This window comes from Argopecten irradians, chromosome 6, assembly GCF_041381155.1.
Source record: "Argopecten irradians isolate NY chromosome 6, Ai_NY, whole genome shotgun sequence".
NCBI classification, from domain to species: Eukaryota; Metazoa; Mollusca; class Bivalvia; order Pectinida; family Pectinidae; genus Argopecten; species Argopecten irradians.
The window spans coordinates 37,534,515-37,737,107 of NC_091139.1; the positions used below are offsets into that span (position 1 = coordinate 37,534,515).

At 35.8% G+C, this 202,593-nt stretch overlaps 8 protein-coding genes and 2 long non-coding RNA genes across 14 annotated transcripts in view; 5 read left to right on the forward strand and 5 right to left on the reverse strand.

Annotated features, from left to right (window-relative positions):
• The first annotated feature begins 1,741 nt into the window (after window positions 1-1,741).
• On the forward strand, window positions 1,742-36,015 carry LOC138325801 (PDZ domain-containing protein GIPC1-like). Its single transcript, XM_069271712.1, has 5 exons — window positions 1,742-2,157; window positions 22,599-22,968; window positions 30,338-30,438; window positions 30,845-30,926; window positions 31,113-36,015. Exons 1-5 carry the CDS (start codon window positions 1,870-1,872, stop codon window positions 31,295-31,297), a joined length of 1,026 nt encoding a protein of 341 aa, XP_069127813.1. The 5' UTR covers window positions 1,742-1,869; the 3' UTR covers window positions 31,298-36,015.
• Window positions 36,016-39,306: 3,291 nt separating this feature from the next.
• On the reverse strand, window positions 39,307-52,195 carry LOC138325799 (phenylalanine--tRNA ligase alpha subunit-like). Its single transcript, XM_069271709.1, has 12 exons — window positions 52,031-52,195; window positions 49,570-49,704; window positions 49,157-49,258; window positions 48,534-48,649; window positions 47,765-47,857; window positions 46,700-46,828; window positions 46,349-46,464; window positions 45,855-45,939; window positions 45,509-45,608; window positions 42,110-42,356; window positions 40,431-40,545; window positions 39,307-40,140 (listed from the first exon to the last, which is right to left on the reverse strand). The coding sequence occupies exons 1-12, from the start codon at window positions 52,178-52,180 to the stop codon at window positions 40,035-40,037; spliced, it is 1,494 nt and encodes a 497-aa protein (XP_069127810.1). The 5' UTR covers window positions 52,181-52,195; the 3' UTR covers window positions 39,307-40,034.
• Window positions 52,196-52,346: 151 nt separating this feature from the next.
• On the forward strand, window positions 52,347-62,036 carry LOC138325800 (glutaryl-CoA dehydrogenase, mitochondrial-like). Its single transcript, XM_069271711.1, has 11 exons — window positions 52,347-52,533; window positions 54,293-54,322; window positions 54,969-55,103; window positions 56,723-56,846; window positions 57,454-57,563; window positions 58,648-58,777; window positions 58,979-59,201; window positions 59,480-59,583; window positions 59,827-59,952; window positions 60,128-60,288; window positions 60,645-62,036. The coding sequence occupies exons 1-11, from the start codon at window positions 52,452-52,454 to the stop codon at window positions 60,716-60,718; spliced, it is 1,299 nt and encodes a 432-aa protein (XP_069127812.1). The 5' UTR covers window positions 52,347-52,451; the 3' UTR covers window positions 60,719-62,036.
• Window positions 62,037-64,422: 2,386 nt separating this feature from the next.
• Window positions 64,423-107,755, reverse strand: LOC138326504 (transcription initiation factor TFIID subunit 2-like). Its single transcript, XM_069272603.1, has 29 exons — window positions 107,621-107,755; window positions 106,987-107,039; window positions 105,542-105,614; window positions 105,142-105,232; window positions 104,779-104,897; window positions 104,099-104,240; window positions 103,285-103,479; window positions 102,975-103,077; window positions 101,930-102,048; window positions 100,942-101,055; window positions 100,406-100,505; window positions 99,857-100,054; window positions 99,322-99,414; window positions 98,850-98,911; window positions 98,578-98,692; window positions 98,054-98,163; window positions 95,865-95,930; window positions 94,557-94,680; window positions 83,274-83,359; window positions 82,591-82,707; window positions 80,767-80,906; window positions 80,174-80,243; window positions 79,779-79,883; window positions 78,416-78,515; window positions 77,984-78,055; window positions 77,217-77,495; window positions 76,509-76,637; window positions 65,471-65,600; window positions 64,423-65,142 (listed from the first exon to the last, which is right to left on the reverse strand). The coding sequence occupies exons 1-29, from the start codon at window positions 107,685-107,687 to the stop codon at window positions 64,823-64,825; spliced, it is 3,492 nt and encodes a 1,163-aa protein (XP_069128704.1). The 5' UTR covers window positions 107,688-107,755; the 3' UTR covers window positions 64,423-64,822.
• Window positions 107,756-107,913: 158 nt separating this feature from the next.
• LOC138325798 (ADP-ribosylation factor GTPase-activating protein 1-like) lies at window positions 107,914-151,581 on the forward strand. Of its 2 annotated transcripts, XM_069271707.1 has the most exons (11): window positions 107,915-108,106; window positions 110,351-110,460; window positions 111,494-111,665; window positions 113,270-113,445; window positions 113,876-113,944; window positions 114,535-114,643; window positions 115,016-115,072; window positions 142,565-142,654; window positions 146,460-146,519; window positions 147,008-147,141; window positions 147,640-151,581. In XM_069271707.1, the coding sequence occupies exons 1-11, from the start codon at window positions 108,047-108,049 to the stop codon at window positions 148,169-148,171; spliced, it is 1,569 nt and encodes a 522-aa protein (XP_069127808.1). In that variant the 5' UTR covers window positions 107,915-108,046; the 3' UTR covers window positions 148,172-151,581. The 2 variants fall into 2 exon arrangements, with proteins under 2 accessions (XP_069127809.1, XP_069127808.1); XM_069271708.1 differs by lacking the exon at window positions 142,565-142,654 and having other exon boundaries at window positions 107,914-108,106.
• LOC138325797 (uncharacterized) lies at window positions 129,987-131,517 on the reverse strand. Its single transcript, XR_011208823.1, has 2 exons — window positions 131,231-131,517; window positions 129,987-130,231 (listed from the first exon to the last, which is right to left on the reverse strand). It is a non-coding gene; the product is annotated as an uncharacterized lncRNA (long non-coding RNA).
• Window positions 151,582-153,285: 1,704 nt separating the features above from the next.
• Window positions 153,286-154,173, forward strand: LOC138325802 (uncharacterized). Its single transcript, XR_011208824.1, has 2 exons — window positions 153,286-153,322; window positions 153,460-154,173. It is a non-coding gene; the product is annotated as an uncharacterized lncRNA (long non-coding RNA).
• A 1,122-nt stretch (window positions 154,174-155,295) lies between these two features.
• On the forward strand, window positions 155,296-156,621 carry LOC138326505 (uncharacterized). Its single transcript, XM_069272604.1, has one exon. The coding sequence runs from the start codon at window positions 155,296-155,298 to the stop codon at window positions 156,619-156,621; it is 1,326 nt and encodes a 441-aa protein (XP_069128705.1).
• Window positions 156,622-174,094: 17,473 nt separating this feature from the next.
• On the reverse strand, window positions 174,095-175,181 carry LOC138326358 (uncharacterized). Its single transcript, XM_069272473.1, has one exon. It carries the CDS (start codon window positions 174,860-174,862, stop codon window positions 174,095-174,097), a length of 768 nt encoding a protein of 255 aa, XP_069128574.1. The 5' UTR covers window positions 174,863-175,181.
• A 12,881-nt stretch (window positions 175,182-188,062) lies between these two features.
• Window positions 188,063-202,593, reverse strand: part of LOC138325803 (probable thiopurine S-methyltransferase) — a 19,101-nt gene continuing 4,570 nt past the window's right edge. For all 4 annotated transcript variants that reach the window (XM_069271716.1, XM_069271714.1, XM_069271713.1 and 1 more), the window contains exons 3-10: window positions 198,667-198,793; window positions 197,499-197,591; window positions 196,654-196,783; window positions 195,087-195,139; window positions 193,952-194,026; window positions 193,086-193,171; window positions 188,765-188,809; window positions 188,063-188,324 (exon numbers count right to left, since the gene is read on the reverse strand). In XM_069271716.1, the coding sequence (XP_069127817.1) occupies window positions 188,209-188,324; window positions 188,765-188,809; window positions 193,086-193,171; window positions 193,952-194,026; window positions 195,087-195,139; window positions 196,654-196,783; window positions 197,499-197,591; window positions 198,667-198,793 (725 nt within the window). In that variant the 3' untranslated portion in view covers window positions 188,063-188,208. The remainder of the gene's footprint in view (window positions 188,325-188,764; window positions 188,810-193,085; window positions 193,172-193,951; window positions 194,027-195,086; window positions 195,140-196,653; window positions 196,784-197,498; window positions 197,592-198,666; window positions 198,794-202,593) is intronic.

The following is a 202,593-nucleotide window of genomic DNA, read 5'->3' on the forward strand; positions in this document are numbered from 1 at the left end:
AAAGTAGATCAAGAAAAAGACTTAGGAGTTCATTTTGATGTGAAATTGAACTTTAGTTACCATGTCTGCAGTGTAGTATCAAAAGGAAACAAAGTACTTGGCATAATCTTCAGAACTTTCACATTTATGGACACGCAAATGTTCTTAACCCTTTACAAGACGTTAGTCCGGCCTCATCTTGAGTATGCCTCTACAGTTTGGTCACCACAGTTTGTAAAGGACAAAGTTGCCATAGAAAACGTCCAAAGAAGGGCAACCAAACGAGTGAACTCATTGCAAGACTTGCCGTATAGTGAACGACTAAAACGTCTCGGCCTACCAACTCTAGAGTACAGGAGGATTAGATTAGACATGGTGGAGGTGTTCAAAATCATCAACAATATAGATATTGTAGACCATCAAAGAATGTTTTCCTTCGCACGATATGGATCTACCAGAGGACACTCAAAAAAACTATACAAGAGACAAGTTAGACTTAATACCAGCAAAAATGTGTTCAGTAACAGAGTCATTACACAATGGAACTCACTACCAGAATCAGTTGTATCGGCGCCAACGACCAATAGTTTCAAAAGCCGCCTAAACAATCATTGGAAAGACCATCCCAATAAATTCACACCATCATTTTAATATGTAAAGGATCAAAATGTGGTTAATATGGACCCAAGAGACATTTAACGGTTCAATATCCCCTAAACAACCATTGGAAAGACTCAATATCTGTCTAATAAATTATTGGTAGGACCATCCCAATTAATTCTAACCATCATTACATTATGTACAGGATCATATGTGCTAAATATTGACCAAGAGACAATTAACGGTTCAATATCCCCTTATCGAAATTATGTAAATATTTTTTTCGTTTACTTTTTTCTCATATAAGTAACGAAAGGACAAGTTCGATCAAGTGCATCTAAGGTACCAATATATTTTAGCTACAAGTGAGGCATAGTGTCTATATATTTTATCAAAAAAAAAAAAAAAAAAAAAAAAAAAATATGAGAAGAACTATCAATATTAGGTTAACAAATTAGGATGCTAATGTATATATACGTCACACCGGAAGAAGTATCTATAAGTAGAGAAGTTATCCACTAAGGGACAACCATATCTACTACGAGCCATGACATTCAAGAGGCATCTTTACAAGCCAAGACAGGCTTCCTTTTGATGCAGTTTTCAGCCAAAGTTAAGCCAAAGTCATCTAGTCATTGTCAATAAAAAAGGGATAATAAATTTTCAATTACAATCAAATATTGTAATTTTGAAAAGAATGTCGCGATAAAAAAAATCATGTAGTCCTACATTTTTTGACATAAAAAATCACCATTTAGCCATTGACGTAGGTGATCGCCTTTACGATCCTGTTTTCGTCTAACAGTTTAAAATAAGACATTAGATTTATATAAATATCTAAATCTCTGCGTAAAAAATCCCTGCGTAATGTTACAATAATACTCCCTTGGGGTACCTCATACTGCAGCCAATTAAATTACAGGTAAGGTGAAGCTAACGGGAAAGATAGGTCAGTTCCTAACATTGTATGCGTATATAACAAAGTAAAATCACGTGATATATAATCAGGTAATTTACTGATTTTTATAAAGGTAAAATATTTGTTGATATAAAATTATTTATTTTTGCAATTTATAAATAAAAGGGTTCATTTTCATGTAATAAATAAAACGGAAGTAGGAATCGAGATTTTGATCCCCTCTGTGTCCAACGCCATGTATTTCCGTTTCACCTATATTTGTCATACCTTCAAGGTGTATCCTGTTCCAAGGGTTACCTGTAATATTTTTATGGTTTTCCGACAACCAGGAGATAGTTTTAGTGCGTGAAAGGGTGACAATAGACTTCAAAATGCCTCTCTTTGGTAAGAAGAAGGATAAAACGTTAGTTGATAATCAACAATCGGTAAGATCACCACCAGAACCAAACGAACAACGCCCAGGCAATCCACAGCCCACTCCACCTGAGTCCAATGGAACACAGGTACCCCGTAGTCAGCCGGTGGATCCACCGAGACCAAAGTTAGTGTTTCACTGTCAACAGGCACATGGCAGCCCCACAGGAATCATCTCTGGGTTCACAAATGTCAAGGAACTGTACCAGAAAATAGCAGATGCGTATGATATGGATGTTTCTGATGTGAGTATTTTTAGGGTCCGCGCGTGGGCTACATTATCACACCTGTCATTACGTGATTCAGAGTTCAACAGGTTCAATACAATCTGACTTAAATTTTGAAAAAAAAACAACAACAAGATGAACATATGGTTTTATTGATACTAAACATAAAACAATAATAATCAATATTGTATTTAATTCAAATTGTAGTTGTAGAGGAAAGCAGGAAGTAGTTGTTCGTTAATTATTTAACCATGTGTTAAATCCATATGCTGGCTATTATATCTGGGTATGTAACTGGATATGACAGTTTTTCCTAAAAAACATTGTCTGCCCTTGTTGAAGCCTTAGCGTGAATTTACTCTGTAAAATTATTTTACGTCATTGTTATAAATAGGAAGTTGACAGCTACAGATTAACCATACTATATATATGTATTATCATATTACTTCACTTAACACATTGGCCATTCACTTGTTCCCCCCTATCTCAAACATAGGTATTAAACTCGTCTGACAATATATGTCAATATATAAGAGTTTGTCAGGTGCCAATTCTGTAACAGTCAGTCGGGTGCCAATTCTGTAACAGTCAGTCGGGTGCCAATTCTGTAACAGTCAGTCGGGTGCCAATTCTGTAACAGTCAGTCGGGTGTCAATTCTGTAACAGTCAGTCGGGTGCCAATTCTGTAACAGATAGTCGGGTGTCAATTCTGTAACAGTCAGTCAGGTGCCAATTCTGTAAAAGTTAGTCGGTTGTCAATTCTGTAACAGTCAGTCGGGTGTCAATTCTGTAAAAGTTAGTCGGTGTCAATTCTGTAACAGACAGTCGGGTGCCAATTCTGTAAAAGTTAGTCAGTTGTCAATTCTGTAACAGTCAGTCGGGTGTCAATTCTGTAACAGTTAGTCCGGTGCCAATTCTGTAACAGGTAGTTGGGTGCCAATTCTGTAATAAACAGTTGGGTGCCAATTCTGTAATAGTTAACTTACATTATATATAATAATAATAATAAAAATACTGTAAGAGGTATCTTCATAATTCCAATTGTTCTGAAATCAGAACGATTTTTTAAGTGTTCGAGCAAAATTAATGTAGTGTAACTTACTTACATTTGGAGAAAATCGACTATTTGTGTCCCAATTTTCCTGATGCAAATATTCACTGTTGCCATACTTGGAAGGTCTTTATCACTACAGTGTTTATTCCCGTTGAAAACAAACGTTCTGACGCCCTTCGCGGGTTAAGTTCATTTTACGAATTTAAAGTCAACAAAAGAAGCGGAACAATATCAAGAAACAGTGCATTTTCAGCTCTAATATCGACATTAGTCGGGCACAGAACTAGATACCAGATAATAAGAATTTCCTGTAATAGTTGAAATAGAAAAATATTACGATGTCAGTAAATAGATGTTTAATTTCTTTCGTTTGATTCAATTTCTAAATTTGATGACTTGATCCCGAACATTCCAGTGACGTCACTTTTAGTAGGAGTGAATGAAACGGCAGTCAGTCCCGCCAAACAGTTACGTCACAATCACCGGAATGACGTCGCTTACATATTTCCCACGTTAGTAAAAAGGAGTACACACTCATTCGATTTAGTAAAAGCATCTTTTCTTGATCATCAAAGAAGCATTTCGCTTTAAGCGAAATCGTGTAAATATCAGGCAATTTGTTTTCGTTTTGAATACCATCTTCTGTATGTATAATGAAAAAGTTGCAGGATAAACAGAATACACGGTCACTATCTTACAATACAAGTTTTATTTTGGTGTCGACAGGGAAAACCGAGATGACTCGGCAAAACCTCCTCATCGCACAAACGATAGCAGCATCAATATTAATTATAGCAAAATAAAAATGTCCAACGTTGGAAATATTGCAAGTACATTCATTATTTACATAAACCAGTAATTAGAATAATCATTTATTTCATCTAGACTAAATAATTTGCAAATCCCATACACCGCCTGCAAGGAGATGTCCTTGGCCTATCGCTACCCACGATGCTCTCGATCGTGGTCTTATATTGTGTAACTTTTCATGGGATATTAAATCTAGATATATCTGTTTTCGACAGTTAAATATCTATGAACACGTGTAAAACAAGCAGTCTCAACTGCTATTCCGAGACCGTAAAATGCAATCTTGGTCATCTCAGCCAAAACATAGGGGCACGCAAATTATGACAGAAACGTTTACTAGTAATTTGATACATACACGTACCGTATTTCACCGCAAATAAGACCCCCCTCCCAGAGAAGAAATAAAGGTCAAAAGTGGTGGGGGGTCTTATTTGCGGACAACCCGCCTGATAACATCGATCTATGAGGTCGCCATCTTGGATTTTTTAATGTCCTGTCATCGTTGTAACAGTCGTATGACAGATGGGTAATAGCAAGATGTTCAAGTATTTATAATAATAATGAAGACGTATGAGTAATATTAAATCAAATATTATGACAAATTAAAATATAATTTGTTAAACAATATTAGGGCAGTTGTAAGTCTGAAAGGAAACGCACATTTTTGCAAGAGTCACGCGGACATTCACCAATGAATCAAAACGAAGAAACAGCATCATAAGCAATGTCATTTTAATCTAGAAGTTTTAATAATCGTATTGTTATTTTAAAATATTCAAATTAGGTTATTGTTTACGATCACAACTACATCTCCGTCTTAGTAAACACGTGAATCAATCGCCGTGAATCGGAAGGACGATCGCCGTTCAGACTCAGGCCTATTTAAAATTCACTGCAAACGTTTACATATCAAATTTGTTCATAGACAGAAGAATTAACGTACATTTGTCTCAGTCAAATGAGCAAACGATCGTGATTTAACTTCAACGTGCCGACATGCACTGATGCAGTTGTACACACATGTGTAGGAAAATGGCGCCGGGTTGAAGCCATACTTTCACATTTTCACACCGGGTCGTGTTTGGGAATTTGATCGGTATTGCTATTGATACGACGATAGTTTTTGATAATATTTCAGATATTAATCCAAGTATTAACTGCATTAAAACATCGTAGCAAGTATTTTTGTATCCAGAGTAAAATACGAAACTTTGCGGCTAATCATATTATACTGACTGCGTAAACAAAACATGGCGGCCGAAAAGTAAAGCATGGTTTCTCCAACTGATCGTGAACTACAGGTACGTTACGTTCACAAATAAACATATTTGAAACTGTAAATGCCTTAAGTAGATGTTTTAGGTAATGATTGTATTAAGTTAGAATCCACGAGTGCAGAAACGATCTGCATCAATGACGAATATCTTTGCCGATGCATGTAAAAAATGACAAGCCGTACGAACACTAAAACGTGTTGAAGTGTTCATGGAAACAAATATCGGCGTATTTTGTTGAAAATAGCCTCCGATTAAATATAAGCACTGTTCACATTTCGTAGTTATTGATAATTAAATTAAATCACCCGTGAATTAACTTGAATTAAATGACAAAAATAACAAGCACACAAACAGTTCTTTACTACGTGATTTTTCTATGCCGATAAAATAAACAAAAAAAAGTTCCAATACAAAGTCATTTAGGTGATATTTTTAATTACACCATTGCTCAAATCCATCATCCAGTAAACTGAAAAATAGGTGGGGGGTCTTATTTGCAGACATCCCCCCTAAGTCTGAAAATGTGTCAAAATAGGTGGGGGGTCTTATTTGCGGGAGGAGTCTTATTTGCGGTGAAATACGGTATGTCATTTAAAAGTATTGGAGACCTTTTGATATGCACATGTATATCATGACGTTTCAAGTGGCTGCCCGTATTATTTTTTGTGAAAAAGAATTATACCTATATGTCATAAAACTCGGTTAGCTTTTTTATTGTCATTATTGTTATAGACACTGTATGTGATATTTAAACAAAAACACATATTTTACCTAAGAAGCCAATGATATATATATAATGTAAGTATCGGTTAGCTTGTAAGTTTATAATAATTATAATACTTGCTGCAGTATCTGATTCTGTAAAGCAATTTAATTGTGACACCAACTATTTGTTGCTGAAATAAATTAAAGCCTCATAATTTTGCCCACCATGTAAAAGTGAGTGCATCAGATGCTATATATTACCAAGGTAGATTGCAAAAATGATGTACAAATTTTCCTCTTTATGGACACTTGGTAGGAGTCTCCACCTTTGACATCGGTGGATGTTGGTTTTGCCTGGATTGAATTTTTTTGTTATCACTATTATGAATCTTTCGGCTAGCATTTACAGGTTCACTTTAGTGACTGAGTGTGGTCAAATCTATTTATATGTCTTAAAAAATATTTTGATGTGAAACGTTAGGGCATATGGATCTACAAAATATGTAACCCATTTGTGCTTTGATTCGATCATCCACCATTACTATAAGAATAAGAGTTTTCTGCCTTGCTCATCAAGTTTCTGTCCAATTTAATAATTTCTATGAATACATTTTTATACATGTTTGCTAGATCTGAGGAATGTGTTTAATGGCTCAGGCTAAGTAATAAAAAGTTACGTCACATCCAAAATTTACTGGTATTTATATTCCTCCATTTTGACATTTATAATTTGCGCAATGGATTTTCCTGGGCTATTAGAAGACATATAATTGCTTTAACTAGCATGTTTTTAGGTCATTTTGTTCATAGCTATATATGTGAAAGATGACATCAGGTGAATAGTTTGATATGGCTTCTGGAGGTACAGATCTAAAGGAGAGTGTCATGGTAGTTTGATATGGCTTCTGGAGGTACAGATCTAGAGGAGAGTGACATGGTAGTTTGATATGGCTTCTGGAGGTACAGATCTAGAGGAGAGTGACATGGTAGTTTGATATGACTTCTGGTGGTACAGATCTAGAGGAGAGTGACAGGGTAGTTTGATATGGCTTCTGGAGGTACAGATCTAGTCTGGTAGTTTGATATGGCTTCTGGAGGGATCTCGAGGAGAGTGACATGGTAGTTTGATATGGCTTCTGGAGGTACAGATCTAGAGGAGAGTGACATGGTAGTTTGATATGGCTTCTGGAGGTACAGATCTAGAGGAGAGTGACATGGTAGTTTGATATGGCTTCTGGAGGTACAGATCTAGAGGAGAGTGACATGGTAGTTTGATATGGCTTCTGGAGGTACAGATCTAGAGGAGAGTGACATGGTAGTTTGATATGGCTTCTGGAGGTACAGATCTAGAGGAGAGTGACATGGTAGTTTGATATGGCTTCTGGAGGTACAGATCTAGAGGAGAGTGACATGGTAGGTTTGATATGACTTCTGGAGGTACGGATCTAGAGGAGAGTGACATGGTAGTTTGATATGGCTTCTGGAGGTACAGATCTAGAGGAGAGTGACATGGTAGTTTGATATGGCTTCTGGAGGTACAGATCTAGAGGAGAGTGACATGGTAGTTTGATATGGCTTCTGGAGGTACAGATCTAGAGGAGAGTGACATGGTAGTTTGATATGGCTTCTGGAGGTACAGATCTAGAGGAGAGTGACATGGTAGTTTGATATGACTTCTGGAGGTACAGATCTAGAGGAGAGTGACATGGTAGTTTGATATGACTTCTGGAGAGGTACAGATCTAGAGGACGGTGACATGGAGAGTTGTAGTTGATACTTCTGGAGGTACAGATCTAGAGGAGAGTGACATGGTAGTTTGATATGACTTCTGGAGGTACAGATCTAGAGGAGAGTGACATGGTAGTTTGATATGGCTTCTGGAGGTACAGATCTAGAGGAGAGTGACATGGTAGTTTGATATGGCTTCTGGAGGTACAGATATAGAGGAGAGTGACATGGTAGTTTGATATGGCTTCTGGAGGTACAGATCTAGAGGAGAGTGACATGGTAGTTTGATATGGCTTCTGGAGGTACAGATCTAGAGGAGAGTGACATGGTAGTTTGATATGGCTTCTGGAGGTACAGATCTAGAGGAGAGTGACATGGTAGTTTGATATGGCTTCTGGAGGTACAGATCTAGAGGAGAGTGACATGGTAGTTTGATATGGCTTCTGGAGGTACAGATCTAGAGGAGAGTGACATGGTAGTTTGATATGGCTTCTGGAGGTACAGATCTAGAGGAGAGTGACATGGTAGTTTGATATGCTTCTTCTGGAGGTACAGATCTAGAGGAGAGTGACATGGTAGTTTGATATGACTTCTGGAGGTACAGATCTAGAGGAGAGTGACATGGTAGTTTGATATGGCTTCTGGAGGTACAGATCTAGAGGAGAGTGACATGGTAGTTTGATATGGCTTCTGGAGGTACAGATCTAGAGGAGAGTGACATGGTAGGTTTGATATGACTTCTGGAGGTACAGATCTAGAGGAGAGTGACATGGTAGTTTGATATGACTTCTGGAGGTACAGATCTAGAGGAGAGTGACATGGTAGTTTGATATGGCTTCTGGAGGTACAGATCTAGAGGAGAGTGACATGGTAGGTTTGATATGACTTCTGGAGGTACGGATCTAGAGGAGAGTGACATGGTAGTTTGATATGGCTTCTGGAGGTACAGATCTAGAGGAGAGTGACATGGTAGTTTGATATGGCTTCTGGAGGTACAGATCTAGAGGAGAGTGACATGGTAGTTTGATATGGATTCTGGAGGTACAGATCTAGAGGAGAGTGACATGGTAGGTTTGATATGGCTTCTGGAGGTACAGATCTAGAGGAGAGTGACATGGTAGTTTGATATGACTTCTGGAGGTACAGATCTAGAGGAGAGTGACATGGTAGTTTGATATGGCTTCTGGAGGTACAGATCTAGAGGAGAGTGACATGGTAGTTTGATATGGCTTCTGGAGGTACAGATCTAGAGGAGAGTGACATGGTAGTTTGATATGGCTTCTGGAGGTACAGATCTAGAGGAGAGTGACATGGTAGTTTGATATGGCTTCTGGAGGTACAGATCTAGAGGAGAGTGACATGGTAGGTTTGATATGACTTCTGGAGGTACGGATCTAGAGGAGAGTGACATGGTAGTTTGATATGGCTTCTGGAGGTACAGATCTAGAGGAGAGTGACATGGTAGTTTGATATGACTTCTGGAGGTACAGATCTAGAGGAGAGTGACATGGTAGTTTGATATGACTTCTGGAGGTACAGATCTAGAGGAGAGTGACATGGTAGTTTGATATGGCTTCTGGAGGTACAGATCTAGAGGAGAGTGACATGGTAGTTTGATATGGCTTCTGGAGGTACAGATCTAGAGGAGAGTGACATGGTAGTTTGATATGGCTTCTGGAGGTACAGATCTAGAGGAGAGCTTGAGTGACATGGTAGTTTGATATGGCTTCTGGAGGTACAGATCTAGAGGAGAGCTTGAGTGACATGGTAGTTTGATATGGCTTCTGGAGGTACAGATCTAGAGGAGAGTGACATGGTAGGTTTGATATGACTTCTGGAGGTACAGATCTAGAGGAGAGTGACATGGTAGTTTGATATGGCTTCTGGAGGTACAGATCTAGAGGAGAGTGACATGGTAGTTTGATATGGCTTCTGGAGGTACAGATCTAGAGGAGAGTGACATGGTAGTTTGATATGGCTTCTGGAGGTACAGATCTAGAGGAGAGTGACATGGTAGTTTGATATGGCTTCTGGAGGTACAGATCTAGAGGAGAGTGACATGGTAGTTTGATATGACTTCTGGAGGTACAGATCTAGAGGAGAGTGACATGGTAGTTTGATATGGCTTCTGGAGGTACAGATCTAGAGAGGAGAGTGACATGGTAGTTTGATATGGCTTCTGGAGGTACAGATCTAGAGGAGAGTGACATGGTAGTTTGATATGGCTTCTGGAGGTACAGATCTAGAGGAGAGTGACATGGTAGGTTTGATATGGCTTCTGGAGGTACAGATCTAGAGGAGAGTGACATGGTAGGTTTGATATGGCTTCTGGAGGTACAGATATAGAGGATAGTGACATGGTAGGTTTGATATGACTTCTGGAGGTACGGATCTAGAGGAGAGTGACATGGTAGTTTAATATGGCTTCTGGAGGTACAGATCTAGAGGAGAGTGACATGGTAGTTTGATATGGCTTCTGGAGGTACAGATCTAGAGGAGAGTGACATGGTAGTTTGATATGGCTTCTGGAGGTACAGATCTAGAGGAGAGTGACATGGTAGTTTGATATGGCTTCTGGAGGTACAGATCTAGAGGAGAGTGACATGGTAGTTTGATATGACTTCTGGAGGTACAGATCTAGAGGAGAGTGACATGGTAGTTTGATATGGCTTCTGGAGGTACAGATCTAGAGGAGAGTGACATGGTAGTTTGATATGACTTCTGGAGGTACAGATCTAGAGGAGAGTGACATGGTAGGTTTGATATGACTTCTGGAGGTACAGATCTAGAGGAGAGTGACATGGTAGTTTGATATGGCTTCTGGAGGTACAGATCTAGAGGAGAGTGACATGGTAAGTTTGATATGACTTCTGGAGGTACGGATCTCGAGGAGAGTGACATGGTAGTTTGATATGGCTTCTGGAGGTACAGATCTAGAGGAGAGTGACATGGTAGTTTGATATGACTTCTGGAGGTACAGATCTAGAGGAGAGTGACATGGTAGTTTGATATGGCTTCTGGAGGTACAGATCTAGAGGAGAGTGACATGGTAGTTTGATATGGCTTCTGGAGGTACAGATCTAGAGGAGAGTGACATGGTAGTTTGATATGACTTCTGGAGGTACAGATCTAGAGGAGAGTGACATGGTAGTTTGATATGGCTTCTGGAGGTACAGATCTAGAGGAGAGCTTGAGTGACATGGTAGTTTGATATGGCTTCTGGAGGTACAGATCTAGAGGAGAGTGACATGGTAGTTTGATATGGCTTCTGGAGGTACAGATCTAGAGGAGAGTGACATGGTAGTTTGATATGATGACTTCTGGAGGTACAGATCTAGAGGAGAGTGACATGGTAGTTTGATATGGCTTCTGGAGGTACAGATCTAGAGGAGAGTGACATGGTAGTTTGATATGGCTTCTGGAGGTACAGATCTAGAGGAGAGTGACATGGTAGTTTGATATGGCTTCTGGAGGTACAGATCTAGAGGAGAGTGACATGGTAGTTTGATATGGACTTCTGGAGGTACAGATCTAGAGGAGAGAGTGACATGGTAGTTTGATATGGCTTCTGGAGGTACAGATCTAGAGGAGAGTGACATGGTAGTTTGATATGGCTTCTGGAGGTACAGATCTAGAGGAGAGTGACATGGTAGTTTAATATGGCTTCTGGAGGTACAGATCTAGAGGAGAGTGACATGGTAGTTTGATATGGCTTCTGGAGGTACAGATCTAGAGGAGAGTGACATGGTAGTTTAATATGGCTTCTGGAGGTACAGATCTAGAGGAGCTTGAGTGACATGGTAGTTTGATATGGCTTCTGGAGGTACAGATCTAGAGGAGAGTGACATGGTAGTTTGATATGGCTTCTGGAGGTACAGATCTAGAGGAGAGTGACATGGTAGTTTGATATGGCTTCTGGAGGTACAGATCTAGAGGAGAGTGACATGGTAGTTTGATATGGCTTCTGGAGGTACAGATCTAGAGGAGAGTGACATGGTAGGTTTGATATGACTTCTGGAGGTACGGATCTAGAGGAGAGTGACATGGTAGTTTGATATGGCTTCTGGAGGTACAGATCTAGAGGAGAGTGACATGGTAAGTTTGATATGACTTCTGGAGGTACGGATCTCGAGGAGAGTGACATGGTAGTTTGATATGGCTTCTGGAGGTACAGATCTAGAGGAGAGTGACATGGTAGTTTGATATGGCTTCTGGAGGTACAGATCTAGAGGAGAGTGACATGGTAGTTTGATATGACTTCTGGAGGTACAGATCTAGAGGAGAGTGACATGATAGTTTGATATTGCTTCTGTTCTGGAGGTACAGATCTAGAGGAGAGTGACATGGTAGTTTGATATGACTTCTGGAGGTACAGATCTAGAGGAGAGTGACATGGTAGTTTGATATGACTTCTGGAGGTACAGATCTAGAGGAGAGTGACATGGTAGTTTGATATGGCTTCTGGAGGTACAGATCTAGAGGAGAGTGACATGGTAGTTTGATATGGCTTCTGGAGGTACAGATCTAGAGGAGAGTGACATGGTAGTTTGATATGGCTTCTGGAGGTACAGATCTAGAGGAGAGTGACATGGTAGTTTGATATGGCTTCTGGAGGTACAGATCTAGAGGAGAGAGTGACATGGTAGTTTGATATGGCTTCTGGAGGTACAGATCTAGAGGAGAGTGACATGGTAGTTTGATATGGCTTCTGGAGGTACAGATCTAGAGGAGAGTGACATGGTAGTTTGATATGGCTTCTGGAGGTACAGATCTAGAGGAGAGTGACATGGTAGTTTGATATGGCTTCTGGAGGTACAGATCTAGAGGAGAGTGACATGGTAGTTTGATATGGCTTCTGGAGGTACAGATCTAGAGGAGAGTGACATGGTAGTTTGATATGGCTTCTGGAGGTACAGATCTAGAGGAGAGTGACATGGTAGTTTGATATGGCTTCTGGAGGTACAGATCTAGAGGAGAGTGACATGGTAGTTTTGATATGGCTTCTGGAGGTACAGATCTAGAGGAGAGTGACATGGTAGTTTGATATGGCTTCTGGAGGTACAGATCTAGAGGAGAGTGACATGGTAGTTTGATATGGCTTCTGGAGGTACAGATCTAGAGGAGAGCTTGAGTGACATGGTAGTTTGATATGGCTTCTGGAGGTACAGATCTAGAGGAGAGTGACATGGTAGTTTGATATGGCTTCTGGAGGTACAGATCTAGAGGAGAGTGACATGGTAGTTTGATATGACTTCTGGAGGTACAGATCTAGAGGAGAGTGACATGGTAGTTTGATATGGCTTCTGGAGGTACAGATCTAGAGGAGAGTGACATGGTAGTTTGATATGGCTTCTGGAGGTACAGATCTAGAGGAGAGAGTGACATGGTAGTTTGATATGGCTTCTGGAGGTACAGATCTAGAGGAGAGTGACATGGTAGTTTGATATGGCTTCTGGAGGTACAGATCTAGAGGAGAGTGACATGGTAGTTTGATATGGCTTCTGGAGGTACAGATCTAGAGGAGAGTGACATGGTAGTTTGATATGGCTTCTGGAGGTACAGATCTAGAGGAGAGTGACATGGTAGTTTGATATGACTTCTGGAGGTACAGATCTAGAGGAGAGTGACATGGTAGTTTGATATGGACTTCTGGAGGTACAGATCTAGAGGAGAGTGACATGGTAGTTTGATATGACTTCTGGAGGTACAGATCTAGAGGAGAGTGACATGGTAGTTTGATATGGCTTCTGGAGGTACAGATCTAGAGGAGAGTGACATGATAGTTTGATATGGCTTCTGTTCTGGAGGTACAGATCTAGAGGAGAGTGACATGGTAGTTTGATATGGCTTCTGGAGGTACAGATCTAGAGGAGAGTGACATGGTAGTTTGATATGGCTTCTGGAGGTACAGATCTAGAGGAGAGTGACATGGTAGTTTGATATGGCTTCTGGAGGTACAGATCTAGAGGAGAGTGACATGGTAGTTTGATATGGCTTCTGGAGGTACAGATCTAGAGGAGAGTGACATGGTAGTTTGATATGGCTTCTGGAGGTACAGATCTAGAGGAGAGTGACATGGTAGTTTGATATGGCTTCTGGAGGTACAGATCTAGAGGAGAGTGACATGGTAGGTTTGATATGGCTTCTGGAGGTACAGATCTAGAGGAGAGTGACATGGTAGTTTGATATGACTTCTGGAGGTACAGATCTAGAGGAGAGTGACATGGTAGTTTGATATGGCTTCTGGAGGTACAGATCTAGAGGAGAGTGACATGGTAGTTTGATATGGCTTCTGGAGGTACAGATCTAGAGGAGAGTGACATGGTAGTTTGATATGACTTCTGGAGGTACAGATCTAGAGGAGAGTGACATGGTAGTTTGATATGGCTTCTGGAGGTACAGATCTAGAGGAGAGTGACATGGTAGTTTGATATGGCTTCTGGAGGTACAGATCTAGAGGAGAGTGACATGGTAGTTTGATATGGCTTCTGGAGGTACAGATCTAGAGGAGAGTGACATGGTAGTTTGATATGGCTTCTGGAGGTACAGATCTAGAGGAGAGTAACATGGTAGTTTGATATGGCTTCTGGAGGTACAGATCTAGAGGAGAGTGACATGGTAGTTTGATATGACTTCTGGAGGTACAGATCTAGAGGAGAGTGACATGGTAGTTTGATATGGCTTCTGGAGGTACAGATCTAGAGGAGAGTGACATGGTAGTTTGATATGACTTCTGGAGGTACAGATCTAGAGGAGAGTGACATGGTAGTTTGATATGGCTTCTGGAGGTACAGATCTAGAGGAGAGTGACATGGTAGTTTGATATGGCTTCTGGAGGTACAGATCTAGAGGAGAGTGACATGGTAGTTTGATATGACTTCTGGAGGTACAGATCTAGAGGAGAGTGACATGGTAGTTTGATATGGCTCTTCTGGAGGTACAGATCTAGAGGAGAGTGACATGGTAGTTTGATATGACTTCTGGAGGTACAGATCTAGAGGAGAGTGACATGGTAGTTTGATATGGCTTCTGGAGGTACAGATCTAGAGGAGAGTGACATGATAGTTTGATATGGCTTCTGTTCTGGAGGTACAGATCTAGAGGAGAGTGACATGGTAGTTTGATATGACTTCTGGAGGTACAGATCTAGAGGAGAGTGACATGGTAGTTTGATATGACTTCTGGAGGTACAGATCTAGAGGAGAGTGACATGGTAGTTTGATATGGCTTCTGGAGGTACAGATCTAGAGGAGAGTGACATGGTAGTTTGATATGGCTTCTGGAGGTACAGATCTAGAGGAGAGTGACATGGTAGTTTGATATGACTTCTGGAGGTACAGATCTAGAGGAGAGTGACATGGTAGTTTGATATGACTTCTGGAGGTACAGATCTAGAGGAGAGTGACATGGTAGTTTGATATGGCTTCTGGAGGTACAGATCTAGAGGAGAGTGACATGGTAGTTTGATATGGCTTCTGGAGGTACAGATCTAGAGGAGAGTGACATGGTAGTTTGATATGGCTTCTGGAGGTACAGATCTAGAGGAGAGTGACATGGTAGGTTTGATATGACTTCTGGAGGTACGGATCTAGAGGAGAGTGACATGGTAGTTTGATATGGCTTCTGGAGGTACAGATCTAGAGGAGAGTGACATGGTAGTTTGATATGGCTTCTGGAGGTACAGATCTAGAGGAGAGTGACATGGTAGTTTGATATGGCTTCTGGAGGTACAGATCTAGAGGAGAGTGACATGGTAGTTTGATATGGCTTCTGGAGGTACAGATCTAGAGGAGAGTGACATGGTAGTTTGATATGGCTTCTGGAGGTACAGATCTAGAGGAGAGTGACATGGTAGTTTGATATGACTTCTGGAGGTACAGATCTAGAGGAGAGTGACATGGTAGTTTGATATGGCTTCTGGAGGTACAGATCTAGAGGAGAGTGACATGGTAGTTTGATATGGCTTCTGGAGGTACAGATCTAGAGGAGAGTGACATGGTAGTTTGATATGGCTTCTGGAGGTACAGATCTAGAGGAGAGTGACATGGTAGTTTGATATGGCTTCTGGAGGTACAGATCTAGAGGAGAGTGACATGGTAGTTTGATATGACTTCTGGAGGTACAGATCTAGAGGAGAGTGACATGATAGTTTGATATGGCTTCTGTTCTGGAGGTACAGATCTAGAGGAGAGTGACATGGTAGTTTGATATGACTTCTGGAGGTACAGATCTAGAGGAGAGTGACATGGTAGTTTGATATGGCTTCTGGAGGTACAGATCTAGAGGAGAGTGACATGGTAGTTTGATATGACTTCTGGAGGTACAGATCTAGAGGAGAGTGACATGGTAGTTTGATATGGCTTCTGGAGGTACAGATCTAGAGGAGAGTGACATGGTAGTTTGATATGGCTTCTGGAGGTACAGATCTAGAGGAGAGTGACATGGTAGTTTGATATGGCTTCTGGAGGTACAGATCTAGAGGAGAGTGACATGGTAGTTTGATATGGCTTCTGGAGGTACAGATCTAGAGGAGAGTGACATGGTAGTTTGATATGGCTTCTGGAGGTACAGATCTAGAGGAGAGTGACATGTGTAGTTTGATATGGCTTCTGGAGGTACAGATCTAGAGGAGAGTGACATGGTAGTTTGATATGCTTCTGGGGTACAGAGACTAAGAGAGTGACATGGTAGTTTGATATGGCTTCTGGAGGTACAGATCTAGAGGAGAGTGACATGGTAGTTTGATATGGCTTCTGGAGGTACAGATCTAGAGGAGAGTGACATGGTAGTTTGATATGGCTTCTGGAGGTACAGATCTAGAGGAGAGTGACATGGTAGTTTGATATGGCTTCTGGAGGTACAGATCTAGAGGAGAGTGACATGGTAGTTTGATATGGCTTCTGGAGGTACAGATCTAGAGGAGAGTGACATGGTAGTTTGATATGGCTTCTGGAGGTACAGATCTAGAGGAGAGTGACATGGTAGTTTGATATGGCTTCTGGAGGTACAGATCTAGAGGGAGAGTGACATGGTAGTTTGATATGGCTTCTGGAGGTACAGATCTAGAGGAGAGTGACATGGTAGTTTGATATGGCTTCTGGAGGTACAGATCTAGAGGAGAGTGACATGGTAGTTTGATATGGCTTCTGGAGGTACAGATCTAGAGGAGAGTGACATGGTAGTTTGATATGGCTTCTGGAGGTACAGATCTAGAGGAGAGTGACATGGTAGTTTGATATGGCTTCTGGAGGTACAGATCTAGAGGAGAGTGACATGGTAGTTTGATATGGCTTCTGGAGGTACAGATCTAGAGGAGAGTGACATGGTAGTTTGATATGGCTTCTGGAGGTACAGATCTAGAGGAGAGTGACATGGTAGTTTGATATGGCTTCTGGAGGTACAGATCTAGAGGAGAGTGACATGGTAGTTTGATATGGCTTCTGGAGGTACAGATCTAGAGGAGAGTGACATGGTAGTTTGATATGACTTCTGGAGGTACAGATCTAGAGGAGAGTGACATGGTAGGTTTGATATGGCTTCTGGAGGTACAGATCTAGAGGAGAGTGACATGGTAGTTTGATATGGCTTCTGGAGGTACAGATCTAGAGGAGAGTGACATGGTAGTTTGATATGCTTCTGGAGGTACAGATCTAGAGGAGAGTGACATGGTAGTTTGATATGGCTTCTGGAGGTACAGATCTAGAGGAGAGTGACATGGTAGTTTGATATGGCTTCTGGAGGTACAGATCTAGAGGAGAGTGACATGGTAGTTTGATATGGCTTCTGGAGGTACAGATCTAGAGGAGAGTGACATGGTAGTTTGATATGGCTTCTGGAGGTACAGATCTAGAGGAGAGTGACATGGTAGTTTGATATGGCTTCTGGAGGTACAGATCTAGAGGAGAGTGACATGGTAGTTTGATATGGCTTCTGGAGGTACAGATCTAGAGGAGAGTGACATGGTAGTTTGATATGCTTCTGGAGGTACAGATCTAGAGGAGAGTGATGGTAGTTTGATATGGCTTCTGGAGGTACAGATCTAGAGGAGAGTGACATGGTAGTTTGATATGACTTCTGGAGGTACAGATCTAGAGGAGAGTGACATGGTAGTTTGATATGGCTTCTGGAGGTACAGATCTAGAGGAGAGTGACATGGTAGTTTGATATGGCTTCTGGAGGTACAGATCTAGAGGAGAGTGACATGGTAGTTTGATATGGCTTCTGGAGGTACAGATCTAGAGGAGAGTGACATGGTAGTTTGATATGGCTTCTGGAGGTACAGATCTAGAAGAGAGTGACATGGTAGTTTGATATGGCTTCTGTTCTGGAGGTACAGATCTAGAGGAGAGTGACATGGTAGTTTGATATGGCTTCTGGAGGTACAGATCTAGAGGAGAGTGACATGGTAGTTTGATATGACTTCTGGAGGTACAGATCTAGAGGAGAGTGACATGGTAGTTTGATATGGCTTCTGGAGGTACAGATCTAGATGGTAGTTTGATATGTGGTAGATCTAGAGGAGAGTGACATGGTAGTTTGATATGGCTTCTGGAGGTACAGATCTAGAGGAGAGTGACATGGTAGTTTGATATGGCTTCTGGAGGTACAGATCTAGAGGAGAGTGACATGGTAGTTTGATATGGCTTCTGGAGGTACAGATCTAGAGGAGAGTGACATGGTAGTTTGATATGGCTTCTGGAGGTACAGATCTAGAGGAGAGTGACATGGTAGTTTGATATGACTTCTGGAGGTACAGATCTAGAGGAGAGTGACATGGTAGTTTGATATGGCTTCTGGAGGTACAGATCTAGAGGAGAGTGACATGGTAGTTTGATATGGCTTCTGGAGGTACAGATCTAGAGGAGAGTGACATGGTAGTTTGATATGGCTTCTGGAGGTACAGATCTAGAGGAGAGTGACATGGTAGTTTGATATGACTTCTGGAGGTACAGATCTAGAGGAGAGTGACATGGTAGTTTGATATGGCTTCTGGAGGTACAGATCTAGAGGAGAGTGACATGGTAGTTTGATATGGCTTCTGGAGGTACAGATCTAGAGGAGAGTGACATGGTAGTTTGATATGGCTTCTGGAGGTACAGATCTAGAGGAGAGTGACATGGTAGTTTGATATGGCTTCTGGAGGTACAGATCTAGAGGAGAGTGACATGGTAGTTTGATATGACTTCTGGAGGTACAGATCTAGAGGAGAGTGACATGGTAGTTTGATATGGCTTCTGGAGGTACAGATCTAGAGGAGAGTGACATGGTAGTTTGATATGGCTTCTGGAGGTACAGATCTAGAGGAGAGTGACATGGTAGTTTGATATGGCTTCTGGAGGTACAGATCTAGAGGAGAGTGACATGGTAGTTTGATATGGCTTCTGGAGGTACAGATCTAGAGAGAGTGACATGGTAGTTTGATATGGCTTCTGGAGGTACAGATCTAGAAGAGAGTGACATGGTAGTTTGATATGGCTTCTGGAGGTACAGATCTAGAGGAGAGTGACATGGTAGTTTGATATGGCTTCTGGAGGTACAGATCTAGAGGAGAGTGACATGGTAGTTTGATATGGCTTCTGGAGGTACAGATCTAGAGGAGAGTGACATGGTAGTTTGATATGGCTTCTGGAGGTACAGATCTAGAAGAGAGTGACATGGTAGGTTTGATATGGCTTCTGGAGGTACATATCTAGAGGAGAGTGACATGGATATATTTATAAAGAAATTTTAGTTCCAGTTGCCATTGTAATATAGTTCAGCTGAGCCAGTGAGGGTGGGAGGAGGGCAGGGGACCAATGCTTACCTATATATATATAGATATACATGTATAAACTGATGTATTTTAAACTATTTTTAGGGAGTGATTTTATCTTCTCCATTGAAGAGAAATTGAAAGTTTATGGGTTACTTGTAGTCAATTTCAATGACGTGTGTTATTAAGGTAGTTTTCTTTAGAATGATATATGATGAAGATACTATGAAAAGTGGGTGAAACTTATACTTGTGATTTAAACATTGATTGTACCAGTTAATGACTAATATACGCTTAAAAGGTAGCTCTTGACCTAGATTATCCATAGGAGAGTTCTGCATAATTCCAGAACAAACGTAATTCTACCTTGACTTTAATTATTGGAAAAAGTAAATATACATTGTATCTCCAAATATTGAACGCATATTAGAATAAGAACAGACATCCTTGTTGCAGCCCGATTTTTGCAGATTATCGTGTCTATTATATACTTATACATTGTGTTTTCACCAATGAAATCTTGCCTCGGGACGCTGTTGTTTATTTTTTGTAGTGTATTTGACATTTATGACTTCAGTAACAGATCATGTGGTTACATAGCAGGAATTTCAATGATACTATAAGTGAGGCCTAACTTCTCACCTTGATTTCAACTTATTCATAATTACAGGTAGAAATAGTATCCTGATATGTATGTCAGATGATAGATATGTAAAAGTTTGCCCTGAATTATTTGCGAATATTTGTTCATTGATCATAAGTAAATATGGGGTAGTAACTCTATAGGTCAAAGGTTATGTTTAATTCTTAAGATAGTAACTGGCGTTTCAATATTTATATGATAGCTTTATATAGAGATTGAACAGTGTTTTGATTGCGTTAAAGTTGGTATGAATGCAATGGGATACAGACATATTCAATGTAGCGCGTTAGCGCTACATGTAGAATATGTCTGTATCCCATTGCGTTCATACCACCTTTAACGCAATCAAAACACTGTTCAATCTTTATATTTACATAAATAAGTCTACTTTTACGTCAAATTTAAAACGATGATGGTTGCTAAGTTGGGTTTTAAATTTGACGTAAAAGTAGACTTATTTATGTAAATATAAAGATTGAACGGTGTTTTGATTGCGTTAAAGGTTATTATTTTGAATCCGATAACAATGAAACTTTGTTTACATTTCATAAAGTAGGCCAACCGAGTAGGCTAATGACGAGCATGTTATTGTCTGTGCCACCTAAGGATCAGTCTTGAGACAAATAGATGACCGAAATCATTTTTTAGTTTCTTATTAATTCAAAGCAAATCTGTCATCTGTGAAAAGGTAAAATGTAAATTAAGTAATTACAGTTTATTTAGATTATCATATGATGCAAAATCTTACCGAAGCGTGAACTAGAAATAGTATGATCCTACTTTGGGTTTGTATTCATACGTCGTTGCGTTTACGCTAATTTGAACGCAACTCCCCTCCCGTTGACTATATAGAGGCATATGTAAATATATATGTGTACAGTATATTGTGAATGCTGTGTCTATATATAAAGTACAGTGTCTTGTATGTAGGTGTTGTAGGTAAAGAGCAGCTGGTAACAAAATAGTGTGATGGTAACTTTATAATCCAGAGACATGTACATGTGGGTGCATGGTCAAGGGGATACATGAAACTAGTATCACCCTGGAGACCTGACAAATAAAGACATATTCCTCAGTTAAATAATTATTATTTATGTACTGTATATATCCTTTCATTGTTTCTTATATTAGCACATGCTTCTAAATCAAACAAAAATAAAACAAAAATGAAATAAAACTTGTTTGGATTTTCCATGTTAAAATTGTATTTAATAACTTTTTATGCAATTTACAATTAGTTGGAACATGCATGCAGTTTTAAAACTTGGATAGGTTTGTGGTCTTGAGAGTGACATTTGTTTGCCTCAGACATTAATGCATAGAAAAAACATTATGTTTTGTAATTATAGACATGCAAATACTTGTTCGTATTACATAATGAATTCCATTTAAATTTAGCTTTATAAATATATGGGACCTTAATTAGTTCTCCACAGTGTAAACTATTGAATAGTGATATAGAGGCAGAAATTGGTTATAATATATATACACGCGGAAATTTCACATACCTGTGAATTACAGCGGAATAGAGATACTGAACAATAACAGATACCAGTAGTGTATTAAACAGATCTGTCGTGTATCGGGATGGCCGGATTTATTGGAACAGTAGAAATAAAGTAGAAAGTCAAACAATGTGAGGTGTATATCTATTGTTGTGTTTAGCCGGAGGAGATAGCGGCGAGATACCTGTACACTGATTACAACTGTCTGCTAGGTAGGTCACATAGATACAGATAATATCTGTGGATCTGTCTCCATTCTGGTTTTATGGTGGTGACCTAATATGATGTTAACTAAGGTATGCTAATTAGTCTGTGTAGGGGTCAATGCATAACATCAATTTAAACTCAAGGGGCCATGGTCAGGCCAAGTGGTTAAGGTATTGAAACATAATATCAGTTATAGTCTTCCACCTGTGGATGTTAAGTTTGAATGGACCCACATCTGGCATTGGCTAGGTACTGCCATTAGGTTGGTGGATTTTCTGCTAGTACTAGCTACTCTACTACACCGAGTTTCTTCACCTTCTAATCCTAGCTTATCCTTGAATAACCGTCGTTGTTAATGTCAAAAAATAAAATAAAATTAAAAAAGATTATGTATTTTGGTTTTTTATATTTACCTTGGGAGGAAGCCAAAGTCCCTTGTAGAAAGCATTCCATTTGGTACAGCAGCATATAGTTTCCATTCTGCAGATAGATATCTATGAATGAAACAAAATTATACAAAGGGCAATAACTCTGTAATAATTCCATGTATCTGTAGTGTGAATATGGGGGCAAAGAAGTAATTCCAACAGTGTGGACAAAATCTTGTCATTATTTTTTAGGCGATCTGCCCCTTTATCAAGACACAAAATTACATCTTGACAGTCACAAATAATGTCCATGCACTTTTGTGTGATATAATGCATGTGTGATATTCTTATTTCAGAATTGCATATAATGTTGTAATTAATTATTAATTAGTTAATGTTTGTTTTAACAGATTTTATTTTGTACACTGAACACACACAAGATTGACATGACTAAATTGCTTGGAGGACAAATCGGTCTGGATGATTTCATCTTTGCACACATAAAGGGCCGGCCGAAGGAGCTTGATGTAACAAAGTCAGAGGATGCCCTGGGATTGACGATCACAGATAATGGTGCTGGATACGCGTTCATCAAAAGAATTAAGGAAAATAGCATTATGGACACAATGCCTTTAATCGCTGTAGGGGATCACATAGAAAAAATAGATGGAAAGAACTTAGTAGGTTGTCGTCATTTCGAGGTGGCAAAAATGTTAAAGGATATACCAAAAGGAAGCACATTTACCATCCGAACAGTGGAACCGTTGAAATCAGGTTTTTGTAAGTATGAATTGTTTCGATTTTGAAATATTGCAATCAAAATGTTACACATGTGAGGACTGCTGATTATGTGTGTAATCTTTTTCTCCAAATTAAGATATTGACAGAACACTGTTCTATAGATCTGAAATATGTTGTTTAATTTTATTGGCAATTACGTCATTGTTCAGAATGCACAACTAGTATTCTCTCCATGTAGCAGACAAATGTGGTATCTAGCTGCAATAGTACCATGGTAACCAACAATATCAATGTGATTATGTTTTCATGAATAAGGTTTCTTTGAAAGATCAAATATGTGTCATTTTAAGGATATGTTGATGTAAACATTGAAAAACCTCTAATGTGTAGGTTTCATATAATTATTAAACAGAAATGTCAAATGTATACCAGTAGGTATCTATTCCATTTGGTCTTGTTTGCCAATAATGGAAGTAACATGCTGGTAACACAGGTATCCTATATAGCTGGCTAGACATGTCCAAGCTTCAGGTTATATATACATACTCTTGTATATGAAATAGACGCTGCCATGGCAACCAAAATGCTTTAGAATCAATTATGAAGACAGAATTACATAGACATTCAACAGACTAGCTCTAAGATATTTTGTTTTCATTGCTTTCAGCATTATTTTACTGTACATCTTGTAGAAATGATTTTGTTTTGAGTTGATATGGTTTATTTTCTGCTGCTGATTTGGGTAATTTTTCAGACGTTTTTGTTCCCTCTTCTTTTACCTTGCTTTGTTGCTTTGCTGTGCTTGAATGTGCCATTCATGATGTTCTATGTAATTCTGTAATCATTTATTGGTTTACAGTAAAAAGTCACAACACCCCAGAATACCCAGGGCTTTTTCTAGGGGTATTTGGGGGCTGATAAGAAGCACCATTCCCAACAAAATTTCATACTACAGTAAAATCTGTCTTAGTGACTACCTCTGTATAAAGATCAATGGACTATAGAGACCATTTGCTCTGCCTTTTTGGTTGGTTGTTATAGACAGGTTTGACTGCATAGCCATAATATAGCCATATAGCCCTTCATAAATATATATAGTATATACACCAGGAAAAATTCCTTTTCCAATTTACTGTTTCCAGTCTAAAAAGAGGTAATGATGTCCCTTGCATATTAAATGAGAAGAAGTCCTGATGCTGATAGTCGTGTTATTATATGTTTGACATTCCCTAACTGTGGTATTTTGTTTTTGTTGGGAAGCAAAAGAAACGGACCACTTTGTACTACTTTTATGTCCATATACCCTCTGTGTGATATATTGTTTTGAATGTCATGTGATGTTTAAATTTTCAAGGGAATCTTGATTACTGGAAAAGACTCTATATGTGTAACTGTTTAAAAATGGAAATAAAAAAGGCCGAAAGATTGAAATAAATATCAAATCCAACATCCACCGACTGTGTGATGATCGAAGCTTTATGATATATATTCCCGGTAGCTACCATATTCTGTTACACAGACATAAAATGACTACAGTCGTATGACTGTTTAGAACTGAACAAAATTCTACACTTAAGTCTAAATCTCCAACAAATATAGCAAAGTTTTGATTAATTGATAGCAACTCCTTACATTTGTTAAAAACTGTGGAATCTGAAACACGCATAATAAAAATTATCAGATTGCAGATGTCATTGAGGATATTTATAGTTTAAAATATCTGCTTGGTATTACGTAATCTTACAGATAACAGGATATAGATAATTAACACAGTATTGTGAACATTGATGATGTAAAACTTTTAAAATGTTATATTGTAGTTTCACAGATAAAGATAACCAGGACAATGTTGTTTGATACGAGGTGTACTGATTATTTAGTAAATACACTGAGAGCTGATGTATATTTACCCTGTTGTTTATCTGTTTTTGCCATATACCTGCTCTTCTTCCCCTAAACATTGTTTGTATATAGTATAGTGATATACCATGACCATTCAGTGTTGTGAAATTATTGGGGTTGGCATTTTCTGGTTGGAAATAAAAAATTATTTGAAGCATGCAGCAAGAAAATCTCTCCTGGTTTATAAAAGTTATGAAACACCTTTAGTCAATTTCAATTCAATTCAATTCATTTTATTCCGTGGACCTTATGGTCCATAAGTACAAATTACATCATGTAAAATATACAATTGATATAACAAAAGAGATGGAGAGTCAGTGTTAGACTAGATAAACTTTGCTTGTTCAATAGTAGATAATTAATTGTCATTACTATATGTACAAGTATAACTAATTAAATATTAATTAGCATATGGTTACCATTCCCATTAGTAGGGTTATAGAAGTCACATGTGAACCTAAGGGTATAATGATACATATATACCCTGGTGGTTTTAACATTGATTATTCATGATTGTGTATGCATGTACGTAGTTGGATGGTCAAAGGAGGTTGAAAAATATGGAATTCAGTATTTTCAAAATTTGAATATGAGGGTATTATTTTAAAACAATGGTAAAACTTACCCTTATTCAATTATAAAACTTAATGTTAATATATATATATAAATAATTAACCAATAATTATATAACTGAATATGATTTATGGATTAATCATCATAAAGATCAGTTTTTCATTTTTCATTATTTGCAAAAAATAAAATACCAAAAAGCCCAAACAAACCCCAACTTATTTGAAATGCTTTTGATATGGTAAATTGTTTTTTGGAGAAGTCTAGTTGTTTTCGTTGGTACATTATGTAAATTTTTTTGGCTACTAGACTGAGATGATGGTGATGGTTTAGCTAGATTAGTTGTATTGTTCAGGTCTGTTTATCTGCCTAGTGTTACTTGAGAATAGACCATGGTGTTTTGATAGAAGGCCTTGACTAGTAATATGAAATAGGAAACGTAATGCTAGACTTGCGCTGCAGAGTGCCAATGGTTACCATGGTAACAAATATGGATTAATAAGGTGAACATAAAATATTTTGACATGATGATACCTGGTTGTTAGGTGATCGGGTTGCTTATGACCAGCTGAATAATTTGCTATAGACTTGTATTATGAGTCAGAGTCACTGTACTGATCCAAGCTGTCTAGGTTGTGTTCTGGTATGCTGTAGATGATGTTCTACAATTAGTTAAAGTCTTTATCTAAATTGTAGTAGAAAGAGAGAAAACAACATTTACAGAAGCATTATGTACATATTGACCCTATGAACAATGATGAATGATGGGATTATGTGTTTGATAGTAGTGCAATGCTGTAAGATAGCTCTATAGACACAAGGTTATGAAGGTGCCAAAATCTTTTCAGAACAATATCTTAAAATCCTCAAAATGAAAGGTCTTACACATAGATAGAGGTTTATTATGACATAAAAATTTATTTATGTTGCAGGTGTTTATGCATAATGTATAAAGTGGAATATGAAAAATAGTTCATAGTTATAGTTGTGGTCTTCAGGGTGATTGTTTTTGATTGCGAGACTGAGGCAAAGGTAATTTATAAGAAGGAAACATTTTTGCATAATAATTTTAATGCATTCAATGTCACTATAAAACTGTTTGAGCTATAATGTCTCGTGTGTTTAGGTTGTCCCTAACATTAGTGAATGTTCCATGCATGTCATTTAGTTGTACAGAACTCAGAATTAGGTTACATAGATCTATATCTGTCTTATCAAATCGTTTGTCAATGAATTATTTATTCTAGTATAAAGGTGAGAAACATCTATAGACGTATATATCTCACACAGCTGGCTGATCAATGCTGTTGTAGGTATAAATACTCTCTCTATATAATAGTTGGCTCGTAATGGTTCACACACATGACTGAGTACAATTTGTGCTTTTTACATTATAATTGTACATACATATATTGCTGGATGAACTGAATGATTGAATGACAGACAAAAAGCAAATTAAGTGTCTGTATTAAAACTATGTGGCTAGGTTTTGGTCACAAGATATCTTATAATTATATGATAAATATGATTTTGAATGTAAGATCACAGAGATTAACCTTTTTGTAGGTACACATATATAGTCAAAGCAAATCCTCCCCCCCCCCCTCTCCAGCCCTACCAAGCAAGGATTACTTTACACATCCCCCTCCCCCCAAAGGTAAATACATTGTATGGATTATAAAATTAATAATGGTATTATAAACATAAAAACTAGCCGTACACATGGACTGAATTATATATAACCTTGGATTATTCCAGGTGTCTAGTAATCACTGTTTACAACCAAGTGTAAAGGATTGATTTTGTAGAGGTGCTAGTTATTTCCGTCTCGTTTACACCTGTTCAGGTTGTTTTGTACAGGTGTGTGTGTCTATGATATTAGGGATGAATAGGTTTGTTCTGGAATGTACCACTCATGAAAAGATGTGTATGTGTCAGTCCTATAGTCATAATTTCCTGATTCAGTGAGGTTGAAATGCTTTGCTATTTGTATTTCATTTGTAAGCTGTTTTGAACAGCAGATATTTGACATAGTTTCTGATGAGTTTATAATACATTGATATTGATAAGACAGGGGCGTAGGAAGCGGGGGGGCAGGGGGGGCAACTGCCCCCCCGTTCCCCAGGACGGGGGGGCAAACATGTCTTTTTGCCCCCCCATTTTCGCCGACTGAAATGTTCTAAAAATGCATATTTGAAAGAAAAATGGGTCCTCCTGCACATTTTTCGTTCTTCATTCTAAAAAATTTTCCGCATTTCCTAAAACGTTCAAGCACATAATGTTCAAATTTTTAATAGCAGAAATTCAATACACATGAACTACACTGAAAATGTCCATTAAGGGATTCTACGTACTGCATTTGTATTTCAAAAAATGTCTCTTAAAAGATTATACTTTGCTTATATGTCTTAGCAAGACAATTAATTCATTATTATTTTGAGTTCAGATCGAGCAGGGTTGCATAATGATATAACGACACTATTATCACAATTATCATTTCTAAATGCATGTTACTTTAAATCGAAAAATTAACATGGTAAGAACGCTTTAAAATCATTAAAATACATCGTAAAACTCATCTCAGCCATTCTAATCGTAATTTTTTTCCCGGGGGAGACCCCCGGACCCCCCAAACACCAAAAAGTCGCGCCTTCGGGCGCTCATAAATTCATCCAAATGCATCGTAAAACTCATCTTAGCCAATCTAAATCGTAATATTTTTTCCCGGTGGAAACCCAAAAATCTCGCGCTCGCAAAATTATCAAAATACATTGTAAAACTCACCTCAGCCATTCTAAATCGTAATATTTTTCCCGGGGTCGACCCCCAGACCCCAAAATCTCGCGCCTTCGGCGCTCACACGCTAATTTGGCCAATTTGCGTATTCGCTAATTTGGCCAATTTGCGTATTCGCTAATTTCCTTTTAGCGACCCCACTGTCAATAAATGTGCACAAGGATTATATTTAATGATATATAAAAAAGTATGTAAAGTATATATGGTTGTGGGGGGGGGGTTACAAAATATTGAGGACCTTTGCCCCCCCATTACGTTTCATCTTCCTACGCCACTGTAAGATTTTTCAACATTCTAGAAAATAGATCAGTTTAGTACATCTGTCAAAAATCATTGATAGACATCTTAACATTATACCTTTCTTATATAGACATCTTTACATTACACCTTTCTTATATAGACATCTTTACATTACACCTTTCTAATATAGACATCTTTACATTTACCTTTCTTATATAGACATCTTTACATTACACCTTTCTAATATAGACATCTTTACATTTACCTTTCTTATATAGACATCTTTACATTACACCTTTCTTATATAGACATCTTTACATTATATCTTATATATAATGAAATCTTTACATTTACCTTTCTTATATAGACATCTTTACATTATACCTTTCTTATGTAGATCAAATATAAATTATTATTACATATTTCGGCTCCACAGTTGTTATCACGCTGTAGAGACTTAATTCATCAAGCAACCAGATATATATTAGTGCACCGGTCCTTAATGTTCTTTATGGTTTAACAGATCTAGAATCATATCTACATCAAGAAGTACTCTAAAACTGGGTGTTATTCATGAATTATATGAATATTCAGTTAATCTCAAAAGCAGCTGATGAAATCTTTGATTTGATCCAGTGATTCTCTTGAAAATTTGTTGGTTGGCCTATGAGTACATTCGATCAAAACTTGATTGTTTGTAAATACAGTGTACTATGTTTGTGACAAAATAGAACTTTAATCAATCTCAGAAACCCTTTTAATTGGCTGTAAAAACCCTGGTTGTTTTGGAAATGTTGCCACTGGTCATGATCATAAAGTATGTTTGTGCAATGTAATGAACTCATGATCAAATCCAGATCATGATTTCCTTGGTAATTTGGTGACCAAACTAGTCCCTAGTAACCATAGTGACCAATCTCTGGGTTAATTGTCACTATGGCAATTTTGTGAACAATTCCTAGTTTCCTTGATAAGGTGACCTACTAATATGAATATAGCTACTCAGCTGCTTCACATATAAACTGAAAAAATGTTTTAGCTGTAAAGGTCACCTTTTACTGAAAACTTAAAAATAGTCCACATAATGCAACCACACATTGGGAAAAGTATTGTTAAAGTGGCCAAAAGTTTCCTGTTGAACAGGTTTATTCATAAGTGCATTGTGCCTCAGCGTACACAGGCCTTATGTGACAATAGAGATTTTAACTGGTGATAGTTTTACTGCTGTAGTTGATAACTAGTTTTTTGTTAGACTTGTAATCCAAGGAAAGAAACCTATACTGACAAGCATAACTATCATTTGTATCGCAACAACATTTATATAGTACAAAAAAAATTAAAATTTTATGATAGATATATATTATTACTACAAGTGTTTTAAAAACAGTACGAAAATCACCCGAACAAGGTGGCACATATGGTACATATATCTGTGTCATATTACAAAAATCTCTTCCTGTTTGAGACCTAAGATTTGGTGCCTGAACAAAGCATTGTAGTAAGTCTCCCAAGTTATATTGGTTGTAAATACATATACAATTTGGAGAGGCTTTTAAAACTCTGATAACAAGAGTTAGTAGCACATGTTTCTACACCAAATGTTATTTTGAAGTAGCTGATAATGCTATGCCAGTATGAAGCTTGCTTCCCTTAGTGTAGTGTACTTAACAAGAATATTTTAGAAAGTTACTTGATTGGTTCAGGAAATTTCACCCAGATATGATTAATGTTTTCAAAGCAGCTTATATATATGACTTTGTTTAATCAGAGCACAACGTAAATGTTACACATTTAAAAAGGACAGACAGAATATACAAATGATTTATGATAGGTGTAAACATTGTGATATACTAGCTAGTGTTTTTGTTATATATATGGTGTTTATGTTTTGTCATTTTAGCAAATATTGGGCCATCAGCTGGGAAGAAGGGATCAAGTAAATATGGGTCTGGAAAAGAAACACTACGCATTCGGTCATCTGGTCCAGCAACTGTAGAAATTGTAAGTTTTTCTAGCGATCTTATTTTTACTTTGTAAATACAATTACATGATTCATAAATGTTTTAGTCTCCACATTTCTAACACTAAGGTTTCAATCTGTTGGGAGATTCTTATTTGCGTTTGACATACAGTATTTATCAATATTGAATAAAACCTTTTTTTGATTTGATTCCAGACAAGCAACTATCTTTAAAATTATGTTCTGTACATTAATCATTTATCACAAGTGTAATTGATCAAACTTTTAATGAAACTATCAAATAATGTAATTATCGAAATGCTCACCTTTATAACAACAGTTAACCTTTATATAATGGTTTAGAATAACGGTAAATCATGATACATTATAATCATTTAGAAATGTAAATTTGTGTAAACTTAACATGAATTTAACCTGCCTTAACAGCCTGATGAGGTGGTTAACATTGCTGTAGACAAGATCAACGGTCTGCTCGAATCATTTATGGGCATCAACGACTCGGAATTAGGTAAGGCTACTCTGGTCTATTACTAATTATCAAACAAAGCTTTGACTTTCCTATGATGGCATGTGACACACACACAGTGTGTATTGGAAAAATGAAAGATTTGATGTTTTACAAATCATTTGTATTGGTATTTATTGATGTAACTGGTTTGGTGTAGAGGATTCATTTTATTGTTTTCTTTCGTAGCAACAACTATATGGGAAATGGGAAGCATGTCGGAAAACCCTCACGACTTTACAACAAAGGTAGACGAATCAGAAATTAAAGATTTTGGATTTACCGACGACTTTATATTCGACCTTTGGGGAGCCATAAGTGATGCCAAGCAGGGAAGACTCAACAAGATGGCAAACTTTGAGGAACAGTTTTAATATGTGACAAATTTACGTGTGTAGTCATTATGTAATGAAGTTTGTGTCGAAATCACCGATCCCATATAGTTGGTATTGTGTATTGCCATATCTTCACATGTCACTGGTCAATAATGTTAAGTTAAAGTTGTTATTCATTAAAGTTGTATGTGCACGGTTCTAAAATGTTACAGTAGTCTATTGTTGAAGTCTTTGTTTTAATATATGATCAGTGTAATGTTATTTAAAATCACATGTGTTGCCGATTTTTTAATTTAAAAAAAAGAGAAGAAGAAAAAAAAATGCAAATGAAATTTTATTTTAAGAACATGATGCTTGGTTATAGTCTGTTAAAGGATTTTTTGAGCTTTTGATTTTGCAAAGTTTAATCAAATTTAATGACTGGTTAAAATATGCTTTGAATGTTACGAAGTGTTTTTGAAACATTCACTGTTTGATGCTATAGAATCAAAGTGAATATGATTGTTTCATAGAAATGTTATTTTGTGTTAAAACTACAAATAGCCAAATCCAACATTCATGACCCAGCCATGCCTTAATTCCAACGAAAATTATTGCTCAATTTTACCTTTCTCTACAAGTAAATTCTGCTTATAATGTTTCACAAAGAATTTCCAACAACAATGTTTCAACACAGAAAATACTGTCAATTTCTCTGAAGATTCATCAAAGTGCTTCTGATATATTTTTATCAAACGTTATTTAGTACTAAAAACTAATCATTTACAGCCAAAGACTTCATGATCAACCAAAATGATTAGCTTGTTCAATGAAAACAAAAGTTGGCGGTGTCTGAATTGCCACCTTTTACGTTTAAAACACAATGTAGAATCTGCATGAATGAAATAAATAAGTCTTTGAGTCACTGTCCCGATCTCTATATTTTTGCATGTGATTTTCTTTGTATGTAAATAGCTTTAAAGATCGCTATAATAATAAAATTCTAGACTTTTATGTAAATAGCTTTAAAGATCGCTATTAAAAATTTTGACTAACAGATTTTAAATAACCTTATTTTTTCTGGATCTTTAATTGACCGTGTTGAATGTTTTCTAGGTTCCATGAATTCCAGAAGGTCCCATTTCTGACCTCATGTCTCGTACCTTTACATTTCAACGTTGTGATCATGTCAAATGCTAGTAATCTAAACTAGTTCCACACTCTGGAACACAAAGAAGTTTTCATTGAAGTTTATCATTTTATAGTTTCTCCAAGAAAACAATGTCTCATTTTTCTACTCATTTAAATGTAAGAACATAGGACTTAGTCTTATAAAGATAAATTTTGTACATTGTACGTATATTTTTTATTATTGCTAGTTAGAACATCACTAAAGAAATTTTAACCTTTATTTAGTTAAGAGTGATAAAAGTGACAGTCAGTGTGTTATGTCTTTTGTATAGATGCTTAATTTTTGTCTACCCGCGGACTAGCCACTACATCTGAATTACTTTGTTTAAAGAAATTCGGTCAAGTCTTTATACCAAATTATCTCCCCTTAGATTATAAACAATCGTATAGACTGGTGGCTTGTGTACTATTTCAATAATATTCACAAGTCAATTATTTAATTAACAAGAGTTTTGTGTTGCTGGAGTAAATTGACATAAAGTTGAAGGTGATGTACAGCCTGTCCTCATTTCAAAATATTCCAATTAGGCATATTATAGTTGTTGCATATATAGCCCTTTATATTCAGATTTGTGAGGAACTCATTTAAGATATCATCAATGAGCATCTGGAACAAAATGGCATAATTTTTGTAAATAAGGTAGATTTTTATTTGCTAAAATTTTCTATATCAAACATTAATTGTGCCAATCACAACTGTAGGAAATCAATAGTGATCGACAGTAAAAGTGTTAGCCATAATTGTGTGAATAGCTGTATTAAATTCTATAGGGAAAATAGTCCTTAGTAGGCAATAAAAACTGTTCACAATTTTTATAAAATTGAAAGTTTTTTTTATAACAGATTCTTTACTCGATTGAATCTTAAAAATGCCTTACAATGAAATGTTTATGCATATTTTTAGCACTCTGTAACAGTTGTTTGTATTGTTCTTACCATAATTCAGTTATATAAAGCCTTATAAAGTTTTCATAATTGTTGTTGGACACATGTAAACATTCTCTATATATTAAATCACTTATATTTATTACTATGTGATGATAGTTTCATATTTTGATTTCACAATTTGTAAAGTTCAGGTAGTTATAAATAATTCATAGCTCTTGTGGATCATATCAAAGTGTAATGATTGATATTTTTGTTCTTCTTGAAGTTCAAGGCTTTAGAAATAGATAGATTTTCCACTTTTCTGATTAAACAGTTTGTAATAAATCACTTTCTTTGAAACTGGAAATTAGAAAACATGTCCCCTTGGTACATTAAAAATTGATACTGTAATGTATACATATACAATGTACTAAAGATTAAAAAAAAGGTTTGCCCAAAACTCCATTGAAAAAAAAATACACAAGAGAAATGAACTATTTACAAGATTTACCAAGAAATGTGTAGATGATGCAAAATTAAATAAAATGCACTTATATATTTTTTTGAAAAAGGTATTTTTATTTATGAATTGTGATAAATGACTAACATTCCATTTCTTTGCTTGCGAAAGTTTTGAAACTAATTTCTGTGAATATTATATTGAAATTTGTTGGGAGATATTCCATTCCATGGTGATTATTGGTAGCGAACAACCTTTGCTCTGAAGAAAGGTATTTTATCTTTTAAAATTCTTTCATTTAAATTCTTATGTATATTTAGTGTATCAGCTTTGTTCAGTTAACCAAATATTTCATTCACCCCTGTAATCCATGTTGAACTGTTCCATCCATTGAATAAGGAGAGTCCAAATGTAAAGCAGGGGTGAACAAGTCAAATATTAGATTAAATAAGTTGCATAAAAAGTAGTCTCATTTCTGTCTAGTTGTAGTTGATAGGTGCAATAGGTTCAGTTTAATTTCTTTAGTATAAATTAATCCCCGAGATTTTTTGGCCCTGGTTTGCGGGGCAGCTGTATGGTAAGGAGATGAGACATTATCGATGTATAATTGTGTGATGTGAGGCAGATATTGTGATATATTGGTGCAGCCTCTGTACCAATGTTATGCGAGATGTTTTTAATTGTGAATGTCTTTGTCTGTAAATATGGTACGTTATATGCCTTGTTGTGATTAAGAAAGATTTAATTATTCAAGTTGAAGAAAAGAAATATATTATTTATAGTTGTTAACTAAAAAAAAACTGTCAAACAAATCACAAATTGTATGGGGGACAGAAAAGAGTTTAAAATCATAATTACTCCACATAATGTCTATAAAGAAATAAAAAATGGAAATATTTATCAAAATTTTTAAAAATTAACTTATAATGTATGAAAAATTCTTTTGGACATTTTTCTTAGGAAATATCAAACTTTATTTTGTCAATTAGTACAGAAAACATTACAATTTGTGTTTAGAGCTATTGTTAGAAATTTTTCACCATTTTCCAATCATTGAGTAATGATAACGGTATATTTTAAGCATAAGAATTAAAAATCACTATTTTTTCATATCAATTACCTATCTTTAAATCTCCTAAAGCGATATTTCTACAAAGTACATGTACAGATGTATTAAACTCACTGTTAATGCTATCAGAACATACAGACAACATATCATCAATCATTTCATGCATATTTCATAATTTGGATTAATTATTCCATGAGTGTAATTTCATGTATCTGTAAATATCCTGATGATTTTGTATATCATGTAGCCCTGATATTCCATCCATACTGAACAACAGTATGACCCAAGCTTTCTCTCATTAGAGATGTAATAGGTGTACAACAACTTTTAATCATTCATACTTTCATGAATCAACAATTAACATTTTGAAAAAAAAAATGAATATCAGTATGTTGTAATTTTTGATGATTTTGACAGGAAATAAGCAGATCTACAAGTAACTGAAATGACCCTAGAAGTAATGAATTGTGAACAAAATTCATTTATTTTTTATAATATTCACAATGACTACCTGTAGTTGTTGATGTTTGCATTGTGTGCCATTAAGTTGGTTTTACCAGCTGGTCTGGATTAAGCTATTTAAATAATAAAACTGCAATGAAAACTCAAATAGTTTCATTAAAGTTTGACAGCATAGACATCAATTTATAACAGACAATATGTCGTATATATCCACTACATTCATTCCTGTATCATCAATCAATTTCCTCACATTATTTATACCTATACCCATCAACACAGGAGTAAGCACTAATAATGGCGTTAATGAAAAGTTAGATAATTAATTTCTACTTTTGTAAAAACACTCAAATTTGAATTTGTAAAAATGACAAACTTGTCACTTTTAGTAAAGATTTCTCTTGTAGTATTGAGCTGTTTGTACAGTTACACATTATTATCTCTCAAAGGTGAACTGTGGTGAAGCTTTGATTCAATTCAAGAGAGTTTGAATGTTAAAATTTTGATTCAGCTTTTACAAAGATACACCAATTAGATGTCGATAGAATATAATATAAAGTTTAAAAGTTGTCAATCCTCTGTACTAAGACTTTGTAAGTACAGTGTTGGTCTATCATATGTATAGGACCATTTCAGGCAGATTTCATATTTCATCGTCATGGCTACGTGTGTGTTGTTGTGTATCATCTTTTGGTCTGTAATGGTAACAAAAATAAAGGAATTTTACATTACTCCACACAAAAGTGTCTTTGTTATTTCATTTATGTATCATTCAACTCTTAATGTATTACACATATGGTTGAGGTTTATCATGGAAATATACTGGAGTTTTAAGATAACATTGCTGAAGTACAATTGGTAAGTACCAGTTCCGGTGATTGTGACCTATTCTAATCGCCTTTTATCCCTTGTCGTGCGTCGTGTGTTCATAAACAATTTACATTTTCGACTTCTTCTCAAAAACCGCTGAAGCAATTTCAATGAAATTTTGCACAGACCTTCTAAGGCATATGGCCAATCAAAATTGTGAATTATATGACCCCCACCCTCCAGGGGGCTGTGGGAGGAGTCAAAAGGGGTAAAATTGACTAAATTTTTTAAAAATCTTCTTTTCCACTCACAGATGTGGTAGAATCAAATACTCTTCATAGATAGAAAGGTCTCAAAGCCCTCTACAAAAATTATGAATTATATGACCCTGGGGTCTCAGGTTTCCCCTTGGGGAGGGGGTTAAGTTTACTATAGTTTATATAGTGAAAACACATTTTGGAGCATTATTTGGTCATCTATAATAGAAAATTAGTCATATGTTGTCGCAATTATCCCTATGATATGGCCATTGAATTCTATAACAAATTTTCCATGACTAACTCCCCGGGGCCTTAGGGGCGGGGCCAAAAGGGGTCAAATAGGCTAAAACTTCAAAAATCTTCTTCTGAAATTCTGGAACTGGTAGAATAAAATACTCTTCATAGATGGAAAGGTCTTAAGGTCCTTTACAAAAATTGTGAATTATAGGACCCTGCGGCCTCATGTTTTCCCCTGGGGAGGGGGTCAAATTAACTAAAGTTTATATAGGAAAAACACATTTATGAATGTTATTTGCTTATTTTTCATATGAAATTTGTCAAACCTGGGTTATAATTTTTAGCCTGAGATAGCATTTTATCGTCATATCCATATTGGTCCTTGCTGACCCTTAGGGGCGGGACCAAAAAGGGTCAAATAGGCTTAAACTTCAAAAATCTTCTGAATTCACAGATTTGATGGAACCTGATAATCTTCATAGATTGGAAGGTCTTAAGGTCCTTTACGAAAATTGTGAATTTCATCGCCCTGGGATCTCAGATTTGCCCCTGGGGAGGGGACTTTACTATAGTTTACATAACAAATACACATTTATGAACATTATTTGCTTTGTTTTCATAGGAAATTAGTCAAACTGGGTTAGAATTATTAGCCTGAAACAGCATTTTAACACCATATCCATATATGTCCTGGCCGACTCCCAGGGGCCAGAGGGGCGGGGCCAAAAGGGGTCAAATAGGCTAAAACTTCAAAAATCTTCTTTTGAACACAGATTTGATGGAACCAAATAATCTTCTGAAATTCTAAAAATCAGAAAGGTTCCATTTTAAAGTTTATTCTAATTCGTCAATACTTTTTTCAGATTTGAACCAACTTTGCAATGCTTTTTTGTAGCAGCACTCAGGTGACCGTCAAGGCCTCTTGGGCCTCTTGTTTATGTTTTAGTATCTCGAAAACCAACATTTCGAAGATGACATTACATTCTATGAACAGCCAGGGGCATTTAAGGACTGCTAGGTTTAGAGGGGGGAGGAAAGCCCAGAGAAAAACCAGAAAATTATGGTCAGTACCTGGTTACTGCCCCATGTGGGATTCAGCCTGGAAACTCTGAGACAAAGTCTTTGTGGTATTGTGTAAGGACACCTGAACCACTTAGCCACAACCAGTCAAAGGTCAAAAGTATTCACTTAATTCAGTTTGTATGATTGAGTCCAGGTGCTAGCAAAATTGACTCCTATATATGGCCAAATTAAAACAAAATCAATGCTCTGCTCTTTCCATGTGCATATAATGAACCTCTCGGGACCAACAAAATTACTTCATCACAGGCTAACTAATAATAGTCCATCATACACATCATAGGAACCTTTGAAGGGAAAATCATTGATGGTAAAAAGCCCAGAGACCTGGTAATCATGCTTTTGGGAAAATTATGGTCTCAATAAATGTTAAGTGTTACTATATAACGTATTTGACACAATAATTGCCAGTGGCGTTTACAAAATTGAAAAAATGAAAAGGTACTTAACATGACGAAATTATTGCAAAGCAAAGTGCAAACCTATACAGTTTTGATAGTTTTTGTCTTTTGTTGGGCAAATGAAATTGAAGCCTGAAAAGGTGGAGGGGCGCTTATAGGGACATGGACGCTTATAGGGTGGAATATGGTAAGATCCAATTTAATTGGCTAATGCAGTCATATCTTATCAATCAGTATCATAATTTTATTAACATTTCATACCACCGAGTATAATGATGAAGATCTTTATTCTAATCAGATTACTATAGATTCATAACAAGAGGCCCAGGGGCTTTAATGGTCATCTGACTACCTTTGCAATAGCCGTATTGGAAATTAATTAGATATGGTGTCATGGTAGCCATCTTCGATTTGATATCAATCAGAGATGTAACAACACTTTGTCAAGATCATATCAGGGTAATTCCAGGCAAGTTTTAGCCATTCATTTTCACAATTTTGACAGCCCTCCATCCCAGCATGCTACAGGCCAAATATGATTACCCTTGACCTGTCAGTAAGTTAGAAGAAGTCGTTCAAAGATCTTAGTCTACTTGACCCCCTATGACCTTGAAAGGAGTTCAAGGTCATTCATTTTCACAACTTTGATAGCCCTCAATCCCAGCATACCACAGACCATATATGAATACCTTTCAGTTAGTTAGAAGAAGTTGTTCAAAGATTTTAGTCTATTTGACTCCCTGTGACCTTGAAAGTAGGTCAAGGTCATTCATTTTCACAACTTTGGTAGCCCTCCATCCCAGCATGCTACAGGCCAAATATGAATACTCTGGACCTTTCGATTAGTTAGAAGAAGTCGTTCAAAGATTTTAGACTATTTGACCCCTGTGACCTTGAAAATAGGCAAAGGTCATTTTTTTTCCACAACTTAGGTAGCCCTCCATATCAGTATACCACAGGCCAAATATGAGTACCCTGGACCTTTCGGTTAGTTAGAAGAAGTCGTTCAAAGATTTTAGCCTATTTGACCCCTGTGACCTTGAAAATAGGCCAAGGTCATTTTTTTAAAAACTTTAGTAGCCCTCCATCCCAGCATGATACAGGCCAAATATGAGTACTTTAGGCCTTACGGTTAATGAGAAGAAGTCGTTTGAATGAAAAGTTTATGCACGGCGCACAACGACGGACGGTGCATGATGACTATAAAAACCGTACAGAAGAAATTCAAGGAGGAAAACATTTCATCATAGGTTTTATTTGATAGCGTAAATGGAAATGAAACTTCTCATTTTGGGAATCAAACAATAGCACAATTCATAGTTGAATCAAAATAAAATGTGCTGGTAATTTTTTCTTTTTGTATACAGAATCTTTCATACCTAAATTAGTCTATACAAACACATTAATTAACCATCGAAGACTTGTTTATGACAACATCGGACATATTTAGAGTACCAGTAGTTTCAAAATCTTCCTACCTTTTCTTTGTTTTTACAAATTTGCATGCTTTTAATAATACCTTGACATCAAGTCTTATAATAGCACAATGCATTTTTGACCTTCTTATGCCTTTGTGTAAATGCATACCTGTATGTGTTTGTCTCAAAACAGATCACTGTAGTTTAATGACACGTCTCCTTTGACTCTCTTATAATATTATAATTCACTGAATATAATCGTCGTATTATTAGGATCCAGCAACGACGATTCTTTAATGCAGAACAGATGCCTCAATACATGTTTGCTTTAAAATGTTTATTGCACAAACCAGTGTGTCAATCACTTAGCTTCCTAAAGGACCCTTCGCAAATGAAAAATGTGAAATTAATGTCACAAAGCATGAATGAGAAATGTCGTGGCTCACTACTATCACTCTTGTCTGGTGGAATCACTGCGATAATAAGATAGTTAGTGTATTATCAATTCATAAATTAAAAATTCTATCTACACACTGCTGGTCCCTTCACTTATCCAGTCGACATATAGGGTTATCATAAACCATCTGCAGATCTACTTTTGGTCCAATCAGAGTCCGGATGTCGTCAATTTTATACTTGATCATCGTAGGTCTGGAAAAAATGAAGGCTTATTTAAGAGTTAAAAAAGATTAAGGTTTTAAAGATATTAAGTATGGCAGGCAATTTATTAATACACTACCATTCTTTTCTAACTTTTCTATCAGTCCTTATTTACCATAACAAAGGGCTTGTTATGAAAAATTTCTACAAAAACAATGAACCATTATTGAAAAACCAATAGTAAAATGGGTAACTGTTTCAATTGACGGGTATTTAGTATCAATTCTTCTGTCCTAATGTATTGTTTTGTTTTGATTGTGAATTTTCTGTCTAATACTGACCTTTCCAGAGACAGTCCCCACGCTATCACAGAAACATCTTCTGGTAATCCCATTGGCAAGAGCATTTCTGGTCGAAAGATTCCTGAGTTTCCCAGCTCCACCAATTTTTGTAACCCTGGATAAAGTGACATTGATCAAGAAGATAGTTGTTGGCCATTTTACAAACCTGTGTATAGTGATCTGGTTACCTTGACAAATAAAATTTTGACCAAAAAACAATCCCTCCATGCAAATCTTTACCTAACATTGCTGCCATTCACTGAATTTGTCAGTAAGTTAGAAGGAAATGTCTGGACAAAGGTTTTCTACAAAAACCTGTTTATAGGAACCTGGCAACCTGGTTACTTTGGCAACCAACATTGCGATAAAATCACTAAATCTGCATAATTTGCACATCTACATGCGGTCCCCAACATTGCTGCCAAATTTTATTGAAATTGATGCAGTATAGTTTAGGAGTTGTTCAGATAGAATGAGAGTATACTCCACTCTCAAATTCATTATGGGAGTATAACAAAACTTTTGTTAAAATTCTCCTAAGGGACAGGGAAAAGACATTCAGATCTGCAACATAACAAATAGCTCTATAGACTGAGCCAAAGAAGCATGCTCTGTGAATGACAGAGACAGTGATTTTGTACCAGCCATATCGACCATTCCTTTAACAGGTATAAGTCAGGTATAAGTCAAATAGAAACATTTTATGGTGTTGAGATTAGGGCTGAAACGATTAGTCGAATAATCGGAGGCGATAAGATTAATGAAGCTAATTGCTGATAATCGATTAAAGATTTTATTAATCGTTAATCGTAACATGCATAGCCAGTGCATTGTAAGCTGACTAAACACGTTGACAGATCATGGATTTCTGAGTAAGCCATTCCGACTGGAGTTTCATCTCTTTTTGTACATGTTTTGAACTCAACAAAGCATATATGATGTGAGAAATACTTGTTTAATTACGTCTCTGTGGAAGTTAAAGCCATTAATCAATGAAAAAGTGGGTGTCATGAGAAAGCTTGCAACACGCTGTTCGCCAATTTTCACTAGCGATCGACTCCATGTTGTTACGTCACGGAGGCCTAATCGCCGTCGGGACGCTCGGGAGCGGAAGGAGCAGTAATCTTGAACATTTAGATTTTACTATTGCATGTGTTTATCATATAAAAAAGAATGTTTTTGTTCATATTCTAATTGAATATAAGAGTTGTTGATTTATTTTGTTTTTTTGATCACGGAAATAAAAAAGTTCATTGACGAAAATTTGGTCATGTTGCTCCGTGGCGATCCAGATTTGGTTGATTAGTCGTACGTGTGAAGGTCACGTCAAAACAGCAGGTTAGCAGACTTGATTTAAACGATGTTACGGAAGACAATACAGGAACGGAATTCAGAGCTTATTTGGGATAAAATATGTTTGTTTTGTCAATAAATCTATTCTTATTTGTTGGTAGGCTTATATTATATAAGGCATGTCCTCTGTCATATTATACGGTAGGTGTTATTATTAGTTGATAACAAAACATGGCGGACGTTTTCAGTAGTCAGTAGTGAAACAATATAGTTGCCTTCAATTCAAACGATTAATCGATTAGTAATCGATTACATGTGACCGAATAATCGAATAAAAAAATTACTAATCGTTTCAGCCCTAGTTGAGATGTACACCTAGTATGTACCTTCATGGTAGCCAAAGATCTCCATGCTTGGCTCTGTGTAGGGATTGTAAGCGGGTTTGAAAGAAATCTCCTCTATGCCCAACTTTTTGAAAAATTCTTTGATGATGCCCATAAGGTCACCCAAGGTCAAGCCTCGGTCTGCCACTACGCCCTCTATCTGGTGGAATTCAGCGAGATGAGTGGCGTCTGTCGCCTCATTTCTAAAGACTCGGTCAATGGAGAAATATTTCACAGGTTTGAACTCCTCCTGTAAGTATAGAAGTATTAGTTAAAGAGAAATTCAATAACCTCAAAAACAAATTTTACATTCTTTTTACACCTTATGTTAATTTTTTTTTTATGTCGTCTGGTTTATTTTACATCCTGTTACAAGGCAGTGCCAGTAGAGAAAAAATACCGACCAGGGTACCGTTTCACAAAGCATACGTAACTTTACGGGTACCCGTAACCTGTACGTAAGTTATCTTGACCGTTCACAAAGCACACGTAAGTTACGGGTAAACGTAAATGACTTACGGGTACACGTAAATAACGTCATAACCGTACGTAACTTACGCCAACAAAATACCACCCGTAAACCCCACGTAAGTATGATACAAGTCACAAAATCGTTGTTGTTTGGCATATTTAAAGTCTCATAACAAATAGCCAAACAAATTACATAAGTTTTAAAGTTTTCTCACTTGGATTGTCGATGCGGAAATTTCCACGCCGTCGACGGTATTTTGTATTTTTCTACTTTTAAAATGTTTTATTTGCTTTTTATTTTCATTTCATATTGATTAATCATGTCCGTGTGTTGCAGGGATACTGTCTTTTTTATCACTTAGATAATTTTTGCAAAAGAAACAGGGGCTAAATCCCGATATTCGCATATTTGTTTACGTCAGAGCAATGGTCGCTGATTTCAGTAGATCTAAATCTAATGTTGTAATCGTTCCGTTTCGTATTGAAACCTGACATTATTTCTGGATTTTGTTGGTTACAAACACATATACTGTATTGTAAACGTTATGTTATACAGACTGTATTAGCATGTATACATGTAGAGTCGCATCACTTGTTTCAATCATTAAGGTATCTCCATTTAATTAACGCGTCACAAGATATTGATGATACAACGTTATTCGAACGTTAATTACGTCAAATTTCGCCGATATTACGGACATCACATCAACAATTCGTGACACATAAACAAAATAGTACAACTAATATATGTACTGAATCCATAAATTCATCCTTAGGAGCAAATACATTTCAACATTAACGTCACAAGTTTGAAACCATCTTTTTTTCTATTTGAGTAGACCAACAAGAGTTTCTTGACAGTTTAATAGTAATATAATTATGAATATCGTAAAAGCTACAACTGCACACTGAAATAATGTGTTATAAGTTATTAACTACGATCACAAGTGCTCATTGCTACGTCATCGGAATGTTCAAAACTGTACATTACATTGTACAACAAATGTTGGATGTACTTACCAAAGGCATACGATAGTATAACACAACATTAATTATATAACTTTGCTACACTTTTATAACACACGTAACTGTTACAAGTATGTGTTTGTGGAAAATGGCATCGCAGGAAGCAATACGTATATTACGCACCCTTGGTTTAAGTCAAAGGGAAATAAAGAATACCTAGCAATATTTTGTGGTATTGTGATACTGTGATAAGTTTGTGAACATATATATGTAAATGTCTTTAACGTCTTTTATCATCATTTGGACAATAATTGATGTTTAATCATGTGTATATATGTCTCATCAACTCAAAAACAAATATAAAATGATGTGTTTTGCTTTTGTTGTCTGTGCAATCAGTAACTCATTCCGTATAGGGCATAATACCTAGGATTTTTATCGGAATAAAATTAATTATTTCCAATACTTGTATTCTGAAGTAAAATAAAACCTAAAACTTTTCAGTGATAGTTTAAGTGTAAAGTATTTAATATTTGTCACCGAAGAAAATTTTGAATTCGTCTGCTCCTGTTTTTATATCCCGCAACGATGTTAAGGGGTTATACTGGAATCGTGTTGCCCGTCTATTCGTGTGATTGTCTGTCTGTACTCCTCCTAAAATTTTTAACAGAATTTGATAAAATTTGGTACACAGAACCCTGACATAAAGGGAAGTTGCGTAAACTATGTAGGGTTCTGCAATGTCCCATATTAATGGAGCAACTATACAACGCCAATTTCAAAATTATGAAAGTAATTATACATGAACACTTTCGATTGATAATCCGGCAAATTCAAATTACAATCATGAAACTCTAATTCTTCGGTGGTGAACAACAGCAGATCAACTCAACTTGATAAGAACTTGTACGTACAAGATACTGAGTTGTACGTACAAGATAATAACTCGTACATACAAGATACTAACTTGTTTGTACAAGATAAATAAAATTATATAGTGGCCCTAATAAGCCGCCGTAAATATTAAATTAATAGCGAGACATTTTTTTACATATAAATATGAAGTCTTTTCGAAAGAAAAATATACGGCAAGTCTACAAATGATAAACCAGGCGTCTTGTGAACGGTACAGTAGATATAAAGTATGGTCGTTATGTTTGTTTTGGAAAAAATATTATTTAAATGCACGTATACACATGCATGAAATAATTGAAACCCGCAAAAAAATATTGAAAATTATGCCAGATTGAATTTCTGAGGCAGTGCTCGGTAACACATAGACACCATTTTGTACGTATACCCGGCCGAAAAGTATAGTAGGCTGTCAGGTACGTATATTCGTTCTAAAAATTACGGTATATAGGTATTATAGACACATCAAATTATTTAATTCGTTCTGTTTTTATTAATGCTACACACATAGATTGTATGTATCTCAGTTTATTATTCACATACATGTATATGTAATCATCTAAATCGTGTGGTTTTGATTATTTTGGAGAATAATCTGGATAATGGTAGCAAGAAGCAAATGATGGGCACTAGCAAATTGTTTTCACATCTATATCTGAGAAAATAAAGATCGATTGTTTTGACATTATCCACTTCCGGTCTACGTTACGTGCACGTAAACCTGCACGTAAGTGCGGAAAGTTACGTACAGCGTCGTGAAACGCCCTTAAAATTTACGTACACGTAAAGATACGTGCACGTAAATCCTAAGTGTACCCGTAAAGTTACGTATGCTTTGTGAAACGGTACCCAGCACAAGAAGTCTTGTGAGCTATCAAATTACATTTTGTATTTTTTAACCAAGATTTAAACTGAATATTCCAATGCACTCTTTTCCTAAACAAAAAAAATTCATATTCATTTTACACATCTTTTATACAGTGTATATGGACAAGCAAATAACATTAAATAATCCTCCACAAACAATGTGTGCTAAAACTTCAATTCTCTGACCTGTTGGGCAAGTTTGTATAGCATTCTGGTGCTGACAGCTGTAGTATGTGTCCGTAATATATTCTTCTTGGCTTCTTCTAATTTCCAGTCACAGTTATATCTACAATTTACAGAAGCATTACAAGAAATTAATATAAATTTATGTCATATTTTGAATTCAAATTATCTTTGAAATGGTTTTCAGTCAGTAACTTTCATACTTGATAATATCAGGGGGGCTGTCCCTTTTGAATTTGGAATGTTATGTACATTGTAACTGGGAAACATGAATATACAGTCAAATTCTCTAGGGAAAGGGGCCTTTACTTGGCCTTAAATACATCCAAAAATGTCACTAGCAACTCACCCTTGGGAGCCATATCCACCTTCAGAATGAACTTTCTTTACTCTTGCCAAGTAGTCCATTGGGAATTCATCAGCATATTGAGGGTCTAAAGAGGGGAGAAGTTAAACAGTGATCATTGTGTATAACTATAATTAAATGATCATCTACTATATCTTATCATTCATAATTCAATCAAATCAGAAAAGATAAGAAATTTTTTCAAATCTATCAATTAAGACCACCCAAGGGACAACAAAAACTGGTCTCCATAGATAAATTTGTTTAGCCATAATTTAAGTTTGAAGTTTTAGAAACAGGATGTGTAAAAGACAAACCCAAGACAAAGGTCACAGTGACCTACTTTTATTACAACCTGGTGAACCTGAGGCAAGCAGTGATGAAGATAGGTTTTGGACAAGATAATGTACTGAAAGATGTAAAGATGGACTGAGGAACGATACAAATATACAGTCATCTTGGTCTCATTAGAAGCATCCAACCTTCAATGGACTAACCTGAGACAAAGAAAGTGTCATGAGCGTCTCTTGCAGGATGTTGTTGGGGCTGGAAAAGGGCATCAAAGTTCCAGAAGCAGCTTTCAATGAAATTGTTGGTAGGCATTTCTGTGAAACTGTAAGCAAAAGAAAATTAAGTATAAGAAGAAATTTTGATGTTTATCAGTTGACACATTATAGAAAGTCAACGTTTATATTTGATCAATAATGAATTGAATTTGTATGTAATTTGCTATCTTTAACTTTGAATATCATTTTAAGTCATTTGGTTTATCCATCTGTGAATAACAAATTTCTTTGAAAAGCTGTTTTAATATCTGAATGTATTCATCATAACTAAAAAAAACTTACCCCATTTCCAAGAAAATTTGTCGATATTCTGCCCTGACTTTCAGTAAGGGATGAACATGTCCACATGTGGGAGGCACACCTAATGCATCAAAGTTGAAAGGCTTGAATGACTGGTCCTTCCATGTTCCACTGAAACATAATTTTTGATATCAAAATCAAATTGCACATAGTTATTTTAATACGTTAAGCGTTAACTTTAACAATTCTCCTTAGCCATTACCTAGTCCAATGAAATAAACTTTTGTGAATACAGTCAAACCTGCTGTAACGGACACCTCTACATAAAGGACACTTGTCTATAAAGGATAGACTCATCAACCCACGAGGTGCAATTTACTACAAGTACTTACATAATTGACCTCTGTATAAAGGACACCTCTACATAAAGTACACTTGTCTATAAAGGACATCTCTACATAAAGGACACTTGTTTATAGAGGATAGACTCATCAACCCATGAGGTGCAATTTACTACATGTACTTACACTTACATAACTGACCTCTGTATAAAGGACACCTTTACATAAAGGACACTTGTTTATAAAGGATAGCCTCTACATAAAGGACACTTGTCTATAAAGGACACCTCTACATAAAGGACACTTGTCTATAAAGGATAGACTCATCAACTCACGAGGTGCAATTTACTACAAGTACTTACATAATTGACCTCTGTATAAAGGACACCTATAAAGGAGTTTTGTCATGTCTCTTTGGTGTCCTTCATAGACAGGTTTGACTGTATTACAAGGCAAAATCCATATCACATGAATTTATCATGTAAAATTTAGTCATATTATACAGGACCAGAATGTAGTATTTAGTAGTTAGTATATGATCAAGTGTATTTTAGTTTGGGAAAGAATCTTGACAAAAAGATCAAAAGACTAATCTAATGTCGATATTCAGTCTAGTGATATTTTGAACCTGAAATATTGTTTCATGCAACAGCGTACATCTAGTCTACTTTGATTTGTCAAACTTGTATATTTCTGCAAATACATCTACTCTCATCCACTAATTCATTATGCCTTATTTTGTCAATATGATTTTAAGGATGCATACTTCTGTATCATTTCTGGAGTCAAGTCCACTTCCTGTTTCATTATTTTCAATGAAAAATTTTCTCCCTTTTTTAGTCGGTAACTTGTCAGCTTCCTGTAAATATATTCATTAAATACAACAAAAACTACATACAAATACATGTACCTATATACCATAAACACACAACTGTGTGTGTGTATTCATGTTTTAGGATAATTCTTATTTTCATTCAGAAAATTTTCACTCCAATATGATTGTACTTATTGCATTCCCTTGCCATTAGTAAGAAATATGTTGACTAGAAGTACATTGAATTACTTATGAAATATTATGATTGTCTTAAATTAAACTGTTTTTTTTCTTCAATTTATAGATTCACCGGTAGTTAAACTTCATTCAGGAAGGTATCTAACAACAGACATTGGTTTAAATCAAAGCATTTTGCTGGCTACCAATAAATTTCACACAAATCATTCAAATTGGCTCCATTTGAATTATTCAGATAACATGAAGTTTTTATACAGTGTTTATAATCCTCAGACTGACAATGTCAACAATTTATTAGGGGGTTTAACATTACATACAACTAGTCCTCCATCTCTGGTTTGTGAGGTTAATTCCATGTGGAACTGTAATACCAGATGCTGACCATAGGTCTGTGATTTTTCTCTGTGTACTCTGTGTTTCCTCAAATACAACAGCCAGGATACTACATCCTTAAATGACCTGGGTTGTCCAGATGATGTCAAACAAAATATATAAGAGACTGCCATCTTTTAACTCAACTTACATCTCTGTGATGAGTTTCCTTTTTTTACACTCGGCTTTCTGAGCATCTGTCATGTCATCTTTCCCTTGATTCACTCTCTTTAGACATTCTTGTACAGTATCAGTGATACTCTCAGTCTGAAAATAACAATGTTTGAAAACACAATTAACAATAGTTGGATACATTAAAATCAAAACTGGAAATATTATCCATATCTTTTAAAGATGAAAATGATTTTGTCAACAGTATTACAGAGATTAAACTGCAAAACAGATTAAAGCATTATGCTTAACCACCAAGTAAATTTTGCAGTTTATAAAATTACCAAATCTAAGTTACAACAAAAACTTACTGTATAGGTTTTCATTTACCGAGGTCAATGTTTTTGTGAATTTAACTATAAACCAGAAAATTAAATTTTAGCTGTTTCGAATTTTTAGATCTGGCTTTTAGGGTATATACAGTGTGATTCAACTATTTCTAAATATTTAGAGGAGCAAATTTTATACTCATAACAATGTCCTATGAAATCGTAAAAATATCATTCCAGTGAAAATAACAGGATATATGGTACATATCTCATCTCACTCATTTGTATTGTTTAATCATGCATACAAATTACATATACAGAGAGGGATACAAACTTTTTTGGTGACTTTGGGTCCACCTTCAGCTTTCTTGTCAATCTGTATCCAACCATTCTGCATGGCCTTACTAAAGCCAACTTTTGCATTAGGAACAGACTTCTACAAAGTACAAATAGAAAAGAAAAAAAATAGAGCCAAAATTATTATTTACTGAAGCTTCAAATGTTATTAAAAAAATTAAGACTTCATCTACCATAACCAGATGTAGATAATGTATTCGATTCCTAGAATATTCAAAGGCAGAAAATGTAAATAAAATCATGGTTTTTGAGTAGCCTATTCATGATTCTATAGGGTCATTATAGGGTTACCAGAAACATATATCTTTTCATATGGCCTTTGTTCATCAACTAATACTATAAGAGCTGTATCAATGTTTCTTTATGAATTAAGTAATACTAAGATGTTACCATAATTTCAGCCTGTGCAATTCCTTCAGAAGGAACAGCGTAGAAAATGCGGGCTTCATGGCTCCCTCCATCAGCGATGGATTTTCCTTCGTCTGTCAATTGCCAGCATTTGTCAACACATTGTTCTGCAACAATCTTTTTATGCAAACAAATTGTTAATTTTTTCCTTGTCAAAACAATAAGTCACACTACCTAATACAAAATTACAGTGACATAAACACTTAGCAAAATAAAAATAACAAGAATTCCACAGAAGTGGATGTGTCGCCTGCACAGCATCACAAAAATTGCTATTTATTATTGAAAATATTGTTAATAAATAGGTGAAGTTATCAAGTCCCATAACTCTTGCAAATATTGATGGATTTTGACAAGTATCAAACCACTCTGAGATCTCATTAATATAAAGCAATATACCTAATTTGGTGGAAATTGGACAAGAAATACTAAAGTTATCACACGGAAACCATTTCCCTGATGCCGACATAGTGATACCTAAGTGTCTCCCTATGTTGCAGGCGACACAAAAAAAGGTTTTAATAGTTAATAGTGATACCTTCACCTTCTAGCTTCTTGCTATTGGGGATTTCCTTTTAGGTCAGTCGGTAGAGCAGCAGAGCAGTAATCCGGGGGTGCTGGTTCAAGCCTATAGCTAACTAGGCTTGAACCGGTGACCCTGGATTACTGCTCCCCTTTCAAACATGTTTGCCCCCATACACAGACCAACCAAGGTTTTGTTTCCTGAGCTAAAGGGAAATTATCCGTAGCGAAAAGTAGTGCTAGAACCGGTATCCGGATAACCGGCCCACGGTTCGGTTTCAGCTTGTATCTGGTTAGCATTTAAGCTATCTGATAACCGCCATATACATTTCGTACGGCAAAAATACTCCCCAAAGTAATGAAATTCCTGTACTAACAATTGTCTTTGCCAATAGTATAAAGTATATATGCTTTCAGAGGCGCAATTTTGTAATGAAATTAAAAGTGTTACGACAACAGTGTTGTTATCGGAAACTGGGTTGTCACTAAAACGCTTATAGGTGTCACTTGGCTTCTATGCAAATGTTGCAGTGAGTGTGATGTGTGCAAGTGCCGTGTGCAAAAGAAACCATGTGCAGGAAGTAGGCCTACTTTGACATTGTAAGTGTTTACACTGATTTCCATTCACTGTCATGGTTTTATTAAAACAAACAAAATAAATCTAATTCAAAGTAATAATTCTTTGTGTTAAATTAGTGTTTCCTGAAAGATATGAACGATTGTTGTGGAATCCAGATGAAATATTGACAAATTCATGGCATTGATGTACGATTGTAATGTTATTTTAAACAGATACAAAATTGAACGGTTATCCAGTTACAGTTCGGTTAATACTATCCGGTTAACCGGTTGGCATTATTACTAACCGTTCCATTACTAGCGAAAAGCCAGAAGACGATCATATCACTAAGTACAATTAAAACCTGCTACCGTAATAATTCAGAATTTGGAATGTTAATATAATGCATTTTATCCACATGTGTCATGCAACAAAATAATCAGATAACTATGGAATACGTGTTTTCATAAGGAAAGAGCAACAATTTAGCTCATAAGAGCTCGCGCATTGAAAATCAAAGCTCAGTTCCAGTACCATGTACGTAAGCAAAAGTATGTACTGAGATCAATGACCTGCATGCATGCATGGCTAAAATTTTTTCGTACTTCTGGTTTAACCTGTTCCGGTTGTGCGTTGCTCCTGAACTGTTCTCCGCAGTAAATATATTAAACTAATGCAAATGCATTAACAAGTGTGATTAAACATTTCAATTTTTCAAATAAAAACACCTTTGAAATTTAAAAGCTATGGAATGCAGTCAAAATATCCACCAAGCGAAGATGAGCACAAGGAATCATGACGTCACATCACGTCAACAAATGGAGCAAAATCATATGATTCGCATACGCGGCACCCCAGGCCTGAGACACCGCACAGACACAGAAAATCAATGTCTTAATAGAATTCAAGCCTACTTTTTAGTTTAAAGTACGTCCTTTTATTTGTAAATTATGTCTTGAAATAGAAAAGAAAATAAACAAGTAGAGCTTCGATCATGCATGATTCATATTAATTTTTTTCATACTAGGCCCTACTTTCACTTTATTTTACTTTCACTTTACTTTTGCCGTATGTGCAATTGTGCATTAGACTGATCTTCATCAACCTCAATATGTTGAAGCCTGGTTCATATCACATGCAGTATTTTTCGAGTTATCTTTATTCCATAGAAATAACAGCAGACACGCCACTACAAAACTTTCTTTAGAAAGTAATTCAGCATAACTTCGACCACTCACTTAACAGCTAAGCTTAGGTACATGATCTATAAAGTTAGCCTATTACCACGAGATTGCATCACTCGCTGACCATAAGGTCTCATACAGAATCGACAAACCAGTGGATATACGTGATTCTACTTACATAATTTAGTGACTGTAAACTCTTGACGGCTCCAACTACCTTTTGGTGATCTACAGACAACTGTGAAGCTAAATCTTTCGTGTCTACTCCTTCTGAACTATTGACAGCTTCCAGCACAGCTCCTGAAAGGTCCGCCATGTTGTCACACATGCGTTTCCGCGATCCTTCTTTCTGCGTTTAGCCGGTATTTTTTTTTGCGGAAAAAAATGTATTAACATCACTATCATATCTAACTTATATTAAATATTTATTTCTTATAATTATAAAACTCGTTTTAGGATTTAGGATTAAAATTCCTATAAATATTTGCCGCGGAAAACCGGGACACTCCTCCATTTCAGGTGAAGGTCATCTGATGGTTTTGCAACAGCAGACAGCTAAAAAGGTTATTCCACAACAACATTGACCATTTTGTATAATCATGGCACTCCGTGGACTAAGATCTGTGAAATTCGGGAGGATACAGGCTTTCTGTACATCATGTAGAGCACAATCTGCAGCTCGTATCCTTTTGGTTTAGTGTCAAAATAATTAACGTTTTATTCACCGTTGACACTGCATAAAAAGCCACATATCAGTTGGTAGTGTACTAAAATATAGGCCTAGTGTTATGCCTACTGTATGTATCCCAAGTTTAGGGAAACAGTGAGAAATACCTTGACAAAAAGAAGCAATACAAAGGATAGATATGACTTAGAATTGATATATACTCGCTATTACTTTATACGTCATATGTGACTTATATGTCAATCATTAAAAAAAGTAACTAGTTATATTAACGTTATATAATTTGAGGTCATGTAAATCGTGTTACATAATCTAAACTAAAACAGCCAACTTATTCATGTGAATGAATACCTTAAGGCATGTTCATTAATTTGAAGCATTTGGCAGTATGCTTCCAGCATTTAAGATTATGCCATTTTTAAATAAAAATATATCCAACGAACTTCTTCACGATTACCCTAAGCATAACTTACATGTAAGTGTTAGCCTACATGTGTTAGCGGAATTAGATTGGGTCGATCATCTGAATGACCAGGTAGATAAATCAGTAGAACATCAGGCTAGTGAAACTGTTTGGAGCTCCTGGGTTTGAGTGCTGGTCTGGTTGCCACATTTCCCCTTCTCCTGTTAAAGTTGTATGGTCTATAACTTTCGCTCTTTTTGTCATAGTGAAAACAGTTTAAGTGTTATACATATTTTTCTCCGTCTGCCTGAGATTTAAACTTTCTAATTTTACCATTTTTTATAAAGTTGCAGCACTGGAAGTATCTTTAATTATAAAAGTAAAAAATCTTTTTAACGTGTACACGTGAAAAATAGGCTCGAAAGATGCCGAATCATTCCGAATTCTTCCGAACATCGTCGCGACAATCTCGAAGTAAAACGAGAGTTGTGAAACCAAGAGAAAATATCAACAATTTTTCATAAACAAAACATGTGGTCGACCTCATCAGACTCTATCTACAAAGAAAATAATGCTCGCACATTACAATATTTGATATACACAATATTTTACGGTAATGTGTAAATTGGATGTTTCAAAAATTAATTTGTGGACATATACCAGCATGATTTGCTCATGTAAGCCAGAAGGAAAAGTAAACAAACACATGTGTGCTTACGCTAGTTACCTGGCTCACCACGTGCAGGTCGTGTCGAACGTCAGTCACGTGATACGATACGGAATCCGACAAAACATGAAGTCACTGAACATGGCGGTGATTGAAGGCGCTTTATTCAAAACCAGGAATATATGATTCCTAGATTTCGGCTCTCTTATAGGCTGACATATGCTTTTGGGGAGCTAAATCATCAAGTTACATGTCAATGTTTAAATATAAAATGTTTAAGTTACATATCGTTACAGTGAAATTAGCAGCAATACAACTTTAAACACAATTAGCAAGTTTGCCAACCTCTGTTTCAAGCATTAGAAAATATATGTTTAGGCTGTGTATATGGGAACTTCTGAGTTGTTATGTCATCGGGGGTGAAGACTTAGAGATTGAAGCTTGGAGGCCACAGAATTAGACTGGGCCAATCGTTTGTAACCAGGAGGCTCAATCAGTAGAGCATCCGATTGATTGTTCGAAGGTCCTGGATTCAAGTCCCTATCTGGCCGCTACATTTTCTCCTCTCCCATTACATATGATTTAGTTTTGGTAATGTAAAGGTTTACTGTCTGAAAACATAGCAACCAATATGCTGTTTTCTTAAATTTTTAAACTTTGCATAATTTCTTTAACATGATCACAGCACCACCACAAGAACAGAAGTCCCAGAAAGGTATGCTTAAATTTTAAAAAACAAAAAGAGATGTAAATGATAGGCTTGTATGTCACTCATCATTAATTACATACACAGTGAATCTGAGAGAGAGAGTGAAAAGGGAAAAACCATGTATAAGTGAATAATTATTTTTCTGAAAATCATTTTCAAAGCTTTGATTTATTATAGGTTTTAGCTCACCTGGCCCAAAGGGGTGGTTCAGCTTATTCCATGATTCTGTGTCTGTCAGGGGCTGGAAAAAAATCTTTTTCTTGTAGGAATGAAAGGATTTGGTCCATATTTGGTGTACAACATCATTGATTGAAAAGGAACCAATTTTGTATAAAAGGCGACTATATATAAAAATCTGGTTACCTGGTAATTGAATTAATTGCCATCAAGGTTCTGGGTCATGTGAGTACTCTAGGGATTATTGTTTGAGGAGATCAGATGAACACATCACCTAGGCTATATATACCATTGCTGGGTTTGTCGTAACATGCCAGGTGAGTGATTATAGGCCGCCTCTTGTATTAAAGATAATTTAAAGTGAACTCGGTATTTATAAATGAATCAGTATGTTTGTAATCTCCTAAAGCTTAAGTCACCCATGCTCATAATCATTATTATGAAATCAATGATGTAAAAATATTTCATTTTATAGCTTCATTCGATTGGCGAGATGCCCTGAACTTGGAAAGTTTACTGACTGAGGAAGAGATAATGGTACGAGACCAGTTCAGATCCTACTGCCAGGAAAAACTAATGCCAAGGGTTCTAATGGCCAACAGACATGAACGTATGTAACATTGTGGTAAATCTTACCTACAGAGCTCATGATGTGTACATTTTTAGCCCACCATCATCAGATGGTTGGCTATTCAAATCGCCTTTCGTCCGTGGTCCATCCGTTAACAATTCTTGTTACCGCTATTTCTCAGAAAGAACAAAAGGGATCTTTTTAAAATTTCCTACATAGATTGCCCTGGGGCCATAGTTGTGCATATTGCATTTTGGGCCTGATCGGTCAACAAGATGGGCGACCGGCAGCCATCTTGGATTTTGATAGTTAAAGTTTGTTACCGCTATTTCTCAGAGAGTATCGAAGGGATCTTTCTCAAATTTCATATATTTGTTCCCCTATGACCCTGGTTGTGTATAATGCATTTTTGGGACCGATCTGTCAACAAGATGGGTGACTGGCGGCCATCTTGGATTTTGATAGTTTAAGTTTGTTACTGCTATTTCTCAGAAAGTACTGAAGGGATCTTTCTCAAATTTCAAATGTATGTTCCCCTAGGACCCTGGTTGTGTATAATGCATTTTGGGACCGATCTGTCAACAAGATGGGTGACCGGTGGCCATCTTGGATTTTGATAGTTTAAGTTTGTTACTGCTATTTCTCAGAAAGTACTTAAGGGATCTTTCTCAAATTTCATACGTAGGTTCCCCTGAGGCCATAGTTTTGTAAATTGCATTTTGGGACCGATCTTTCAACAAGATGGCTGACTGCAAATTCAAAAAGGTCAATTGTTATTTGGGCTGTAACGAATCTAGCAGTTGCAGCGATATCTGTTAGCTATCAATCTACCAGGAGAATATTATCTTTACAATGAAATGCAAACATGTATGTATCCGCCTTATATCCCTACGGCCAAATAGTCCGAAGGCCCTTTAGTCCTAAGGCCCGTTAGTCTGAGGGCCCAATTCCGAAGGCCCAATAGTCCGAAAATAGATAATATAACTGGAAATTATATGCGATCAGTACTCGAAATGAAACAAACGTTTATTACGGTTTTGATGCAAAAGATTTGTTGTAAATTTATTAAGGTATACTTACATGTATGTGACTATAGATTTGATACGACAAAAGATAATAAACAACGAAATGTTGCGAATTTTAAAAAAACAAGTCAAAGAAAGGGGGTTTATTACGGTTTTGATGCAAAAGATTTGTTGTAAATTTATTAAGGTATACTTACATGTATGTGACTATAGATTTGATACGAAGAAACGCAAAAAATTTAAAACAAGGGGAACGCAATAAGTTGTTAAATACATGTATGTTTTTTAAAGCTTGTATGTTTGTAAGATAATTCATAGAAAGTATGCTAGTGAGATATCTTATAAAATATATCATATAAACTTCTTACATTATTGTTTTTTTTTTTTTCATTTATATTATTTTGACCTTGCAATGCTCCATGAAGAAATAACAACTTGCCGTCCATAGAAATTGTCAGATCAGCAGTGCCTTCGGACTATTAGGCCGTAGGGATATAAGGGTGTCACCTATGTATCAGTGTACATGAAATTTGGTCAGCTAATTAACATGCTTTAAACCTGGTCATTTAGTTTATAAAAGATTTCTTGAAAGGACTGTCAAGAAATATACTCACAACTGAGTTTTCATTTCAGACTTCCACAAAGAGATGATTCCAGAGATGGGAGAGCTTGGGGTCCTGGGACCCACTATACAGGGATATGGTTGTGCTGGTGTGTCTTCTGTAGCGTATGGGTTGATAGCCAGAGAACTGGAGAGGTATGTATCTGTGTGAACTACAACTACTTTTGATTCAGCAATATATGTATATAGCCTGGGACACAGGGTTGTAATGACTTCTTCACATTATAATCATCAGCCATCAAATGTCACTAAATTTTGAATTTTAACAAAGTGCCAGTAAGAATGAAATTTGATTAACCTATTATGCTGATTAATATTTAAATTTTCAAATCTTGGGCCAATTATTACAGGCAAAATAGATTGCCCTTTGTTGTTTATGGTCTCCAGAACCTGTGAATATTAACTGGAAAAAGTTTTAATTGATTTTTTTTATGAAACTATATATGCACTTGTAGATGTAATGTGACATCAAGGCTGATTGTTTATGACCTAAAAAGTAATGACTCGAAATTAATAAAAGATTCTGTGAGGGCAGAATCGATCAATATCAAATTATATGAATAAATATTTGTCAGAACTCTTGTATATGTTACAGCTGATAAGCTTCTTGTGATTTTAGTGATTCAGACATATATTTAATTTGTATTTTGTAAATAAGATACTGGTATAAAGAATTACAAAAGGATAAATATTTAATTATTTATCAGTAATTACTAGATTTAGCAAACCTTTTATTTTGTAGAGTGGACAGTGGCTACAGATCAGCAATGAGTGTACAGTCCTCACTCGTAATGCACCCTATCTATACTTATGGTTCAGAGGAGCAGAAACAAAAATACTTACCTAAATTAGGTATGGCTGAAAAAATAGAAGATGAATCAATTACTGTTAACCAATTTATTTTTGCGTGTGATTTCTGTAAATTTCACAGATGATTAGATATTGCAAACATTAATTACTGCAAAACTGTAAGAACCAAATGTCAAAATTGTGGAATTGGTTGCCTTGAAAAAGACGTTAGATATGAAAATGAGAAATTAAGTCGTTGCAGAAATATTAAAGGGACAATTCAAGAGAACATTAAAATTTGTACATGTATCTGAAAAAACCAGTTCTAATGGAAATTAGATCAGTCGGCGTGCGAAATGTTCAAACTCGCTCGCTGTCCGCCATTACACATTGTGGTCGAACATCTTGTATGCCGAACCCTGTCCCTTGCTCTTAGAGTAATGCTACTTTTGTCTAGAACTGTTAAAATCGCTCTGACAGTAGTGTGTTTACCTTATTAGGTGAATTGTCTTGCCTAAAAAATCATTTTATCACCTCCTCAGTGGTTATGTAGTTCATTTGTTAACGTGCTTGACTTTGGCTCGGTTTTGGTACAGCGTATATACCTGCTTAATCGTATTGATCAACAATTTGTAATTACAACGGTATCAATTAAAATACTAATCAATGACGTGGAATTTGTCAGTATTTTATGTTATGTTTCATAAGAAATATAGAACAATACATTTATGCCATATTTTGCTTCTTGGTTATGTAAAAGAATTAGTCTGGGTGAATTGTCCCTTTAATAAGAGTTTAAAATATTTTGAATATTAATATAAATTTGTACACCTCTTTATTTAGCCCTTATCATAAAAGCCAAAATGAGATACACACCATTGCTATTGATAACATATTTTATCTCTCTTACAATACAAAGATACTGATACCATTGTTTTTCTAATGGAATGTAGTGTCTAGACCATGTACAGATCTATGATTCCGATAATTAGACTTGTGCTCTCCCAAAATTGATCCAAGTAGAAAACAAATTCATTATCAATGTCTTATATAATGTCATATTGTGGTTTTGAATGTATAGAGCCTTATAGTGTGTAATCAATACATATCTACTTGTAACTGTCTTTTGTTTTACATGACTTTACAGCAAAAGGAGAGTTAATTGGGTGTTTCGGTCTGACTGAGCCAAACCACGGGAGTGATCCAGCCTCTATGGAAACCAAAGCTAAATATGATACTGCTACTAAAACCTTCAGGCTGTCTGGCAGCAAGTCATGGTAAAAACCGAGACATTTTCTGAATGATTTATCAAAATCCAGTAATCAATTTAGCAGTAAAATAACAGTATGCTTGGTCAACTGTACTCAAGCAATAAAAGTGTTTCTTGTTTTGGTTGCTATTAGTTGTCCAGTCGCTGTGTGTTTTAGGATAACTAATTCACCAATTGCTGATGTTTTCATTGTGAGTTTCTATTTTAGGATAACTAATTCACCAATTGCGGATGTTTTCGTTGTGTGGGGCAAGTGTGACAGAGACAATAACAGAATCAGAGGATTTATCCTAGAGAAAGGAATGGCGGGACTAACAGCGCCTGTGATTGAGGGCAAGTTCTCCCTTCGGGCCAGTATAACAGGACAGATTTCCATGGATGATGTTGAGGTGCCAGAGGAGAATATGCTTCCCAATGTGTCAGGCCTGGGGGTAAGTACTGTCTTCTTCTAGAAATCAATAAATATAGTAAAGCTGTTAATGTTTCAATGTATTAAATCAGTAATGCAGTACATTGGAAGCTTAAGGTACCAGGTAATACATTTAAAATTGTATAATTCATCCTTGTAAAGCTAAATTTCTAGATTGGATGATTTTGCTGTAAACATTGAGGTGATACTTTATCGTATTGTTGTTGTATTGGTCAATTTCATAAGACAAGTTAAATTTGGTTATGTGCACTATGTAAGAAGCATGCCATTTTTTTCCAGGGCCCATTTGGTTGTTTGAATAATGCTAGATACGGTATTGCGTGGGGAACTCTGGGAGCTGCTGAGTTCTGTCTAGATGCAGCTCGACAATACACAATGGACAGGTATGTTACAATTATAATGTTTCTTAACATTTAATTTAACACCTGTCAGATCTTTATATCTGTATCTGTATTATGTAATGGTGAAATCAAGTAAATAGATATAATTCACATTAGAATTCAAAATAATGAAAGAAAACAATTTTCAGGAGTAATCTCTCATTTCATTAAAATAACTAATAAAATATGGATTTTTTTTTTACTGAAATCTTTAGCTCTTTATACTCCTTCCTATTTCCATTTCAGGATACAATTTGGAAAACCTCTTGCCAAAAACCAACTTATGCAGAAGAAAATGGCAGACATGTTAACAGAAATCACTCTTGGTCTTCAGTCCTGTGTACAGGCAGGCAGATTAAAGGACAAAGGACTGTAAGTTTATCCAGACACAATCATTGTTAGTCAAGCAGTTTAATAGCAATTACCTGTAAGATTTGATTTATTATAGACACTATTTTTCTGGAATATTTAGAGCATGTCTTTATTTTGAGTACCGGCCACCTTATAATTTCAAAACTCCACACTAATGAAGATGTCTATTTTGTAGAATCACTCCAGAGATGATCTCATTGTTGAAGAGGAACTCCTGTGGTAAATCATTAGATATTGCTCGTACAGCCCGTGACATGTTGGGAGGAAACGGAATCAGTGATGAGTACCACGTCATCCGTCACGTCATGAATCTAGAGGCTGTCAACACATACGAAGGTATGCTAGAGAGTAATTCTTAGTTCATATTTCATAGAACGGTTTTATACGTCCTCAGGAGCTGTACCAATACTTTATGTTTTTAGGTTCTACGCAAATATTTTAATTCTATATTAACTAAATTTATTTCACCTTTTCTGTCCTAAACAGTGTTTTATACAATTTCCTTTTTCTTTTATTTCTGTAAATTTAATTTGAAATCAATTTCTCTCATTTGCTTAAAATCAGTGTTTTCTTCTTGTTTTTGGTTTTACTTCTGCAGCATAACTTCTTCACTCTTATAATTTCATAATTGACTGTTCTTGTCATAGAAAAAGAATCAAACTAGGGATGAATGAGTTGTACGACTGTTTCAGGTACCCATGACATCCACGCTCTGATACTGGGTCGAGCCATCACTGGGATCCAGGCATTTACTTCAGACAACTGAGGAGAGCTTGTGTTGATAGACTTTATTTAATCAGCAGCATTTCTCCAGCAAATATCAAATTAACTTACTGTGAAACTGAATCTGGTTGAATCATAATTAAAGTGTTTTGCATACAGCACTAAAAAAAGACTTACTCAAAACATGCATGATTTCAGAAATGTTCTCTTTGTAATATATATATGACCTGCAATGTTATGCTTTGTAATGAGGTTGTCAATTTCAAAGCTTGTGGCGATGATACTAGGAATGTACATTTAGAAAATTCTTCTACAGTGATTTCGCTTTTTTATGCAAAATGCCTAATTGATTTGGAAATAGTTTGCAAGCAAAATTGATATTGTTAATGATTCAAAATAGGAATATCGTATTCTAACAAGAAGGTAGTTAATACTCATTTTTGCAATAGACTTGCACAGAATTACTCTTGGGGACGCGAAGATGTTTTAGAAGTGAATTAATGATGTTGTGAAAATTATGTAAATCATATGAAATATGTCTTTCCATAATTATGTTACATTATACAGAATTGCTGTGATATTTTCTCTTTGATCAAGGTTTGTTTAATGAAGATAAACTTTCAGTGTATGGTGTTAGTAAAGCTAGGATGCAAGGGGGAGTGAAAGTATTGAGAGAAATATATTTGTACAGTGGTGCAACATTGTTGATGTAAAAATCATGTTGTCAATAGATATTATAATTCATGTAGTTGACAGTGGAAGTTAAATAAGATCTAAAACAACATCTGTGATGACAGTAATTCCTATTCAGTCTAGTTTTACACTCATGGATGTGCAAACTACATTTTACATTTACATTCATGTTGATGTGCTTCTGAACATATGTGGTACTGTAATCTCCCAAAAATGTGCATACCCGGTAATTCACACATGCAATACACTATATATGTATACATGGGAGGTCAATCCTTAAATGACTCCGGCTAAAAATAAGATATAGGTATAGGTACAAATATATGTCATGGACGGGAGATCTGATATAATGGATTGAATATAATTAAACTTTCACTGTCAACTTTTAATATATTATCAAGATATTTGGTTTAGGTATGGAAACATATGCTAAAAAAAATATTAGCATATTTTATCATTTAGTCATAAATAGGTTTAAATGCCTTGACTAGTCATAGGAATATGGAACTAGAAGCACACTACATGTTTTTGAGTATATTATATTTTTGTGATTTGTATACTGTTACAATGTGTGAGAAAAATAAAAATTGAAGTCAGTAGTTTAATGTGCATCACTTCAAGCATTAAATCAAAGGAGAGATAACATTTAAAAAATAAATAATTTTTTTATCTACATTTGTTTAAATTTTTTGTATCAGTTATCACCTATCATTTTGATAGTGTGTGAAATAAATCCCTAGCAATGGTTGATGACTTTGTCTTCTGGTCATGGCCATGTGCTTAAAATGTCTCGATGTATTCACTTTGTCTTCTGGTCATGGCCATGTGCTTAAAATGTCTCGATGTATTCACTTTGTCTTCTGGTCATGGCCATGTGCTTAAAATGTCTCGATGTATTCACTTTGTCTTCTGGTCATGGCCATGTGCTTAAAATGTCTCGATGTATTCACTTTGTCTTCTGGTCATGGCCATGTGCTTAAAATGTCTCGATGTATTCACTTTGTCTTCTGGTCATGGCCATGTGCTTAAAATGTCTCGATGTATTCACTTTGTCTTCTGGTCATGGCCATGTGCTTAAAATGTCTCGATGTATTCACTTTGTCTTCTGGTCATGGCCATGTGCTTAAAATGTCTCGATGTATTCACTTTGTCTTCTGGTCATGGCCATGTGCTTAAAATGTCTCGATGTATTCACTTTGTCTTCTGGTCATGGCCATGTGCTTAAAATGTCTCCATGTATTCCCATAAGACCACCCCTGGGTTTCAAGTTCGAATCTCAGCTGGGACAGTTGCTAAGTATTGACTGTAGGTCAGTCTTTTTTCTCCTTGTACTCCAGCTTTCCTCCACCTCCTAACTTTGGCATGTCCTTAAATGAACTTGGCTGTTACAGATACTCCATCGCTAAAAAAAGGTATTTTTACTATCAAACAAGAGGCCAATGGCCTCGTAGCACGATGGTTCAGTTATTAATGTTCAATGATTGGTTTTGACTATTATTCTTGGTTATCACTCATATGCACTGTTTAAACTAATTGATTAGGACAATTAAAATGACCACTGGTATTTAATTGTTATCAATGTTGGTATTAAAACAATCATAAAATTCTTTCAAGACAGATGTCATTCATCAAATGTTAAGTTATATATAGATCAACAGTTTTATAAAAATATTGATTTGTACAGAAAAGGTTTTTTTTTTCTGTGCAGGATTTTAGTGTGAGCGTATGCAGAAGCAGCATCTTCTTAGTCAGAATATTGTTGGGACCAATTCAAATAGCATCAACTTAACTTTAATATTAGAAAATTTAATAAAATTCAAAATTTAACAAAGCTTTTTATTCAAATTTATCAGAATATTGTTATATGATAAAAAATAATTGGGGAAATTTTTCCTGTATGATTGCTTATCGATATCACACATGTACAACTATGTATAATCAAAGTGTTAAGTTGACTAGACTTTTAAAATATACCTGCTGGAGGAGGGCTTTCCAAGGGCCTTGATAACAAAATACATTAATTAACTCTCAACCATTGTTTTTCCCTTTAACAGTAAATGGTATATGTAACACATTTACACACACATATAGGCCTATAAACAGCATCTAGATGAAACTAGGGCACCTGACTTGCGACACTGTCCAGGGAATATAGATTATCCAACACAGGTAATTATGATGTCATGACACTTTGAGTAACATATTAAAGAATAGAAAAATAATGAATATTTCTTAATTGCCTTAATCTTTTCTTAAACTATATTTCTTTTGTATGAAGTGGTACCGTCGGCCATATAATTTCCCATAATGCATTGTGTTTCTCATTTAAATATTACTATAGACAAAGAAGGAATGAAATATATTTTAATTCCTCAAAAATACAGTTTATGTCTGTTTGTCGCCAAGTTTTATCAGTTCTGTCCTTATCTATAACTACATGTCTGTGCCAAATTTCATTGCTGTTAATGGTGTATAACTTGAGATATCCTGTTCACAAGGTGATTTTCAAAACTAGGGGGTATGCTATAAGCTACGATGGAGCTACGCTCCATCGTGCTAAAAACAGGAGCAGACGATTTAGTATTTTTCTTCAGTTACAAGAGTTACCTACTTTACACCATTACCATCATTGAAAAGTTTGAGCTTCTAATTTTACTTCAAGTTAAAAATTTGAAAAATAATTAATTGCATCCGGAAAAAATTCCGTGGCACTATATCCTATATGGAATGAAGTAATGATTGTGCATGCACTAAAGGCAAAATAAATTATTTTATATTACTTTTTGTGTTGATTAAACATATACACACTGTACACAATTAAACACCAATTATTGTTCAAACGATAATTATCATTTATGTTCTGTCGGGGTGGAGCATCTTTAATAGGATGTTAAAACCATACCAATGTCTTCTGGAAGGCATGGTTTCTATGTATTAAGTAGAAAGCTCAATGATAAATTACACTGGTATAGAATCAGACTACTGTAGAAATTGTACCACTGCTTAAGTTCACTATTGGTAGATGAACTACAAATAAAAGGCAAAGCCTGAATGTTAAGTTTGTTTACGATTGTATTATCCTTATGACATTCGAGTCAATACATCACACAATCACAAATGTTGATGACATGATACATAGCATTTGAAATGTATGACAGGATGATTTATTTTGATCCTTTCAAGTATTTTCAATACGATATTCTGTAACTTAAAATGACAGTGACTTTTAAGTCTTGTTGATTAACATGATGCTCAAAATACAGTTCCTCACGCTCTCATATACCACAACTTTTCATCTCCTAATACTCAGATTCAGCAAACATTATCACTGGTGTTTTACAAGGATGTTTCAGATCTGTCCACTGCAGATTCTTAATAGCTTAAGTAAAATTACCTTCCGATAAACCAGTTAACATTCCATACTTATATGGACAGAGACATTTCCACGTTGTCTTCATATGATTTCAAACTCCGGTGAGCTTGGAGGATCAAGTTTCACTATAGGAGAATTAACAGTACTTGTCTCTGAGCTGTATTGTCCTCCGGCGTCCTTGGGTCGGTCTGATGATTCGCGGTCACGGTCTGATTTATCATGCTTGTGTTTGTGCTTATGTTTGTGTTTATTTTTCTTCTTCTTTTTCTTTGACTTGTGTGATTTGCCAGATGAAGATGGATCCTCTGGATTAGATTGCATTGACACTTCGCCTCCAGATGTTTGAGATCCGGGCAACAGTCCTGCGAATGACATCGGAGGTTTGCTTCCTCCTTTTGTATCTGAAAACAATTTGATAAATGTTTTATTCATAATAGCATGATTATCTTGTATTTGTTTTGACCTTTTACAATTGTTTATGCTTTAGAAGATTATTGAATAGGAACTGAACCTTTATTCACATCATCTCTTTTTTGTGGTGCAACTTATTATCCTAAACACTCACTTGGGTTTTGAATTCATATTTCAAAATATCCACAGTTTATTATGATTAAATGGTACTTGGACATGATGCGACAGAACAGGAAACACATGAGTCATACTAAATACCCATTATTCATGTTTCATTAAGTGGGCATCAAAGAATGATCTATTATTTGTATGGCTCACCAGAGCTGTAGTGAATAGGAGATGAGGAATCCTCACTCAGTCGACCTATGGTATCCATGGAAACGGAGCCAGCTGTCTGGGGAGGGGGAATAGACGACATCTTCGACACAGAGTCCTCCTCTTGTTTCATCTGTTGAAGTAACATATGCTTAGACTCTTTGTTATCACAAATATACATTAATATCATCTCTTACCATTCATTTAATTCCATATTATTCTTTACCATCTTCTAAAAACAAATACAGAGCTGTATAAAATCATTTAAAATATGAATTTCTGCAAGTGCACTAAGGACAGGAAAACATGTACATGCATACCCGATTATCTGTTTTGTATGCTACAAACTTTTTCATTGTTTAGTCACTTTTATAATAATTTGATGATTGAAAAAGCCATTTTTTGCTACACTTAATGTGTCTATGATAATTATTTAAATTTTTTTTTTTTTTTTGTCTTAGTTCTCTGTTTAATTTACTAATAAAAGTAATTAATCTTCAAATGTTGAAAATCTTTTTGATAAAGAAAGATTCTTGCATCCACAGTAAACAAAACAATAAATAAAGATAATTCAAAGTCAGGAGGAAAGTAAGTATCAAACCATGCAAACAAATTCATATAATGTTAGCTAATTAGTACGTCATTCTCAAACTTGTAACAGTTTTAATTCAGCGATGTTAACAGGACCAAGGAAGGGTATCACTTTGGGCCGTTTTTACTACCACTCAGTGATAAGCAAAATATTTTGCATGAAGATACATTACGGTCAGTTGCATATTGTATGTTAATCAGAGTATCCGATTTTTTCTGCGATCTTGGTAATTTCAGAGGTCAAAGGTCAAAGGGTGAAAATTCACATTTTCATTATTTAAGTTCTGATTGATTAAAAATTAGAATATAGATAACATTTTTTGCAGGTTTTGCCTGTAAATATTGGGTTTGTGAAGTTCAGGTCAGAAAACTATGAAAAATTCAAAAAGTAGGTCACAGTGACCTAGTTATGCATTTATTCTATTTTAGCATTAAAAACTTTAATATTTTTGCTGAAAACTAGGGTTTTTCAAAAAGGATCTTGACATGATCTGCTGAAGATGATTACATCCTAGGGTCAATTGGCTCGGTGACGTGCATAAATTAGGTCATATTCCATAAGCATACGCTGTTTTCCCATGTTTAAAGCAGGATTTTAAATCTTTTAGACTTGTTTTATGAGCTTAATTTCAAGCAACGCCTTCACTGAGGTGAGATGTTAGAATTATGCCTGCTGCTCCACTGCATGATTGTGAAAGGCGACTAAATTTGGAATCTTAATTTCATGGTTACATAGATTAAAATAGTTTACATTTCAACCATTCCATAGCTTCAGAGTGACGTGTAGAGCTTTAGTTAGGTTCTGTAATGATCTAGTTAATATGATGGCAGATTAGGGTCATATGAGCTGGGTGACGGGGATTGGGTCATATGAGCTGGGTGACGGGGATTAATCAGGTCATATTCAATGAAAGGTATATTCTGTCAATTATGTATCTTCTTGATTTTCTATATTTAAAGCAAGTTTTTAAGCTATTTAAGTTTGTCTTATGAGATAATCTCAAGCAACACCTGCATCACAAGCATTTTATTAGAATTGTGCCTGCTGCTCCATTGCATGATCGTAAAAGGCGACTAAATATGGAACCTTTATCTCGTGGCTTCAGCAAACAATATCATGTAATTAACATCTAGTGGTCAGCATAAGAGAGTATTATCTTATTATTATTAACTGGTTTGTAGTGATAGGAAAGTTTTCCTGAGAAAGAAACCTTCTCTTTGATATTCGAGACAGAAATCCAATATGTTTTGATCTAGGTAGCCACTAGAATTGAAATCCCAGATTTAGTCGCCTTTTCCGATCATGCAATGAGGCAGCAGGCACAATTCTAACATCATACTTGCAATGTAAGTGTTGCTTAATATTTTCTCCTACAACAAATTTAAACAGCTTAAACACTTTCTTTAAACATGAAAAATCCAAAAGATACTTAATTGACAGACAATAACATTCATTGAAAATGTGACCTAATTTATACATGTGACCCAGCAAATGTGACCCTAGGATGTAATTATCTAAAGCAGATCGTGACAAAATACAAATCAAGTGCTAAACATTACTCTAAAGCTTTGAAATGGTTGAAAATGTAAACTATTTTAATCTCAATAACCGCGAAATTAAGATTCCAAATTTAATTGCTTTTCACAATCATGCAGTGGAGCAGCAGGCATAATTCTAGCATCCTACCCTAGTGAAGGCGTTGTTTAAATAAAGCTCTTTAAAACAAGTCTAAATGATTAAAAATCCTGCTTTAAACATGGGAAAACAGCATATGCTTTGTGGACAGATGATACCATTCATTGAATATGACCTAATTTATGCACGTGACCTAGCCAATTTGACCCTAGGATGTAATCATCTTCAGCAGATCATGTCATGTCCTTATGCAGTAATATACATCAGTTTCATTTTTTGAATTTTTCATCACGCTTAAGGCTATATAGCCTTACAGCGTATTGTCATTGCCTGCGATACCGGAAATACTGGAAATGCCTTTTCGACTACGACACCACCTAGCGTGAAAAAGTACTACACCTCAAGTCCATAAAATCTACTTTCTAAAGCAAATATGCTGTCATGGTGTAATTATGATTGCATGAAAAAAAATCTGTAGTATTTCCTTAAGTGTTATAGTTTCAAAAATGTGTCCAAAGCTATAATATCATTGTCTATTAATGGAAAATAGTGAGAATAATTTGCATGAATGATAGCGATCGATGACCTAAATTCTCGCCAATCATTTGCATATAGGATGAACTTCTAGTTTAGATAACACTAAATAAAGGAATTGACAGGATTTAAGTATGTATAAGTAGGGTTGGTATGGGTACTAAATTTTGTCCTCGTGACCCGAATTTAAGTATCCGATCCGTACCTAGATACTCGACATGTATTCCTACAGTATGTGAACGTATTCCTATGTGAACGTATCAACTTCGTGAGTTAGCTTAGTGGTACAATTTACCGATGTTGTTTGGGGCGATCTGCAGATGGAGCAAATTTCAATGTAATCATAATGAAATGTGAGAGATTTATTCTCCAATACTGCAAATGGCATTGGTATATCAATTTAATACCAATCGGTAACGTAATGTAACAAGCTGACAGAGCCCAGAATGTCCGTGACAGATGTTGTTTACCGCACATGCGCAACAGGAAGTACAAAAGAGTGACGTAGTCTTCATTCGGATAGCCTCTGGTGTTGTCATATACAGCATACCGATAGTGAAAGTAAACATGTGCGCCATTCATGATCACTTCTCCGATCATGGGAAATAAGAATTGCAACAATGTTGCTTGTGAACATGTCGTTAGCAGATGAAGTGTCATCCTTTGTGAGTAAAATAGAACAAAAGAGTGCTATTTTGTACTTCTTGTTACTGAATTTTACGTTTATATAGACATCTAACACTCAGCAGTATGTTTCGTCAGTATTTTGACGGATGCCCGGCCGGGAAGCCTACACATGGTTCCTACGTGTATTTTGACGGGTACCCGGGTACTTCCCCAACACGACCCGTGTGGCAATAATCAAGGCCTACAACATTCCATTCGTATTTGGACACAGAAACAGAAAAAAATCGTAAGTGTTCATTTCGTTTTGCTTATACCTGTCTACAGTAAATAAATTACACATGAAGTGAACTTAGTGTCTCTGTGTATTTCTGCTAACGTATGTGATATAGATGTTTTATTTTATTACAAGAACAAGAACATTACTTTATATTTTGGAGCAGTTTCCTTTTCAAATTCGAAGTTGACAAAAATTAACTGCTAGCATTATTTTCTAATTTTATGACATACAATTTAATGCATTTAATTCAGTAGGTGTAACAGATTTAATTTGCCAAATTGTCCATATTGATACCGTGGTAATGGAGTGTCACATCACAAAACATAACAGTATACATGTAGGATTTTGTATAGTGTGTAACATACATGACAATGAATTAGCATATTGATGTAATCAATTAATATATAGCTACTGTTGTAGAGGAAAAGATATCACCTTCTGACTGACTCTGCTACAACAGTAGCTAATCAGCTACAACAGTAGCTAATCAATATAGAGATACAATTGTAGCGGGATTGGACTGGGTCGATCATCGGTGACCAGGTAGCTCAGTCGGTAGAGCACTCGGCTAGTGTTCTGAGGGTCCCGGGTTTGAATCCCGGTCTGGCCGCTTATTTTTCTCCTCTCCTGTTACAAAATTGGCGCCCAACTAAATAACCCACGTTGGTGGTATTTGGAAGATTCTCGTATGTCTTCGAGGGCGAAGACTTCGAGAAAGGAGGGAGGAGTGTAGCAGGATTGGACTGGGTCAATCATCGGAGACCAGGTAGCTCAGTCGGTAGAGCACTCGGCTAGTGTTCTGAGGGTCCCGGGTTTGAATCCCGGTCTGGCCGCTACATTTTCTCCTCTCCTGTTACACAATCATGCATACACAATACATTTGTACATAATATACATGTGTGTATATGAAGTTTAAGAGACAAGTGTAATCACTAATAAGGCTAGATTTTATTAAGACAATTATTATCTCTGATTTAAAAACTGGAAACATGAGCTTAAAATATTGATAAAAATTAAAAATAAAAAGATTAAAAATGATGCTAATATATTAACTCAAATTACTTGTAAACAAGACTCCACAACTGACTTGAACTTAACAAAATTCTTTAAGTTTATGTTAGAGGACTCTATAACTTTTTATTGAAATTATTGCATATTTTGTTAAATTCTAAAATAACAGGACCCAATATTTGCTAGTCATCCACAGCAGACTCAAAATGTTGAAGAATTGAGATTATCAAGAAGCAGTGAAATAATACCGGGCATATATTAACTAGCTGCAATGGCAGATATATAAAGCTCTTGACAACTTTGTCGTCAGATTTAGGGTTACAATTCTGTCTAATTGACCGTAGTGTTGCAAAACATCTAATGATGAACATGACATAATTAGCGGACTGCATGTTTCAAGTAAATTTGCAATTGAACAGATTTACGGTATGTAAAAACATATCAAAATGCATACGTTCAGATGGACATGTATCACTAAAGAGTAAAATAAGAATAATGTTTTGTTATGTTATGCTATGTTATTTTATTCAAGTATTTTTGAATAAACATAATTAAACACAGTTCACTTCAGTGATAGGGAAGGAGATTTGTTACTATGCGACTATGTCCCCTTGAAATAAAACAAGAGATCCCAGAGGGATCTTGGCGCCCACCAAAGAATGATCTATGTCTGACAACAGAAAGAGGGATCTTTTCCCTGCTTTTCAAACTTTTACTACATACTATATATGAACCTTGAGAAAGATCTTTTCAGTACTTTCTGAGATATGTAGCAGTAACAAACTTCAATTATCAAAATTCAAGATGGCTACCTGTCGATCATCTTGCTGACCGATCTGTCCCAAAATGCAATATGCACAACTAGGGTCGTAGGGGAACCTACATATAAAATTTGAGAAAGATTCCTTCAGTACTTTCTGGGAAATAGTGTTAACAAACTTTAACTATCAAAATCCAAGATGGCCGCCAGTCGGCTATCTTGTTGACCGATCACTCCCAAAATGCAATATGCACAACTAGGGTTCAAGGGGAACATGCATATGAAATTTGAGAGAGATCCCTTCAGTACTTTCTGAGAAATAGCGGTAACAAACTTTAACTATCAAAATCCAAGATGGCCGTCAGTCGGTCGGCCATCTTGTTGACTGATTGGTCCCAAAATGCAATATGCACAACTAGGGCCCTAGGGGAACCTATATATGAAATTTGAGAAAGATCCCTTCAGTACTTTCTGGGAAATAGCGGTAACAAACTTTAACTATCAAAATCCAAGATGGCCGCCGGTCGGCCATCATTGTTGACCGATTGGTCCCAAAATGCAATATGCACAACTAGGGCCCTAGGAGAACCAACATATGATATTTGAGAAAGATCCCTTAAGTACTTTCTGAGAAATAGCGGTAACAAACTTTAACTATCAAAATCCAAGATGGCCGCCAGTCGGCCATCTTGTTGACCGATTGGTCCCAAAATGCAATATGCACAACTAGGGCCCTAGGAGAACCAACATATGAAATTTGAGAAAGATCCCTTCAAAACTTTCTGAGAAATAGCGAACAAGTAACAACTTTAACTATCAAAATCCAAGATGGCCGCCAGTCGGCCATCTTGTTGACCGATTGGTCCCAAAATGCAATATGCACAACTAGGGCCCTAGGAGAACCAACATATGAAATTTGAGAAAGATCCCTTCAAAACTTTCTGAGAAATAGCGGTAACAAACTTTAAACTATCAAAATCCAAGATGGCCGCCAGTCGGCCATCTTGTTGACCGATTGGTCCCAAAATGCAATATGCACAACTAGGGCCCTAGGAGAACCAACATATGAAATTTGAGAAAGATCCCTTCAAAACTTTCTGAGAAATAGCGGTAACAAACTTTAACTATCAAAATCCAAGATGGCCGCCAGTCGGCCATCTTGTTGACCGATTGGTCCCAAAATGCAATATGCACAACTAGGGCCCTAGGGGAACCTACATGTGAAATTTGAGACAGATCCCTTAAGTACTTTCTGAGAAATAGCGGTAACAAACTTTAACTATCAAAATCCAAGATGGCCGCCAGTCGGCCATCTTGTTGACCGATTGGTCCCAAAATGCAATATGCACAACTAGGGCCCTAGGGGAACCTACATGTGAAATTTGAGAAAGATCCCTTCAAAACTTTCTGAGAAATAGCGGTAACAAACTTTAACTATCAAAATCCAAGATGGCCGCCAGTCGGCCACATCTTGTTGACCGATTGGTCCCAAAATGCAATATGCACAACTAGGGCCCTAGGGGAACCTACATGTGAAATTTGAGAAAGCTCCCTTCTGTACTTTCTGAGAAATAGCGGTAACAAGAATTGTTAACGGACGGACGGACGGACGGACGGACGGACGGAAGGACGGACGGACGACGGACCACGGACGAAAGGCGATTTGAATAGCCCACCATCTGATGATGGTGGGCTAAAAATTTCAATGGGACATTTGATCAGACAATGCGCCAAAACAACATTTTCTAGGGACATTGAGGCGAAAACAAAAATTAACATCAGCATGTATCACCAATGTTTTATTAGTCACTCATTAGTCAGTGTACTGTTGATTCAGCAAATAAGTAAATAATGCTAGCAGATGAATTTGTTAACTGATAATTTAACCAGAAACTGCTTCAAAATTAGAAGTAATATTAAACTTTTTTTTTCTTGTTGTAAAACAAAACATTGATTATATGTATGTTAGCAGAAATACACAGACATGTTACCTAGTTCACTTCATGCGTCATTGTTTGTCAAATACAAAATCAGAAACATAAGTGGTATGTAGTTCATATACCGACCCAAAGACCAATTTATTTAATATAGAAACAAAACGAAATGAACGCTTACGAATTTTACTGTTTCTGTCTCCAAATACGGAAGGGATGTTGAAGATTACTAGCGTAATGCACGTGGTTGCGTTGTTCAGGTGTTCTTCAGATAAAGTTACGTGAATGTGATCGACCACATCGGGGGGAAGCTAAAGAAATTGTCTCTTTCGCTTTCAAGCTGTTGAGTGAAAAGAATGGAAATTATCTCTCATAGATGATTTCGACCAGCAAGTACAGTATCAGATTTACATCTAGGTTCTAACGCAGGGAACTCCCTGAACAGTATCAGATTTTGCGTTATGACATCTTTGTTTACATCGGACCGCTTATACCATTGCTGAGGGTCACGTGACAAGTCGCTTATTTAGATGAAAAACGCTTACACTCGAAGGCAGAACATGATAAATAGTTACATTTTCTTAAAAAACGATAAACAAAACTCGATATTTCAATGCATTAGTGGTTTGTAATACATATAACCTCTGTATACATTTGACAAATCAGCGGGTGGGGGAACCAATAAAAAAAGACCTTACGTCATCGTGTTTAGAAACCGGGGTCCGTCTCAAAAACCATAATATCTTACCGATGATCAATCAAAATGTCTAAGTATGTTTTTTGATGCGTCATTTATCCAACAAATGCGCGTATGGCGCAGGGCGCGTGGCCTTCCCTATCACTGCACTTTGATTGGCTTTCCCAAATGATTTACGTGTGTTGTTTGTTTGATTAATTAACGTCCTATTAACAGCTATGGCCTCCTATGTATGCAGTGTGTTGCGTGAATGTTGTGCGAGGTGCGTGTTTTGGGAGACTGTGGAACTGTTGCCCTTTTTATAGTGCTATATCACTGAAGCATGCAACTGAAGACACCAAACAACACTCCCCACCCGGTCACATTATACTGACAACGGGCAAACCAGTCGTCCCACTCCCCTTATGCTGAACGCTAAGCAGGAGCGGAAACTACAACTTTTATAGACTTTGGTCTGTCTCGGCCAGGGGACAGAACCCAGAGCCTTCCTCACAGGGGCGAACGCTCATCTCAAGGCCAAAAGTGAGGCGGTGCCAATGGAGGCATTGGGAAAGATAAAGTAAGTTAGGAAGAATAGAAAAGATAAGATCCTAAATTTAGTCACCTTTTATGATCATGCAATAGGGGCAGCAGGTACAATTCTAACGCCCGACCTGCAGGGCCAACAAAAAATTGGTTACTTGTTGTTGAAGATTTCATGTGTGTAGGGGTACCAGTGGGGAAATCATTGCAAACAAATTATCATTAGATAAACCCAGAGAAGTCTGAATGTTTTTTCTGGTTGTTGGACATTATTCTCAGAAATCACATAAGGCGTCGCGACACGTACTGAATAGAAACATTGCCGGGAGCATGTGGAGCATCTAGATATAGCCTAACTGGTACTGTACGCTAGATGGCCATGACCTACTTGTAAAAACTGTCGGTACATGGGAGATGCTGAAACAAAGTTAGGCTTTACTTAGGGGATATTTGTGGATCTGTATGCGCTAAAGTAAAGTACAGTTTTAACCGAAAAGTTATGCTTGTATACTATGTATTTCACCAACTTGTCCAAGTACATGTAAATGTATATCAGTATAGTGTATATTTGACGGAAAACTTGTTAGCATAAGGAAAAGGCCCTCTTCACATTATGAACAACTTTATTGAAATAAATAAAAGGTTAAGTTTCATATCGCAGGTTGTATTATGTTCCTGGCGTCGTCATAATTACAATGGGTTAGTTGACCATTTCTGCGCCACAAGGCAAAACTTCAATTTATTATATTATAATTGTTATAAAAAGATTTTTAATTTTTTGTTTCGGAAAGGTAGCCTAGTGGCCCTTTCATGAATATCATGAAGTTGATAATCTTTTACATTGAATGTGAAAGCATTTGAATTATCATTATTCAAAAATGAGAATAAGAACTATGGCAGCTACCCTAGGTAACTGTGAAAAGAACAATTTGTCAAGCTTTCCTATCATTGCTTCCTAATAAACAATACTGTATGGTAGCCTTCTTAGCTTTTTCGGTAGCTAACACTTGTTTTTTATGTCTACTCATCTGAATACCTGCAAATTAAATTTCTTCACTTGCCTTAAGCAGTAATATACATCAGTTTCATTTTTTGAATTTTTCATCAGTTTTCTGAACTGAACTTCACTAACCCAATATTTATAAGCAAAACCTTCAAAAAATGTTATCTGTATTCTAATCTTTAATTAGGACTTAAATAATGAAAATGTGAATTTTCACCCTTTGACCTCTGAAATTACAATGAGCGCAGAAAAAATCGGATATTCTGAATAGCATAAATATGCAGCTGACCCTAATGTGTCTTCATACAAAATATTTTGCTTAACACTGAGTGGCCGTAAAACGGCCCAAAGTGATACCCCTCCTTTGAAATGGAACTAAAAATTCTGATGATATATTTCTTCTCAATCTGATCTCATTTCTGTATCAATATGATACACCCACTGGAGATACAAAATTGTTAATAGGATAGGAGTTTTAACGTCAGGTATTTTTATGCTACCCCCAAAATTATTTCTTCCATTATTATTTATTCCATTTTCTCCATTATTATGTTTCCTATAGTTAAGGTATCAACTAGGCAACTGATGTCTGTCAGAAAGGGCCACGCCCCCCACTAATTGGTTTAAACCCCTATTGCATACATTATAATATCAGCTATTACCAAGTGCAATTTCATAACGATAGAGGCCCAAAAGGTTTGTGAGGAAATCATTGGAAACTAAATGTGGACTGGTAGATGGACGGACAGACAGACACTGATTATTATTGGGCACCTGTACCTCTGATACATGACAGGACCCAGCTAACTAACTAGGGCACCTGTACCTCTGATACAGGACCCAGCATACTAACTAGGGCACCTGTACCTCTGATACAGGACCCAGCTAACTAACTAGGGCAACTGTTCCTCTGATACAGGACCCAGCATACTAACTAGGGCACCTGTACCTCTGATACAGGACCCAGCTAACTAACTAGGGCACCTGTACCTCTGATACAGGACCCAGCATACTTACTAGGACACCTGTACCTCTGATACAGGACCCAGCTAACTAACTAGGGCACCTGTACCTCTGATACAGGACCCAGCTAACTAACTAGGGCAACTGTACCTCTGATACAGGACCCAGCATACTAACTAGGGCACCTGTACCTCTGATACAGGACCCAGCATACTTACTAGGACACCTGTACCTCTGATACAGGACCCAGCTAACTAACAAGAAAAGAGGCTACATTTTAATTTATTGATGGTGTTGCGGAATGAAAGAATAAAACTAGTCATATAGTTTAGGATTAAATGATGGAATTTCACCATATAATCTACGCAGACTTGAGTCATTTATACGAATAAAATTGTTAGAAAACGTTTCATTGTACATGTATTAAGTTAGAAGCTATGAGTTAAGCAAGTATTCACTAAGCTAATAATTAAAATCGTGTTATACCCCAACAAATTTGAAGAATTCAGAATTAAATGTGGAGACTTGAGCGGAGGATGGTGTTGGAGGTGGATGTAACTCCTCCTTAACAGAGGGTAGGGAGGATGGGGCAGTATCCAACGACGCACCACCAATCTGTTAGCAAAACCACAAACACAAAACAAACATCAACAACAACAATACCAGTGGCATGCCAGGCATATCATTCAGTGCAAAGGAATTATATCTGTTAAAACATCTCTGAAAATAATGGTGAAATGTTAATTAATGGCATCTCAAAGCATTCTATAGGCTTTTATACATATTTTACATTCATGAACATGCATCAAGCACAGTCGGTTTTAGATAATCATAGATCTGTATATGACTTCTGGAGTATTTCAATAATGGAAACTTATCTGCCATTGTGAACACATGATAATTTGTACAGTTGAACAACAGTAGTTTTCATGGGACGATTTTTCTCACAAAGCTTTGAGTTTGATCTCTCAAACGGATGAGAAATTGGTTTATATATATACATTCACAGGAGCAGATAAATGTATAACATGAGGCAATCAGAATAATAATCAGCATGTGCATGGTGAAAATTACTGAAAGGGATAAATCTACTACATTCACCAACAGGTATATATAAACACCACCTTGGATAATTGCATTCAGTACTTATTTACACGTATAGCATGTTAAAACATCACAGACTAGGTATCTGACCTTGATTTTGAGTTTGAATGATGTGTTACTATCCTCGCTTTGGCCTCCCTCTGTACTGGCCTCTATGATAGACGACTCCAGTGTGGGATTTCTGTCGAGAGAGGTGTGAGGGCCTAGATCCAGAGGTGAATCGGCCCGTCTTTTTGTTCCATGGGGTATGTCTGTCTCTACTGAAACTGATGGTTCTGTCATATCCACTATTTCACCATCTTCAACTTCCATAGCAACATTTTCTGTCTCCACGTCATCAACTTCTTCTTCGTCTTCTTCAAACATTGCCTTGGTGAGAATATGCCATTGTTTTAATAAAAAAATAAAAAAATAAAATTGCTATGTATCATTATTGCTATAAGAGTCAGGCATTTTGACAGATAGATATCTGATCATGTGATGCCACATTAGATGCAATGCTCTTTGAAAATCAGAAAATACGACTTGATTATTATTTCTATATAAAAGAAGACTTCATAATTGTTTGATCCAGAGAAATATTTAAAATGAGTTTTTGTCATTAATGTTATTACACTAGTTTTCACATTCATATAATTCCTGATAAGTACAATTACTGAAAGAACAAATGGATTTTTCTATTAAGACTTTGATTCTGATGGTTTGTTTATATATATAATATAAGCATTCAAATGAGTAACATAACAAAATTCAGGTATAGGCTGCAGAGAATGGCCGGTTCTATTGTATAATAAATACAATTTGTTACTGGAACTGTCTTGATTACAAGAAATGCATCATAGTTTTAATCTACTTACCTCCATTTCCAGAGGCACCACAGAAGGATTAAACTTGGCTTTCTTTTCCTTCAGATTGAATACGACCAAACTCTGTGGAAATTGATATTGACTAATGAGTTATCTGTGCTTGGAGATCAAAATGAAATATATTTTTATATTATTACACAAGCATGCACATCAGACCTTTTTTGTACAATATACTGCAAAATGAATATATACAGACACCTCCCTAACTTTGTGTAAGATTTTTGAAATTTTACAGACAACTTCTGTGTATGCTTGAATATAAGGGGGCCGTGTACTTACACCTCCATATATGTATGATTCTTAAGTTTAATAGACAACTGAATAATTTTGTGTATAATTTAAATGTATGGACACCTGCATATATAAATGAATCAAAAACATTTGTCTTAAAGCTGGGAATATGGTACATTTCAGTTGCAATACCTCTGGTATACCAAGGCATGTAGGACGTGTTCGGCCGTACAAGGTGAAGTAGAGGTCAGCGATGTCACACCTCAGTCGACTATCGTGGGAAAGGGTAATGCTGGATAATACAACAAAAGATATAAGTTTTCTCTTCAATTTGATATCTTACCTAAAGTGTATTTAATTTTAAATCAATTCAAGAAGCATATAATCACCGGACATATGTCAAAAAAATGTTTTTACATGAGATTCACAATTACAAAATTATCATAAGCCATATTTTGTATGAAGCTAATTTTTGTAAATGTTTATCTAGCAGTGACTATGGTAGCATAGACAATAAAAAAGTTGTCCAGAAATTAATCAAAAAGGCATAAAAATTGACTCTTCATTCAAAATAACAGGAAAATGAGACAGTGCAACAAAGACAGGGTAACACTATCTTATATGGAACACAGGCTGTGCTTTAGCCTTTTTATTGCTCAAGAAGAATGAAGATAACTACAAGTATCAAATTAGGAATATACTAAATTAAAAGACTTGTTAAATGTTTTGTATAGGCTAACAACAAACATTTTTTTAACAAGCTTACAGTAATTGTTGCAAGCAACTCACTTCCCCTGCTGCTAATTACAGTTTCTAATCTATGGCAAGTTATCATTGCTTAGTCATGCTATCATTGTATGAAGTTTGATTCTATTGATGTGTTCTCAAGTTATTGCCTGGGAATGAAAATTTGTGTAACAATCTATTTTCTACCTTTGTAGTAGTTGACCTTTTGACCCCAAATTCAATCCCGAGCTGTATTCCTGCATACGATACCATTGTATGAAGTTTGTTCAAAATCCATTAATGTGTTCTAAAATTGTCATCTGGAAACTAATATTTTGTGTAACAATCTATTCTTAGTAACAGTGACCTTCATAGTTGACCTTTTGACCCCAAATTCAATCCCAGCTGTATTCTTTCATATCCTACAATGGCGTGAAGTTTGATCAAAATCTGTAAATGTGTTCTCAAGTTATTGTCTGGAATCTAATTTTTTTTGAACAATCTATTTTTGTGACAGTGACCTTTGTAGTTGATCTTTTGACCCCAGATTCAATCTCAAGCTGTATTTTCCCATATGCTACCATTGTGTGAAGTTTGATCAAAATCCATCAATTCGTTCTCAAGTTATCATATGGAAACCAGTTCCGGACAGGAACAAACACTATCTATAGTCCCCTCCAGTTTCAAGAGCAGGGGGCTTATAAGGAATACCTATACAAATGTAATTATTAGAGGCATGAACACATCAAAATAATAAACAGTAACCTTATTCATAAACCTTAAATAGCTTCCTACAATATGTTTTTTTAGACATTTCAGTAACACTTACTTCATGAGTTTCCATAACCGCTCCACCAAGGCCTGTGTGTGTAGATGGCTGTGCTCCCCTCGTTTGAAGGGAGGGTTCTGTACCAACTTTCTGATAACAATGTGCCTGAAAATTAAATATTAAATAAAAGTATGAAAATAATGCATCTGATCAGTCTTCATTAATACATTTAGTTTGAATTACGATTTCATATCAAAATGGTAGCATAACATATAATGTAATCAATGAGGTTATCTGAATATGTCTTTTATTTGACTAAATAATGAGCCTTGTATAATAAGATAGTGTGAAAATTGTTCTCGTCAATAGGATTTTCTCAGGCAAAGCTCGCATGAGCAGATAACTCTACATAAAAGTCAGTGTCATAGTAAAAGCATCCCAATCCCTGGTTTTACCTAAAGTAAACATCTGGATCTTTCTCTATCACTTCTATCAGGTTGGTCAGTTCTTCTGGTTTACAATCGGCTGAAAAAATATATGTGTACATGAAAGCTGGAATCAATTTTGTACACAGCTGCTAAAACTTTGAAAGACAAAAGAGAAAATGGTCAGTATAGCCAACTGGTCAATATAAACAGGGTAAATGTGTTGACCATTTAGGACACTAAGAAAGTGGTCTAATTATTAAGCAAGCGGTCTGGTCGCTAAAGCAGATTTACCTGGAAGTCAAGGTTTGATGGTAAACACTTTAATGTGAAATATTGATGAATTCTTAAATAATGTTACACACAACAAACAAATGATTTCTAATTTTCTGTTAACCAATTTAATTTTGTTCATGATTAAATTTAGTGTATTTTGTGGATGGTCAGAGTTCTCCAAAATTAATAGTTGCAAAAAACCTTAACTATACCGTTAAGTACAAAAGATCTTAAACATAACTCACAAAATTAGATTGCCAAACAAAGGCATTTTGCATGAAAACGTGAAATTATGTCACAAATTACAATGTCTTTCTTTGAATAATTCATCTAAAAATTCTACCCACTTTTAATGTAGTCTACTACGGCTTCCACAGCAGCAATCCTGACGTCCCTAAACACACCGTATTGCATGTAACTCCTAAACAGGGACACATCACTCGGCAAATGACCAAACTTCTGTAGGATTCTTACAGCTTTTAGACAGCTAGAAAATAAAAATATCCAACTATAATAACACAACATCTGACATTCCTAAATTGACTTTGCTGACTTTGTGAGGAGAGATATGATGATCATTCTTTGTTACTCTGTAAAGTAGGGTTTATTTCATTAGAAGTCAAGCAAACTTGTAACATTGTAAATATTGAATAGATAATAGAATTAAAAGAACTAAGAAGTCAGGAATAACCATAAAATGACAAAGAAGTAGCTTGTCAAGAACATATAACCAATCGACAGACAAAAGTTATCATTGTTATCTATGAGGGATAAGTTGCCAATCAGATGATATATCTGAGATAAAACATTCTTTTTTTTTTAAATAAAGTTAAAAGGTCGAACTGAAGGCTGCAGTGACCTATTTTGTATTGGACACAGTCTCACTTAGGGGAATATGTGACCAATTCTTCCATGAGAAGTTGACAAATACTTCTATGAAAAGTGACAGTCTCACCTGACAGTGATAGTCTCACCTGACAGTGACAGTTTCACCTGACAGTGATAGTCTCACCTGACAGTGATGGTCTTACCTGACAGTGATGGTCTTACCTGACAGTGATGGTCTTACCTGACAGTGACGGTCTCACCTGACAGTAATGGTCTCACCTGACAGTGACAGTCAGACAGTGATGGTCTCACCTGACAGTGATGGTCTTACCTGACAGTGACTGTCTTACCTGACAGTGACAGTCTCACCTGACAGTGATGGTCTTACCTGACAGTGACGGTCTTAGTTGACAGTGATGGTCTCATCTGACAGTGACAGTCAGACAGTGATGGTCTTACCTGACAGTGACAGTCTCACCTGACAGTGATGGTCTTACATGACAGTGACGGTCTTACCTGACAGTGATGGTCTCATTTGACAGTGACAGTCTCACCTGACAGTGACGGTCTTACCTGACAGTGACCCTCTCACCTGAAAGCGACAGTCTCACCTGACAGTGACAGTCTCACCTGACAGTGATAGTCTCACCTGACAGTGACAGTTTCACCTGACAGTGATAGTCTCACCTGACAGTAATGGTCTCACCTGACAGTGACAGTCAGACAGTGATGGTCTCACCTGACAGTGATGGTCTTACCTGACAGTGACGGTCTCACCTGACAGTAATGGTCTCACCTGACAGTGACAGTCAGACAGTGATGGTCTCACCTGACAGTGATGGTCTTACCTGACAGTGACTGTCTTACCTGACAGTGACAGTCTCACCTGACAGTGATGGTCTTACCTGACAGTGACGTCTTAGTTGACAGTGATGGTCTCATCTGACAGTGACAGTCAGACAGTGATGGTCTTACCTGACAGTGACAGTCTCACCTGACAGTGATGGTCTTACATGACAGTGACGGTCTTACCTGACAGTGATGGTCTCATTTGACAGTGACAGTCTCACCTGACAGTGACGGTCTTACCTGACAGTGACCCTCTCACCTGAAAGCGACAGTCTCACCTGACAGTGACAGTCTCACCTGACAGTGATGGTCTCACCTGACAGTGTCACCCGACAGTTACGGTCTCGCCTGACACTGACGGTCTCACCTGACAGTGACAGTCTCACCTGACAGTGATGGTCTCACCTGACAGTGTCACCCGACAGTGACGGTCTCACCCGACAGTGACGGTCTCACCTGACAGTGACAGTCTCCCCTTACAGTGACAGTCTCACCTGACAGTGACGGTATGGTGGTAACAGGGTAGTAACTTGTCTAAGTTAAGACATCGGGTGATCTCCTCTAGTATCTGTTTGGTTTCCGATGTTAGGCTATCCATCGTGGGACCATCTCTGAAAGACAAGTGGTCATTGTAGACTGTTTCACAGAATACATTTCTTTTCATATAATATACTTTTACTTGTATTTTCATATCTATTGGCTTACTAAATAAATGGGACAAAATCACACAATTCAAGTTAAATGAAATCTTATGACTTATCAACATATTCATGTTTCTAATTAAATATGAGGCAATGCATTACTGGTAAAATTAATTGGTATCATTACAAGTGAATTAGATTAAAAGATAATCCATTACATAAACCAATGCCGGAGTGGGTTTCTACATTTTTTTCTAAAAAGTCTGACTTCTCCAAAATCAATTATAATGCTACAACCAAGATCAGTTGAAACTTCTTTCTTAAAGCGGCAAATAATACAGTGAAACTTGTCTTAACCAAATGTCACCAAGACCAGCATGATTAGTCGGTATAGACAGGTTTCCATATTATAGAGGTTTTAATTACTAATGATCAAGAAGGAAAATACCAAACAATTGTGCTGGAATAGGCAGGATTCAGATTAGACAAGAAACAGGGTTGACAAGTTGTACTATACCTATGATTTGATCACCTACCCGAGCCCAGTCATGATAGTAACAGCAGGAGTGAGGGTGGCGGCTAGCGAGTCAATAAGGGCAGCTCGGTAATAGTTGTCTGAGTACTGTAACACAAAACACTTACAGTAATAGTACACAAACACAAAATTGGTGTAAAAAGGCAAACATTCAATTTTGATGACACAGTTCAGAAATGACATTAAAATGTAATCGGTATCCAAACGTGTTAATCACTTACGGCAAAATTTTACATATTAAATATTTAATAACATGAAATCACTCTTATCATTATTTCCAAAACTTGACTGATAACGATATTGAACTGAGGAACATGAAAGCTAACCCTTTCCTTCCACTTTTAACCATTCCGCCCCTTACCCAATACTTTCATATATTCCAACCAGGTCTGAAACAAATCTTAAAATTAAAACAGAACTTATAGGATTAAAGGGCTAAACTTCCATGCACCCCCTCCCCACTTCCTATATATCTATGAAGGACCGAACGAGACAGAGAACTGGAATATGGGAATTAAGTAAGGCCTAACTTCCATCGCCGCTACCCAACGTTTTCCCCCCATATATTATCCACCCAGTCTGAAAAACGAGAACAGAACTGATTGGATTAAGGCCCTAACTTTTCCATACCCAACTTTCCATCAACCAACCCCTCCCCGCTTCTATAAATCCAAACCAGGAACTGAACAAGACAGAACTGATGGGATTAAGGCTAATTTTTCCCCGCCCCTCCCCACTTCCATATATCCAAGTAGGACTGAATGAGACAGAACTGATGGGATTAAGGCTAACTTCCCCCGTCCCTCCCCACTTCCATATATCCAAGTAGGACGAACGAGACAGAACTGATGGGATTAAGGCTAATTTTCCCCGCCCCTCCCCACTTCCATATATCCAAGCAGGACTGAACGAGACAGAACTGATGGGATTAAGGCTAACTTCCCCGCCCCTCCCCACTTCCATATATCAAAGCAGAACTGAACAAGACAGAACTGATGGGATTAAGGCTAATTTTCCCCGCCCCTCCCCACTTCCATATATCCAAGTAGGACTGAATGAGACAGAACTGATGGGATTAAGGCTAATTTTCCCCCGTCCCTCCCCACTTCCATATATCCAAGTAGGACTGAATGAGACAGAACTGATGGGATTAAGGCTAACTTCCCCCGTCCCTCCCCACTTCCATATATCCAAGTAGGACTGAACGAGACAGAACTGATGGGATTAAGGCTAACTTCCCCGTCCCTCCCCACTTCCATATATCCAAGTAGGACTGAATGAGACAGAACTGATGGGATTAAGGCTAACTTCCCCCGTCCCTCCCCACTTCCATAATATCCAAGTAGGACTGAACGAGACAGAACTGATGGGATTAAGGCAAAACTTCCACGCCCTTCCCCACTTCTATATATCCAAGAAGGACTGAACGAGACAGAACTGATGGGATTAAGGCAAATTTTCCACGCCCTTCCCCACTTCCATATATCCAAGAAGGACTGAACGAGACAGAACTGACGGCATTAAGGCAAATTTTCCCCTGCCCTTCCCACTTCCATATATCCAAGCAGGACTGAACGAGACAGAACTGATGGGATTAAGGCTAAATTTCCCAACCCGCCCTTCCCCACTTCCATATATCCAAGCAGGACTGAACGAGACAGAACTGATGGGATTAAGGCTAACTTCCCCCGCCCCTCCCCACTTCTATATATATCCAAGCAGGACTGAACGAGACAGAACTGACGGCATTAAGGCAAATTTTCCCTGCCCTTCCCCACTTCCATATATCCAAGTAGGACTGAACGAGACAGAACTGATGGATTAAGGCTAACTTCCCCCGCCCCTCCCCACTTCCATGTATCCAACCAGGACTGAACGAGACAGAACTGATGGGATTAAGGCAAATTTTCTCGGCCCTTCCCCACTTCCATATATCCAAGTAGGACTGAACGAGACAGAACTGATTGGGATTAAGGCTAACTTCCCCCGTCCCTCCCCACTTCCATATATCCAACCAGGACTGAACGAGACAGAACTGATGGGATTAAGGCTAATTTCCCCCTGCCCCTTCCCCACTTCCATATATCCAAGCAGGACTGAACGAGACAGAACTGACGGGATTAAGGCAAACTTTTCCCTGCCCTTCGAGCTCCACACTTCCATATATCCAAGTAGGACTGAACGAGACAGAACTGATTGGATTAAGGCTAACTTCCCCCCCCCTCCCCACTTCCATGTATCCAAGCAGGACTGAACGAGACAGAACTGATGGGATTAAGGCTAACTTCCCCGCCCTCCTCCACACTTCCATATATCCAACCAGGACTGAACGAGACAGAACTGACGGGATTAAGGCTAACTTTCCCCCGTCCCTCCCCACTTCCATGTATCCAAGCAGGACTGAACGAGACAGAACTGATGGGATTAAGGCTAACTTCCCCCGCCCCTCCCCACTTCCATATATCCAACCAGTAGGACTGAACGAGACAGAACTGATGGGATTAAGGCTAACTTCCCCCCCTCCCCACTTCCATGTATCCAAGCAGGACTGAAACGAAGACAGAACTGATGGGATTAAGGCTAACTTTCCATCACCCCTCCCCACACTTCTATGTATCCAAACAGGACTGAACAAGACAGAACTGATGGGATTAAGGCTAACTTCCATCACCCCTCCCCACTTCTATATATCCAACCAGGACTGAACGAGACAGAACTGATGGGATTAAAGCTAACTTCCCCCGCCCCTCCCCACTTCCATATATCCAAGTAGGACTGAACGAGACAGAACTGATGGGATTAAGGCTAACTTCCATCGCCCCTCCCCACTTCCATATATCCAACCAGGTCTGAACGAGACAGAACTGATGGGATTAAAGCTAACTTCCCCCGCCCCCTCCCCAACTTCCATATATCCAAGTAGGACTGAACGAGACAGAACTGAATGGGATTAAGGCTAACTTCCATCACCCCTCCCCACTTCCATGTATCCAAACCAGGACCGAACGAGACAGAACTGATGGGATTAAGGCTAAACTTCCATCACCCTCCCCACTTCCATGTATCCAACCAGGACTGAACGAGACAGAACTGATGGGATTAAGGCTAACTTCCATCGCCCCTCCCCACTTCCATATATCCAACCAGGTCTGAACGAGACAGAACTGATGGGATTAAGGCTAACTTCCATCACCCCTCCCCACTTCCATATATCTAACCAGGACTGAACGAGACAGAACTGATGGGATTAAGGCTAACTTCCCATCGCCCCTCCCCACTTCCATATATCCAACCAGGACTGAACGAGACAGAACTGATGGGATTAAGGCTAACTTCCATCACCCCTCCCCGCTTCTATATATCCAACCAGGACTGAACGAGACAGAACTGATGGGATTAAGGCTAACTTCCCCCGTCCCTCCCCACTTCCATGTATCCAAGCAGGACTGAACGAGACAGAACTGATGGGATTAAGGCTAACTTCCCCCGCCCCTCCCCACTTCCATATATCCAAGTAGGACTGAACGAGACAGAAACTGACGGGATTAAGGCTAAACTTTCCAACCCCTCCCCACTCATGTATATCCAGACAGGATGAACGAGACCCGCTAACTTCCCCCCCTCCCCACTTCCATGTATCCAACCAGGATGAACGAGACAGAACTGATGGGATTAAGGCTAACTTCCCCCGCCCCTCCCCACTTCCATATATCCAACCAGGACTGAACGAGACAGAACTGATTGGGATTAAGGCTAACTTCCATCGCCCCCTCCCCACTTCCATGTATCCAAACAGGACCTTGAACAAGACAGAACTGATGGGATTAAGGCTAACTTCCATCACCCTCCCCACTTCCTATATATCCAACCAGGACTGAACGAGACAGAACTGATGGGATTAAAAGGCTAACTTCCCCCGCCCCTCCCCACTTCCATATATCCAAGTAGGACTGAACGAGAGACAGAACTGATGGGATTAAGGCTAACTTCCATCGCCCCTCCCCACTTCCATATATCCAACCAGGTCTGAACGAGACAGAACTGATGGGATTAAAGCTAACTTCCCCGCCCCTCCCCACTTCCATATATCCAAGTAGGACTGAACGAGACAGAACTGATGGGATTAAGGCTAACTTCCATCGCCCCTCCCCACTTCCATATATCCAACCAGGTCTGAACGAGACAGAACTGATGGGATTAAAGGCTAACATTCCATCACCCCTCCCCCACTTCCATATATCTAACCAGGACTGAACGAGACAGAACTGATGGGATTAAGGCTAACTTCCCATCTCGCCTCCCCCACTTCTCATATATCTAACCAGGTCCCCGACTTCTTCTGCAGAACCTGATAAATCCAAAACCAGGACAGAAAAAACCCCTCTCCCGCGTTCTAGGGATCCAACCAGGGCTGAACGTGAACTTCCCACATTCCCCATTAACTTCCCGCATTCCCCCGCCCCTTCCGCTCTCCGCCACTTTCCATCCATGGTAAATCCAAGCCTAGGGGACTGATAATGAGACAGAACTGATGATGGAATCAGGCTAACATTCCATAGCTCTTTTCTCACCTCCATGTAACCAAAACCATGACTGAACCAGTCAGAACCCCCCCGATTAAGGCCCACTGTTTCCCCCCGCATATCGAGCGACCCAGTTCCATACAGCTAAAACAAGGACTGAAAATCTAGAACATGAACTGATTTTTGAATTATGCTAACTTCCCCAATCACCCCCTCTCCCCCACTTCTTCCCATGTTTCCAAACCAGACTGAAACTCGATACAAGACACAACATGATGGATTAAGGCTAACTTTTCCATCGGCCGCTTATCGACCACTCTATATAATGCCAACCAGGAAACCAAAGACAGAACTGATGGTAGTTAAGGTCTAACTTCCCCCCCGTCCCTTCCCCCACATCCATATATTTCCAGCAGGACTGAATGAGACAGAACTGATGGATTATAAAGGCTAAATTCAATCGCGCCCTCCCCACTCAGTCCAAATATCCAAGCAGGACTGAACTAGACAGAACTGATTGTGTTAGAGGCTGAACTTGCCACCGTCCCCACCCTCCCCACTTCTATATATCCTAACCAGTGACTGAACGAGACAGAACTGATTGGATATAAGTGGCTCCAATCTCTTCCCACTCTGCCCCCCCCCTCCCCTCCCCACTTTCAAATAATTCCAAAACCAGGTCCGAATCAAGACAAGAACAGATGGGATTAAAAAGTGCAAACTTCCTTTCCACCTTTCCTCTTCCTGTGCTATTTTCCCTTTCTGAACGATTCCCCTCTTGATGGGATTAAAGCTAACTGTTACTCGACCCGTTGTTTATGTCCAGAACTTCCCCCGTCCCGTGTCCCCACTTACCCCATAAATTTCCAACCAGGACCAGTGAACGAGACAGAACTGAATGGGAATTAAAAGGCTAACACTTCCATTCAAACCTCTTTCCATTTTCCATCTAATCGACCCAGGACTGATCGAGACCTCCCTCATGGGCCTCAGGCTCCCTTCTGCCCAGTCCCTCCCCGCTTCCATCCCATTTATTCCATACGCGAGGTCTTGAAAACAACGAGACAGAACTGATTGGTATTTAAGTCTAACATTTTCCATTCCAACACCTTCCCTAGCCCCCCACACTTTCTATATATCCAACCAGGACTGAACGAGACAGAACTGAATGAGAATTAAGGCAAAACTTCCCATCACCCCTCTCCCACTTCCATGTAGTCCAAACAGGACCGAAACAAGACAGAACTGATGGGATTAAAGGCTATACTACCAACGACCAACTCCCGTCCCCACTTCTATATATCCAACCAGGACTGAACCGAGAAGAACTGATGGGATTAAGGGACAGAACCATGACTGACTGATGGGATTACAGCGTAACTCTTCCCCCAGCCCCTCCCACACTTCCATTTATCGCCCCTTTGCGCTCCAGCCCTCCCCGCCCCTAAGGCCCCTATTCCTTACCGCACCGCTCCTCCTTCGCCTCCCCCTCGCTTCTACTATACCCACCAGGTACTGAACGAGACTGAAAAAAAAACTGGATTGGATTAAAGGCAAACGTTTACCTGCTTTCCTTCCTCCCCCCACACCGCCCACCGTCCGCCCCTTCTGCCCCCCCCCCGATCCCTCGCGTCTAGGCTAGCTTCCCCACGACCCTTTCCCCCTTTCTATATAATCCAAAACAACCAAGAATGAATTCTGTACAGAAGAGCAGATTATTGATTAGGATTAAGTAAGTCTAAACTCACCTTTTCCATCCCCCTTCACCCCCCTCTGCCCCTACTCCCACCACTTCCATGTTATCCCAAATCCAATCCCAACCAGGAGACTGAACCGAGACAGAAACTGATGGGATAACGGCAACTTCCCCCGTCCCTCCCCACTTATATATCCTGAAAGAACAGGCTAACTTCCTCACCCCTGCCCCACTTCCCTAATCCAACCTGGGACTGAACAGACAGAACTGATGGATTCCAAAGGCTAACTTCCCTATATCACCCCTCCCCACTTCCACTTATATTCCAACCAGGACTGAACGAGACAGAACTGATTGGGATTAAGGCTAAACGTCCCCCATCCCTCCCAGGCTCCAAACTTTGAACTGATGGAATAAACTAATATACAGCTCCCCAGGATATATCTCTAATGCTTATGAGACAGAACTGATGGATTAAGCCCTAAAGCCCCTTAAACTTCCATATATCCAAGCAGGACTGAAACGTGACAGAAACTGTGGGATAAATTAAGGCTAACTTAATGCCCCTGGAATGTATTCAATATATTGCCTCAGGTGATAAATAAAATATATACAGCTGTGGGATAGTTCTTAATGCTAACTTCCATGTCAACCCCACTTATATAAATAAACATATATACAGCTGTGGATAGTTCTCTAATGCAATGATGAACCTGGTGTAAATAAAAATATATACAGCTGATTAGGGATAGTTCTCTCCTACCCCACTAATAAATGCTATAACCAGGATTGCCTGGAGACATGAATTATAAATAAACTCTTCCATATATACAGCTGTGGGATAAAGTGAGGTTCTCTAATGCTATAACTTGATGCTGTCCAATGCCTGGTGACCTGGTTAATAAACATATATATACAGCTGTGGGATAGTTCTCTAATGCTATGATTGCCTGGTGTAAATAAACATATATACAGCTGTAGGATAGTTCTCTAATGCTATGATTGCCTGGTGTAAATAAACATATATACAGCTGTGGGATAGTTCTCTAATGCTATGATTGCCTGGTGTAAATAAACATATATACAGCTGTAGGATAGGATAATGTTCTCTAAATGCTGTGATTTTGAACTGAATGTGTAAATTAAATAAAACTATATATACAGCTGTAGGATAGTTCTCTAATGCTATGATCGCCTGGTGTAAATAAACATATATACAGCTGTGGGATAGTTCTCTAATGCTATGATTGCCTGGTGTAAATAAACATATATACAGCTGTGGGATAGTTCTCTAATGCTATGATTGCCTGGTGTAAATAAACATATATACAGCTGTAGGATAGTTCTCTAATGCTATGATTGCCTGGTGTAAATAAACATATATACAGCTGTAGGATAGTTCTCTAATGCTATGATGCTATGATTGCCTGATTGCCTCCAGGTGTAAATAAAATAAACATATATACAGCTGTGGGATAGGATAGTTCTCTAATGCTATGATCGCCTGGTGTAAATAAACATATATACAGCTGTGGGATAGTTCTCTAATGCTATGATTGCCTGGTGTAAATAAACATATATACAGCCGTGTGGATAGTTCTCTAAATGCTATGATACGTGCCAGGTGTAAATAAACATAAATTCAGCTAGTAGATATATACTCTAATGCTATGATTGCCTGGTGTTAAATAAACATATATACAGCTGTGGGATAGTTCTCTAATGCTAGATCATGCCTGGTGTAAAAGAAACATATATACAGCGCTGTGGGATAGTTCACATAAATGCTATATGATTGCCCTGTGTAAATAAACACTATATACAGCTGTGGGATAGTCTCTCTAGGAGGTACACTTAATTGATCACCTGTGTTCTAATAGAACATATATACAGCAGTCGGATAGTTACTCTAAAAGCTATGATCGGACCTGGTGTAAATAAACATATATACAGCTAGTGGGGATAGTATCTCTGAATGCAATGATTGCCTGGTGAAATAAACATATATACAGCTGCGCAGTATAGTACGCGTAATGCTAGGACGAGACTGGGGTTAATAAACATGATATTCAGCAGTATGATAAGTTCTCTAATGCCATGATAACGCCATGGTGAGGTAAATAAACAATATAAAACAGCTGTAGGATAGTTCTCTAATGCTCTGATTGACGTTGGTTTATATAAACATAAATACAGGCTGTACATAGTTCTCCCCCCCCTAAAAAAACAAAAAAAGCCATGAAGTCCTGGTGTAATAGACATAATACAGCTGTGGGATAGTTCTCTAATGCTATGATCGCCTGGTGTAAATAAACATATATACAGCTGTTGGATATATTCACTAAAAAGCTGTGATTGCCTGGTTAAATAAACATATTGTACAGCTGTGGGGCTAATTGCTGGGATTGCAAGTTGTAAAATAAGACTATAAACAGCTGAACGATAATGATGCTAGCCTAGTTGTAAATCAAACAGATATACAGCTTTGCAGTAGGTTTCTCTAATTCTATATTGCCTGGAGAAATAAACATGCTATCGATAATGCTAATGTTCTGGTGTAAATAAACATAATACAGCACAGGATAATTCTCTGTAGGCCCCCTCCCCCCCCCCCCCTATGTTCTCTGTGATAATACTGCTGTGATCGCCTGGGTGTAAATAAACATATATACAGCTGTAGGATAGTGTATCTCTAATGCTATGATTGCCTGGTGTAATATATACATATATACAGCTGTAGGATAATTCTCAAAATGCTATGATTGCCTGGTGTAAATAAACTATATATTACATGCCGTGGGATAGTTCTCAAATGCTAGGAATGCGCCTAGAGTATATAAACATAGTATACAAGCAGCTGTAGGATAATTCCTCTAATGCAATGATATGCCTGGTGTAAATAAACATATTATACAGCTGTGGGATAGTCTCTCATAATGCCTGTGATTGCCTCGAGTAAATAAACATATATACAGCTGTAGGATTGTTCTCATATTGCACAGTGAATGGCCTGGTGAAAAGAAAACAAAATTACCAGCCGTGGAATAGTTTTCTCTAAATGCTAGATATGCGCTGGGTGAAAATAAACATATATACAAGCTGTGGGATTAGTTCTCTAAATGGCCATGATTCCGCCTGGTGTAAATAAACATCATATACAGCTGTAAGGATAGTATCTCGTTCACTAGAATGCTAATGATTTGCCAGGTGTAAATAAAACATTATATACATCTGTGGGATAGGTCACTAATGCCATGATTGCCTGGTGGTAATATAAACATATAAACAGGTGTAGGATAAGTTCTCTAATGCTATGATCGCTGAGTGTAATATAAACATATAGTTCTCTAATGCAGCTCGTGTAAATGATAATATAAGTATTCGTTCTCTAATGCTATGATCGGCCCTGGTGTAAATAAACATATATACAGCACAGCTGTGGGATAGTTCTCTAATGCAATGAATTGTCCTGGTGTAAATAAACATATATACAGCCGTGGGATAGTTTCTCTCTAATGCTATGAAATTGCCTGATGATAAATAAACAAATATAGACAGCCTATAGGTATAGTTCTCTAAAGCCATGATCACCTGGTGTAAATAAACGATATTATACAGCTGTAGGATAGTTTCTCTAATGCTATGATTGGGCACCTGGTGTAAATAAAAATATAATACAGCTGTAGGATTAGTTCTCTTATGCTATGTTCGCCTGGTGTAAATAAACATAATGAATACACGTCTTGTGGGGATAGTTCTCTAATGCTGTATACAATGCCTGGTGTAAAATAAACATAAATAACAGCCTGTTAGTATAGTTATTCCTAAATGCTATTGTATTGCCTGGTGTAAAATAAACATATATAACTGCTAAGTGAGGATAGTTCTCTCTAATGCCTATGAATGTCCTGGTAGTCAATAAACATAATATACAGCTTGTGGGATAGTTCTCTAATGCTATGATCGCCTGATGTAAAATAAACATATATACACAGCTGTAGGAAAGTATCTCTAATGTCCATGATGAATGTGCCTGTGACTGTAAATATAACATAATATACAAGCTCTGTGGGAAATATTTCTAATAATAGCTAAGATCTATGCCTGGCCTAGAGGTCATGATATATACAGCTTTAGGATACATTTTCTCTAATGCTAAATGATCGCCATGGTGTAGAATAAACATATATACAGCTGTAGGAAAGTTTCTCTAATGCTGTGATCGCCTGGGTGTAAATAAACATATATACAGCTGTAGGATAGTTCTCTAATGCTAGTGATTGCCTGGTGTAAATAAAACAAATATACAGCCTGTAGGATAGTTCTCTCTAATGCTGTTGATGCCCGCCTGGTGTAAATAAACATATATACAGCTGTAGGATAGTTCTCTAATGCTATGATTGCCTGGTGTAAATAAACATATATAACAGCTGTGGTGGATACCGTTCTCTAATGCCATGATCGCCTGGAGTAATAAACATATATACAGCTGTAGGAGGGATAGTTCTCTAATGCTATGATCACCTGGTGTAAATAAACATAATATACAAGCTGTAGAGGATAGTTCTCTAATGCATCATGATCTCGCCTGGAGTAAATAAACATATAATACAGCTCTGTAGGATAGTGTTCTCTAATGCTGTGATCAGCCTGGAGTAAAATAAACATAATAAACAAGTACATCTGTAGGATAGTTCTCTAATGCTATGATTGCCTGGTGTCAATAAACATATATACAGCTGTAGGAATTCTCTAATGCTGTGATCGCCTGGTGTAAATAAAGATTTATACAGCTGTAGGATAGTTCTCTAATACTATGTTTACAGCACCTCTAATTATGTTTCAGTTAAGTCTATTGCGAAATTCCAATAAAAAACCATTGTTAATGTCCAAGGAATTCTTGTAAAATTTCAGAAAAAATCCACACCCACCTATTACTAGTACCAAGACAGTTTCTATGTGTTGGCCTTCAAACATCAAGCCTATAGCTAGAGCTTTATGGAATTTCAGTAAAATGATAATAATATTGAAGAGTGTAGCAATCAAATATTCTACTCCTTCTGGCCCCACGTTCTCTCAAAACATTGAGTTGGTACTGGCCACATGAAGTCGAGCTGTTTTCCCAAGTTACTTGACTCAGGAGGTGCATGTCAGGATCAATCCTCAGCCACAAAACTGGAGAATCAGCGCTACAAAGAAAAGACAATACATCAATCCTCAGCCACAAAACTGGAGAATCAGCGCTACAAAGAAAAGACAATACATCAATCCTCAGCCACAAAACTGGAGAATCGGCGCTACAAAGAAATGACAATACATCAATCCTCAGCCACAAAACTGGAGAATCAGCGCTACAAAGAAATGACAATACATCAATCCTCAGCCACAAAACTGGAGAATCGGCGCTACAAAGAAATGACAAAACATCAATCCTCAGCCACAAAACTGGAGAATCGGTGCTACAAAGAAATGACAATACATCAATCCTCAGCCACAAAACTGGAGAATCGGTGCTACAAAGAAAAGACAATACATCAATCCTCAGCCACAAAACTGGAGAATCGGCGCTACAAAGAAATGACAATACATCAATCCTCAGCCACAAAACTGGAGAATCGGCGCTACAAAGAAATGACAATACATCAATCCTCAGCCACAAAACTGGAGAATCAGCGCTACAAAGAAAAGACAATACATCAATCCTCAGCCACAGAAACTGGAGAATTGGCGCTACAAAGAAAAGACAATACATCAATCCTCAGCCACAAAACAGGAGAATCAGCGCTACAAAGAAAAGACAATACATCAATCCTCAGCCACAAAACTGGAGAATCGGCGCTACAAAGAAATGACAATACATCAATCCTCAGCCACAAAACTGGAGAATCGGCGCTACAAAGAAATGACAATACATCAATCCTCAGCCACAAAACTGGAGAATCAGCGCTACAAAGAAAAGACAATACATCAATCAGTCAAATTGTGAAAATTTTCCATAAACATGTCATGCCATACTCATGGTACTTATGACTATATTTCAGATAGAAGCCCAATAAATATGTTGTTTAACATCAGAAAAATACAAATCCTACCGTAATGTATGTAATGCCTGTAACTTGGGGTATAGTATAGAACCCATGATTCAGCAAGCATGGAGAGTATGCTGTGTTCCCCTGATTATCCGAAACTTGTGTCCCCAACTTAATTCATCTAGAGAGCAAATTTTCCAATCTGTCACAATCTGTTTACTTAGTCTATATGATAAAATCTGTTCCTGATATTTCAATCTAGAATGTGATTTTTTCCTGACTATCGACGTCTGGACTATTGTAAGTCCACTGCATAAGTAGCCTGTCAATCCTAGAACACTTACTCCATAGCACTGAGGTCCATATCCACCTCCTCAGCAGTCATCAGAGGAATCTTCTTCTTCTTGTTCCTAAAATCAAACAGCACTGCCTCATCACTTACAATCACTTTTAGCTCATTTTATTGACATTTAAATAAGGTTTTATATAATATTTATGTACATACCGTATAGAATGTGTATTAAAAATTGTCAACAAATAAAGAATGTACTTTTAAAAATAAGTACAGACCTTCCCTATCAATCATGTAGTTATCTATGGATGTTCACATAATTGTTTCTTACAGTTTCAACTTATCTTTGTATCATCAATATTACTTTAACATGTATACTGTATATTTGTGATAATGAGATAATGATTCCTTAATTAGCGGTGTTACATTTAATTTATCAGGGGTATCTAATGAAGATATTGTGAAAGTTAGGCTTTCATAATGATTTCAAAAATTGAAGTACAAAAGTTACTGCAAACCAATTTTCTTTTGCGTGCGATTTACTTTCACAAATTCTGTGATCAAGTAAATTTATGAAAATTTATCTCCATGAAATAACATCTTCATCAATTAGACATCACTAAATTTAATAGCTGCAAAAGAAAATTGATAAGTAAGTACAAAACAATTTGGAGAAGTATGGATTTTCGATGACATTTTCTTTATTTCTCCATCTGCCATTGATAAAAATGTAGAGTTACCCTAACTCTAACCCTCTTTATGAAAATGAAAGCGCTCGCTCATGACCAACTTATCTACCTTCTACTCTTGGAGTGACAAGTGATATCAAACTTGGTTTTGTTCTCTTCTATCTTAAATGTGTGGTTAAATGACCCGTCCAGTTCTTGAATGGTCACTGTGAGTGGACCCTGGTCAAAAAAAAATACATTTAGTAACAAGAGGCCCAGAGGGCCTGTATCGCTCACCTGGTTTTTTGTTAGTAATTATCACAAGACTCAGACAATTAGAAAAATAAGCAAAATTGACTCCCAAAGTTTAATTTTGAATCACAACCATACAATGATGCTATTGATACCATACAAATATGCTATCCAATACATAGGTTCAGAGTCAAAGTAATTTATATGCAAATAGTAGCCTAATTGACCTTTTGACCTCGCATCTATTGCCGTCTAAGGCCCCCGGGGTCAGCCCTATCATTTGTACAATTTCAAATCCCAACCCTATAAGGATGCTACCATTGCATTATAAGTGCTCTTCCATTCTTAGTTGCAGAGAAGAAGTCGTTTATATGGAAATAGCTAAATTGACCCCTTTTGACCCCACCCTTCAGGCCCCGGGGGGTCAGCCCCATCATTTGCAAAATTTTGAATCCAAACCCTATAAGGATGTAACCATTGCATTATGAGCGTAATCCCATGTTAAGTTGCAGAGAAAAAGTCATTTATATGGAAATTGACCACTTTTGACCCCGCCCCTCAGGCCCCCGGGGGGTCAGCCCTATCATTTGCACAATTTTGAATTCCCACACACTATAAGGATACTACCATTGTATTATGGGTGCTATACCGTGCTTATTTTCAGAGAAGAAGTCGTTTATATGGAAATAGCCAAATTGGCCACTTTCAACCCCGCCCCTCAGGCCCCCTGGGGGTCAGCCCCATCATTTGCACAATTTTGAATCCCCACCCTATAAAGATGCTACTATTGCATTATGGGTGCTATACCATGCTTAGTTTCAGAGAAGAAGTCGTTTATATGGAAATAGCCAAATTGAACCCTTTTGACCCTGCCCCTCAGGCCCCCCGGGGGTCAGCCACATCATTTGTACAATTTTGAATCCCCAACCTTCATTAGCGGTGTTACATTTAATTTATCAGGGGTATCTAATGAAGATATTGTGAAAGTTAGGCTTTCATAATGATTTCAAAAATTGAAGTGTACAAAAGTTACTGCAAACCAATTTTCTTTTGCGTGCGATTTACTTTCACAAATTCTGTGATCAAGTAAATTTACGAAAAATTTATCTCCATGAAATAACATCTTCATCAATTAGACATCACTAAATTTAATAGCTGCAAAAGAAAATTGATAAGTAAGTACAAAACAATTTGGAGAAGTATGGATTTTCGATGACATTTTCTTTATTTCTCCATCTGCCATTGATAAAAATGTAGAGTTACCCTAACTCTAACCCTCTTTATGAAAATGAAAGCGCTCGCTCATGACCAACTTATCTACCTTCTACTCTTGGAGTGACAAGTGATATCAAACTTGGTTTTGTTCTCTTCTATCTTAAATGTGTGGTTAAATGACCCGTCCAGTTCTTGAATGGTCACTGTGAGTGGACCCTGGTCAAAAAAAAATACATTTAGTAAAAACTACTTACATCCTGTGTTCATTCGTACAGATAAGAACATTTCCTAGTAACCAATTCAACATCAATTATTTTACAGTATTAGTTTATACATGTTATCATGTTACAGGCATGTTCTATCTTAAATATTAAAAACAGGTGAAAGTGTAACATAAAACCCAACCCCTGTGTCATCACAATGTCTTCTATGTTTTCTATATATATAAAACCATGTAAACAGTGAAACCTGACATAGAGACCACCTCTGTACAAAAACCACCTGCTTAACAAGATCATTTCTCTAAGGTCCTCAATGCTTAATTTCAACACAATTCAACTTGTGTATGTATGGACGTAAAACACATCTAGACAAGTTTGACTGTAAATTGAACCAGAGTCCTGACATTACCACATATTTAAGTGAGCCCTTAGCCCCAAGATCCTGCTTGAGTTCCAACTCTACAACATTCCTCTTCCTGTTGAAAACTGAATTTCCAAAGAATCTGGCACAACCACTCTGTGTACTGTCAAAAGCAGCTAAGGAAACTGATTTCTTGAAAATTTGGTATCACACTACATTGTGAATACAATGTAATGATCATACATATCAAATGGTTTTATATTACTATAACAAAGAAAATATTGTATCCATCAAATACAGAATGATGTTGTGAAGGATACACCCAGAGATCTAAGAATGGCTGAATGTCTTTCCCTGTCACTGTCGAGATCAGCTTCAGGCACTGTCAATACAAAATAACATCAAAGTACAGTAAAACACATTCATGAGGGAAACGCTTACAAAAAAATCATGGTTATAATGTAATAATTTGAATCCCCAGATAAGGTTCCTATAAGATGCCTGCAACCTGTGAATAATGAACAAAGTAATTTTGTTGGTCCCAAGACGTTCATTATAACTATGTTTTACTGTATTATATATTTACAGCGATGGTAAACAAGATGATTATTATGTATAAAACAGACATTATAACATATTACTCATTCAGATATCATTTTTTTTAAAGATATTTTGAAGATTTACCTCTAGTATTGATTACAAACATTCAATCAACATCCTTTACCAACTGACAATAACCGACAATGGAGACATAAATTACTCCATTGTTTAAACACCAATGTGTAATCTTACCGAGTTTGTTGACACACACATATTGTTCCAGGTGTTGGCAGCAAACTTTTGTTGTGAGGCGGAATAGGCTAATGACAATATCTTATTGAACACCTTAAAGAAAATCAGATTTGTTTTTTTTTTTTTACTTTTTTATTATCACTATAAAAATAGCTTCATAACAAAATACTGACCTAAACTGTTTTCAAAAAATGATTACAAATTATTACAAAAAATTAATACACAATCAATATTGAATAAAGTTTGAATATTCAAATGGAAAAACACTAAGTGCTTAAATCTGTTTAACTCTTCAAAAGTCTCATTTCTTCATATTTTTCTCCTCTTTTGTCTTCTGTTAACTATTAAATATGGATTGTGGTTTCAAAATTTGAACAGAATTGTCTTACATACAATAATTTGAACAGAATTGTCTTACATACCCGGTACAATAATTTGAACAGAATTTTCTTACATACAATAATTTGAACAGAATTTTCTTACATACAATGTTATTCTGCTCTAATGATAGTTTGTTTGAGATCACTTAGTGTACCTGTATGAGAAGCTGGGCTCCAATCCGGATTTCCAGCATGCGGATGACGAGGTAGGCTTTTTTGGAGAAGACTTCTATGTATTTGGGAGATAGGGTGTGGGGGTTCCGTATAGAGAAATGATGATTACAGTCTTTAGAGGAGGGATCCAGAAGTATTCCACCAACACGGTTCTCATATTCCTGTACCTCCTTCAGGTCCTAAAGTACAAAATATACACACATTTGTTCAGAAATCATTTTCTTCTCTTTTTCTTTCAAATTGTCAAACTAATGGTAAAAAAACAACTTTGTGGTGCGTATAAATTCTTTGTACTTTCAACAAGATGAACACACTAAAACTAAAGTGATATATATGCTTCATTCGAGTCTTTATAAGATTTTATAATGGTAAATTGAAAATATGGAATATATCAAAAACTTGTTTTTCCACAACATTTCAGAAACTTGAAGAGATGTCACTTTAATACCCAAAATTTATAATGTCTATCTGTGCAGTACTGTTTTCTCCTATTATCATCTAATTCTCCCCATACATCTACTTCTACTTACCCTATTAATTTGATATCTGTACTCATTGTTCCCGAAGGTTTTCTTCACAAAGAGATTTGTCAGGTAGCCAGCCACTCCTCTTGTAATCCACATATCAGAACTAGTAACAGATAAACCAATTTGCCATGAGCAACATTTGTTTTTCTTGCTTATATTATATATGTTATTACCTACAGAAATGATTCACAAATGGTATAACAATATATAAAATCAAGCTTTCTTGGTGCCCTTGGTGTACTACTGGTATCGAAGCATGGGGTGAATTTAACATTTACTAGGAGATTTTACCCTTTGTAAATAACATGCCAAAATCTGTACAGAAATCAGTCATTTATTTCCTACTAACTTCATAAAGACAAATAAAGCAGAATACATACCATTCTTGTTTCTCTGATTACACCCACTCATTAAATTTGTATTCAAACGTTAGGTGACATATTTTTTATTGCATACAGCTAAAACTCCAAACAGATGTGATGATTTTTTAAACTGTTATCAGAGTTTGGTCTGTATCAGTCTCTATCTATGTAACCTACCATGACTGCATTGTGATAAAGCAGCCGAAGAACTGTTCAGCCACCGCAGCAGCCAAGGTACGACGGGTCTCCAACGTCTGGTCGATGATCCTCGGAGAATGGAGCAGGTTGGTGCTAAAGAGATAAGTCAATGTTTTGTATGAAACAAATTTTGCATCCTATTTCTTGAATTTGAATAGTTCTTTGTATATATTTTAATTTCAACATTTATAATTTCAATAAACTTTCATGACAAAATATATGATGTAGCTAATGTAACCACTAGGGCTGGATTGGTGTACCGATATTTAACAACGCCTCGGTTTCCGATACGATAACACGCTGTTGTATCGCTGTATCTGTTGTATCGCTGTATCGTTCAAATATTAAAAATTACCATTTTTCACTCATTTTGATAGAAAATATGTGTTAAAGGTCATTTAATATACCATCCAGGCAAAGGATTTTTGTAGTATATTCTATTGATAGGAAGGGTCAAGCTTCAGAGTCACTTAGATGCACCAGAAATGTGTTTGCGTAACCAATCTGATTTACCATGAATACAACTTAGCAGAGCACATGACAGCTTGCATTTGGCATGACTCGCAAACAACTACTTTGTTCAAAATATGTTTTAGTTTTCACAATGTAAGTAACAATTTTAACATAAAAACTACCGTCAATACATATCGTGTATCGTTTCAGTGTATTGGCAATATGTATCGTTGCAGTTCAGCTGTTCCAATACCCAGCCCTAGTAACCACTGGAGATTATAATGCACATTACATTTTTAGCAACATATTTTGAAAAAATTAATTTATATTGAATAACTTCTATGACTGTGTATGACTGTAGTAGCTGTAGGTCGATTGTTCTACTTGGAAATCTCCATCATCAGTCCACAAACCAGTACATCCTAAACAGACACTATCTAACTAGATTTAAAACATAAATTCTAAAAATTATTTTCTCGTGGCAACCAGGACACCAGCATCACCTCAGATTTACCTAAATATTGTCATAGTAGCGTAAGGCATGCAGTCTTCGTAGCTTTCATCTACAAACACTTGTTTGTAGCAGGAATATGGGTTTCTACTCGACAGCAGCTCTTCATAAAACTCAAATGCCTGTAGAGAATTAGAAATAAAACTCATGTACAAAAGATAAAATAGATATAAAATCAAAGCCACGCTTTACGTAACTATCAACAAAAAGTCATGTTAGTTTCAACCACATTATGGTTAGTATTTGTAAATGTAGTTGAAATTGAGTTATATCAAAAATATTTATAATGATTTTTCAATAAATTTGGTACAGTAGTTGTTGAAATTCGATATTTGTAAACATGCTTTCATTTCAAACTGATCGCCATAGAAGTTACAATTATTGCCGAACGAAGTCGGAAAGTTCATGACCCAATCTCATAAGAGTTCATACAGACATTACAGAGTTATGGTAGTCACATGACGTTCTTGGCAATGACGTTACAATGTCGGATAACTTTGGCTTGTTTGACTAAATGGGACCCACCTAGCGGTGTTCTATACTTATTCAATTTTTTTTATCAATAGTTTCAGAATCATTTTCGCTCATCTTGACTTCAATTTAGTTTTGTCTCTGCATGATATACAACAGAATATTTTTTTCAACATTCTTCTAAATCATGAAAAAAATAATTCAGATATGGATGTTGGGGCTTTAAGGTAAGTATGACTTATAATACATAATAATGTGTGAAAATCACACGGGTTACCAATTAAGGTATTTCATTTTTGATATAAATTGTTAGACAATTCAAATTAAAGAGAAGCATGAATTATGTTCTAATTGTTTAGAAATATTTTTTTATTGTTACATACTTCTTATAAAAGTTAATAATAATTCATGAATATCATGATATCATTATTAAAGCCTGAAAAAGCGGACATTGATTTCAAAGGTGTTTTTTTTTGTCAGTACAGTTTATAATCATTGGTGACAATAAATATCCAAAACATGGTTATCATACTAAACTGACTTGCTGTTAACCATGTTTACTTGACTGCCTACGTACCTCGTGTATGTAACTGGTAGTGTGTTTAAGTAGGTCAGTGAGGTGGGGCAAACAGAAGTGGGTCACCTCATGCATGTTGGGGTCCACAACTACTTCAAACGGCCTGCAATATAAAACAGTTTGTCTCATTGCTTACATATATTGTGACTTTAATACTACATTTTCCTTGTACTTCCAAATCTAATGTCAGTCCCAGGTTTTGTACAATTTTTAATCCCTACCATCTTGACATTCAAATGGTTGTTTGTGAAGAAATTATTTTAGAGAACTAGATCCACATTTCCATCCTATTGATGACCCAGTGACTTACCCGACAGCCATGGCTATGTTTGGTGCAGCTGTTGGCATGGACAGGAAGTAGTGGAAGGTTTTACTTCTCCTGTCCGACGTGTAGATCGTCTCTATCAGCTCTCCACAGCTGACTGCTGTCATATTCAGGTCACAGGTAATCTCAATCTTCCAGGTACATGGCTCGGAGTAGGTGTCAATACAGGGGAACCACAGCCTGTGAAAAGGGCATATATCATTACCTATCACAAAATTCTGCTACATAAACAAGCTTGTATTTGTTCTTTGTTTTTGTCCTAATACCATTCATGGTCATTTGAAGAACTGATAGAAATTGCTGTTAAAGGAAAGTCTGAGAATCTAGAAAAACACCAGTGACTGTGTCTGTCACAGCTCCATGTAGACCTAGAATTTGTAATCTAAGGCTCAAGCACTAGTGTACAGGAAATCAAGGTACAAAAGTTCTGGTAGTCTGTTGTACATATAATGATAATGACATATTTTTCAATCCATCAATGAGGGATACAGCAATCTAATCCTTCACAGCAAACTTTATTTTCATCTATTAGCTAACATATTATAGATACTTTTTATACCACTGTATTCCTCGTTGATAGATTAGGAACATCACTGTGTCACTTAGTGTGTCTCTGAAATACTTAAAAACCTTTGTCCCATTGCTTACAGTACCGTACCCATTTTTAGATGGTAATGCCTAAGTCACCACAGTCCCTTTTCAGTTATCAATAATACATTTACATGCATTAACCAAAGTATTAAGTAAGACTGATCTTTGAAAGACTACTGATACAGAAAATAAAATCTGTATTGCCAACCTTGAAGAATTTTCATGTCTATAGGTAAACATATGTGCAGCTTTCTCTGCCAATGTGCCCTCTATATTTGGTACCACAAAGTGTATGCCTCCCTTTGGTTGCTCCACAGCAAACTCTATACAGAGTTTTATTGGTCTCAGATCTGAGAGAAGCAAATACAAATGTAAAAGTATTGTCAATGCATTTTGGTGCAATCAAATATTATATTCCCATGAATCATATGAAATTTCAGTACATCCAATAATTTGTTTACCACATTTATAATGTATGAGGGCTACTCACCAATAATGATTCATTAATAAGCATCCCTCTTTGTTACAATTATTTAAGCGCCTTGGGCGCTAATTACGGTGAATATGGTACTGTATATATATAATATATGCAAGAAATAGTAAGATTTAAAATTATATAGTTTTATATATATTGCCTATGTGCATGTATATTCTTTAGTTAAAGCAGAGTAATGATTTGATTTATCCCTTATCCTTAACCATTTTCTAACCACTACCCTAACCCTTAAGCCTACAACGAAAACTTACCATAACACTTACCCTATAAAATAATATAGTTTTTTGGAACTACTTGTCCATATTCTAGACTTCTTTTCCCTATTAGAAAATATCAATGAAACTGATTTTACATAAAATTCACATATACTGTACTGTTAATGTTATTCCTACCGGCAATCATAGGGAAGACTTCATTAGGTAGTTTGATGGTGACCTCTCCATTGCCTTGGTCAGGATCCACAGCAAGCATACACTTCAGGTGACAGTTCTGGAAGAAATCCAGATTCCTCCTGAAATGGAAGGAACAATATAATATCATAATCATGTGAATTTCTTATCATAAATCATAAACTTCATTATATCTAGAAATGGTGGTATGATTGTCAATTGTTTAATGTAAAGATTGTTTGGCTTGGATGAACAAAACATGATGCTTGAAATTATAAGTTTCAGTCAAAATATCTTTTTTTTTTTTTTTTTTTTTTTTTTTTTTTACAAATATGCAATTCTATAATTATATCAAACTGTACTTACTGTTTGCCATCTTCCTGACAAATCTCCAGAGTTGGATCATTGTACAGGAAACGAGCCTCCCACTGGTCATTGACAGATACATGGAAGATTTCTATTCAAGTTTAAGGATTTAAATGGAACAAATAAATTTACCCTTTTTTTATATTTAATCTTGAATTTATGAATCAAATTTAATTTTTCACTAAATAGTTAAAAATAACCATCATTATCTCAGAGTACATAAACATATTGATTGTAAATATGAAAACAGAAGTCCCTGGAAGTTCCAATATCCAACTTATAGCCAATAGACCATAATATTTAGAATTCTTTTGTAAGGGACCATTGAAGGTAGGGCCAAAATACAGCAGATTTATCACCTTTCACACAATCAAATAATATGTCAGAAGAGAAAGGATACTGCACTGCTTGCTGTTAATTTTGACTCGTCTCAGATCTGTCTGGAGCGGGTGAATTGTGAGTTCCACATACCCCTGTAAATAAAAATAAAAATATTGAAGCATACAGACTGCAAATGATTTCATTGAAGGTATGGCCTTTGAGTACATGTATATAACAGAAATGGTATAAAGTTACTATGTACATACAGTTTTCTCAAATTTCTATAAAGATGTGTGTCAGATATATTTATAGCTTTGAATTTAATATATGTTACAAGCAATAATTAAATCCAATTTGAAGGTTTTACTTGTGATATGTGTTATTATTGCCCATAAAGTAATTTGATAATTATTTTGTATTCTACAAGAATAACAAAGTTAAAAGGACAATTCAGTGAGGCTAATTCTGTTACATAACCACGAAGCAAAATATACTTTAAGAGCGATTTGAGTAGTTCTAGACAAAAATTCTAAACTACACTGGCAAGGGTCAGGGTTCAGCATACAAGACATCTAACCACTATGTGTAATGGCGGATAGTAAGTGAGTTTGAACATTTCACATACATTTCACTACAGTGGACTTTCCTGGCATATCACAGTGAAAAAACTAATCTAATTTTTTTCTTCCAATTTAAGGGGCAGACTTAAAGGTTTGAGTGCATTTGTCCCTGGGAGGTGGCATCAATATATTATGATTTTTTTTTTTTTTAATATAAATAAAAACAGGCCATGTACAGTATATTGTATTGGGAGCTAGGTTGTATCTAGCCAGGGTTGACCAGAACTTGTCTAGGACAGGCTCCTGAGCTAGAGATGTTGGTAATGAGTTCCACTCGATGATGGTACAAGGGAAGAATGAATATTTGTAAAGGTTTTGTTAGAAGGTATCTGATTTAATCTGTGTGCGCCACTTGTTCTCCTGTCGCCTGATGTTATATGTTGTGATGGCCCCGTCAATATCCACATGCTTGTTTATGATTTTGTGTGGCATGATAATTCTGGCTTTAGCTATTCTATTTTAGCCAGGTGTTCCCAGTTTAAAGATGTTATCATGTTGGTGACACAACCTGGTTCCCTATTTCTATATTGATTGTAAACATACCACCTTGCAGCCCTTCTCTGGATGTTTTCGAGTGCTAGGATTTGATCGGATGTGTATGGATCCCAGCAGGATGCTGCATATTCGAGAGATGGTCTTACAAGTGTGGTGTATGTGGCTGCTTTTACTTTCCTTGTGCATGATGACATATTGCGTCTAAGGAATCCTAAAGTTTTGTTCGCCTTAGTTGTTACGGTATGATTGTGTGTTCCAATTTAGGTCATGGTTGATGGTGACCCCTAGATATTTCCCAGATTCTACATTATCTAAAACTTGGTTGTGTAGTGTGTAGTTGAATTTAATAGGGCTTTTAGACAGAATTGTCCCTTTAAAATCCAACACTAAAATTCAAATCAACACTCACAAAAATAGACCTTTGTCTGAAGTTGATGGCCCTGACACATAATGTCTGATGAGCTGTAACAAAGTGCAAAAAGTGCAATCCAAAGCATTTAGACAAAACTTGTTTATCGAGTTAGCTTCAGAAAGTAAGACGGTAACCCTCCCCCCATGCTACATCAAAGGCTCGCGGCGGATATCAAGAAATAATCAATATGCCTAAAACTCAGACTTATCCTTCAAATCATACATACTGTAGTACAATTATTCATAAATAAATCAACCATATTCATATCATAGAAATTTTTAAGAATCATATTCTTAAAGTGAGGTAAAAAGGGAATGATTGATTGACTACTAGATTTTACATTTGTGATATGAATGTAATTTTAAAACGAAATGGTTAAGCTAACCCCCCCCCCCCCCCCCCCAATGTTATCATCGCACCATACATCATACAGTCTATACCAAATACAGAATATACTACAATTTACTACAATACAGAAACGATTCTGCAAAAGCCCTCACATTGTTGAAATATTAGATTCAAGATTGTTTATGTTTTTGGAAATAGAAAATGTTACATTTCCAAGTCTCTTGCATCCCTTTAAATTGACAATTTGAAAATTGAAACAAGCCCGTTCGAGACTTTAAATCACCTAATTTATAAGGGCGGTGAGTATCAAATTTTCCATCCTTCTTGGCCTTTTTATGGCTTGTTTCCATCTTATAGAAGTACCCGTGTTTTGATTTGTAAACTCAGCGCCGCCATTTTTTTCATAGCATCTTATCTTAGTCGCATTTTCGAATTGATTTTTTCCTTGTTTATTTAAAACATAACATTAAATTTGACAAGGAAAATAACAACATAGCCTACGAAAAGTAAATACTTTTTTAGTTTTCAATGAGATAACTAAAATTAAAATGATAATTATTTTGATACGAAAATAAAAATTCTAGCTTCATATGCCGATGTCAATGGTGGACGAAACTGACAACTCACCAGACTCATCGTAATAATTTTACTGGTTAAACCACCATCGAAAAATATAATAAGCTCTCACTTCTGTTTTTAGAAAGAAAATATGGCCAGCCCAAGAACAAGAAGAGTCTTGAAAGACTTAAGAATCAAAGATGAGAGTAACGTAAGTTTGATCATATTACTAAAAGTGGTCGGTCAAATCAGCTGATGTCTTCAAATCAAACGGTCAAAAAATAACAGCACTGATTTCAAAAAACCTAAATAATTAAACAAGTTTATAATCCTGAATCTGTAATAAATAGGGCCTAACGTGTCACTTTGATGATTTTAGTCGACATGTTTAATGATATATGATGACTTGTGTAGCATATGGATTGGATAGTCCGCTAAACCTGCCTATATTATTAGGCTTTTTTTTTTTTTTTTATTTTGCCTAATATATAGTCAGCTCGCGGTACCTCTTAAAAATGTGAAATCGTAGGCCAGATTTGGCCTACGCTACGTCAGCGGCATATTTCTAATATATCGTCCATGCAATGCCGGGAAAACGTACACATACCTTTATATTGGGATCTTATGTACTCCTTTGCCCCCATGTTACATCCCATTTATGAAATTAAACAACTGTGTACAATGAAATACTTCCGAGACCCTTCTATTTCACACATTTGTAATGGCCGCCGTATACACATTTAGTAGAGCAAACGGCAGCCAATCAACTTCGCTTCCGGTTTTATTTTTAAAAAACCACGTGTAGTTGAAAGATAAACAAAATGCTAGCCAGTTAGAGTTTTTAAAGTAAAATCATGGTCGACATACACGACATGTCAAATATTCAAATTGAACACGACTATTGCTGGTACCGCATAACTTTCGCGATATTCACGTTGCATATACATGTAGCATATACACGGTAGAATTTTGTTTATCTTTCAACTACACGTGGATATTTAAAAATAAAACCGGAAGCGAAGTTGATTGGCTGCCGTTTGCTCTACTAAATGTGTATACGGCGGCCATTACAAATGTGTGAAATAGAAGGGTCTCGGAAGTATTTCATTGTACACAGTTGTTTAATTTCATAAATGGGATGTAACATGGGGGCAAAGGAGTACATAAGATCCCAATATAAAGGTATGTGTACGTTTTCCCGGCATTGCATGGACGATATATTAGAAATATGCCGCTGACGTAGCGTAGGCCAAATCTGGCCTACGATTTCACATTTTTAAGAGGTACCGCGAGCTGACTATATATTAGGCAAAATAAAAAAAATTAAAAAAAAAAAAAAAGCCTAATAATATAGGCAGGTTTAGCGGACTAATGGATTGGAGTGCCATCAGTCAGTTGTAAATATGTTACAATTGTAAAAGGAGCGGGTCGGCGTGGTGAGTACATACTCACTGTATGATACGGTCTCTATCACTCAGCTGACAGAACAGGCTTCTTTGGCTCAATCGGTACATCTGTAATTTTTCACACCGGAGACCCGGGTTTGATTCCTGGTTGTGGCACTTGACAGGAATCATGTGTATAGATCTACATTGGCGCACAAGTAAACATTTAGACAACTCTGCTATCAAAGACACGTACAAATACTCCTTCTTCCCACATACAATTAAACTATGCAATCCACTGTAATTAACCCCTTCCTCACGCCTCTGCACACAATTCAAAGCCACATAATCATCGGTTATGATGGAGTAGTCTAACCACAAGAATAAGAAGACAAATAAATAACCCATGGAAGGTGGTTAGAGAGTCTCAGGTGAGATTTCGGAAATCTCAAGGAAATGAGGAGAATAGTGTGAAAGGAGTGGGTCAGTGTGGTTTGTACATGTTGAATATACTATACAGTCTCTGTCACTCAGCTGACGAAGCATGTTTCTTCACCTCAGTCGATAGAGCCATAGTTTTTCACAACGGATACCTTGGTTCTACACAATGATTGTTACCAAGTCTGTCAGAATTCTGTTTGAGTTTTATGACATATTTGTTGTTAAAGTTATATGTTATTTTTGGGTAGATTTATTCACTCAAAAATCAATAATCTGTCATATTTATTTAGATCTTTCATGAATTCTTATTGTGTATGTGATAACTAACGGGTCATGCAGTGTTAATACTATCTCTGTCACTCAACTGACACTCTTTGGCTCACTTGATAGAGTGCTAGCCATAGATTTTCACACCAGAGACCCATGCAGGTTCGATTCCTGCTGCAAGGTGGGGCTCTAGCTATATAGACAGGAATCAGTCTTAAGGCTGTTCTGTTATTTTACTAATTTTTGATGTAGATGTTTATTTTGGTGAAAACATATATTTATGAACCACATATAAAACTTGATTAGCATAAACATCAATAAAATCAACAAACTATTTTCAATGTTTTGATACATTTTTACAGTGTTGTTTTGAATGTGGAGCCCACAACCCCCAGTGGGTGAGTGTCACCTATGGAATCTGGATTTGTCTTGAATGTTCTGGAAAGCATAGAGGTCTGGGCGTTCATCTCAGGTAATAACAAAACGTTATGGCTGTTGAGTTTCTACATTTTCTATATTAAGATATATACATGTATTCTATACTTTTTGAGTTGATATTAAATACCGATTCATATAATTTTAAGGCATTGTGTATTATGCACTATTCGTTGATGCTGGTGAGGGAAATTTGAACAGGGCACGCACTGACCTGATGTAGCAGACCTAGAGACTTTAATGATTTGAATTAAGTGTTTGTAAAGTATATGATTATCTGAGTCTCTGTTTAAAGGGACTATTCTTTCTACGAGAATATTAAAATTTGTATATATATATCGGAAAACCCCAGGTTCTAATGGAAATTAGATCAGTCAGTTTTACTGTGATATGTCGGATAATCCCATGGTGGTGAAATGCGTGTGAATGTTCAAACTCACTCGTTGTCTGCCATTACACATTGTGGTCGAATATCTTGCATGCCGAACCCAGTCCCTTCCTCGTAGAGTAATGCTACTTTTGTCTAGAACTGCTCAAATCGCTCTGACTGAAGTGTTTACCTTATAAGGTGAATTGTCTTGCCTAAAAAATCATTATATTACATCCACAGTGGTTATGTAGTTCATTTGTTTAACGTGCGTGACTTTGGCTCGGATATTGGTACAGCGTACATATTGTACCTGCTTAATCGTATTGATCAACGGTTTGTAATTACAACGGTATCAATTAAAATACTAAACAATGACGTGGAATTTGTCAATATCTAATGTTATATGTTTCATAAGAAATGTAGAACAATACATTTATGCCATATTTTGTTTCTTGGTTATGTAAAAGAATTAGCCTGAGTGAATTGTCCCTTTAAATGTTATCATTATTATTAATATATTAGCATTTAAAATTTAAGGAATTACATCAACTTAACCAAAACACTTTTGTTGTTAATTTGTTACAATACTTCTGCATAATGCTCACTGCTCCTTTAATTACTTTTTACTGCTGAATGAGTCTGTTCTGCTTTCCAGATCGTGTTCTGTAACATACTCAAATTTACGGTTTTTCCTTTTTAGTTTTGTCCGCTCAGTGTCCATGGATAAATGGAAAGATTCTGAACTTGAAAAGATGAAAGTAGGAGGGAACAGAAAAGCAAAAGATTTCTTCAAGTCACAGTCTGACTACAATGACGGAATGTCAATACATGATAAGTACAACTCTAAAGCTGCAGCGCTGTACCGTGACAAGGTGATTTGTGGATGAATAGACATATTCTTAGATGTTCTGTGTTTTACGTAATGTTAGCTTTCTTACCCAAATTTCTTGCGGCAAACTTTTGTAAAAAATAAACTTAAATCAAAATTTTTTTAATTACTTTAAAGATGCTCCACCCCTGACAAATGGTAATTTTTCACTATCAAAAACAGGAGCAGACGATTTCGTATTTTTCTTCATTTACGAAAGTTACTAACTTTACACCATTACCACCATTGAAAAGTTTGAGCTTCTAATTTTACTTCAAGTTAAAAATATGAAAAATAGTTTATTGCATCACGAAAAAATTCCGTGGCACTATATCTTATATATGGAATGAAGTAATGATTGTACATGCACCAAAGGTGAAATGATTTATTTTATGTTATTTTTTTGTGTTAATTAGGCATATATATACACGATTAAACACCAATTATTGTTCAAATGATGAATATCATATATGCTCTGTCGGTGGTGGAGCATCTTTGATATAAACTTCAAACAGTATAAATGTCTCTTTCACAAATTTCTTCAGGAACATAAAAACGCAAGAAAAGCTAGGTGAAATCCATCTTGAACCTTTTGATATCAAAAAGCCGTAAATTTGTGAAAGAAACATTTATACTGTTTGAAGTTTATATATACATTCTCCCTCTGGAGGACAAGTATTTGGAAGTTACTTTAATATTAATACTGTATTTAAAAAAAGACGTTCTGGTAAGTTTTGCTCTTTTTGTTTCGAGAAATGGAGGCTAGACATCTATGTAATTGCTGCAATTAGTCAATTTAGTATCATGTCCATCGTTCTGTGAATGTCTTGTAGTTCTATGTGGACTCCAGTTCATCATGAATTAGCAAATGGCAATATTCTCTTCCCTGAAAATTGTACATCATACAATTTATACTGTATATTGACTTGTTGTTGTGTTTAATGAAAGCTCATGTCACAGGTAAAAAACTTAGCAATATATCCACAAAAAGGTTTCAGTACAGTGATTTTTCTCCTTATATAATTGGGGTCGGTAAACGACCCCATTCCCAATGACAACCCCCCTTATTTTTTCCCAATTACAAAGAAAAACTCCCAAATCAAATTGCTGAAAAACAAATAAAACTCGGAAATCTCTCCCCTTGTTGTTTAATCTAAAAACAAACTACTCTGAAACTGTTGTGATGGTCGTCACCTTTTGATAAATTGACACAGTTTACTGTTTAACAATATCTAATCACCAATAATACCATGTTCAGTAATGGGTTACTTTTTCCCAAAACTGCTGTTTTTGCGATTAAAAATTCACAATTTGTTACAAAAACTTTTTTCCCAAAACACCCCGAAAAATCACTGCAGTAACATGTATAGTATAGAACTTGTATGACCTTAAATCGTAGTCAAAATGTCATTGGACAAGAAAATTATATAAAGGGGAAATTGAATCGCTGTGGAAAATAAGTGGCTTTACAAAACTTGTGAATTTGTTGAGGTAATAAAGACTTTATTTTATTAATGTTTGTTAAGCTGCACTTGATGTCTGTCCCATGGGTTGTCGCATAACGGAGGGACTACTGTACTGATATTTATTTTGTTTTTGTTCAATCAGATTTCAACAGAGGCTGGGGGAAAGTCTTGGAGTATCCAGACATCCTCGGCTAGGAATTATGTGGCGGCCCTACCACAGGCTGGACTTAAAACCTCCTCTAGTTCCAGTCGTATGTCGTACTCAGACAACCCTGGCTGCTCAGACAACCAGAGTTACCAAAAAGACATGATTAACAGGTAATCAAATGCGCTCGTTATGTACTTATGGTTATAATACATATTTTTTAAAGCTGTTTATTTTTTATGCATGATTGAAAAACTGTTAAAATGAACAATCATACTTTTAAGGGATGTTTATTTTTTTGCATAATTGAAAAACAGTCTGAATTAGGACCCACAATAGAAAACAATCAACAAAACCTGTACATGTACATCTGTACTACCGTATATTTAGTTTAAGTTAGGGTTGTACAAAACAAGAAAATTTCTTAATGAAAGTGTACAAGAGGCATCAGTTGTAGAAGGGAGACAACTATGTGTTTCTTGTCACTATTGTTGCAATTTAAAATGCATATGAAAATTTTTAGTTAAAAGAGACTGAAATTTTTCAGTAATCTTCTAATTTTAATGTATTGTGCAATGTTCATATTCCTGTTTATGTTTTTAGTGATGACTTCAAGAGACAGAGAGAAGGCTTCTTTGATCGAGTCCAACAGGAGAATGCTGCACGTCCCGAGTAAGTCTTCAATCAGTAATAGTCACATATATAAAGTCATGATCAAAATTTGATTTAAGGTAAAACTTCATGCATACTAATCTCGGTTTGATATTCAGAGTATGCATGATTGAATTAAATTAAAAAAAAGTGAAAAAAGTTTTTAAGTTTTATATATCATAGCATTTGATGCGAACAGGTATTTTCTTTTTGAATTAGAGGGGTTATATCTTTAATATGGCTAAAGCGAAATCTGTGTAATATGATTCCATGTGGATTGCTCATTATGGTCAGATTAAACACGTAAAAAAAAAGTCAGGTGTTGGCGTTAATTATAATTGGTATATTGGAATACACTATGAGTGTTGGATTTGACAGGATGACAGAAAAGTCATGTGTCGGATAAGATAAGTTACACTGTATATTTACATACCATATTCCTACATGGTTTCTATGTTGTTCAAAGGAAAAAGAAGAGAATGTTGCTGATTATTTTTCGTCATCTGGTCCAGCTTATAAAAGCCTAGAAATTTTAGTCTATAAAGACCTAGAATAATTTAGCTTATTAAGATGATTGTAGATTAAGTTATTATCATATCTGTACTATTCAGTAACCTGCCCCCGAGCCAGGGAGGGAGGTATGTTGGATTTGGAAGCACTGCGACTCCCACAAAAAGAGACGATGATTTCTTTGAAAACACATTCTCCTCCATTCAGTCTGTAAGTATTCTGCTATAGCATTCATCTATAAATCTTCATGAAAGTTACAGTCGTCTTTAAATTGATCTCCGGGTAAAAGATCATACAAATGTATGTTTTATGAAAATATAGGTGCACATCAAAGTTATGTTCTTATGTCTTTATTTTTAACAGGGTTGACAAATGTTTTTGTTAACAAAAATCTCAAAAAGTATATGGACTTTGATATTTTTATATATTTTTTAAACCTAATTAATAAAATTCTACCTGATAAGGTAATGTCATATCGTATGTAATTCATTCTTTTCTACTGAAATTTTTATCTTGCAAAGTTATTATCAAGATTAAGATTTGTCTAAGACATCTGAATAGCATTTACCGTTTTTCTTGTAGGGCTGGTCATCGTTTACAGTTGGAGCTTCGAAAATGGCAGCCGTAGCCACTGAAAAGGTAGGCCTGTTTCTTGTGCATAAGCACTTCCTGCATGTTTGTCTTAGATTCCACATAGTTGTTGTGTTGTTTGATCATATTTAAATACACACTGGGGTCTGGTAACAGGTGTCACTCTCACCCCAGAAAGGTGTAAAATGTGTCGTCAGGGTGAATGGGTTTACCTTGTTAGCCCTTGAATTCCATGATTAGATGTTTTAAACACTTGTAGGATGAACTGCCTGTTGGTTTCTCTGGTGTCCTTCCATAGCTTCTTATGTACTACCATCCTGGCTACTGAAACTGGTTATATACAGTTAATATCTATTAGAAATAAAGGTAAAATATATAGAGGTATAAACCAAGTATTAAAAGGATGTTACATATTTTATTATATGCTTTTCAACATGTTTCCTTTTCGTTACCTATAACTTACGTCCATGTTTGTATAAATCATTGACAGACTTTAAAGGTCACTAAAATATCATCCATATCTTATAGTCAAGGCTAATTTCAGTTGCATTAACTTTATCCTATTCTATAGGACTTCCCTTTGATTGCTTAAAAATGAATCAGGAACTCTGATTTCATGTGACTGTCAGTCGAACACTTTGGGTTTTGCTAAATCAGTTTGCCTTTTCATATAAATTAGTACTCTACTTTAGTTTATTGGGTTGAACTTATGCAGTGTTAATTTCAGGAGTTGCAATGGCCAAGTGGTAAAAATATCTTAGATCATTTATCATATAACTGGCCCATTCAGCCAAGTCATAAATATCATGATTAGGCAAACAAATGTCATGTAATACTATTGTGATGTCATAAGTTACCATGATATCATAATCAAATTCTGTCTCAGTAGTTGGAAATGTCACATCAGGGTCTGATTTCACCTCACCTAGAAATTGAAAGTTTTGTCTCTGTTAATTGATTTCCATAGATATTTAGTTATGTGAAAGATAGAATCTAACACTGGTGGCTACATGATATTAAATTGGTTAAACAAGTTCAATGACTTGATTTAAGCATTAAACTATCTTCCTATGGCATCTATGGTCTGTATAGATGTCAGAGCTTTGCAGACAATTTTCTTATAATGCACGGTAGCGCATTATGAGAGGTTTATCTGCAAAGCTCTGACATCTTTGTAGACCATAGATGCCATAGAGAGATTGTTTAATTCTTATATTTACATTATCAACTCATTTTGGGATCTTTGCATTAACATTGTTTAAAGCTAGACCAGGAAAACCCTTTATCAACGATGATTTAATCCACAAGATGGAACAGCCATTTTGATGGTGATCAGTTGATGTCATCACGTCAACATTAGTGACGTAACAATGGTCACGTTTTGGGTGTCAGTTATACAATCATATACTGTATTTTCCCTATCAAGATCGCCTCCTCTAATAAGGGCGCCCCCACGTTTTTTGCTGAAAAAAATCAAATAATTTCATACAATTTTTGTGCCAGATTGTGACGATTTGTTTTTGCAGACACTTATAAAATACTGTTTCACATCAATCTGATGCTTAACAGATATCCGATAAGCTATAAATTTATTGCATTGGGCAACTTAGGACATTTTTGCCGAGTGTTTACACATAGAAACAGCGAGAACGCCATGTTCAAAACAAAACGTGTCCCTTGAATGCCCCACACACATGTATGGATGAAGACTAACTGGCAACAACATTTTAGCGATGTCTATACAGGTTTTATGAATACTTACTGTATATCTATGATAAAGGTTCCTAAATAACAGGAATGTTATCATTTCTAAGCATTTTATTGTGTGCTCTTGTCGGTATTTCCCATCTGCCACAAAATGAAAGTAGCGATCGAAAGCACCGTCCGCCATTTTGTGTACGCATGGTAAACAAACAGGCTAGCATGAAATCCCAAAATTCTGTGAAACAGACATAATTAACCAATGTTTAATACTTCTGGTGCATACATTTCTTCATAATTATGTAATCTCAATACTTACTTGACTTCAAAACGTAAGTTGGTTATAGTAAGTTTCAGAAAAATGTGAAACTAAAAGCAAGATGACTATAGTCTGTTTCAGAAAAAAACATCTAAAAATGGTCTCAAATAATGACACCCCCAGGCCTAAGCCATTTACCCGTGCCAGGCGCCCTCATTAGGGAAAATACGGTACTTCGAATTCACTTTGCCATGGTCAGTTTATATAGTAGAAGTGACAAGTAAATGTAAATATATCCCACTCACCTAAGGTTCGTTGCATATCAAATTATTAAACTTGCTTAATAAATTTCATATTACTAGGTATATTGCCACTCATGTAGATCCCTTATTTTACAGATTTTCTAGACTTATTGATAATTCAGAAACATAGCTTTACAGCAAAATTCTTACAATATGATTTAAACAAATTTACTCATCATTCAACATCATAATATATTAAAATTTTATTTGATTTACAGTAAAGAAAATCACACAAATGAAAAATAACCAAATTCTTGAACTATGAACTAGAAGTTTGAAAGTTCATCAATCCATGCCATCCACCTTACCCAAAAACGAAATGTAGATATTAAACAAAAATAACGAGGGCGATTGTAATTCATTTCTATCATGCTGGAAACATATCAAGCCCCTTGAGTCTGAAATGTCTACTGGCTATAACTTTTCCTGGATTATTTGGTGCAGTGATTTCCTGTTATGTAGCAAAGCATTAGGTTACAGTCCTATTAGCGTCCCTGTGTGTTTATTCCTGATTTTGTTTCCATCCTGAAACCTTACACTCTGCTTCTGGATTCTTCATTACTGAAATGCCACTGTTTCCTAAAACATCACTGGATGAAATTAACCCGGAGACACATATATTTTCAGTTTAGTTACAAAATAGACAGAATCCAAGAAAATGGTCAAAAAAGTGGATTTAGCTCTTGCGGGACATGTTAGTTTATTTTTTACTGGATCTAACACTTTTTCTTTTGTTTTGCTTTGATTTAAAGCAATTTCTACTTTAATATATGTGAATGTTTTAAAATTTGTCGAAAATCTATCATTCCGGCTTTATTTTGTGTAGTTTTCATTGAAGATATTTAAAAAAAATTGTAAATGATTATTTTTTGGAAAAGCTAACAGTGTTCAGTGTGAGATTAGTAATACACTGTGAGTCATACAGACTCAGACAAGCTATCGAATGACTGGCAGGTCATTGGAAGCTAATACAGAAGTGTGGTAATCCATGTACGTGATTCCAAACTTCCTAAAATCTGTCTCTACTAGAGACCAGTAATGTAGGTTCAGGCTAGAAAAACCATGGTTAGAAGTAATGGCTCATACTATATCATGTACATGTATTCAAAGCAAGACAAACAAATCTTGTTTTTTTCCCTTGCATTTTTTTTTATCAAGTTTCAAAGGCTGGCGTCTAGGATAGGGTGTTATTAAGCAGATCATGGCTGACATCTCTGTATTAAAGGTTTGCCATGGCTGGGGCAAAACCATTTGATGGATGGGAAATAAGGAAGGTTATTTAGGAAACAGGAACACAATTTATAACAAAGCCTTATTTCTCAGAAAGCACTGAAGGGATCATTATCAAATTTCATTTGTAGGTTCCCCTGGGGCCCTAGTTGTTCATATTGCGTTTTTTGACTGACCGGTCTACAAAATGGCCACCATCTTGGATTTTGGTGGTTGAAGTTTGTTACCACTATTTATCTGAAAGTACTGCAGTGATCTGTTTTAAATTATATACATATGTAGGTTCCCCTTGGGCCTTTGTTGTGTATAGTGCATTTTGGGACCGATCAGTCAATAAGATGACTGACAGGCCACCATCTTGGGTTTTGATAGTTGAAGTTTGAAAAGTAGAGTAAAGATCTATCTGTCAATCGTCAGACATAGATCAATCTTTGGTGGGCGCCAAGATCTCTCTGGGATCTCTTGTTGATGGGCAACATAGACCATTCTTTGGTGGGCGCCAAGATCCCTCTGGGATCTCTTGTTGATGGGCAACGTAGATTAATCTAGCGCTTCATGTTGAATTTGCCTCTGTCCAGTTGGCTATGAATACCAACTGATAGAAGTTCAATGTTTATATTTACATTAGTAGTCATAATAAATGTGTGAATTCATTGCTGTGCCAATTCAACCTGTCCATGATTGCTGTAGCACTGAAATTTTATTGTACCAAAGTACGGTTACAAAAAACCATATTCGACCATAAAGGGGCACATTGTGCACTTAAAATTGTTTGTTAGTCCCTCCTTTCACAAAATTATTGCACAAAGCAAGCCATTCATCAATTTGCAAAAGAAATCAAATAGAGAAACCTACACAGTTTCAGTTAGTATTTAATTCAAGGTTAGTGGAATTGTGGCCATAAAATGGGGACGGATCCTTATTAGCTTGATTACAGTATGCATTAATCCAGATGTCTAAATGATTGCAGAAAGTCTGTTTCTACTTGTATATATGCAGTTAGTTTGATGTGATAGATGTTATGCAATTAGTCTATATGTATCTGTAATTAGCCTAATTTGATGATTATACTGTATATATGCACCAGATAAAGTCTATTTTTACTTAATTTGATAAAACAAGTTTGCTTTAATTATATTAACGTCAATATACCAGTGTGCAGTTTAATTCTATTTTGGTAGATAAATGATACAATAATTCTGTATTAGTAATAAGTCAGGATAAGTAAATAGCATTAGTGTAATTTGCTTGTATTAGTTGTGTACATCTGATTGGGGAGGGTTTGTATGGTAAGTATGATTAAAATGATGTTAAATTAGGTGGCTGTATGGCTCTAATTCTCATTAGTGCTCACAGTAAGATGATAGTAATCTAATCTCATTGTTGATGGAGGTTTTAATTAAATAACCTACCAGATCTATACAGTATTAGTGATCATGATTAGTGACTTGGTCCTCTGGCTGTGTTGTACATTTTCTAGCTATAGCTTTATATGGTGTTGGTGGTTTACTGATATCGGATGGTTCGAAAATTTGAAGACTGAAGTCTTTCTGCAGTTGCTGGCCTCTAGTCCTTTGATCACATATTAATGTTTAGAATACCTTATCAATTATTTTTCTCATAGAAAGTCATTTAAGATGTTCAGAACAGAGTAATAATTCTTTTCAGTAGTAAATGACTTGTCCAACCATTGTTTTTGACATTAGTTGAAGGTAAAGAAATAAATCTTTGGATTATTTGTGTTGCTCAACATATTTTTGGCCTAGATAGAGACAAACCAAACCCAATGCAGTCATTTTAGTTAGTAATTCCTAACATACCAATTTTGATTTTATAACATATAACATGTTTTCTTTAACTCCCAAACGGCTTTATTAAGATAGGTGCATGTTGGACCAATCTCAGGTTGATGCGTGCGCATCTGCTGACTTCCGGTATTGACAGTGCGCAAGTTAGATAAACAAGCAATAGCCATGTCACAAACCAGTTCATATTATTATAATTATTACTTTAAAGCTTGATATTTTTGCAGTTCGCAAATAGAAATGAGATTTTCGTGATGTATTTTTCTGTATTTGGCTTCAGAGGATGACCTAGTTTTGAAGTCTGGCAGGTTTTTTTTAAGAAGAAAATGAAAGTTGATATTAATGTATTAATTCAGAAACAACCATTGTGGGTTATATGCTGCTGGTAGGATAATCTGTCTTGTTAAGTTGCTGATGTTGTGTTTCTTATGACTTTGGTAACCAAATTGTGTGTTGTCTAAATTTTAAGTGGAAAATATTTTTGCATGACTTTCAATTCTTTGATATTTAATTGATTCTCCAGCAAGTTTAACACTGTCATGTGTAAAGTGTAAAAAATGTTAATTTGAAGATAAAAGGAGATTGCCGTACTGAGTAGTTCTGATTTGACTGCTGATTGTTTCTTTCATGGTTTATCTTTTTTGAATTTAAAATTTTTCCATTTTACCTGATCCTTGTACATTCTTAGACTTTGCTTAAAGATAAAACTAAATATAAATAATATGAAACTAATTTAATCTAAAGCTATATCTAAATATGAAAAAACAAACAAGCAAAGGGTCATTGTGATCAAGTTCTATTGTATATCACATTTGATTTTAACACAGAAGATTACTGGACACTCACATTAAAACTGTTCAATTAGCCATTATCATATTCTTCCTTCAGGTAATTCTTCTGAATAAGAAGTGAAAACTTTATTAGAACAAACACCTCATGGGTTAAGTGCTCGGAGTTCATTTATAAATGATACACAAAGTCCAACACGTACTTTATACTATATAACACAAATATTTGAGAGAAGTGAATTCAAAGGTAGGTGTCTTTGAGTATTGAATCTTGAGTTGACAATACATCACGTCAATATACAGCCAAACCTGTCTAAAAAGACTACCCAAGGGGCCGCGGCAAATGGTATTTGTAGCCATGCAGTCTTTACACACAAGGCAAATTGTGTTGAAATTGGCCATTTTGGACCCTGATGACATGAGAAAGTGATCTTATTATACAGGTGGTCGTTGTACAGAGGTTGTTGCTATGGTAGTTTTGACTGTATGTAGGTTGTACTATATTAACCTGCCTTCATGGCCATCTTTGTATAAGGATGATCTCTTTACAAGAAGACCACTTTTCGGGAGACCTAAATGGGCTGGCCAAAATATTAATACAATTTGACCTGTGTATCCTATATAGACCATGTCACTCAGAGAAATCTATATAGACAGTTTTAACTGTATCTACAGTTTTGTCTGCAGCAGCTAAAGATTTCAGTAAATAATACACAGATGGCGCATGTGATAAATGTACATGGAACAAACAGTTTTCTACAAAACATGTGTTACATAACTTGGGAGGGTGAAATCAATACCTATTCCTCTGGGTCTGTAGTATTTTGAGTATGTACCATGTTGGAATTTAGGCTTCTTGTTATGCCTAAATTGGGCACACTGTGACTTACTGCACAGTATATATATAGGAGTAGTTGAGAATGTCTCAGAAATCCAAGACCGTCTTGAATTTCAGAGACCAGATTTGAATTTTGTCATTGAAATATGGGATTTTAAAAATACCAAGGGTAGTTGTAAATATATACAGCATCACAAATTAATTCAGAAAAAGATGCACAAATATCATAATCTAGCCTTATTTATTCACATGTCAGATTTGTTCCCTACCTGTTACACAGTTTTCTTAGTTATCATATTTGGCGCAATAAGCACACAGGATGCTTGAAAATTGAAAAGGGGGCACTTAATAGAACTACTTTTGGAGAAGTCTTTCATAAAATTGTTGCCTAAAGTAAGCCATGAATCTATTTACAAAATCAGACCAAATCAAATAAAGAGAGCTAAGGTTTTCATATTTTCAATCAGCATTTAATTTGAGGCCAGTAAAATGGAGGCCTCAAAAATTAAAGCAAGACAGTGTTTATTTTGGTTGAATACAGATGGATTGATAAATATATGATCTTGCAAGCTTATCTACAGAATAAAGTCTTAATTATGTACACAAAAAATCTATGGATGAATTACATGATCCCTTCAGATGGAGGAAATTGCTTTCCCCTATCCAATAAAGCTACAGATACATGCAGGTTTCTCAAGAATTTCTGCGGATGAAACATTACACTATACACAATTACTTGAACAAAGCTATAGATGACTTACGTATACACAATCTCTGAAACAATTTCCTTGAACCACAAAGCCACAGACTAAATGTAGATCTCTCAATCTGGTCTACAAGATAATGTAGACAAATGCTATCTTTAAAAGATGTGATTCTTTGTGAAAATTTGCCCACTTTTTCTGTGCAAAAATAAAATTTGAAGTTGGGGGTGCGCGAATTACATTGATAGAGGATATTTAAAAGTTTTACGGGGAAAAAGTCTGTCCATTCTGATGATCTATAAATGTTGAGGTACCGCTCTGTTTATGGTAACCTTTTTAGGTAATCTAAGATGAAGTCTCAAGTGACCTATTCTAATCGCCTTTTGTCCGTCGTCGTCCGTCGTGTGTTCGTAAACAATTTTCATTGTCGACTTCTTATCAAAAACCGCTGAAGCAATTTTTAAGAAATTTTGCACAGACTTTCTAAGGCATATGGCCAATCAAAATTGTGAATTATATGACCCCCCCTGGGCTGTGAAAAGGGCCAAAAGGTGTAAAATTGACTAAATTTCAAAAATCTTCTTCTCCACTCACTGATGTGGTAGAATCAAATACTCTTCATAGATAGAAAGGTCTTAAGGCCCTTTACATAAATTGTGAATTATATGACCCTGGGGTCTTATGTTTCCCCCTGGGGAGGGGGTCAAGTTTACTATAGTTTATATAGGAAAAAGGCATTTGTGAACGTTATTTGCTTATTTTTCGTAGGAAATTAGTCAAACTGGGTTAGAATCATTAGCCTGAGATGGCATTTTATCGTCATATCAAATTGGTTCTGGCCGACCCCCAGGGGCCAGAGGGGCGGGGCCAAAAGGGGTCAAATAGGCTTAAACTTCAAAAATCTTTCTTTGATTTTCCCTTGGGGAGGGAGTCAAATTTACAATAACTTATATAACAAAAACCCATTTATGAACATTATTTGCTTACTTTTGATAGGAAATGAGTCAAACTGGGTTAGAATTATTAGCCTGAAATAGCATTTTAACACCACATCAATATTGGTCCTGGCTGACCCCCAGGGACCAGAGGGGTTGGACCAAAAGAAATAAAATTTCAAAAATCTTCTTCTGAATTCACAGGTTTGATTGAACCAAACAATTTTCATAGATTAAAAAGTGAAATTAATAAAATCACGGACACTGACTGACTTCTAGTTTGGTTTTGTTGTTTAACGTTGGCAAAGCAAATTGGAATTTTACGCATAAGGTCGGTAACATTATACACTAACTATCAAAATTAAAAACAAAAAATTTAAATTAATACGAAGGTTAAACTTTAAAGTTTATTCTAATTCGTAAATACTTTTTACAGATTTGAACCAACTTTGCAAAGCTCTTTCTGTATCAGCACTCAGGTGACCGTCAAGGCCTCTTGGGCCTCATGTTATATGATAAAAGGTATAAGATTATATAAACAATGCCTCACCTATTATATTTATAGGTTATGGACGTTGACTTTTGTTGTCTTCTACAGTTGTCTTCTGTTTATGTATAGTGGTCAATATGTGTCATCAAAGCAATTAAATTTTATTGTATTTGCTTCATTTTCAAAGCCTCAGGGTTGTGATCTGCAATGTTTACTGACAGTAAGTATTACCTGCCACCATGTTGTATCTGAGCCAGTATGACATGCTGTCTACTGGAGCAGGAATACTTGATGAATACAATTGATAAACGTGTATAAAACCAAATCTATAACAATATTTGGTCGTAGGAATTAATTGTAAACATTGGTGGATTCATCGAGACATAAATGGTGACACTGATGGCCATGCAATGTTGCCATGGTAATTAACAACGGCAGACACATTTCCTGGAGGTTTCACCTCAGGGCTCTCGCTCATTTACACTCATCCCTCAGAGTGCAGAGGAAGGAACTGTAATCTCAGCAGGCCCGGGATTATGTGCTGTTACATCCATCTGTTTTCCTATTGATTTGTGGCAATGGAAGGCTGGCTTGTATGACTTGAGACTCGGTGATGATGATAAGCCCTGATTTAGACGTCTGCTGCAGACCAAATGATCGAGAGGCGTTGATTTCCTGCGACCTGCAGAGGAACACATAGAATACCTTGTGTTTTTGTTGTTGACAGAGTTTCAGCTTCATTTTAAATGTAATGAATTGATTGAACATCTGCAATACTAGAGAGACACCTGGAGTCAGGAAGCTAGTGGTGAGTCTTAGGTTAGTATTTTAGAGTAAACCTACACTTGGAAGACTACTGGAGTCCAGTAGCTAAAGCAGTGAATCTTGGCGTTTGTATTTGATAGTTAATCTGTGAAAAGCACTTAGAGACTTTAGTTGGTAATTCACACCTATAAATGTGGTTGTTTGAAAGTGTTATAATGTATGACTGTTTCACAGTGAAATGAACTTAATCCCATTACCACTTACTGTAACAGTGTATTTCTATCTGGTTTCAAACTCTGCAAATGTATTCATGTTAAATTATGAATCAAAGTGATTATCATCAATCGAAAGAGATTTTTTTTCAAAGTTTGAAAACTGTATATTGTCAGTAACTGACTCGTACTTGTACTTAAGTAAGCATATGTGATAGTTTTGATATTTCTTTGTCCTTGTCCTCCTTTGGGCAGAAGGAGCTGCAGAGACTGGCTTGTTAAGATGTCCCAAAATTACTACCTCTTGGTCATGAGTGCAAAACCCATGTAGGACTTTTGCCAGGTACTGACCACAATTCTTAGGGAAAAGGGGAACAGATTTTGTAAGGGAGGACTCCCAATAGGAAAAATGAAAGTCAAAGGCATGAAATTGATAAAAGTGACTAATTTTGAATAAATACAGGACACCAATACTGTCAGCCAACTAAAATTTGTGGGCAAACATTTTGCTGATTTCAGGGCAATTGAAAATCGTAAAAAATTAACTGCTGTGAAAAAATGTCATGTATGTGTACAATACAGAACCATATGACTAAATTCTGAAATGACCAATTATTGTGAAAAAATAGTAAGACATGAAAAAAAAAGGAGAAATTAATTTGCAATTGAGTTTTCAGTATGTGAAAAACAGTTTTGAAAAACGCTTTGCAAATTTTTCCTCTGTATGTAGTGCAGGTGAGCATTACAAGTTAATTTGACCTCATTTTGTACTGTAGTTTCTTGCACATACTCGCAATTGACCGAGGACATACACAGATATCACTTACAGCTAAACATCATCACAATTCCTTAGAATGGGACATTTTGACGCCAAGTCATTTTCTTGTGTTATATAAGGATCTTGATAGAGACAGATTCCAACAATTTATGGTGCTCATTAGTGCTATAACAAGCAACAAGTCTGAAAGGCTAATCCTCAATAGTATTGATCAGTAGTAAAATTTCCATGGAAATGTATTTTACGAGATGGATAAGATTGTCTCTATACAAGTTTCTACAGTTGTCTGTTATCCTGCAATTACTGTGATACACAGCTGTATTTATCTAATACCTTGGAAATTTTCGGTCTGTTCCTGTTTAGCACTCTTTATATTTTTACATGCTGCTGTTTATTGTACGAAGGGGCCCTGTGGTCTCTAGTGTGTCTGACATGCCAGTATCTATAGTCCTCTAGGTACCTATTGAGGCAGATTGGACAAGTGGTGACATTTCTACCATCGGCCCTCCACCTCTGGGTCTGTCTGTCTGAGTGGTTACAGTGTCTGGAATCTCTACCACAATGCTTCAAAAGGTGTCTTGTATTCTACCTGTAAGCCCTTCCTTATGGACACAGACTTTACTCACCGTTTACTCACCGTTAACTCACCGTTGTTGACGTCATACCATTAGTATGTGACTACTATTGACAAATCTTCTTCTACTCCTTCTAGACTTAGGTTGACATATAAGATAGACATTCCCAGTTGAAAATGACTTTATTGTTCCCTATTGTGTAGCAATTAAGCATTACAAAAGAATCATATGCAGAAACAACTTATTTCCTTTGAGGAATAACGGATACAGCATGCTTATAAGACTCCCAATTCCACTTTGCATGACTTAAAATTCCCAATTAAAAAGGCCCTGGGCCCTGATTTTCAAGCTAGAGAATATACTTTCTGCTAATATTGAAAAGTGTGTTGTCTTCAATGTACTGATTAGAAGAATACATGAGCTACAATAAATGACATTAAACATTTCTAAGTAATGCTTCATTTTCAAGTTTCAAGGAAGTTTATGTGACTCATCTAAAGTCCTTCACCCCTGAAGACACAAATGAACTCTTCTTATTCCAAGATGGGAACAGTTCATAATGGAATTTTAGGGTTGAGTGAGTTGATCATTAGTATTCTGTCTGAACAATGTAATGTAGCCATTGATTAAATTCTGGCTATACTCGTTAGGTGTGTGACTTTTAGATAAAGTGGGCTGAAACCTTTCCAGTAGCAACAGAAAATAATTAAATGAGGAAATTTTGTCAAGAGTGTTTTTGGGGAATAAGAAGAATTTTTGAAGTGTTCTAACCTGTTTGTGTAACGGTTTGTGTGATTTATGGTAAAGGGAATTAATTCACAGAGGACAAGTTTCTTTACTGGTGCTGCTGGCATTTTGTCTGTACAATTACTTCAGCGATTGCCATTTAATTTTAAAAGTCATCCATAGCAATTGTCACATCCAAATTAGAATACCAAGTTGTTTAAATTAAAGTGTTAGTGACAGCTACATGGAGATCGGCTATACTGCCTGTTCCACAGGCACTTCTTTTGAATGTCATCAGCTACCACTTCATTTTCTTTATTGAATTACATTGCGCCACGGTAATATCCTTTTTAGACCCTAAATTTTTTTCCATGATGTACTTTTTGAAACCCTGCCTCAGTCAGGAACTGATGGTTAGTTCAGGCTGTAAAGTATTGTTATAACCTTTCCATTTATTTTTCAAGACCAATCATAACTACCTGATATATCTCTATACATTTAGTTCCTAGGTTCACCCAAATGAAGGAGTGTGTCTGAATACACTAAAACTGGGTCACTATGACCTACACTTTGATATTTGCCTACAATTATATTACCTAGATAAATAAGCTGGACGTGGCATCTGGCATCTTTAATAGTCATTTGAATATTAAACTTTGCTTATGGATTTGACAAAGTGAGTATAAACTATTATATCAAAAGAAGTTAACCATGACCTGCCAGGTATATTTTCTTATACTAACCCTAACAACATTTCTTGTCATTGCAAGTTTTGACAATTGATATGCAGAAATGTATTGTATAATCATACCAGTTCTGTTACTATCATTGATTTTGGAGAATGGTTGTATAATACTTAAAGTGAATAGTCGGGCAAAGGAAACCAGTCTAAATGCGTTCTTTGGCTTTCCAAAAGTCATTGTATACCATAATGATGGTCAAGTTCTGCTTACGGTGTCCAGTTTTGACCATTGAAATTTTGGGGAAGCCCCGTGTAAATTTAGCACAGTTCTAAATATAAATTCGCCAAACTCTTTGAAAACGAGGCTGCGTGGAAATGTCAACATGGACATGTGTTTCTCAGTCGTGTCGGTTTCGTTTCGTGTGATAAACCACTAATGCGGTATGCAAATTGTTGTTTTGAGATGATACATTTGATGCAAATGAAGTATTCTTACATTAATGACATTGCTTTGTAATCATTTTTCGATAAAAGCATCTTGTACATGGAAATCGACACAAATATTCGGCCGATGCAGAGATGGGGCCCCGGCAAGGGGCAATTATTGCAGCATCGCATTCGTCGTATTTTACATCAACCAAATCATGAAGGTTAAATACAAATAATCGTAACATAATTTCCCATTTAAAACCACACGAAAACGTTCCATAGAACGTCCTGCATGTAGCTGTCAAAGATGTGAAAATAAATTAGCTCATACATAGATATTTTACAAGTACAATATATGTGTTCAATTATTTGTGTAGTTTTTTGCAGAGATTTAATTAAATTATCTATGTCTCTGGTTGTTTTTTTTTTGTAAACAATATTTGAGTTCTGGAGAGAGATGACATGAATGTCCAGCTAGAAGGAAAGAAACTTTTATGATGTATATGTATCGTACAATGTATATATGTAAACGTACATTCCATGTAGCTGCTATAGAATTACAACTAGGAAATTCTCTCAAACATTGATAATATTTAATTCTTCACATTCATGTAGGCCTATGCTGTGAGAATTAACACATCATATTTATTTCCAGAAAACATATAGGTCTACATGTATGTTACTTTCCTTTTCTGTTGTTTCCTGTTCTTTTTTGTGCTCTGGAGAAAAAGATGATTGAGTTGAAGAAAAGTAATTAATTAAGAGAAATGTGTACCACAGTACTTTGTCTGTAGCCGAGGGGTTCTATACTGTTTTAATAGTCCAGTAATTAATAATTAAATTGAAAATTTCAAAATTAAGATGAAATTGTAAATTCCATTTTTGAATGAAGTGGTTCCCCTCCTTTGAGAGTACACAGTGTGTATACCCTTTTTGGTTTTTAGGAATAATACCTGAATAGGAACCTGAAATAACATGACAATCAATCAGGTATGTGTGTGTTGGGGGGTGGGGGTGGGGGGTGGGGGGGGGGGGCTAAAAGACAGAAGAATCATGAGGTTGGGAAGTTGTAACTTGAGTGGGGGGTTGAAATATAGAAGAAATAGCTACAGATAACTGGAAGTGGAAGGGTGCTTTATCATTGATCTGGTCATTGCATATTTGGGGTTTACATGGCTTTTTTTTTTGTTATTTAGTCTCATTGATTTTGGAGCAACTTTGAATCCATATGGTACTGTATATCTTTCTTTTTTCCATGTGTAGCTATTTCTTCTGTATTTCACCCTCCGCCCAAGTCACAACTTCCCAATAGGTACCACTTTTTTGTTTAGAACTCAAATCAGATGTACATAGTACTACATACTACATTTTAGTCTATGTGTTTGTAATCACTGTTACTACAGTATTGATACATAAATGGTCTATGTACAAGTTACACATAGACAATAAATGTGAAATTTGGTTCAGACAAAAAGATTTTTAACATTTCAGATAACTTGCTTGTTTTATGGTTTTATTTATATGTTGAGTCTACTCTCTTGTAAAGTAGAATTTAGAAATCCTAAGACAATGGTATCTATATTGCTATATGTAAAAAAAAAATCCTTATATTTTAAAAGTAATTGAAAAGCTATCTCACAAGCCCTGACAAACAAATGGGCCGGCATATGGATGCAAGAATTATAATCACTGGATCTAGAGGACTAATATAAACAAATATTTCTACAAAGTTAAACAATGAAAAAGTATTGCATCATAATTTTATTTAATGATTACAGTTGAAAGGAACATTTAATAAATTAATACTGTTTAAATGTTCTGTTCATGATCTTCTAGGTCCATATTGGAAAAGTTTACTTTCAAGAGCACTCATATCAACATTCTTCAGTCTTCATATGATGCTAATTGTATGTATATGTATACATACACTTGTATACAGGTCCAAGGGATGAACTTTCTGTATTCATGTCACTATGCATGCATGGTGCCTGAAAAAAAGAACCAACAATTTTTTATATCTGTTGAATATGACAAAAATTGAAATGATCAATTTCAAATATATATAAATGAATAAATGTAGGTTCATTCTACAGGTTTTTTTTTATTTTAGAGAAAACATTTTATAAGTTGTGAATGTGTCACTGATGCATTTGATAGAATCAAATATTGTTTCAAAAAAGATACAAACAGTGTTCAATCTACGATTATTTTTCTTGGGTCCTTTTCAATGGTTTTTGTGAAGACAATATGGGTCCCACAGTGTTATAGATACCCATTCCCAGAAATTTCACGGGTCCTTTTAAAATTCTGTGAGTCCAGGACTCAGGATGCGCACGTAGATTTATCACTGTACAAAATTCATTATCTATAGTTCCAACAAAAATTCAGAATAATTATAAATGATACATGGCTGCAGTACATACACATGAACCAGGTACAGTTGTAATAAATATACAAACACTATTTATTATTATGACCAGAAATAATACTGTATGTGTCCTCCAAATATATCTAAATAACAAGCTAAAACCTACATGTACATATGTATATGTGTATATCAGAACATATACAATACAATTTTACCAATTAACCTACAATGTAAATCCTATATACAATGTATGTGTATAACACTACCAGAACATGTACAGAACAAAAATTTACAAATTAAAAATCTATAAATATATACATCAGAACTGTATGAATTGACCGGTAGCATAATATTATAGATTAATTGAAACAAATCTTAGCTTGATAATGCACTAGCGGTTACATTCTAACTGTACATGCATTACAACGGTACATTTTATAAATATACAGGGCATTCATTACCCCTAAAGAGGCCCCACGAAAGAACCGCTATTTACCCCAGGGTTACGTTTTACGCGATTGGGGAACAGGTATGAAACATGTGACCATATGTGACCACTCATTTATGAAAAAATACTGCTAGGGACTATTTACATAATGATCAAAATACGAAGACTCACTCACTATCAGCTGAGCAGGGAGTACCGGGTAGTAGGCCTAGGTACGTACAGTAGCGGTCCGAAGCCGCGTGCTCGTTTGAACTGTTCTCTTCACTATAACAAGTTGTATTAACACTCTCCATGCGTCGTAATGTTTACCGAGTCAGTTGTTGGGATTGTCGCTGCTCCATTGCCTTTCCTTTCGCATTTTAGGTGAGTCAGTTGGTTGTTTTGGCGGAAACCTTTTGGTTCAAAACTACGGTAGCCATGTTTTGTTTACTACGGAGAGTGGTGGATGTTGTGCATGCGTTAAGGTTGAACTGCACTCATAGCCGGTCGGGAGGACTTTTAGGATTCCCATAGATATTATTATTTTCTTCGCATGTACAGCGATTTTGACGGAAAGTTTTATTTTTCTAATTCATAAGAAATTATACCGGATATATTAATACCATTTTTACCGATTTTACAGTCACTTGCCCGACTATTCGCTTTAAAAACTTGGTGCTAACAGTCCATGCAGTGGCAATGTGGCTTATAAAATACATGTACCAAAGATAATTTGATGTTATTGGCAATAAAAGTGGGATATTGAGTCCTATCAGGTGAAACTGTATTCTGGCTTCCTGTCAGGAAATTGTATTACACGTCTGTGCTTTTACATAAAATAAAAAGTTTGTACCTGTTGTGATGAATGTATCCTCTTGTCCTGATTGACCAGTGCTGTATAGGGTCGATAAAATCCACACATAGTGCAAAAACTAATTAGCTTAATTACACATGTGCAGGTGTGTATGTATGCTGACCATATTGGATGGCTTGCTTGGGAACCCTGTGGGTTTGTGTAAGTGTAGTTAGGGTTCTCTGATGCATTATGTATCCCTAAATGGAAGATGTGACTCATAAACCCAGGTATTATTTTATCTGTCCTACGTTATATTTTATATTTCTTTCAATATCACATGATCAAATATCCATACATATATATAAAATTTTGTTTTTTGTTATCAGATAATACATCTTGTTGATTCTATGTATGGTTTCTACAGTGTATATAGGTCTGATATATTTACTGGTACATTGAACTGACACAGATAGGTATCACTGGTAGAGGGCTTGTAAACTTATAAACAACTCATAATTTAAAACTCGAACAACACCAGTGATGTGAGATCAATGGTGTAAAGGTGTGTGTGGAGATGGTCGGCCTTACTGGTGACACATGGGGGTATTGATTTTAAATGCTGTGGCCATCTTTGGTGGTTGTGTGGAGCCTGACTTTGGCACTAGTGTAGTGGATGATAACTGATAATACAGACAGTATAGTCTGCCCAGTCTGATCATCACTCTACGATTGTGATAAACTGTAAGTATTCCTTCTCTACTTCATCAGCCTACTGTTGTTTAAATGTTGTAATTTAGGAAGCAACAAGTTTTTAACTTCACACACAGCCATTGATGGGTGAATAGTTTTGACACTAAGAGATCAGACTCGATCATGGCTTCTTTATATGATGTGGTGGCATTGTAGCCATCCCAAATTTTCATTTGAGATCTTAACTTAGCTAGATTTGTATGACAATTGTTGTTGATGAAGAGAAGTTGTTTGTATGACAATTGTTGTTGATGAAGAGAAGTTGTTTGTATGACAATTGTTGTTGATGAAGAGAAGTTGTTTGTATGACAATTGTTGTTGATGAAGAGAAGTTGTTTGTAAGACGAGTGATGTTGAGGAGTAGGGAAAACTTATTCTTCTGAAACTCCTGGATACTTTTCAGCCATCTTTTTCTGTCTTTGCATACTTGAGAGTCCCCAGTGGGAAAATTGTATATACAGAGTTATTTTTCTTGTGGGAAGGTATCGATTATAACTTCATCATTTTGTGAGCAAAATTTAAGTTGTTTTGTCTAAAATAAATATGAAATGATGCTCACAAAAACATGATGTCACAATGATGTCCCGTAATATGGGCAGATAAGTACATGTCAAAATTTTGTCTAAATTATGCGTGCCTATTTTTGGTACTGCTAGTATTGCGAATATTACATATACTTTCTAAAACCCTATACAGTATAACCAAAATACTTGCTGTGATGCCGAATAAGTCTACAACGTCTTTGCTCTAAAGGCCTTTATTTCCTTGTTAGAATATTTGTTTTCCTGAATTTAGTTGTTTTCATTGTGTGACAATGAGCTGCATGTTAAAAGTCTTGACCACATAGAAGCTTGACAATGCAGAAGGCGAGACCACATGCATGTAGAAGGCTTGACCATGTTCAAACATGCTTGCAATGAATTCCTGATTACAACGTAGTGATTTTAATTTCCCGTCCAGGTTCCTATAAGATGTCTGTAATAAGTGTATAATGAACTATGCTTATAACGAAGTCCACTGAGGCTCGTTATACCCATGTTTTAGAAATCTTGACCACCTAGGAAAACTTTCACCACGTAAAATCCTTGACCTCATAGCATCTTGACTATGTGGAAGACTTGACCACAAAGAAGCCTTGACCATGTAGAAGGCTTAATTTGGTTCCGTATAACCTTGGATTGATATCAGTATTGATTCTAACTGATCAGGATGATACTCAGTCCTGTTTGGAGTGCTGTTGTGATTCTGTAACATTTGACCAGGGATGCTGATTACCAGAAACATTTTACATTAGTATGTTATAAGTATTCAGTATATATGAGATACAGAGGCAGAGAAATGTGTATTTCAGTCTGGCAGATTCTTTATACTTACCATGATTGTCTAATGGTTTTATTTTACCAGAGCATTTTAATAAGATGTTCTGTACATTTTGATAATTAAGTCTTTGAATTGATATACATGTACTTACTTCGTGTGTAATTGGTAAATTAAAAGGAAATTATATAGAGAATACACGGTTAGTATCTTACAATACAAAGTTTATTTTGGTGCGAGACTTAGGAAAGCCGAGATGACGAGGCTTTGCCGAGTCATCTCGGCTTTCCGTGTCAAGCACCAAAATAAAACTTGTATTGTAAGATACTAACTGTGTATTCTGTTTATCCTGCAACCATTATGGCTTTCAAAACGAAAGCAAATTGACAGTTCCTTACTTTGTTTCGCTCGAAGCGAGACGCTTCTTTGATGCGGAGGTAAAGATTCATTCACTTAACCTAATGAGATTGTACTCCTTTTTACTGCCGTGGGAAATAAATAAGCGCATTCACAAACAGTAACCGTAATTCTATTCAGGGTGATATATCACTGAAAGGAAACGAAAATACTCAAATAACAACCAATACACATTAAAGAATTACTTAACAATACATACCTTTGTCATGAGCCAAGAAAAAGACGACACCGCCATACGAGATTTTCGATATCGTAAAAATGACGTCATTTCGATGAATGTGATGTCACGTTTTAGCGGGACTGAATGACATTTCATTCACCGGAAGGTTCAAGTTCTGGGACCAGGGTCAAGTTAGAAAAAGTTCCGTCAGATATGGAACAAATTCACGTGATCGTATTGACGGATAAAGCATATTGTATTGACGGATAAAGCACAAGTTTATCCGGCAGTAGTTATCGGTCAGTATGTGGGACAGTTGTAGGATAAATTAAAATCTTTTGTGACTGCAGTGGCTGAATGGAATATTGTTATATGATACCTGAGGTAATACACAACCTTATAGCAATATGATAGCTCTCCATCTTGTTTCAGTCTCTTATGAATTTCAGTCTGATCAACAAGCTGTTTATATAGTATTTTGGCTAGTAATGGATTTGTCATTCAGTGATGCACTATTTGCAGTACCAAGTTAACAGTCAGTCCCTAAAAATTTCACATACACAGTTGTTGAAATGTTACATACACAGAAAATGTGTTTAATTTATCATGAAAGGTTTCCTTTGCATGTGTATTTCAAGTCTTGGAGCCAGAGCTTCAACGTTATTGATGTAATCATTATATTTTTCTGATAGCAGATAAAAAATGAAATGCTTGCCATTGAAATTTATGCCTGTAAAGGGACCTTGGGTTACCAGAAGTGTATATGTGTATTACATAATTGTATTGTATGCAGGGTCTGTTATCTGGAATACATTGATATCTCTGTCTTGTGTTATCTTCTTTGATTTTAACTAGGCCTGATGTAAAACAGACACCTGTACAAATTATCAATTTACGTCCGATCAGAATGACAGGAAGTTGTGATCTGGCTGGTGGGCAGTTTTAGTACGCTTCCTGTGACTGATCCATCATGGAGATTGTATAAATGTTTTTAAGAATCAAATGTCGAAGCCGTGGTATTTCAACTGAAGTCAGGGTAAAAAAATTAATGGATTGTGAAATTATCTGCTGTGTATCTGTCTCTGTGGAGTTTAACGCCTCTCAGATTCCAGCAAGTATTGAATGTAATAATGCATGTTTAAAGTAATATTCTCTTATTGACTTCGTGGAAGACTTGAATACATGATAAGAAATTTACAAGTATTTATCGTATAAGAATTGTAAGCTTCCAAACGTCAATTATTATTGCTGGCTTAGTGATTTTAACGGCTATAAAGTATTTGAATAATTGACTGCATCACGATGAATCACTATCGGCAAAGCGTTTTCACTCAGAATGCAGGTCTGTGTAAGAACCTTTTGATCTCAGTGTTAATATCATAAGGAAATGTCTATAAGATTAAAATAAAATCTGAATCTAGTGTTTTTTAAGATTTTTCTGAAATTGAGGAAATATTTAGATTACAGTTAAGCCGTAACTATAAAGACTACCCAAGTCTTTATAGCCAAGTAGTCTTTATGCACATGTCAAATTGTATAGAAATTGATAATTTGGGACAGCTAGAAAGAAGTTGTATTAAGCAGGTGGTCATTATACAGAGGTGGTCGCTAAGGCAGGTTTGAAATTCAAAATACCAGTTTGCTAAAATTGAGTCTCAGTTGTGACTTAAAAGCTTGTTTGAGTAGTTTTGTTGGTGTGTAGGTGTCAACATTTTTAAATGCAAATATCATCAAAATAAAATGAGTCATTGAAATATTAGTGTCTACTGTCACTGTGCAGCTTCACTTTGATATGTAAATCAGTAATGATATGTGGATTCTTGGTAATATTTCATCACATAAATCAACTGTGTGTGCATATTGAGTTAATCAGTATGATCTACTGCCCTAGTAGACAATATTAATGGAATACATTTTATTTACCCACCAATAAAGCTTCAATCCCAGTCACTGGTGTTAGCATAGTCAAACCTGTCTATAAAGACCATCCAGGGCTTCAATCACAGCCACTGGTGTTAGTATAGTCAAACCTGTCTATAAAGACCATCCATGGCTTCAATCTTATCCACTGGTGTTAGTATAGTCAAACCTGTCTATAAAGACCATCCATGGCTTCAATCTCATCCACTGGTATTAGTATAGTCAAACCATCCAGGGCTTTATTCAGTCCCAACTATTGGTGCTAGTATACTCAGACCTGTCTATAAAGACCATCCAGGGCTTCAATCCCAGCCACTGATGTTAGTAGAGTCAAACCTGTCTATAAAGACCACCCAGGGCTTCAATCTCAGCCACTGGTGCTAGTACAGTCAAACCTGTCTATAAAAACCACCCAGGGCTTCAATCTCAGCCACTGGTGTTAGTACAGTCAAACCTGTCTATAAAGACCACCCAGGGCTTCAATCTCAGCCACTGGTGCTAGTACAGTCAAACCTGTCTATAAAGACCACCCAGAGCTTCAATCTCAGCCACTGGTGCTTGTATAGTCAAACCTGTCTATAAAGACCACCCAGGGCTTCAATCTCAGCCACTGGTGCTTGTATAGTCAAACCTGTCTATAAAGACCACCCAGGGCTTCAATCTCAGCCACTGGTGCTTGTACAGTCAAACCTGTCTATAAAGACCACTCAGAGCTTCAATCTCAGCCACTGGTGCTTGTATAGTCAAACCTGTCTATAAAGACAACCCAGAGCTGCAGTCTCAGCCACTGGTGCTAGTACAGTCAAACCTGTCTATAAAGACCACCTAGGGCTTCAATCCCAGCCACTGGTGTTAGTACAGTCAAACCTGTCTATAAAGACCACCCAGGGCTTCAATCTCAGCCACTGGTGCTTGTACAGTCAAACCTGTCTATAAAGACCACCCAGGGCTTCAATCCCAGCCACTGGTGCTTGTATAGTCAAACCTGTCTATAAAGACCACCCAGAGCTTCAATCTCAGCCACTGGTGCTTGTATAGTCAAACCTGTCTATAAAGACCACCCAGAGCTTCAGTCTCAGCCACTGGTGCAAGTACAGTCAAACCTGTCTATAAAGACCACCTAGGGCTTCAATTCCAGCCACTGGTGTTAGTACAGTCAATCCTGTCTATAAAGACCACCCAGGGCTTCAATCCCAGCCACTGGTGCTTGTATAGTAAAACCTGTCTATAAAGACCATCCATTGCTTCAATCTCAGCCACTGGTGCTTGTACAGTCAAACCTGTCTATAAAGACCACCCAGGGCTTCAATCTCAGCCACTGGTGCTTGTATAGTCAAACCTGTCTATAAAGACCACCCAGAGCTTCAATCTCAGCCACTGGTGCTTGTATAGTCAAACCTGTCTATAAAGACCACCCAGGGAAGAGAGGAAAATAGTCTTTATAGTCAGGTAGTCTCGATTCACATGTTGAATAGCATTGAAATTAGTCATTTTGGACACTAAAAGAAGTTGTATTAGGTAGCTCCATACTTTTGGTAAAATCCATGTCATTTTTTTTCTAATAGGTTTTATTTTCTTGTATTTTTCATGTAGATTTCAAATCTGTATAAAAAAAAAAACCCACCTTTTTGAGATATTTGAGCTTGAAATATACCATTCGTACAAATTTGCTAGCCGCAAAAAGAAAAATTCATAAAAATATGTTTTTAGTAATATTAGGGTTAATGTAGTCTCAATCCTGTTGATTTTTTGTCCTTAATTTCTAACGATGAAACAATATACAAAACTATTGTATTTTTACATATGCTAACTAATTTTCTTTATTTCCAAGGACCGCTTCTACAAGTAATTATCATGTTTTGCCATGTTTTCCCCCCTAAAAAAAAAACAATGAATAGGCAAAAAAAAGAAATGCTAACCCATGTCAATTTCACAATATTTGTATATGATATGCCCAAGGTAATATATTTTTCAAATATCATATAAAAACACGGGGTCCTTGATCAAATTTTGTAAGCTTAAAGTTTGTAACACACAACCTTACCTCCATTTCACCCAGGGCTAAGATTGGTCATATTTGACTATTTTTAAAAAATCATGCCACAAAAAACATTCTACATCAATTCATATGTTTTTATCATATTCTGTCTGGTTTATGTCTGTTTATTTTTATGATTTTCTCCAAATTTTGTGTTTTAAGGAACTCCGTATGCGATTTTTTTAGAATTCCGGAATTTCGGTCCAGACGGGTCCCCTCTTATCATTTATTGCGACGAACATTACTTCAGGTGTTTAAAAGTCCATTCCCATTTACGACAGGGACCGAAAAAACCTCAGAGATAGCATGTTATATTCACTTCATTGCTTTTATTTGATTCATTTAATGATTTAAACATTTAATATTATATGTAGACAATTTTAACCTATTGAAAAAAGTGGAATGTCATAGCGTATCGGAAACCATTCTGGAATTCAAAACAACCTTGGCAGCTTCCGGTTTAGCGTCATATGAATTGGCTCAGTTTTCAAAAGTATGGACCTACCTTAAACAACTGGTCTTTATACAGAGGTGGTTGCTAAAGCAGATTTTACTGTACTTGAAATGTTGCAGACTCCCTAGACATATTTCATGATGACTTCAGGGTGTAATTATATATTTAATTGTAGTGAAAGAAATAGAGGGGAGGAGAGCAGTGCTTATATGTATTTAATGGTAGGGGCCAGGTTTGAGTGATTGCTAGATTACAAGCAAATTCCTAACTAAGAAGACAAACTTTGTGCATGTGCATATCAACTCTAACTCGACCGTTTTTCATTAGTCTGACTATGGATCCTAGCTAGACTTCATTTGTGCATGTGTGACCATTTGAAAGTGTGCCAGCAATTAGATGGAACAACCTATACTATAGTCGATAGTTTACTCTCCAAACCCATCAGGGATAATGGCTAAAGATCACGGGCCGAAACAGTACCTGTAAAGTATGTCCAACACATAACTGCAGACTATATCAATTTCTGAAGATGAGGCATTGTCACAGTATGTATCTGTACACATCTTATTCTTAGTTACAGTATGTATCTGTACACATGAAATTCTTAGTCACAGTATGTATCTGTACACATGTAATTCTTAGTTACAGTATGTATCTGTACACATGAAATTCTTAGTCACAGTATGTATCTGTACACATGTAATTCTTAGTCACAGTATGTATCTGTACACATGTAATTCTTAGTCACAGTATGTATCTGTACACATGTAATTCTTAGTCACAGTATGTATCTGTACACATGTAATTCTTAGTCACAGTATGTATCTGTACACACGTAATTCTTAGTTACAGTATGTATCTTACAGTTTGTATCTGTACACATGTAATTCTTAGTCACAGTATGTATTTGTACACATGTAATTCTTAGTCAGGTACATAATGCAAATTGACCAAAGCTGATTCATATAACACGACGGAAACAGTTGATGTTTTTATATCGCCTCCAGGTAATAAGCCAGCCTTGTTTCAGATCGACAGACGACATGAGAGAGAGATCAATCAATACAGACAATAGAACATCTCATACCAATACTGGCTGACTATGGTGATGACAACTTTTTTTTTGACAGTCATAAATGTTGTACAATGCATGTTCGTGATACATATCATCCTGATGGATTGATTAGGGTAACTTGTAAGTCAGAGCTGTACACATGAAAGGTCCTTTGTTACAATGCAGTCAAAATCTCTCTAAATTAAAAATTGGCTGGAGATTGGCTTGTATCTGGTAAGAGGTCTTGGAATCAAAGGTTCAAAACTTAGACAGAAACAATACTTTGAGGCTTGGTCATTACCTTACATTACCTCAGGTAAATAACTTGGTTCATTTTTCTTTGAAGGCCTAGATAATTTTTATGCCCCCTCATGAAATAGAGAATAAAGATATGATGTTGCAAAGTTGAGTTAACATGTATGAAATTACAATTTACAAATCGTCAAAATATCAATTTGTCCAGAAATTATGTAGGGACATGTAGAAATCCACTTGCGGGTAATTGTTTTGTTTATCTGTATTGCGGCAGTCGATGTTGTGAAATGTCACACAATTTGATCAGTATGATCTGGAGTGATTCCTGTGACATTTGTTAATGTGATCAGGATATACATGAATATACCAGATAACAGAATGTAAGAAATTACTAATGTATTGTTATCAGAATACAGTAGATCACAGAATCTAGCGGAATGTTGGGGACATAATTATGTAATTTGTTTGATTATGTATTTATGGATTATTAATATTATAACTTGGGTAAATTAACTTATGTGTTATATATACAATATACAATGTATTAGGCTAGATCAAGTAATATCTCTACAAGCAGAACTGTTTGTGATATATCCACCATTGTATAATTCCAAAGTTATTAGTGTCTCTCGTGTACTATTGATGTAATTTAGCTTAATCCTCTTCCTTGAAGACACATTTGAACTCTTCTGACTGTATGGCTGGAACAGTTCATAATGGAATTACAGGGTTGAACGACTTAAATGTTAAAATGCACTAAAGCAAAATCCTTGCGGCTGTAAAACTTTTACAGGCTGCAGTGGCCGAGTTGATGGTAATAAGGTTTATAATATCCTGTATGAGTTATAGGCTTAAGAGGGGGATACTTTCTGATTCAAAGGTTGTTCTTTTCTTATAGAACAACTATAATACTTGTAATTATCAAGCTTAAGGCCGTCATAATATACCTCACCATGAATTGGGGATATATATCGCGATGCATCTTGTATTATCTGTATACATGTAAGTCCTGTCCTTTGATATCCCTTAGTGTCCAGTGTTCTATCATACCCGAGGATGTCCTGTTCTTGATTTCATAGAGCTGCAAGGATTTATGTTTTGTCTATTTGTGGTGAACTTATTTAATTATTATTTACTCTTTCAGGATGTCTGCTTTAGAGTTGTGCCATAATAAAATTTGTCGTTCTTCTTTGAATATGATAATTCATCTATGTTGAAACATTCCGCATTGTAGTTTCTGTCAAAATAAATGCTCTGTCACTGCAGTACTATCAAAAGTTTATGATCATGATGATCAGTGATTGGTCTACAGTGACTTTAGTTTGGTTGTGGAGATTTCTGACATAACTGTGACTATAAAACTGCCTTGGTTTTAGTTCGGTTGTGGAGATTTCTGACATAACTGTGACTATAAAACTGCCTTGGTTTTAGTTCGGTTGTGGAGATTTCTGACATAAATGTGACTATAATACTGCCTTGGTTTTAGTTCGGTTGTGGAGATTTCTGACATAAATGTGACTATAAAACTGCCTTGGTTTTAGTTCGGCTGTGGATATTTCTGACATAACTGTGACTATAAAACTGCCTTGTTTTTAGTTCGGTTGTGGAGATCTCTGACAAAACTGTGACTATAAAACTGCCTTGTTTTTAGTTCGGTTGTGGAGATCTCTGACAAAACTGTGACTATAAAACTGCCTTGTTTTTAGTTCGGTTGTGGAGATCTCTGACAAAACTGTGACTATAAAACTGCCTTGTTTCAGAAGTAACATAGAGACATATAGGTGAGATTTTACCTATAAAATACTGGCTATTTAAGTGCTAGGAAGTGTTAGGAATGGCTCAAGTAACCTTATAACTTCAATATACTAATTACATATACAAGATACTGTAGATGGAGATTCCAACGGTAAATGTATTATGCTATGTTATACATGTACAGGATTACACATATTGGAGAGTGTTTTTATCGGTATGGAATCTACAGTAAATAACAATGTCTGTTTTATGGGAGACTACCAGACCTAAAACCAGACCCAAACCGTCAGTGTGTATTTTATGGTCTCTGTATCTTATATACTTTTTCATGGATCAATGTTAGCTATAAAGTATCGCAATCCATTTAATAGTATGTCCTTTTCTTACAGCATACCAGGCATATTGATTATGCTTTCAGTTATGATTTATTTTTCAACTTTTGAATTATCAAAAATCTGTATAGGTTTTGGAATGATATTTGACCTAGTTTTGACTGCATTTTCTTTTTCTCCTCTTTTTAACTTTTTCTTTGTTATGACTTTATTTTTACACATACTTTAATTTTGTTGGTGTTGTGTATTCTCTGATGGATATTGTTGTGCACCCCTAGGCATCACATGTTGCCACCCTTACTGCAGCGAAGACAAAGGAACTTGGCCAGTCAGTCAACGAGACGGTCATCAAACCCACAAAGGATAAGGTATATGACTAATTAACCATATATTACTAATGAGAAATTTACTAAGTACTGACAAGACAGTCTTCGAACCGCTTCTCAAATGGTAATATACCAGTAAATTAAAAAAGTAAAGAAATTTACTAAATTAAACATTCAATCTGTTTAAAATACAGATCCTTATATTATTACTACATTTGATATGAGGATCTGACAACATCCCATTAGGGGTCATGTCTAGGTGACCATTGGAAATGACCAATCGAATTGCTGCCTGCAGAATTTTGAAACTGAATTTTAGAGGACAAAATGGTTTGAAAAGGCTGTCAGAATTATTTTTGTCTACATAGTCATCTCGCCCAGAGAGCACATGTACAGCAAAGGTAAATGTGTATATGTATACTGGGACAAAATGATGTTTTTGATTAATGTAACAAGGTGCAGAAAAGGCATTTGATCTGAAGTTCAAGTGGTATATTTATGATGTTGTCAGATCTTCTATTGATCAGGGTGGTTTTAAGGATCTGTATTTTAATCGGATTGGAGAACATTTGGCTAATCAATATTATTTTTGTACAGTGGACAATCATTAAAACCACTAAAGGCATGTACATGTAGTAACACTATTTTTTTGAGACTTGTATTAATGTCCACTTAATCAAATACTTTATTGAGCTTTGTCAAGTTTACTCTTTACATCAGTCAGAATATGTGCACAAAACGTTCAAAATTAAATCTAAAACCATTTCTGGTGTTTTGGGATTATAACATGTAGTGGATTTAAGAATTAGTGTTTATTAATACTAATGGTATAGAAATTTGGTGAAGATATATACACTTTGTATCCTTCAGAACAATATATAGCAAAGACAGAAGTAAATGTTTAACTCCAGGTGGTGGTACTTTGGGGTGAAAAACTCCAAATTTTAGTGGATTTGGGAATGCTGACTAGTCTTAGTTCCTACTTCTACAATTTGGGTCAATCAGCCCATGTATTGTTATACCTTTATTGTTACCTGTGTATCTGTATAATGATTACCATTAATTCAGTTTTTGCATGCAACCTGTTTATGTGTGTATATATTAAGTGTTTCTTCAATTTTATGGCTTGATCCTTTTTTGTTCAAATTCATTTGTTTTTATTAGCTCACCTGGCCCGAAGGGCCGGTGAGCTTATGTCATGGCGCGGCGTCCGTCGTCCGTCGTCCCTCCGTGTCCGTCGTCCGTCGTCCGTCGTCGTCCGTCGTCCGTCCGTCGTCCGTCCGTCAACATTTCCTTTAAATCGCTACTAGTCATAGAGTTCTGCATGGATTGTAACCAAATTTGGCCCACAAACATCCTTTGGGGAAGGGGAACAGAACTTGTATAAAGTTTGGTTCTGACCCCCCGGGGGCAGGAGGGGCGGGGCCCAATAGGGGAAATAGAGGTAAATCCTATAAATCGCTACTTGTCCTAGAGTTCTGCATGGATTGTAACCAAATTTGGCCACAAACATCCTTGGGGGTAGGGGAACAGAACTTGTATAAATTTTGGCTCTGACCCCCCGGGGGCAGGAGGGGCGGGGCCCAATAGGGGAAATAGAGGTAAATCCTATAAATCGCTACTTGTCCTAGAGTTCTGCATGGATTGTAACCAAATTTGGCCACAAACATCCTTGGGGGAAGGGGAACAGAACTTGTATAAAGTTTGGCTCTGACCCCCCGGGGGCAGGAGGGGCGGGGCCCAATAGGGGAAATAGAGGTAAATCCTATAAATCGCTACTTGTCCTAGAGTTCTGCATGGATTGTAACCAAATTTTGGCCACAAACATCCTTGGGGGAAGGGGAACAGAACTTGTATAAAGTTTGGCTCTGAACCCCTGGGGGCAGGAGGGGCGGGGCCCAATAGGGGAAATAGAGGTAAATCCTATAAATCGCTACTTGTCCTAGAGTTCTGCATGGATTGTAACCAAATTTGGCCACAAACATCCTTGGGGGAAGGGGAACAGAACTTGTATAAAGTTTGGCTCTGACCCCCCCGGGGGCAGGAGGGGCGGGGCCCAATAGGGGAAATAGAGGTAAATCCTATAAATCGCTACTTGTCCTAGAGTTCTGCATGGATGGTAACCAAATTTGGCCACAAACATCCTTGGGGGAAGGGGAACAGAACTTGTATAAAGTTAGGCTCTGACCCCCCGGGGGCAGGAGGGGCGGGGCCCAATAGGGGAAATAGAGGTAAATCCTATAAATCGCTACTTGTCCTAGAGTTCTGCATGGATTGTGACCAAATTTGGCCACAAACATCCTTGGGGGAAGGGGAACAGAACTTCTATAAATGTTGGCTCTGACCCCCCGGGGGCAGGAGGGGTGGAGCCCAATAGGGGAAATAGAGGTAAATCCTATAAATCGCTACTTGTCCTAGAGTTCTGCATGGATTGTAACCAAATTTGGCCACAAACATCCTTGGGGGAAGGGGAACAGAACTTGTATAAAGTTTGGCTCTGAACCCCTGGGGGCAGGAGGGGCGGGGCCCAATAGGGGAAATAGAGGTAAATCCTATAAATCGATACTTGTCCTAGAGTTCTGCATGGATTGTAACCAAATTTGGCCACAAACATCCTTGGGGGAAGGGGAACAGAACTTCTATAAATGTTGGCTCTGACCCCCCGGGGGCAGGAGGGGTGGAGCCCAATAGGGGAAATAGAGGTAAATCCTATAAATCGCTACTTGTCCTAGAGTTTTGCATGGATTGTGACCAAATTTGGCCACAAACATCCATTGGGGAAGGGGAACAGAACTTCTATAAATGTTGGCTCTGACCCTCCGGGGGCAGGATGGGTAGGGCCCAGTAGGTGAATTAGAGGTAAATATTCGAATTCCTTCAGAAAAGAAACAATGAACCTGTATTTAGAACATTACTTGGCATTACAAACCAGGTGAGCGATACAGGCCCTCTGGGCCTCTTGTTAATTTTCACACACTTTTGTCTTGCCTTTGAGTTAGTGGAAACTAGCATTTGTCAGAACTTATCTTGACTTCAGTTTTTAAAATGTGCTATAAATAAGTGAAGTTTCCTGTTACAATTTTCTTGGGGACTAAAATTTACAAAATTTACAACAAAAATCTTGAAAATACTCATAAAATTTTGTTATGTATGAAAAAGTTTTATTTTAAATAATTTGTACTGAAATAGAGCAAATTGGAGAACAAGAAAAAATGTGTTGTTGGAGTGACAATTTGTATCTTAAACAGACAATTCAGCCTAAAAGAACATTAAAATTTGTATATTTATCGCAAAAAACCCAGTTCAAATGGAAAATAGATCAGTCGGTTTTACTGTGATATGCCAGAAAAGCCCATGGTTTTAAAATGCGTGTGAAATGTTCAAACTCGCTCACTGTCCGCCATTACATAGTGGTCGAACATCTTGTATGCCGAACCCTGTCCGTTGCTCGTATAGTTATCCTACTTTTGTCTAGAAATGCTCAAAATGCTCATACAGTAGTGTGTTAACCTTATTAGGTGAATTGTATTGCCTAAAAAATCATTTTATCACCTCCACAGTGGTTATGTACTTCATTTGTTTAACGTGCGTGACTTTGACTCGGATATGGGTATAGCGTACATATTTTACCTGCTTAATCGTATTGATCAACGATTTGTAATTACAACGGTATCAATTAAAATACAAAACAATGACTTGGATTTTGTCAATAGTTTATGTTATATGTTTCATAAGAAATGTAGAACAAGACCTTTATGCCATATTTTGCTTCTTGGTTATGTAAAAGAATTAGCCTGAGTGAATTGTCCATTAAGCAATACTTATCAATAGAACATTTTATTTCTAGGTAAAAGAAGGAAACTTGTTGAATGACGTTGGCAGCTCGATGAGTGGCTTTGCATCAAAGGTAGATATAGACCTTATAGACCCTAGTTTTTACTATACACCACTGTAAATGTAATATGTTATTTTGGTAATTATATGAAATATATAGGTAACAGCTATTTAAAGTCTCCCTTACTTTTTATTAGTTAGGCAAGTATAATCTATTTTCTCAGGTAAGTTTTGATAATTATATATGGACGATGGACTTGTCATGTCATTGAATTATTATTTTGAACCAGCTGTGATTTATGGAGATTGGAAAACCTAAAATATATATATATATATATATATATATATATATATATATATAGATAAGAAATAAAAACAATAACGACTGACTAGTGAGCGCTTTCGCCCCATTCAAGGGAGCTCTTCAGACTCTGAAGAGCTCCCTTGAATGGGGCGAAAGCGCTCACTAGTCAGTCGTTATTGTTTTTATTTCTTATAGATTTCGTCCGTAAGGATTTTTCTTTAAATTTATCATATATATTATATGCCATTGTTTTCCAGCTGTCGTCTGCTAGTTCTAAAGGATGGACCAATTTCCAGTCTTTATGGGGAGAACCTAAGACCACTTTGTCATCAGTTGATACAAGTCCGGGGGAGAAATCCTCCCTTCTTACAGACAATGCATCCCCACAGAGGTAAAAAATATTGTCAACATGAGGTTCTTTTGGCCTCTTATTTGTTTGTTGGTTATTGTAGTATGGTTCTGGGGATTGTTCTGATTGTGATTATTGGCTAGATATGAAACTAGCAACCAGTTCATTGATATACTGTGTCACAGATATAGTGTGTAATAATGTAAAGATTAGAATGTTGCTTGGAAAACAAATATTTAATACCGTAATTTACTGAAGAATGGTAAAAGGGCATGTTGAGCAATAATAGTGTAGACTTTGAGTAATGATTATATTATTTGAAGTGCTATTGACAGGAAAAGTCATTTGAGATGGCAGATGATTGATAATTCTGTCTTCTTGTAGATTACATTCATCTGTGTGGAAAATGTTGACATCAGCCATTTGAAATTGAAGGTGTCCAGAAATATTCTCATTATGGAAAAGATATATATGCTGATTTTGTGAATTATTCAAAGATACTTTAATTGTACCATTGCTAAAATTTATTTTTATTTGCAGAGATCCCAGTAAAAATCGGCTTTTGTCTGATGAGGATTCCTGGGATAGCTGGGAAGGTGACTGGCAGGACGGCAAGAAAAACCAGAAGAAATCACAATCCAGCAGTTACAGTGATCGAGGTGATGATAGAAACACAGAAGAGGATGACTTTGAGGCTTGGCTAAACGACGAAAAACCACTTCAGTCAAAATCCTCGAAACAGAAAAAGGAGGAAAATGATTGGGACAATTGGGGTGACAATGATCAGAAAACGAATAAAAGTAAAAAGTCTAGTCCAAAAAATCACAGTAAAAAGTCTTCCAAGAGTAAGGGCAATGATGGCTGGGATGATGCTGACTGGGGGGATGGGTTTTCATCCCCAAAGAAACAGAAAGAACCATTGGTTGGAAATCTGTTGGACCTCGGAGATGACACCCCCTCACAGACCAATGGAAACTCAGGTTGGGACAATGAGGTGTGGGCTAATGAGGATGATATGGATGAATGGCAGAGTTTAGATCTAGGTACAACAGAGTCCAGTAAACGGAAATAACTTATTTTAGCTTCATGGAAACAATATTGAATCAGTCTACATTGAGTTTTAATGTGTTCAGTGTATATGCCAAAGTTGAATGTGATAAAAAGTATTGTTATTGCTTTGTGGGGGTGTTATATAGAAGCGAACCTGGGGCCAATACATTTCTTGAAGGGGTGAATATTGTTGAAGATGTTTTGCTGTAGTAAATATTGGTCTTAACTAGTAATCTGATTTTGTTGCATACATTTTCAATGTATACAATTATTCTTGTTAATATTGTGTGAAAAATGTCTTTTCCATTTACCAAATGGTATCAAGAAAAGGTCTTATTTTTGATAAAGTAAACATTTTTCAGACACTTTTATGTAATCGTTGCAGATCTTGTATAACTGAATTTACTTAACAGATAAGACAGCTTTCTTCATATTCCTTCATATATTTGACTATTTGACAAAACTTTTTGTATACCTACAGTAAAACAAACAATAGATTTTCTATATGTCTGGCCTATAAGAGACCCATGTAAAAAAGGATTTCACCAATCCTGCTTTTTCTAAACCCTTTTATGACCAGATTTTAAAGGCTGAATTTTATGAAATTTCAGAACCCATTCATTTTACTATTTAGCACTGCTGGAACATGTTTTTCAATAACCAAATGTATATGTTTTCTTCTTTAAGACCCTAATCACAAGATTTTAGTTAGATAAATATGTCTCATTCATCAAATGTTGTGTTTCACATAATATTTACTTTAGAATTTATAGTCAGCAGTTTTAAAAGGGAAGTATTTCCTTGTAACTTGCATATTTTGCAACAATTTGATTAAAACAAAAAGTGAATGATATGTCATGTAATGTATAATAATAATATGTGATTAGCTTTTTTTGGGGGGAAGTATCTTTTGATTTGAGCCTTTGATGTGACTGTAGTCAATTTCTTGATGTTGGAAGTGAAAACCGGAGTTAAAGAAGGGAAAGGGGAGGTAACTGATACTTAATCCTGCTGTTTTATAGATGCTGAGCAGAAATATTCTTTCCGACATAGACAGAATAATCAACAAATCATCACCCTTATACAAAATGTATCATTTAATAAGAATTACATTGTATTATTAGATGTAAAAATTCATGATGTAGGCTTCCTTTCAAGTTCTTGTTTTAAGTTAGATAATGTAAGTATGTTATTGTTGTAGAGATGGCCATTAACTTCATGTTAGTGAAAGGGCTGGTGCCTTATTGCCATGGTAGCAATAGGACTGGTGTCATATCACCATGGTAGCAAAAGGACTGGTGCCATGTTACCATGGTAGCAATATGTCTTGTGCCTTGTTACCATGGTAGCAAAAGGACTGGTGCCATGTTACCATGGTAGCAAAAGGACTGATGCCATGCAACATGGTAGCAATAGGACTGGTGCTGTGTTACCATGGTAGCAATAGGACTGGTGCCATGTTACCATGGTAGCAATAGGACTGGTGCCGTGTTACCATGGTAGCAATAGGACTGGTGCCGTGTTACTATGGTAGCAATAGGACTAGTGCCATACTACCATGGTAGCAATAGGACTGGTGCCTTGTTACTATGGCAGCAATAGGACTGGTGCTGTTTACCATTGTAGCTATAGGATTGGTGACATGTTACCATGGTAGCAATAGGACTGGTGCCATTGTTACCATGATAGAAAAAAGACCTAAAGAGTGTTCTTTTTATGATTTTTAGGACAGTATAGCCACATTGTAAGAATAATTCCAACAATGAATGGGTGTTGTGCAATTTGTGAAAGAAATTTGTGAAGGGCATTTATGTTAAAGTCACAAAGCGCATGTTGTCGATTTTATTGTTGAATATTCCGATTATTGTAAATGCTATGTTAATGTTTGTGTACATGTTTGATTTGGAAACCAACAGGAGGTATGCAGTATGATGTAACTTAGCTATAGGGGAATCAATATGGCCGGTACAGTTGTATTATATATTGTAGTTGGTATCCGTTTATATATGATGATATTTTGGTGCATTGTTACATAGCTGATCATCAGATATATTTTCTCCTATTTATTATTTGGATTTGGAAGCTCAACTTCATCACATTATCTGTTGCACTCTAAGATAGTAATAGTCTGCTAAAATCACTAGATTCATAACAATTTCAATTTGTTCTATAAAGGATTCCAATATTTTGACACGGAATTATATTTAGCCATTTCATCAAGTGAGGTAATTACTAACAATATGGAGTCCTTTATCTCACCCGCACCTAAAAACATTTAAACTCTTCTAGTTCCAAAGGTGGAAGGCTCCATTATAGAAGTTCAGGGGTGATGAGTAATTATGCAGAGTTATCTCCTCTTAGGAACAGATAATGAATGTTATGTCTGTTGTCTCAATAATGATGTATAATAATAGATACCTCTTTCAGGAGAAGACAACTCTGTTTAACAACAACAACAAAAAAACACTACATACCAACTAAAATCTCTAATCTACATCAAAAAAAGCTTTTCTGAATCTATTTGTTCGTTTCACTTTAAACAAGCACACTTATCTTTCATGCCAATACTATCTATTGATGAATTTGTTTTATTCTATCTTATGTTTATATAGATAGATCACACCTTGTTACATTTAAAATATCTTTAATATTATTCTGCAATAATGATGTGTGATTAATATTGCATATGAAAGACTTGAATTTTACATCACCTATTTATATCATCATTTCTAATTGGCTGTCCAATAGGGATGTATTTTACTGGACGTGGTGATAGGAAGTCATTAAATATGATTTAACATTAGACTTGGCACCAGTATCACGTTCTATCCAGATCACATTATATACCTACTCATGCAAATAAGGGACCATTAAGAGTTTGTTGTATAAATAAATGATGTAGACTTAATATAAGTAATTTATGGTTACAAACTTTCAACAAATATACATCTCCAGATTCCAACTTGATTTGCTATCTATTTCTAGAATACAACTTTTGATCACTCAATTAATAATTCTGCTTCTGGAAACTGTAACGTCTATAAGCTGGAAGATCTTCTGAGAAGACCTCAGATCAAGTTGGACTCAATGTAATAATTTCATGTACATGTGTATGCCATGGAAGGGAAGTAACTCTGTTGTACTTGTGCATACTTGGTAACTATTTCGTGTTATATTGAAAGAAATGTCAATGTTTGAGAAATGTTACATACGATACTCATTCCTGGGCTGAGTTATTGAAGCTTGCCAATAAATAAAATCATTTGATATGAAAAGTATTGTTTTGAATATGTATATGTAATCTGTTATCTTAGCAATACTTGTGTAACTGTAGTGAGATAAAATGTTATTAGTCGACACAAAAATATAATTAAATTGCATGATTCAGTGATATCGAATTTAAGCTAAAAGAATCATGTTACATAAATCCTGTTTCGTTTTTCTTTGTATGTGTCAGTAACTCCCTTAATGCAATGGACATTATAAGTAAATTTGTTGTTCCCGATTCCCAGAGGAAGTTCTTTTTGGAAAAGTTAGGGAAGCTTAAGTTAGCTTTTGATTATTCATTTGCCTAATTTATGTATTATTTCAAGCCTAGCTATATATATAGGTAAATGAAATCAGTTGTTTGAAACAACAATATTCAAATGACGACTTGTTGTGAATCTAAATATGTGTATCGATTATACAAAATATGTGTATCGATTATACAAAATATTGTATCGATTATAAAAAATGTGTGTCATGTTGCATTACTTCACTCATTGTTGTTTCATCCATGCAAGGCGAGAACATCACCTTTGTTACATTGAAATGTTCTTTCATTTCATGTTATTCTAGAAGAGAAGTTCATAAAATATAATGAAGTTACTGTTAAGATTATATCATTAGAAATGTTAAATTTTGTGATTTTGGATGGATCCACGAATTAAGTGAAATTAAAACCCCTGCGAGTATTTCCAACTCTACGGTAGTATTTTTTCTGCTTATTATACCATTTGTTTGCATTTTTATTGAGTTGGGTGCAAGTTATAAACTTTGCATTCAATTTGATACCAAATTAATCAAGTAAATAGAAGCGAAAAGTAATGAAAAGATTTGTTTCTTTCTCAGGATTCTTTCAGCTCCATAATAAATACGTAATGATTAATCAATATTTGATTACTTATAGTGCGAATTCCATAGCGAATTTGGTATTACATATGACACTAAATTTTCTTTAATAGCCAAGTAAAACTATGGAAAAAAGTTACGAAAATTGAGCCCACATAAGTAAGTATCCGTTTTAACAAACTTCATAAATGATAAACTATAAAAAATTACAAATTAATTTGTGTGAATTTGATGACACATTATGAATATCGTGAAGTGATCTTTGGTATATCGTGAAGTGATCTTAAGTATATCGTGAAGTGATCTTAGGTATATCGTGAAGTGATCTTTGGTATATCGTGAAGTGATCTTAGGTATATCGTGAAGTGATCTTAGGTATATCGTGAAGTGATCTTAGGTATATCGTGAAGTGATCTTTGGTATATCGTGAAGTGATCTTAGGTATATCGTGAAGTGATCTTAGGTATATCGTGAAGTGATCTTAGGTATATCGTGAAGTGATCTTTGGTATATCGTGAAGTGATCTTAGATATATCGTGAAGTGATCTTAGGTATATCGTGAAGTGATCTTTGGTATATCTTGAAGTGATCTTAGGTATATCGTGAAGTGATCTTAGGTATATCGTGAAGTGATCTTAGATATATCGTGAAGTGATCTTTGGTATATCGTGAAGTGATCTTAGGTATATCGTGAAGTGATCTTAGGTATATCGTGAAGTGATCTTAGGTATATCGTGAAGTGATCTTAGATATATCGTGAAGTGATCTTAGGTATATCGTGAAGTGATCTTTGGTATATCGTGAAGTGATCTTAGGTATATCGTGAAGTGATCTTAGGTATATCGTGAAGTGATCTTAGGTATATCGTGAAGTGATCTTAGATATATCGTGAAGTGATCTTTAGATATATCGTGAAGTGATCTTAGTGATATATCGTGAAGTGATCTTAGGTATATCGTGAAGTGATCTTTGGTATATCGTGAAGTGATCTTAGGTATATCGTGAAGTGATCTTAGGTATATCGTGAAGTGATCTTAGATATATCGTGAAGTGATCTTTGGTATATCGTGAAGTGATCTTAGGTATATCGTGAAGTGATCTTAGGTATATCGTGAAGTGATCTTAGATATATCGTGAAGTGATCTTAGATATATCGTGAAGTGATCTTAGGTATATCGTGAAGTGAAGTGATCTTAGGTATATCGTGAAGTGATCTTAGGTATATCGTGAAGTGATCTTAGGTAAACGTTCGTTTAATGGATGTCACACAGGAGATCTTCTGCATTTGTTAAACAGACCAGTTTTAATCATTTATTTGTTCCTAGATTTAGTGTCTTTGCCAACGTATCCAGACTGTCATGCTTAACACGCTACAGATAATGTATGTTACCAACCATGGATTAGATTTATGTAAAACTAGAAAAAATCATAACTTTATTTATGTCCAAAAGATGGTAATATTTATGAGAGGGCAAAATAGAGATGTGTACAGAGGTTCTGTGCTTACCACACAGAAAAGCAGTATTTATCATTGGTAAGAAAATCAATTATTAAAATAGACAGATTCAGAATGTACATACTGTGGTTTTGTCAATATTTATGTAGTTATACAGATTCAGAATAAAATATTATTGCTCTTTAGTTAACTCGAATTTATCGAATGTCATAGTCACATTTATTTTACAAGAGATACAACAACAGCAGAAGCAATATTATGCTGTGTTGTTATTTCAGGATTTTTCCTGTCTCGATATGCCAGTAAGTTGTTAGACGTAGGTCATTCATGTTAAGTCTTCATCCCTATCATCTCATTACTTAATGATAGATTCCTTCAACGTCACATATTGAGCATTTTACGACAGTACACAATTGTTATTAAGATTGAATGTGAAATAAAATGTGAACTCATAAGCAACTGTTGTGTTATGTATGTCCTACGTAACATTACGTCCGTGTCGAGTATTATAGACCAAATGTCATGTTATACCAAAAATGGAACGCTTCTCAAATTAGAACAACAAGATATTTGATACAGAATTTTTATTTGCAATGCAAAAACCAATACCTCACAAACAAATAATCAGTTTCTGAATGGTAACTGTTGATTTTTACGAACAGTTTGCATATTTGTTGCTAAATCCTTCTAAATATGAAAATAAATGAAATTCTTTGGAAAAAAAATATAAAAAAAATCAGGAAATGATTCCTGCGACACAACCATAAAACACATTACGTTTTAAAACAAATAAATGAAAACAAAATTGTTTGAACTTTCTTTAAATATATGTATGTTTTATGATGTTTATATATTTATGTAAAACTAGACATCGAAAGTTTCATTTTGTGTACCCGGATCTGCTAAAACACAACTATTTCTGCTATTAGTGCTGACATATAAAAGAGACATTATATGAAAACTGAAGGCATATATTTGTGAAGTATTAGGGACAAATCCTGATTCAAACACTACGTAGTCTATATTTTCATAATTATCTTCAAAAATGTTCAACTTGGTTAGCGTCACGTTCATGTGATGCCGAAGAGTCGCAGATAACACATTTACTTACCTAAGGCTTTGTTATTTGGCTGACAAGATAATACAAAATATGTATGTAATAGGGCATCATATTACATAAAACGAGAGTGACACTAGTCTAAAATACATAAGCATAAAAATGCACTTACTGTTGATTGAATCAGAAAGGAAGAGATTGTCAACTCTGTCACATATGCGATTGGAAGAGATACCCCTGTATATGCCTAAAAAAACAGTAACTGTTGTACATAGAAGGATAACTTTCAGTAGTTGTCAGATGATCTGGGTACAATTTTTGAAAACAAACAATGGTTTGACCAATTTAATAAAAGAAAAAGCACTGGTTTTTAATGTTCAAATTTCCGAGAAAGAGGTCAAATTACTTATTTTCATTCTTCCAAAAATAACATAAAACATAAAAACCTTTCCATATCAGAAACTATAATGTTTTAATAGTTTTACAAAAGTGATATGTTTAAACTACACTTACCTCAGTAATGTACATTAAAGTAGTTAACCCAAAAAACAACGTCTTTAAACCCGGAGGTCCCTCTGCCGTCAGCAAAGACAACGTCTATAAACCCGGAGGTCCCTCTGCCGTCAGCAAAGACAACGTCTATAAACCTGGAGGTCCCTCTGCCGTCAGCATATACAACGTCTATAAACCTGGAGGTCCCTCTGCCGTCAGCAAAGACAACGTCTATAAACCTGGAGGTCCCTCTGCCGTCAGCAAATACAACGTCTATAAACCTGGAGGTCCCTCTGCCGTCAGCAAAGACAACGTCTATAAACCTGGAGGTCCCTCTGCCGTCAGCAAAGACAACGTCTATAAACCTGGAGGTCCCTCTGCCGTCAGCAAAGACAACGTCTATAAACCTGGAGGTCCCTCTGCCGTCAGCAAATACAACGTCTATAAACCTGGAGGTCCCTCTGCCGTCAGCAAAGACAACGTCTATAAACCTGGAGGTCCCTCTGCCGTCAGCAAAGACAACGTCTATAAACCTGGAGGTCCCTCTGCCGTCAGCAAATACAACGTCTATAAACCCGGAGGTCCCTCTGCCGTCAGCAAATACAACGTCTATAAACCCGGAGCTCCCTCTGCCGTCAGCATATACAACGTCTATAAACCTGGAGGTCCCTCTGCCGTCAGCAAAGACAACGTCTATAAACCTGGAGGTCCCTCTGCCGTCAGCAAATACAACGTCTATAAACCTGGAGGTCCCTCTGCCGTCAGCAAATACAACGTCTATAAACCTGGAGGTCCCTCTGCCGTCAGCAAAGACAACGTCTATAAACCTGGAGGTCCCTCTGCCGTCAGCAAAGACAACGTCTATAAACCTGGAGGTCCCTCTGCCGTCAGCAAAGACAACGTCTATAAACCTGGAGGTCCCTCTGCCGTCAGCAAATACAACGTCTATAAACCTGGAGGTCCCTCTGCCGTCAGCAAATACAACGTCTATAAACCTGGAGGTCCCTCTGCCGTCAGCAAAGACAACGTCTATAAACCTGGAGGTCCCTCTGCCGTCAGCAAATACAACGTCTATAAACCTGGAGGTCCCTCTGCCGTCAGCAAAGACAACGTCTATAAACCTGGAGGTCCCTCTGCCGTCAGCAAAGACAACGTCTATAAACCTGGAGGTCCCTCTGCCGTCAGCAAAGACAACGTCTATAAACCTGGAGGTCCCTCTGCCGTCAGCAAAGACAACGTCTATAAACCTGGAGGTCCCTCTGCCGTCAGCATATACAACGTCTATAATCCTGGAGGTCCCTCTGCCGTCAGCAAATACAACGAAGAGGTTTCCAATTTCTGTGTTTCACATTAAATACTGAAAACAAACTTGATTTCGCGAAAACTTAATTTCGGTTGTTCGTGCCTATGTTTGAAGACGATTCAATATCGCGATTTGCTTCTGATACATGTGTTTAAAACTTAGTTACGGCGATTAATCGTCTGCAAGATTTGATCGATATTGTCAGAGTCGAAAGTGTCATAGAACTAGTAGGACCAGTTTGGATAATGAACTTAAAAGGGGAGTTGAGTTATAAAGACACAATGAATAGTTATAATTAACCATATGTCATATCTAGAGTAGTTAGTAACTGGAACAGTTGTTATTAGATAGCTTTAAAATATGTCATGTCACACAACAAAAAATAAAGTTAGTTTTTGGGAATCAAAATAATTTGACATATTACACTAATGTTCAGAAATTATCTTACCATACAATTATTTATAACATTTGGCAACTATTTGTCGTCTTTGGATTTTATACCGTACAAGAAAAGACTACAACTGAGCTAAAATATCTGAAAACTCTTTTATATCTGTCTATCTAGATCTAGTCAGCAATACTCAACGAAAAGTGACGATGATGCAAAACTGTCATGTCAATTAGTAATACAATCCATCTGTTACCTGGACCAAGCGAGAATACCAAACCAGTGTAGCCACTCACCGTACACTCTCTAATGCTACCACTGTATATTCATAAGTAATGGTCATTTACAGCATGTTTTTCCACAATGTTTCAAAATCTAAAAAAAAAAAAAAAAAAAAAAAACCTGCACAAGTAACCTCCCTTTAGATATCGACGATACGACTGAATTCATGGCCTTTTGAAATAAAGACATTAATTATGAAACAAGATCCTGAATATCGAGTCTATTCTGACTTGGAAACAATGCAATATCTAGGGAAGACGAGAAAACCAATTGTGGAATATTTTTTTCGGAAAATATTTAACACCACTATTATCATTATTAACTATCACCAGGTGGTATGTAAATAGAAAAAAAATAGTAAAACAACATTGCTGCAAATGTTTATAGGAAAAAACTTAAACACCACAATAAAGTTCTTAACTAGTGGTTCCTGTATTGTAGTTTATATATCGAACGAACGTTTTGACATATTGTTATAACTCAATTACAAGAAATATGAACTTAATTGTGGAGCTTTATTTTCGTTTCATAATGTTATTACGATACCACAAAAGTAAATGTGGTTTGTCTCGATTTTTTAAACAGATCACATAGGAAATCCTTTCAAAAGTGGAACAGAGAATTACATTGATAAAAACACCGACATGTGACAAATACATCATTTAAAAATCAAGAAATAAAACTGGATGTGTAAACTTGTATATTAGAATAGGTGGATATTTACATAAAATTGAGCAAAAACACCAAAAGCAAATATTCCGTCTGCTTCTCACCGGACACCCGTCAAAACAAATGTTGGTACATCATTACTGGTAATCAGACGTTGACGATCACACACTCGACAAACAGCACAGTCACAACACATCCTGACGTACAGAGACATTTAATTTGAAATAAAATGTTCTCCAATCGAGGTGTTGACCGTGACTTACCCCCAACATCAATGAAACTTCAACTGCCGATCTCTCCATTTCCCTGGTGTTCTGATAAAGGAGTTTCCTTTTAGAGTTAATACTGACGTTTGCTTACTGTTTAGAATAGCATACTGATGAATTCGATTGACCTAGTCATTGAAAGTTTTGTTTTTTAAGGCAACCCTCTTGAAAAACGGAGCGACTTCGTACTGTTATATTCTGAAAAGCTGTTTTGCATTGTCCAAATTATGAAAAAATGTGAGTTTACCAAATTAAGAGGTATGTCAATTTTATCTTATTTTGAAGTGTACTCTGTGTTATCGTTAGATGCTTAAGAAAACGTGTTTCTCAACATTTTATGCAACTATACACTGGTTGTTAACATACTGGTATCAATCTCTTCCATGACGTATTTTATGAAAGTGACAGATATCTACATTATTAAAAGATAAACAAACACTAAAAACTTGTTTTTACAGTTTAGAGGAATGCTTTTGATGTAAAATTATAGTGTAATTTATATCATTTTTCCCTCTTGCATTCAGGCTGATCGTAGAGTCAATATTTAAAGATGCTCCACCGCTGACAAATGGCATTTTTTCACTTTCAAAAAACAGGAGCAGACGATTTAGTATTTTTCTTCAGTTACAAAAGTTACTTACTTTACACCATTACCATCGTTGAAAAGTTTGAGCTTCTAATTTTACTTCAAGTTAAAAATATGAAAAATAATTAATTGCATCCCGAAAAAAATCCGTAGCACTATATCCTATATGGAATGAAGTAATGATTGCGCAAGCACCAAAGGCGAAATAAATTAATCTATGTTATTTTTGTGTTAATTAGGCACATATATACACGATTAAACACCAATTATTGTTCGAACAATAAATATCATTCATGTTCTGTCGGCGGTGGAGCATCTTTAAGGACTTTTTTGACATTTTTACGACTGAATACAATAACACATGACTCTAAGGGATGCAAACAATAACAAAAATGGTACGATTCCACAAGGAATTAAAACTAACATTGTTCCTGTTCGCAAACATTCTTATTTTCGCCATTAAAATTATATACATTGTGAACAATAGCGATGAGTTGATTAGCTCTACGATTACATTATATTTATCATCCATATACCAATTAAAAACATTTCAACTAAAAACAAAATTATGTACAATGTTCATTTGAACAAAATCCCAATGAAAGCAAAAGATTATAAAAACCCTTTTGACTTGGTCCAAGGTTTACTTACATACTTGTAACGAAACGAAATTAATCTTAAGAAATGTAAAATGCGTATGGTAATCGCATAACCCCCAAAAGTTCTCAGATTTATTTAATTGTATTTGTAATAGTACACTTATCATAACTTCATAAACAATTCTTAAAAGTGCATGTAATTATTTACACATATAATACATATATTTATATATGTAAATATTTATTTTCTTAGCGTGGGTCGTCATTTTCTCCACCGTTGTCATGATAACTGTAAACCATCTTATTTCCACGACGACTTAATTTCGCATTTTTGTGCCGATCGACTTTTTCACGATTTCATGTTTTTCTGCTGAGCGACTTTTTCACGATGACTTAATTTCGTGTGTTTCCGCTGATCGACTTTTTCACGACTTCTAATTTTGCGTTTTCTGCTGATAGTTTTTTTCCACGACGATTCGTTTTTCTGCTGATCGACTTTTTCATGACGACTTATTTTCGCGTTTTTCTAATGATCGACTTTTTCACGACGATTTGTTTTTCTGCTGATTGACTTTTTCACAATGATTTAATTTCGCGTTTTTCTGCTGATCGACTTTTTCACGACGAAATCATTTCGCGATCTAGAATCTATTTTATTTTTTAACAAGGAAGTCCTGCACTGGTGACTATTGTAACGTTATGTAAGACATTCGATGAAGGTGAAACTGATATTATATCTATTATTCTTAAAACTCCTGTAATTCATTTAGGTAAAAGTATTTTTAAATAATTTACGCAAAATCACAGAAAATACAAGCAATTAACTGTAAATTTATTTATTTTATTATCCTTGATTTCTTTCTTTCTTTTATCTGCTTTGAATTTTAAAATTCCTTGATTGCACGATAGAAGATGTTGGGTGAATTACGTTTTGTTAAAAATATATTGCATAATGACGTTTAACCTTTTTCTGTCTAAAGTTTCAAACACAAGACCGTGTCGTAACTAAATTTATTCCAAGACACGAACGGACCTGTACATTGGGGAGATTGATGGTTGACCTTGTGTGGCCACCGTATGTTAGGTCGGACTGTCATACTAGAAACTGTTACACACTGGTATAATTAACCTGGTCGTGGTGGGTGGATCGCCACAGGTAGCCCTTCACACCAGCTATTTCCCAACCGGTTCAATCACCAAGAACAAATTGGACACGTCCATGCTAAGGGTCATATCCATTGTACGGGCATTTGTGCACAGTTGGAAGTGGAAGTGTCATTCAAATTTCAATGAATTACATTTTGGTCATAAAAAAATCCACCAGATGGTTATGTTTGAGGAGTTTTCTCCATTTGAATGTTTATCAATAAAAAGGGAAAGTTCTGTCAAAATCAGAATTACAGATTGGCTAAAAGATTATGTGTCTCCATATTCAAATTAATCCAAAACAAAAAAGATGGAGGCAACTGTCCTCTCATAGCAAACTTAATTATACGCATCAGTGAACACAGGACAGCGGTGTGAAATCAAATTTCTCTTCCAATCCAACTCTAATTAAGAGGTTTCCACACGCGCAAAAACACGTGCCGTTTCGAGACATATTAACAACTTTTGCGGTCTCGTATATTTCATCTGTTAGATAAGAAATTGATACATTTTTTATCTAAAGTAACTTTTTTCTTTTTCATTGTTGTTGAATCTCTGAAGGTTTTAATGCTACTGTGACAACACACCCTGTTTTAACCTAGAACCGTGACAAGGTGGTTGCCTTTTTGAAAATGGTGTCACAATAAATGGCGGAAAATAGCAGTGAATGATATCTTAACTGCAATCGCCGGATAATCTAAGATATTTATATGAGTGACACGGGGGCAACGTTTTTTCTTCATATCTTGGTGATAAAATAATGTTTGTTTATATGTTCCAGTTCGCTGATCACATCGAGCAGACGATGGGTAGATTTGATAAAACTCTTGTGTTTTCCAGTAAGAAGCGTGTGATAGGCGACACTTATCTATTGTATGATGTTTACGATGACGTTTGTGATGTGAGTATGGCGAGCGGTGTCATGTGTTCTGATGATATCGTTAACACCTTCGTGGTATATATCTACTGTCCTTGAAGGTGGCTATACAAAGTACAATGACCCGACGCCCAACCAACACTTCACGTTTTACTCATAGTCATAGTGAATCAGGAGTGTTTTAAACTTTATCGTGTTAAAGTTTAAGACCATGTTTAAAGTAGTGATACAATTGGCATGCCTATATATCAGACCAATTTTACAATTTTAAAATATATGCGATTCTTTGATAACATATCTTATTAATATATGAGTATTTTGGAAAGCAAAATTGTAGTATATCTTATAATGTATCTTATCATAGGTGTTAGTATAAAAATTAGCTAATCGAAAAGTTACCCGAGTTGGTGTGGGATTTTGAAACAGACTACCAGGTATAACTTAACTTTAAAGGGTTCCCTACATAAGCACTACCCGAGTTGGTGTTTGGGGGAAGATAGCCTTTGTTTTCGTCATTGTTATCGATCACGAATAGCAATAAAGATAAAACAACAACAAACAAACAAAAAATAAAATAAAACACAGAAAAATATCACTGTTACAAGGATGAACCATGAAAAAATACCCACAATAATAAAACAGACTCAAACCACGATATAAAGTACCCAAAAATATGGTGCATGGGTGCTATGGACAGAAATATCGAAATGATACATACGAAATGTTGATGAACAGTGCCAATCAAATGAATTAAAGCAAAACAAAAACAAAAAAGACAAAAAACTTTTTTTTTTCAATAATCGGGACAACTAAAACAGAAAGATGGCAATTTAGAGTGTTTAATTAGATGAAGACTGTTCACAAGTTAAGTGTATAACGAAAAATTGATTTTGGTTTGCAAAATGCAATTAGGATTTTATAAAGTATAATAGTCTAGCTTCTTTGTCATACAAACGAGTTAAGTACTGGTTTATTTCATGCAGCACACTCATGTTGACTCCAAACTCATGACGTCACTGCGTCAATTAGATTGCTGTTATTCAGAAAAAAATAGCTTCATTTTAAGATACCATGCTGATGTTACTATAAATGAAGCAAACAGCAGGATTTGTATTACAAATATCACGCAACTTTCACGTATGGAAAATTTACTTACAGTCAAAATGGCGGGATATCATAACTGTAAAATTGTAACAAAAACGTCAAGGTATGAGAGAAACATACTCCTTTATATATATGGATATGAAGGATAGGGATATGCTACTCTCGAGATCGGGTTTTACTACATTTTGTGTCCCTCTGATAAAATACTTCTATCCTTCACATCCACAGGTTCTCATTCCTGTATTATTTACCCTTGTTTGTTCCCCTACTAGGTAAACTGGTTCACTCAAAAGGTCATATTAATGGATATTAATTGTATCAATAATGCAATAAATCAAATTTTGGATGTGGACTACAGCTTCTTATTGGTTGAGCTTCTATTTAAATGGATATCTAGGCAACACAAGAACGATTATGAACATTGAATCTTATCAAATCGATAAAAGAATCCGTATCAAATAAATAAAAATCACAGACTGAAAAGGTTCTTTTAATTCTTATAATGGACTCATATGATTTTACAATGTATGACAAATTCTGAAAAAAAAAACCGCTTTATGGATTTATACAGTTTGCAAACATGTTTTTTTCGTGATTGTTGCAAAACTGGCATTAGTGTTTGATCGAAATAGAAATAAAAAGATAATACAATATTTGAACGAATGATATAGGTGGATGTTATGTCATCTGTGACGTCATTTTCACTTTCCTAGATAGTTAAAGGATCAAATTGTCTAATGTTCAATATGAATATTACATTGAATTGACATTCAACGCATTTTGCTAAAGCTATACTCTCTTAAAAACGACCGAATCTAAGCTTCAGTGTTTCTGTATTTAACGCTTAAAGCAGTCGATGTATATATGTGTGTATACGTTGGTTGATGCTCATAAAGACGATGAAGAAGCTCCCATATGGTACATTACTTGAAGAGAATGAAAAACACAGCAGAAAATTGTTTACTGAGGGAGAAAAACTATTAGGAGAGATGCGATGAAGTCGGCGTGATGAAGAACAGACATTCTGCACTGCTTCAAGACACCAGGAGCTGCCAGATGACACAATAGCCCTTTGTCTTCAGGGATACGACATCGTTACTGGAACACCATCTCATTGTTTAAATGAATTCCAAATGTGGGCAAAGTTTTGGGCAGCACCACCACAAAAATATTGTGATATTCAATTAGTACGCTCTTCTCAGGCGTGTCATTCAATATCTGACAACCTTCATTAAACAGTTTTTATCCTCCCGTATTTTTAGAGCATCTGATCATAGTGCACTTGGACATTGCGATGACTAATTCATTTCCTGATATGGTACTTAGGGTCTGTTTGTGTGTACTCAGATCAACTGCAATGCCATTGAAATAGATTAGAGACAAAAATTAACACATAAACCTTGTCGACATATTTGTCAAAACACATCTCGACTTCAATAAATGAAATGACTAAAAAGTACTAAACGAAATTATGAAATAATCATTTAGTGGCGAAGACATTGTCATTATTTTGTGGGAACAATTTAAGTCGTTTCCTCAGAAAAATATGACGTTACGGTCGCAAACACAAGACGTAAAATCAATGCTTACCTGCAAGGGCAGATAAATCTATAATACGCATCTACAGAATAACATGAAATATTCGTGGGTAATTAGTCGTGGTTTAGAGCTTTCAAATGATTTCGTGGTTCGTTGATTGAACAATGGTAATAAAGTAATGTAGAACCTGATTCATTGTTTCCATAGTAACCACGAAAACATCGACAATTTCTACACAATGAAAATGTCATGTTTTACAGTAGATCCCTTCAGAATTATTCCTGATAAACTGACATTTGATTCTTAAAATAATTACAGTATTTAAAACGACATAAATAGTATGATTTAGTGGGTTTTTTCTCTCAATGATTCTAGATCAATATTTATTATAGGAAAGGAAACCGAGATTTCCAAACTCAGAAAGATCTTAAGAGGAACAAATCCAAAAAGTCGATTATGTATTAAAAACGTACCAGATAAGACTGTAATCAATTTGCTTTTACATAAACTAAAGTAGATTTAGAAGCACTTTTGGAAGTAAATACATACACAATTGATGGTATTTATCAGAGAATATTGAATTATCCGTCTTTATGTGTCAACACGGCATAAACACTAGGATAAAACACATCTAAAAAGATATCACTCATGCCGCGCCAGATTCCGCGCTCGTAGAGACACTTAATCAAAGCTATCGCCAGGGCTTCTCTTTCCTCGGTCCTATTTATATTCTGTTTGGACTGTCTGCATTAGGCTTAACCGTTCTTCGGAGGCATGATTAATAAAGAACTAACTCAATTTGTATTCGTCAATCTCACTGTAACTTGGCGGACAGATACTATCCAGATGACAATTTTGAGACTGGTTTGTATAACTACAATTTGTCAATCTACAAATTGTTTATCGATTAGATCTGTCTGGCTTTTGTGTGTTCTACGTAGAGACTTCAAGTGTAATATCCTTCAAACACCTCTGTAGGACAGGACTTTTGTAGCAGAAGAAACAAGCTTGTGTAAATTCTGTAACACGAGTAATCCTCACAGAATATTCACAAGTTACTCTCTATCATATTCTGATTTTGTTTGCTTATAACATTTGACTTTTGGTGATGGTTCTATTTTAGATATTGATTGTTGTCAGATGGATTTAACAAATTATTGAGCCTTATCCATCAATGATCATTTGTAACTGTGCGTGATAGATTTACAGTTGTCGCCTGTGATTCCTAATAAATGTTTTGACACACTACCGCTGTCAAGCCAATTTATACAAAAAATATTATTACTCAATGCATCGCCCTTTTTGTGGTGCTCTTGTTTGGCTTTAGCTATCGGGAAGCAGATGTGATAAAATACAAGTGAACAAATCAGGTTAAAACGAAATGCTGACAAAAACATTGATCATTCTTGGAATACCCGAGCTTTCATTTAGATATAATATTTACACACATCAAACATAATTTTTAATAAAAGTAAATAAAGATGTAGGAATGTGTACATGACAAATAAAATCAGAAGAATCAATTGAATTCGACGTGTGATACAATTAATCGAATCATCGAATCAATGAAAGGTATACTAAAAATGAGCATCTCTCCATATCAATAGATTAGTTCTGTAAAGCTAAGCTGTCTCGACAAGCCCTCCACCTCTGAATTGCGAGTTCGAATCCCATGTGAGACAGTTGTCAGGTATTGACCACTGGTCTGTGGTTTTTCTCCGTGTACTCCGACTTTCCTCAACCAACAAAGCATGCACATTCTTGCATGACCCTAGCTGTTAACAGGACGTTAAACTAATAGAACCCCAAACCCAAATGGCTAGTAACTTAGTATACCATTTATTTATATTGGAATATTCACTTCTTTGTTATCGATGCTTTACTAGTTAGATATGTTACCATGATAACCATTAAGTAGATAACTGACGGTTTTGAGGTATTAAGTAGATAACTTTTGCGTGCAATTAAAATTCGCGGAAGCAGATTGATCAAGACTATTGGAATTATCACAATCTGTATAGACGAAAGTACTGGACTCAAAACTTCGATTAGCCAATCCATGATTATTATAACGGAATTTATCAGAAGACGCTTACCCTTGCGGAACACAGGACTCTGTTCCATGAATATTTCTTAGTTTAAGAAGACAGTTTTAACTTCATTACAGGAATTAAGAAAAAAATTCCTTTTCTTTTCTAAGGAAAAAAAACTAAATCAAGGAATCTTAAGTTAAGGACAATTGATGAAACTTTGTCTTTCTGCTCTTCTTCATTTGCTTTGATAGATTTTATGTAAAACGTGTGTTTATTCTTTGACCTTGTTAACAGATAATCGAAACTTTCTTTTCAGATGAATTGGTACTGAACTCGATCCGGAAATATTTGGTAATCCCTTCTTTTACAACGTAAGATGATGACCTACGAAGAATATTGCTTACTCTTATTGGATGCCTTGTCCTGATTGCACATTGGTATAATCTGCCTACACCATCCCGACTGTTTTCTACCATACATTTATCGATATGACAGCCAGGGTGTTTGCTTCGGATGCATATTAGGTCATTTTCCGGTGTATTTATTTCTATTAGGGCAAATGAGCCATAACGTATCCGGGAAAGGTTAAGTAAAAGTGATAAATCCAACACAGAAAACGAACACAAAACATTATTTATGGACACTCGTATGCCTAAATACCAACGGAACGTCTTCACGTTCAGCCTTTTACATAAATTGATTGTAAAGATTCCCGTGCAAGAGTAGAGGGATCATTACGAGAAAGACAAATCCGTGTTAGAGGAAAAGTGTATCCCATCGATCGTGCGCTGAGATAAATGATTGTAGAATGCTCAGATTGTAACAACTTGCCATAAAACGTTGGTGAATCCAATAAAATCCCATCTAATCGACTCCTTAGTTAATATGTCAAATTGCTCATACCCCAACGACAGTTCTGGTTATGATCAATACCTCCTTGTACCGCTGGGCAGGCCTTACTCTATCTAGTCGACATAATGAATTATGTCTCGCGTGCTGATCACACGGATGGCGGCCAATGTTATTATAACTAAGGCACCATTGGTGACCCTTTAGGGCCCATAGGCAGCCAAACAGCACTTGTAATCTTTCATGATACTTTTCCATTTTCACGGTTTGACCGTGGTTTTGACGAGAAAGAAAATTGATTTTTGTTTCAAGACAAATTCAGGCGTAAAAGGAGATGACAATATATGTCTATATGGTAATGTCAGCGTCACGTTCGGGAGAAAATTTAATTGTAGCAATAAAAATATTGAAAGCAAGATTCAGAAGCAATGTACGAGGCTAAAAATTCTTCACGAAATCTGTCAAGTTATGCAAACTTCGGTGTTAGCTGCAAGAGAAAGCGCTTCATCACGAAAGCTGATCTGTCGAAGAGTTTGATTGGTGTGACGGGCGATCAGGCTGTGTGTTAGGGAGCGTCAAACCGTAGGATGTGCCAGGTCTTTATCCGGATAAAAGAATAACAGGCGCTTAAATATGTAGACGTGTAATGGATACAGGCGTAATGAACTGGCTCATATGCTAATTGTAATATGGCGAATTAAATTACGTAATATAGAAAAAGATATAATGATGGTTATTTTTTTTTACTTAAAATTATTATTCATAAACAATCTAATTACTTAAAATAAACTGGTTTTAAGACATTATTCCTTTTTTAACATTTCAAATGGTGTCATCTTTCTGACTTTTTCATCAAACTGTACTTCAATGAATTTGCATTATTTAGTCTTAACTTGCTATTTTTAAAGGTTTAAAGATATAACTTAAAACAATGTTTTAATGTTAGTTATGACGACGGATGGAAATGGAAAAGGATTTTATACCACAAAATAATTATTATGTTTAGAAAATAATTTCAATATTGATAGACAAAATAAAATGACACATGATTTTCATTTAGTAGTTTTAAAAGCAAAGTTGTTATTTGGACCAGATGTGTGGCTGGCGAACAAATATGAAAACACTATCCATGTATTAAATAAACTAATTATTTGAGAAAAAAAGTGAAATAATTTCTATGACATTGTAATTTTAACTTAATTCGGTATAATCATATTTTAAAACCAATTTTAATCAAATTAATGCAATGCTGATTTTGCGGAAACGATCTTATTTTCATATCAATGACACGCAAAACTTAATTTAACTTAATCACATTATATATGGAGCCGCGGTTGCCGACCGGTGCGACATATTACCACAAGTCCTCCACCTTTGGGTCGCGAATTCGAATCCAATGTGGGACTGTTGACCGCTGGCCGGTAGTTTTTCTCCGGGAACTCCGGCTTGCCTCCACCAACAAACTTCACACGTCCTTACATGAACCTGATTGTTAATAGGACGTTAAACTAATAAAACCTAACCTAATAACATAATAAAACTTTCTTGGGGGAAACCTTAAGAACTTTTCAGACAAGCGTAACACCGAAGCTAGTCATATAATCATTAAATAAGAGCTATAGTTTGATAACAATTATCGCACAAAATATCTTGTTTTTAATTAAATTCTTATAATAAGGATAAGATTTTCATTTTCAATAACAAATAAAATTATGTTTTTATGTTATATACTAAACGACCTAGATTTAAGGTACCAAAATTTTAATCTCTGTTACTAGATATTTGGCGTATTCATTGTTTTTACATCTTAATAACGCCATGATCATTTGAAAAAGTACCGCGTTAAGGAAATGGAAGAAAGCCACCGATCCGTGGTCAGAACCTTGCAAATAATCCACGTGGGATTTGAACTAAAAACTGCCATTGATATTAACCTCTTAAAGAAAATGGATGACATTTATACATCCTTATGTCAGAACCAAGCGTAATGAATTATTTATGTAATAAATATCATTTGATAAAGTTGTCTTTTTTCATTCGTGAAGTCATTTTCTATCATCAAGAATATAAGGAACTGCTTACAATTTTTCTTTGAGATCAACTATAGGGAAAATGTATTTAAAAAAATAATTTTGATAATTTTACACGGTAACAAATTGGTACATGCATTACCAATCGAGGATCAAATATGTATTATTTTGTGAATTTATAGGAAAAGTGAAAAGAAAGTGAGAGTAAAACAAAAACGTCATTTTTCATTTATTTTTTCAACTCTGATATTATCAAAGACATTGAATAATAGTAATTGGTAACGCAATATTTTTTCAATATGTAAATACCAATGAATGTAAGGATATTTTCTTTTATTGTTTTAATGTAGTTTGTATCGACATCAACCGGTGTTTTAGTGTTCTTTGTACTAAGGTGGTTGATGAAAAGATGTGTTATTTCTATAAGGAGTCATATAATCTTAGTTGTAACTTTCTGTGGGTTCTTTTTCCATCTGTGAAATGAATCAAACTTTAATATGGTATTTAACAATGATGATTTATCGATCAATTATAATGGACACAGCATATACTATTTTCCCCCAGCTTTTTCCTAATCGAGCAGTTATTCTTCTGTATCGAGAAAATCGTTATATCATATATACATGTAGTATTCGTATTCTCAAAGGATTTACTGAATTAACTGAATGTTATTCCGCGGATTCCTCTTTGGGTATTACTGCATTTACTGTTATGTGTTTTATATTTTTTGAACTTATTAAGGAAATGTCAATATAATATGAATAACAGTATTTATTACAAATTAAAATATTCGTATAATTTATGCACTGGAGTTTTGGATACTTGTGAGGCTATATTAGACCTAGTTTATTATTTCAAACCGTTGGATTAAGCTTGAAATTATATATTTTTATTTCACAAAGATTTCTTGCGATTTTCATACACAATGCACAAAATAGTAAAGATGTCGTCAGTGAATAGGCGTGTTTTATTTGATATTTAAATATTATTAACACAATATTCAACTTGATTGCACTGTCATATAGAACAGTATACTTAGATGTCGTTGACGTTGCGATGTTAAATGTCCAATATGATCGAAACTTTTTTAATGATTCGTCTAATCTTTGTTATACTATGTGCTTTACTAAAATAGTTTTCTGCACAACGACAAATTCTTGTCACAGAGTACATCCGGGCCTAGTCTCTACAATAAATCGTGTAAAATGGTTAATTTAGAGAGTGGTGTATTGAGTTTTGAAATATGTCCGCGCTTTTCGTTCCAAGATATTAGAACTGTATTATATAAAAAAAGTCTGTCTTATACATAATTATCAACGCACAATGTGGTGGATCTTTTGACAGAAATCTGTCATCTTCGTTTAAACAGTTAATAAGACTAATATGTTTAAGTCTTATAATAATGTCGCCTTAAATATGAATAGAAGATATCTACTAATCTATTAAATATTAAGACTATTTTACAGGTATGCATACACGACTTTATAATGTCAACAGGTTTAGGGAAATGCATATGAAATGTATTGAAAGAATGAATAAAGAAGACAGATTAGTGTTGCTCATTCCATTGGATATGTTTTGGATTTGTTTTTAATTTAATGAGCCTTGTTGAATTACAAACGTTAAGATGTGATTTATAGCATTTGTCGATCCATGTCCTTTTGTCAGTCATTTTAAGTAAAGAAAATGAATAAAAAATAAATAAAACAGAATTTGTTTCTTTTTTGTACTCATCAATATAAGAACATCGTAAAAGAGTGATAGAGTACATATATGTATCAGGCAATAAAAAAGACGGGCAAAATCACGAACAACAATTAAATTAAATATTGACTGATCCCATGACGATAATCACATGGGGTGGACAGTATTAAAGTTAACATTATTGTCCGAATTGGTGTAGAATTTTAATAACTGGCCCGTCCAGCCATGTCATACAGCCATGTCATACATATCGTAAGACACATGTTTAATAACACTATTGTGACGTCACAGGTAATTTTGACGTCACAATCTTGGAGCATCTTTAATAAAGGTTATGTGATAAATATAATCCTACACTCGTGACAATTACTTTATAAACACATGGGACCAAATTTGACCGAAAATAAGGTATAAGTTGAACGAGAAAAAAACCCATAATAAAACAAATATGTTTTCGGTTTTTAAGAAAAATAAGAAAAAAAAAGTTTTTCGTTGACAAGGCATGAAGTATATAGAGGATCTTACATTCGTGACTATGTGATATGAAATTTATCAAACTCGTTAAATAATTTGATATGCAACTCGCCTAAAGGCCGTGGCATATCAAATTATTGAACTCGTTTGATAAATTTCATATCACATAGTCACGAATGTAAGATCCTCTATATACTTCATGCCTTGTCAACGAAAAACTTTTTTTTTCTTATTTTTCTTAAAAACCGAAAACATATTTGTTTTATTATGGGTTTTTTTCTCGTTCAACTTATACCTTATTTTCGGTCAAATTTGGTCCCATGTGTTTATAAAGTAATTGTTATTTACTTCCTATATTAACTATGAAAGACATTGACCTACAAACTATCAAAGGGAAAATAACACCAAATGATTAACTAAATCGAAAATCGCCACAAATGCGATTTCCATCTCACCAGGAATAAGTTGCTATCATGATTGCACTGTGTAGCCTCGATCAGACATGAAAAGGCTCGCCAATCATCTAACACATAATGTGTAAAATGAGTTCTCTGTTTCACAGTTAGACTAATCACACACTTCACTATGTGTCAATAAGTATAATAGATATCAGTTATGACTCCTTGCCAAACAATTTATAAACGATTTTATAATAGACACACGTTGTAATTAGATAACAGCTTTATACAACTGTTTCATTTTTCAGTACCTATTGATGCTGTAAACGTATAATTTTTGCGGTTATAATATTGTTATATTTTTTTGGTGTTTTTTTCCGCTCCATTTTTTTATCGCTCTATTGTTTTTCACTCTTTAATATGATTACCCTTATTGATTGTTTGTCTTGTTAACATAGCAATCATTTCAAATGCACAGGTCCAACCATGTGATATTTTTTTCTAAATTGTTTTTGCGCTAAACGATTGAGTCAGAATAATTATAATAATAATGCCATAAATTGATAAGCAAACTATCAATGGTAAGGAGTTATGGTTGTTAAAAATGTTTAATCTTACCGATATAATGTACAGGCTTTCTTTTTAAAATTAAAGACGTACACCATATTAATTTAATAATTCATATATGATGCTAGTGATTTAACTTGCTTTGGCTTTTTGTTTTGTTTTAATCCTTGTTATTGAATTCAAGATTTCTTGTTTAACGTAATTCCGGAGAAAACACACAAAATGGCAGCATCACCTGTCACTGTCTTACGGGGGCTTGAAACTCCAGACTCCCTTAACTAGATAACGTTTGTATAGTTAGTATACATTCAAACCCTTCTATAACGGCGACCCATGGGGCGGAGTGAAAATGATCTTAAAAAACTGGGTATTCTTTATAAACAGGTTCAATTATTTTGAATTTGGGACCCTAATAATTGGTCTTATTAAACAGGTGGTCTTCATGTAGGGGTGGTCACTAAGACAGGTTTGACTGTATATACTGCATAATGTGTATTGAAATACATTATGTAGTTTAAAAATAAATGGTGTACTGTATATCATTTTGTATATTGTACATAAAAGGTAACTGCACCATGGTACGATAAAGAGGAAAATAGATTCAGGGATATCAATTACAAAATTGTTAATAAATTACACATCTTATGGTAAAAAACATATGTTTTAGAGAAAAATAAAGAAAACGTCCTACTTATAGTCCTGGATTTGTTTTCAGACTAGTACAGTGACGTATTTAATGTCTGGATAACCATCATACTGAAAGCCTTCACGTTAAAAGTGAATTCCTAAACACAAATCACCAAAATGATAATTCTATGTATTATCGCCACTATCAAATAAGTAAAACAAAGCTGTGTGTGACCACCTCTGTATAAAGACCACCTGTTTAATAAGACCTTTTTGGGGGGTATCAAACAGCCAATTTCAATAAATAAAAATCTACTTTTCTATTAAGACAATTTTTGATGTGTTCCTTTATAGACAGGTTTGAATTATACATTGACATTAGCGAAATCGATCATTTTCATTTAACTTGTGTCCCTATACTTTTCAGGTTCAAATTTTCGAAAGAGTGGTATTTCTATATGATACCCAATAAAACATCTTATGATACAATGTGGTTAACTACTCGTTGTTGTTAATCCGATACTAATTTATATATATATATGCACTAATCAATGGGGACATAATGTTAACAATGAACCGTATAGTTATTACAACCATATAGCTAATTAACGAACACTAAAATGATCTTGTTTGAGATGTATTTTATGAACCCATATCTTATGGACATAGCACAATTATAACTCTCCAAAGTAATAATATTCACAGAATACTGCCTTATTTATATCCGTTACATAATGGGTAATAACAATTTACATTCTCACCACATTATTAGATCTATTAAATATATCATTCAACATTTTGTGTTATGTTTTTAAACAATTACAATCGCAGAATTACCTTTACCAAAAAACTAAAATAAAATGATGATACAATTCCACTTAGTATACATATTTTCTAATTTTGATACAACAATGAACAGCATTCCGCATTTTTTTGCATTTATATTTTTTTCGGAAATAAATAAAAATTCGTTATTAGGAAAAAATATCAGTAAACCTTCACCTATTTAATTGTATATAATCCCATACATGTAATCAAAAATAAAAAAAGTAAAAAAAAACCAATGAGTAACATTGTTATATTTATTAGTGAGATCTTTACAAAGATAATACAGTGTCATGTTAAATATAACTGACAAAGAGAAATATTCACAGTATGTTTAAAAATAATACAAATAATATTATTCACGTCACCCTCCGAAAGATCGTATTTAAACTTACCACACATTTCTCTTTTTCTTTGTGGCTCCATCTGACATACATTCGACCATATGTAAGATAAAGTCGTTAAAATATTTCAACAGTAATAACCAGAGTGATCTCTTAATGTCAAATAAAATTTGTTATTTTTATTTTGTTCACAAGTCATTTGCTGTTCGTTTTAATGCTACACTTTGTCACTGGAGTTCCGCTTGAATGCACTACTATCAGCTGTCCTTTGGAATGTGGGGGAGAACTTTCGTGCATTGTTCCTGGGAAAGGCCGTTAAGGTCTGAAGTCCGGGCATGTTGGGGTACCTGGAATAGGGTTCCAAACACACAGATGGAGTACTTGATGGGTTATTCCTGAACGCAATCACTCGCCGCATTTCTTCTAGAGCATTTGCTTGCATTAAAATGAAATTCTTGGCCAGCAACAAAGTTGCTATTTTTGAAAGTTTTCGTACTGAGGGGCTATGTGCGTACGGTATAACTGAGCGAAGTTCATCAAGAGCGTCATTTAAATCATGCATTCGCCTTCGTTCTCTGGCGTTTATGTTTAATCTTACCACTTTTTCACCTTTTGGTTTCCGTGTCTTCGATTTGCCGTCGAGATCTTTCTGTTCGTAGCTTTCACCAATTATTCCGAAATTGTCGTTTCGTCGTTCAGACGAGGTACTGTTGTCACTATCATCGCTGCTGTTTTCCTCTACATCCACTTTCACATTGTTAGAATATCCATCATCGTCGGCAGCTTCGTTCTGGAATTCATCGCGCTGTTTTAAATAAATATTTTCCTGCCCGGTCATAGTTTCCCCACTTAAAGCTGCTATACTGAATAATTGCTGGTTTGATTGGCCAGATCTGAATATATTCTCCATCACTGAGGCAGGAATCTCTTGTTTAACTCGAATGTTCTCAAACTTTGTTTCATTAAGATCTTCTGATGTGTTCATATCACACGAATTGTAAGTCACCGTCACGAAAAGTCACGTGAATTATTTTGAATTGTTCCCTTATTACTTGAGATTTGTAGGCACAATCGTTATTGAAAAAAAAAATAAACAAAATTAATCTATAGAGCTAAGAATGCTCTATAATGAGAGAGTAAGATTGTGCTCTCGGGCGATTTGCCCTGTATGGTTAAACAAACTTCAGAACAGCGCTAGACAGATATCTCCGAGCACTTGTCTTGACGACTGATTGAGACGTTTAGCAATCTGGGATGATTGTTACTTTCCTTCTATTTCGGCAGTTAATTTGTCATGTTGTCGAATCCCGTCCAGCACTTCAGCAGAAATGACCAGTCCTCTTCAATCGAGACAAGATATCGTTTATCTGGCTTCCCGAAAACACCAAATCATATTAGGAAATTAATTGATCAGCTTTGATGTGTGAGTTGTATCCAGTGATTTGATTGGCTCCTGTACTAATTCGGTATGCACCGTCAGATAATGGGGATTTGTGCGCAGCTGCCAACACTGAGAGGCAAATAATTACTTGTGTGTGCCTGTGTATGGAGACCCGTCCTAATCCAATAGAGTCTGGTAGAGCGGGTCTTGATGGGGTGTAGACAATCGCCACTGGCTGGTGGAACCCTGCTTCCGATTCTAACCAAACCAGCGTTTTAAAATCAATTACGCACAAATGATACACAATCTTAAAATATTTTAAGACACAAATGATTCAAAGCTACGGTTTATTACCGCCCCCAGCATGGCCTAAGACTTTAAGCCTTTTTTCTGATAGAAAAACAAACCCATACCCAAACTGAGCTTGCAAAGTGAACACGGAATAATCAGACGGGAGCCTAAAGATACATGTAGTTTGTTTTCATGATAAAACAAATTAGATAATAAGATACCGATTAAAGTTGTCAACATATAAATTTAGTCAAGTGGAGCCTGAAAATACATCTAATAGTGAATCCAAATTTACTGTCACTTCTTTATGTATTTTTCTTATGAAATGCCTTGATTAATTGCTATCTAGGTGGATATCTCTGTTCTCTATATATAAAACAGTTTTTCTAAATGCATACATGAACAACAAAATCTAGATAATTTATTAATTAGTATCTGTTGAATTTATATTTTTAGAAGAAGAAATTGCATTGAAAATTTGTCCTCGTTACTCTGAAGGAAAAGAAAATAAGGATGTGGAATCAAATCAGTCATGGACAAGGGATATTGGCGTGAGTGATTGGCGATCTGATGGTGAAGTGACGGCCATGGATTAATGTCTTACTAATCACATCAGGGGTGAGGCTTGTAAAAGTCGTATTAATACTCAAGCTGTTAGAACAAAAACCTGGGGATCACTTCCAATTGTGACGTGGGGCTTCTTTTGGACCGTTTGCCATATGGTTGGTATTTCAACGGAATCCCATGATTTATAAGACCATCTTTGATATGCTAATATAAGGATAAGGAGTGGATACCGTCAACCCATTGTATTACAACACCCGACAAATAGTCTTACAATGATATGGATTGGTAGTGATAATTCTTAACGTAAATAGATAAAACAACAGTTCCCTGATAAAAATGCATTACATTTATTTCTTATTCCTTAAGTTGTAGTTTTTTTTCAATTATGTGAAAAATGAAATAAAAAAATCTATTTTAGACAATATGATCACATGTATTTCTTATTTCATACTATCAGTTTTTTAATCATACGAAATAAATGAAAAAAGGAATTAATTTTGCATTTCAAATCACTTGTCAGAATATACATCTTTATCTTTGGATTTTGAATTTTCATCCGACATATTAAAAATAGTAATTCTAATGTTTCTAATGGTTGCTATTATTTTCAGTCCTTCCATTATTATATGCATATAATTGGGCCATAACGTTAAATATCATGTTGATTCATGTTAAGATAATTCTTATATGTACACACTCGACTGATATATTCTATAAATAATACAGAATGAATAGTGGTGTACATGCTATATTACTAAAATAATAGTTTTACCTACGAACTGATTTCATTGTTTTATAATTACACTTTCTTCAATTTAAAATACATATAAAGAAAAGCAATACGTCTAGTGATGGAGCAGGGGTCGAACTGCACAGTATGAATTCTGGAAATGGCGATTGCCGAAACAAGAGATATTGTTGAAGAAAGTGACTGACCTATTTGTGATCTCGAGAGGGTGTTTGCTGCTTATTATTATTGTAACGAAGATTGGTGTTCGAATAATTAATGTATCCTAAGACCAACCTAATATATGAAAAATACTGAAAATTTCCAGCAACAACAATAATTAACACATAAATATGGATCGAATGAGTGCGGTCATCATGCCCTGAGTTCGGTTTAATACCCTGCTAAGTATATACAATAATTTCCTCTATTAAATTAGTTTTTTTATTCAAAACAGGTATTCTATTTGTACTACTAATAATCTTTGAACAAGGTCATTTATGATATAAATAACATCCTTGGACATTCTACTGTATGGTTTATAGCAACTTGACTATTTGTTGATAGAGATGCCGGAAACAAATCATACAGTACCCTGCGATGGAAAGCCACCTTTTTAAATTAAAAAAACCCAAAAAACAAAAAAACAATAGCAAGACAAAAAAATCCAACAACAACAAAAGCAACAACACCCCACCTACCCCGTCAAAAAAAAGTAAATAAATAAAATATTTAAAAAAAATACCGGTAAGGATTTAGCTTTAGCTTATGATCATTACTTTCTTCCCTTTTTATTATTTCTCCAATACTTTTGTTGTAGTTCTATAACAGACTGTATGGTAGCGTTACTTTGAATGCTGTTGTCTGTCTGGCCCCCCCTGAGTGAAGTCTGTTAGCCCATTACCTGCTGCCTATCTGCCCAGGATCAAAGCTTTCGGTACGTGATATACCCGGAATAACAAAAATACCTGAAGCGAATATTTTTATGTGAAACTAATTTGGTGATAATGAATTTAGATTCTATAGCTATTATATGTTCGTCGTGTGTCTGAAACACTCTGATCGCTACAGTGATGTGAACGACTGGTTTTAGAAGAGAAAGTCTATTAACAAGGTAGGCATAGGTTTCATTAACATAAAACTTCGATTTTAATTTATTAAAACTAATCAATATCATGTCAACAAAAGATGCGAACTGTTACAGTGAAAGTTGGGCTTTGTTGCTTTTATATACGGGGATATGGTCATATTTACTCCCACCAGATACAAATGTGGTATTTACTAACCTGCACCGCATACCGCTATGCACCATATCATTTCCCTACACTTTGATACATTACGTTTTTAAGAAGAAAATAACTTAATGCAAGAATGCTTACTTTTTAATCATTTAAAATGTGTGGGTTTTTCAAATATTTTTCTATTATTCAAACTTTTTTCATTTCTTCGCTTCATGATAAAATTGAGGTTGCATAGAACTGGTTAATTTCATTGGTTAGCAGCATTAAGTTCATTCTTCGTTGCCTTCTGTCGGCACTCTGTCTTACACACAAAGCATCAGAACAAAACCAACCACCATAATCTATTTCTAATTTTTCTACTCTGTTGTCAGATTTGATGGAGAGGCTTTTCTATCTACAAAAGGGAGGCTCGTGAAGTCTTAAAGAGGGCGATTATTTCGGAGATGGAGAAACAGGGTCCATATGGGAAAGGGACCAGCTTAGTCAGGGGACTTTGTTCGTCTGAAGGGCCAGTAACAACACGTATGGCTCGGAACACGGAATCCAGCAGAAATAGATCACTGCGGGGTACCATCACCTGATCGATATTTACATATCTTTCCCATTTTTCATCGTCCTCCTTCCACATTCGACGGATTGCAGGTGTTACTTTTCGTAAAATCTCGTCAGAATTTTATTGCGTTTCAATTTTCTATTTGTCGTCCATGTTGTAAATAATTCTGAAAACTAGATGATAAAATATCTTCATTTTTGACGGAAATAAATATGATATCTTCAGAAAGAAGTTTATTTTCTAAGCGTTTAAAGCAGTACGTTTAATGTTTAACGACTGTAATGGTGTAATGTCCTTTTTTGCATTAATTTGTTTGCATCGATATTTTTCATACATATATAAACGCATCCTTTAATCTCTCATAATATGAAAAGTGGTTCAGTTATGTTCACTTATTTTAAAACATCAATTGTTGTAAGAAAACCTAGGTTGTAGATATATTCATACCACTAGCATTATTTATCAAGCTGAAGACGCTTACATTGCTGCTGCACATGGGTTAAGGCTAATTGTGCTTGTTTTCAGGAAAAAGGTGTTTTGTTTCTATGTTGACCCCCTGGGCAACTATGGACCCGTTGATATACTTTTTTATCCTACAATTGTCCCACATACTGACCGATAACTACATGCTCATACTCACTAATAAAGAAGAGCTTTTAATATTTTATTCAACACGAAAAATACCTACGTTTTGGGAATTTCAATACTTAGTTTGCATATGATTTACAAGTGCAAATAAGAGCTGGAAATGATGTTTGGCAGTAGTGTTAAAATTATTTTATTTACATCTACAGTACAGTGAAGTAGATACATATTGTCAGACCTTGAAGCCAAGTGAACATACTGACCGATAACTACTTCCGGATTTTGTGCTTTATTCGTCAATACAAAATGCTTTATCCGTCAATACGATCACGTGAATTTGTCCCGCATCTGGTCTAAGTTGACCCAGAACTTTAACTTTCCCGCTAAAAAGTGACGTCACATTCACCGGGTTATCATTTTTTACGATATCGAAAATCTTAGTGATATTATATGGATATATATTAAATTGATAGCGGTGTTATCTTTTTTGGCTCATGGCATAGCAGATTCCGTCATATTGACGTCAGCCATTAAAGATAGCTGTTTTATACTGAAACTTGTAACTTTTAACTGTCAATATTTTGATGTTTTTTGGATGAAATAGCTTATAGATTTGTATAATTTCAGCAAAAATGATGTTTTTAAGTTTCGACTAGTAAAATGTTTACGCTGACTTGTTTATGCTCATACTCACAAATAAAGAAGAGCTTTTAATATTTTATTCAACACGAAAAATACCTACAATTTGAGAATTTCAATACTTAGATTGCATATGATTTACAAGTGCAAATAAGAGCTGGAAATGGTGTTTGGCAGTAGTGTTAAAAATATTTTATTTACATCTACAGTTCAGTGAAGTAGGTATATATTGTCAGACCATGAAGCCAAGTGGTTGTGTGCACTTTCATTTCACAATGCTATACTGTTATTAGTTATTGTATTTCCATTTAGACTTACATAAGGCATGAAAACAGAATTTTACTTTATTTCATTTTTTTTGTTTATGATCGCCACAAATAATATAGAAATAAAATATAAGCAATTAGCCACTTGCTTCATAATACCATTATTTCAATTGAAAAATAATTGACTGTGGCTATTTTTATTAACATAAATATTAGATTAATATTAATTTGTATTTTGATTTTTTTTCCTGAAATATTATTCAAATTTGATTATCAATTCAGTTCATTAATGAAGATGAAAACAGCTCCGAGACACACATCAAATGCTTCCAGTACAAAAGCTGAATTTCTGGAACCAGTGAACCGTGACGCTGGTGTGGGAAGAACAAATTGAAAATGCGAACACTTGAGCACCTTTAAACCCTGTCTTTACACAGCTGACTGAGCACGTACGATGTTGGAACATCCCACAAAAGGAACTAATTTCAAGGGCATTAACTTGTATTTAATGATAAAGAGATTGATTACAACTATTATACCCAGGGTACCCCGTGAAAAGAAAATTTTGATAAAAGGTACGCACGACCAGATGGCCAGATCATGCTCGCACCATAAAATGGAAATAAAAAACGTGTCTGATGGATAGAGTGCTAGCTATGGTCATTTCGTGGGGACTGTGAAATGGATGAGGATAATTCATGTATCAAAATAACCACCATATTTCTGCTTGCTCATGTCAAAGTGACACAAATATTCATGTAGATTTTAACACAGCGAAATTTTCTCAGACACATTAAGATATTTTAACATACTAAGTACATGCATATACAATTATATGTTTTAATCTCATTAATGTTTAATTTCGTGAACTTTGGAAAGAACAATGAGAAAGTCACTAATGTCCATATAAGACTCCTACAATACTTCAATAATTATTTTATTGTTTTTTTTATTGAGAATGAGAAAAATACCATTAAAATTAGTAGTCCTGTTCAAATATATGGGAAACAATTTAAGAAGAAGGAACGACAATTTGGATGTCTAAAAAAATCAGCAAAACGTTCCGTGTTAGGGCTAAAACGCTAACGGAACGAGATCAATAATATATGTAAGGAATACAAACTACCTTACACAAAAAGCTAATGCAATCAAAGATATGTACCTTATAAAACAAAGATTTATTATTATCATCCATAAAAAATCATATTAACTAGTGAAACATCTATATCCTCCAAGTATGGAAACCTTTAAACACAGACGAAAGACGTCAGAAATCATAAAATTAGAAGAATTCGGAATGTTACTTACAAGTGTATCGATACGCTAAAGTAAGAAATAGTTCTACTCACTAATTATGCTAATATCGTAATAGTAATTAAATATAAGAGCATTCTCAGTCCCAGGTGTAGTTGCAATATTGCTTACTTTACGATATAGTGTAACTACATATGGGAGCGAGTATGTGAAATGAAGCTTGTTTTTTTTTATTGTGACGATTTGTTTGCTACGAGAATTCATTTTCTCATTTTCTTGAATTATGTTGCTTTAATTAGATTAATAGACTATTTTATGACGAACTTTCTGTTTTGGTGCCTACTTTGACATTCAATAATAGGTAAATTTTATGTATTTAGCAACACTTATCAAGCAGTTAATAACAACTTGTATCAATACTGGCCCTGTTGACATAGCAATAACAATAATAGAGGGATCTTGATGAGAAATTCAAACAAAGTGGCGGGAAAACTTATGTCGTCTGCCAGGAGGACATTGTGACTTTCCTTAACCGGATCTCACCGGGACCAGCATATTTGGCCGATATAGACAGTTTTCAAGATTATGAAGTTTAGATTACTATAAATTAAGAAGGAAAATATCTTACACGGGAATACAAAGAGGTTAATACGGTATACGGTATACCTTTTCATGTACGACCGGGAAATCCTGGCCATCTTGGTGAAAGGATTGACCGTAGTTTGCAGTACTCAGATAGTCTCGGTCCATCCTTGGGTTTTCCTAAGACCAAACCACAGGTTTATTCCATTCTTTATTTATTCGATTTGGTCTTTATCAAACTAGCGCTATTCTTTTATTGTGCGTGATCTGCTTTTTTATATAAAGCATGTGGTTTCATATTGACATGTTTTTTCCATTCGAAATATTTCACATATGACATAAAGAGTCATTATCACAGATTTCCCTGAGCTAATTCATCCGTCCTAAAGACACAATACGTTATTATTTGATTTCTGCAGTTTTAACATTTGAAATGGTATTACTTGCACTGACTCACCTAACAGAAAAAAACTTCCCTCGTTTAAGATCAAAGCAAGTGAGAGCATATTTCCTGTGGTAACATTTGTTTAAAGGAATATCGCAGATTTCATTAATTTGAAAATAAAGCTTTCACTTGTATCAGTGTCCGCTTTGAGCAATATAACTTCATAATTCATTTAGCGCTATCAATTCCCGATGTTCATACATTAAAAAACAAGCAGGGGTGTGTAACCCGAGTTGTTGAATGCATAACACTATTTCGTTAATGAAGCTAAAGTTGTTATTGTTAAAATGTCCTATTAAAACATTATTCATTAACTATAATAGGATAATGAATGTTCCTCACAAGCAATTCCTATCTTAGCCTGCAAGGTGAGCTGACTGGCTCAATAGCCCATGTATGGAACCTGGATAGCGATCTACATAGGATCAGGTTGTCCACAGATGGCAGCACAAAATTAATTTATAATAATGTAAAACAGAGTTAGATAACAAAGCGATTGCCAAATGAACAAGTCTGTATTCTCTCGGTCGATAACGAAACAAATTGCAGAGTTTTGTAATGAAAAGAGCGGCAGCCAAACAACCAACCACATCAAACGCTGTCCTCGATGTGGTACTGACTCGCTACAATGACGCAGTGATGTGTTTTATTGTCAAACATTATCGCTGAACCAATGTTATAATTACACCCGATATAAAAATCTTATCTGTAATTTGTGATGCTAATTAACGTATCTGGAGAAAGAATATGCTTGGTATCTAATGTCAGTCCTCATATTCTGTCTTTCAAACTATTGACGCCGACAATCTGTAAAAAATGATTTTGATAAAAATAACACATTGTATTGTTAATGTATGGAGAGTGTAAATCAACAGAGGTCCGAACTTTTTGTTCCACCGCCTGTTATGAACAAATTTCTCAAATCTAATCGTTTCGATAAACTTTGAATCACCTACAGATCAGATGTTATTCATTTTTAGATAATTTGGCAAGAAATGAATCACGAAAAGAACTACCTCAGAAATATTTCTGCGATATTTGATATCCAAATTGAAAGAATTAAATCCCGAAATTACTAAGTTGTGATCCTCTCTTCTCCTCCTCACTTCCGTAAGGTTAGTCCTCATTTACAGGACAGTTGACTCCTCTTTTCACGTTTGTCCTAAGCCATTTCCTCTTCTTTCAATTACGTAGATAGCTCATTCTACTAAATTTCATTAATCTTACGAAATACTCTCGGCGGCGCTAATGTTGCCTCCGTGATCACCATTAGTGAATCCGTGATTACCATTAGTGAAAAAAGTTCGAATTTATGTATGGATGGATAGCTGATTGTATAAAAAGGTAAAAAACAGGGAATATATTCTTTCTCTATTCACAAGAGTACCTTTTGGACACTCGTTCACAACGATTGAGAATATATGTTCGGTCACCTTTTCATAAGCATGGCGTTAAAATGATTTGATGAAAAAATTCCGTGTACAATATCCTTCTGAATTAACACGTGTCTTTTAACTGTTTGGTGTAAACTTTTAATATGTACTGTACACTTACATAATATTCTTATTGCTGAAATATCTTAACATGTAATTGCGATTTTTGTATTATTAATATTGTCGTTGCGTAAATTCATCTATGTGGTAACTTGTTTGAAATAGTTTTGGTATCAAAATTTGACTGCGCAAGTGTGATTATTGTCTTGTAAGTCTTATAAATGCATCAATATGTTAAAAGGAAGCAAACACCTTAGCAAGTTCAAATGAAAATGATGCGCATTTGATTTTGTAGCTAGAAGACCTGAATAGAACATAAAATGTCATGTTGGCGGCAAAACACACGTGCCTATCACGTGCTGCATTTCCACAGTATTGCACTTCCTAATAAGTACAATTGCCGGCACAGGCTGAGAGCACGTGTCGGATCGTACAGCAAATATGTGAAGACATTGTACAGAGAATGGGAGAAAGCAAATTTACAATCCCCAAGCTGTTAGAATTAGTTCTACTTAATTTAATTTAAACGAAGACTAAAGGACTTTTTAAACAGTGGACGTGCGAGTTAAACACCCCCTCCATGTGAACGTACGCCGGGTTACGTTAGACACGTGCGTTGTGAGATGATATGAAGATTGTCGATGAGTTGCCCGTCTATTCCTGGGACTGGGACTGGGGTTATGGCTGGGTGATATTAATTAAGACAGACTTAAAGTCACCCTGTACGCCATCTCTGTCATGGTGCTTCGCCATGCGTCATGTCAAGAATTTTCAAAGAAAAAGTCTGTTATATTAGTTTAAAATAGTGTATTGTGCTTAATTAGTTTATAAATATGGGTTCAAGTCATGTTTATGTAATGGGAATATGAAAGGTACGTTCATAATTTAGATCAATTAATATTTTATTAAAAAACAATAGTTATGCGAATTATCATTATATATTTGAGAAATTAGTTTTAACAGATATCTATGATACGTTTAAAAAACAACAATGCACTATGTAACATAATGAAAGCGTATGAATAAACTTAAAATATTATAATAGCAGAACCAGGCGTCCCGGAAATGTGAGCATCCCCACTGATTTATCGTCGACTTATTATGTCATACTTATCTGTATAAAATGTAGGTTAAATCTTATAACAAACAATGGCCTGGATTTCTGATATTAGAAATGTAAAATAGGAACTAAGCACTCTATTCCGATATGAAGTTATGTTTGGTATTTGTGAACGCCTGGTCGTACATACCGGGTTTTCCATTAATTTGATATTTGAGGTTGTTATTATTGTTTTCAGATTATTTATTATTCCTGTTTCTATTTTAATCCCAACTTTAATTACATTACTACAGAATTTGATGTATTTGTCTTAAATAAAAGTACCTTATAATTAGCACAGATCACTCATATAGTGAAAATATTCAGTACCGTCCAATTACTTCTGTGTTACATATATGGAGACAGATTAATATATTGTACTTGTTTCTGAACCCAACCTTTTATGTCATGTATGTTGTACTGTAACCTTATTGAATAAAATATTGTTTAAACTAAATAAAACAAATGTGAAATTACATTTTTACTTTGATGCTAAAGCATGACGTGGAAGAGTAACGGAGCACACCATTTGGTGTTTAACCTAGTTAGGGTGCCTTTTGATAAGTTGAATTATATATAATGTAGAGATAAATATAGGTTATCCGCATATACTGAAAATGATTTGTTTTATTCAATTAGCCGGTTTCCAGCATGCAATAATGTTAAAGTGTTATTATTAGGGGTAATTATAGGCGTGTAACAGTTTTATCAGCGTGACTACCAGTAATTATTCCAATCGATATAAGCCAGGCAAAGAAATAAATTTATCGGGATATCTCTAACATGCATTTTCATTTTCCTTAATAATTTTTTATGTCATTGTAATTATATGTTGGTATTTATAATTAAAAACTGGCCATCTGTGTAACAAATACGTTGTCATCACATACCATATCGAGTGTCGGTAAAGGCTATAGCGAGTCGTCCACCTACCCTGTGCCCTGGACGACTCATATACATTTGCATAGGCAAGTCAAAAGTACGTCAAATAACAGCTTTGAGTCATTGAGTCAACAGAGATGAAGTCAGATGGGTCAGATAAAAAAACCAATATCCATGGTGATCAAAAACAGGTATAATCTAACACGAGTTATATGAAATAAGATGTATCTTTATTGTTACACTCTGAACGACTGTTGTTTCATGGTATGATCAAATATATACAAACGATAATAAAACACCCGTAAAAGTTCGACGGTTTCCCAGCAGTGACACCATAATCAGTGATATCGTTATCAAAATCGCATCTTCGTCTAGGTCGGAACTTGCAAGACCCTTAAACATAGAATCTGTGTACTTTTCGATAACTGAATTTGCTAGGTGCATAGACTTAATGGTAACAAACCCACTCACCATCCCCACTATTCATCGTAGTCTGTAAAATTATATCTAGATTTCATATCAATACATTGTCTATTCAGATCCTGTATTGAAAATAAATTCACGACCAAAGTACCACAGGGAGAAATTGGTAGAAATGGAAGGCCAGATTGTAAGTAATTGATCGGGTTTGTTTTTAACTCAAGGTTTATGAAAATTAGGCAATATCTTTATCGCAATTATGTGATATTTATCTCCAAACTACAAGCTATAAGATCGGTTATGAACCAGAAAATTGATACACCTAAATATGTAAGCGAATTATTTTCATCGAAGGCGCAAATAATTGAAAACGGTGAATAATATTATATTTATATAAAGCAAATCTATGAAAAATCAATTTATCATAACTACTCATGCAGTTAAATGCTATTTAGAAGTTTTTCTTTGAAAATAAGTATTCAACAAATATATTTACAAAATTAATGATAATGCAACAAGACAGCCTGAAGGAGTTGGTATATGCTTCTTAATATGATTTCTTTTCAATCAGAATCTAGTTCTGAATAATGTCGTTTGATTCTGAATACCTTACATAATTATAATGGAATTAATAAACTTTTAATACAAAAATCATTGCTGCTCAAAACATATTGACTTAGGAAGCCATTGGGGAAACAATTTGATGATTTTATCATGAAAAATATTTTGATGTCAATCACATCATTTGCAGTAAATGAATACAGATTACAATTATTTTAGAAAAACTTACTTTGTCGTAATTTCATACTGATGTCAAAAGGGCCGTGCTGTTCTAAGTCATTGTCAATGTCAAAGTTTTGACCCGACTGAATGCGTGATCATGTTAATAGATTATTTTACATGTAAAATACCAACAAGTAAGCAGAAGTTATCTCCCTTTAACAGTGTATTTTAGATGAATTTTGATTTACAGTCCACGCTGATTCCTTAAGATACATTAGTATCTTGCCTATTTCATTGACGATATCATATATAGCGTACTTTGTAATGTATCATCGGTAACCCAGCGCTATATACATTATTGTAAATATAAGTATATACCCTTTGACACTGGGGTTTCCTGGGATGTTTGTATAAATATTTAGATTTATAATTCCATTAAGGGGTTGTGTCTAACCTGACCTTCACCCTGATCTGCATGGCAGGAAATGTCGCAGAAGTAGAAAACGCTTAATCTTTCGATACACCTGGCCGGCCCCAGGAGGATGTTTTGTTTATTCGATCAAAAAAAACATATTTATATGAAATCATTTTTGATTAAGTCTAAACTTAAGACTGATTCATGATCTTGGGGCTTGAGTTTTGTTTGCTTATACTTATACACGAGTCTGAATACTAGGTTTATTTTGTGTTCTTGTTTACTTATTTTATCTGAAATACCGTGAGTGACATGATAACCTTACTAACGAAAATAAAATCTAGTACAGTCCCGAGAAAGAAAAGTAAATCTTTAGTTGTTTGATGTAAGTATGCCATATTTCTCTGGCGTAAAAATTCATATTAAAAAATGAAAAATATAAATAAAAAATGAAATGAACATCCTTAAAATACAAGGATAATGAAACCCTGTGCTTCAGACTAGTAAGTGTTCAATGATTGATCAGCGATATCCAGGTAATAATCTGGGTCAAATCAATGTCGATTCAGCTTAGGTCACTACATTATGGTTATAATGAGAAACATCCAACACATTTACAAGATTCATATTAAAAGCGACATTTTATTTCTGACATATGGCAATGCATAAATAGTCATATTTACAATAAAACAATATTTAAGCGAATTAACAATGAAATATTATCACAACTAGTGTTTATAAAAAGTCAACAACATTGTCTGAACACAATCACTTCAACCGAATCATGTATAACTCCTCCAGAAACGTATCTACCTTCCACACCTCAGTCTGCCATTTTGTAAGCGCATCACGGTCGTCAATCTTTTCCACTCGACATTGTGTATCTGTTAAAATAAAGATTGTTATTAGTTACACATTATACTGGGTCAATATCACCGCGTGGCTTAACATTCCAATTCTGAGTCTAAAACTGATGTCTTTGTGGGTATTTAGCAAGGCTATGACGTCGCCCTTACCAGGTTTACAGGTGGGAAAGGCCACTGTACCAGCGATTAGTACGTGGCAGCGATACAGTTCCGCATGAGAACCCACAGGTGGAGGACTGGAGTAATATGTCGCAACATTTTCACCCATTTCATTATTCCCACATTATTTATAAAAAACGAAATTTTTGCTTGTTTATTTTATTATTAGAATTGCAAAGCCTTATATAAATATCTAAAAAAAACTGGCATGATTTATTTATATCCATTCTGAAATCAATCTGTACTGTTATAATTTATCACAATTGCACCTCGTTCATATGAATGAAAAACAATCTTACCGAAGCATTCCTTCACATGTGTCTCGGTGCAGTTGAATGGTGGTCCTATGAAGAGAAATGAGAAAATAGTCTTTTAAGGAAATCCAGATTACTGTCAGACTAATAAAGTTCTTAACGTTAGAAACAAGAACCCCTGTTTGGGCTGGAAATGTTTAGACATCTGTGCATGTTTCGATACTGGTTAGCTAATAACTAAAATGATAACAATGAAACCAATTAATTTCTGTGATTCAATAATTATGCATTTCGCGGCTAAGAAAAACAAAATAGTATTGCATAACGCGAAAGTAAGTTGTCATGATCTACGGTATGAAAGTTAACAGTTTACTTCACATATAACATTACCGTTAATTACACTAGGGAACAAAGCAATAACTAACATCACATGTAACTGATCCAGATAACAAACCCGCTAACCACATACCAGGGTTATAGCATTACCGCTAAATAACTTGGTAATGTAACTGCTTATTGCATCAGGTAACATCGCTGGCCAAGGTAACCTTACTACTCCGCTGAATGTACTACACAACTGTCTACTTAATAGGTCATTTAACGTATAGATTCACTGAGAAATATGATCCCTAGCAAAATAAAGCGACATAACCTCTAACTAACTACTTTACATAGATTACACCACGAACATAACCGGTGTCAACATCGGGAAACATTCGGTCACTGCACTTAGAAACATAACCGGTGTCAACATCGGGAAACATTCAGTCACTACACTTAGAAACATAAACCGATGTCAACATCGGGAAACATTCAGTCACTACACCTAGAAACATAACCGGTGTCAACATATGGAAACATTCGGTCACTACACTTAGAAACATAACCGGTGTCAACATCGAGAAACATTCGGTCACTATACTTAGAAACATAACCGGTGTCAACATCGGGAAACATTCGGTCACTACACTTAGAAACATAACCGGTGTCAACATCGGGAAACATTCGGTCACTACACTTAGAAACATAACCGGTGTCAACATCGGGAAACATTCGGTCACTACACTTAGAAACATAACCAGTGTCAACATCGGGAATTATTCAGTCACTACACTTAGAAACATAACCGGTGTCAACATCGGGAATTATTCAGTCACTACACTTAGAAACATAACCGGTGTCAACATCGGGAATTATTCAGTCACTACACTTAGAAACATAACCGGTGTCAACATAAGGAAACATCCGGTCACTACACCTAAAAACATAACCGGTGTCAACATCGGAAAACATTCGGTCACTACACTTAGAAACATAACCGGTGTCAACATCGGGAAACATTCGGTCACTACACTTAGAAACATAACCGGTGTCAACATCGGGAAACATTCGGTCACTACACTTAGAAACATAACCGGTGTCAACATCGGGAAACATTCGGTCACTACACTTAGAAACATAACCGGTGTCAACATCGGGAAACATTCGGTCACTACACTTAGAAATATAACCGGTGTCAACATCGGGAAACATTCGGTCACTACACTTAGAAACATAACCGGTGTCAACATCGGGAAACATTCGGTCACTACACTTAGAAACATAACCGGTGTCAACATAGGGAAACATTCGGTCACTACACTTAGAAACATAACCGGTGTCAACATCGGGAAACATTCGGTCACTACACTTAGAAACATAACCGGTGTCAACATCGGGAATTATTCAGTCACTACACTTAGAAACATAACCGGTGTCAACATAGGGAAACATTCAGTCACTACACTTAGAAACATAACCGGTGTCAACAACGGGAAACATTCGGTAACTACACTTAGAAACATAACCGGTGTCAACATAAGGAAATATCCGGTCACTACACCTAGAAACATAACCGGTGTCAACATCGGAAAACATTCGGTCACTACACTTAGAAACATAACCGGTGTCAACATCGGGAAACATTCGGTCACTACACTTAGAAACATAACCGGTGTCAACATCGGGAAACATTCGGTCACTACACTTAGAAACATAACCGGTGTCAACATAAGGAAACATTCGGTCACTACACTTAGAAACATAACCGGTGTCAACATCGGGAAACATTCGGTCACTACACTTAGAAACATAACCGGTGTCAACATCGGGAAACATTCGGTCACTACACTTAGAAACATAACCGGTGTCAACATCGGGAAACATTCGGTCACTACACTTAGAAACATAACCGGTGTCAACATCGGGAAACATTCGGTCACTACACTTAGAAACATAACCGGTGTCAACATCGGAAAACATTCGGTCACTACACTTAGAAACATAACCGGTGTCAACATCGGGAAACATTCCGTCACTACACTTAGAAACATAACCGGTGTCAACATAGGGAAACATTCAGTCACTACACTTAGAAACATAACCGGTGTCAACATAAGGAAACATTCGGCCACTACACTTAGAAACATAACCGGTGTCAACATCGGGAAACATTCGGTCACTACACTTAGAAACATAACCGGTGTCAACATCGGGAAACATTCGGTCACTACACTTAGAAACATAACCGGTGTCAACATCGGGAAACATTCGGTCACTACACTTAGAAACATAACCAGTGTCAGCATCGGGAATTATTCAGTCACTACACTTAGAAACATAACCGGTGTCAACATAGGGAAACATTCGGTCACTACACTTAGAAACATAACCGGTGTCAACAACGGGAAACATTCGGTAACTACACTTAGAAACATAACCGGTGTCAACATAAGGAAACATCCGGTCACTACACCTAGAAACATAACCGGTGTCAACATCGGAAAACATTCGGTCACTACACTTAGAAACATAACCGGTGTCAACATCGGGAAACATTCGGTCACTACACTTAGAAACATAACCGGTGTCAACATAGGGAAACATTCAGTCACTACACTTAGAAACATAACCGGTGTCAACATAAGGAAACATTCGGCCACTACACCTAGAAACATAACCGGTGTCAACATCGGAAAACTTTCGGTCACTACACTTAGAAACATAACCGGTGTCAACATCGGGAAACATTCGGTCACTACACTTAGAAACATAACCGGTGTCAACATAAGAAAACATTCGGTCACTACACTTAGAAACATAACTGGTGTCAACATCGGGAAACATTCGGTCACTACACTTAGATACATAACCAGTGTCAACATCGGGAAACATTCGGTCACTGCACTTAGATACATAACCAGTGTCAACATCGGGAAACATTCGGTCACTGCACTTAGAAACATAACCGGTGTCAACAACGGGAAACATTCGGTCACTGCACTTAGAAACATAACCAGTGTCAACATCGGGAAACATTCGGTCACTACACTTAGAAACATAACTGGTGTCAACATAGGGAAACATTCGGTCACTACACTTAGAAACATAACTGGTGTCAACATCGGGAAACATTCGGTCACTACACTTAGAAATATAACTGGTGTCAACATCGGGAAACATTCGGTCACTACACTTAGAAATATAACTGGTGTCAACATCGGGAAACGTTCAGTCACTACACTTAGAAACATAACCGGTGTCAAAACCGGGAAACATTCGGTCACTACACTTAGAAATATAACTGGTGTCAACATCGGGAAACGTTCAGTCACTACACTTAGAAACATAACCGGTGTCAACATAGGGAAACATTCGGTCACTACCCTTAGAAACATAACCGGTGTCGACCTCGGGAAACATTCATTCACTACGGTAATATAACCTATAACGTCAAAAGAAAATGTTACCCAGGCCAATAGGAGGATATATAGCCGCTGCCTTAACCATAAACCATTATCTCCTAAGTCAACCAAAAGCTTTACCGCTATCATCAAAAAGGTTATGTGACTATTATTTATACCAAACCGCCATCGTCTCAAGTTTATCTATCCGCTAACTGTATAAGGAATTATAACCACAGTTATTTATTGGTTAGATAACCGCTAACTATATAAGGAATTATAACCACTGTTATCTAAACGTTAGATAACCGCTAACTGTCCATGGAATCATAAGCACTGTTATTTTAAGGTTAGATAACCGCTAACTATTTTAAGGTTAGATAACCGCTAACTATACAGGGAATAATCACCACTGTTATTTAAAGGTTAGAAACCCGCTAACTGTACAGGGATCATCACCACTGTTATTCAAAGGTTAGAAAACCATTAACTTTACAAGGAAACAGAAACACAAAATGATTTAGTAAGATTAATACCGAATGCATCATGTAACATAATTAGTCAATGTCTCAAGCACACAGCGGTTAGATACACTCGGTGATTTAGCCACTGTTTACTACATGTTCATAACTACAAGTACCTACCTCCAAAATATGTGTTGTCTACTTTGAAACAGTCGAGTAAATATCTTGTCTCGTTTGTCATGATAGAAAGAATAATGTCAGCATACCTATTCAAAACAAAGAATAAAAAGGGAAATAAATTATGTGTGAAGACGCTTTGATAATTAGAGTGTTAAGACTTAGGTGTGTGCTGTATGTGATCGCCATGCGATTTCCACCACATTTACCAAATATTGCTATAAAATAAATCACGGGTTTCAAATGATAAGACTGAGGAAACGATTTCAGATGTTACGTCACCGTAATAGTGTGTACCTTGTACCAGTCCCTCCGACAGACGCTATGAACCAGGATAAATGTTTCAACGCATAAAGAAATGAATTTAATCATGGATGTCAATCAGCCATTTACCACAAAGAATTACAACACCGCACTGACTAACCTATCCAATCTCCTTATTGATCTAATGCATTGAAGTGCGCACATTCAAAAATACATTTAAAATTGGAAAAAAAAGTTATTTTGACAAAATCACAAAATCAATCAATTGAACTGTATCTGAATACTATTTATGGGAATAGAGTGTGAAAACCCTTATCTGAAGGGTGTTTTTTTTTTAAATCTCTACTCTAAATATACGTTCTGTTAAATGTTATATGTAAGAGAAATAGAAGTATCATAATTATATGAGTGTCTAATTGTACAGCCTATGAGATAAATCGATACATATCGAAGCTATGGTGTTCGCAAATTCAACTATCAGAAAGAGATGCTATTTGTAAAACCCTGTTCGATGCATCAGAAATATTGTGGTTCCGGACTCGGAGATTATAAAGTACATTTTGTTTCCGGTGGATTTATTACAAACGAGTAGAAATGTGTCTTACTCTTGTCTCTTCGTCACGGGTATAGCAACAAATGAGCCTCGGTCCCAAATACAGTCGAATTCTCCCAGTTCTTTTCTGTAAAGGAAAACACATCAGGATATAAATCAAATTTGAAGTCTCGCAAATAATTGCAAAGTACAGTTCGACCTTTATTTTATAGGGTTTTAAATTAATAAACAAGAGGTCCTTGGGCCTTAACGGTCACCTGAGTTCAGATACAGAAACAAAAGAGAAGAAATCTTCAGAACAAGATTTTAGAAGTTAAAGTCTATTTGATCCCTTTTGGTCCCGCCCCTAACGCCCCATAAGGTCAGTCATGGAAAATTTGTTGATATGATTCAATGGCCATCTCATGGGAATTATTCTGACAACATTTGAGTAATTTCCTATAATAAATGATCAAATAATGCTCAAAAATGTGTTTTACCTACAGAAACATTAGTAAACTTAAACCCCCTCCTCAGTTGGAAACGCGAGACCCCATATAATTCACAATTTTTTTTAGATGGTCTTGAAATCTTTCTATCTCTGAAGAGTATTTGATTATACCACATCTGTGAGTGGAGAAGATTTTTTTTTTTAAATTTCAGCCATTTTTACCCCTTTTGGTCCCTCCCACAGACCCTTTGGGTTGGGGATAATATAATTCACAAATTTGATTGGCCTTATGCATAAGAAGGTTTGTGCCAAATTTCATTGAAATTGCTTCAGCGGTTTTTGTCGAAAATGAAAATTGTTACGGACATACGACGCACAATTAGAATAAAATCCAATCCAAATGCAGGCCAACTAATTCCTGTGTATTGTTTTGTGAGGTAACGTAATTCCTATACTGATTTCGTAATCGTTTTGACTAGATAATTCACAGAAAAAATCACCGAGTCTATTATATGGTATCAGACCAAACTTATCCTACATAACAGACAAGCTAGGTGGTAACTCATTCTAACTTTTGGAAAGATAGTCTGGGTAATTTTTAATGTATCGGCACCCATTACTTTATAAACATGTTATCAACTGAAAAGGGCAATGTAACATTATGTGGACTTCAAATGCAAAATAGTTTTTACATGTCTTATATATGCCTGTCAATAATGATACGGAACCGATGTGAATATAAATATGGCTTACAAACCTTTGGAGGTTAAAGAAGTCTCCGACGTAAAGTGACAGTTTTCTGTCTGTGGCCTTAAATAAAAATACAAAAAACATGAACAATGATAAAAAGTATAAGTACGTGTATAAATATGTACGTGTATAAATATTTATGCTAATCTCGCGACACGTTCTTACAAAGACATAATTTCTGTAAATTTATCTGCCCAGTAGTCTCCAAAGTTTAAACAAGACACACTTAATGACCTGATTTAAAGCACTCTGTGCAAAATATCGCTGCATCACGAAACTATTTCATTGATAAGTTCTTCGCAAATAATATGCAAAAAAAAACCCGAATGTGTTTTATCTATGTTATTTCTAATGACATCATTTAAGTCTGTGTCTAGTTACATGACTATTTAATTATAAAGGTAATATATTGCAATCATATTTAATTAAGCTCTACAATAAATAGACCTCAAAGACATTATAAATCGCCTAACTAGTTATAATTAGTACACCTCGGGAGACTGTCGACTTTCTGTTTGAATTTACTGTCATATATTCCCACTTATTAAATTCATAACAGTACAATCTAATTGGCCGAGATTACAAAATATAATTGCAGTCGCTTTAGTAGACTTGGTCACGATCTACCTTAAACTGTGTAGATAAATAGTCATATAAGTTATATATCAAATAATGGAGATATCGATGATAAGGCATGTTTCTAGTCACGTGATTTATCAGTATTTAGCACAGGGTGTTGTTACGATTGCTATGATTGGCTAATTTAATTAAAGCTAAGATATAAGATGGTCTTATACAGAGTCCAGTGCTGTTCAATTTGATTTTTTTTAATTAATTGTATAATTTTAAGGCACTGCATCAACTAATTTGCACTTTTACTAAAAATTTCAAGGTTCCTAGACAAGAATTTATTCAAACGTATTTCCATTAACAACATGATGTAATTATCAAGTCTGTGGTAAATTTTAATTCTGTAAAGCATTTCTGAATGACTGTTGTTGCGAGATATCACGATCTAAAAGATATATAGCTATTTTCGTACGAATAAAAGAAGAGCGGCCTTGTTTGTTAATCATATCGCTGCTTACATACAGTGAATACATTGTAACCAGCAGTACGTGTGATCAACAGTATCAAGTGTTACATGGACTGCTTTCAATAATGGGTCCTCGAAGGTCGCATATATATTAAAATGTAAGAAGCATCATGACCAGATGTTAATTTGTTCTTTGATTTCCTTATATGATTATATTGGTATTAAGATATGGTATAAAATATGGCAAAGAAAGTTACAACATCAAGTTAAAAGTGAAGCATATAGAAAGAAAAAAATCACCAATTATATAAATCAAACACAACGTGACTGTTGTGTATTGTGAAACCGAAAAGTTTATTAATGTGCAAAACATTATTAGCCATTAACGACCTGAAATGTCATCAACATATTCTTAAGATAAATGAATGAACATATACAATGAGTTCAATGTGAGAAAGATTATTACAATGTATGGATAACCAAGCTGTAGGTTTATTATTATTTTGTATCTTGAAGACAGTCAACATTTTGACAATACCTTGAGAAGTTTGCTCTTAACGTTGTGTCTGTATTCGTTTGTATAAGGAATATTGTCTCTTTCGAAGACTTCTTTACATCCGGTTTCAGAGCAGTCACAACCAACCACCTCATGCCCTTGGTCAGCTAACCTGTAAGACAATTGGAGTGAAATCTGTTTGTATTGGACATTTCAAACATTCGTATTTCATCAGATAAATCAAGTACATTATTGAAATGATAAGCTATAACAAGATCACTGAGCGAATTCTCACTATATCATTTTAAGTCAAATAAGGGCCAAGACATTTTACAAATAACACAGTGTGCCTATATCAGGCGAAAACCTGTTCTATCGTTACTTCTTTTCGATTTGGTTGATTTGCTTGGTTTAATGCTTAAATAACAATAAAGGTCATTTAAGGATGTGCCAGGTCTATAGATAGTGGAAGAAAGCCGGAATACCTAGAATGCAAACCCGCTGATGTTCACTTATATCAATACTTTTCCACTGCCCCACATGGGGCTCGAACATATAACAAGTAAGTGGAGGGCTTGTGGTAAAATGTCGGAACATATTAACCACTGGGCCATAGCTCTAGTCATGTTCTCAAACCAGCACAGTGTGTGTTTATCATACAAAGAAATGTTTTATCGTTATTCCTTTAAAGTGAAAAGTCGGGCAAAGGAAGGCTATAGTCGGTAAAAATGATGTCAATATATCCAGTACAATTTCTCATGAAATAGAAATTTCCTGGCGAAATCGCTCTGTATGCGAAGAAATTTATATTATAGGAGTCCTAAAACCTCCTGGCTATGTCCTTATTCATATTTCCATAAAAAGGGTGTTTAGCTAATTGTCCTTACCATTTCAGGTCAATGCTTTTCCCGCACAAGGGTACAAAGATACGTAGGTTTGTCTTTCCATCTGTTAGCCGATCGATGTGCTTCTCCAACATACTAGAAAACGACAATAAAAAATGAGAAAACGCATTATGAAATTCCAATATATAACCGGAGTTACGCATGGGACAAATCCATAAAACAATCAACTTGATGTACAAATTATATGTATAATTGTTTGATATAATTTTGAAGTAGTCGCCTCTGATTTTCTATTTCCTTCGTTTCAATAACAAATATCCTGATTATACTTCATTTTCTTCATTTCGCATATTGTGGCTAATCGTTGGTCTAATTACTGAACAAAAGCACCTGTATTCCGTCTTTACAGAGTTACCTCCCTGGCGGGTTGGTAGCGATTGTAATGTCATTATTTTGTGAGCGAAATTCACGTCTTTTTCTCTGAAATCTTTGCTGTTGCGTTTGCAAACACATGACGTCACAATGGTTAGTGGCTTACAATTAAAGGTTTATTTTGGTGCGAGACTTCAGAAAGCCGAGATGACGAGGCTTTGCAGAGTCATCTTTGCTTTTATTGTCGAAAACCAAAAAATCCCACTTGTTTTGTATGATCAGACCGTGTATTCTTTATATTCAAAACATTCAAAACGAAAGCAAATTGGCAGTTATTTACTTGGGTTCGCTCGAAGCGAGACGCTTCTTTGCTGCGGAGGAACAGATTCATTCACTAAACCGAATGAGAGTTCACTCCTTTTTATATAAGCGCATTCGCAAAAAGTTCCAGTAATTCTATGCAGTGTGTAATATTACTAAAACAATATAAAACACTAAAAAAATCAAAAAACTACTTTACAATACATACCTTTGCTATGAGCAATGAAAAAAGACGACACCCTAATACGATTTACCGTAAAAATGACGTCATTCCGGTGAATGTGACGTCACATTTTGGCGGGATTGTGTATGAACGAAAGGTTAAAGTTCTGGGTCAAGATAGAAAAGTTCCGTCAGATATGGAACATATTCAGGTGATCGTATTGATGGATAAAGCATTTCGTATTGACGGATAAAGCACAACTTTATCCGGCAGTAGTTATCTGTTAGTATGTGGTGCAGTTGCAGGATAAAAGTCGGTAATATGCATGTAGGGGATGTATCAGTAAGCACTTACGGATGGACCTTTGGGACATGGAACTGTGTCTGTTCCTTCTTCCATCTTTCATTCCAATCACTACAGGACATTTCTGACGTATCTTCATAATCCCCGAATTGGTTGATACGTTTCTTCTCGATGGTATCTGGAACATACAAAATATCAGTGTACTATCAGAGTTAGTGTTTTAAGGGGTGCCTGATTTGAATGGTAGAGAGGGAAGCCAGAGTACCCAAAGCAATACCATCGATCTACACCAAGTGCCTATCGATCACATCACTTGTACCTTGAACTTGTGATCCTTTTAGTGTGATCAGTATAACGTCCTATCAACAGCTAGATTCGTTTAAGGACGTGCAAGGTTTAGATAGTGAAGGTAGTTGGAGTATATGGAGAAAAACCACCGATCAGCGTTCAGTACACGGCAAATGTCTCACATGAGATTAGATCTTGCGCCTTAAAAGTGGAGGGTTTGTGGTATTATGTCGTGATCTACAGGTGAAGCGCTAAACATTTGCAGCAAACGCTCTAAACATGATCGAATTCTTGACAAAAATGTCCACTTCTAAAAATGTAAGTATTCGTATTAATCCGGAAATAACTATTTTTACATTATATCTGAAATTATTTCGATACACATTTCATTATACTGAAAAATACAATCTTCACACATTCAAACTTTGACACATTATTAAATTAAACGTGATGAATGACTGAAAAAAATAATATCACTATATAGCTTAAGAAGACAATTAGGCCTATGGCTTAACATTCATGTTGGCTTGACGAGATACTAAGATGTGTATCCATATTGATTTAGAACTACATACCTATAACCTTTATTTATCCCATAACTATGCATGTTTCACAATGGAAAACCGATGTGATAAATTTCATAGCAGTTGGTTATCGTTTATGTTTACACACTCCAGTGTGTAAACACCTACGGCGCCTCTTGATTGGTCAATTCCAAGATCACTTGATTCCGATTGGCTCTCAACATCGGGCTACTTTTCATAGCGCATTTTCTTTTAAATAGCATCGTATTTAATTTTTAGCAGGTAGTTGATTATACAAAGTTTAAAACAATAGAACATTGGCTCTCTATTTAGGCACTATATTTTATGGTGGAAAGATACATGTATCACTACACAATGTATGGTGGTAAATTTCCCTGAATGAAGACGAGAAAATGGTCACCACGGTATAACTATAGAACTAAAGTTATGGGATAAAAACGTTCCCTAGCGCGTGACTGTTGTTTATCATGTTTATCGAACTCGAGTTAGTTAATTTTCAAATTTTGAAAAGACACGAGCTTTACTAGTGCATTGGCATTTTTACAACATCTGGTACAGACATCACAGCGTCTCGCTGTATATAGGGTATGTAATCATTGCACGATCTCTGGCTGCTAGCATTATAAAATTGTAACATAATGTATCTCTCTACAAAGGACTGGTCGTGAGAAATTCGTTTGATCTACGTAGTTTCTCAGGTGTTTCATAAACAGAAAGGGACATGAGCGCTGATACGGTAACCAGTTAAGGATGTCGGAGATATGGTCACGCTTTACCAGTTATCATACATTAATGATATCAATTCTGTATTTATTTCGCCGAGTCATACCCATAGACATCTAGATCTAGATATTTAATTTTTTTGATATAATATGTACGGATTATCTCACGAGGTGACACCTAAATCCGTCGCATTTTTGTATTAATATGTAGGATGTACCTATATATAACTCTGTTTGAGTTTACGATAAAATTTGAGCTATGACTATCCATAAAATTATAACTTTATAAAATATTAAAATATTTTTTCAGAGAAATTTTGCAAATCATTCAGGAAAATATGATGTTTTAATTTTTAAGTTCCGCTAGCATCCACCCATGACTTTGGTGATAAATTTTCAATGTGCTATATTATGGCATAAGTACTCCGGGAGAATTATTGATTATTCAGAACATTGATAGGCACTACAGAAAATTGAAGAGTCATGCCAAGTTGTACTTATATATCACTATGTTTGCATTCCATACGCGTCCCCATATTGCTGAGTCATGGAGCGCCGGTTTCCACATGAGGACGTCAGGGAGAATATGTTACTTTCTCACCTCTACTTTCTGCATAGCAGATTATGTTTGAACACATTTTAGCAGAGGCTTGGCGAAAAAGAAATTAAATATCTCATTTCACGATAGTAAGATAGCATGAAACATCAGGATGGATCTGCCACCATTACTAGGCAATTTATCAAATTCTCCAAAGTCATAGTGATACCATCACACGATACCTTTATTTCCCAAACCAAGAGTATCAATTTTCATTAAGCATCATTAAACTGCTTCTGGGATCGTAGAAAAATACATGACATCATCATTTTTGTTTATTTATATTTTAATTTTTGTCATTTTGTCAGTATTATTTCACAACAGGTTCTTCCAGGACTCATCAAAATAGCTCCGTCAAATCATAATAACGACGAAATCCAAAGCTCAAAATAAACAAAACGGTTTTAATAGTCGTTATGAAAAATGATCGGATTAAAAGTGATATCATCCTTCGAAGATGTATTATTAAAGTTTCAGAAAACATAAGGAGAAACTCAAATTTCAAGAACCTTCCGTATCATATCCATTTCTGATTTATAAACGAAATTGCTGATATATTTTTTATATCACAGAAGAGTTCATGAGTTCTTAAGAACCTTATTCACACCTGACTAAATTAAATTACAAATGCATGCCCGATAAATCATGTTTGATAGTGTAACATATGTAAGTTATTTGCATATTATAAGAAAACGATGAAGACATTTCAATTCATGATGTTTGTACATATCTACAGGTGTTTTTACAGGTGTGATGGTACCAGTAGCCATTCAACACAGGGTGCGATATCACACACGCTTGATGAGCATCCGACTGAATTAGAAATCTGCCATGTCACTGCCGGGAAATGCTCTCTAACCTGGTACTGCTTGGTATCAGATGGTCCCCGCACCCGTCCACCCGAGATATTGATGGCCTAACTAATTCGGATGCGCTCGTGCATGAATTCCTGGACTGGACTCTGCATTGTTCATGTTTTATATCCATCCATAGACGTTTTATACACATCCCAACAGAAATCCAAAGGATTAAAAAATTCATTTATAATATTTATTTTATGACATGAAATACCTTTGAAATTATCTTCGGTTGCATGTAGGAATGTTTAGATTATCAAAACCATTCATGGTAGTGCATGTTATTCATACTTGTTATCCATTGCGATTAAAGCAATATCACAGCCCAAACTGAATGTCATGTCGTCCAACTCTTTATGGGTGAATAGTAGTTAAAATCCTTACGTAAGTTCATAAAAACACTTTACAAATTAATATTTGTATAAAAAAAACAAAAACGACAGTGCTGGACGCAGGAAAATACCAGTATACTGTAATCATATATGTAGGATCTTACATGAGTGATCATTTCACATGAGATTTTTTGAAACGAGTCTAAGAAGTTTTTATTTTTGCGAGCCTTGCCTTTCCAACCTATGAAAATCGCTCCAGGTCATATAACACTAGTGGCATATGCAAACAATATTACATGGGCGAAATCATTGGATATCAGGCGGATTATGTGATAAAAAGGATGATGATAATAAAAATACAATTATTCAAGAGTAAAATCATGAGAGATCAAAAAGCACATTTGTTCAGTTTTGTGGATATTACTTTCCTTATACATGTATATCACGAATTGTCTTGTAGTTGACACTTCGGGAACATCTTTTTTAGAAGAAAGAATTTTACTTCGTATCATAGGGAAATAAATACATGGCGTTGCCCTCACACAGGAGAAAATCTCCATTCGACATATCCACTTTCATACTTAAATTTAAAGGTCATTTTAATTCTCATCATTTTGGCAGATATAACATTGAAAT

What these genes read in the sequence shown, in the direction of transcription:
- LOC138325801 (XM_069271712.1), top strand. Translation starts at nt 1,870, where the DNA reads ATGCCTCTCTTTGGTAAGAAGAAGGATAAAACGTTAGTTGATAATCAA. An exon ending in ACCGTTGAAATCAGGTTTTT is followed by an intron (nt 22,969 to 30,337) that starts GTAAGTATGAAT and finishes TTGTCATTTTAG; the next exon opens with CAAATATTGGGCCATCAGCT. An exon ending in CATCAACGACTCGGAATTAG is followed by an intron (nt 30,927 to 31,112) that starts GTAAGGCTACTC and finishes TTTCTTTCGTAG; the next exon opens with CAACAACTATATGGGAAATG.
- LOC138325799 (XM_069271709.1), bottom strand. Translation starts at nt 52,180, where the DNA reads ATGTGTGACAACATGGCGGACCTTTCAGGAGCTGTGCTGGAAGCTGTC. An exon ending in CAAATTTTCTTGGAAATGGG is followed by an intron (nt 46,465 to 46,699) that starts GTAAGTTTTTTT and finishes TTTTGCTTACAG; the next exon opens with TTTCACAGAAATGCCTACCA. An exon ending in TATACAAACTTGCCCAACAG is followed by an intron (nt 42,357 to 45,508) that starts GTCAGAGAATTG and finishes CTATACTTACAG; the next exon opens with GAGGAGTTCAAACCTGTGAA.
- LOC138325800 (XM_069271711.1), top strand. Translation starts at nt 52,452, where the DNA reads ATGGCACTCCGTGGACTAAGATCTGTGAAATTCGGGAGGATACAGGCT. An exon ending in AAAATACTTACCTAAATTAG is followed by an intron (nt 57,564 to 58,647) that starts GTATGGCTGAAA and finishes ATGACTTTACAG; the next exon opens with CAAAAGGAGAGTTAATTGGG. An exon ending in AGATTAAAGGACAAAGGACT is followed by an intron (nt 59,953 to 60,127) that starts GTAAGTTTATCC and finishes TCTATTTTGTAG; the next exon opens with AATCACTCCAGAGATGATCT.
- LOC138326504 (XM_069272603.1), bottom strand. Translation starts at nt 107,687, where the DNA reads ATGGAAACAAGCCATAAAAAGGCCAAGAAGGATGGAAAATTTGATACT. An exon ending in AATTAACAGCAAGCAGTGCA is followed by an intron (nt 105,233 to 105,541) that starts GTATCCTTTCTC and finishes AAACTTGAATAG; the next exon opens with AAATCTTCCATGTATCTGTC. An exon ending in TTTATCACAATGCAGTCATG is followed by an intron (nt 100,506 to 100,941) that starts GTAGGTTACATA and finishes ATCTGTTACTAG; the next exon opens with TTCTGATATGTGGATTACAA.
- LOC138325798 (XM_069271707.1), top strand. Translation starts at nt 108,047, where the DNA reads ATGGCCAGCCCAAGAACAAGAAGAGTCTTGAAAGACTTAAGAATCAAA. An exon ending in TCAAACCCACAAAGGATAAG is followed by an intron (nt 142,655 to 146,459) that starts GTATATGACTAA and finishes TTTTATTTCTAG; the next exon opens with GTAAAAGAAGGAAACTTGTT. An exon ending in TGAGTGGCTTTGCATCAAAG is followed by an intron (nt 146,520 to 147,007) that starts GTAGATATAGAC and finishes ATTGTTTTCCAG; the next exon opens with CTGTCGTCTGCTAGTTCTAA.
- LOC138326505 (XM_069272604.1), top strand. Translation starts at nt 155,296, where the DNA reads ATGTACATTAAAGTAGTTAACCCAAAAAACAACGTCTTTAAACCCGGA.
- LOC138326358 (XM_069272473.1), bottom strand. Translation starts at nt 174,862, where the DNA reads ATGAACACATCAGAAGATCTTAATGAAACAAAGTTTGAGAACATTCGA.